Source organism: Lepidochelys olivacea (assembly GCF_965140295.1).
Source record: "Lepidochelys olivacea isolate rLepOli2 genome assembly, chromosome: 2".
Classification (NCBI taxonomy): Eukaryota; Metazoa; Chordata; order Testudines; family Cheloniidae; genus Lepidochelys; species Lepidochelys olivacea.
In genome coordinates, this window is record NC_140412.1 from 251,183,223 (window position 1) to 251,471,580 (window position 288,358).

Below are 288,358 nucleotides of genomic sequence, written 5' to 3' on the forward strand. Positions count from 1 at the left end.
CTAAATATCATTATTTCTCTTTTACATGTGGGGAAACTGAAGCAGAGGGTGGTTATAGTGTTTTTTCCAAGGTCACCCAGCAGGCCAGTGACAGAATCCAGCTCACCTAAATCCCAATCTAGTGCTTTATCCCTGAGGCCACAAATAGTTAGAAAATGTAAGCAAATGGGCAAAAGTATAGAAACAAACTAATGAAATAGTAAATTGCTAAAGTGTAGCTTAACCAGTTAGGGTTTGTTGTATCATGCTAACATAGTAACTTTCTTAAGATTCTTGATTAAAAGGTCACCATCAATTTAAAAATCTCACATCTCTCTGAACATTTTTTACCTATTACTATTACACATGGTACTGAGATGATGATGATTGAAAGAGATTAGAGAAAATAAATTGGTTTTCTCTATTTTTTCCAGTTTATTTACTTAGTGCATTTGACAGCACTTTGTATATAGTATCCCTGTCAGTTCCCCATTGTTTGTACATCTTTTTCATGCAGTAACAGTGCTGGGGGAGGGAAAATGTGATTGCCTCATTAACTTCCTTGGTGCCAGCGTTGGGCCTGCCCATCCCATCACAGCCATAGGTAGTGGATTAGGGATAGCTCATGCTTTTAGAAGGAAGTTGATGCAGAAGCGCCATAGTTTTTATGAAAAGCAGGAAAAAGGTGATGCTATGTGCTGGTAAGTGCTGTGTCAACGCACGTCCAACCTGAGGAAGTGAGCTCTCGGTTCCTACAAAGGCCCTCAAAAGGCATAAGGCTGAAGAACTGAATCCTCAGTTCCATTCTGTAGTAGCTAGGACATACCCGAGCTACAGTGTTTACTACAGAGTGTGAGAGGGGCACCTGGCCCACGGTCCCCAACTTGTGGTGTTTGTGGATAGTAGGGCTATGTAAATACTCCACTCCAGCTCACCCACAATCCCACCTTTATGGAATTGGTTCCATGGTCTCTATTGCCTGCTGTCCATTTCTTAGTTCAATGGACTCATGGCGTTTCTAACCTATTTGTCTCCTTATGCAGGATTTGCCCAATAAAAGTAAAATGAAATATGGCGTGTTCTGAGTTATTTACTTTTTGCTTCAATTTGGAAACTGTTGAAATATACATTGGCTCTGTGTGTAGTATTACCACACAACAGGGTACATGGTTATGAGATAATCACACATCAGGTATACAGCAAGTAAGGAAAATGACTGCAGCATGACCCATGCTGGGCCACAGCCAATACAGATCCTGGTGGGTGTTTTTCTCCTTTATAAAATTGGGACATGATATTTAAACCTTTAGCACGATGTATGCCTGACATTTTGGTGACTGACATTTTGGAAACTGCCAGATTTTTCACTCCAAGGAAGAAGTGCTGAGCAATATGAGTGAGGTTATTCAACAATCTCATTATGTGCTGGTATATCTGGAAGATGGTTGCATGAGGGTGCAAATATGGCTCCTTCAACATCAGCTTTTCTGTGTGGGTGACCTGAACTGCTAGGAGGACTGTCAAGGCTACCAGTAATTTCATGCAATCAGTGTTCCTGCAGTAGCTTCATTATTTGTGTAGATACAACCAGAAAGAGGCCCCCCCCAAAAGTATTAATTCTCTCTCCAGTCCTTTTTAACATCTACATGCAACCACTAGGTGAACTGGTCAGATGACAAGGACTCAAGAGCCAGCAACACGCAGATGGTACACAGCTGTAATGATCCTTCACTACATACAACCATACCACTACCACCAAGATGGCCAGTGCTTGGATGAGATCAGCTCATGGATGCAGAACAGCGGGCTGAAGCTTAGCCTGAGCAAAAAGAGATGAAACTGATGGACAGAGAAGAATATTTTGAGGTGTTTGCAGCTATGATATAGTCTCCTTTGACTGATGGTTCACATCCACAATTGATCAGTTCAATCCATAGTCTAGGAGTACTCTGGGATTCCTTGCTGATGCTGAACTGTCACATTACAATGGCTGCACATAATGCTTTTTATCATCTCTGGTTGTCTAGGAGACTCTCTCCCATCCTGGCAGATGAAGACATGACTTTAGTTATTCATGCCTTCATCGTCTTTCATCAGCTGGACTACAGCAGTGTAATATACCAGGGCATGAAATCTTAAACACTTCGGAAACTCCAACTAGTACAAAACACTTCAGTGCCTCTCCTCAGCAACACAGGCTACCATGAGTATATCACTCTTGTCCTCCATTCTCTACAATGGCTTCTTATGGAATTTTAGATCAAGCTCAGGGTCTCAGTCCTTATCTTCAAAGTGCTCCATGACCTGGGTCTAGGATACCTGATGCTCTGGAACGAAGACCATGGTTGACAAGTTTGTTCCTCTGGCACAATAGAACTCTCAACAATAGGAGTTGTTGTCCAGTAGACAGAACTTTCTCTGGGGTTGGTCTGAGACTTGACATGAGCTCCCCCAAGAACTAAGGGCCATCACATACCTCACCACTTTCCGCTCCAAGCGCAAGGCGCATTCTTTTGAACTGTCTTCTCCAACATAAACATGTAGCAACAGCACAGGGGAGCATCAGGTTATGTACTAGTTGGAGTTTCCTAAGTACTTAAGGTTTCATGCCCTGGGTATATTACATTGCTGTAGTCTGGCTCTGTGCAGGGACCCAGCAGTCACTCCCTCCCATCCTGGTCATGCCTGAGACAGCAACACAGGGTAGCCCTGTGACCAGGTTCCACTGCCTGCACAGGAGATAAGAGGCTCGGGCACTCGCATTCCTGCCCAATGCGGGACCCTCTGCCAGACTCCCACTGCTGTAGGCTGGGAGGGGAGTCCCCAGGACCTTCCTGAGCTCCCTGCCCTGGGGTGGGTAGCAACAGGTATGGGGCTACAGCCCAGATACTGGGGCTTTCCATGAAGAGTGGGGGTGCTTGAGGGCCCATGGAGCTGCACGTTACCTTCCCTTGCGCTTTCTACACTGCAACCTGCCCTGGAATGGGGGACTCAGGCTCAGCACATCCCAGCACTTCCTTCTGTGCCTGCAGACCTGCCTGTGGCTGGCTCTGCCCTCTGCAAATCATACAGCAAGCCAAGCTATACCCCACCATCTTCACTCTGGGCCAGGTACCCTTTTGAAAATGGGTCCTCTCACTAGGCCCTCTCTTTAGGAAACTTCTGGTTGTGAGCCTGAACAGGTATATTTATTTAATAACAATAAAAATCAAACTGTACATAACAAAACCACTGCACACACTTCTCCCTTTGGGGAGAGGACGAGAGAACAAACGCCATGTGACAGATGTTAGTCATGTTGTTTAATGCTGTATTAAAAGGCCCTCAGATACTATGGTGATGAGCATTGTATAAAAACCTATAGAGAAGAGAATTTTCCTCTGTTCTGCTCCAGCTCTACGTAATTTAGCATTTACAGTATGGCATATGCAGAATCAGCAGTCTCTCAATGTGCTGAGACAGAATTTTCCAACACAGAGTCTTTTTCCTAGTTTGAATCAATTTTTTTCTTAGGAATGACACTTCTTGATATTGAAGATTGGAGAAAACCCCCCTGTAAATTATGGGTGTCTGAACTGAGTTAGGAACCCTAAGATCTCTCCTTGTCTCCTTTTCTTTATAATTAAATATTTGTGTTTATTTATATTTGTAATTCTCCCGACTCACATGCAAGAGCGTAAATATCAACCTCAGGGCAGACTGTTAAAAATCCGGGCACAAACCCTAATTGGTTGTGAGTGCTAAACTTAGATTTCATAGGAAGACTGGCATATTTGGCAGAGAAGAGGCTGTCGTCAGCAGTTTAACAACATATAAGAGCTGATATGTAAGGCACGGCTAAGCTATGGAAAGATTTATAGGCAAAAATCATTAAATTTGTGTTTGATGCAGTCGCCAAGAAGGAGCCAATGGTATTCAGAAACTAGAGAGGATATTGAAACTGGAGCGCACAGTTTCTCCTTGCCTAGTACTTGTGTTGGGGGGGGGGGGAAATCCCCTTCAAAAGGATACCCAACCCACTGTAGGCATTCTAGGCTTCTATTGGTCACTTATGTCTGTGAGTTTTGGAGTCTTCCAAGTCACCACACCATTGAATTGCTCCATGGGTCCAGCTGTTGGTCCAGATATCTGGGATGGGGAGACTTTCTCAGGCTTGTTGGCAGCTGGGAGAACCTTAGACTTTTGGGATGGCTCACTTTGGGGATTAGTAAGCCTGGTAAGATAGAACAGGAAAGTTATAGGTTCTGGAAAGTCCCCTTCATATCATATTAGGAAGCCCGCCCTAGAAGGGACGGAGCAGTCCAAGGGGCCTGAAGAATGTCCACGTCTCCTTTCCCTATCCAGAGGAGGCTTGCTGTAGTGGTCTAGGGCCTGAGGGAGTACAACCAGACAGGTGTCCAGAGGGGTGGGAAGCTCTTTCAACATCCAGGCACTCTGTATATTTATCTATCATGGAGGCTCCCTCCAACCACTGGTAGACTGAGTCCAGATTGAAGGAGTAGCTGACCAAACAAGGCTTCTGCCACATCTTTTACCTGAATCTGAACAAGATGACAGAGCCATCAGAGGATGCGACTGTGACAACCTGGGAGTCTGGCTGTACAATTTATGAATTCTGTCTGAGATTGAATGCTCTGTATGTAACTTTACCAAGCCACAAACTCCAGTTTGAATGTGCAACCTCTTTGCACAGGTGGCGGAGGGGGCTTAGCCCCTTTAAATCTACTTCTGCTTTATTTTCTGAGCCACACGTGGGCATGCCAAGCTCACTGGGCAAAGCCCCACAGCCAGTGGTGCTGGGGACAGGAAGAGGGATGGTTGGGGACGGGGAGCTCATGTGTGTGTGGACATGCACAAATGATACTGTCACTGGCTCCTCCAAATCTGAGATGGGTGAGAGCCAGCTGGCTGGAATGGGGCATGTGGTCCAGCCCCCTGGGACAGGAGCCACTGCTTCAGCGGGAGTGTGGGCTGGGCTTAGCACCCCCAAGAATATTTTCACCAGCCACATATGCCGCTTTGCCTTCTCTGCTAGCTATTGGCCTCCATTTTGGACTGAAATTCCAAAGGCTTGTAGCAAAAGAACAACGAAAGATGTTTGTTGACAAAGTGCCGTCCTACTGAAAAGGAATAGCTCTAAACAGTAGACTGGTTCCCAACCAGGAGAACTTTCAGGGGCACGAAATCAGCTGGCAGGGGTCTCTAGTCAGCTCACAGCAGGTACTGAAAGTTATAAAAGGGCAGGAGCTGCTCTTTTTAGGGGCCATTTTTCTTCAGCTCAAGAGAAGGGAGAAGCAAGCCAACAGGTAGGTGCCACTGCCAGCTGAGACGAGGGGAGCACGGCTTACTTCCCTGAACACAGCTGGTCCCCAAGGACTCCAAAGGGAAGGTGAGTTCCAACTCTCAGACAGAGGATCTGCATCCTGGCTGTGCACCTAGGGATCCCAAGACTGAGGCAGTAGCTGGGCTCCAGTAAAGCTGTGGACTCTTAAAACACCTGGGGCCCCAGTGGCTGGGTTCTTTAACAGCAGTCTAGTGAGGGCTGGGGTGGGGGGTACTCAGCTGGTACCTATAACAGTCAAGAAAGGAGCATCCTTTTGAAAGAAGAAGTTACTCCTCCATGTATCAGGTGAAAATAGCCTTTAGTCATAAGAAATAAATCCCTAGTACTGTAGGATAAAAAAATTTGGTACTTGGGTCTAACTTTTTCACCTGATGTCAGCACTTAAAATGATGGGTGTTACTCTATCGTGAAAATAACGTGGCATCATTCCATGAAGTATAAGCCACTCACATAGTTCCCAGCTTTCTGGATTAATTTTTATGATATATGAAGGTCAGATATGGATAAACCCAACAGACTTGTAGAAATGTTGGGAAAAGGCTACATTAGAGACATTAATATAGTACTCCTGACATAGTAATGATTATGGCCTTTCTTGCATGCTGTGCCTGCTGCTTAATGCATCTAGTTTTTCTATTTACAGATAGCAGTTATTTTTGGAATTAGCAAAAGGATAGGAGATGCATCAAAGACTGTTCTTAAAGTTAAATATAGTACAACCAGCAAAGCAATTCTGGAAAATACCATTTAATTAAACACTACCATTAACTTCTTGTTGATAGCTTATCAGAAACAATTAGATCTGAAATATTGGCAGTACACTGAACATTTCAGACTCCAAACAGACTCTTAACAGAAATATTTAAAGCACAAAAAGAAAAAAGAAGAAATAAGCAGCTTTCATCATAGTCTCCTGAGCTTCTCTACAATTTTTCATCAGAACTGTATTAATACATGCTGCCCAGCAACTTCTCTTGAATCCGGCTGCCTTTACATACATCCAGACTCCGATTTGTAATTCAGGCCCAGATCCTCAAAAGTATTTGGGCTCCTAATTTCCATTGCTACAACAACAATGCATAGTGAAATCTATGGAAGTTAGGAATCTAAATACCTTTGAGGATCTGGGCCTAATAGCCTAGATTGAATGGATGTTTGTTGACGCAACTCAAGCAAGAACAGCCAACTCCATGTGTCCTGGGAGTTTTTCATGGAGCACCAGCAGGGACTCCACTGATCATACCTTGTCTATGGACCAGTCTGAGAATTGCTGCTATGGATTATCCACAGATCTGGCAGAGGTTCCTTATTAGTTGCGTTCAGAGCTTCATCAGCAATTATGCTGAACATTCCACTTTCATTAACTTGATCTATGATTTGCTTTCTTATCCATAGGCCCACACCAGATATTAGTTAATTTTGTATAGTTTTTGATCAATTGGTAGTATTACATGGAGTATTTACAAACTGTCTCTGCAGCACTTTGCCTCCTGCATCAACCCTGAGCCCTAGCAATGCTTGAAAATGACCAGGATTCTCCAGTAGTAAGAGGTTAGTCAAATCACCATGGTTATCCCTTAATCTGACATTTGTTCTCACTCAGAGGGTCAGATCCTCAGCTTGTGTAAATGGACAGAACTTCATCAATGATGTCCAGTTACAGCAACTGAGGAAACTAGCCCTGCATTTTTAGAACATTTTTGGTTTCAGTAAAGAACAAAATGGTCAGATACATAGATGAACATAATTTGTTGAGGAAGAATCAACATGGGTTTTTGTAAATGGAAATCATGCCTCGCCAATCTACTAGAATTCTTTGAGGGGGGTCAACAAGCATGTGGACAATGGGGAACCAGTGGATATAGTATACTTAGATTTTCAGAAAGCCTTTGACAAGGTCCCTTACCAAAGGCTCTTAAGCAAAGTAAGCTGTTAATGGGATAAGAGGGAAGGTCCTGTCATGGATTGGTAACTAGTTAAAAGATTGGAAACAAAGGGTAGGAATAAATGTTCAGTTTTCAGAATGGAGAGCAGTAAATAGTGGTGTCCCCCAGGGGTCTGTTCTGGGACCAGTCCTATTCAACATATTCATAAATGATCTGGAAAAAGGGGTAAACAGTGAGGTGGCAAAATTTGCAGATGATACAAAACTGCTCAAGATAGTTAAGTCCCAGGCAGACTGAGAAGAGCTACAAAAGGATCTCATAAAACCGGGTGACTCGGTAACAAAATGGCAGATGAAATTAAATGTTGATGAATGCAAAGTAATGCACATTGGAAAACAATCCCAACTATACATATAAAATGATGGGGTCTAAATTAGGTGTTACCACTCAAGAAAGAGCTCTTGGAGTCATTGTGGATTGTTCTCTGAAAACATCCACTCAATGTGCAGCGGCAATCAAAAAACCAAACAGAACGTTGGGAATCATTAAGGAAGGGATAGACAATGAGACAGAAAATATCATATTGCCGCTACAGAAATCCATGGTATGCCCACATCTTGAATACAGATGTGGTCACCCCATCTCAAAAAACATATATTGGATTTGGAAAAAGTTCAAAAAAGGACAACAAAAATGATTAGGGGTATGGAACAACTTCCATATGAAGAGTGATTATTAAGACTCGGGCTTTTCAGCTTGGAAAAGAGATGACTAAGTGGGGATATGATGGAGGTCTATAAAATCATGACTGGTGTGGAGAAAGTAAATAAGGAAGTGTTATTTACCCTCTCTCATAACACAAGAACTAGGGGTCACCAAATGAAATTAATAGGCAGCAGGTTTAAAACAAACAAACAGAAGCATTTTTTCACACAACACACAGTCAACCTGTGGAACTCCTTGCCAGAGGATGTTGTGTAGGCCAAGACTATAACAGTTCAAAAAGAACTAGATAAGTTCCTGGAGGATCGGTCCATCAATGGCTATTAGCCAGGATGAGCAGGGATGGTGTCCCTAGCCTCCGTTTGCCAGAAGCTGGGAATGGGTGACAGGGGATGGATCACTTGATGATTACCTGTTCTGTTCATTCCCTCTGGGGCACCTGGCATTGGCCACTGTCGGAAGCCAGGATACTGAGCTAGATGGACCTTTGGTCTGACCCAGTATGGCTGTTCTTATGTTCAGTTATTTGTTTTTGGTCACCTTTATGGAATTGGTGGTTAGGTTAGCTGACCTGTGACAGGTCGGAAAGAATAGTAGCCACTATTGGAAGGAGCTGCTCCAGTTAAGAGCGGAATTTCAGTAGCACAGCAGTATTCTCAGTTCATGACTGGGCTCCCATTGGTTCCTGTCCTGCTCTTCACTTTTCCTTTAAATGGGCAGGATATTGGTGTTTCACTGCAGATTAACTGAAAGTGCTAAAAGTACTGGATCTCTGCCCCATATGTATATTACAAAAAAATCCCATCCTAGAAACCCACACAATTCTCCTCCAGTCATTTGTCCATATTCTATCCTAGGAAAAGCAACAAAATGGCACTTCTCTGTGAAATACCAGCACCATTCACAATCACACAGGAGATACCGAAAGAGATGCAGGTAATTCTAAAAAGCTTTTTGAAAATTTCTGTGAGTTTTTTTTGTTTGTTTTTTTAAGAATACAGTTTCGCATTAATAATATATTAAAGGTGATCACTGTAGTTATCCTTAAAGGTACAAGGATTAAGAGACCCAGAATAAACAGGTTTCCTGTTCCACAGATGGGCCTCTGCCATAATAAAATTTAGGGAAAAGGATTTGAGGCTAGAGCCTCGCCAGCAGATGAAACTGTGCTGTGTGGGGTATTTACACCGTTTTATTTTCCATCGTAGCCCCATAATTCATGAGGATGGTTTGTTCTTATTACAGTCCTAAGGAGCCCCAATCAACGATTGGGGCCCTATTATGCTAGGCATACTGATTTTGCAAGTTTCCATGTATAATCTGCATAGGAGCCAAGATCAAACATGATAAACATTCAGTTTAGTTAAAGCATTTGTGCAAAACATCTGTGGAGACCCACACAGTTTAAGTTTCAGTGAATTCTTTGATTATGTCCTGCTAAATAAATAACCAACAGAAGGCCTCATTCAGATGGGTGGAATGGATGCCAGCCAGTGAAATGCCTCCTCATATTCTTATGAAAATGATCTATTTTTCCCCTCTATGCTGCAGAGACAGCAGATTTATTGTCTGAACAGATTTCCACACATTTTCCAGAAGTAATGTGTGACTCTTACAGGGAAGTCACTAGTGTTGCAGGTGACATTTCACTGAGATAACGAGAGATAATTTTGTCTAAGGAATTGGGAGAATGGCAGCAAGGGATACAGATTAGTTCTGATAAAAATGGAAACAGTTATTGAATCATAGCAAAAATAAAGAAAAAAATCAAACACATTTTATAGCAACTGAATACCCCATAAGGCAGGAAATTTTGAAACTGAAAAAATTGCTTTAAAAATGTTTAGAAATCAGCTAATCCTCTGAATATCTTCAACTGTCCTTATCACTTCCACAGTGTGGCCAGTGATCGAGTTCCGGTATGACCCTGTAATGTTGTTACCATTTGTTCAGTGGCTCACCGAAACATTTCTTCTAAAACAGCTTCTTCTCTTTTTCACTCTCAGATGTTATAACAGGCAGTCCTGACACCAGCTACTAGGGACAGTTGAGCCAACAGAATTCACACCAGGATTGAATTTGGCTTAATAGGAAATCTAAACATCTAACATTACATGATAGTTTAAAAACAACACTCCCCATCTCTGCCCCAGTGGTTCATACAATAATCTGGGAAGCAGTGGCAGGATCAAAGAGCCACAGGGAAACCCTGGCTTAAAATTCAAGCTTCTGCTGGCTCTGTCATGAGATTATAGATACTGCAAATACACACATACTTATCACTATGCATGGAAGTCGTCTCACTGGCTTCAATGGGGCTACTCAGCTAGCAGAGTGTTAAGCATGCATATAAGAGTTTGCGGGCTCATGGTGCTATGTCCGTAACACACACTAATTTCAGCAAGGTTCTGAAACGGCTCAAGATCAATTCTTGAAAACTCTTGCCGGTAGCTACATTTTTGCTGGCAGGCGATGGCCTCTGCAGGGTAAAAAAACCAAAACAAATTTGACGAGCTCTTGAAAACCATTCTCTAACTAGCATACCACATGGAACCTATTAATGAATATTGTGAAGCAGTGGATTCTAAGTTAAGAGAATAGCAAGAAGAGCATGAAGGAAAAGAAACAGACAGACAAACTTACACTTCAAAGGCATATCTTCTTAAGAGCTAAAATAGAACTTCTTGAAGAAGTTCTGTGAGGAGAATTCATTCCTGTGCTTGCTTCTTCAAAGGGTAACATTCTCTACGAGTGCTCTCTCTCTCTCATGCTTCCATTCACTGAAGGAGGGTTTTGTTCTTCCCAATGGCATAGGATAAACTGTTTAAAAAGGGGATCATTGATGTTTAGGCTGGTTTTTCAAAGATACGCAAAGAAAACGAAGCCTACAAGGCACAGTTTGACTGATGGTGTGCTTGGGAAATTTTGAGCTTGAGAATAAGGTTGCAGGTTTCATGCTAGAGGTGGGCAATTCTGTCACAGGATCAGAGAATCATGGAGATGTAGCAGCCTCTACTCATTATACGGTACAAATAACCTCCACATTATGAAGCCCTGTTTTAGTCTCATATAACTTTATCTTGGAAAATTTCATGTGTTTTGAAAGTGACCAGATTTACTCCAAAAACGAAAGAAAAATGTTGCTGAAAACTTTCAAGAAAAGTCAAAATTGCTTTATTCTCAAAATCTAAGGTAACTAAAAATACAGCTATCCTGCTCTGTGTCTACACATCATAATCATTGCTGCTTCTCCTTCAATTAGAGGCAAGTTGTCATAGAAAACAGAAAAATATTAACACACGCTTTTACATGTCAGGGCTATTACTCACACAGATTTAGGTATACACCTACATTTATTTTGTATAATTATAATTAAGTACAGAACAAACGTTATTTCACTTCTCACAATAATGACCCAAGAAAAACAATTTTCCTGTTTTGTCCAAGTGTTGTATCATTTTTCACCCTGTAGGAAAAGTTCACAGCTGCCCACTAACATTTTACAAATAGTTTTTGGGTTTAAACAGACTAAAATTCAGCATTAGCTCATTGTACTTCCCAACATGCTCACTGTGAATTCCAAACCCTTTTGTGGTTCGTATTAGGAAGCTGATATTAGATTTGCTTTAAGAGATGCTGAAAAATTGTCCAGACCACTGCCAACAGCACCAGTAAACAAATTTTATTTTAATTATGGGTGTAAGCAGGGTCTGAATGAGCTCTCCCCTGACATCTAGTGATGAGCTGAGGAAGGGGACTTCAGGAGCCAACCTTGTTTGCATGGGCACACCCACCGTGCCGAGGCGCTCAGCATGATGGGGCTGTTTTCCCCAAATGATCACTTTTGGCTGGTGTTGGAAAAAAGTCACATTGCTGTTGGGGCAGAGGTACTAAAGGGTTGGTATCTTTGTTGTGTGAATCAAGGGCAGCAGAACTGTGCTTGGCATACCTGGATTGAGGGACTCACCCTCAACTGAATTGCACTTGGTAGGCAGGGGCATAGGTACCAAAGCCCACGGAAGCTGAGAGACGGGGGGGGACAGGTACTTGTACCTGGTGGTGTGTGCCCTGTCTATTTGACTCTTCCTCTCTCCAGAGTCTTGTTGCACACCAATAGAGCTGAAATCATGGATAGCCAGGCCTAAGCATTAGGCCTGCTTTGGGACAGTGTGTGTGATGCAAGAGACTGCCCAGTCTGCACTATTTGTGAGGCTTCCCCACTAACAGCTGAAATCACAGCACTACGATCACTGAGAGCTGTGTTACGTGGTGGGCTCTTACGACATCCCTGAGGGTGTGGAGCGTGGAGGTGAGAGGCCAGCAGGGCAGATGATGCCAGAGCAAGTGCCCAGACAGCACAGCAACCAAGATGCCCCTCTCTCCCCCTGCTGGAGAGGGGTCAGAGCTCATGCAGATGCACCTCTGAACTCTGGGTCTTCACTGACCAAGGACAACTGTGAGTGGGAAGTGGTGGAGGGAGGGGCATGTAAAAGGAGCCTTTGGTTGCTGGACTTAAGAACCTGAGGCAAAAGGACACTGCTCAACATACTCTGGGGTGGGTCTTTTGCTTATGGTTTTATATTTATGAATCCTGCTTGTGGCATTTTCCCAAAATAATGCCAAGTTACTTCCCTCCTTTTATTCAAAGTTTGTTTTCTACACTTGGACTCTGTGCTTGCGAGTGGGGAAGTATTGCCTCCAGAGGTGTCTAGGGGGTGGTGTCAAGTATCAGGGGGTAGCCATGTTAGTCTGTATCCACAAAAACAACGAGTCCGGTGGCACCTTAAAGACTAACACATTTATTAGAGCATAAGTTTTTGTGGGTAAAAACCCCACTTCTCCATGCATCTGAAGAAGTGGGGTTTTTACCCATGAAAGCTTATGCTCAAATAAATCTGTTAGTCTTTAAGGTGCCACCAGACTTGTTGTTCTTGTTTTAGGGGGTGGAGTTTAATTTTCCCAGATTACTTGGTGGGGGCTCGAGCTGCTTCTGTGTTGTATTGTTGAAAAGGAACCCCTAGATATTGGGCCTGGCCCTTGATGCTGACTCCAACTGGTAGAAGGGTTACATGGGATACCCTTAACAGGACTCAGAGTAACAGCCGTGTTAGTCTGTATTCGCAAAAAGAAAAGGAGTACTTGTGGCACCTTAGAGACTAACCAATTTACTTGAGCATGAGCTTTCGTGAGCTACAGCTCACTTCACTGGATGCATACCGTTTCCACTAAATTGGTTAGTCTCTAAGGTGCCACAAGTACTCCTTTTCTTTTTCCTTAACAGGACTGTGGATGTATTCTGCCTTTTTACATACAGACCCTGGTTCAAATTTTGATCCAACTGAAATCAACGGTGAAATTCCCATTGAGACAAATGGGAGCATGGACCAAATTTTGCTCCCATTTAAGCAAATTTTAACTTTAAGGAAAGTCTGGAGCAGGTTCAGGATTTCACCCTTCATGCGTAGAAAAGTATAAAAAACAAAATGACTGAGGATTAAATACCAAATCTACAGAAGGAACTGATTATGTGAAATATTTCTTAATGGTCTACAAAGCTTGTAGTCACATTCCCTGCAACAATTTATTTTTATATTTATATTTATATACTCACATCTATAAAGTATACTGTTCCTTTTCCTGTAATCTCCTGCCTACCCATACTCTGTTCCACCAGTACTCGTGTCAATGTCTAGGAATGGGTGTGTGTTAGGTCTCTTTATAAAATAACAAAATGTACATATTACCAACCATTGTTATGTGGCATGACTCCAACACAATCTTGGAAATGTGAATATTTAATATAAAAAATTTAATTTGCATTTTACAACATACAAACATGACACTATCAAATTGTAGCAAATTAATTCAATTGAGAAATATTTTCAAAATATTTTAAGTCGTGGGTTGGAAAATAAATAATGTTATCTAAAGGAAATGCTCAGGTTTTGCTTTTAAGAGGAGGCAGTAATACTATCACTGACCTCTTTTCAGTCTTCTGTTCCATAATTTATGTAGAAAAATATACAAGAAACCAATTTGTAAGTAAAGAATATGTTGGGTTTGTAACATTTAACAAATAAAACAGCCTAAAGCAAAACCAAAAAGAAAACAATTATTTTATTTCTGTACATCAAGACTACAAATAGTATTTTAACACTTCATTTATTACCTAAATTAGGAAATTATACATTTTATACCGATACTAGTAAACACCTTAAAACCACTCAGTTTCTCCACATTTAAAAGTATATTGCTGGTTACTGCTTATTAAATACGAAACCCAACGGAGCTTCCAGTGACAGCAAAATAGTTTTAGCATAAGAGATGAACCGGAGTCTGTCTGTAAATTCTGATTTTTTTATTAGTTATTATTAAAAACCAGAAAGGATGCACATGTTTACGCATCTTATAGTTTGACTTATAATTAATTTTTTTTAATTGAATGCAAATTTAAATGTGAACACAAACCTTGACTCAGTGATGTACCTGTTATTAGAGAACTGATTCCTTTCATATGAATCCAATTTTTCCCTTGGCAATCAAATTATGTTAAGCAACATCTTCTCACCTACTTGTCTGAGCAGAACTGCTAACAGCCAGATGGATGCAAAAGCTGCTTAGTCACAAAAATAATGAATTAAGACAAGTTTCTACAGCACATACATGGTACTTAAGATGAAGAGAAATGATAGAGAGAAGGAATGTGAACACTGCAGGCTTCAGATATAAAAGATAAAGCCTGATGCTTTGGTTGAAATACTTTTAATAGTTGTTACAAGTATATTTTTTTCCAAAGTCATGACTACTGTATGTACTGTGTATGCCATAGGAGTTTGATACATTAAAAAAAAATCTTTACAGGCGCAAAGGAGAGACAGAAACAGAACAGAGAAAAGCATGGATAGTCATATCTGTTTACGACAATGTCCAGCTGATCATGACACGGCCAAAGGTAGAACTTAAAAATAATCATGCAAATCCAATTTCTTGAAGATATTTCAGAAAGCACAAATAAAATATCAATGTTATCTCTCAGTGCCTGCCATCTCAAGAGATGGTAGTTTAAAACAAATCCATTCTGTTTTAATTGCAACAACTAAGGTTTGTAAACAAGATTTGGGGTTATCAGTAACAAGCATTTTCTATCTCTCAGTTCTGGGATATGTGCAAACATCTACTTCCCTCTAAAGATTTATAACAGGATGTTAAGACCTGTCTTATCCCAACGTGCTGCACTACACACAATTTTATTGCCAGCTTGTAGAATTATTTATATTTGAACAGCACAAAGCCAAAGCTTCATCTTTGGTTAATTTCACAGAGATGTCACTGTTCGTTAAATGTGCTCTTGCTTGGCATAAACACAAACCCCAACCACACTGCACACAGCATTCATTATTTTGAGTCATAATAAAGCAGTGCCAATGTAAGTTTAATGACACTTAACTAACAAATCATGTGTTTAAAAATGAAACCTATTTGAGGGTATTTGATAAGAAATGAGAGCTGCAGAAACCTAGACTGAGTTCCCTTCATCAGCTTGGGTACAGGTGCTGCTTATGGAGTAGGCACTGGTTAGTTCCTCTGCAGAGCTTCTGTTTAAACCTCAGTTCAACTCAGCTCAGCTCAAATCCAGCAGCACATTCAATGGCGTAAAGAAGTTTGCTCCGCATGAGGTTTTCATCATAAAACTCAGGAAGCTTCAGCAAGTTCATGCAGGTACTGGCAGTGGGTAGCCTGTCTAGGTCCGATCCTCCATTGTGAATGCAAAATGCGGGATACAACTCCTGGAAAATACAAAAATAGGAAAAAATTAAGATACACACACAGGCTAAAAAATAATTCCATGACAATCCACATAAACTTCTAGGCAAGGAGCAATTAGAATTTAAGTCTGTTTCAATGGCACTTGCAAAGGTTTAAAAAGGTCAGAGAGGATTTTTTAAACAAAGGGCTGAGGGAAAGCCAACAGGTGCGGAGGAGCACAAGGTTCAGGCAGTGACATCCATTAGGGATGAATTTATTAAAGGGGGAACTCTATATCCTAGTTAAGAGGATTGGAATGAAGTTGGTAAAGTACAGGTAGGAGCTGTGAGGTCAGTCAAATGTAAAAAAGTCCTTTTTAAATATAACATGAAGGCAAGCAACTGAATACTGACCACATGTTTAAGGTCTTATATACAAATATTAGAAGTCTAAATACGAAGGTGGACAAACTAGAGTGTTTGGCATTAAATAAGGATATTGATATAATAGGCATCACAAAAACTTGGTGGAATGAGGATAATCAATCGGATATGGTAAGGGTACAAAATATATAGGGATGACAGAACAGATTTGCATTTGTGGAAAGAGCGGCCCTATAGGTGAAAGAAAGTAGAGTCAAATAAAGTAAAAATCTTAAATAAATAAAACTGTACCATGGAATCTTTATGGATAGAAATTCCATGCTTGAACAATAAGAGTATAGCAGTAAGAATATTCTATTGACCGCCTGACCAGGATGGTACTGGTGACTGTGAAATGCTCAGGGAGATTAGAGAGGCTATTAAGACAGAAAACGCAATAATAACGGGGGATTTCAATTATCCCCGTACCCAGTCAGTATATGTCACGTCAGGAAGGGACGCAGAAATAAAATTTCCAGACACATTAAATGACTACTTCTTGGAGCAGCTCGTCCTGGAACCCACAAGGGGAGAGGCAATTCTTGATTTAGTCTTAAGTGGCGCACAGGATCTAGTCCAAGAGGTGAATATCGCTGAAGCGCTCATAATAATGATGATAACGTAATTAAATTTAACACACTTGTAGGGGGAAAATGCCAAAGAAACCCACCACAGTAGCATTTAACTTCAAAAAGGGGAACTACACAAAAATGAGGAAGTTAGTTAAATGGAAATTAAAAGGAACAGTCACAAGAGGGAAATACCTGCAACCTACATGGAAACTTGTTTAGAACACCATAATAGATGTTTAAATTAAATGTAAACCCCAAATAATAATTAAAAAAACCAAACAGTAAGAGGTTTGCCTAAACAACAGAGTTAAAGAGGAGATAAGGGGCAAAAAGGCATCCTTTAAAAACTGGAAGTCAAATCCTAGTGAGGAAAATAGAAGGGAGCATAAACTCTCGTAAGAGTAAAAATATAATTAGACAGGCCAAAGAAGAACGTGAAGAGAAAATGACAAGGACACAAAAACTAACAGCAACTTTTTTTTTAAACTGCAGCAGCAGCCGGAAGCCTGCCAAACAGTCGGGGGGGCCACCAGACAGTTGAGGCGCTGAAGGAACCCCAAAGACGACAAGGCTCTTGTGACAAAGCTAACTGAATTCTCTACACTGCTTTTCGCTCTAGAGCAGGGGTTCCCACACTTCCTGCTCCCGGCCCGCGCCACTTCCCGCAGCTCCCATTGGCTGGGAACGGTGAACCGCAGCCACTGGGAGCTGTGAGCGACGTACCTGCGGACGCCCAGCCCGCCAGGGGCTTACCCTGAGCAAGCCACGAACCAAGTTTGGGAACCCCTGCTCTAGAGGATACGGAGGAGATTCTCACACCAGAGCCATATTTTATAGGTGACAAATCTGAGGAACTGGCCTACACTGAGGTACAATAACTCCTCGCTTAACCTTGTAGTGATGTCCTGAAAAATGCTACTTCAAGCGAAATGATGCTAAGCGAGTCCAATTTCCCCATAAGAATTAATGTAAATGAGGGGTGGGGTTAGGTTCCAGGGAATTTTTTTTTTGCAAGACAAAAGACATTTTTATATATACACACACACACATACACAGTATAAGTTTTAAACAAACAATTTAATACTGTACACAGCAATGATGATTGTGAAGCTTGGCTGAGGTGGTGGAGTCGGAGGGTGAGATATTTCCCAGGGAATACCTTATTGCTAAATGATGAACTAGCAGCTGGCTGAGACCTCAGGGGTTAACTCATTGTTGTTAACGTAGCCTCACACTCTACAAGGCAGCACAAACGGAGGGAGGGGACACAACAGATGCACGGCAGTGGCTGCAAACATTCCATGCAGAAACTGAACAGTGATGATGAACTCACGCTATCCCACTGGAGCGCACCACTTTCCAAAGTGCCATGTATGTGTGTGTGAAACAGAGACAGACAGACACACACCATGTGTGTGTGAGAGAGAGAGAGACAGAGACACACACACACACATTGCCTTTAAGTACGTTGACCCCACTCTAAGTACAGTGCCTTTTTAAGTAGATCAGCAAGTTGAGACAGCAGCTGCTGCCAACAAGCTCCCTCCATCCTGAGCCCTGTCATGTCCCCCCCTGCTCTGTGGAGATGAGGTACAAGAGCGGGGGGAGGGAGGACACCCTGACATTAGCACCCTTCCCTCTCCCCCCCGACTCCCTGAACAGCAAGCAGGAGGCTCCTGGGAGCCGCTCCAAGGCAGAGGGCAGGGACAGCTGAACTGCCTGACAGTTGATAACCTGCTGGGTGGCTGCCGCACAGGGAACTAAGGGAGCTGATAGGGGGGCTGCCGGTCCACCCTGGTTCCAAGCCCCCACCCGCTTGCTCCAACGGCTGCTCTTCCTACAAGCAGAGGACAAAGCAGCCAGCTGCCAAACAACATTATAAAGGAGCACTGCACAACTTTAAACGAGCATGTTCTCTAATAGATCAGCAACGTAACAACATTAACCGGGACGACATTAAGTGAGGAGTTACTGTATCACTAGCAGAGGTTTTGGAACAAAAGGATAAATTAAACAGTAAGTCACCAGGACCAGATGGTACTCATCCAAGAGTTCTGAAGGAACTTCAATATGAAATTGCAGAACTACTATCTGTGGTTTGTAACTTATCACTTAAATCAGCCTCTGTGCCAGATGACTGGCAGATAGTTAACGCAAGGTCTATTGTTTAAAAAGGTTCCAGAGGTGATCCTGGCAATTACAGGCAGGTAAACCTAACTTCAGTACCAGGCAAACGGGTTGAAACTATAGTAAAGAACAAAATTTTCAGACACATACATAAACATGATATGTTGGGAAGAGTCAACATGGCTTTTGTACAGTGAAATCATGCCTCACCAATCTATTATAATTCTCTGAAGGAGTCAAGTAGTATGTGGACGAGGGTGATCCAATTGATATAGCATGCTTGGACTTTCAGAAAACCTTTAAGAAGGTCCCTCACCAAAGGCTCTTAAGGAAACTAAGCAGTCATGGGATAAAAGGGAAGGTCTTCTCATGGATAAGTAACTGGTTAAAAGATAGGAAAGAAAGGGTAGGAACAAATGGTCAATTTTCACAATGGAGAGAGGTAAAAAGCAGGGTTCCCCCAGGATCTGTACTGGGACTTGTGCTATTCAGCCTATTCATAAATGATCCAGAAAAGGGGATGAACAGTGAGCTGACACAATTTGCAGATGGTACAAATTTACTCAGGACAGTTAAGTCCAAAGCTGACTATGAAGAATTACAAAGGGATCTCACTAACCTGGGTGACTACATGGCAGACGAAATTCAATGTTGATTAAAGCAAAGTAATGCACACTGGAAAAAATAATCCCAACTATACATACAAAATGATGGGGTCTAAATTAACTGTTAATTTAGCCACTCAAGAAAGAGATCTTGGAGACATTGTGGACAGTTCTCTAAAACATCTGTTAAATGTGCAGTGGCACTCAAAAAAGCTAAAAAAACATCGGGAACCATTCGGAAAGGGATAGGTAATCAGATAGTAACTATCATAATGCCACTGTATAAATCCACAGTACACCCACACCTTGAATACTGCATGGAGTTCTTGTCACCTCGTCTCAAAAAAGATATATGAGAATAGGAAAAGATGCAGAGAAGGGCAACAAAAAGGATCAGGGGTATAGAACAGATTCAGTATGAAGAGAGATTAAAAAGATGGGAATATTCATCTTAGAAAAGAGACAACTAAGGAGGGGCGATATGACAGAGGTCTATAAAACACGAATGGTACAGAGAAAGTGCATAAGGAAGTGTTATTTATCCTTTCACATAACACAAGAATCAGTAGTCACCCAATGAAATTAAAAGGCAGCAGGTTTAAAAAAAACAAAAGGAAGTACTTCTTCATACAACACATAGTCAACCTGTGAAAATCGTGCCATGGAATATTGTGAAGGCCAAAAGTATAACTGGGTTCAAAAAAAAAGAATTAAGTAAGTTCATGGAGGAAAGGTCCATTAATGGCTACTAGCCAAGACAGTCAGGGACGCAACCCCATGCTCCAGCTGTCTCTCGACCTCCAACTGCCAGAAGCTGGGACTGGGCGACAGAGGACAGATCACTTGAAATTGCCCTGTTCTGTTTGTTTCCTCAGATGCATATGACCCAGCCACTGCCAGTGACAGGCTACTGGGACCATTGATATGACACAGTATGGCTATTTTTATGTTCCCTAGGTTGCCCTAAAAGCACTCCCAAATGGGTATGGCAAAAATAAATAAATAAATAAATCATGGCCATACTGTAGAAAACATAAGGTCTTAAAGCCCAGCATGGGGGGGGGAGGGGAATAGCTAGCTGTGTTATTGTTCACACGCTATATTCTGCAAATATCTGGTTCCACAGAAACAGTGAAACAGGAAAATTTAAAATACAGTAGCATGCAGAAAGAGGTCTTTGATTTATTTGCAACTAAGAAATTATTTGCAGAAATCTTAGGTACAATTAAGTGTAGGCTCGCCTTACGAAGTCTTCCAAGCACGCACAATCCCTGTCATTTCCCCATCACCACAGAATTCGTAGACTTGGAGCTGGGCTCTGGAATTTCCTAACACTTGTATACTTACTGAAAATGCACCAGTGTTAAGCACTGGTAGCAGAGCTGAGCGATTTAAAAAAAAAATTTTTTTTTTTTTTACTAATAGGTTTCCATAGATAAAAGCATAGTTTTCCATAGATAAAAGCATTTTTGGGGTCCTAAAATCTATTCAAGTAGATTTTGGCAAAGGGTATCAGATGACTCAAAAAACCAAACACACACACACACAAGTTTCTGAAATAATTGAAAAGTTTCATTTAGACTATTTTGAAATGTTTTGTTTAAACTTTTCAATTTGAAATGGTATTTTAAATGGATCTTTGGCCAATTAAAGACGACCACCCCCCCACACATCCCACCCACCAATGAAAGATGAAAAACACCTGAAACCACCGATTCAAAACGAAAACTCAAAAGAAGTCCACACCCTGTTTCAAGTCATCTCAAAATGAAACTGTTTTAAGTTTTTGTTTCAACAAAAACTTTTTGGGGAAAAAGGTTTTGGTCCAAACTGAACAGGAATATTTTTGTATTTTCAGTTTGCCTGCCTCTCTCCTCGCCCACTTCCCAAACTAAAAAATCCATTATTTGCTCAGCCCTGATTGGAAGCTATAGACCACTGGCAGTAGTGGGGGCAAGTATAATGGGCTGGGTCCTTGGGCCTGTTCAGCCCACTTTGCATTGCATAAAGTACAAGATTTCTTCTTTGAATTACATTTTTTTGTTATTTTCCTTATTGCTTCATGTTTTTCCTTGATACCCTTATATATATATGAAGATCTCTAACAAAAAGAAAAGCCCCTTCTTCTCTTGCTAACAGTCAAATGGATCTTCTATAGAGTTTAGTTTAAGTAAGTCTTACATGTTAGAATTTCTATATAAATCTAAAATAAACGTTTTCTTTCAAATTCAATTTAAACTATCTTTACATTCACATTAATATGTTACCCACATCATATCAAGCCAAGGCTGGATTAAGGAGTAGCCATGCCACAAAGAAACTTTCCTTCAATGTTATATTATCATGTGACCATCTGTCTCGGACTGCAACCTGAATTTCATACAAAAAAATGATCAACCTCCTCCTCCTTGGTCCTCAGGTTATTTTTTAGTACAGTTAGAATAGGAAAATAAATATGGCCAGAAAGCACACACCAAGCACATTACCAAAAAACTTAATCTTCCAACTGCACAGAAGTCAGGACACGTAAATATTACTTTCTTTGCTAAATTCTGACATCGTGTCTAATGCTACCCAAGACACAGATTAAAGGCAGTCCTGCACCCAAAGAGTTTGCAGTCTAAGGTCACGATCTTTTGGCATGTATTTAAGTAAACATGAGTTGTCCTAATGAGGTCAATGGCAGTATGTGCATATGTAAAATTAAGTACTTTTAAAATTTTGGCAGGACTGGGACCTAAAATTGTCTATTAATGAGGTACATAATATTTTCTATGCAAGACGCATAATATTTTATTTTAAAGACCATACACTTCTGCGCTTTTTAAGATGCAGAATACCAATAATATACCACAGAATCAGGTAGTTCTTATGTACCTACATATAAAACCAATAAGAAGTCTATCAGGTAGAAACTGGCCAAATTTGGGTTGGTCTTCTGATATGTTGACCAAGTATGTGAGGTTTTATTTCATGTATAGTTTTCTAATCTCTTTAAGAAATCAAGTTTATCTTGCCAAGACAAATGGGGATGTAGAGGACATTTATTTGTTACACCTAATGCTTGCTTTCACTGGCAAGGGAATATTAATTTCAACAAATGCTTGGCTGAGCTAAAATAGATCATCTGGTTTTAGAAATTGTAAAAAAGCCACCCTAAGGCTGGAGGTCAATGAGATTTTAAGTTAAATGACTGTTTAAATGGAGGCCTTAAAATGTGATTCACAGCTAAAATGCTGCAATTTTAGTGTTCTTTTCAAAATGCTAATTGAATTTTCCTACTTTAAGCTTTAAAAATGTAAAAAATGAAGTTCTATATTCAAGTGTCATGCTAAGGGCACCATTTGTTGCATAATTAAATACTGTACAACGGGAATCTGCAACAGTTTGGAAGTAAGTATCATCAATTTATTATGTGACCTGATTGGAACTTAACAATTTTCAACCGCACTTTAATGATTTTTTTTGTCTGTAACAATCACATTTATTAAACTTATTAAACTTTAATTAGCTTTAGCAAATGTTACTCTGAGTCCAATAATCTGGCACTAAGGGTTCTAATAATTTTTACATGCTGCAAACCCAGACTGTGCTATTTATAAGCTATGAACTCTGAAATGATCCCTTCTCTTAAATAAATATGAACTATAGCGAAGGTGAAGGTTCCACAATGCAGTACATACAAGATTTTAGTTTCAGTGCTAACGATTGTGTTCTTAATAGCAAAATTTAATATCTATTTTAATACAACTATAGAACAATTAATTACTGAAGAGATTTTGCATTAATTTCCACCCTCAACATATTGCAAGCTTTTTTTATAACAAACTCATATACTCATTTGACTTATTTGACTGCTAATAATACTTAGCACTTACAGTACATAGTGCTTTTCATCTTGAGAGCACTGTACAAACATTAATCACAGGCTACCACTATATGAACACTCATGCCAATAGCCATTGCCTATTCCCTTTTCCAGTATTCATTTACAACTTGAGAGCTCCTATGAGGGCCTTAGCAGCTAGCACTGGATTTCTGGGGCATAGCTATGAAAAACCCAACTTCTCTTGGGTGGCTGGTGAGCCCCATGATGCCAACGGCATGCCCTACTTGGTAGGGGGCTACTGCTAACCAATCCATGCACCCCTAAAGTGTTGGAACTGGCTGGTTTTCAGTGCTGCCCACGTAAAGAAGCAGTATTTTTTGCTGTACTTCCTACTGCCAGAGCAGCTGTGTGGGGCGTGGCTTGTAGGTCAGTCCTACAATTAACTCCAACTCCTTGCTGATGTGTTTGACCATGCTGCACTTGACATAGCTATTCTAACCCGCCCATTCTCCTCTGGCACAGCACAGCCATGCTACAGCCGACATCCCCTGAGCTGCTCCCCTGCCTTTCACACGTGATCCAGTTACACATGGATTCTAAAGCCTCTCCTTGAGCACTGACCTCTTTGGATTCACATTCCACATCTCTTCTTACATTTCATAGGCTGCTTCAGTGCTTGGTCATTCTATACCTCCTGCTTTTGCTGCGTGGTCTCCCTCCCTCCCCTTTGTTAGAAAGACAAGTGGCAATTTGCTACATTTCTCTCTCTCTTTTATTAGACTTTTTCCTTTGGTGTATGGCCAGTTTTAATTGTGTCCTGTCCTATACACCTTAGTCTCATCTCCTGTGAGTCTAATCTCTGCTTTCACTGGCACCATCTGGAGTAGTCTTGAGACTAGAATAATGTAGCAACTAATTTACCATCTATAGGTGCATACAACTGTGGGTATTGAGGGCTTTTCAAATAACTGACCATATATGAGGAGTCTCATGCTAACATCCTGGTGTGGTGAGCCCAGATCTGAATACAGTGATGAGGGGGACAGCCCAAGACCACATATGATGTGTGTTTCAAATGATCACACATAGTAATTATCACATACTATGTTGTATATGCCACGTGTGGGTAAAAATAAAAGTAAAATAAACATATTGTAGGTGGAGCTAGTAATGCTGCTTCTTGTTACAGCTGCCCAACACTTACCACTATAAGACCTGGCTTCAGTTACTTATAATTTAGCATCAATGGTTAGTTTGACAGAAATTTTACATGCTGTGTATAAGAACATAAGAGTGGCCATACTGGGTCAGACCAAAGGTCCATAGAATCATAGAATATCAGGGTTGGAAGGGACCTCAGGAGGTCATCTAGTCCAACCCCCTGCTCAAAGCAGGACCAATCCCCAACTAAATCATCCCAGCCAGGGCTTTGTCAAGCCTGACCTTAAAAACTTCTAAGGAAGGAGATTCCACCACCTCCCTAAGTAACGCATTCCAGTGCTTCACCACCCTCCTAGTGAAAAAGTTTTTCCTAATATCCAACCTAAACCTTCCCCACTGCAACTTGAGACCATTACTCCTTGTTCTGTCATCAGCTACCACTGAGAACAGTCTAGATCCATCCTCTTTGAAACCCCCTTTCAGGTAGCTGAAAGCAGCTATCAAATCCCCCCTCATTCTTCTCTTCCGCAGACTAAACAATCCCAGTTCCCTCAACCTCTCCTCATAAGTCATGTGTTCCAGTCTCCTAATCATTTCTGTTGCCAAAATTAGCGCACCCATCTAGCGCAGTATCCTGTCTTCTGGCAGCGGCCAATGCCAGGTGCCCCAGAGGGAATGAACAGAGCAGGTAATCATCAAGTGATCCATCCCCTATTGCCCATTCCCAGCTTCTAGCAAACAGAGGCTAGGGATACCATCCCAGTCCATCCTGGCTAATAGCCATTGATGGACCTATGCTCCATGAATGTATCTAGTTCTTTTTTTGAAGCCTGTTATAGTCTTGGCCTTCACAACATCCTCTGGCAAGGAGCTCCACAAGCAGACTGTATCTGCCACCCACTGAATGATTATCAAAAGAAATACTAAATAATTACTCATTCACTGAGTGGGGCAGGAGTCCTAGGGAAAAAATAGTATGTGATCATGTAATAAAAGCCTCTATCATAATGCATACACACAAGAGGGCTGAATTAAAGTTGCACAGGCAACCTCAATTCTGGCACTTCCTAACTTCTTAGTGCTTGACTCTGAAACCATACTGTTCTTTTACCATATGTTTTTTAGATCTAATTTTAATACATGATGTATGGTGAAAGTGTGCAGAACTCCAAATATATTTTCCTCATCCCCGTGCTGTTCCAGTCATCTAAACTGCATACTGTTCTTATTTAAAATAATGGTAAGAACTGCTCTGGAAATATTTATTTAGCGAGAAAATTATCTCACCCCCAACCCTAAACAGAAATAAATACAGATATTTTGTAATCTAATAGCGATAAGAATTGCAATACTTGAGACAGAACTTGCATTCATCCGCTGTTAGTGCATGTGCCTATATTTATCCAGTAAACATGAAAAATGACTTACCACCCCATTGCTAGTTAAATATAACCTCAAATTGCTTTATAATATGAAACGTTATTAGCTGTATAGCCTAAGAGTAAGTTAATTGAGCAATACTTCTAAGGTAAGAGCTAAACAGAACAATATATCAAAGTGTTATTTGAAAGTGATATTCTGCACTGATGACTGTCTCTATACATTCCAGATTAGCAGAGATTTGTATTAATTTGTTAGACAGAACAGTACTATAGTGTTTGACAACATATTTACTATTACTATACTACAGTGTTGATATTCAACAGTCTATTCTTTACAATGTATTCACTAAAGACGAGCACTGAACATTCCCAAACTTCTAGAGGAAATGGAATCCAAAGCCAGATTTGAGTCAGAATTGTGTAGATTGCTTCTATTATAACAGAGCAAACCAAAACCTCTGGTCTGAACATCCCTGAACTGAAGACATTTTAAAATTGGGATCTGCACAGACCCATCACTAATATTTATAAGTGGCAGATAAACATTTTCTCCACATTCAAACTCTATTGCAAATAGCAGTCTAAGAAAAGCTACTTGTTAGCACAATATTTGGATGATGGGTAATGAATCATAAGCAGATAAACGATATTCAAAAGGAAACATGAGAAATATGTTCCCGGATTCAAACGCAGATGGGTTTTTAGTGGATGTTGATATATCCTAAATCCTCTTCTGCCTATTTCTGAACACATTCAAGCTAAAATCAATCTGTTCCCTGAAAGTGATGGCAATACTGCTTTATGTACATTATTAATCGAGATGAGATGCAGTAAAAGCAGTGCAGCAAGCATCCTTCACAGCAAAGTGCAAACATTTTTAATGATGTATACTTCTTGCAAAGTCCTATTACCCACTTAAAGGAACTCTCCAGTCAGAACACATGAATGTGAAATAATGTTTCAAAAAATATTTGTAAGCTATATAATTAACTATACTCATTATGCACATTTGCAAATGTTTAAGTAGCAATTGTGGTCATAAACAGACTTTTTTTCTTGCATTTTCTTAATTCCCAAAGATATAAATTCCCATATTTTAAACCAGCCAGTTTATTTCTGTCATAATTGGATACTACTAGTAGTCTGGACAAGCACTCTAATCAAAGCCAAGTAATTAATTTTAATCAAAATTCAGCAAGTTGTGTACCTTAAAACCCAAAAGAGGAGGTCGAGAACAGCTTGTTACAAACTTGAGTAGTTTGCGTTTCTCTTCATCAGTGAAGCTTTCTACAACTCTCCAAAATATTTTAATTACAGGATGGTCTGCAGTATATCCACCTATAATAAAATTTTAAAATATTTTAAAAGAAAAATCAGTTTTATACAATATGCAAGCAGACAAATTATTTTTAATATATCATTTTAGAGACTATCCTATCAGTTCTAATCAGGTTGAAAAGAAATTAAAAGCAGCATGCCAATTCATCTGATTTGCTGTTCACCATCACCAGCAGGCCTCTTTGGACATTAGTAATTCACAAACTTCTCCCTCTCACTTAGTACCTGTGTTCTGCATAATTTTCTTCCAGTCTTATTAATTGTACTTTTCCAGGATGAATCTCATTTTAAAAAAAATTTCTGGCTCCCTTTGCAATAACATTACTAGTAACAATTCTTTTAAAGGAAAGTAAAAATAATTGAAAAAAATGAAAATGGTAATATTGAAAGCCTACTGACAGCGATAACTAGGATATTCAAAGATAGCCGTTTATACAATCATAATATGCTTTTATACACCTATAATTGAAGATTTATTGGTAGGAAGAAAAAAGATTGATTGTATTTTGGTACAATGCACAGAATTGCCATGCAATGTGTGATTAATTTGTCTTTTTATAAAGGAAGAACATTTCACTGCACAAAATACATTCCTAAACTTGGGTAAAATCATAATGTGCAAGAAAACTTCACTGTGCAGAATACTGAGGAAAGCATTTCTTTATGATTAAAATGGAGATTCAAAGAATTACTCAGAAATTAAATATTTTTAGCAGACTTAAAATAGTAATTCAAGACATCTTTTCTGAGATGGGTATGAGACCAATGAGCATTATAAATGGGTTTGAACCACATTTGTTTAGTTGTTTTCACAACTGATTATGTAATAATTATTATAAAGAGGTAGGACAGAAGGAGTAATGGGATTGAGTATGACTGTATATCTCCCATAAATCAATATACCCAGGAAAGGGTGAATATAATACAGACAAAATCAGTTTTTAAAACATGCATTGACATTTATGTATAGTCCAATTCTACAACCCTGAGCAAAGCCTTTCACTGAGGACTAGTGTTTTCAATGGGCTGCTCGCAGAGTAAGGGTGGAAGAATTATCCCTTCACGACTCCTTCAAGGATAAGTATCTGAATGCATTGGTTGAAACAGACATCTAAAGTCACTTGGGTCCTTATTGTCAGAGCTGTTGAGCCCGCCAACTCCTATTGAAGTCAATGAAAGCTACAGTGCTCTGAACGTGTGGCCACTTATTTATACCTAGGTACCTAAATATGGGTTTGTGTGTGTAACTCTAGGAACCCACATTTGATAAATCTGATCTTATTCTTTCCAACCCTCTTAAATTCAGGGAATCCAAAGGCCTCTCATTTTGAAAGCTTTGCCACTAACATCAAAAGGGCAAGATTGGGCTCCAGCTCCTCTTCTAAGAAGTTGCTTTAGGAAGAAAATGTAAAGAGAATTTTTAAAATATTCTTTATTTGTGAATCAGCCATAAAAACTCATTTGTGTAGTTGTGATATACTTGCCTGAATAGTTTGTGAAGGATTTAAGGTCATCCAGACTAATAGGAACCTGGGCACCAGAAATCAAAACCTGCATTTGATGAAAATTCGATGATTAGATTTGAGGTAGAAATTAAACATTTTTTTCAGTTTTGAAATAATTATTACGCAAACACTTCTCCAACATAGCTAAACAGAAGTACCTGTATTTCTTGCTGATCAAACATCCTAAGACATTCGAGGTTAACAACATTGGCAAGACCCTGTCGGAATGCAAGGCAATGCTGTCTAATCTGTTTGTTTAGTCTGTAGTCTGCTACAAGATGGATGTAGGCTATTCTGTTTGCACTGGTGACAGGAATATCCTTTCCACCTGGCTTCAGTTCAACCACCTGTAAACATAAAAATATGTATTTGTTCATAATCCTGGTAAACGCTAATTCTATATATTGCATGTAAATGGAAAACTTGCACTTCCAAAAATGAGCTAGAGAAAACTCAAGGACATGACTTACATACTTGAAAATAACTGAAATATATTATAAAACCATTGAAATTGGAAAAAAGAATATCATGAGGTTGTATTACTACGTATTTATATAGGAAAATATATATATAGGAGTACAAATTAATGTATAAGATGTGACGTATCACAGGAAATGATTTTTCAGCCCCTAACCTCCAGCTGTACTTGTGTAAAATTGGACATACCCATATATACCTGTGCCTAACTACCATAAAGTAATTGGGCTGGGAGGTGTCAGAAACTCCACTTCTAGGAAGAATGTAGTGTGAAATACTAAATAGAGTATTATGAATCAGCTAGAGCAGGGGTTCTCAAACTTCATTGCACCACGACCCCCTTCTGACAATAAAAGTTACTGTATATACTTGTTCATAAGCCAAATATTTTTGGTAAAAATGTGATGCATCAAAGAGCAGGGGTCAGCTTATAAATGGGTCTACACCAAAATTTGATGATTTTAAACTCTATGAAATCATTGAATTGAATATCTAATACATTATCCTTTTGTTTACCTGGAGCATCTGCAGGCATGGAGCCCCTCAGTTCCCTGTGGCCGCAGTTCGCTGTTCACAGTGAATGGGAGCTGCGGGAAGTGGCGCGTCACTTCCCGCAGCTCCCATTGCCTGGGAACGGCGAACTGCGGCCACTGGAAGCTGAGAGGCTCCGTGCCTATGAACGCTCCAGGTAAACAAAACGTCCCGACCCGCCAGTGGCTTACCCTGACGTGCCGGGAGCCAAAGTTTGCCAACCCCTGAAATATACGGTCGGCCTATGAGACAGTCATACAGCTTTTACTATTTTTACCTATCCATCTTGGGGGGTTGGCTTATAAATGAACAGGCTAATGAATGAGTATATACAGTACTACACGACCCTCATGACCAAAGCCTGAGCCTGCCCAAGCTCCACTACCCCAAGCAGGGGAGTTGGGGGGGAGGGAAGGAGGCAGCGGAAAATCTGAAGCCCAAGGGCTTCAGCCCCAGGCAGGGGGCCTGTAAGCTGAGTCCCAATACACAGGGCTGAAACCCTCAGGCTTTGGCCCCGGATGGTGGGGCTCGGGCTTCAGCTTTGGCCCTAGGCCCCAGTAAATCTATGCCAGTCCTGGTGACCCCTTTAAAATGCAGTCCTGACCCACTTTGGGGTCCTGACCCTCAGTTTGAGAACCGCTGAGCTAGAGACTGGTGGCAAAATCCTGAGCCTGTTAAAGTTCATGGGTGTTTTGCCATTGACTTTAGTGGGGCGAGGCTTTCACCATGGATATTTATCCCTTGGAACAGGAGTAGCTTCCACAAATGTATGAATCTCAGAGTTCCCCTCAGGCAGCAGTTAAAAAGGCTCAGTTTGGCTGGACTGTGCTGTTCTAGCTTAACTGTTTGGTAAAGAGAACACTGGTACTAGGGTATTCTACAACTTCACATTACAACAAGGAAATCCCAATTCCCGCTGGCCAAAAGTTACAATTTTGATATAGGCCTGATTTAGAGAAATGTTGAGCACCCACAGCTCTAACCTAAGTGAATGGGAGTTGTGGGTGCTCACCATTTCTCTAAATCAGGCCTATATCAAAAACTGTGAAATGATGAAAAATTATGGGCCTGATTTTTCACAGATGTGGAGCATCCACAGCTCCAGCCTAAGTGAATGAGAGTTGTGGATGCTCCGCATCTCTGAAAAAAACAGGCCCATAATGTTTCATCATATTGAGAAGATGAGGTTACTCACCTTGTGCAGTAACTGAGGTTCTTTGAGGTGTGTCCCTGTGGGTGCTCTACTTCCGGTGTCAGCGTGTCCCGGCGCTGTTGATCAGAGATTTTCGGTAGCAGTGTCTGGTTGGGAGTGCATGTGCGCAGTAGCAGTCTCGTGGCACTGCTGGTGCCTCATCTAGCATGCGCATGCCCCCGACCCCTTCAGTTCCTTCTCTACCATGGAGTGTTTAGCTTATACTCTGAAGTAGAGGGAAGGAGGGTGGGTAGTGGAGCACCCACAAGGTGACACATCTCAAAGAACCTCAGTAACTGGACAAGGTGAGTAACCTTCTCTTCTTCTTTGAGTGCTGTCCCTGTGGGTGCTCCACTTCAGGTGAATGTAGAGCAGTGCCCTCATGAGGACGGAAGGGACTTCGTAGCTGAGTTCATTGCTGAGGCTAGTACAGTGAGGTCTAGTCTTGTGTCTGAGCTTGAACTGAGAGTAATTGCGTAGTAGTTCGTGAATGTGCGTTCAGAGGCTCAGGTGGTTGTTCTGCAGATGTCTAGAATGGGCACGTTATGTAGGAATGCTATGGAGGTAGATAAAGCTTTTGTCAAGTGGGTTCTGATGTCCGGATGGACTTCAGTGTTGTGTAGTGAACAGCACATATGGATACAGATGGATATTCATTTAGATCAGGGGTTGGCAACCTTTCAGAAGTGGTGTGCCGAGTCTTATTTATTCACTCTAATTTAAGGTTTCGCATGCCAGTAATACATTTTAACATTTTTAGAAGGTCTCTTTCTATAAGTCTATATATTATATAACAAAACTATTGTTGTACGTAAAGTAAATAAAGTTTTTAAATGTTTCAGAAGCTTCATTCAAAATTAAATTAAAATGGAGAGCACCCCAGACCAGTGGCCAGAATCCGGGCAGTGTGAGTCAGCTCGCGTGCCGTCTTTGGCACGCGTGCCATAAGTTGCCTACCCCTGATTTAGATAATCTTTGCGTAGATATGGCAGAGCCCTTTGATCGTTCTGTTATCAACACAAAAAGTCTAGAAGATTTTCGGAAGGGCTTCGTTCTGTCCAGATAAAAGGACAAGGCACAGCAAACATCTCATGTCTACAGGACTGCCTCTTGAGCGTTAGGATGTGGTTCTGGATGAAATGTAGCTAAGTGAATCGGTTGGTTGAGGTGGAACGAAGATGATACTCTGGGCATAAACTTAAGATGTGTATGGGGGGTGAGCCATGAGAGACCCTATCTTGACGACTCTTTGCGCCGATGTAATGGCAACCAGGAATGCCACTTTCATAGATAAGTGAAGTAATGAGCATGTGGCTAAGAGTTCAAATGGGGCTCTGGTTAGACTTCTGAGCACGAGATTTACGTCCCATGCTGGTGTGGGTTCTTGGATGTCTGGGTACATGTTCTGTATGCCGGTTAGAAATCGCTTAGTAATCGGGTGAATGAACATTGAGGTGCCATCTACCTGTTGATGGAAGGCTGTGATGGCAGAGAGATGAACTCTAAGCGAGCTCATAACAAGCCCTGAGTTCTTTAAGGATAATAAATATTCCAGGATTAGTGGAAGCGGTGCCTGGCTTGCAGATATTTGTTTGTCCTGGCACCGTAGGAAGAATCTTTTCCATTTTTGGAGGTAAGTAGTACGCATGTTGTGTTTTCTGCTGTTTAACAACACTTGTTTTGCTTGTTCTAAACAGGTTAGTTCATCGTGGTGGTGCCATGAAGGAGCCACGCCTTCAGGTGAAGTTTTGCCAGGACCAGAAAGAGGACTTGACTGTCCTCCTGCGAAAGAAGATTCCGTAGGTGAGGGAGAGTGAACAGCGTGCAGATCGCCATGTGCGTCAGGTAAGGAAACCAAGTCTGTCTGGGCCGTGTCAGTACTATGAGTATTATTTTGGCTCTGTCGGTTCGTATTTTGTGTATTACTCTGGAGATTAGAGGTATTGGTGGGAATGTGTATTGGAGAGGAGCATTCCATGTGAAGCATCCCGTAGGAATCATGTTCCTAGCCCTGCTCGTGAGCAAAACTTTGGGCATTTCTTGTTTGCTGGTGTCGCGAACAGGTCTATATATGGGGATTCCCACCTGTGAAAAAGATGATGTGTTATTTTGTCGTTCAGTTCCCATTCATGCTCTTGGGAAAACTATCTGCTTAATGTGTCCACCATTATGTTCAGTCAACCTGGGAGGTATGCTGCTGTAATAGTGATGTATTTTATGCACCAGTTCCATAGTTTTAAAGCCTCTGTGCATAAGGAATGGGAACGTGTTCCACCCTGGAGGTTCATATAGAACATTCACGCAATGTTGTCCATCAGGACCGTTATCGTTTTGTCTCGTATAAGAGGGAGGAAATGTAGGCATGCGTTGCGGACCGCGCATAATTCGAGTAGGTTTGTGTGTTTTTGTGGGGGACCACGCGCCTTGGATGGTATATTGGTTTAGGTGAGCTCTCCATCTGACCAGCGTGGCATCTGTTGTGATTTCTATGGATGGAGGATCCTGTTGAAACGGGATGCCTGAGCAAATGGTTATTGGATTTGTCCACCATCGTAGTGAATGTAGAACCTCAGGGGTCAGTGTGAGTCTTTTGTTTAGGCTGTGATTTTGTGGAATACATACTGAGCTCAGCCATCCTCGAAGGCAGCACATGTGTAGCCTGGTGTGTTTTACAACGAAAGTGGTGGCCGCCATATGTCCCAAGAGTTGTAGGCAAGTGCATGCAGACACCCATGGGGTGGCTGAGACCACCGATATGAGGGACATCATTGCTGTAAATCGGGGCATTGGTATTGATGCTTTGGCCTCCACTGAGTCCAGGTGCACTCCTATGAAGTCTAATTGTTGTACAGGAGTTAAGGTAGATTTCTTTTCATTTATTTGTAGCCCCAGGGAGTGAAAGAGAGATATGGTCTGTCGAGTAATTCGTAATGTATCTGCCAGTGTGGTGCCTTTTAGCAAACAATCGTCTAAGTATGGAAATATCAATATTCTCTGTCTGTGCAAATGAGCAGCTACCACCGCTAGGGTTTTGGTAAAGACTCATGGAGCCTTTGACAGTCTGAATGGCAGAACTCTGTATTGAAAGTGGTTTTGTCCCACTTGTAAGAATCATCTGTGAGCGGGATGGAGGGTAATGTTGAAATACGCATCTTGTAGGTCGAGAGCTGAGAACCAGTCTCCCTCTTCCAGCACAGGAATGATAGAGTTCAGTACGACCATTTGAATCTGTGGGTTCGGACAAATTTGTTGAGTTTTCTGAGATCTAGTATGGGTCTCCAACCCCCGTTTTTCTTTTGATTCACGAAGTAATAGGAATAAAATCCTTTCCCTCTGTGTTGTGGTGGAACTTGTTCCACAGCCCCTAATTGTAGAAGATGATGTACTTCTTGTACTAGGTGCTCGTGAGAAGGGTCCCTGAAGAGGGATGGGGAAAGGACGTGGGTAGGTGGGATGGAGGTAAAGGGGATGGTATAACTCATTCAAATTATCTCTAAAACCCAATGGTCTGTGGTGATAGAGGCCTACGTTTGGTAAAATGGTCAAAGCCGATGATGCTGGTGGTCAGGGAAAGTCAGTCAGACCCTCGACCAACATTTCAAAATTGCGTCTTGTTGGGTGGTGCTTGGGACGTCGCAGCCTGAGATTGGTTAGGGCGATGTTTCTGTGGTCTGTGCCTGTGTGTCCAACTGGCATATATGGTCTCTACTGGCACTGCGATGTGTTGTCCCCATTACGGTTATAAGGCTAGTATCTGCGTCTCCTGTTAGGGAGCATGTAGATCCCGAGGGTCCTCAGTGTCGCTCTAGAGTCCTTCATGGAATGGAGGACCTCACCCGTCTTAGCGGAGAAGAAGCTTTTCCCTATTGAAGGAAAAGAAGCTTTTCCCTACCTTGTTTTGAAGTTCCCTTAGGATACCTGATGAGTGTAACCATGATGCCCTGCACATAATTATGGCTGTCACTGTCGTGCATGCCGCTGTGTCCGCCATGTCAAGGGATGCCTGCAGCTCTGTTCTAGCAATAAGTTGGCCCTCGTTGATGATGGCTCGGAAGTGTTCTCTTTTTTCCTCCGGAATAACCTGGATGAAATAATTTAATTTGGTATAATTGTCGTGGTCTAGTTGGCGAGTAACGCTGTGTAATTGGCCGTGCGAAATTGAAGAGTCGATGACGATTAAACCTCTGTGCCCCAAGAGGTTTAATCTCATCCAGTCCTTGCCTAGGGGCATGGATTTGAACTGAGACTGTTTTCCTCATTGGTTAACAGTCTCCACTACTAAGGAGTTAGGTTGTGTGTGCGCAAAGAGGAAATCCATGCCTCTGTTTGGCACATGGTATTTCCTGTCCGTATACTTACTGATTAGGAGAATGGCGGCACATGTTTGCCACACCATTTCTGCAGGTTCCATCAAAGCATCATTTATGGGAAATGCTATCTTCATCATGGAAGAAATGTGTAAGATCTTGAGTTGGTGTTGTGTCTCTGGTACCTCCTCAAGAGGAATGTTCTGATTCTGTGCCACCCATTGGAATAGCTCCTGAAAGTGCTCGAAGTCATTTGTAGTAGTGAGAGGCAGGAGCACAACTGCCTCATCAGGGGAAGAAGAGGAGTTGTGAGCAGGGAATATCTCTTGCTCAGTCATCTTCTTCCCTCTCCTCTGTTACCTCAGAAGGTTTGGGTACTGATGTCATTGCAGAGCGTATGGGTTTCCTGTGAGAAGTGGGAGGTCTGTGGAATTGAGACATGTAGGCTGCCCAAGGGTCCCACTGCAGCAATTGAATGGGAAATGGCATAGGAGGGCACATCCATGGGTTAGCAAGCCATGGGGACAGATCCCTGGTATTCTGTTCCCATGGTCTATAATGAGATTTGGTGCCTGCTGGGGAGGAGCATCCAGAAGAGAAAACTGCCTCCTGCACATCTTTCTCCTCATCACTCGAAAAAAAGTCGAGCGATGGGAGATTCAGGTGCCATTAGTACCAGAGAGCAGGCAGTGCCAAGCAGTGGAGATCTGGGTGCAGAGGACATTTGCATGTTTGACGAGTGTATAAGGGGGATCGGTGCTGACATATGTGATGCTGTATCCTTCTGTGCCACCTCTTTAGGTGGAAGTGAAGCCGGTGCAGACTTTTTGGGTGTAGCCTTCTTAGGTGCTGCGGGCTCCGATCTTGGTGGTTCCGTGGTCAGTGCTAATGAGCTCACTGTGACAGGGGAAGCCATCACAGGCGGTTGAAGTTGCAGTACCATGCTCTTTGCAGAGGTAGTCGGTGCCGTGGAGGAGGATGCTGCTTTGTGCCTGCTACTCGACTCCTTTATCCTGCCAGCAGAGGTCCTGGAGTGGACGGTGCCAGAGGAGCCCGGTGCGTCAAAAGTGCTTACTCTGGAAAAGGTCGGCACCACAGGCAGAGATCTCACTGGAGACTGCTTCTTTTATAAATGTTCTCGGGCTCGGTGGAGACGTGGCCCTTTTCCTCGATTTTATAGAGAAGTTGGCACTTAGTCTCTCCATGGAGGATGTGCCCGGGGTGTCCCTTGTTGCGCTTTGTCCAGGGTCTGATGTTCGAGTGAGGGATTTCTTCATTAGAATAAGTTTAAGGTGAAGATCCCTATCTCTCCTTGCTCTAGCTTTAAGATTGTTACAGTGAGCGCACTTTTGTGGTATGTACGACTCACTTAAGCTTCGGACACAAAGGGAGTGACAACTGAAGATTGGCATTGCATCCTCACATGAAGTGCATCTTTTAAAGCCTGGGGAGCCAGGCATATTTGAGACGTCCCTGGTGAAAACTGGGGGATGGGAAAATGAAAGTTTGGCTTTTTTAACAGCTATCTAACTAGATTTAACTAACTTTAACTATACTAAGTAACAGACTGTTAAAAAAAAAGGGTAAAAACTAAGCTATTATTATTGGAAGGTTTACACTGACACCGCTAATGGACTCCATCTCAAGCCGAGGACAGTTGAGAAGGAACTGAAGGGGTCGGGGGCATTTGCGTGCTAGATGAGGTAACAGCGGTGCAGCAAGACTGCTATTGCGCACGCACACCCCCGACCAGACACTGCTACCGAAAATCTCCGATCAAAGGTGCTGGGATGCACCGACACCTGAAGTGGAGAACCCACAGGGACAGTACTCGAAGAAGGTTTTGTTACTGGACTAAAAAAACCTACAAATAAATACGCTTATCAAAATACTTTGGCATGCAAAACTATTGATTTGCAAATGGATATACTATATTAACAGTAACACATAAAATGGGTTCCAATATAGACGCTGAAATATTCCAAATACAGCAGGATTAAAGTAAGGCCATTAATCTTTTAATATTATCCTTCACGAAAAAATGATAATTTTGCTGAGCAAGCAACCAACCAGTGGTGATTGTTAGGGTTGGGGATGCTTTTAGAAACTATCTAGGAGCAAAGTTTGGGCTGACAAAAAAGTTTTTGTGGATGTAGGTGCAATTTAGTTTTAACCCATCCTTTATTTAGTTAGAATTTCAAACGGGACTACTGTAGATCGTCCACTCAACTTTGAAACATATACTACTCGCCTGGGTATACATCAGATACCCTCCCTTAGCAATAACATGACAGGCTGATAGATCTTGTTGGGTTGCCTTTTCTATCTGTTCAACTTTTGCCACTAGATGGTGCAAGACAACAGTGTGGGTACTTATGTATGAAGTCACAGTGGAAAGCATCTCAAAAAGGGCACACTTACAGAAATAGCTTTCATTTTCATTTTGAATATGTCAAAGCTAAAAAACTTCCAAAAATCTTCTTAAGTACTTTAAGAGGTTCTTTACCAAAACAATACATTTAAACTTCAAAAGAAATTGGCCTGAAGAAAATCATTACTCAGTGGACAATAAGCATAATATACAATGTGGGTTACTCTATTTCATGTATTGAAACTGTGTTTCTTTAAAACGATGACAAAAAAAATCCAGGTGGAATAAACAAAGAACAAAGCCACCAATTTAAAACTATCAACTGATAACTGATCTCAGACAATATCTCGTTAAAAGTTCGATACCCCTATGTAATGTGTTCTTTTAGGGAGAAAATATGTTCAGGGAAAAAACTCAGCTTGCTTAATTCACGTTAATATTCCTATAAGTAAAGCAAAAACAAAATTCCAAACTTTTACTTGTTTTATGAAGCTAGACACTTTAAAGATGTGAATAATTATTTTAGGTTTGCCAAAAAAAATTTTTTAAGTCCATCGGTGTAGACCTCTGAATTATTTCCTTGTGTCTGGAGCTGGTAATAGAATTGCTCAGGTGAGCATAATTCAATTCAATAACTATCATTTGCCCACTGCAAAGAGATTTCCAGACATGTTAAGGAATGGCACTGAAATAACAGAGATTTTACTTTAAAATACAATTATGAAGGCTCAGTGAAAATCATAAAAATGGTACAAAGGCAGAACTAAAATCAGGATGCTATGGTTATTAAACTTGAAGTCTCCTCATGTGGTTTTATTTCCCAGATCAGGGCTTTGGGATGTCAACTAGTTTCAATTAAAAGTGAGATACTGTCCTGCTTGAAACAACCCACTTCCCTCAGTGTTTCTTAACGGGTTCAAATGATAATGTCTGGCTTTTTATGTGCTTTTCACATAAGTAGAGAAGTGTCTGAACACTTACCTGCTGGGATGCCATAGGTCAAACAATGAATTTTATTTATTTGGATGAAACTTTGTTCCTTGTTTGATAGGTTTCTTTCTGAGATCCTGTATTTCATATTTGTCTGGGTATTGTAAGTTAGTAAGCCTTTCTTCCAAGTGTCAGAAAGGAAAAAAGCTCTCTTACTTCTGGTGCATAAATCCAAGAGCAAAACTCTCCGAGTTCACTGAGGACAATTTGTGGTGCAAAGAGGCCTTAAAGCAACTGGAGGCAGCCAGTGGAGAAGTCCCCCTGTGCAGAGGAACTTTCTGCTGGTGTAAATCTGGCAGAGGCAGAACCACTGGTTCCTATACCAGCTGCCCCTCCACCAGAGAAGGTGGAAGAAAGGGTGTTTTGAGGCATTCTGGGGGCAGTGAGGGGATATACATATTTTAAGAAAAGGTAATGTTCCCTCTACACATTGCTGTTGTGAGGGGGGGAAGTGGTCATCTTAAGTTAGCATTGTTGGCTTTGCAGGGGGTCAGGTAACCTGGGGTGGATCTTTTGGCTCCCCTCCTACCACGGGTCCAATCTTCCCAGAGAACTGTGAAAGAGCACTCTTTTAGGGTATGTCTATACTGCAGCTGGGAGCGTGCTTCTCAGTGGTGGGTAGCTCTGGTCAAGCTAGTGTGCTAAAATACCTGGGCTGAAGGGAACATGGTCTGAGTTCAGTCTAGAAGGTCAAGGCCAGAAGCACCAGTCCGTACTAGTGGGATGCTATAGAGGCAGGCTGAAGTCAAAGTTGATGAGCTGCACCAGTTCAGTATCAAGTGAGTCAACCGTAGTAGAACCAGAGTCAGGGAGAGGTGTCAGGAGCAGAGCAGGGAACCGTGAAACAGAAGTAATGCTACGTATCAGGAGCAGGGCTGGGTCCAGAAACCAGGAGCAAGGCAAGGTATCAGGTGTGTGCAGCAAGGTCTGTGTGCAGCAGCAAGCCAGGGATCCACCTAGTTGCACAGACAGACTACAGGTGTTTCCCCTAGGCCTTGAATAGCGTGCCTGGGCCAGTCAAGGAACAGAGTTGGCTCTGCCAGTCAGGACCTGCATGGACAGGACATCCAGTGGTGCTTGATCCCATAAGGCTCACAGCCTGTCAATCAGTGCTCTGTCAGAGCCATTGGGTGGTGGTGTGGATGCAGCACTCAGTGACCAGCACATCCAGGTTCTAGCCCCATGGATCCTCACACCACCGTCCGCCCTCAAATGTTGCCTGATCAGGCTTATCAGGGTGGGTCCTGTGGAAGGCCTCCACCAGTTATGGGGCATATATGTGACTGGCAAACACTCTTCAGAGCCGTATTCCTCCCAGTCCACCAAGTACCACAACTTGCCTTGTCTGAGTTTGGAGCCCAGAATGGCATTGACAATGTGCTCCTCATAACCCGGACCTTAACAGGCAGAGGTGGTGGCTATACGTGACCAGATAACAGGTTCTCTGTGTGCAGTTTCAGGAGCAAGATGTGAAAAACAGGATGTATTTTAAGGGACTTAGGCAGCTGAACTTTAAAGGGTATATGATTAATCCACTGGCAGATCTGATGTGGCCCATGATATTGGTGATCCACCTTGTGAGACAGCCTGCCCACATGGAGGTGGTTGGAGGATTGAACACTTTTTGTTCAGTTGTGAAGGCTGGGCGTTTCTATCTCTGACGGTCCACATGCTGCTTATAGACTTCCTTGGTGTTACTGAGATGACCCTTCAGCTGCTTCTGAATGTGGTGAAGTCACTGGACCATATCAGTGGCTGCAGGGTTTTGGGAGCCTGTCAGCAGTGCAGGGTGCAACCGGGGATGAAACTTGTGGTTGGCAAAAATGGAATTCTGGCAGTTTCACCTGCTCTTCATGCTCCGTCCCTAGACCTAACCCCTGACCAGACTAAGAAGGTAATCAGCCTGCTGACAGGAGAAGCTTTGGACTGGTTCTCCCCCCTGCTGGAGCCAGATGATGTGATGTTGACAGTGTTGGGGATAATTTCTCCAGACCTTCTCCACCATCTTCAGTGATCTCCATCCTACACATATGGCTGAAGCCATCCTTTCGAAGCTCTGACAGGGTCAGGGGTTGACTGTGATCCTATGCAGCGCATTTCCACTGACTTATGGCAGACATACAATGGAGTGAGGCAGCCTTACTATACCAGTTCTGAACTGAGCTGAGTGAGGAAGCCAAGGACAAATTAGCCTGCATGGAGCCTCCGATGGGCTTGGAAATGTACATTGACATATATATCTGGATTGATAGCCAGCTGCGTGAGTATCGAAGGAGAAAGGAGGAGCTGCACTGCCACCATGCTCATGCCCCAAACTGCCAGCCCCAAACCAGACTCCTGAACCCATCCAGGTTAACCCAGAGGCAGCTGACCATTGATGAGAAGAAGTGACGCTGATGCACTAATTTATGCCTTTACGGCAGAGACAGAAGCTTTCATAGCAACTTCTGAGGCCTCAAAATTCTTCCTCAGGGAGCTCACAGCTCAGGGCACCTGATTCGCCCTTGATGGTCCAGCAGGCTCCTCAGCCATCACCTCTCTTGGATGAATACCTTGGGACTGAGATATTTCCAGGTTGAAGAGTTCCATTCCTACACTACTATTTCCCAAAAGATGAGTGCCTAAGCAGGTTTGCTTCGCTTCTCTCCTCAGCGACGGTAGTCAGTGTAATTGCCAACACATACAAGTTACCACACAGTTCTTTCTAAGCAAGCACTTTTGTTCTTAAGGTAAAAGCATTACAATGAAAACACTCGAACAATAAAAGAACCTACACACATTAACAAAGCTTCCAGAGATCACCTCCAACAAGGGCTCTGGTTGGTGATTAGTCCTTCAAACCCCACCCGGGGGTATTCCTGTGATCACCAGTTCATAACAGTTTTTGCACAGACTAGCCACCGAATCTTATAGGGTCTCATTGGGCCAAAGACCCTCCAACCCTTCCCTAAGGATTGGGACCGCCCTTGGACCAGAGGTGCTGTTTGTCTGCTGAATCAGAAAAAAAGCTCTGAGTCAGTTTTAACTCAGGCCTGTTAATCAAACATTCTCCCTTTGTCTGTTGGTCCCTGAAGAATCCATTCTGAACAAGGAGATGCAAGCCTCCCTCCAGATGCTGCCAGCTCTCTGGAGGTGCTGCCTAACCACCCCACAGGGCTTAGTTCCAGGGCTTAGTTCCTGGAAGGCTGTGGTCCCCCCTCCTGTGGAATTACATACACTCCATCCACAGTACATAAACATTTGCATTTTTAATACAATGAACTCCTACAAAACTTAATTCAATAAGGTTTGTCCAAGATATTGTCATACCTATGACACCACCTACACTGTACGGTGGTCTAAAAGGGGAAGAAGTCTCCTTTAGCTGGAAGACTCAAACTCTTAGCAAAACAAATGACTGAGTTCACTTTCCTCATTGGACAAAGAGGACTCTGAGGAAGAGGAAAGCATTTTCCTATTTTTTTTTTAAAAAAGACTGTTTGAATTTATTAGTCTCATCCTTATGTTCTGAGTATTTTACAAGAGTGTTTAGTTTCTTAGCTGCCAAACCAGGAGCTAAAGTAAAGAAAGAATTAGAGTCAATATACATAGCTATCTAGGAGGAGCCTTTTCCCATGAGACCTTTTTTTACTAGCTGCCATTTTGTGCACTTGAGCCAGCAGTGAAAAACCAGGCCAGTGTCACTGCAGGAGCTAGCTCTTTATCAGGAGCTACTGCTATTTTGAATGGCGTGGTACAGTGTTCCTTCCCCTAACTAGGAATCCTAATGAGTGCAACCTCAAGTTGACTGAAAGTCCGTGAGAACTGAGAGCACTTAGCACCTTGTCGGACTGGACCTAATGTGTTGGTAATAGAATTCCAACCTCTCTTGCTGATAGAATCCTTACTGAAAGTGACTTTCACTGTAGATAATGTCTGTGCCACAGCTGCTGGGTGGGCACTGTTATGAAGACAGCTATTTACAATGGTAGATTTATGGTGCATTTATTAGGCACTAATTCATTAGGGACTAAAGTGGTTGTTTAGCTGAAAACTAGAGATAATGTACACTCGACATATAGTATAAATTAAATACTCAGCTCTTTTCCAGTCAAAGTGAATTAGCCTTACCTTAATACAGTTAATTAGTACTCAATGCTTAAGCAAGCTCCGATGATCAAACACAGCACTGAATGTATTTGTCTATATGAGGTTTATTAACATACTGAAGTAAAACTAGAAAAAAAAACCCTCAATACTCAAATGCAGACGATAATTAAAAAAATCAATTAGTCCTGCAGCAATTACACTAAAATCCAGAGGGTCTCATTCTTCAAGGCTAAAATGTTCTTTATCTAAGTATAAACAAGAACACTCAATTTTAAACAACCTGACAGAATTTCAGTTAGTTACTCAGAAGAGCATTTTATGTTCAACCTTTCTTTTGAAGATATGCCTACAATTAACAATCAATAGTTACTATTGTACTAACAATCCTTGTTACTATTAACCGCACTTCTTTGGTAGAGAATTTGAAGAAAATAAACTCAAACTCCTTGACAAGAATGCACTTGGTACAATTTTTTTTGTATTAATAGTTAGAGCTGGCAGCATCTCCATCAAGAAAATCTTCCTCAATGCTCTTTCTGGCAGCTTTTTGTTTTTAATCTCTCCACCTGCTTGTTGCTCTATGTTCTCCACTAGATGTTTGGCCTACTTTCTGAGTACAGATGGACCAGATATGTTTTAGATCAGAGACTGGAACCCTTCCATGAAATAACTTTTTAAAATGGGGGTTGAACTGTTTTTTGTTTGTATTATTAAACCCTCAATTTAAATGCTCTGAAAGGAGTAATTCATGCTATTGGACTAATACTTAAAACAAAACAAAACAAATAGCAGCTTACTGTCAAACACTCATGTTTATAAGTAGAGGCAACCACTTCGTATATATTGTGACCTTAGCAACCAAGTATCAATAAGTGATAAAACTAAGACCACTGATTGGACAGTTCTAAGGCAACTGTAAAACACCTGACAAGAACATTTGTAGATGGACAAAACTGAGAAAATGCTTTCCCAAACAACAGCATATTAGTTCACTGCTTTCAATTTTGGAGGTTGTTACACAGACATGCATAACTCTCAAATCTCACATACTGATGTGTAACCCAGAAATGAATAGGTCAATGGGTTACTTTTTACATGAATTATTATTTATGTTAGGCAACTGACCACCTTTCAATGTGATTTATGATCCCCAAATTTGAAGATACTACTTTAAGAATGTAACAGTGTCAGGTTCTAAGATCCTGCAAAATGAAGAGAAATGGATGATGGAACAGTAGAAACAGCAGCAGCAAGATGAAGCTGTACACTGAAAGTAACAGAACCCAGACTTGCTGCAAGAAGTAGCATCGGTACCAGGAGTTACAAATTCCAGGAGTGGCTGCTGCACAGGCTCATTAACCGTTTCATTAGCTAGGCTGCCACTAAACTCAGGCTTTCCCTGTCTGAACTGAGAAATGAAGAGGACCCAGAGGTCTACCTGGTCACTATTTAGTGAAAAACTATGAGGCTTACTGCATCTGAGTGTGACGAAGAGTTCCAAGTTATCTGTTTGGCCTCCTTTCTTATAGAAGAGTTACAAGCTAACATCAGGCTCTGAAAGAGGATGCTGCTATAGATTACAAGAATGTTAAGACTGCTATTTTGGACCGATTATAAGTAATGTAGGAGATGTAAAAATTCCATCTGTCTTATTTAGCACTTTTCATGGGTAGATCTCAAAGCACTTTACAAAGGAGAGCAACCACTCCTTTGCTTAAGCTTGAGACCCTAAGAGCAGGAGAACCAAAGGACATCCTGATATTGGAGTGTTAATTGAAAAGTCTGCTTGAGAAACAAACAACGGTGTTCCTAAGGCTAGACTGCTCTTATGATTCTGCGGCTGTTCATAGCTTTGCTGCTCAGAACCTTGTGGGCAATAGTGAACTTGACAAAAATCAGGTCAGTTTCCAACTCTTACTACTTGGGGAAGATCAGAACAGCAGAAGACATAGTATTAGAGATACTCAGTGAGGAAAAATATTCCTACTATTATAAAATACTTTGTTCAAGAAATTGACTAGGATATTTGGGGCAATTTACTACTAGAACTATCAGACATTTTATCAACAAATAAGCAATGCTGACACAAATGAGAGTCATTTTTTGTGTTTTTGATAAATACAGGATCAGTTATTATTCACTCCAAATATTGAAATAGTCAGAATCACTGTGCCTCTTTACTTAAAGTTGGACAAACGGCACTTGTTACACATGTGCCTTATCACTTTTACATCCAAATATGAATGTAGTAGGGAAATTAATGATTAACTTGTTAAGCTGGGAAGGAAAAAAATGCCACACTTACCTGTGCCTCCCCAAGGTCATTATTCACCACAGTAAAGTTTAGCCCAAGTTCTTCTACATCCCCTTCGTAGCTCTTGAGAAAAAGCAAATTTTTGTACATTTCTGGATCTAATGAAGCCAGATGATGAATGTCCACATCAGCACTTGTCCCCAGCAACTTTGAGAGGAAAAAACTAGCAAATGGCAGCTCTACCAGCATATTTTCATACAGTGCCTAAGAATAAAAACAATTAAGAAAATGACATTAGCTTTCATTATGGGTACTACAAAGACATTCTTAATATCCTTTATCATCTATTCCTTACATTTCTGTAACTTTCCCCTTATTTAATGTCTGAATAGAACCTCTTGGTGAAAAAATATCCCATGTACTGTATCTATTTACATGTGCAACTGTAGTCTGAAATTTTAACAATCCTGCTGTTGAAATATCATGCTTTAAAACTTTACAAATAAGTTATCTGCCCATTGCAAAAGCCATAGCATTTTCATACTCTAACAAATATCGACACTATGAATATAACAGTTGCTGGGAACCTGTTAGACACCATCATTCATTTACAAGAAAAACAAGGATTATCAATGCCAATATCACCTCCAGAATGTCTTCAAATCAGATGAAAGATATCTATTCTATGCCATTAGTCAACCCATACAGATGCGGTGAAGCAGATTCCAGAGTTTCCATTCTTACCCTCTAATTTGCCAGCCGTTTCAAAGGTAAAACGTGAGTGTGATTCTACTCTGAAAAATAACTATCTAAAAACTGCTTCTTCTTACTAATAAACAGCAAATCTTCATTCTTTCTGTACTCAGAGTCAATGCTGCATACTTTGGTGAACGGAATACGTTACTACTTTTTACTCCTGTTAAACCGGAAGAAATAACATAGCTAAGAAAGAGAAATGACTGGATTCTATTCCTTATTGTGCATCATCAACATGATTTGCTAATTTCCAATTTCAAAGCCTACCAGCCTATGCAATATACTAAATTAAAGTCACCAGTGGGGCACAGGTGCAATCAAAGGCATAAGTTAGCCTGGCTAAACATTTATTATTGTTGACGTGAGAGTATGAAAGAACCCATCTTGATTTTAAGTTCCCAGTATGAAGCAACATTAATGGATGTTTATTTTTATAAACTGTAAACTGGAAGTATTTGATCTAGAAAATTGCGACGCCTACATGGAACTCCACCCATCCATTTTTTACTGAGTCAAACTCTGAAATGCAATTATACTCTACGTAAAGTCCATGCATATTCCCCCAAATATACAATCCTGTCAGTCAGAGAAAATATGCAATGATAGCCAACCTCAAAAAGAGGGAGAAGGGGAAATGTGTGGAGGGAGGGAGAGAAAGATTAAAATTTTATAGAGGTGTTGGCGGGGGGAAGGTGGAGAGAAGGGAAAGCACCCAAATGTTATACACATTTAACATAAAAATAGATAAAAATGTGCATCTTACATTCAGACCTCCTCCTACTGTTCATTAGCCACATTAGCATTTTTCTCTAGACCCCAGTTCAGCAATCATGACCTCAGTATTTCCCACAACATCAGTGCAGAGAGAATGGGGAAAGGGGCATCAGGAGGCTATTACTGACAGTTTCCCTTTCTGCTGTTTGAAAGTTTAGCTATTTATGTGTTACTCAGTTCCTCTGAGATTGCTGTAGTATTTAGAAAAGGAAGTAATATATAAGCAAGGAAAACAATGAAAAGCACTAATCACCCAGTGATAGCCTAACAAAGGTGTAAAGAAAAAACCCACACAATTGCTTAAACTTTAGAAGGAACATTTTTTGGTTGTCCTGTTAGATTTACCATTAAGAACACACTAATAAGGAGTTCAAAGCCAAAGGATGTATTATACATATAAACTATATGATTTATTCAACGTGTGGAAGTCAAACTCTGCATTTGTGTAGCTGACTTTAAAAGTGAACTAAAAGTGTAAATCATTAATTTGCAATGTATAAGGTCACTATTTGCCATTCCTGCATTAGTAACAATAAAACCATTGTAATTCCTTAAATATATCAAAGCTACCTGAATTTAAAATGGAATCCCATCTATGACTCATAAAATGTAAATGCAGAGGTGTTTTTTTTCTTTTTTTACACAAGGCAGGTTTAAACCTTTAAAGCATTTAATATACAAAGACTAATAAATGATAGCACTAAAAACCATGATCACATCAGCTAAATGGATTATAAATTAAATTTCCATAATGCATGCGACTGAAATACAAATGTAGGCATAAATCAAGGTATTTTCTAAACACAGGTTAATTACACAAATTCAAAAACTGTCTATTTTTTATGCAAAATAATCCACTTAGCATTTTTCATATTGGTCTTAATTCTTAGTCACTTGCAACACTTGCTCCTAGAAACCTATCAATAACTCTATGTCAAGAAAAAATAGCAATAGGTATATTGAAGAAACTTGTATGCTATTTTTCAAGTGTCTGTCTTTTATGAGTGTTTATTGCCAGAAATTGTGCCAAAATGATCTGAAATAAAAAGGATTAATTGTAGTAGAAGCCTTTTAATATAAGTGAGTGCACTAGCAATGCAATTAATGCAAATCGTGATGCTATCAGGAGAATAAATGTGAACAACATCACAGACCATTTCTGTTTGCTGCCAAATAACTTTAGTAATTTACTACATTAAGAATCAATAAAAAAAAATAATGCTTTTCAAATGCATCACTATCAATCTTCAGGTAGTTCCAAACTGAACATTTATAACAATCTAAAAACTATATAAAACATTTTTAAGCCACCTTGATTGTGCAGGTAGGTGATAACTTTAATTGCTGCTTATGTTAGCCAAGTGATTCTAAATATAAAAAGTAAAGTACATTTGTAAAAAAGGTAAAATAAATATTCTAATTAGTGTAAAAGCTAAGTTTTGGTATTGAATGTCCTAACAAAGTTTTAGAAAAAAATGCAGAGAACTCTCTTTGATAACTTAAGTGACAATCAGCTTCAGTCCTTCCAAAGAGGAGAAATATAGTAAAACAAAGCCAACATTGCACTGAAGTGGCCATATGCCCTACTCTGCAGGAATCTGCCTAGACTGTGAACCTTTATCTTTCAACTGCAGATTAAGAGCAGCAACCACCTGAGGGAAGAAATTAGTTTACCCTTGAGATGGGATATGTTCTAACTCCTCCTTCTCTTTGACCACAACTCTGATGTCTCCTGTTCATACCCGGGCGCATGAGACCAAGGAACCATAATGGCTGATCCAATTACAAACAAACAAACAAACTCACTCCCTTGCTACTATACAAGAACTCTAGTCCTTCATTCAGCCAAGCTTCCTTTAGCCCTTAATGGTTGGCTCTTTTAGAATCCATTGGAGGATGACACCAGTGCTTGGGAGGTCACGTGCCCTAGTTTCCCATGTTAATTTTCCCTTTCCTTTCTGTCATTATCCTGTAGACCTAGGAGCTGCACATAATTACAGAAAGGAAAAAACCCAAACAGAAACTCATGAAAGAAGCAAATTTAGCCTAAGACCTGAGAATGAATAGATTATGGGCCTGGTTTTGCTAGATGACAAACATCTTCGAAGAAAATGAAAGCTAAACAGTGCCTCCCAGGATCAGGCCCAATCTTGCCCCCACTGATTTCAAAAAGAGCAGAGGTGGAAGCAGGTCCTTTCTTGGATTGGGAAAACTGCCAGCAAAACTCAGCTCAGGCCACTCATTTATCATTCCTCATATTTTGAATCCTAGTGCTCAATCCTGCAACCAGATCCCTGCAGGAAGACCCTTGCACTCATCCAAAGCCCCACTGAATCCACCTGCTTAGAGATATTGCAGGATAAGGGCCCAAGTCAGCACTTTCCTGGTTGTCAAAAATCAACATACCATAGAAAGAAATGGCCATTCTACATATACACATACAAAGTGTTTTTTTAACGTAGAAGAGGATAAGATATTTTCTCAAACATTGAAGATATCAAATACCTTAAATGGGTAACAAATACATTCAAGCAGATGTTATATAAAACAATCAAAACCATAGCTCTGAGATGTATACCATACTTAAGCCAATATCATCTCATGGAAAACCAGAACTGATTTTGCACCTGTCTGTAATTTTAATGACTTTTTGTTAGCATATCACTTTTTCTTAAATTTCTGGTTGTAGGAAAAAGCTTTTGTTTGCTGTGCCTAGAGTCTTGGATACATTTCATTTGGTTGACTACGTTCTTTCTCATCTACTGCTTTAAACGGATACAATATTCTCCCTCATCTTCTGTACCTCTATTTTTGGATAGTCTTGCTGGGGACATTATAATGGTTGCCATACTGCATTACAGAGATTAAATACCACAGCATTATACTATATGCATATTGTAGCAATTTTATAGGAACTGTGTAAATAGTTATGTTCATTTTAGAATGTAACACACTTCTATTGAAATACCATAAAAGTAGTAATAAAAATTTACATTTCTATTGTGCTTTTCATCCAAGGATTTTGCAGTTTTACAAATATTAGTGAATTTATCCTCCCAACACCTACCTGAGGTAGGTATTATCTTTTATCTATTTTCCATAGCAATGGAAAAATGAGGCACAGAGAATTTAAGCAACTTGCCACAAGTCACAAAAGTCTGTAGTGGAGTGAAATAGTCCTGGGCCTTAACCTCAAGGCCATCTTTTCACCCTTTATAATATTAAATAGTTACATTTACATTTATTACTTTATGAGTGACACCCAAAGTGGAAAAATTTAATTGAAATTCTGATGGACATTTGTGGATGGGCAGGAGACGACAGAATGTCATGGAAACAGCAGAAGAAGATAAGCTAACATGCTTTGAGAATGCTGTTTTTATCATGTATCATCAGAATAATCCTCAGGGCAGGGACTGCGCCTTTTCTATATTCAGCACAATACTGAGCACATTCCACAGATCCTAAGTAGGGTGACCAGATGTCCCGTTTTTAAAGGGACAGTCCCATTTTTGGGGACTTTTTCTTATATAGGTATCTATTACCCCCTACCCCCTCTCCCGTTTTTTCACACTTGCTATCTGGTCACCCTAATCCTAAGGCTATGTATATCGTCCATTACCCTACTACTTACGCACTACACAGGCACATTAGATCTGTGTATTATGGTCAGAGGCAGAAAGACAGCTATGATGGAAAAGCTCTTCCAAAGGGAAGTTCTTGTATGGTGTTCTAATATTGGCCACACTTTGAGTTGATCTAGTCATTTCAGTGTGTAACAAGTTAATATAGAATGTTTAAAGGATTTGGTAGCTTGGAATAACAAAGCTTACATGAATGTTAGAGCATGCTGATTAAGGATCCAACCCTGCAAAGCAGATACATGCATGTACCCATGCACCCATACTGAGTGTGATGGGACTCCAGGAAGGGGTCTGCTCCAGTGAATTTGTTTGCAGGATTGGGGCCCAAATAGGTTCTCACTTATGATTCCTAATACCTTCTGTATGAGGAAAAATGATTTATGATTACTTCATATACTCCCCATTAACCCTTTATAACCTACCTCCACTTTAAAAAAAACACTGACATGATAAAAGTAAAAAACACCTAGAAAGTGGGTGGGGTCTTGAGGGCTCACAAAGGAAAATGACTGAGTTTGAAAAGTCTGGTCTTTTAAAACAGTCATTTCCTTCATCAGCCCTCAAGACACCGGGCATCTAGAGAGTAACCTTTTCTAAGTTAGCCATTCGTAAACAGTTACTAAATAATACCTAGCACTTTTATAGTGAAATTCATCTTCAAAGCCGTATAGGACCACTAATAAAAATGATAGAAAAACAGAGAATCATTAGTATTTTCTCCTACCTTATATTATTTATATTCTAGTTATATTTCATCCTATTCACAAATCCCTGTTTAAAATAGCCTAATTCTTTGTGGCCTGGTTAAACAAAAGTTAAATGTGAAGACTGACTGCATAAAAATTAATTCAAGGTGTGTTTTTTCTTTATCATGACTCACTGCCCTCTCCTTACTCATTTAACCTTTTTTCAAAACTAGTATTTTCTTATTTTGAAGCATGAAATCATTTCTTGTAGACATGAGCATAATAAAATTTTTGAAAGTGAAGAAAAGTAGATTAACATATTGCTTTTAACACAATTATGGAAAAACATAAATTATAAAACAAGAATATCAGTCGTGTGTTACTATTTGGTTGCTGCAACCCATTGCCCTTCAGTCTGTATTTCAATGAATGCAATCAATGCATTATATTATTGCAGTATAGGAAGACCCACTCATGTCATTCTACAAATGGAAAATCTGCTATATAATATTTTTTCTTTTAAATATTGATGTACTTTTTTTTGGCCACTACTGCATAGCTCTTCTGCTTCATAAAACATAAGGCCAAGACTTTACAGTACAGGTGCCTAAAGTTATGTCTTAAATTCATGTTTAGGCACCTAAACAACTGGCCCAATTTTCAAAAGTGCTGAGTATGCAAAAGGTTCATTTTGCTTCAGTATGCTAATATTTTACTTCTGGAATTCTAAGTTGAAATATGATTTTCAAAGGATATAAAATAAGATGAGATTGGTGGTCTCAAACTAACTCCTGCTAGTTATTTATTAACATCACAAAACCACCACAACATACCACAGCACTATTAAAATCCTCAGATCTTAGGAGGAGTAAAGTTTTCAGATAAAGCAAAGTCATTTGTAAATTGGTATTATCTTTGATTTCTTGCCTGCTGGAAATGTTGAAGGTCAGCAAGTACAAGTTCATAAAAGCTCCAGCCATTTTGAGTAACTGAGTGTTTCGGTTGTGGAAAGCTTGCTTGTCAAATTTGCTGCAGTCAATGTAAAAATCTGAAATTGATTAGAAGTTTGTGATAAGCAGAGAATGTACTAGTGACTGACTGATTAACATTATCTTAAAAATCTAGGGATGTGGTTCTTAATTGTATATCATAGCATACATTACCAATGAAACTATTTGAGAATTTCTGCTAAAATGATCAAGTCATTTTGATTCATAAATGACGATTCACACCAAAGAATATTTGTATTTCAAGAATAGTGGAGAACCATTTTTAATCACCAAAACAATATACAGCACTTCACATCTACTCACTATCAGGGAGTGTTATAATGAGGACAGGCAAACATCATTCTAACTTACACTATAATTGATAGCTAAAAGTAGTTTAGGAGTACAGGTCAATCAAATGTTGACTCCACCACTTACCTCTAAGGCTCCCTACACCTGTCATCGTAAGTCCTTCCCCCAGGGTATTACTTCAAGGGTCGAGAGTGACATATGACCGGAAACAAGGGGTATTATGTGACCCCTCTAAGAACTCCTCACACCACCCTCTACCAACTGGAGTGGGTTTCAGTCCTGTAGGACCTCCCCAAGAGTGGGTTTGACCAAACAGGACAAGTTCAGGGACAGGGAGACCCATCCAAAAGAGAGTCCTGTGACACCTCTAAGAACGCCTCCAACCACCTTCTTCCAATAGGCATGGGTTTCACTCCTTTATGCCCTCCTGAAAGGGAAACATGTATAAATTGCAATAGGCATAGAATGAGGATCTAGGCAGAACCCTCAATCTCCAGAGCTCAACAGTTGGCTGGTCAGCAGTACCACCCCTGAAGCCCCATCGCTGTGTGGAATAAGCCATCTTGTTTCAAGAGCATATTTTTCAGAAATCGTGGAAACACTGAGGGGAAAACATGGCCTCCTTCATTTCCCCTATGAGAATTACAGAATACATTTTAGCTCTGAGGGCACTCAGTTGTCTGTGGAGAAAGCACTACGTCAGCAACAGTTCTGAGGAGCAGGAAGCTCTCAAGGGGAGCCCTTTGGGCCAGCCATTGATGGACATGTCAGAACCTGACCCCGAGTCTCAAGCACTCACGAGGCAGACTGACTAGCATGATGGCCACTGAGCATAGAGAGGAAGAGATAGCTCAGTGGTTTGAGCATTGGCCTGCTAAACCCAGGGTTGCGAGTTCAATCCTTGAGGGGGTCATTTAGGGATCTGGGGCAAAAATTGGGGATTGGGCCTGCTTTGAGCAGGGGGATGGACTAGATAACCTCCTGAGGTCCCTTCCAACCCTGATATTCTATGATTCATTCACCCCCATGGAGGAAGCTCATTGGAGAAGATGAATGGCAAAGATGTTGCTCACGTAAATAGACTATAAAAAGTGGTGGTCAAGTGTGGGGTAGGAACTGACCTAGGGTTGCATAAATCCAAAAAATAGTGGACTTACAGCTGTTTCTTTTCTGATAGTCTCGACAGCTCAATGACACCTTTCTAAAGGACCTGGAGATGCTGGACAGCGCTGCATCAGAGAGTGAAGGTGAATCTGATCCAACTTGTTTTTGCTGAAGATCAAGCCAACTTGTTGAAGAGGACACAAAGCGCAAGGAGGAAGATGGATTTAAGGAAGGCCCTTAGCATAGCACTAACAGCCAGTGCCATGCTGTGAGTGTAAAGGAGTCGTGTAGTCTACTGTACGCATTTCTGTTTATGCTGTCCTTAATCACTGTTTTAGGGAGAAGCTTTTTGAAGACTGTGAGGGCTGTGTTATAGATGCACCAGACCAGCTGCATCACAAAACTGTATGAATTGGACTTCAGAGAATAGAAACAGAATGCTCCAGGCCCTGTGTGCTGACCTGTGTTTGTAAAGCTTATTAAACACCATTATTGCCATAGGTTATGCAATGCAATGTCTGTGCTTAACCCAAGAAAATTTAGCATCAGGGACGACCTTGGTAAATGCTGTGCACAGCGCTTGAGATCCTAACGGTGTTTTAAACAAAATTACCAAACCGAAGGATACCCACTTAGTGCATTATATTGACTGCTTGACCCACTCAAAAAGTTACAGAACATTGATTAGGAAAACGACTAACTGTAAGAAATCTAAAAGGATTAAGTTAGAGAATAGTGAGGGGACAAGCATGTGATATACAATATTATAAAACTTGGTATCTGTAAATAAAAGTATCTATTGAAAAGGTCTTTGTGAGTATCTGGGTTTCCGTAATAAGGATAGCCTGGCCCTTAAATAAGATGAAAGTTTTGATGGGGCATCTCAGGTTGTTTTCAAGGGTTGTGTGTCTTCTAAATAAAAATAGTTTGTGAAAACCCAGCTATTGTGTCTTTAATAGAAGAAACCTATTTACAGCAAAAGGCTGAAATGCACATAGTAGAATCCAGGGGAGGAAAACAAAAATGAGTTTAAAGCAAAAAATATTGTATATTCTGTGTAAAACATAGATGTTTGAGACATGTATTTGAGTACAACACAGTTGATTCAATACCATCGAACTACAATGGTTTAACTATGACCTACTGAAAAAATGGGGTTGTGTGGAACTACTGACTTCAGATGTAATCACAGACCCATGTTTCCTTAACGTTCCACCAGGGTTATGCATATTAGGCCCTGCTGGGGTTGGAAAAATTATCAGTAATTAGGTTTGATGGGTATTCACCCACAGTAAGGGGCGGGGAGGTAAGCTCTGTTAATATTAAATTATATAAAACCTCAGGAGTTTGTAGATTACTATGGGTCAGTCCTTCTAGTAACTCAAAGTCATTTCAAGTTTAAAAATACTATATTTTCAAAAATAAACAGTGGTTTAACACAAAAATGAAATTTTGCAAGGGTTCATAAACCTCCATTATACTTATAAAATAAGAATATGCTGTAAGAAAAATCAAACAAACATTTAAAAACTATGAGTATTTGTAGGGTGTTTACTATGGTTGTGCTACATCCATTTTTATTTAAAAAACAACCAGAATTTTAAGCACAAAAAAGACATGCATTGAGATCTACAAGGCCCCCAGTCAGGAGAGGGTGCAGTAACACTAAGGATTGTTGTATATGGTGATCTACAGTTTAATTCTGTAAGATATACCTATAGTGATCTGGTTTTGATTGAACAGAAAAATATATGGTCACTAAAAATTAGACAAAACCATTAAGAGAATTTACTAAGACTATTTAAATTTTCACCCAAAGGGAATGTTTAGAGAAGGGTGCATAAACTCCTCAATTTATTAAGAGCTGTAGTGATCAAAGCACCTGCTAACTACAGACACTGAAGTTTGTTTGAAACAAAGAGTTAGGTTGGTATAAAATCCTGAGCTTTTTTGGAGACTGTCTTTTTATAACAGAAACCAGAATGGCTGCTGCTGGATTGCAAAACATGTTGCTTCTTTTAACTCTGAAAATATATATTATATAATCTTACTCTTTGTACACACTGTCCTTACTAATAATGATACATGTCTTTATTGCAGTGTGATCTGTTTAGTATGGAAAGAGCAATTTCAAGCTGTATTTCACCAGGGCAAAGTACAATCCCATTTGAACTATGGTTGCGCTTAATACTTTTTTTTTTTTTTTAAATGGAATTCAACAGGTTGTACACGAGTTTGGTACATTTGGGAAATAATACTAACTAAAATTTTGCTTGTTCTTTAACCCACAGGCCCAAATACACTTGTGGGGGGAAGATAACCATGTGCTATAGCACCCCTTTTCCCTGTGGTGGAAAGTAAATTTCTATAACTGGCTTTTAAATGTGTTTTTAAAATGGGTCTGTTAAAAACTTGGTTTTAATTATTAAAATGTTGTTTGTGATTTAGGGCATATGCAGGAGATAGGGGTGGGTTTTTTAAAAAGGGATTTTGTTGCAAACTTTGTTTTAAGGTATAGGTGCTGCCTCTGCTTAAGCACAATGTGTGCAGACAGTATGGGCACTCAGCTAGGATGCCCTAGCTGTAGGCTATGCTGCAGGTACAAAGAGTGTTCAGAAAGACACAGACTCTGCATGAAAAAAACCAGTTGCATGTCTGTCTAAAACTTTATGTGATAAGGATCAGTCTTATGTTGACATGGGGCACAAATGCAAAATGAGGTGCTGTAAGCAGAGTCAGGGTATCATCTCCAGAGATGTAAACAGTCACCTGTATTTTATGGATAAATGTAGAAAGCCTGAATGATCAGAAAAGTATCATTTTTACAATTTTAAATGCACGAAAGGGACAGGGTTGCGTGTGCCCAATTACATATTTGCTATGTCCCTAAAGCCAGAAAAATCCTGGGAGTTTACGGACAGCAAGTGTCTTTCTGCCTTTGTTAGGATGTTTTTTCAGAAAAAGCTCCAAGACTACTCATTCATAGTGCAGAATTCCAAAGGTTATGGCAAGTACTTCATTGTGGACAGCACTGATAATATAACGTAGTCACGTGCACAGTAGTTTACATGTTCACAATGAGAATTTAAACAAATTTTATTAATTGGCTGATTTAACACACTATTTTACAGCAGACTGCGAAAAATGGACACTATGACCCCTGCCTATACAGGGGTCTGAGCTGCCTCACTCTTCCGTTTTGTTCAAATCCAAGGTCTGGTCTTGAGAGCTGTGTCTCACGCATGAGCAAAAACAGCTGATGCATGACAGATTTACCCACACAGGGTTCTCAAAGGCATTGTCGAGCTGTCAAGAGATTTTCAGAAAAGAAACAGCTGTAAGTCTGCTGTTTTTTAGATTTATGCAACCCCAGATCAGTTCCGACTCATTAAACCCCATCCTTTTTATAGTTATTTACCTGAGCAATATCTTTTGATGAGCCACGTTTCCCTTCCTCCATTGGGGTGAATGCTCGGTGGCCATCACACTCGTCAGTCTGCCTCATGAGCACTCCGGTCTCGGGGTCAGGTCCCAACATATCCATCAACAGCTGGACTAAAAGGCTCCCCTCGACAGCTCCCTGCTCCTCAGAACTCTTGCTGATGTAGCGCTTTCTCCACAGGTGACTGAGCGGCCTCGGAACTAAAACGAATTCCATAATTCTCATGGGGGTAATGAAGGAGGCCATGTTTCCCCTTAGCATTTCCACGATTTCTGAAAAACATGCTCTTGAAAGTAGATGGCTTCCTCCACACAGTGATGGGGCCTCAGGGGGTAGTGCTGCCGATGGGCAAATGCTGAGCTCCACAGTTTGAGGGTTCTGGCTTAGACTCTTGTGCTATACCTATTTCTGATTGGTACGTTTCCCTTCCAGGAGGGCTTAAGGGGGTGAAACTCATGTCAATTGGTAGAGGACTGTGGGAGGTGTTCTTAGAGGGGTCACACGTCCCTCTTCTGGACAGGTCTCCATGCCCCTGAACTTGCTCTTATTTGTCATACTCACTCTTGGGGAGATGCTACGGGGCTGAAACCCGTTCTGATTGGCAAAGGGTGATGGGAAAACTTCTAAGAGGGATCACACACAATCCTTGTTTCTAGTCATGTGTCAATCTCGACTCTGAAAGTAATATCCCAGGGATGCAGTTTCAGGTGGGTGGGGCCTTAGGGGTTGGGGTCAATATCTGATTGATGTTGTGCCCCTAGATTGCTATGTCATTTGCTTTTCTTGTTAGGCATACAAATTCTGCACAATTGAAAAAATCCTAGATGAACTGATAGTTACTAAACTACTACGTTGCTAGTGTTGCTGACTGAAGTTCCAGTGATCTGTTTTACAGAATTTTCTGGCTTCAAGTTTAAACAAAATTTGATGGGAAGTAAAATGAGAATGTGGAAGTAAATTAGAAACAAAGTTTTACTTTTACGATCTGAATTACATTCTTTTAAAATTAGTCCAGTTATCTGTTATTTATCTAACCTCTAGACACACTTTATCAAGATAAATCAACATGTATTAATATCAGTAATCTGGTCATTTTAAATAAGAATTCAAATACAATGAAGAATTCATTTCAGTAAATATTCTGAACTTGACTTAAATGGACCTAGGTGTTTCCAACTGTGAAAAAAGATCAGGATGCCATTACCACATACTTTTAACTGTTTATTTATTTCTTGTCCAGGAACCTGATTTAGAGGCAATAAAATGCAATAAGTACACAAACCAGAAACAGAATCATCTGCTAATGGAACTTTTAATTGATAAGTGACCACTGACATGAGGTAATTCTTTCCATGTAGAGCTGCTTGCAGAGACCTTTGTGCACTTTATCGGTAAACAATCACTAACATAAGCATTAAAGAAAATTTAGATACATTATGACCCAATAAATATCACAATCAATCAATATACTCTTTTCCCTCCTAAAGATTTAGTGTTAAAATACCACATTTTAGTAGCCTTTTAGTGCTGGACATATATTTACAATGTTGGTACTAAGTTGAGTACTTTGTAATCAAAAGATAATTGGTTATGTTAAGTAAACCAGCACACAAAGGAATTAGCTGGTTGAATAACTATGTTAGAAAATAAGTTCATACCAATGTATGTAAATATTCATAAACAGGCTGAGCACCTCCTTTAAAATATCTCAGGAGTTGCATATATTCTGTCACAATTAATGGAATATGCAACTTCCATACTCTTATTTTGGTGATTTACTATTTTGACCCTTTTAAACAGATCAGGAAACTTAGGGAAAAAATGATCTGCTAAAAAGAGATATTTTTCTTTTCTGAACAATCTTTTAAACTGCTTACTTCTCTTTTTAAAGTCATCGTACGGAAGATTCATGTCATTTTTGACCAAACACAAAAGTACCATGAGTTTAAGCAATACTTGACTCCTTGATTCCATTTTGTTGTTTGGAAATAGAACTTTGGAAATGATTGAAATAATGAGTTTGCACAAACAATCTACTTGTTTGTTAGCATGCTAATTCCACACCCACCTTTCTGGGAATTAATGCTGGTCAATGGAGCTTGCACTACAAATGAATAATACAGTTGACTGATTTAAGCCAAACCAGAGTAGATCTTTACTAAATGGACAAAACTAAAGGGAAAAAAGTATAGCCTACAAATTAGGAAAAAATTCTGACAGAGAAAACAGGCAGAAGACAACTACCACGATAATGTATGGTGACACTATGGGCGCTACAGCAGCACAGCTAGTGTGCCATAACTTAGACACTTCCTACAGCAAAAGAAGGGGTTTTTCCATCACTATAGGAACTCCACTTCCCCATGTGATGGTAGCTAGGTCAATGGAAGCATTCTTCCATCAACTTAATTGTGCCTACACCAGGGGTTAAAATCAGCATAACTACACCACTCAGGGGAGTGAATTTTTCATGCCTCTGAGCTCCACAGCTATGTCGACCTAACCTTTATGTGTACACTAGGCCCACATGTGGTGATTGAGGCACAATGATTTTAGCTATTAAAATGAATAAGTTTAACTGCTATCTCTGTAGTCTTTTCCTACTCTTTCTTTGTTTTCCCTATTCGTCTTTTTAGTGCAGGGAAGTATGCATGTGTGTGTTGTTTAAAACTCATTTACTCAAAGCCTTCATATGTATTCTGTACATGATTTAGGAGTTTAGGCCATAATCCAATATGCACTGTAGCCAATGGACAGGGTCCGATTGATTTCAATGGGTTTTATATTAGTCCCTAAGACAATAAAAAAGCATTTTAGTTCATCTGTAAAGAAATAGTGTAAAGGCCAATAAGATTAAAATTGGACCTATGGATAATATCTTGCACAATAACAAATGAACTAGTCTATAATCTTTCTAGTTTTGGATTAGCTGTATTTTCAGGAATTCTGCACATTGTATATGAATCCTTAATTATAAACAAATATGCAACCTTGTGCACTATTTATCCCATTAGGTTCGTCAATTAAAATCACAAAGCAAACTCTTCATATTTCAGAAATGTAATTCATTACATTTCATTAGAATCAATAATTAATTTTTCCCTATTTCAATTTGATTTAGTCATATGCCATTTAGCATTTGACCCAATACCTTTTCATTCAGTAGTTATCTAATCTTACTGAAAGATACAGCTTTAAAACTTCACTTGTCAAATATCTAAGCTTAATATAACACTCTTAGATCTCATTGCACATAGTCCACCATAATCAGATCACCACATATATTAAAAAAACTATAGTATGTTGTGCAATCAAAGCAACTGAGAAAATACCTTCTTTAATATGCATCAATATAATGCCCACAAGGCCATAAATTATTTCAGTCCTAAATTAATATTAATTGCTGTGATTGATCTTTATCATAGATTATTAACAATGTCCCTGCATACTATCATCAAAATATTACTACCAATTTTTAAAAAGTTTAACATCTTTTCCTCTCTACCTAACATGTCCTCAGAATGCTGCTTTACCACTCATTTAGTTCCCATACAGACAGGCTTTCATAATTCAAAGCAAGCAAAAAACAAACCCTTCATTCTGTGACCTGCCACCTTTCTAAGAAATAGGATACACCATGACAAAACAAACTCAAACTTCTTTTTACAAATCTTCAGTGTCTTCAGAGGACTTTTGGTTCTGATTTCTGCAAAAAAGCTTCACATTGATAGATCACACAAATGAATCAGGACCACCGATCCATGGCTCACTAGTCCTCATCAATGGTCTAGAGGCAAAGAGCACAAATAGAGGAGATAGCTCATTCGGTCTTGGGAACCAGTTGTGTGTAAGTGTAATGGAATACTAGTGTCTGAAGCAATCAAAAATCCTGTCAAAGACATTAGAAGTCACACATGACAAAACAGTCTTATATTCAGAACTATCAGACCTGCTCCAAAACGGAAGTAGTAAGAAACCATAAAAGTTCTAGTTCCAAACATGAGGACTAACAAGTTCACTTCTGTTCAACAATCTTTCAGCCACATCTCTAAACTAGCTAGTGATTCTGCATAAGAATGTAACAACTAAAACTGTCAAAAATCCCGTCTTTTATAATCTAGTGTATAATGTCAAGGTTCCAAATTATATATTTTGACTATTTATCCCTGACAATTCTGATTTCTGATCCTTCTTTGGTCATTGACTGTGAACCACTTCACTTTTCTGCCTCAGATTCCACTTCTGTAAAATGGGGGCTGTTATAGTTATAAGGATGTTGTAAGACTGATTTATGTTTTCAAAGCACTACGTCAGTGCTAAGTATTTTTATAAGGGGTGTATATTTAGGTTGCCTAACACTTTCCATTATTAAAAAAAATTGTAACCTTTTTTGAGAAGCTTTAACACCTCCATGTTTGCAGCAGATCTTTGAAATTAATCAGATAGAAAGTTCTTCGGCTACAGAAGTGACTTTTCACTGTCCCATGAAATTCCATTCACATTTAGCTGATTTAGAAACTGTCACAAATCACCATTTTCCTTCTCTTTCTTGTGTTGCTCAAGAAAATTTTGGCAGCCTAACAAAACAACTGAACAGTAACATTCTAAAGAGCCACACTGCTGCCAAAGCAGCAGAAACTGTACTGGGAAATCTAGGAGCTGACAGAACAGCGGTTGTGGAAGGGGAGGGAAAGGAAGCTAAGCCAAGCCATATACTTCCACTCCCCTTCTCTCCTATCCCCAGAGCACATGATAACAGCATCCCATTCACAGCTCTGGAGGCAGGACAAGGAACGGGAGCGTCTCACCTCGCACAGAGGAGGACAGAAAGAGAGCTAGGCTGAGCAGGATCCCCCTTAACCTTGGATAGTCCATATCACCGGCAGTCCACCCCCCTCTGAGAGATAATAGCCTTCTCCTACTGCCAGCTAATGTAGTTAGTCCTGTAGCTCAAGTGGTAGAAGTCTGTGCTGCAGTGCTAAAGGGTCAAGATTCAAACCCTGCTAATAATGCATAGTTTTTACAGTTGTACACAGAAGAATTATTTAAAAAAAAACTAGGCAATTACTTATGATCGACAATTATTACTTTCCACAGGATCGCCGCCCTGACTCATTCAGTGTACAGATTAAATGCACAAAGGGGCAGAAATAAATTTGCATGGGCAACTGTAAATCTTGCATTTCCAAACTTTCAACTGCTTAACTTTGCAACCTAAATAATTAACAGGTTTTTGGTAGCAATTTTGTAATTATCTAGATTTAAAGAGCTTCAAAATATAAGATTTAGAAGACATTTTATTAATCCTTTGCCCAATTTTATTAATCAATCAAATAGCATTGTGGATATATGTTATTAAAAAACCTCTGACAGGAAACAGAAAAAAGTAAATCCGGTTATGAATCTACACAGATCTACAAAGTCAAACACACTTCGCTAATAGCACTGAAGGGTTACTGGGATACATAGAATTTATGTAAATTATTAAATTTTAATGTATTTGTTTTCTGATAACACTGAAACTTTTTAAGTGAGAGTTTTCAGTGGCAACACTATCTTTTGGTTTATGCAAATAAGAAATTGCTGTGCATGCCTGATTGCTTCCTTTGCAGTATTCCTATTTTATTTACAAAAAAGCTTTTAATAATGTACTACTGCTTTTAAATAATTCTGCGCAAATGCATAAAATGAAGCATTTCTGGAAATGGATGAATGACTATTCAATAATGTCTAACTCAGACCATAATACTGGCAGGTACTGAATAGTAAGGCCGTGCCTTATCTTTCTGTTTAATGAATCAGCTCTCTAAACATGCCAGTAAAAAGGTGTCTCTGCACCTGGGTAGAGCTAATTATTAAATAACACTGTCACTTCATACCTTATGCAAACATACTGCAAATACAACAATAATCTATGCCTTCAAAATGTTAAATGATATATTCTCTGATTTCAAAGGGCAAAAACAAAACACTTGTTCTGATAGAGCTCTTTCTAAACAAAGGACAGCATCACTTTTTCTTTGTGACTTCTCATGCCCTTATATTAATATTTAAGATGCAATCACAGAAGTGCTGTTAACTGATAATAAATAAAATTAAGGGTCCAATATTGCAATCAGTTTGTGGAAAAATAGTTCCAATAAATACAAGCATCTCCCAACCCTGTCTGCTCCCAGATCAACTCCAACTTCTTTTGGAGCTCCAAGAGGCACCTTTTGAGCACTCAAAAGAAGAGACTGCAGGCAGCTTTTAAACAATTGTGATTCCTCCCACCCTCCAGCCCCCAACAAACTTATAGTTGCTGGGCTCTGCAGACCAGGGAGAGAACGAAGTCATGAATCTATAGGCAGGTCAGACCTACAATATTTTCCATAGTTCAGGGCTATTTGGATGTGAGGTTTGGCTTCGGCCCACTCCTAATTATAGTGTGTCCTTCAAAAATGGATACGTTGCTTTAATGCAAGTGGCTGATTTGGAGTCTTCCCTGTTTCACAAGTCTTCATGTAGTGATCATTTGGATATTCTAAAGGTGGAGGGTTGCCCAAATTAATTTTTAGACCAGAATTCCATTCTTTTGCTATTTTTAAGAGGGCACTGTCGGGTTAAAAACAAATGTTTAAAAAAATGTTCTTACTTGCATTAATGATGTCGTTTATTAAAACTGGACCATTGTTCCAAAAGTTTACTTTTCACAGAATTTTTGCATTTTTCTAACCCGTTTTTAGTCCATGTATAATATTTTTTTTTATTCTTATGCACTGAATTATTTTTCTTCCAAAAAACCTGCTTCCACAGAACTTTAAAAAAAAATCATACCAACATTTCTGTGAGTTAATCAATGGCATAACACTTTGTTTTTTTCAGTCCTAAATTTTGGACCAATTGACCTGGCAGTGGTGTAACTTCCCTACTCTGCTCACATACATTGCAAGTGGGGGCTCAACTCACCACCCCTTGTACACTTGTGGTTTTGTGCACACTCACTCCTGTGCACACATTTTTCCAGCATCTGGATAGTCTCACGAAGTAGAGAAGGACTAAAAATACAGAATCCATCTGAATGCATGATGAAAGTTTTCCTTTAAACTCAAATATGGAGAGTAAAATTTTCAAAATCGGAGACTTCAGAGCCTTAATCTCATTGAAAGTCAATGGGAGTTTTGCACCAGTCCCAAAATTACTTTTGAAAATCGGATACTAGGTGCCTTTAAAAATTTACCCAGAGTTTTACCAATTAAAACAATAGCAATCATTGCTATGTTTATGGTTGAAATACAAATGCTCAAAATTACTGGTTAGAAGTCCCTGGCTTTAAAGAATGTTAACAAGAACTATACTCAATGCTCTTTGTAACGCACTCTCAATACCAGAGCTGGCCGGAAAACAGCAACAAATTTTAGCAGAAGTCATAGTGAAATTAAGCTCCCATTTCTCATTAAACTTTCATTTTCATTACCAGCTAGCTACATTCAGCAGTAATTTATTGTAGTTTGGCTTTCCACAGCATCAAAATCCAAAGCCTCCAAAATATGGTACCAAAATTATAACACAGATGCACAGTAAATGATAAACTCAAACATTGTGAAAGTTACTATATAAATAATACTCCTTATCAGCTCCCTTCTATGCTAAATTCTTCATGAACATCCTCATTACAACCAAACAACTGGCACCCAAATTTTTTCCCTTTTAAAAATAAAAATGAAGAAAGATTTTTCAGAGCTGTGTTGAGGATTAGCTATGGAATACTATTGCCAGTGCAAGATGTACAGCTAAATTCCTGGAAAACAGCTCTTTACATTTCTCAATATATTCTAAAGGAAACATTTCCTTTTCTCTCCACCCTCTGAACTATCAACACAGTCAATACCTACACATGCAATTGGGTATCTATCTACTTCAGTTACTTAAAGTGTGGGCCAAAAACCAGAGAATTAAAATATTATTTCCTCTATAGTACGTGGCACTAAAATTTAACACATTATTTATTATTGGTAGTACTGTACCCCCAGACATGGACCAGGACTCCAGTGTGCTCAGAGCTGTACAAACCAAGAACGTAAGGACAGTCCCGACGCCCCCAAAAGCTTACAATCTAAGACAAGAGAAAATAAAAGGATACAGACAGATGGGGGAGCACAAGGAAACAATGAGACAAAATTGGTCAGCATTATAGGCAGTGGTCTCAGAACACCAGCAGCCTAATTGATGTCAAGTTTTTTGAAGGCATCATAGAAAAGGAGAGTTTAGAGAAGGGATTTAAAGGAGGATAATGAGGTAGCTTTGTCATTGTTTACAGTGACCTCCACCCAAGAAAGAAGCAGCACAGGAAAAAGCACAAAGGTACTTGCTTGAAAATTTAACAAGTGGAAAATGAAGACTGGCATCATGAGCCAATCAGAGGCAGGAGTCAACATCTCAATAGCAAATGAGAAATGATATTTCAGGGTGGGGACCGGCTGCTAAGGGCCTTTAAGTGAAGATCTTTCCAACAGCATTCTGAATGGATATGAGGGGGGCAGGATTCCATTTGTCAAGGAGAAAATTAAGCTGCAGTAATTGAGATATGTGATGATGAGAGCCTGAATGAGAGTTTTAGCCTGGATTGATAGGGAAGGTTTGTATCTTAGAGATTTTATGCAGAAAGTGTCTGCAAGATTTAGTCTGGATGTAAGGACCTAGAGAGAGGTCCAAGTCAAATATGATGCCCTGGTTGGAATCCAATAATGAGTAGGAAAAGAAATTGAGAACGAGAACTTAACTCAGTATTACATTATGCACCTTTTCTGTATGGTATCATTAGGTCACATTGGTTAGAAATGATCAGAGCAACAGTTCTGAAATTTAGCAATGTGCCTCGTGTAACCAAAAACCTGCTAATTCCTGCAAATATTCATTTCACATAACTGGCATGATGAAAAAATATTTGCAGCCAAACTCTTGAGAATACTGTAGTTTCTAAAACCCTGATACACAATGACTTGTGCATGTGAGTACTTCCATTGGCTTCAATGAGACTAACCTCGTAGTTAAAGCTAAATATGTAATTCAAAGCTTGGCTGGATTGGGACTTAATGCCTCTAATTCTCTTCTCATTTCAACTGTATAACTATCATTAACATTAATGAGAATTATGCAGGTGCATCAATAATCTAGCTATACAGCCAGTGAGTAAATAAAGTGGCAATATTATTTACATTACCCTTAAATAAAAATATTCCCTTCCCTCCAAACTGACAAAGAAAAACATTAAACTTCCCCAACTTACTCCTCCTTTCTTAAATTTACTTTTTTAAAAAAGCTTCCACTGTAAATTATCTTTTTACTCCTACTGTTATGTATTGTACAACAATAATTTTTTTTTAAAAGTTTTCACCTTTCCAAGCATCCTTCCTAGGAAGTAATAGTGTCTGGCATAAGAATCTCCAACGAGCATCTGTGCAGCAGGGTTGGGGTAAAGAAGTCCTTCATTAGTGGTCTTAAAAAATCCCTGGTTAGGATTAAATCCTGATTTAAGCAGTTCATTCAGAAATTCTCTAAAAATTCCACCACCATCAATACCAGCTTCATCCAGGCCATGTGCGTTAAGTAAATGAACACGAATTCGCTTTTTCAGATCAGGTTCTGGGGGGAAAAAGTTGAGAAGAAAAGTCACATACAAGAACCTATACAAAGTTTGTTTCAGGGAAAAAAACACACACACACACTACATTTAGATGTCAGTACAGATATATAAGTGTATTGTGCTGTTGCAGAAATCTATTATTGGCTTGAGTTTGAGATGGCTGCATTACTCAAAAGCAGGGAAGTAACTTATGAATAATACAGCTCATCCCAAATGAATCCTACGAAGACTTCATACCAAACCACCTGGCCACATATACTGTTTATAAAACTTATTTTACAGAAAAACTATTGTACACAAGTTTTATAGAGTAACAGTGGTACCATTTCGGGTGTCTCTCCACCTGTCAACCGAGTCTCCTTTTGCATAATAAATTAAACTATAAGGGCCTCAAAGGCAGGGAGAAATTATAGCAACCTCCATGAATTTTTTTAAATAGCTACTCTTTACAGAATAACGGTGGAAGTTTAAGACCCAATATCTTCCAATTTAGCAGGTTTAGAAACAAATGCTGTGTATCCCACTAGAAAATAGGACTGTCCAGCTCCTCCACTAGATAAAACATTTTTAGTCCAGATGCATGGTTCATGAAATACTGGATCTTAAATCTGTCACTAGTTCAGGGCTGAATATTATCCATCCTGCACCTTAGATCTTAGTCAGGGTTTTTTTTTGTTATTTTTTTTAATTAAAATGGAAGGCTGCTGTTTGAAAGCTGCTCAGAGATTTGGAATATCAGCAGTCAACTCAGTGAGATGATTTATGAGACCAAGTCCAGTTGACAAAGTGAAAAAATATCACATACTGTACACACACACACCCCTACCTGACAGGTGTGGTGTGTGAGTGACACTGATCATGCCCCTTCAAACCTCCTTATCTGTACTCTTCAATACTCTTCACATTAAGTTCCTGATCCTGCTATTTGTTGCAGGTGGATAGACTGCTGTGCCCATATATAGCCCCAGTGAAGTCTTCACAGGACAAAATTGGGGCCTAAACCACCTCTCTTACTAGGAACACTTGACAGCCAGTTGTAAAGAGCTAGATTTTTTTTCTTTCCTTTTTTAAAAGTCTGCCTGAAAGTTTTCTTTCTTCCAAAATTATTCCTACCCAAAGCAGAGGATGTGCATTATTCAGTCCAGGACCAACACAGGTGTAAGGTTTGAAATTTCATAACATATAATGGTTGGAAACAGGAGATTTATTCCATTGCACTGGGTAGAGTTCTAATAGGATACATAACACTTGCTCCTAGGCCTGTCTAGATTATAGACCTTAAAAGTATAGGATTAACTAGGTATGTGTCAGAAGGATTTCTTACATTTCATTAGCTGTAATGAACTGTGGAAAGTTGGACTCAGGGTATTTAGGGAGCCAGGCTTTACAAGGGAGGGTACGAAATATAGTACCCATTATTTTTTCCTCTCTAAAACATTTCAGAAATCATATTTCTATAAAACATGTAGCGTATATATGAAGCACAATCAAGCGGGAAGAAGGATATAAACTTTTTCATCAGCACTTGTTTGAGCCGACTCATGTCATTCTGTTGTTGATCAATGTGACCAATACCAAACAAATGCTGATAAAGCTTTATTCCATTGCAATACGTACTGTATATAGCACATCACATATGTAGGTAATATTCATGGGATAAATTGCAGTATCTTGTAATAAACGCCAGCTTTACATGCATTCTGCCCAAAAGTCCATCTCACTGGAACTACTGTTAACATTCCAGTTCTCTGAGCAACTTCACTCCAGCTACTTAACCAAAAAAAAAAAAAAAAAAAAAAAAATCCACTAGTCAGAAAAATGTTTTCTGCTTTCTCCCACTACAGAAGGCCCTCTTCCACAAAGTCATATTGGCCTGAGACGTAGAATGGGCAGTGTTCAGCTTGGTACCAATGACAGCTGTAAGGTCAATACCTTATGACGATTCAGAGATAGAAAAGGGTGGAGGAGAAAAAATAGTCCCAGTAAAACTTTCAGAAACTCAAACAATTCTAAAATAATTTTTCCACAACATATATGATGACATCTACAGTATACGTGTAGGTGTGGTATGGGGTCAGGATTTTATCAACACTTGTTTGATGTGGCCTGCATTATTCATGACTTTGCCACTCATGATCTTGAGGTAGTCCTATTAATACATATAAGGGGTCTTTGTCTCCAAAATCTCAAATCCATTTCACTCCTATTTTTTTAAATGATCTAGACTGAGTAAGGTACCACTGAAGCATTACTTTATAATGATTCTCTTTTACTTGAGTGCATATGGAAAAACTGGCTGCCTTCTTCCAAAATCAATGCCCATTGCTCTTTTGTGATCTCTTTTTTTATTGATTACTCCTAAACCTCATCTATGTGCACTCAATCTTCCAGGTCCATTGTAATCAATTCAGTCTATGACCCTGAAACTATCCCTGTTACAGTTTCTAGGAATTTCTTCTTTTCTATACTGCTACACTATATCTGAACCACACCGAATCTAACTAGAACTATTCCATGCAACTAAACAGACTCAAAAATAAACAATGAAAAAAAATATATAAATAAAATGTTTATCACCCACTATAGCTGCTGTTGATTAAACCAGATTCCACATGTACAGCGTTTTCGACTGAAACTGAACAATATTTAAATATATATATAGAGAGAGCACATTAAAAACATTTTCCTCCTCCTATTGCAAAAGGGGAAGGGAATGTGAGGTAGGGGGTGGAAAATAGTCTATAATAAGCATGTAAACAATTATTCTGTGTTTGGAATGTATCCATATCTGGCATGGAGGGGTCACCTCTAGGGGGTCAAAGGATAGTTCAAACTCCATGCTCATTCTGTGTCTTCAATGATATTACCAACAAGTGTGTCAATTGATAATACATGTGACAATAGTTTGGGGATAGTAACCCTTGTCCATCTGGAAATGGATGAGACCACCTATTTCATAAAGGTCAAACAGCCATCATCAGTAACCGCATCTGGTCACTTCTGATGTAGTAATCTGAGCTTGTAAATTAGAGGTGAAAAACTTCATACCATTACTAGAACCCCTTCAGTGTAAATGGCTTTTAGTCTCGTTTGACTCATAGACAGTGATCTTTAAAATGAAAACAGGTTATACATGTATTGAAGGGAAAGCAACAATAATATGAAGACTTACTTAGCCCTTTTATCCACAGAATTCAAACACATTTTTAAAAAGTACATAAAAGTAAGAGTGGAGCAAAGAGTGGGAAAAAAAGTCCGCAAATATTAGTTCAGATTCAAAAATAAAGTTTGGTTTGACTCTGTTCTTGAACCTTCTTGTTTGCATTCTGTGACCATAGGAGAACTGAAGCTTTAACAGAGTGAATTCTTGCAAAAAGCTCCTTGAAGCTTGAATAAACAAGTACTTGCTGAAAGCAAATTTTAAATTGTTTGTAAAAATTCACAATTCATGCTATGTTGATTAGTTACATAAGCTACCTAGTCAGAAATAGCATTGTGACTTATGTAATAATCAACCCAGCGTGAATTGTGAATATTCATAACAGACTGTCTGAACAATTTGCAGACCAAGATTTATTTGCCGAAAAAAATTACAATTTTGAATAATGAAAAAACATTTGAAAATTTCATATTTTGTTTGCTTTCTTTTCCTGTTTGTAAAGTTCAATAATTTTTTAACCAACTACTCTCAGAACTCTAGTATCATCGCCATTTTTGCAAAGGCACACTGAAGTTACGTGACTTGCAGAAGGTCACATGCCTCTTGAGTATATGACAGCCATGGACAGAATTCAGGTCTCAACTACCAGTCCTGTGACTTATCCATTTTTAACCACCACCACACCAAAGGTTAACAAATGCACACAAAAATATACAAGATAATTCGCCTTCTGTTCCTACAGCAAATACAATCAACAATTGGAGCACACATCAGATAATGCAGGAGTGCTTGTCGTATGTTGCCATATTGTATACCTCTTCTTAAAAAGAGAGAGGATACACTACAGACCCAACCTTCAATACCACATTTTCCCTGAAGCAACTATAAATATCTAGTTACAGGAAAGAGTAACATTAGGACTATATTAAGGCAACCAACTGAAAACAGTAATTTAATAAAATACAGTATATTTCCCTTTCCTTTTAAGCATGAAAAAGATCTACCAAACAAGTCAGTGTTTAAGGAGATTAATTTAGTAGCTTTGAAGTTATAAAAGTTTAAATCTAGCAAGGCAGATCCGATTCCCACCCCCCCCCCCCCGCCCCGATTACTTCAAATTTAGTAGAGTTTAAAACATCATGGGGTTGTGAAGCACTTTAGCTTTGCGTCTCTCTCACTTGTAGGTGCCAGAGATCTCAGAGTTCGGGATACGTTGACAGTCAGAGCTAACAGGTCAAAAGGATAGTTTTGTGTCATGGGATAGAATGCTGGGAGATCTAAGTTTTACTAATGGCTCGAACACATACCCTTTCTATCCCAATTTCTCCATCTGTAAAATGATGACACCACCTCACTATTTCACAGGGGGAATCATGTAGCTTAATTCAATACTTGATGTGCTTCCAGACCTTCAGATAGAAGATGACACATCAGAGCCAAGTAAAAAATTTTGTATTATAAAAATGCTTCAGCATTAATAACCTTAATTAATTAATTAATCTTCATAATAAAGATTCTCTAAGTTAAAGAGAAGTCAAAGAAAACAGTTTCACTAGTTTACATTAAGTTAAAAAAATTTGTTTGGTTTTTTAGACCAATGTGCGTAGGTTATAATAGCTAGCATTCAGTATCAGAATCAATGCACTGCATCTCAAACTTGGAAAAGTCAAACTCTGGACTTTTCAACTAGAAACAATCAAACTACTGAAGTGATTTTCCTCAAACTTTGATTGTTTTATATAACGTACAGATACAATTTAAACCACATTTGAAGACTCTATGCAATGCATCTGAACTTCATATACATTTATATAAGAAATTCCAGAACATACTATTATTATTAATACAGTGTCAAACCTCTGGCCCAGGAGGCACTCGTAGCCCTCAAGGGCTACTGAGTTAAGAAGAAAACATGTATTTGATTGTGAATGGAAAATGTGTTCCGTGCAGTGTGCCTTGAACTTGTAAATTTAAATATTTGAATTAATCCCATCACTATGAGAAAGAGATAGAGGGTAACACTCCACAACTGCCTCCCCTGCCTCTTCGGTAACACTCCTCTTGTGAACTGGGAACATTCTGAGCAGTTGTCCCATCCCTGCTGCAATTACTCAGCAATTCCCCTGCTGGCCACCTGCTGCACTACAGGAGAAGGAAGAGAGTAGCTCAGAGTGCTCACTGCCTACTTACCTGCCAGGCTGTAGGAGCCCAAGCAAAAACAGTATAAGATGTTAACTGGCTCTGTCTGAGCATAGAGAAGAGTCTAGCAAAGAACAGCTCCTGTCCCACATAGCCACCAAGGGTAACACAAGAGAGGTGTAAAGCAGAAGCTGAAAACCAACAACCAGTTATGGCTCCCTGACTTTTTATTCTTGGGGACTACTCCAACTTGCACCAGCAGGCAATAGTCCCTTAGGGTCCTTACAGTAGCTGAGGACTGCCAGAGCACATGATATCCCAGCCACGCCCATCTATGCCTCTTACATCAGTGGATGTGGGAAACGAGGTACAGCAGCAAGCTATGCCAGTTCTATACTAATTGAGGATTCCTCCAAGCCAAAGAAAATCCCCAGCAAAGAACTCATAAGGTAGTGGGGTGAAGCTGAAGCTGGTTCTTTTGCAGTGCTTTGGAAAGATATTAATAGAATCATATAAAAGTATGCCTACAAGGGACCTTGAGAAGTGATCTAGTTCAACCCCCCTGCATTGATGCTGGAACAAGTATATCTGGACCATCCCTGACAGATGTTTGTCCAACCTGTTCTTAAAAACATCCAATGACAGATTCCACAACTTCCCTTGGAAGCCTATTCCAGAGCTTAACTATCCTTATAGATAGAAAGTTTTTCCTAATATCTAACTTAAACCTCTTTTGCTGTAGATTAAGCCCATTCCTTCTTCAGTGACATGGAGAACAATTGATCACTGAACCCCCTTTGCTTCCCTTTTTAAAGACAGGTACTATGTTTGCTCTTCTCTAGTTCTCTGGGACCTCATCTATCCTCCAGGTAATTGCTAATGGTTCCAAGATTACTTCAGCTAATTCCTTAAGTACCATGGCACAAATGTCATCAAATCCTGCTGACCTGAGTACATATAACTTATCTAAATATTCTTTCCCTATTCTGAGTTCCTTCCCCCTTTTTGTTAATATTAATTGTTCTTATCATCTTGTCACAATTAACCTTTTTTAAATGAAGAGTGAAGCAAAACATGCATTAACCACCTCAGCTCTCCTTTCCTCGTGAGTAGTGGACCTATACTTTACTTCATTTTTCTCTTGGTCCTAATGTATTTATAGAATCTCTTCTTATTGACTTATGTCCCTTGCTCAGGATTACTCATTTTGTGCCTTAAACTTTCTTCTTATATGCCAAAACTCCATATGTTTGGTGACGGCTTTCCACAAGTTAGGCCTCGTCTACTGTGGATTTTTAGCCACTGTTGCAACTACACAGGTGCACACCCCTATTGTAGACATTATTTACACCAACATAGCAGGAACCAGTTCACCTTAGCCCCACTCCCTTATAAGTCACACTATACCCAAGTAAGCTGTGTCTATGCTAGAGGTTTGAAACGGTTCAGCTAAAACTCATTGCAGACAAACAGCAAGGGTGAAAGCACAAAACAGGTTGTCAGAGAAACAGTCTTGTAAGGATGGAGATGGCACACAATGAATATTTAGTTTGAATGGGCTGAAGGCAAGAGATGTATTTGTCAAGGAGGTCAGAGAGGAGGAGGTAGCAATAATCAAGATGACAAACTTGAATGAGGATTTCATATGTGTGCATGGACAGAGAGAACCTGGATTCTGGGGATGTTTGGTACTTCAGGGATAAGACGCTTCTTTTTTTAAAAAACCCAAACCTTCCAGTCGGGTAAAAGCAAATATATAATTATATGGTAAGATTTATACAACCAATCAATGTTATTTTTAGAATATTCTAGAACTTAAATGCAAACATACCATTTTCAGGGGAAAGTTTGTCATAAGCATCTTCATAAATATAATTTCTTCGGATAGTGACATTAATTCCATCCAGAAATGGACCATCTCCTTGAACTTCCTGTTTATCTGCATAGATTAGTCTTTGAAAGATCTGGTAAAAAGAGTAGAAAAAGAAATCAAATAATCATACTGAAATCTGCATTTTCAGTAAAGAGCGGTTACCACCTTATTAGTAACTATTGTTCTGCAACAGTTGCTTCTGTGCATTTGCAGGTATGAGATTCGGTGCCTCTAGTGGCCATTTATGGAACTGCATAACAAAGCTGTACCCGCTATGGGTGGGGGAAGACCACTCTTAAGACAACATAATGAGTTCCATCTGCCTAATGGAGTGCACCCCGCACTCCCTGACCATCTCAGTTGCTTCTGCCTAGATGTCAAAATTCTGACATACAAAGAACTCCAAGGCAGAAGGGAAAGTGGTGAGTAGTCTGAATGTACAGAGGCAACTCTCAAAAAACAAGAGTTACTAGTAAGTAACCCTTCCTTGTTCAAAGGCCTCCTCACTTATAGGAGATTAGCAAGCAGTGTCCCCAACAGAGAATGGAAGGCAAGGAGTTAGAGGCAAAAATGAACTGTAGCACCACTTTACCAAACCAAGCATCAGAGCACGATGCCAAGTCCAATTAATAACACTTAGTGAAAGTGTGACCAGAACTCAGTGTTGCTGCTTGGCAAATCTCTACAATAGGAACCTGTCTCAAACAAGCTAGAGAGTCCGTCATAGCCCTAATGGAGTGTGTTCTTAAGACAAGTGGTACCGGTTTTCTGGCTTAAGTATAACAATACTCACTACACCTCTTAATCCCGAGGGGAAAATTGTTAACTAAATGGTTCTGCCTTACACCTTTCCCCATGGCAACAATCAATGTTAGATTATTTTAAGGGCTTAGCCCTGTCCAGATAATAGCACAGAGCCCTTTTCATATCAAAGCAATATAAGATGGACTACCCTGGGTAAGCCTGGTTTCTGGAGAAGGAAACAGGGAGAGAGACATACTGCAACAGATGAAAGTCGATGCCACCTTCAGCATAAACCTGAGTTAGATCTCAAAACAACTTTGTCTTTATGTACTACTGTAAATGTTAGAAAGGCCATCAAGCTACTGAGCTTGTTAACCCTCCTAGCAGAGGTAATATCTATTAAAAATGCTGTTTTGATAGACAGGTATCTATGGAAGCTTGAGACGGGGCTCACCGGGTAGAACTACCAACAGTTAAAACCCTGGTCAAATTCTTGGCCAGGAAGGTCCTTTTGTGCTGGGAAAGGCATTTACCATCTCCTAAGAAATCTGGAGACTGTAGGATGAAAGAATAAAGACCTGTCTAACAAAAAAGTAAGAGGCAGAAACAGCAGCTTAATGAACCTTCAGGAAACTATGGCTAAACCTTGTGATTTAAAATACAAGAGATATTCAAACTGCTGGTTTCAGAGTAGTAGCCATGTTAGTCTGTATCCGCAAAAAGAAAAGGAGTACTTGTGGCACTTTAGAGACTAACAAATTTATTTGAGCATAAGCTTTCGTGACCTACAGTTCACTTCATTGGATGCATTCAGTGGAAAATACAGTGGGGAGATTTATATACATAGAGAACATGAAACAATGGGTGTTACCATACACACTGAAACCAGAGTGATCACTTAAGGTGAGCTATTACCAGGAGAGCGGGGGGGGGGGGAGGGAAAACCTTTTGTAGTGATAATCAAGGTGGGCCAATTCCAGCAGTTGACAAGAACGTCTGAGGAACAGTGGGGGGCTGGGAGAGGAATAAACATGGGGAAATCGTTTTACTTTGTGTAATGACACATCCACTCCCAGTCTTTATTCAAGCCTTAGTTAATTGTATCTAGTTTGCAAATTAATTCCAATTCAGCACTCTCTCGTTAGAGTCTGTTTTTGAAGTTTTTTTGTTCTAGAATTGCCACTTTTAGGTCTGTAATCGAGTGACCAAAGAGACTGAAGTGTTCTCCGACTGGTTTTTGAATGTTATAATTCCTGACGTCTGATTTGTGTCCATTTATTCTTTTACATAGAGACTGTCCGGTTTGGCCAATGTACATGACAGAGGGGCATTGCTGGCATATGATGGCACATATTACATTGGTAGATGTGCAGGTGAACGAGCCTCTGATAGTGTGGCTGATGTGATTAGGTGTCCCCTGAATAGATATGTGAACACAGTTGGCAACGGGCTTTGTTGCAAGGATAGGTTCCTGGGTTAGTGTTTTTGTTGTGTGGTGTGTGGTTGCTGGTGAGCATTTGCTTCAGGTTGGGGGGCTGTCTGTAGGCAAGGACTGGCCTGTCTCCCAAGATCTGTGAGAGTGATGGGTCGTCCTTTAGGATAGGTTGTAGATCCTTGATGATGCGTTGGAGAAGTTTTAGTTGGGGGCTGAAGGTGATGGCTAGTTGCGTTCTGTTATTTTCTTTGTTGGGCCTGTCCTGTAGTAGGTAACTTCTGGGTACTCTTCTGGCTCTGTCAATCTCTTTCTTCACTTCAGCAGGTGGGTATTGTAGTTGTAAGAACGCTTGACAGAGATCTTGTAGGTGTTTGTCTCTGTCTGAGGGGTTGGAGCAAATGCGGTTGTATCGTAGAGCTTGGCTGTAGACAATGGATCGTGTGCTCTGGATGAAAGCTGGAGGCATGTAGGTAGGCACAGCGGTCAGTAGGTTTCCGGTATAGGGTGATGTTTATGTGACCATCACTTATTAGCACCGTAGTGTCCAGGAAGTGGATCTCTTGGGTGGACTGGTCCAGGCTGAGGTTGATGGTGGGATGGAAATTGTTGAAATCATGATGGAATTCCTCAAGGGCTTCTTTTCCATGGGTCCAGATGATGAAGGTATCATCAATGTAGCGCATGTTGAGTAGGAAGTGGATGTGTCATTACACAAAGTAAAACTATTTCCCCACGTTTACTCCCCCACCCCCACCTACTGTTTCTCACATGTTCTTGTCAACTGCTGGAAATGGCCCACCTTCATTATCACTACAAAAGGTTTTCCCCCACCCCCGCTCTCCTGCTGGTAATAGCTCACCTTACCTTATCACTCTCGTTACAGTGTGTATGGTAACACCACTGTTTCATATTCTCTGTGTATGTAAATCTCCCCACTGTATTTTCCACTGAATGCATCCAATGAAATGAGTTGTAGCTCATGAAAGCTTATGCTCAAATAAATTTGTTAGTCTCCAAGGTGCCACAAGTACTCCTTTTCAAACTGCTGGGTCTCCTTCGCATGATGGGGTTAACCCATTACTTTTCATCCAACACAAACCATTTAGTTCTTTCATGACTAACAGTACTGCTTGAACACTCCTACCTTTCATGGATCGTATGTGTTTGCTGACTATCCTTCACACAGATAGATGAAGCGTATTTGGCTCTTCTGGTGAAGAATCTTCCTTTATTGTTTAGAGAGGAGGTGTGGGCGCAGAGAGGAAGATGAATGGATGATTCTCTGATTAGTTGGAGAAGATCTGTATATCAATGTTGCCTAAGCCACATTAGTGCTATCAGTAGGACACTGGTTCTGTCCTCTCTGATCTTCCTTATGATTCTGGGTATCAAGGGAATGGGACAGAAAACGGAGAGATGATTGCTTCAATACAGAAGGAATGAATCCAATAAAGATTTCTTGCCACTTTAAGTCCTGGTGCAGGACAGATACTTGGCATTCTGACTAGACATGAATACTTTGATTAGAGGTTGACCCCACTTGAGTAAGAATGAAGACACTCCTGACCAGTTTAGGGACCATTTGTGTTTGTTGTAAGAGTTCATGCTGAGTGCGTCTGCATGTACATACTCCTTTTCTCCTGCTAGTGGGTGAATGTGCTGGTGTGCTGCTAATGGGTGAATGTGATGATGAATACATCAGAGGCACAGCTTCCTTGCCTCCATAGATGAAGTTAAGAATGTGCTCCCCATTTGTTGATGCACTACATGGCCGTGGTATTGTCTGTGAGCACTTGTACTACGCAATGTATGGACAGACACAACGCCTTTAGAACCCATCTTACAGACCTGCTCTTCAACACACTGATGTAGAATCTGGATTCCCAGGTGTTCAAGTGGCCATGTGCACCATAAACCAGAGTGCAGGCATCTGTGGTGACTGTAACAGTAGGGGATGGAGGAGTGAATTTTCTCTGATCTACCATCAATGAAGTTGTTGAAGCACCTGCAGGGACAAGATCAGCTTCCTTTTCAGACTGTGTACATTGGATCATCCAAGTTTAGTATTAATACTGGTACGAAGCAAGGCTGTCTCTTAGCCTTTGGCTTTGGCATTTTCTTCTCTATTCTTCTTAAGTACCCCTTTGGAAACGATCCATCTGGCGTACTTGTTGAATCAAGCATGGAAGGCAGCTTGTTTAACATCAGACAATTCCAGAGCAGAAGGCATGTCATCCAGCTTACTATTCAGGATCTGCTTTTCACAGGTGACACTGCATTCATCTCTAATTCACCTGATGAACTGCTGGTCATGGTGAACAAGTTTTCTGATGCATGCTCCCAATTTGGCACAATAATCAGTATTAAAAAAAACACTTGTCATGTCACAAGGTACCAACATTCCACCTAAAATCTTTGTCAATAATGAAGCTCTGGACAATGTGGATCACTTCTGCCATTTTGGCTCAATTCTTCCCAGCTCACTGAACCTTGATAGGGAATTTGATATGAGAATCGGCAAAGCTTCTGTTACCTTTGGAAAATTTAACCTCATGTGTTTGGAACAACAAGTTGCTAACCCTGAATACAAATGTGTGTCTGTTTGTTTATCAGGCTTGTGTCCTTAGTACCCTTTTTTATGTCTGTGAAAGTTCGGTTACCTACTCTAAGCAGGAGCGGAGACTGAACAGTTTCTGCTTCCGCTGTCTCAGAAAAATCCTTAGAGTTTCTTGGGACCAATGGATCACTGATAACAAGACCCTTGAGAGAACTGAACTACAGTCTATGCTGGACATTGACTGGCTTTGCTGGTTAGGACACGTGGAGTGCATGCCTCAATATCGTCTGCCAAAAGCTGTGCTTTATGGCCAACCTAAGAACTGTCTACAACGCAGAGGAAGGAGAAACCTCTGATACAGCGACAAGGTCAAGCAAGGTCTCTAGAAATTCAGCATTCCCACTGACAATTGGGAAAATCCTGCCAATAATTTTTCAGTTTGGAGAAGCCGTGTTAAGACTGGTGCAGTCACTTCAAAGAACCATCAGAGCATCCAGGCTGAGGCCCTCAGGTGAGGAAGGAAGCAGAGTACTTCAACTTCCATCTAATGAGTGGACCTGTAGCCAGATGGGAAGCTTTCCCACTTGCGCATTGGGCTCTTTTCCCATACCACTACTAAGCACCACTGACAGACTTTGTCGCTTCTTCTTTCAACTGTCAAGATGTTGGATGGCCATGTATTAGATGTGTGATAAGACACTATCTAGTGTTGATGGTGAAGACAGAGAAAGCAAAATGTCCTTTGCTGGACTGAGTAAACCCAGGAGACTAGGAAAAGCAAATGTCTTTTTTCTGTGCTTCCATGATACTGAAAAGGGGCTTAGACTGTCTGAAATTCCAGTCTGTAACTGAAGGGTATTAGCCATTCTCCCCATCAACTCCTGAAATAATTTCTTGTCATCAGGAGGAGAGATGGACGAAGCCCCCATTTCATCTTCAAGTAATGTATGTTTCCTTTACTTCAAATAAAGTAATCTTTCCTTTATGGGAAATTGCTCCATTTCCTCTGGGCGTCTCCTCCCCGTTGTCAATCTTCTTGAGGAGGCAATAGTGCCAGTCGTATCTGTGCCAAATGAAACATGGGTGTCCTTGAAGGTAGCGGTGCCTGAGGTGAGTCAGCGGTCAGGAAAACTCTCAAGCCTTGACTGAGCTGCTTCAGTGCCGGGAGCGGCATTGGTGTCTACATTCTCATTAGTGTTGAAGTTAGGGCCATGCTAGTTTTGGCAGCATTGAGCAAAACTTTCACTGGCTCCTGAATGTGGGGCCACATTAATAATTGAAGAGGTCCCTTCATAAGACCTTTTCATGCATATGGAGTTTTTGGAGAGGGAAGGCAGCTGGGTTTTCTGGAGCAAATTGGAGGAGTAGCATATTCAATTCCAAGGAAATCCCATGCTCCTGAAGGATGTTTTGGATCAATACTGGCATTGAATATTGAAGTGCAGAGTCAAAACGCAGAGGTGTAGCCAAAAGCTTTGATAAACAAACCTCAGCCATGAGAGAGGAAAGTCAATGGTGTTAGAGGCATGCATGCCAGTGAGGTGTCCAAGTCACTCAGCACTGAAGCATCAAGCTGAGGAGGAATATATATTCAAGACAGGGTCGAGACTGGTAAAGTGTCTCCAAACACTGTATGAATCACAGAGGAGAATGAAAACAATGCCTCCCCCTTTGTTCTTCTCCTTGGACCCCTTCTGCAGATCAGACTACTTCTTCTTTTCCTTTCTCTTCCCCAAAACAGGGGCATTAAGGTATCTGTAAGCATGACTCTCTCTCTCTCGTGATGTCAAACTTTGCCAACTCTAAGGGCACTGAGGGAGTCTTTAGTGTCATCGCAGACTGAGGTGATGGAGCAGTCTGTTTTGACAAGAGCCTGCAGTCCTGGATAGTGCTGGGCCAGAGGGTCAGTTCCAGTAAGTGTTTACCTCAGGAAAGTCAACGTCAGCCTCAACAAAGAGGGCTGCACAGAGGTCTCTTTACAGTAGGTCTCAGCAAACAGGCGCACCTTGAAACTCCTGAAGGAGCACTAGGATGGTCTGGCTAATGGCTCAAAGAAACCTAGTGAGCCTGCAGTCTTAGTTGTCTGTCCTTCCTCAACCAAGGAGTAAAGGCATGGCAAATTGGGTACTGGCAGACTCGGTGAGCCTTTCCCAGGAACACTAGGCACCAAACATGTGCATCTGTCTCTGGAAAGATTGCCAAGCAGGATGCACAACTTTTGAATCGGTCTGGACCCAACATAACCTCGGGATAAACCAAGGCAAGTAGCCTCCACTACCCTAACTATACCATGCATAACTCTAACTAATTAATTATAGAAGAGAGATTAGGCTAATTAGCTCACAGACACAAGAAGTAGTTCCATTTCGCTTTCAGCAGCGTTAGAGAAGAAACTGGTAGTATTAGATAGGAGTAATACTCCCTTATATGGACAGAGCTGATCATCTAAATGAGAGAGCATTCTGGCACCCTTAGGAGACGTGGCTTTGTTACACAGTCACACAGCACAACACTAAAGGAGCTAATCCCATAAGTGGAAATGCACAGAGGCCCCTGAAGAACATCAAACAAACTGGGACTGAATTACTAAAGTCCTAGCTGTACAGATTGTATTATGTTATGATGAAATACTGAAAGCCACTGAACAATAATCTCCAGGTATATAATCAGACTAGGATGTTGAATGGTTTGGAAAAAATAGCTATCACATCACCATGCTATATGAATATGTTTTAAATAAATTTTTATTCTTTACTGTTTCCAATATCTGATACAAGCCTAAAAATACACATTATTTTTCTACCAAATTTGTCACTGTCCTTTCAGTAAACATTGATTTATTTCCCCCATGAAACTATTTTTCATTTTCTTGATGGTGCTGGTGCACGATGATTCCAACACAATTCTGGGAATAGTCGGTTAATTAACTTATGCTGTAGAGCCAACAGAAGCAGCTCAGAAATTGTTTCTAGGGGTAACATCACAATAGTAGCATTAAAACAAAATCTTGTGGGATTTGAAAAAACTTGGCCCTCAAAATTACATACTTAAGATCCAGAATGCATTCAAAACCAAATTATAAACAATATATGGAATTGAAAGTCACATTTTTCCTATACAGTAATTAAGTGTTCCTTTAAGTTCAACGATCATTGAATGCAGAAACTTAACTTCTGGGCATTATTTCCACAAAATGACTCTCACTTATATTGTACTGGCTTAATGAATACACTGTATCTGAGAATCTAGGATCTTGCAATAAGATCCAGGTAGATGTACTGTGCATCTACTTGGAGCTCCACTAACTGCAATGGGGTTTCATAGATATTAAGGGCAGAAGGGACCATTATGATCATCTAGTCTGACCTCCTGCACAATGCAGGCCACAGAATCTTACCCATCCACTCCTGCGAAAAACCTCTTACCTGTGTCTGAGCTACTGAAGTCCTCAAATCGTGGTTTTAAGACTTCAAGGAGCAGAGAATCCTCCAGCAAGTGACCCATGCTCCATACTACAGAGGAAGGCGAAAAACCTCCAGGGCCTCTTCCAATCTGCCCTGGAGGAAAATTTCTTCCTGACCCCAAATATGGCGATCAGCTACACCCTGAGCATAGGGTTCAGTGTTGGTGTAGAGGTCCACCCACGTAGATCCAATTGCAGAATCTAGGCCTATGCTTGCTTATTATACAGCGTTACCATTTCTCAAGTGATGTTAACATAGTCTACCCTTCTAAGTAAGGAAAAACTATTCTAAAACATTGTAAAAAGGGAAAATAAATTGCAAGAAGACATAACAGTAAATCTTGCCCAGCATCTTCTGCATTGTAGTGGCCATGCAAATACTAGGGACAAACAGGAACATCATGGCCTGATTCTCCACTGGATAGGATGATCTGAGGCCTGATACCCCACATAGTTGAACCCACTGTATTACGTTTACTGTAAAATCCTCAAAATACACAAATTAAAAAAATTAAATACCTTTACTCTTTCCTCAAAAGGAACTACAAAAGGTAGCTCCGTCAGAATTGCAAGTTGTCGTTCTTCAGACACAGAAAGAGGTGCTGGCTCCAAACCCACTTAAAAATATGAACAAAGAGTTTATCAATTTTGGTAAAAAACTGCTTTTCTAATAGTGTTTATCTTGTAAAAATCAATTCATAAGTTGCATTCAATCAAAAAACTACACACATGAAGACAACTGGTTTAGTGCAAGCGAAGTAGCCAGCTTCTTATGAGCTGAGCCTTACCTTCCTAAAATATTACAGTTTCTACCGGTAAAGTGAAAATTGAGCAATTAAAACTTACTGCAGAGAAGATATATATAGAAATGATATGCTATTGTGTTTTTTAATCTCCTTTAGAAAAATCATGTTATTTTCTGCTTTCTTAAATGTTGTTTAATACAATAGAAAAATACAATTTTAAATATTAGAAACTTATCAGCTAATTAAGGGAAGGTTGTAATTATTATTTGCATTAAGGCAGCGCCCAAAGGCCCTATCACACTGATCACAGGGCTCTATTTCCCACAATAATTTGGTATACTTAGCTTTCAACCATGGACTCTGTTTTTGTCCAGCACACCAATTTTGGCGTGACATTCTAGTGCCTCAGCCAAAACCCAACTAAGTCAACTAATTTATTTCAATAAACTTGGAAAGTGCAAAAAAAGACATTTGTCCTGTGATCAAATTAAATTTTAGTCCCTATGGAAAGTTGAAGGGAACAGCAGAAAGCTACATTAGCTGCTTGAGTGAGCAGCAAGGAGAAAATAGCCAAAGAGCATAAGGAGTTAAAGGAAAAGGCTCCCACTCCAAGATAGTCTCAAACCATGGTGCAACTCTTTTGGAACATTCTAGATGTATCCAATAAGGAGGTATTTAAGAAATAGTTCCTATTTGGGTTTTGGATACTTAAAGTATATCATCTTAATCTAATTTAATAGCAAGAAAATTAAGTTAGCTGGGCACATGCCTCATATTACAGCAAACAAATTCAAGTGCCGCATGAGACAGGAAGCCAGCACAAGATGCTACGGGCTTTATTTACCTCCTTGATGGTGTAGAGGGAGGTTCATCAAGCTACAGACTGAATACCAGATAATAAAGCCCCAGAGATTTTCACTTTCTTGCTTATCATCAGAACCAGAAAAAAACTGCTTCACAGGCAAGGCCAGGCTGTCTGCAGACAAGGTAGGGGCGGGGGGAAAGCTGAAGTAAATAGTACATGTAACTAATGGGGCCAAGGAGATTACACTGGCAGTTGCAATCCTTCCTTTGGCATCTGCTTATGGGGTGGTGATGCTTGGCTGCCCTTCTGCAGCTGGGCACCACATCAATGATCATTATCAAAGGGTGCTGTACTTTAAATTCCCCAAATCATTTCTAAGCAGAGTTATTTTAGGTACTGATTTAGTGTGACATGACCCCACATATTCATATACTTGATGAATATTCGCTTTTGGCAAGTCTCAGCATTGCAAGCCCTTGGAATTTTTGATAAAATGCTTCCTTGAGGTTACTTAGTTTCTTAGTAAACATTTTTAATTAAAGTCATTGTATGCTGCCTCTTAAGCTAAGGGTTAAAAGCATTTTAAACAGAAAGTGCATGTACAGCAAAGGTAAACCACTACCCAACTTCGACAGTTCAATTATTCTGGTCAATTAGTCAATTTTATCTGCATTTCTCCATCAAGGTTTCCATCTTTAAAAAGAAATATTGGATGGAGTCATCAATACACAGTGCATTTATAACCCAAGAGTCTGCCATTTAAGTAAATGAAAAAGCACAAATAAACACTACCATACGTGATTCAGCAGTACTTTCACACTAATTGACTTAATCCCATATGGAGTCAAGTGGGATTAAACAGATCATACATATATTGTTCTATGCTTGTTTTCACACAGTCACGCTGACCCTACCTTTCTTCTTGTCAGTGAATTTTGTGGTCATGAAGGGTGCCAGACTGACAACCCGGGAGGCTGCAGCACTTTATTTAGCTAAAAACGGACGACAGCACAGGCAACTGCAGCATGGGTTTCCTCACACAAATGTGCTTTATCCTGGACCTGGACAGGTCACTTGCAAAGGGGAGGGGGTAGTCCACATCATCCTGATATTCAGTCTGTCTCAAACAGGCAGCTATAAATTCTCTCGGCAATGTGGACGAATGTGGTGGTGGTGGATGGAGGGTCACAAACAAAGTTACCAATGGCATCGTAAACACTGTATAAAACTAGCAACAACGACTCATAGTACAATATTGTCTTGGTCATTTCTATCAGAGCTTAGCCTAAGTTTTGCATTTTGTATTTTCTGATAGTTATTTAGTGGAGTTAAGATGCGAAAGCATATTAATTGTGTCTTGAAACTCTGTTTTGCTGAAAGCAATATTGACGCTTCTGGTCACAAGTGCTTTGGAAAAAAACTGACTCAGACCAAGCTGGAGCTTCTGGAACAGGATGTGCCAGTTTACAGACCTGAACTTCCTGTACTGAGAGTTGACTCCCAGGAGACAGTGCTTGCTTTGGCACAAAAAGCGCTCTAACTGTGCTGAAAGAACCACTACCTTCTGGCGGAGAATGAGAGCAATGCTTCTAACGCAATACTGTCGGCTTTAATGTCAGACTTACTCCTTCCGTCTACACACACATTACACTGACCCAGGGTCCCAAGACGCTCTAGGGCTGCAGGGCCTGAGCTCGGGTCAAACCTTGACCCAGGGTTTCAGCATTATTGCTTTGCAGCGTAGACTGAGCCCCTCACGACTTGGATCCTGGGAGTCCTCCAAAAAGCATCCTATAATCCCATGGGCCAACTTCTTTTTTCCTCTCTATCCCAAGCATCTTGAATCTACTCTGCTGAAAACAGAACCACCCTCCTTGGTGTACTGCTGCAGCTCAGTGAGTCAGCACTTAACACTTCCATTTTCTTCTGATAACCAAACATACCATCAGAGAGTCCTCTGTGTTTGTAATGGAGACTGACCATAAGAAGCCTTTTGGAAAGTGGGCATGGGAACACAGCCTGATTTTGGTAAATCTGTGGTGCAAAGCCAGCAAAGCTGTGGAGTTTAGAAAGACTACCAGGAATGACCACACATACTAGCACATAACAAAAAAACTGGCAGCTGCCTAGTGTAGGGAACAGATTAAGGAGCTCTAGAACAAGTACCAGAAAACCAGAGACCAAAACCGCACCTCAGGCAACTTGCTAAAACCATGCCCATTTAATGAGGAGTTTGACCAGGTACTGGACACTGCACCAAGCACAGAGCCAACGGTGGTGCATGATGACCGGGATGGTACCCTGCTGGCCCCTAAATCCAACATGGAGACTGATGGGAGCCAGCAGCAGGCACCAATTGGGGACCATGAAGTCACTCTGTTGCTGAAACTGGTCCCAGAGCAGGCTTTGGAACATGAGCAGCAGCAGCACATTCTGGGTCCACGCTTGGAGGAGCGGTTTGATGCACCCCTTGAGGAACAGTCTGCTGCTGGGCCTGCAACAGACCAGAATGGACAGAAGGCACCCCTGAGCCCGGTAAGTTTCTGACTCCATTTTAATGTTTATTAATGCAGTAATGGGAGGGATTTCTGTTCTACGAACCAATAAGTTATGAGAAGCCTCAGTTAGCAGCATGCGTCAGCTAATGGCAGACTGTATATCAGTACCTTGGGGGTCCCCCTTCTCTCCCAGACGCAGTTCAAAATGGCGACCAGGAAATGCAAAGAGTAAACACCTTTAAAGTGAACTTTTACTGGAAAGACACAGATCTTTGCTAAGGCCGTTCCTGTTTCTTAAAAATAACTTAACATTGCCATGTGTACAAGTATGTCACTCTGTAAACATTCAGCAGTCTAACAAGCTGCCTCGAAACAATGAACTGTATGGGGGTGGGGTGTGTAGAAATGTGTTCCATTCCCAAATCTAGTCCATTTCAGTTAGAGGTAGTCCATGAAGTCCACAGGGACAAAATCATTTGTCCCAAATAAAACTGTGGTTTGAAATTTTGTCCAGAAATGTGCTGGGGTGGCAGGATGGCGGGGAGGAGGAAGGCTGTAGAGTTCTGCCTGTTTGCATGCTGTCATAGCAGGCTAAGCCATTTGGAAGCTAACACAGCATCCTGTTCATTCCCTCATGAATTCTGAGCCAATCCTGGGTACTGATGGCTGCAAACTTCTCCTGTAGCAGGAACTCCAGATAGGTAGTCATGTTTTGGGGAATGGTGCATTTTCCAAGGCCACCTCGGTAGCTGACCAGCCCACTCCACTCACAGATATGCTGTTCAGTCACTATATATTTGAATACTTCTGTTACATAAACTGCAAGTTTCGCACTAGCAGCTTGGAGTAACATCTCCCTTTGCCAGTTGGGCACCACAATAACTGTTATGTCCTCCAAAATGCGAAAGGCCTGAAATGATAGAAAAAGCTTTTATAGCAAAGCCACTGATGGCAGCATTCCCTCCCCAATCCAAGTAGTTTTTCAATTTTCTAAAATCAAAAAAGCAGCTTTGCATTTTTAACTTATCATGCCTGAAATTCTTTTGCTGGCATTAACCAAGCTGTGTCCAGGGAGCTTTTGTGGTCTGAAGCATCCCTCTCACAATATATTGAAGTTCAGTTTGTAAAAATATCATTTTATGTCCTTGAAATTCCACAAGGCTTTTTCCTGTGCTCCTGCAAGTGAGCTATTTGAGACAATAACCCTCTTCTTCTTGTCCTGTTCCAGGCCCCTTGACCTCTACTGGCTGCAGTACCTCCACATTCATGGACTGTTCAAAAAAAAAAAACCCAAAAACCACTGGTTACTAACCTTCTGTAACTGTTGTTCTTCAAGATGTGTTGTATGTGTCCATTCCAATGAAGGTGTGTGTGTGCCCCAAGCACAGTCACTGGAAATTATTCCCTCAATGGTATCCGTCAGTTCGGCTCTGGAGCCCTCTGGTGCTGCACACTCATAGTGCCAGTATAAAGGGACCGGTCGACCCCAGGCACCCTCAGTTCCTTCTTTCTGGCCAACTCCAATAGGCGGGGTAGGAGGGCAGTTCTTGAACATGGACATGTGCAACATCTCAGAGAACAACAGTTAAAGGTTGGTAACCATTTTTTCTTCTTTGAGTGATTGCACATGTCCATTCCAATGTAAGTGACTCTCAAGTTGCTGAATAGGTGGTGGGCTCAGAGTTCACAGACATGCTGACTGCAACACAGCTCAACCAAATCTGACATCATCCTTGGCCTGTTGGGTGATGCATAACGAGAAGAGAATGTATGCACTGCAGCTTTGCAAATGTCCTGAATAGGAACCTGTGCCAGAAATGACAGATTTCAGAGTAGCAGAGTAGCAGCCGTGTTAGTCAAAAAGCTTATGCTCAAATAAATTTGTTAGTCTCTAAGGTGCCACAAGTACTCCTTTTCTTTTTGTGCCAGAAATGCTGCTGAGAATGCCTGTGCCCCTGTGGAGTGAGCAGTTAGGATAGGTGGGAGTGGAACACCCACTAGTTCGTAACATGTGTGGATACATGATATGATCCAAGAGGAAATTCTCTGAGCAGACACGGGAAGACCTTTCATCCTGTCTGCTAACGCTTCAAATAGCTGGGTGGACTTCGGGAACAGTTTGTTCCTTTTTATGTAGAATGCTAGCACACATCTAACAGCCAATAAGTGAAGCTTCTGCTCTTTCCTGTTTGCATGCAGCTGAGGACAGAAAACTGACAAGAAGATAGTTTGACTGCTATGGAACTGGGAAACCACTTTTGGGAGAAATGTGGGGTGCGGATGCAACAGCACCTTATCTTTAAAGAAATCTGTGTATGGCAGTTCCGAAGTGAGGGCACGGATCTCTGAAACCCTCCTAGAAGAAATGCTGGCCACTAAGAAGGCCACTTTCCAGGAGAGGTGGAACATGACACTAGCAGCTCTAATGGTGAGCCCATAAGCTTTGATAAGACCAGACAGATCCCAAGGAGGGACGGGCTCTCATACTTGGGGGTACATCCTCTCTAGGCCCTTAAAGAAACACGGACATCTTGTGAGATTATCAACCTGAGGGGGGGAAGCCGGTATCACTGCAAGGTGAACCTTGATCAACAAGATAGCCAAACTCCGCTGTTTCAGGTGTAGTAGGTAGTCCAGAATGATCTGCAGCAATGACCTTGTCGGCAAGACCTCTATCTGGTCATCCCAGCGAGCGAACCACTTCCACTTAGTGAGGTTAAGTGGCCCTGTTAGAGGGTTTCCTATTACCTAACAGGATCTGTCAAACCTGCTTCAAACAGGCTTGCTCTCCCAGATTCAGCCATGGAGCTTCCAGGCCATCAGGTGGAGAAGCCAAGGTTTGGGTGAAGCAGATGACTGTGGTCCAGAGAAATTAGGTCTGAGTGCAGAGGGGTCTGGGTGTCGCCACAGAGAGGTCGAGCAGGGTGGCGAACCAATGCTGGGGGAGGGCCATGCCAAGGCTATCAGGATGACCTGCACTCAATCTTATTTGATCTGTAGCAGGACCTTGTGTATGAGTGAAATAGGAGGGAATGCATAGTATAGGTGACCCTTCCATGGAAGTAGGAAGATGTCCATTAGCAACCCCAGCTGTGGTCCTGCAGGGAGCAGAGCTGATGACACTTCCTGTCACGAACAGGTCTACCTGGGGAGACCCCCACTTCTGGAAAATGTTCTTCACTAAATCCGGTCGAAGAGACTACTCGTGGTGATCAGAGAAAGACCTGCTGAGGCAATCCACCAGCCCAATCTGCGCTCTTGGCAGGAAGGAGGCCTTGAGATGAATTGAATAAGCTATGCAAAATTCCTACAGCCAAACTGCCTATTGACATGGGGATGGAGGGGAGGGGGACAACGAGCTCCTCCCTGTTTGCTGATATAGAACATGGCCACTGTGTTGTCTGTGAGAAACAAGACAGTCTTGCCCACAAGATGAGGTAGGAATGCCCATCGTACCAGACGGACTGCCCTGAGCTCCCTGATGTCGATGTGCAGAGAGAGTTCTTCATGAGACTAAAGGTCTCGGGTCCTCAAGGGCTCCAGGTGAACTCCCCAGCCTAGCACCAATACGTCAGAGACCAGGGAAATCGATGGTTGGAGCCAAGAAAATGGGACACCTGCGCAAACCACCAGCAGATCTAGCCACCAGTCAATAGAGGTGACAACCAGGGGAGGAACCATGACAACTGAGTTCAGATGTTGGCAGTTTGGAGTGTATACTGAGGCCAGCCACGTCTAGAGAGGCCTGAGGTGTAGTCTTGCATGCTGGACCACATAAATACATGAGGCCATGTGGCCCTGCAGCCTTAGGCAAGATTTTACTGTGGCAACCGGGTGCCCCTGGAGGGCTGTGATTGCCTGGAAATGACCTTCTGGGAGGAAGGCCCTGGCCTGGGAAGAGATGAACACTTCTCTGATAAACTCTATCCTCTGCATTGGGATGAAGATGGACTTTTCAACATTATTAGCAGGTCTAAGGTTTGGAAAGACGACCGAATAAGGAGAATGCTGGACTCCACCTGAGCTCTGGACCGAGCTCTGACCAGCAAGTCGCCCAGATATGGGTAAATTTTCACCCCTTGCCTCCTCAGGAAGGCCACCCCTACCACCATGCATTTCATAAATATTTGTATGGCTGCCGACAGGCCGAACGAGAGGACTGCAAATTGGTAGTGTATGTGGTCCACAACAAATGTGAGGAACCTCCAGTGTCCTCAGAAGATTGTGATATGAAAGTAAGCATCTCTTAAGGACGGTGTATGAGGGCGGCATACCAGTCCCACTAGATCCAGGGAGGGAATGATGGAAGCCAATGAGACCATGCAGAACTTTAGCTTTTTGAGGTAGCTGTTGAGCTGGTGCAGGTATAGAATAGGTCTAAGACCACCCTTGACTTTTGAGATTAGGAAATAATGGGAGTAGAACCCCTAGTCCCATAGGTTTTGTGGAGCCTCTTCTATGGCGCCCACCCTTTAGGAGGCACTGAACTCCCTGGTCTAGCAGTTGTTCATGAGGCTCTTGCTATAGATTTCCCCACTTCTACAGATGAGGAGAATTCCAGTCTGGCCTCTTGCGGGAGTAAGTCCTTAAACTCTGACATGGAGTCCCACATGTTGAAATCAGATCTGCTCAGGAGCGCCTGCTGGTTAGCGATCCTGAGCTGCACCCCCCACAGTTGAGTAGACCTTTCTACCAAAAAGGTCCAGCTTTTTTGAGTTCTTTGCTTTGAAAGTTGCCCCTTGCAAACTCTGTCGTTCCCATTCATTGGCCACCGCAACAAGCAGGGATCCCGGGTAGGGGAGGATGCATATACAAGAACTCATACCCATGAGCTACTACAAAGTACTTTGTTTCAGTCCTCATGGCTGTGGCGGGAAAGAAGCGGCGATTGCCTTTTTATTGGGTCCATAATGGCCTCCTTGAGAGATAATGCAACTCTTGACCGGCCCATTGTGGTCAGGATGTTGACCAAAGTATGGGAGGAGTCCTCTACCACCTCCACCTGTATGCCCAAATTTTCAGATACTCTTTTAAACGGCTCCTGGTGCATCTTAAGACATCATCAGAAAGCGATGCGCCCATCCCCAACACAGCTTCATCAGAAGAGGAGAAGGAGGAGGCCAGCATCAGCTGAAGGCGCTCATCTTCCACACTGGATGGGTCCTGGGGTACCAGCTCCTGGTACTTGGCACCAGACTCTGTACCAGAGTTTGGATCAGGGACTGCCATTGAGTAGGAATGCCTTGACTGGTGTCTCTGAATGGAGAGAAAACGGTCCATGAGTTCCAAAATGGCCACTGCATAGGCACCAGCCAGGGAGCCAAGTACTCAAAGGCAACACCTGGCTTGGGTCCACCACTGGGTAGGGCCGACAGGAGGTGTGCTGGGGTGACTTCTGGCACAGGAGGAATACATCTAACTCCAATGACGAGGAATCTCTACCCTGCGACCACACCAAAGTGGATCCCACTGGTGCTGGCTATCAGTGCCAAGGAGGGGAGGACCAGGACAGGGCCATCATGGCCGGCTTCCCTTTAAATGGCACCGTGGGTCTTGGTACTGAACAGTAACTGATGGCCACATGCTCCCTTCTGTCCGCTGGCACCGACCCTTGTACCGCTGGTCAGGGCAGCACCAGTAGTAAGAAAAGGTCCCTGGCTGCAGTGAAAGCCTCCGGTGTGGATAGCATTGCAATAGTGCTGGCACCATGCTGACCTCCAGTGCTGACAGATTGTCTGGTACTGGACTTAACAGTGCCTGCGTCAGGGCCAGAGTCAATGGCACTGACTGTTGGGACGCCAGAACCAGGGAGTGGCCTGACCTAGGTCGCACTCTGCATTGGTCTCCATGCCTAGCTGTCCTTGGGGTTGGGGAACATCCCCTCTTGCTCAGCATCAGCAACAGCAAATGGTGCCGAGACTCCTGGAGGGTGGCAGGAGTGCTCCCCACAGATGCCTCAGTGCCAAGTCCAACCTGCACGGCTCCGAGGAAAGTCACGGCAGTGCCTCCATCAACAAGGACTTCAGCCTAGCTTCCCAGTACTTTTTGGTATGGGGTTTGATATCTCTGCAAATTTTGCAGCAATCCCCTAGGTGAGCTTTCCCCAAATACTTCAGGCAACAGGAGTGCGGGTTACTCAGGGGCTTAGCCTTGTTGCAACAAGGCTTGGAGCCTGGCGACCGAGGCATGGCTCAGTACTGGGAGCAGAGGAAACTCCGCTAATCTGAAGAGAATAACTAACAGCTAACAACTAACAAAATAGGAATGACAAACTCTGAAAATTATATATAAACAGCAATACAGTCCACAGAGAACTTGCAAGAGCAAGAGGAAGTTCCAGAGACAGTCACAAGCAGTAAGAAGGAACTGAGGGGAGGTGGGGTCAGCTGGCCCCTTTATACCAGTGCTATGAGCGTGCGGCACCAGGAGGCACGAGAGCCGACCAACGGACACCACTGAAGGAAAAGTTTCCGGCAACTGTGCTTGGGGTGTGCACATACCTACATTGGAATGGCCATGTGCAATGACTCAAAGAAGAAGGAACATTTGGTGACGATCCTATGGTTGAAGTGCTAGACAGGGCCAACAAGCAGGGCCAGTACCAAAGACAGAGGGATTTGTGGTTAGAGGAAAGGCCTGCCGAGAGGCAAGAGGAAAGGCCTGCCGAGAGGCAAGAGAAAAGGCTCAGGCTGGCTGCAGGACAGAGGACTGAGTTTTAGCATGGGATCAAGTGCCTGCTTCATAGATCCTGGAACAGGAATGGCAGCTAAGATAGGACAGAGCTCAGCAGAAAAAGCTGTCTGAGTGACTCATTTCACTAACGACTGCAAGAGCAGCAGCTCCTGCTGCATCACACACACCACAATCTAAGTCCTGGTGTGGTACCCGTGCTATGGTCTAGAAGCAGCTGGGAAGCCTCAATGGCGGGGTGGTCCAGGCAATCAGGCCCCATGAGTAGCTGGGCCGGGCAACCTTGCCCATGCAGCCCTCCATATTGACCCCCTTCCATTGTGGATGCCTCCAACTCCCTCCCACAGTTCCGCATGCACAGCAAAGGGGGAAAGAAGGAAAAGGAGAACAGGTGGCCAGAGGACATGACACAGTAGGGGGTTTGTGTCTTGTACTTGGTTTCACTGTTCACACTTCAGAGTGGTAGCCGTATTAGTCTGTATCAGCAAAAAGAACGAGGAGTACTTGTGGCACCTTAGAGACTAACCAATTTATTTGAGCATAAGCTTTCATAGGCTAAAACCCACTTCATCGGATGCATGCAGTGGAAAATACAGAAGGAAGATATATATACATACACATACACATACACACACACACACACACACACAGAGAGAACATGAAAAAATGGGTGTTGCCATACCAACTATAACTAGGGTAATCAGTTAAGGTGAGCTATTATCAGCAGGAGAAAATAAACCTTTTGTAGTGATAATCAGGATGGCCCACTTCCAACAGTTGACAAGAAGGTGTGAGTAACAGCAAGGGGAAAAAATAAGCATAGGGAAATAGTTTTACTTTGTGTAATGACCCATCCACTCCCAGTCTTTATTCAAGCCTAATTTAATGGTGTCCAGTTTGCAAATTAATTCCAATTCAGCAGTTTCTGCCATCATGTGCCAGCAATGCCCCTCTGCCATGTACACTGGCCAAACTGGACAGACTCTACGTAAAAGAATAAATGAACACAAATCAGATGTCAAGAATTATAACATTCAAAAACCAGTCAGAGAACACTTCAATCTCCCTGGTCACTCGATTACAGACCTAAAAGTCGCAATACTACAACAACAAAACTTCAAAAACAGACTCCATTGAGAAACTGCTGAATTGGAATTAATTTGCAAACTGGACACCATTAAATTAGGCTTGAATAAAGACTGGGAGTGGATGGGTCATTACACAAAATAAAACTATTTCCCCATTCTTATTTTTCCCCCTGCTGTTACTCACACCTTCTTGTCAACTGTTGGATATGGGCCATCCTGATTATCACCACAAAAGGTATTTTTTCTCCTGCTGATAATAGCTCACCTTAACTGATTACTCTCATTATAGTTGGTATGGCAACACCCATTTTTTCATGTTCTCTGTGTGTGTGTATATACATATATCTATCTATCTATATCTTCCTACTGTATTTTCCACTGCATGCATCCAATGAAGTGGGTTTTAGCCCAAGAAAGCTTATACTCAAATAAATTTGTTAGTCTCTAAGGTGCCACAAGTACTCCTCATTCTTTTTACTGTTCACACTTGTTCATGTACTTTGTTTTTATGTTTTTTTCCTGTCAGATTCTGTTGTTACTGATGTTTTGGTGTGGTATTGAAAGCTGGCCTCCCCGGAAATGGGTGAAGGTTGTACTTTTCTAATACATGTTTATAAATAAAGTTTATTTCATCAAGATGGTTTACTGCTATCACTGCTTCACATCATGTAATCAAAATAATAAAGGTAAACAGATTATCATGAACAATTAGGAATGAGCATGACAATACTATCCTCAATACAGTTATCTATAGCAATTCACATTTCAATCACTCTCTTACATCATTCCATACCGTGAAGAATTCCCCTCCCCCCCATTTCATAAGTGATCATGTCATTCATTAGTACTCTCCCCACAATCAATGAGTCCCCATACTGCTGCCACAAACAAGCAAGTTCATAAAGGTACTAGTCCTTCTCTTCCATTGGGCCACGCAAGTCCATAATATGGGAGCACAAAGCACCCATGACTTCTGTTGCCTGAGTGCATCCAACTCCATTGAGGGTAGCAATTTGGTGGCCCCTCACGGTCAGAGATTCCATTCGGGGGGAAATGGTGCACTTCTGGCTTCACAAAGATTGTGAAGAGCATAGTAATGCGGACAGTACTGACGACACTGGAATCCAAATGGGTCTGTCAACATTTCCAATGGGATTTCAATCTGTCAAAAGCATTTTCAGCAACAATTCTGCACATGCTGAGAGTATAATTAAACCACCTTTTGCCAAGGGCCTCTGAAATCAGCGTAGTTTCAGAAGTCAAAGCAAAAGCAAATATGCAGCTCCCCAGAATAATGGTGGGGACAGTAACTCCGTTTATGACAATGTCATTTGGTGGGAATAGTGTCCCAGCCTGTCCATAAATGTAGACTCCTGATCAGCAAAAAACGTTGGCATCATGAACTTTCCCAGTGCAACCCACACAGGCGTTCATAAATCACACTCTGTGGTCCACAAGGGCCTTTATATGAATGTAGTAGTATCCTTTGCAGTTTATGTACTCATGTGCTCCTTGAGGAGGGTAATCTATGGGCACATGAGTCCCATCAATGGTCCCAGCTATAGTCCATAGAGCTAGCTTTGCATTTTATTTAGCAGTAATACAAGAAACCTACAGGCCTATCCTATTAGCTTAAGCAATTTGCATAAGGCTTTGAGGCTTATGAGCCGTAGCATAATTTAGTGGCTCAACAGTGGCCATTAATTCTGGGGATCTGGGAACATTGTGATTAAGGGGGAGTTTGTACAAAACAATATATGGTAACCGCAGGAACACTGAACTCATACTAGGCTTGGATGTTTTACTATAGAAACACTAGCAGATGCTAAACAATGAACTTGCCATGGCAACAAACTGACATGTATGATAAGTTGAAATCATTAATAAAAGAAGCTATAGAACGAAGACACTGCAACATTAGTAGGGTGAGGAAGTTGGATATGGACAAAGGAGGCTGGGCATTTATATGAATATTCATGGCAACCGTCAGGCCCTATAACAGGCCAGACCATCACGTAAGGGGTAGAATCTGGACCATCAAACTCATTTGGCAGGACAGGGTAGATGACAACTTGTCTTTTACCACCAGATCCCCAAGAAAGGGTGTGAGTATATGCGAGGAATGGTACAAGAGATTACCTTTAACATTATATTACTGCTATATTATTTTTATGTGGTTTAGAGCATTTGTCTCTCTATTTATTGTACTAATAAAATTGCTTAAAGCTTTGCTTTGCGCTTGGTGAGAGTGTCATCTCTGTACACTTCAGGGTTCCCAACCAGATATTGAACTTGATAACCTGAATTCTGTTGTGCCTGATTCTGGGACTAGAACTCATCAACCCCAGCTCTTTAAATTAGTATTAACTGGAAAATATTAATAGAATCAGTAACCACTTAAAGAATTAGGCAATACAGCACAGTTTGGAAACCCCATTCTCTGAAAGCCAGAAATTACTTCAGGAATATTTTATGCCCCCGACTTTGGGTCAAACCATGTGACTGATTGCCTCAGAAACCTCTGCCACCACTTTACCCAGAGTTGATTTTCCAACACCAAACCGGTTGGCAATGGACCTGTAGCAGTGTGGGGTAGCCAGCTTTCAGACGGCTACAGCAACCTGCTTCTGGCCTAGGAAGGGTGGCCTCATCCATGTGTCTTTATGCTGGAGAGTTGGGGTTAGCTGCTCATAAAACTCCAGAAACATAGCTGTCTTCAAGTGAAAGTTCTGACCCACTGCTGGTCATCCAAAGTCTGAATGACCATGTGATCCCACCAGTCTGTGCTTGTGGCTCTGGTCCAGAAGCACCTGTCTACATATGCAAAAAGAAAAGGAGTACTTGTTGCACCTTAGAGACTAACCAATCTATTTGAGCATAAATAAATGCATCCGATGAAGTGAGCTGTAGCTCATGAAAGCTTATGCTCAAATAAATTGGTTAGTCTCTAAGGTGCCACAAGTACTCCTTTTCTTTTTGCAAATACAGACTAACTCGGCTGTTACTCTGAAACCTGTCTACATATGGGGCATCAGCAGCTATACCAAGCGTTAATGAGCAGAATCAGCCAATTCAAGTCTGCCATTCCTGGGTACTTCTTCACTTCCATCATAAACTATGTCAGGTGCCTTTGGTGGGTCATAAAATGCTGCCGAAATGTCCGCCTGTTTCTTACAGAAGCTCTGCCCATTTCCTGACACAGGAGTGAAAATGCAAGCAACAGAAGTTCTTCTAAAGGTTCCTCCTCCATGTTGCTGCCTCCGGTAGCTGGGAATGCACTAATCAAAATGACTGCTCAGCAGGCTGTGTTGGCGAGCTGTTCAAACTTCCTGTAATGTCAGGATGGACCATCAAGTTTTCCCACAGTGCACCACAAAGGGCTAGAGAGTGACCACATTTTGGTGGGGGCTAAGGAGTCTGGGATATGGTTGGTTTGACTAGGGTCTGTGTACTGCAGTGTGGATGCCAGAGCCCCAGGTTCAAGCCTGGGTTAGAAAATTCCTAATCTAGGGTTAACAATCAGTGTAGATGCTCAAGCCCTGTGTGTTCTCTAACCCAGGGTCAGCTGACTTGAGTCCCATTAACCCCACTTGGGCTTATATTACAGTGTAGACATACCCACAGAAGGCCAGGAGCAATCTGGGCCGATTGTCAAATATATCCTGATGCTGAAGTCTTCCTCTCCTTCGACTGCATGAATTCAGGAGGGGAATATCTCAAGGTCTCAATAAGGGGGTATATGAAGTTAGAAACTTTGAACAGGGTGCATGAGTCGAGGCTGTCTTGAAACCTCCTCCCTTGGTCTCTCACCTGGAAGTTCTGCCCTGTCCAGTGAGCCACAGCTCAATATCACCAAAATGAAGCATTAGTGACCCAAATGCCTGGAGCAGAATACACTTGGCAGAACCCTAGGCTTCAGTGGTGATGTTGTCTATACATGAAGCAGCCTCCTGGGCTTACTGAAGGCATGGGAAAAACTAAGTTTTTGCCAACTCAGGCAGTGCTAGCAATGAGTCCTGGCACTTGATATTCTTGGCCAACTTGAGCTTCTGCTTTGAAGGTTTATCCACTCTGAAGCACTTCAAACGTCCTTTTGTTGGATTTACAAGAGTTTCCCTGGGGGTGGGAGGCCCTCAAGGAGTTGGAGGTGCCCCCTACCTTTCTCAGGACCCAGGTTAACACCTGGAGGCATATCTGGCACTTCCTGTACAACATGGATGACTCTTGAGGCAGACAACTAAACAGAAATGACAGTCTGTATTCCACAGTGTTACGCTGAGGTCATACCTCCCTCCCACAGAATTTCCCAAACCCAGAACTGCAGAGATATGATTCTTATTCCCTCTGAGGGCATTATGTGTTGTGCACCCTTTCTCCCACTTTCCCTAGCTACATGAACTTGGGAAAGAAAGAAATCCCAAGGGTCTGATAAATTCAAGCTGGCAGGAGCAGACACAAGCAGCAGCCTCAGCAGGTTCTGCAGGAGGAACTAATGGACACTCATGGTATCATTAGAGTGCTTTCCACAGTTTTTACTCTGTATATTCTCTCTTCTGTGCTGATAGGCTGAAGTGACGAGACTGCGATGCAGGGAGGAAGAAGCTAACAGCCATTCTCCACTTCTCCTGCTCTGTCCTCCTCTCGTGCCCAATCTTCCCAACTTCCCTCAAGTTTAAGGACCCTATCTTCCATTCCTTTCTCAAATATTCACTTAAGCAAAATTATATCCTAAAAGAAGTGGAGTGAAGATACACAGGTTTGAAAAGCAGCTGATTGTGCAGTGAAGTTTCTCCCTCACATTTACATATTATGGCAAATAAAGCTCATTTGTTATATTTATATATTAATGGGTAGCTTTTTAAAACATGAATTTTCCATCATAGAAAATAAGAGTACAATGAGATGCTTTTATATATTATACAACAGTCCAATTTTATATGTATTATATTTATATTATGTACACACACACACACCAAGCCTAATCATTTCTTCACCGTATCATTGATATAAGTAGGAATGGCAGCAGAAGGCTTAAGGGAAGCTGCTTCTTCCAATCAGGAAGAAATGTTACAATTATAGGTATTTTTAAAAAATATGAAACTACTCTAACTCTACATCACAGTCAGTCGCATTTTAAATAAATGAGGATACTGAGAACAAATTACAACTTAGAGACTACATTGCTATTAGGAACCATTATGGTTAGCATGAACTATTCAACTGAATTTTGAAAACCTACATTTCCTTGGTATAACCACCACCTATGAGAGACAAATTGAGATTGCTCTCGTTCCTAAGGCAAAAGTGTTGTAGACACAGTATCTTACCATCCAAAGTAGACTGCAGTGGTCCTATTCGTCCCATCCTTCTGACTCTCCAAACGTGTCTGGCTGATGGCACATAAAGCTGTGTAACCTAGTAAATTAATAAACCTTGTAGTTAAACATTTCCTATTAAAGATGCAAATAAATACATACTTAAATAGTACGCTGATGAGTCCAAGCAGTTGTGTTGGAAAATCTAAATTGTTATTAAAATGATATTCAGCTAAAACTAGAGTGAATGCAATGTTAAGATAGAAAAATCAAGAACTCAAAAATCAGAACGTGATGGGAGAAAGGTAAGCCTTAATTCTGCCTCATCGTGGTTATGACTTAAAGTATGGTTGTAAAACACTGGTGAAATACAATATACAGTATAATTCACACTACCAATTACTGTATATCACATACAGTAAATTACAGTACTTAACACACATTCTTCAGTTATAGTTTGTTTTTTTAAGTGTCAAATGAAAACTCATTCCTTTCAGCATTTCTGTGAAATATCCAGGCACAAGATCTTAAATAATAAAATAAAATAAAAAAATAAATAAATAAAAAGCAAGCAAGCATGCATGCATGAAGACCTGGACCATTCCAGAAATTTAGATTATCTCAAACTTTGGGAAGTTTCAAGTGTGTAGATCACATAAAATAAACAGAATTTTTTATTGTGCACGCGCAACACTACTAGCTGCTAAGAGTTATACAGTGAAAACTGCTGGACCAGTTTACTTCAAATTTGGCTTGTTTCTTAGATCCAAGCCTTCAACTGTTCCAGTTATGCTTGAGCAAATTTTTGACTGGTATATTAGTATTCCATCTCTAACACACATACACACACTCTTCAGAAACAACAGGCATGATTTTGCTTTAACTTTAAAGGAAATAAAGTCTCTCTCTTTTCACACAACAAACAGTCAACCTGTGGAACTCCTTGCCAGAGGATGTTGTAGAGGGCAAGACTATAACAGGATTCAAAAAAGAACAAGATAAGTTCCTGGAGTATAGGTCCATCAATGGCTATTAGCCAGGATGGGCAGGGATGATGTACCTAGCCTCTGTTTACCAGAAGCTGGGAATGGGCAACAGGGGATGGATCACTTGATGATTGCCTGTTCTGTTCATTCCCTCTGGGGCACGTGGCACCGTCCACTGCCGGAAGAGAGGATACTGGGCTAAATGGACCTTTGGTCTGACCCAGTATGGCCATTCTTATGTTCTCTTCTAGGTTGAGAACGTAAGAACATTTTTATTTCAAAAGCAAAACTTGACTGCTTCCACTACAATTCAGAGAAATCCTCTTTCAGTGAAGTAATTCTTACCATAATGTATATTCCTTATAGTGAGAAAAGGCTCACTATGACCCAAATTGTAATTTGCCCATTCTAATATATCGAGACAATTTGGGACTTGCATTCTCCTTTCACTATAAATAGAACATTACTACATCCAGGGTCACTGTAAGTAGGGTCCACTTTACAAATTGGTAATACGACTACATGTAACATCTTCTGATTAGCTGCAAGACTAACGAGAGATGTTTCAGAGAACAGCAACATATGTCTAGATTTTAAACTAAGTTAATTCCTGTGCAATATTGATGCCACACTTGAAAAGTAATTCTCATACCTCATAACAAATATCTAACTATGTATTAAAACATCATATAATTTAGTCTTGCACTAGCTGTTACTAGTGTACATACTGCAGGTCATTTCTTTCTTCCAAGAAAATCTGATTCCTTGTATTTGGAAGTTTAAATATATTTGATAAAATACAGACAAGATGGGGAAACTCAAGGTAAATATCTAAAATGTTGTGTGAAGAAACATTATTGTTACCTTATCTGCTTTAATGTTTTCTTGCTCTGACAGCCAGTGATTTGGTGGACAGAAATTTCTCCTTGTGTCTCTAGATTTCAACATTTTCACTAAATTAGTGATGACCTAGATGACAGAAACAGTTCTATTCAATATGAACTAGTCACTAAATGAAACCATGCAAAGGAAAGGCAATTCTTCAAAGCAAATTTCTAAAGAAGTCCTGTAATAGTGTGTCAGGTTAAATTATTTTTCCCCCTAAATAACACTACATTGTTCTTATTGCTAAATACTTTAGAAGACGAGATTAGCAATTGAGATCTGGCCATAAGTCACCACCAGAATTAGTTTACTGAAAAGTGGTTCCCCTTCTGCAGATCACAGAATATCTCTAACATATAAAAAAATTATATGCTAACTCAGGAAGGCTAAAAGTAATCACATCAGCACAAAATAATTTCCTTCTGTAAGATCATTTATTAAAAATAAGAGCTAATTTTAAGTATTTATACTGTGCTTATCAAGGTATCTGAGCACTTAGAATATATACAAAATGTATAAGATTTTTAAACATTTTTACATGAAGCATCATATCACCTGTCCCATATTCTAAGACTGAGTATACATTTCAGGCTGACAGCTTCAATTTTAGATTAGAAAAATTGTTTTTTTTAACAACATTCCCCATTTCTTCTTCTCCCACCCTGCCCTGCACCAAACACATTTTTCACAGACACCAGATACTGATCTAATATAAAAAAAAATCAATTATATTTAGTCTTGAAATTGTATAACTCCAATCTTCTCACCAAAGTATTTTATATATTCATACATATTTATTTAAAATTGCTTAATTTTTGTCAAAAGAGGTAAGGCCATTTCAATATCAGATGGTCCAAGAGGATAAGAGTAGAGGTAAACACAAAAATCGATATTTCAATATATTTATATAACAAAACAAGGAAGCTGGGGAAAACACTTATCCTGGGCACTAGGCACCTCTGACAATTTAAAAAATATAAAGGACACATCAGCAGCTCCCCCAAACCAGAAAATAACCAGTCAGAAATATCAAGTCAAACAGTACCTTTACAATACCCTACTGCACCCACAAATATCACCCCGATCACATCCCTCCTACTCCCAAATCTGGGTACAAATATTTGAAATGACTTAGTAACCCGACCCAAATATATGTAATAAACAAATGGAAGGACGCGTTATACTTTTACAGAAGAACTAGCCTAAAGCAAGTTACCAAAGCTACCACAAGTAGGAATACACTTTGCCACTTAAAATTATAGCACTTGAAAAACAAGTAGAAGAAATGCACAGACAGTGCTTTCAAGGTATTTCTTGCTGAACCACAGTCTTCATGGGCAGGTGTCAAAAGCAACAAAGAACTTAATGGACCTTCCAAAGAGCTTTGTCTCTAGATACTAAACAAAGGACCTTTTAATATCCAGTTTGCAAAGGAAGGTCCTGCAGGTTGGAATAAGTCTGAAAGAAAATGCTATTAGGAGAATTGTTTGATTACACAGGAATTCTTTCATCTTGCCCTTGTAAAATTCGATGCAGGCTAGATGAGTCATTAAAGTTCTGAGATTCCATTAGCCGCTCCCCCCCCCCCAGTTACAAAATCTAGAAAGAAATCTTCCATGTGAAGTAAAAGGATGTGTTAATAAAAAAATTTAAAAGAAGCTTAAAGAAGACTGCATTAAATTAGCTGGGACTGGAGTTACCCCAACAAAATGTATTGGATTCTTTAAAATGAAAAGCACAATAAACAAAAAAGATTCCTTTGAATTTGTTTATATTTTTTTAAAAAATACATAAAAATGGGAGTTTCCTTCTAATAATGTACCAGACACAAGTATCAGTGTAAATTAAAGGTCAGGAAATGTAGTTTTTGACTCTACTGTTTTAGAATAGCCAACTCAGAATTTAGTACAATATAATCAACTACTTAAGTGTTTGAAAAACTCCTGTTTTTGATTCTACAGAAAGGCTTGGAATTCTAAATGCATCAAATCATATTTTGACAGATATTTCTATTTCAATGTTCATATAATAAGAAGAGAGGCATTCTCCTGAAAGGAAAGAGGTCAGATGGTTCCATGTGTCAGATCTTGCCACTTCTAAGGCCCCAGTTATGCTCACGCTTAACTTTACTGTGAGTAATCCCATTCATTCAAATTGAAACTACTTACATGCTTATCGTTAAGCACACCTGCATTTGCAGGATTAGGACTTAAATGTCAGTATTAAATATTGCATACATGTGCTTTCCATTAACATTGATGGAGGTGGAACATGGAACACATACAAAACAAGTAAGAGAAATCCAGAACATTAGAATTATACGACTAGAAGGGACCTTAAGAAGTCTTCTAGTCCCATTCCCTCCACTGAAGGTGGGACTAAGTATTATCTAGACCAGTGGCTCTCAACCTTTCCAGACTATGTACCCTTTCAGGACTCTGATTTGTCTTGCGTACCCCCAAGTTTCACCTTACTTAAAAACTATTTGCTTTACAAAATCATACCTAAAAATACAAGTGTCACAACACACTATTACTGAAATATTGCTTCTTTTCTCCTTTTTTGCCATATAATTATAAAATAAATCAATTGGAATATATATTGTACTTTCATTTCGGTTTATAGTATATAGAGCAGTATAAACAAGTCATTGTCTGTAAGAAATTTTAGTTTGTTCTGACTTCGCTAGTGCTTTTTATGTAGCCTGTTGTAAAACTAGGCAAATATCTAGATGAGTTGATGTACCCCCTGGAAGACCTCTTCATACAACCAGGGGTGCGCGTACGCCTGGTTGAGAACCACTGATCTAGACCATCCCTGACAGGTGTTTGTCTAACCTGCTCTTAAAAATCTTCAATGATGGAGATTCCACAACCCCCCTAGGCAATTTATTCCAGTGCTTAACTATCCTGACAGTTAGAAAGTTTTTCCTAATACTTAACCTAAATTGCTCTTGCTTGAAAACTTATGTCTGCCCTCAGTCTTCTCTTCTCCAGACTAAACAAACCCAATTTTTTCAATCTTCCTTCATAGGTCATGTTTTCTAGACCTTTAATCGTCATCGTTCCTCTCTGGACTCTCTTCAATTCATCCACATCTTTCCCTAAATTTGGTGCCCAGACTGGACACAATACTCCAGTTGAGGGCTAATCATCGTGGAGTAGAGCAGAAGAATTATTTCTCATGTGTTGCTTACAAGACTCCTCCTAATACATCCCAGAATGATGTTTCTTTTTTTGGCAACAGTGTTACACCGTTGACTCATATTTAGCTTGTGATCCACTATGACCCACAGATCCCTTTTCACAGTACTCCTTCCCACTCAGTTCCCATTTCTATGTGTGCAACTGATTGTTCTTTTTGCATTTGTCCTTATTGAATTTCATCCTATTTACTTCAGACCATTTCTCCAGTTTGTCCAGATCATTTTGAATTTTTATCCTATACTCCAAAGCACTTGCAACCCCTCCCATTTTGGTATTACCTGCAAACTTTATTAGTGTACTCTCTGGGACATTATCTAAATCACTGATGAAGATATTGAACAGAACTGGACCCAGAACTGATCCCTGAGGGACCCCCCCTTGATATGCCCTTCCAGTTTGACTGTGAACCACTGATGATTACTCTCTGGGAACAGTTTTCCAATCAGTTATGCACCCTCAGGACAGTAGCTCCATCTAGGCTGTATTTCGTAGTTTGTTTATGAGAAGGTCCTGCAAGACAGTATCAAAAGCCTTACTGCAGTTAAGATATACCACATCTACCGCCTCCCCCCATCCACAAGGCTTGTTACCTTGTCAAAGAAAGCTATTAGGTTGGTTTGACAGGATTTGTTCTTGACAAATCGATGCTGATTGTTACTTATCACCTTACTATCTTCCAGGTGTTTGCAAACTGATGGAGCAAATAATTAAGCAATTATCTTTCTGCATACAGAAGTTAAGCTGACTGGTCGAATTCCTGGGGTTCTCCTTATTCCCCTTTTTATAGATTGGTACTATATTTGCCCTTTTCCAATGCTCTGGAATCTCTCCTGTCTTCCACTACTTTCTGAAGATAATAACTAATGGCTCAGATATCTCCTCAGTCAGTTCCTTGAGTATTTTAAGATTTGGTTACACTCATGTAGCGCAAGAGTCTATTATTTGATAAGCTATTCCAATTTCTAACCAGCATTTTACTACTTTTTTTTTTTTTTTTTTTGAGAAACATACTGCTCACTTTTCTTTACTGTAAATCAGTGCAAACCAAGTGTCAAGGCTGGACGGTCTCCTTTGGAAAAGACCTAGTGCCAGACACTGAAATCCTGCCAAAACAAGGTGAATTTCAGCCTTGACTGTAAAATTTTATCAATAAATTAGTCATGTGTTTGAAAAGTAAACAAGTGCTGTTTTGTTATTAACCACATTTCTAATCAGAACTAGAGACTAAGATATCTTTAAGACTTACATTTATAATTCACTTAATAGACAAAACACAAACTGCTGAGAACAGTATGGGTAAACAGAAAAGTAAATAAGTTCAGATAATTTTTCTGGAGTCTAGTAGCTGTCTAGAAAAGAGTAATTTTTTGAGTACTGTATACACAACTATTATCTTGTATGAGAAGACAAGAATTCAATAGTTGCTTGAAAGAAAACAAAATGTTAACACAATTTTATCATAACTGCAAGTGAAGGAGAATGATTAAATAAGATAAACTAAAAGGCACAAATAGAGGAAGACATGATATAAACCACATACATAAAAACGTCCAAAATGCTGTCATTCCTAGTAAAATAGAAATACTGGCGTCTCAATTTGTGACCTTTAAATTGAAAGTTTATTTGGTAATTTAAAGACAAGTAATTAAATTAAATTGTGCAAACATATATTAGAGCAATCTGCACAAATTATAAATTCAGTGATGCATTAGGACTGTATTCAATGCAATCAAAACATTATCAGTTACTCTCACTGCTACTAATGCTCATAATGCTCATGCTCATAAGTGAAATGTGTTGTAAAATCAGGCAGAATGGGCTGGATAGAGGCTATCATAGACTTGTAGAATGAATAAGCATTCCTTAATTAGCCCATCAGGTTAAGTGCAAGCATTAATGGGCCTTTCCTAAAGTCTAGCATGACATCTTTCTCCAAACATGGCCAAGAAGAAAGTTCCATTAGCAATATTAATACAAGCTTAGTTGATCATTTTCATTCAATTAACTTCTTTCAATTAAATAGATAGCTTGACAAAAGCAGTGATAAAAGACCTGAAGGGACAGCTGATGACTCGAACTGAACATTAGTGTGCGAGAGGTCACCAGTATTAAACGGACTGTAAATCTAGCATTCAATTTGGAAAATGCATTTCTTCTGCTCCCACTCCTTTAATGAGCAATTTTAGCTGACTAGATGTGTTTGCTGCAGAAATTTCATGGCAAGTCAAGTACTCTTCCTCTCCCCCCTCCCCCCACCCATGGTTATATTCTTAGGTTTTTTCCTGCCAACATTCTCAGCTTTCCGTAATTCACACCTTCGGTTTCCCTGGGTAAAACGGGGTAGGAAGGTATTGGTAGTTATTTAAGAACAACATACATTTAGGGTATGTCTACAGTGCAGTGAAGCACATGCGGCACAGCTGCAGATAGCCCAGGTCATCTGACTTGGTCTTGTGGGAATTGGGGCTGTGCAGCTAAAAACTGTAGTGTAGACATTCAGGCTCTGGATGGAGCCTGGGCTCTGAGACTCTCCCCGTTGGGAGGGTCCAATCCAAGCCTGAACACCTACACTGCAATTTTTAGCCACGTAGCATGAACCCCACAAACCCAAGTCAATTGACCTGGGCTCTGAGACTCAGTGCTACAGGTTGTTTATTGCAGTATAGACGTACTCTAAGTCTACTTCACTGGACTGATTCACTACTGCATTACAGCAGTTGTCCACCACTGGTCTTGATGTAGTTGTGAAATTGGTGTAAAAGCAGTGAATATCAATCTCACAAGTCTGCAGGTCAGCACGGCATTTAGTCATAGAATCATAGGACTGGAAGGGACCTTGAGAGGTCTTCTAGTCTAGTCCCCTGCATTCATGGCAGGACTAATTATTATCTAGACCACTCCCTGACAGGTGTGTGTCTAACATGCTCTTAAAAATCTCCAGTGATGGAAATTCCATGACCTCCCTAGGCAATTTATTCCAGTGCTTAACCACCCTGACAGTCACGAAGTTTTTCCTAATGTCTAACCTAAACTGCCCTTGCTGCAATTTAAGACCATCGTTTCTTGTCCTATCCACAGTGGCTATGGAGAACAATTTTTCTTCCTCCTCCTTGTAACAACCTTTTATGTACTTGAAAATTGTTATGTCCCCTCTCAGTTCTCTCTTCTGCAGTCTAAACAAACACAATTCTTTCCATCTTCCCTCATGCAGTCATTTCCTATTGTGTACGTGTGCAAACTCTAGTCGAGGCCTAATCAGCACAGAGTAGAGCTGAAGAATTACTTCTTGTATCTTGCTTACAACACTCCTGTTAATACGTCTCAAAATGATGTGTGCTTTTTTGCAACAATGTTACATTGTTGACTTATATTTAGCTTGTGATCCACTATGACCCCTAGATCCCTTTCCACAGTACTCCTTCCTAAGCAGTCATTTCCCATTTTGTATCTGTGCAAACTGATTGTTCCTTCCTAACCCTTAACATTAAGCATGTGAGCAGATCCACTGCTGTTAATGGAACTTCTCACAAGCTTAAATTAGCCATGTCTTGCTGAATTGGGCCTCAATTAATACTCATATTCTATACTAACTCCCACATAAGTCAATTAAAATATGAAACGAACTCAAGTCATGTCAAAGAAAAAAAGCTAAAATTATTTAATTTACACTCACCAAAATGACATTGTTATTCTGTGTACTCTTAAATGTAGAATTCACATTAAAGCAAATGTTATTTCCAAATTCCACATTTCCTGAAGATAACCTCTGAGATTGAAGTATAATTGTGAAACAAACTGCAGCCAAATACTGTTATGGTATATGTCAGTAGAAACAGGTCTGAAAGTCTTGTTTAATCTGTAACTGAAAAATAACATCCTGTACCTTAAAAAGTTGAATCCATCGTTTTTGTTCTGTTTGTATACATTGCTGCATTTCTGTATTTGTTGTAACTCCAACACTTCTAAATGCTGCAATATATTCCTCACGAACTTCTGGCTTTGTTTCTGGGTAAGCCAACTTGATGATTCCTAAACATGCATCTCGAAGGCAGCGTGATAATATTACCAACTCTTCTAGTGTAAAAGGCATCATTGATGATTGTCTTTGACCTACAATTACATAAAACTACAAGGTTACATTTTTAAAATAGCATTTCTAATCAATTTTTTCTATATTTATATAATTATTCTTTTACTCTGTTGTGCAAAAACAATAGTCACACAATAGAGAAAGGAGACGCACAAAGGAAACAAAAGCTACAAAACATAAGAAGTTGGCAAAAAACAATGAATCTATCAGACATTTTATTATTACAATAGTACTGACTTAAAATTACAATGAAATGGATATTAACATGCTCACTTAATTTTTGTACTACATACTTAATGTTCAGTTAACAGCCTGCAGACCCAATCTTCATGGTCCTTACTTTACTCCTGGAGGTATTCTGCGCCAAAAAATTAAAAATTCTGCAACAAAAAATTAAAAAATCTGCGCACAATATTTTCAAATGCCGCAAAATTCTGCATATTTTAGTTTTCAAAATAACACAATATAATCACACCAGTTTCAGTGATTTTTGGTCATTTTATTTCAAAGTACCTGTCAGCAAGTATGTCTGTAACGATACAGACAACAACAAAAATTCAGGAAATGTTTTTTGACAAATAGATTCCTTACTAGGCATATTAATAGAGAACTCTGAGTAATAATTCACTTAAACTACAATACAGAACCGTATTCCCGCACCCCTCAAAAGCAGTGCAAAGGCTTGGGGGAGTCGGGATAACGGAGGAGCTGAGGGAGAGAGAAGTACATTGCTGGGAAGGAGCCTGGGTGTGAACTTGGGACAGCTGTTGGGTATGGGTGGGCAAAGTATGGAACAGGTTTTTTTCAGGGGATGGAGGGATTGTTAGGGAGCTTCCCCCATGCAGACGCTGGCTGACCCCTAGCCTCTCCCATTCAGGTCAGGCACATCTGCCCCTGACCCCATGTGTTCCTGCACCCCCATGTGTCCTTGAACCTCCTGTCCACATGTGTCCCTCCACCCCCACTCCCCCATCCCAATGTGGCCCTGTACCCCTGTCCCTATGTGGCACTGTACCCTCTCCCCTTCCCCATATGTGTCTGTGCCCCCACCCAGCCACTCCCCTGTCTTTGTGTGTCTATACCCACCTCCCCTGTGCCTTTGTGCCCCCACTCAGACCTCTGCACCCCCTCCCCCATCACCATGTGGCCCTGAACCTCCCTCTTCCCATGGCCCTGTGCCTCCACTCCCATTCAGCCCCTGCCCCTGCCCCAGTCTGTCCTCCCACATTAGCCCTTATGAGCTCCCGTCTGACCGCCCCCAGCAGCCCCACGCTGTCTGTCTCCCCATAGCCCGTCACCTGACGGGCGCTGTGAAGAAGGCAGGCTCTTTCTCTTCCCTAGCTGGTTGGGAGCTGCTGCTGTGTTCTATCACCACAGAGCCCTCTGGTGGGCAAAAGGCTTAACTGCAGCAGTTATTTTCTGATGGAAGCTGCTGTTGTTCTTGCACAACCGTGCCCTCTGGTGGGCAAACGGTGGAACTGCAGCAACATTTTAGCAGAAGCTTTTTTCTGAGCAAAAAATTAAAAATATGCATGGCTCATCAATTATGCACGTGTGTAGTAGCACAGAATTCCCCCAGGAGTAACTCATGCAAAACTCCTACTGAAATCAACAGGAATTTCAAGAGAGTAAGGTCTGTCAGATTAGATCCTAAAGAATGCTTGAAGCTCTTACCTTCTATAGGGTCACCAAAGAATTCATTATCATGTATAGAAATAAGTGAATGACTAAACAAAGAACTAAAAAGGTAGAAGAGTGGAATGATCCGACTGGAATCTTCTAAAGACATTGGTGATCCCCTTGATATTACTTGAAGCAGTGGGACCATAGACCTTAAAATATAAAAATCAAAATACAAAATCAATTAAACGTTTCCTTTTAAAAAATGCTTTAAGCGTCATCAACGTAGTCAAAATATTATTTAAAGTACTATAAAGTTTGCAGTGTTCTAGCCATGTTGGTCCCAGGATATTCAAAAGACAAGGATGGTGAAGTAATATCTTTTATTGGACCAACTTCTGCTGGTGACAGAGACAAGCTTTGCAGCTTACAGAGAGCTTTTCTTCAGGTATGGGAAAGGTACTCATTGTCACAGCGAAAGGCAGGTCTACACTTAAAACGTTGCAGCGGCACAGCCACGGTACCACTTCAGTGAAGACGCTACTACGCCGACGGGAGAGCTGCTCCCGTTGGCATCTTTAATTCACCTCAGCAAGAGGCGACAGCTATGTCAATGGGAGAATTACTCCTGTCAACATTGCGCTATCTACAGCGGGGGTTAGGTTGGTCTAACTGCATCATTCAGGGGTGTGGATTTTTCACACCCCGAGAGACATAGTTATACCAATGTGAGTTTGTAGTGTAGACCTGGCCTCTATTCATGGTGGAGAAGATTGTTTAGTATAAGGAGTTAACATGTCAGAGACTATTCAAGGTGAAGTGGGCAGTTAACACCTCTGTAGTTCTAAAACTAAAGAGGGATAGTGGTTAATAGTCTGTTGTAATGAGCCATAAATCCAGTGTCTTGACTGAGTCCATGATTTTTATTGTCTGACAAAGTTATGAATTTAAGCTTCCAGGCTCACCTTTTGAAGGTGTTGTGAATGCTTCTTTTGAGGATGAGGACTGAGAGGTCAGATATGGAGTGATCATTTTGTGAAGAGTTTGCCCACGAGTAATATGGTGTTTTGGGGGGTTTTTTTTATCTTTTTTCTGTGAGTTCATTCGAGAGCACAGTGATTCACCCACATAATTGGTACTGGGGCATTTAGTGCACTGGATGAGGCACACAAGCTAATAAAGCTTAGTCTTAGTTTAACATCTTATATGCCCTCTGTTGGAAACTATATCCTGCCTGAGCAAGATGGAATGATTATTTATAGGCTGTCACCGTTTTGTATCTGAGTGCTTAACAAATACAATTACCACACCCCTGTGTTATCTCTATTTTAGAATTGTGTCTTATTTCTGGTTTAGAAATGAAGAACAGAGGGAAAAAGAGATTAAGTGACTTGCACGCTACCACACAAAAAGACTGTTACAGCTGGAAACAGAATTCAGATCTTTAACACCCCAGTCTTGGGCCTTAGCCACAATACCATCCTTCATCCATGAGATAAACCTGATAGCCTAAAAGGTCTTTTCCACCTCTAACTACTATGACCCTATATGAAGAGTCCTCTTATGTTTTATGGTAATTAAATGCATCTTGAGAATAGGCATAAAAGATACACCAGCATGCAGCATGACTCTGGAGAAAGGACTGGTAGCACAGAATAATGAAATATTTTGAATATAAGTACTACACTGCAATTGGAAACTGATACGAACTGAAATAAAGCAATTACATGCTTAGAAAATATGACTATAAGGCGCACCAGGAATTGTTAAAGAGGAATTGTTAGTTAAAAATCTAACTAAATACTAATAATCTTTATCACACTAACTATTTATAATACAAGAGAACACAGTTCACTGAGAGAATTTGCAAATGCAAGAAGAACAGAACCAGAGGTCACTATGGGCAGTAAGAAAGAACTGAGGGAATTTGGGGTCAGTTGGCTCTTTATACCGACAGCAGCGGCGCATGGCAGCAGAGGGTGCTTGAGCCATCCTGATGGGTACCACTGAGGGGAAAAATTTCCAGCACCTGTGCACGCAAAAAGCAGAATGCACATGTACAATCACTAGAAGAAGAAAGTATGGATATTGATAAACATTTGTGCAATGATGCTATAAATCTCTGCACTCTGGAAAATAGCTGTCAACCAGATTATGGGATTATAAATACTGTACCAGTATTGAAAAACAAGCCACACAGCCCTTATCAGAGAATTATGTAACTAGGGCACGAATTACACATTTATGCATTAATAACTGCATAGATTTGCTGCATTCTGACTGGTTTAGACTCCTCTTCAGTTATCATACATAATAATGTAAACCCTGAAGTGTAGTTATATTTTTCCAATTTATTTAAAATTGTTTCTTTTAGTATACTTGCATTGCCATTATGAAAAATATTCTATTGCACAAAATTAGAACATAAACTTAGAACACCGTTATGGGTGTTTAAACAACTTTTTAAATATAACCAGTGTTGATAACAACCTGCACACACATAAACTGCTCCTAAAACCTGGTGGCATCAAGGAACATTGTGGGGGAAGAGCAGGAAGGCAAATGGCTGCTAATGAGCCATCTGCCATTTTACCTATAATCACAGGAGCACATCTACAAAGGGAGTTAGGGTGTGGATCCAGGGATATACTGTTCTCCACTGCTCACTATCTCTATCCTGTGTATCTGGCCTCTAGACTAGTCTGACATTCCTCAGGTTGAGAAGAACCCACATATGGGGCAGAGCTCTTCTTAGATTCCTGCTTCAATTTGTCTAGAAAGTACTTTTAATGTTTGATCACGGGAACTGGCATAACAACAACAAAACTTCAAATGTCATCATCAATATTTTTAAAATAATAAAGCCATTTTTATTTTTATTCTAAATAAAGACTAAGTCAATTGAAGTCAATTGAAGTTTTGACTGAGTAAGAACTAAGTGAAAACTTTAGGGTTTTGTTTGGTTTTTGGTTTGTTTTTCCTTCCATCATATTTGTCCACCATACCATTAATTCTCTTTTCCTTTTCATAAGACATGCTATATTATGAAAAGAGCTCAATTATAGAAATGATATAATACATACCCTGTAATCATTCGTGTAGTCATTGAAGAGATTAGATACCAAAGATGCCTCAGGAATCTGGCATTAAATGCTAAACTGTAAAGAAGCCTAAAAGAGAAAAAGCAAATATATTACTGAAGCAAATGAAGGTTGTTGCACAAGAAAACCACAATATTTCTATCATGCCTTTCAAATCAAGCATTCCCCAAAGTGATGTACAAAGAAATATAAATTAAGGTAATTGTAATATATATATATAAACATTACAAAGATTTTTAACTGTTAAAGAAAGGGAGTAATAATGCCATAAGGTAAAATCCAGCAATTCTGCAATGAGAAGTGCACAGGTAGACCCTGCATTAAAACCTGCATCACATTGCAGTACTGAGGCCCAAATTTGTACAAAGGAATGAGGCACACATTAAACAAACATTACACACTTCAAACCTCTGAGTTACTTTATGAATAACATTATAATGGTGAGGTGGGAAACTGACAGGTCACTCTGTGTGGCTTAATTAATCTTAATTAGCAAAGCAAAATTGATATAGATTGTTTTAAAGTACAAAATTTTTATCTGAAAATAGATTAAAACGTCTTATGAATAGCTAATCTCCACAAAAATAATAATTAGTTTAAAAAATCTAGTACACTTATGTGTGTGTGTGTTCAGGTGCAAGTTATGGAATTAAATACATTCCTTTTTTAGAATCTAGCATAACAATTAAATCCAAGGGACAACGTTTGTTCTCAGATATACAAGTATTCTTTTAATTTAAGAAGAGTTGCATCCGCCAGTGCATATACATTTAAAGGCAGAAAATGGCCCTCAAGTATTTTACAGATGTAATTAAAACTTGGCGTGCCCTTTCACAGATTAAAAGTATCATCCTTTGAAGAATCTCCAGTTACAGGTAAGTAATCACCATTTCTTCTTCAATTGATGATCCCTATGTGAATTCTACATGTGGGAGATTAGTTAGCAGCAGTCAATCAGGAGGGGGTGCGAGGATCCAGATGGTATGGAAGTCTGTAATACTGCCACTCCCACAGGCCTGTAGTTTTCTTGCATCTGTAAAAGTCATCTGCACCAATGCACAATGTTTTGTAAAGGTGGGGATGGAAATCCTGGTAGTCACTCTACATATATCTAGCAATGGTTCATCTTGCAGAGATGCCGCAGAGGTTGCTTACACTCTGGTGGAATGGGCTTTCACCTCTGTCGGGGGAGAGTGTGAGAGGAGGAAAAATACGTGCTAGATGGTAGAGAAGAATAATGCAGCCTGACATTCACTTAGAGAGTCTCTGTGCAGACAGTGGTTGACCCGTTGATTGCTCTGCCAGGACAACAAATAGTCTAAGTCAGTGGTTTACAACCAGTAATCTGCAGATCCTAGGGGTACACAGACCATGTCAAATATTTCCAAAGGGGTCTGTACCTCCATTCAAAAAATTTGTAAGGGTCCGCAAATGAAAAAAGATTTAAAACCACTTGTCTAGGTATCTTTCTAATTGCTTTCATTCTCTGTAGAGACATGTATAGGGAGTAATTTGTTGGAGAAAAATCAACATAATTTTTGTAAAGAGAAATTATGCCTCATCAATATGCTAGAATTCTTTGAGGGGGTCAACAAGCATGTGGACAAGGGAGAATCCAGTGGATATAGTGGACTTAGATTATCAGATTGAGCCTTTGATGAGGATTGACAAGGTTCCTCACCAAAGGCTCTTAAGCAAAGTAAGCTGTCGGGGATAAGAGGAAAGGTCCTCTCATGGACTGGTAACTCGTTAAAAGATAGGAAACAAAGGGTAGGAATAAATGGTCACTTTTCAGAATGGAGAGAGATAAATAGCGGTGTCCCCCAGGGGTCTGTACTGGGATTAATTCATAAATGATCTGGAAACAGATGTAAACACTGAGTTGGCAAAATTTGCAGATGATACAAAACTACTCAAGATTGTTATGTCCCAGGCAGACTGTGAAGAGTTACAAAAGGATCTCTCAAAACTGGGTGACTGGGCAACAAAATGGCAGATGAAATTTAATGTTGATAATGCAAAGTAATGCACTTTGGAAAACATAATCCTAACTATAAATATAAAATGATGGGGTCTAAATTAGCTGTTACCACTCAAGAAAGAGATCTTGGTGTCATTGTAGATCTTGGTGTCATTGCTAGTTTTCTGAGAACGTCCACTCAATGTGCAGCAGCACTCAAAAAAGCAAACAATGTTGGGAATTATTAAGAAAGGGATAGATAAGACGACAGAAAATATCATATTGTCGCTATATAAATCCATGGTACACCCACATCTTGAATACTGCATGCAGATGTGGTCACCCCATCTCAAAAAGGATATATTGGAATTGGAAAAGGTTCAGAAAAGGGCAACAAAAATTATTAGGGGTATGGAACGGCTGCCGTATAAGCAGCAATTAATAAGACTGGGACTTTTCAGCTTGAAAAATAGACGGCTACGGAGGGATATGATGGAGATCTATAAAATCATGACTGGTGTGGAGAAACTAAATAAGGAAGTGTTATTTACTCCTCCTAACACAAGAATTAGGGGTCACCAAATGAAATTAATAGGCAGATGGTTTAAAACAAACAAAAGGAAGTATTTCTTCACACAACACACAGTCCACCTGCGGAAATCTTTGCCAGAGGATGTTGTGAAAGCCAAGACTATAACAGGGTTCAAAAAAGAACTAGGTAAATTCATGGACGATAGGTCCATCAATGGCTATTAGTTAGGATGTGCAGGAATGGTGTCCCTAGCCTCTGTTTGCCAGAAGCTGGGAATGAGCCACAGGGAATGGATCACTTGATGATTACCTGTCATTCCCTCTGGGCATTGGCCACTGTCGGAAGACAGGATACTGGGCAAGATGGCCCTTTGGTTTGACCCAGTATGGCCGTTCTTATGTTAAGTCTTCTCTCTTCATCAGAAGAATACAGTTTCGGAAAAGATACCAGTAAGTGGATGGTTTGATTCGAAATTACTTTAGGGATGAATACTGGTTCGAGGCAAAGAGAGACCTTTTTATGAAAAATGGTATTTGACTGATCTGTCGTAAGTGCTCCCAGCTTGCTCGCCCTTTTGGCTGATGTGATGCGGACTCAGATGGCAACTTTCATTGAAAAATGGGACACAGAACAGGTGGCTGTTTGAAAGGAGGTGTTGAGAACTGAAAGGATGAGAGAGAGTGAGGTCCCATTTTAATGTTGGTCTCAACACTGGTGGGGAAGTTCTAATGAATCCCTTCAGGAATCTACTTATTGTTGCATAGGTACTGACAGTATGAGCCTCAACTGGAGAACGAAAGGCACTGATGGCTGTGAGGTGGACCTGTAAAGAACTGGCAGAGGTGCCCAAGTTCTTAAGGGTGAGTAGGTAATCTAGAATAAACAGGAATCCCAGTAGACTCTGGAGAAAACTGGTGCTGTTGTGCCCCAGAAGAGAAACATTTCTATTTGGCTGAATAGCAGCTCCTGATAGAATCTTTCCTGCTTTGTCTGAGGATGGAGTGGACCACTACCTAACATGAGCACTCCACATTCAATACCCATCCAAATATTAAGCCTTGAGTTGTAGAGGTCCTGGGCTGTGGTACCTGGTTACATCATTGTATTGAATTGGTAGATCTGGAAATGATCTATAAACCAGCATTCCTAAACTTCAGAGAAAGTCCAATTTATAGTCTGGTTCCGCGGGGCCAACAGGCTCCGTACCTGGCAACATGTCCTGCTGCTCCTAGGCGGAGGAAAAGCCACAAGGGGTTCAGAGTGCAGGAGGGGGTGTGTGATGCAGGCTCTGGGAGAGATTTTGAGTGCAGGAGGGGGGATTGGGGCAGAGGGTTGGGGCACAAGAAGGGTTTTGGGGTGCTGGATCTGTGGGGCGCTCACCTTGGGCGGCTCCCCGCAAACGCAACCTGTCCCTTCTGTTCCTAGGTGGAGGCGAGGCTATGCAGTTCTGCGCACTGCCCCCACACGCAGGTACCGCCCCCGCAGCTCCCACTGGCCACAGTTCCCAGCTAATGGGAGGTGCGGAGCGAGTGCTCGGGGTGGGGCAGGGCAGGGGCAGAGCTGCCTAGCCACGCCTCTGCCTAGGAACAGAATTGACAGATCTACTGCTTGCCAGGAGCCACCCAAGGTGAGCGCCCCCTGAATCTGGCACCCTGAAACCCCTCCCGTGCTCCAACCCCCAGCCTTGCACCCAAACTCTCTTCCTCTTAGTAAAACAGAATTTTTCACTTACCAGCACTGCCCCATTGCCCCAACATTCCAGACTAAAAAGCTTTTACTGTACTTGGCAGGGTCGAGTCCAAGTTAAAATGGAGTCCAGGTTCTAACCCACCCACCACAATCCATAGCCAGCTAGCCTGATTTAAAGCACCTCCAAACCCAGGTGAGACAATTTTCTGTGTGGGTGGTAAGGGGATTTTATGGTTAAAACCCAGGTCTATCTGTAATATGAGAACTGTGAAATTTCAGGGACTGTTTTAGGCATCAATGAGCAAAATCCTATTGATTTTGGTGAAAATACAAAAAACTAAAAGAAGGGGGGTTGCAGGGAGTCCTTGAAATAGAATGGAATGGGAAGGTGGAACACAAGGAGCTGGAGGGGGGGAGAGATGAAGGAATGCAAGGAGCCCCTTGTGTTCAAATATGGATTTTAATCATGAGTTAAATCAGCAAGCAGGAAACCTTGATTTAAATAGTTAATTTTTAAACCTTGTTTTGCATTTGTACTTTTGTAGTTATTTTGTACTTTTGTACTTTGTAGTTATTTTCATAGATTCATTCTCTTTGGTTGGTATAACCATTAAACATGCTGATCTGCAATCAAACACAGAGTCATAGAATGTAGGACTGTAACAGACTTCAATAGGTCATCTAGTCTAGTCCCCTGCACTGGGGACTAATACTTAGTCAAGTATTATCTAGACCATTTCCTCACAGGTGTTTGTCTAACTCAGGGGTTCTCAAACTTCATTGCATTGCACCCCCCCTCTGACAGGAGGGACGAGGAGTACTTTTGGCACCTTGGAGACTAACAAATTTATTTGGGCATAAGCTTTCCTGGGCTAAAACCCACTTCATCAGATGCATGGACTGGAAAATACAGTAGGAAGATATATATAGATATAGATAGATATATATATACACAGAGAACATGAAAAGATGGGGGTTGCCATACCAACTCTAATGAGACAAATCGATTAAGGTGGGCTATTATCAGCAGGAGAAAAAAAACTTTTGTAGTGATAATCAGGATGGCGCATTTCAAACAGTTGACAAGAAGGTGTGAGTAACAGTAGGGGGGAAAATTAGCATGGGGAAATAGTTTTTAGTTTGTGTAATGACCCATCCACTCCCAGTCTTTATTCAAGCCTAATTTGATGGTGTCCAGTTTGCAAATTAATTCCAGTTCTGCAGTTTCTCGTTGTAGTCTGTTTTTGAAGTTTTTTTTGTTGAAGAATTGCCACTTTTAGGTCTGTAATTGAGTGTCAAGGGAGATTGAAGTGTTCTCCGCCTGGTTTTTGAATGTTATAATTCTTGATGTCTGACCTGTGTCCACTTACTCTTTGTTGACTCATATTTAAATTGTGATCCACTTTAATCCCCAGATCCTTTTCTGCAGTACTCCTTCCTAGGCAGTCATTTTCCCTTTTTGTATTTGTGCAATTGATTATTCCTTCTTAAGAGTACTACTTTGCCTTTGTCCTTATTGAATTTCATCTTATTTACTTCAGACCATTTGTCCAGTTTCTCAAGATCATTTTGAATTCTAATCCTGTCCTCCAAAGCACTTGTAACCCTTCCCAGCTTGGGAGCATCTGCAAACTTTATAAGTGTTCTCTCTCTGCCATTATCCAAATCATTTATGAAGACACCGAATAGAATAGGTCGCAGGAATGATCCCTATGGGACCCCACTCGATACGCCCCTCCAGCTTAATTGTGAACCATGGATAACTACTTTTTGAGTATGCTTTTCCAACCAGTTGTGCATCCAACCTTACAGTAGATTCATCTATGCTACATTTCTCTAGTTTGTTGATGAATCATCATAGGAGACACTATCAAAAGCCTTTCTAAAGTAGAGATATCACATCTATTGCTTTCCCCTAGTCACAAGGCTTGTTATCCTCTCAAAGGATATTAAGTTGGTTTGACATTATTTGTTCTTGACACATTCATGTTGACTATTACTTATTACCATATTGTCTTCTAGGTGCTTACAAACTGATTATTTGCTCTATTATCTTTCTGAGCACCAAAGAGAAGCTAGCCAGCCTATAATTCCCTGGGTTGTCCTTATTCTCATTTTTATAGATAGGTACTATACTGCCCTTTGACAGTTCTCTGGGATCTCTCCCATCCTCCATGATTTCTCAAAGATTATCGCTAGTGGGTCAGAAATCTCTTCAGCCTGTCCCTTAACTATTCTAGGATGTATTTTATCAGGCCTGGCAGACTTGAGGACATCTAACTTGACTAAGTAATTCTTAACTTGTTCTTTTCCTGTTTTATCCTCAGATGCTATCCCATTTACACTGATGTTCACTATGTTAGTCATCTAATCACTACTAAAAAAATATTTGGTGAAAACTGGCAGGAAAAAAAGGCATTTAACGCTTCAGTCATTGCTGCGTTTTCTCATATTGTCTCTCTCTCGTCACTGACTAAAGGGCCTACCCTGTCCTTGGTCTTCCTCTTTTGTCTAGCATATTTGTAAAATGTTTTCTTACCATCCTTTATGTCCCTAACTAGTTTAATCTGGTCTTGGCCTTTCTACATTTTGGTCCTACATGCTTGTGTTGTTTTTTCATATTTATCTTTCATAATTTGACCTCATTTTCACTTTTTGTATGACTATTTTCTGAGTTTCAGGTCAAGGAAGATCTCCTAGTTAAGCCAGGGTTGTCTTTTACCTACCTACCTTCCCTCTTACCCATCTTTCCTATGCACTTAGACAGTTTGCTCTTGTGCCCTTAATAATGTCTCTCTAAAAAAATTACCAACTTTTTTCTCTTAGACTTGTTTCCTATGGAATTGAGTTTGCTAAAGTCTGCCTTGTTGAAATCCATTATCTTTATTTGGCTATATTTAAAGATAGTCATTCGATTTGGTACTTCTTTTTGATTTAAGTAATCATATAACTTAACATACTTTTTACATATTTTTATGTTATGTTAGAAACTGGTGAATGGCATTTCTTATTTACTACATGATAGTTTTGTACTCATGATTTGTGTCAAGATGTGTTTGGGTGGACACTGGAATTCAATAAATTGTACAGCACCGCCCTTTTAATATGGCTATTTGTTAGTTAAATAAAACTACCTTAACTCCACTAGATACAGAAGGGAACATAAATTAAACATGTTTTGCATTTAAAATTAACTGATTTATTACACAAAGGAAGTATTATCTGTAGTTAATGAATTGACACATTGGTTTTGGTCACCCTGGGCCAGCTTTTCAAATCTATTTCGGTGCCTAAAGATGTAGAGAGGTGCCTAGTGGATTTTCAAAAGCGTCTAAGCAGCTTAGGTATCCGAAATCAATGGGAACTGAAATCAATGGGAGTTAGGAGCCAAATCTGCTTAAGTGCTTTTGAAAAATCCTACTACTGTCTGCCTCTTTAGGTGCTTAAATATATTTGAAATTTGGCCCCATGTCCTTCAAGTTTCTAGAATTAATAGGTCTGATTCTTTCTCACCTGTTTTTTATTCATAGATTGGAATGGGAAAATAAGCTTTTCTGCTTTTTAAACTCCAAACTAATTGCTGGTGCCTCCTTGTGGCCAGTGTCCCAGTATAGGTACTCCGGAGGGAAGTGATACAGTGATCTCATTAAATGGATTAGTAAAGGATAAGGGAGCTGTTCTTTAAAGGAGCAGAAACGGTGTTCGTGGCTCCTATGGCAGGGAGCCAACCCACAACTTAGTCCTCATTCAAGGGGGGGTCCCAGCAGCAGGATGGCTGGGGACCAGGAATGGTAAAGGCAGAGGGCTGGCAGCAGCCTCTCCAGGTATATGTAAACAATTATGGAATTACCTGCACTGGACACTTATCTACCAGGTACTTACAGACATTTAGGAATACAGTTGCAGCCTAATTAAAATACACCCACTGTCTCCTGTCCTCCTTCTGGCGTTGCCGGACAACAACAGACAGATACTTAATATAATACATGACATTGTGGCATATTTAAAAAGCTTGAGTTGACCTCAAAAGTTAGATGTTTTCCCCCAATTCTGTATAAATTTAAAAAGCACGATCCTTTAACTCATTTAAATTTGAGGAGGGGTCATTGACAGCACATTTTTAATTTAAATTATTTTAGTAGGTTATAGTAGATTTACATTTTAACTAGGGCTGTCGATTAATCACAGTTAACTCTCACGATTAACAAAAAAATTAATCGCAATTAATCGCAGTTTTAATCACACTGGTAAGCAATAGAATACCAACTGAAATGTATTAAATATTTTTGGATGTTTTACTACATTTTCAAATATATTGATTTCAATTACAACACAGAATACAAAGTATATAGTGCTCACTGTCATTTTTACAGTGCAAATATTTGAAATAAAAATAATGTAAACAAAATAGTATTTTTCAATTCACCTCATACAAGTACCATAGTAGTCTCTTTATTCTGAAAGTGCAACTTACAAATGTAGATTTTTTTTTTTTTACATAACTGAACTCAAAAACAAAACAGTGTAAAACTTTAGAGCTGAAAGTCTACTTCGCCCTACTTCTTGTTCAACCAATCACTAAGATGAACAAGTACGTTTACATTTACAGGAGATAATGCTGCCTGCTTCTTATTTACAGTGTCACCAGAAGGTGAGACCAGGCCTTCATATGACACTTTTGTAGCCAGCACTGCAAGGTGTTTACGTACCAGATATGCTAAACATTCATATGCCCTTTCATGCTTTGGCCACCATTCCAGAGGACATGCTTCCATGCTGATGATGCTCATTAAAAAAATGTGCTAATTAAATTTGTGACTGAACTCCTTGGGGGAGAATGGTATGTCTCCTATTCTGTTTTATCCACATTCGGACATATATTTCATGTTATAGCAGTCTTCTATGATGACCCAGCACATGTTGTTCATTTTAAGAACATTTTTACTGCAGATTTGACAAAACGCAAAGAAGGTACCAATGAGAGATTTCTAAAGATAACTACAGCACTTGACCCAAGGTTTAAGAATCTAAAGTGCCTTCCAAAATGGGGGACGAGGTGTGGAGCATGCTTTCAGAAGTCTTAAAAGAGCAACACACCAATGCAGAAACTACAGAACCCGAGCCACCAAAAAAGAAAATCAACGGTCTGCTGGTGGCATCTGAGTCAGATGATTAAAACGAATATGCGTTGGTCCACTCTGCTTTGGATCATTATTGAGCAGAACCCATCATCAGCATGGACTCACGTCCTCTGGAAGGGTGGTTGAAGCATGAAAGGATATATGAATCTTTAGCACACCTTGCATGTAAATATCTTGCGATGCCATCTACAACAGTGCCATGCGAACGCTTATTCTCACTTTCAGGTGGCACTGTAAACAAGAAGAGGGCAGCATTATCTCCTGCAGTTATAAACAAACTTGTTTGAGCGATTGGCTGAACAACAAGTAGGACAGAGTGGACTTGGAGGCTGTAAAGATTTACATTGTTTTCATTTTTGAATACAGTTATTTTCTGTACATAATACATTTGTAAGTTCAACTTCCATGATAAAAAGATCGCATTACAGTACTTGTACAAGGTGAATTGAAAAATACTATTTCTTTTGTTTTTTACAGTGCAAATATTTGTAATAAAAATAAATATAAAGTGGACACCGTGCACTTTGTATTCTGTGTTGTAATACATCCAAAAATATTTAAATAAATGGTATTCTATTATTGTTTAACAGTACGACTAATCGCGATTAATTTTTTTAATTGCTTGACAACCCTAGTTTTAACATAGGTGGTCAATTTCAAATTTAATTATTAAAATATATATATTTAATTTTTTAAACATCTAATTTATATAAAAATTAGATTAAAATTTCAAAAAAATTAGATTTTTTTAAAATCATTTATTTTTATCCACTCATATTGGGACTCAATAATTTTACTTTCTTCCAGATTCATATTATTCTGATATTTGAGGGGAAATTATGCATTATTAGTCACTGGAGACTTATTAAATTATTTAAATAAAGAACAGGTATTTTCTCTTTTAACACTGAAATATCTAAAATGACATTAACTTGAATGTCTTGGTTTCAAAGCAGAGGAATTTGTGCAATGACCTTCAGTTCCTGGCCTCAGCTTCAAAAAGAAAAGCTATTTGGCAGAGTGCCTTTAGGTCTCCTAGGACATCCAAGTAAAAACCTGTTAATTTTACAATCATCCCAGGAAATTATGTACTAGTTTTAGTTGAAATGAACAAACATCATGGATACTGGACTTCCTATCGTAATGTAATTCGCTTTTTCATTTGTTCTGGCAATGTTCAGTAGTATTTATAAAAAATAGGAAAACTTTAAGAGCTTAGAATAACAACAGTTGCCTCAGTTTTATCCATCTTTCAGAACTCTGAAAACTTCACCCAAATGATTCACAGGTTCAACTGGAGCAACTGGTAAATATTATGGTCTGAATTCTAAAGTGGTAAGCAACCATAGCTCCAACTGATCAACAGAGAGCTGCAGATGTTGAGAACCTCTGAAAACCAGCCCTTCTAACTTAACATAGATAGGACTGAAGATTTTACTGTATCACTCATTATATTTTACAGATATGTCCTGCACTTGTGAAATATTGATATTCTATGCTTTGGATTCTTAGCCATTACCACAAAACAGCCGTTAGCCCAATAAACAAGGCTTGATTCACCATGTTACAACAGTTTTACTTTTGTGTGACTCCAATGAAGCGTCATCCATTGTAACCAAAGGAGCGGCCATAAAACGTATGTAATTAGTGCTGAAACCTGCTCTCAAAGTAGAAGGCAATAATTTTATTTAAGGTAAATAACAAATGCAAATAAGGCTTTCAAGAATTCTGTTCTTTGTAAAGGTTTCCAAAAATAGCTGTTCTTTTAAATTCTTCTGGTCTTTCCTGGTGTACATTATCGGTCACGGAAAAATTTAAGAGCTAAAGAGAGACATAACACACTCTAGTTGTTCTTGTTCAGTCTGTGTTTAATGTAATCTTGAAGTCACTATTCCTGGACAAAAACACATCAAAATTGAGTTAAGGTTAAATGTACATATCATTCAGGTAAAATACATTTCAGTGATGTTGTAATTATCCTCCAAACCAAACGCTACAAATCCAGTAAATTCAGAGTTACAGGTAAATTTAAAAGAAATCCAAGTAATTCGGATATGAAAATGAACAGTTAGGGAATTTAAACCACCTTAACTCTGCCCCCATCATTTTTTTAAATTAAATGTACATGAACACTAAAACAATAAAATCAAAGAATATTACCAATTCTAATGGTATAATACATCAATATTAAATCTTTTATTTTAACTTCTATAGTTGGATTCACTCCCTGGCTGATTTATGCCACTCTGGAACAGTGCAAAGCAACCGCAAGTTAACACCCAAGTCTTCTCTTGCCTCCTGTTCTGTTCTTCAAAATCCCTCTCTCTGTTATCTGTTCCATTACTGAGATTATTGTGCGTGTGCGCGCATTGGGTGAGTGGGGGAGGGGGAGACAGGGAAGGTATACAAAATCTTTTAATTAAATTTTTTTCTAAAAGGGATAACTAACAGACTGACTAACAGATGCATTGGTATATTTTCAGAAAATTCATATTATATTCAAAGTGAGTGCTGTAACTTTTAGGAGGAGATGTGGTATTTTCTATATAATAAAGAGATTGAATCCCTGCTTCAAGTGCAAAAAATCAACCAACTCAACCTTAGGTACAACTAATGTTCTCATAATTTAGCACTTAGGAGTTAAATCTAATGCAATGACTTTTGCTATATCTATTTTCAACATGTTAAATCAAATGATCTCTACTGCTATATCTAAGTACATAATGATCATTTACAGGGAACCCTGCAGTTTCTCTCTGCAGGTATCTAATTGTTCACAAAGGGCACATGATTTATATGTATTTATTAAAAAGGTATTTTTGGGCACCCTTGGTTTTAAAAAAGTGTCAAATTCCTTCTGTGCAATTGGATAAATTAAATGACCCATTAAGCTTTATTTAGCTGAGGCACCACTATAAGTTAATTAGTTAAAGGCAAGATTTTCAGTCTAGGTCATAAATTGAGCCCAGTTTCCCACTGAGACCATTTAAGTTAATGAAGAGAATACAATAGAATGAGACAAGCTCATACAGTCTAGTAAAGGTCACTATTGCAGGAGCAGTGTATTTTGACACTTCCTACGAACTGCCAGGTGTCACAGGTAGAAAATAGCATATGTGAGTACCATTAAATGAGCCATACAACTCCTCTGGCATAAAACTGCAAATGAAAACTGCTTTGTGTTTCTATCTTTTTTTCTGAATATATATAACAACAAAATGGCATAATGCGGATAAGGTAAAAAGGTTTTTAAAAAAATAAATGCAATAGTGCTAACTCATAGAAAAAACATAACAGCAAATACAAGAAATAAATCCAAAATGTGCCTGTTAAAATAAGAAAGCTCCCAGAAAGATATACAAAGGTAGCCATGTGGAAATACTAAATAACTTCCCTTTACACGTGAAAGCAGACTGCTAACATTACACTACAATGTCAGTTTTCCAACTCATCTGCCCATGTGAGAAGATTAGCAGTGTTTTGAAAGTCAAACAGTAGTAATGTATTGTTATTATGAAGCAGTTTTACTTAAATTAGCAATTGCCCTACACAAAACAGCCAGAAGGCTGCTAATCAATAAGGCCCTGATCCTGAAAATATTACACAAGTGCTTAATTTTAAGCATTTTGTGTAGCAACCAGACTATTTTTGAAATCAGTGACATGACTCAGACGCTTAAAAGTAAAGTACCTGCATAAATGGCCTAAATAAGTCATTGAGCATGCAACATTTACAACAAAGAGCCTTCAAAATCCCTCCTAGATCAGCAGTTACAGGTGTGTGCTGTGTATGACTCAGTTATCTTGTCAGGTCTTCTTATAACATCCAATAAAGGAAATTATCAAGTTACATATAAACTTAACACTCAATGGATGAAACCCTGGACCCACTGAAGTCAATGGCATACCTCTCTCTGACTCTGATAGAGTCAGTATTTCACCCTGTATCTCATTTGGTTTCCCAACATTGATTGACTATGACTATGTCTTCCAACATTTATGTTTCTTCCTTTAATTGGGCTTGTTCACATCTACCCAATTTAGATAGTAAATTCCTCGGAGGGACCTGTTCAACTACATGATTCTGTAATGCACCTATGTTAATGCAGAATATATGAACTGTGAATAAACTGAACAACTGTCATGTCAAGCTTGAACAAAACAGAAGTATTTCAAATGTTAGGCCTCAAACTTCCATATTCTGCAAAATGCAAGCCTTGCAAAAAATAACGCTTATACTCGTGACTTGTGGTCAGGAAACGAGGCGATCAGATAGCGATTTATGCTGACTCCTATGTACTTATCAATCCAAAATTACCCACATTCAAAATCTGGTTGGCTACAGAAAATAGATAGGCCGAAAATTAATTATGCATCAATTATACGATGGCAACCACATAAACAATGTGGCCCACCCTGATTGGTTTGTCTGTTCTAAAACATGGCCGTGAGACCAGATAAAAAGGAGAAGACACAAAAGTGTGTGTGTGTCGTCGGTGGTACCTGACCCATACCCCCTGAACCGAAGGGACGTGCACTTCTCGACTGTCTGTCTGGTCAGTGCGGAAAACGGCCGACTGAAGGGTAACGTATTTTTCGGACAAATGCAGGGTAAGTCTATGGAGTAAAAAAGTCTGGTCGCTCAAGCTGAATTGATCATAGTCGTATCGATACCATAGTATAAAATCAATAGTAGATGGCTGATGCATAATAGCTTTGCATGTGTTATTGCTGGTCTTTTACGTAGTCCTAGCAAATGCATGTAGCGCTGTCGTTCATCAGCTTTATGTTGCCTTTAAAAACACCAGGAATATAGGGCTGGTGAATAATTGTTTTACCTATGCTTGTCTTTTGGGCTTTTATTATAACGTGCCAGGACCAGCATATGTAGAGTCACTGTTCAGGAACTCGCAAATGGTCCACAATATTACTTGTACTTGTGCTTGTCTTCAGTATAATCTGCCTTTTGTATTAATTCTTATTCAGTGTTGGTCTTTGGTTTTTCTTTTCTTGTTTTGTTTATGCTGTTATTATAGTAGAAAATCATTAAAAGCTTTCCTTGAGGAATAATTAATAGTTCTTACTTATTTTATACGGACACCACTTAACCTCATTACATCTGTGTTGGGTGGTGGGAAGTAGTGAACACCCTGGGGTGAAATAGGGCCCCGAGGCGTACCTCCTTCTTCCTTGATCTCCGCATGAACGTATTTACATGCTAATTAATTACTGTAGAATAGGATATGTTGTATTTAAGTACATTTTATCAGTTTCTAATACTAGGTAAAATAGAAAAAATAAATTAATTTGCACCTAAATAGATGTACTATACAAAAGCAACTATCATAAAGGTAATGGATAGTGGGTAAAGTATAAGTGACGACTTAACCTTCAAAAGCTACAGTTCTCTCTCTTATATATATGATTAAGAAGGAGAATGAAAGCAGTAAATCATATTTTACTTCTCAGTTGCTGCTATGTGAAGTTCAGTTCAGATCATGCCATCTTAAAAAGAGACAAAGCAGAAATAAATGGGGCCCAGAAATAGGCAACTAAAATTATTACGATTATTAGAGAATGATACATGGGAAGGCTTCTGCATAAGAAGAGACTGAAAAGTTTAGGATTGTTTAAAGAAGAGAGGAATAAAAGGGACATGGATATGGTGTGGGGGGAAGGAATAGAGAAATTCCTATTTAACATCTCTCATACTACAGAACAAAGGGATTATTCAGTGATTCTGACCAGCCAAAATGTAAAATTTATAACAGGAAATATTTTTTAACATGTAAAATTAAATTGAACTCACAGTAGCAAGTATCAATGTGATCAAGAGTTTAGCAACAGTCAAAGAAAGAGTAGACATTTTTCTGGACAATGAGACTATCCACAGTTATGTTAAGACTGACTGAAAAATAGGGACATATACCCTCATGGGTTCAGGGCAGAAGACAACCATTGTCTATTTGATGTTAGGAATCAGATGCATCCGATGAAGTGAGCTGTAGCTCACGAAAGCTTATGCTCAAATAAATTGGTTCGTCTCTAAGGTGCCACAAGTACTCCTTTTCTTTTTGATGTTAGGAAGCAACATTCCCCACACACATAACTATCTAGTACACAGATTCTTGTATCTTTCCCCTGAGGTACCTGGTATTGACCACAGTTGGACAGGATATCTGACTAGATTTAACCATGGTGTGATCCAGCATGACAATCCTTATGTTTCTAGAATACTTTGCAACCAATGCATCTCTCCAGCTGCATTGAAGATCCATAGAAAGCAAAGGAATTACCTTTCCAGTGAGTTATGTAGTATGTACACATTGTAAGGTAAGATTTTTCTATTATAAAGGAAATAAACTGTACATTTTTAAAAAGCTTTTTTAAAACCCCACAGTCTTAAGACATTCATTCTTTCCCTACCACTCATCTGAGTTAAACTTATGCTAAATTTTTGTTCTAACAATATTTTCAGTTTTAAAAGGTGGAATTTAATTATTTTCATTTACTGTCTCACTTTGCAATGCCCTGCATTACTAGCTTTGCCTTAATTGACATGATTTACTTTTATATTTGAGAGTTCTATTTTTCAATATATAAAATTTTCATTCTGATCCCAGATTAATTTTATCAATGGAGACTTCAAATTTAATGTGAATTTTTTCCCCAGAACATCTAATGCATTGTAAATGAAAGGTTATTTTGAATACATTATTCTTGTTTACCTCCAATGTTCCCATTTTAACATGGCTTCTGCAAGAAAATAATCATAATTTATTATGTAAATATTATTTACTCAAAATAATTGGTATTTTAAGTAAACCAGACTCAAAAAGACAAAACTTTGGAGTAGCTTTAATAGCAACATTAAATCTGCCATACAATACAATACTATTATAAAAGTGAATCTTTGTTTACAGTTTAAAGTTGTTATGGGAACTAAATCTGTAACTGGCACTTAAGAGCTACAGTTATCAGCACTCCTGAACTTGTAACACACATGCTAAAACAAGGAAGAGCATTTTTCTCAATAGCCTATAAAAAAGCGATAGTACATAAGTTGAAACAAATGACCTGTAAGTTTTGAACTACTTGTGAAAAATATACAAAATGCAATACTTCAAAACAATAGGCAAAATCTCCTTACAATACACACACACAAATATTTGTCATAGCAGCCAGATAGCACAGGTTTGATCCAAAACCTATTAAACACAAATGGAAGGACTTTAATGGTCTTTGGATCATAACCTATAGGCAACATTTAAAACTGTAATAAAAAAAACACACCAAGCTTGTATTTATCTTCTGGAGATATAAAAATATAGAGTTCAATCCTGCAAATACCTCCATGGGTGAGCTTAACTTTAATTCTCTGAATAACTGCACTGAAGCCAATGGGCCTACTCATACTTAAAGCTGAATACATCTGCTAGTGTTTACAGGACTGACGGCTTTAAAACATAATGGAAAGAATGTTATGAAAATATTTGAGAAAAATATCAATGACAGTTTTTACTGTTTTGTTTGTCAGATGCTCTTATGAAATATAGCAGAACTGTGCTAGTACATGAGAAACCTAAAGTGCGACAGGCTAAACATTTACACTGATTAACCTATTTTCAATGTTGAGGATTCTGTAAAAGTAACCTAACATTATAAATGGAGAAAAGTAACATAGGTCCTGATCCCATACCTACTGAAGACAAAGCGAGCTTTATCATTAACTTCAATGGGTCCAGCATCAGAACCTCTGATTTTCAACTTCAATCAAGTTTTAATAATGAAAGATATTATAAACAGATAAGAAGTTAGCTAAACAACTAGCTGTGAAAGACTGACAATATGCCTTTAAAATATATTTATTCTAATAAATAACCTGAGAAAACAGAAAAATCAATGTTTCTAATATTTAATTCTGTAGAAGACAAACTCATCTTTTCAGTAACTATTCCAAAATAATTACAGCATGGAACAGCTGTTACTCTAACTGATTTAACATAGGTTTGCACATTTCTAAGTTGTTGAACCATCTTACAAAACCTGTGACATATATATTAATGCACAACACCTAATCCATTACCACAAATAATTACAAACTTCTATCTATGGTTCCTCAGAGGAACAGATGCCTTACTCATACAATTAAGGCAAAATAAGACTTCTTTATTCATTAAGCACCTTTTCCACACAGTTTACCAGTAAATTCAAGCCAGAGCAGTGATGCATTTAAATCCAGTAATTATTATCCAAGGCAATGGACTAGCTGCAACAATAAAACAAGCGTACCAATTCAGCTGCTACTATGATCTTCAGATCTCACATCCTGTCCTAATGCAATTAGTCTACAAAGAGCTAATTACCCTAATCGAGCAATCACAGTTTCACTGACATCTTACTTCCTCTAAAAGCTATAAACACCACTGGGCTAAGATAGAATCTAATTAGTTTGGTGTATCATTGTTTACAATGCAGTTTGAATTGATTATGTTTAAATACATACCAAAAATACTTAGAGATTTTCATTTTACTACCAGTAAATGAACACATTTTTAACTAAAACTAGTTACTCCAGAATAGTTTAATATTAGGGCTGTCAATTAATCAGTTAACTCACGCGATTAACTCAAAAAAATTAATCGCGATTATTCGCACTGTTAAACAATAAAATACTAATTGAAATTTATTAAATATTTTTGGATGTTTTCTACATTTTCAAATATATTGATTTCAATTACAACACAGAATACGAAGTGTACAGTGCTCACTTCATATTTTTTATTACAAATATTTGCACTGTAAAAAACAAAATAAATACTATTTTTCAATTCACCTTATACAAGTACTATAGTGCAATCTCCATCATGAAAATTGAACTTACAAATGTAGAATTATGTACAAAAAAAACCTGCATTCAAAAATAAAACAATGTCCAACTTTAGAGCCTACAAGTCCACTCAATCCTATTTCAGCCAATCGCTCAGACAAACAAGTTTGGTTAAAGTTTGCAGGAGATAATGCTGCCCCCTTCTTGTTTACATCACCAGAAAGTGAAAACAAGCGTTCGCATGGGACTTTTGTAGCCAGCGTTGCAAGGTACTTACGTGTCAGATATGCTAAACATTCGTATGCTCCTTCATTCTTCGGCCACCATTCCAGAGGACATGCTTCCATGCTGATGATGCTCATTAAAAAAAGAATGTGTTAATTACATTTGTGACTGAACTCCTTGGGGGAGAACTGTATGTCTCCTGTTGTGTTTTACCTGCATTCTGCCATATATTTCATGTTATAGCAGTCTCGGATGATGACCCAGAATATGTTCAAGAACACTTTCACAGCAGATTTGACAAAACGCAGGTACCAATGTGAAATTTCTAAAAATAGCTATAGCACTCGACCCAAGGTTTAAGAATCTGAAGTGCATTCAAAAATCCGTGAGGGATGAGGTGTGAAGCGTGCTTTCAGAAGACTTAAAAGAGCAACACTCAGATATGGAAACTACAGAACCGGAACCACCAAAAAAAAAAAAATCAACCTTCTGCTGGTGACATCTGACTCAGATGATGAAAATGAACATGCATCGGTCCACTCTGCTTTGGATCATTATCGAGCAGAGCCTGTCATTAGCATGGATGAATGTCCTCTGGAATGGTGGTTTAAGCATGAAGGGACATATGAATCTTTAGTGCATCTGGCACGTAAATATTTTGCAGCTCCGGCTACAACAGTGCCATGTGAATGCCTGTTCTTACTTTCAGGTGACATTATCTCCTGCAAATTGTAACCAAACTTGTTTGTCTGAGTGATTGGCTAAGTATGACTGAGTGGACTTGCAGGCTCTAACATTTTACATTGTTTTATATTTGGTTGCAGGTTTTTGGGTTTTTCTTACACAATTCCACATTTGTAAGTTCAACTTTCATGATAAAGAGATTGCACTATAGTACTTGTATTAGGTGAACTGAAAAATACTATTTCTTTTGTTTTTTTACAGTGAAAATACTTGAAATCAAAAATAAATATTATTTTTGTATTCTGTGTTGTAATTGAAATCAATATATTTGAAAATGTAGAAAACATCCAAAAATATTTAAATAAATGGTATTCTTTTATTTGGTTAATCGCAAGATTAATTGGGATTAATTTTTTTAATCGCTTGACAGCCCTATTTAATATTACTGATGTGCCATTTGAATTAAATAATTTGATAAAAATATAATCAGGATCTTTACTTTGAATACAGGAAGCTAAGTCTCATCATAGCTACCTGTATTTTTCAATCTTTTTAAAGGGACTCTACAAAATTAATAGCTCCAAATTTTCACCTACATTTAGGATTTGAAGCCACACACTCCTCCAAACACACACACGCGCGCGCCTGATCATGAATACTCTACCAACTTCAGATGCCTATGACTGAAATACAGGTGAAATGCTAACTTTACTGGCGAACGCATTAACAATAAATGACGAGTGCACACTTATGTATGCAGTGGTCCTTTCCAGAATGAGCAGGAAGCACACTCAACAGGCACAGTATTGCATTACAAAAGAAGTTTTCTCCCTAAAGTACATGAAAAGCAGGATTCTTATACATTTCAATACCACGATTGAGCACAACACCAAAAAGTTGACAGACAAGCAGATCATCATCATTACAGGCTTGCATGCGACTATAAACCAGAGTCAAAGTTTTAGACCTACCAGAGTTATAGTTCCATATTATTGGTACTTGCCTGACTTTTGGCACCATCATTCGGTGTTGCACCATTAGTGTGTGGCAGATTGATGCCATCAGCGTGAAGACTTCTTCACTAGCTGAATCTCTCCAGACCATATTCAGTAAAGTGTTTGTCTGCTGTTTTGTATCCAGTTTCTTTAGACACTCCTCAGTTATATACTGTACTGATATTCTCCCGTCACCCTGTAAATATACCAAAAAACAATCAGTTTTGAAGACTTCTTAAACTTTTAACACTATGGAGCCTACAGTTTCTTTAAACAAAGCTTCAGAATTTTACTATAATTAACCCAATTCACTCCCCCACAAAATAAATGTATTAAAAACCATTTCACAGGTTACAGCAAAATATTTTGGAGGTGGTTTAATCCCCCCCCCCCCAAATGCAGGCAGGTACATGAGTCAGTACAATATGTGCCTGATCCAATGCCTGCTGAAGGTACTAGAAAGACCATCTTTGACTTCAATGGGCTTTGGAGCAGACCTATATATGCCTACTTTCCATGTCCACGAATATGGCCAGATCCTTAGCCGGTGTGAAATATTACAGCTCCACAAACTTCACTGAACTATGATGATTTAGCCCATGGATGGGAGCACTCAAATCTTTCACTGTCTCTCTAGCCATACATACATACACACACACACATACGTACATACGTAAAGTGCTCACGGGCGGGAGGGGGAAAGAGAAGGGCAGATGTACAGAGAAGGGCTACTAGGATGATTCGAGGAATGGAAAACCTGTCTTATCAAAGGCGACTCAAGGAGCTTGGCTTCTTTAGCCTAACTAAAAGAAGGTTGAGGAGAAATATGATTGCTCTCTATAAATATATCAGAGGGATAAATACCGGAGAGGGAGAGGAATTATTTAAGCTTAGTACCAATGTGGACACAAGAACAAATGGATATAAACTGGTCATTGGGAAGTTTAGACTTGAAATTAGACAAAGGTTTCTAACCATCAGAGGAATGAAGTTTTGGAATAGCCTTCCAAGGGAAGCAGTGGGGCAAAAGACCTATCTGGCTTTAAGATTAAACGCGGTAAGTTTATGGAGGAGATGGTATGATGGGATAACATGATTTTGGTAATGAATTGATCTTTAAATATTCATGGTAAATAGGCCCAATGGCCTGTGATGGGATGTTAGATGGGGTGGGATCTGAGTTACTACAGAAAATTCTTTCCTGGGTATCTGGCTGGTGAATTATGCCCATATGCTCAGGGTTTAGCTGATTGCCATATTTGGGGTCGGGAGGGAATTTTCCTCCGGAGCAGATTGGAAGAGGCCCTGGAGGTTTTTCGCCTTCCTCTGTAGCATGGGGCACGGGTCACTTGCTGGAGGATTCTCTGCTCCTTGAAGTCTTTAAACCACGATTTGAGGACTTCAGTAGCTCAGACATAGGTGAGAGGTTTTTTGCAGGAGTGGGTGCGTGAGATTCTGTGGCCTGCGTTGTGCAGGAGGTCAGACTAGATGATCATAATGGTCGCTTCTGACCTTAGTATCTATGAATCTATGTGGCAGAGTGCTATTAAGCAGTGGAGTCTCCTCAGGGGAGGTTTTGCCTATTCTGTTTTAAGTCAGATACAGTCGGGTATTTATCAATTATTGTAAATTGTCTCTGAACAGACCTTTAGATTCCATTTTTACCAAACCAGCCTTCAGGTGCCAAACCACAAACTTCCATGGAACATTTAGTTAAAGATCTGCCAGCATTTACATTATCAAAACTATGCAAAATAAGACTTCAAAATCTTTAATTTAAAAAATCTTTAAAAGTAAGTTAATAGTAGCTTGGAAAGCACCCTAAAGAAATGAGACTGACATATAAAGTCAATGTATTATATATATTTTGCTACAGAGCTAAAGTTCCACTAATGAATGAGGGGAAGGAGCAGCGTATACTTTAAAATGTTGATAGCTAATAGAAATATTAATATAATATAATAAATTAGGGCAGTTGATTAATTGCAGTTAACTCATGTGATGAACTCAAAAATTAATCGCAATTAAAAAAATTAATCGTGATTCATCGCAGTTTTAATCACACAGTTAAACAGAACAACAAATGAAATGTATTAAATATTTTTTCACCTCATACCTGTACTGTAGTGCAGTCTTTTTATCGTGAAAGTGCAACTTACACATGTAGATTTTTTTTTTAATGTAACTGCACTCAAAAACATTCTTGGGGGAGAATGGTTTGTCTCCCTTGGGGGAGAATGGTATGTCTCCGGCTCTGCTTTACATGCATTCTGCCATATATTTCATGTTATAGCAGTCTCGGATGCCGACCCAGCACATGTTCATTTTAAGAGAATTTTCACTGCAGATTTCACAAAACTAAAAGAAGGTACCAATGTGAGATGGCACTCCACGGAAGGTTTAAGAATCCGAAGTGCCTTCCAAAATCTGAGAGGGACGAGGTGTGAAGCATGCTTTCAGAAGTCTTAAAAGAGCAACTCTGCGATGCAGAAACTACAGAATCTGAACCACCAAAAAAGAAAATCAACCTTCTGCTGGTGGCATCTGACTCTGATGATGGAAATGAACATGCGTCGGTCCGCACTGCTTTGGAATATTATTGAGCAGAACACATCATAGGCATAGATGCATGTCCTCTGGAATGGTGGCTGAAGCATGAAGGGACTATGAATATTAAGCGCATCTCACACATAAATATCTTGCAACGCTGGCTACAACAGTGCCATGGAAAGGCCAGTTCTCATTTTCATGTGACATTGTGAACAAGAGGCAGGCAGCATTATCTTCTCCAAATGTAAACAAACTTGTTTATCTTAGCAATTGGCTGAACAAGAAGTAGGACTGAGTGGACTTGTAGGCTCTAAAGTTTTACATTCTTTTGTTTTTGAATGCAGTTATTTTTGTACATAATTCTACATTTGTAAGTTCAACCTTCATGATAAAGAGATTGCATTACAGTACTTGTACCAGGTGAATTGAAAAATACTATTTATTTTTGTTTTTACAGTGCAAATATTTGTAACAACAAAATATATAAAGTGAGCACTGTATGCTTTGTATTCTGTGTTGTAACTGAAATCAATACATTTGACAAGGTAGAAAACGTGCAAAAATATTTAAATAAATGGTATTTTATTATTGTTTGACAGCATGATTAGTTGCACGATTAATCACGATTAATTTTTTTAATCGCTTGACAGCCCTACAATAAATATGTACAGTAGACATTTGTGGCAGAGAAAACAGTTACCTACCTTTTCGTAACTGTTGTTCTTCGAGATGCGTTGCTCATGTCCATTCCATTTCAGGTATGTGCACACTCACGTGCACAGTTGTCGGAGATTTCTGCCTTAGCGGCATCCATAGGGCCGGCTGTGGTGCCCCTTGAAGTGGCGCTCCCATGAGGCGGCACATCAGGCGCCACCGGCCCTGTGCCCTCTCAGTTCCTTCTTGTCAGCAACTCCAACAGAGGGGTAGGAGTACAGAAAATGGAATGGACATGAGCAACACATCTCAAAGAACAACAGTTACGAAAAGACAGGTAACAGTTTTTTCTTCGAGTGCTTGCTCATGTCGATTCCATTATAGGTGACTCACAAGCAGTATCCATGGAGGTGGGCTCAGAATTCACAGCTTAGCGGCCTGTAGTACTGCCCTACCAAAAACAGTATCGTCCCAGGCCTGCTGGGTCAGTGCATAGTGGGACAAAAAAGTGTTGACAGATGACCAGGTGGCCACTCTACGGATGTCCTTGTTAGTCATGTGCGACCTAACAGAGTGGGCGGTGACAATCACCAGAGGTGGCACCTTCACTCGGTCATAGCAGAAGCGAATGCAGGCAGTGATCCAAGAAGAAATTCTTTGAGTGGGTACAGGGCGACCTTTCATTCTGTCGACCACAGCAACGAATAATTGCGTCGACTTACAGAACACCTTGGTCCTGCCAATGTAGAAGGCCAGAGCCCTTCTGATGCCCAGAGCATGTAGCCTGACGCTCCTCCTCCGACCTATGTAGCTTTGGAAAGAAGACTGGTAGGTAAATGTCCTGGCTCAAATGAAACAGAAACTACCTTGGGAAGAAAAGCCAGGTATGGCCTTAGCTTAACCTTATCCTTGTAGAAGACAGTGTATGGTGGTTCCGAGGTGAGCACCCGAATCTCAGATACCCAGCGGGCTGACATCACCGCGAGCAGGAATGTGACCTTCTAGGAGAGAAGAAGGAGGGATCAGGAAGCCAGTGGCTCAAAGAGAGGACCCACGAGCTGTGACAGTACCAGATTCAAGTCCCACAGAGGGACGGGGTCCCTGACATGCGGGTAGAGGCGCTCCAGGCCCTTAAGGAATCTGGCTGTACTAGCCTGAGCAAACACCGACCTGCCTTCGAACAGCAGGTGGAAGGCTGAGATGGCCGTTAGATGGACCTTGATTGATGAGAAGGACAAGCCCTGGAGCTTGAGGTGCAGGAGGTAGTCCAGAATAAGCTGCAGCGAAGCTCACTCAGGAACAACATTCTTGTTCGCAATCTAGCAGGCGAACCGTTTCCACTTGGCCAGACAGGTCACTCTGATGGACGGCTTCCTTCTTCCCAACAGAACGCATTGAACCTCAGCCAAGCACTGCTGCTCCTGTGCGTTTAGCCATGCAGCAGCCAAGACGTCAGATGTAACACCCTCAGGTTGGAGTGCATAAGACTGCTGTGGTTATGGGAAAACAGGTCCGACCTGAGTGGTAACTGGAATAGGGTCATCACAGAGAGGTCCATCAGAGTGCTGAACCAGTGTTGGCGTGGCCATGCCAGCAGTGTGAGGATGACCTTCACTCTGTCCTATTTAATCTTCTTGAGGACCCTGGATAGCAACAGCACCAGAGGGAAGGCGTACATCAGCGCCCCCGACCACGAGAGCAGAAAGGCATCTGATAGGGATCCTCTGTCCATGACCCCAATCGTGCAGAGGACATGGCATTTCCTGTTCTGCCGGGGAGTTCCCCACCTGCGGAAGATGGAACTGACCACCTCTGGATGAAGGGATCACTCATGGCGAGACGAGAACATCCTGCTAAGGGAATCTGCCAAAGTGTTCTCGGTCCCTGGGAGGGATAGCTCAGTGGTTTGAGCATTGGCCTGCTAAACCCAGGGTTGTGAGTTCAATCCTTGAGGGGGCCATTTAGGGATCTGGGGCAAAAATTGGGGATTGGTCCTGCTGTGAGCAGGGGGTTGTTGGACTAGATGACCTCCTGAGGTCCCTTCCAACCCTGATATTCTATGATTAAGGTGAGCAGCTACAAGATGGATGTCGTGCTGCAGACAGAAATCTCAGAGCCAGAGGGCTTCCTGGCAGAGGGCAGATGGCCTGGCTCCGCCCTGCATGTTGATACAGAAGACTGTAGCCGTGTTGTCAGTCAACTCCTAGACCACCCTGTCTTGTATATGAGATAGAAAGGCTTGGCAGGTTAGTTGTACTGCCCTGAGCTCCCTGATATTGACATGCAGGGAACGATCACAACTGAACCAACGACCGTGAGTGCTGAGAGCGCCCAGGTGGCTAGACAATACAAGGCCGGGATCGCAAAGGGAACTCCTTCCAACACCGACGTGGGATTCTGCCAAAATATGAGGAACAGTACGCTGTCCGGGATCCAGACCACCCGGTGCATGCTGTGCCGGTTGGGAACACAGACCAATGATAGCCACGCCTGAAGAGGTCTGAAGCGGAGTCATGCGTGTCTGAACACGTAAGTACACGCTGCCACGGGCCCAACAGCCTCAGGCACCTTTGGGCAGTGGTGAGCGGGTGGGCCCATAGGCCCGCAATGAGGTCCACCATGGCCTGGAACGGAGTGTCGGGGAGGAAGACCCTGGTCTGAGTGGAGTCGAGGACCACTCCAATGAATTATATGCATTGTACTTTGTTACGGTTGACTTTTTCTCGTTTATCATCAACACAGGGTCACAACAGGTGGAACATACCAGGTCGAGATGTCTCCACACCTGAGCTGGAGACAGGCCCCTTATCAACCAGTCGTCGAGGTATGGGTATATTTGGACTTCCTGACGGCTCAGATTCACTGGCACTATACCCTTTGTGAATATCCTCGGGGCTAACAAGAGACCAAAGGGCATCACCACGAACTGGAAATGGCACCGTCCCAGTATGAAGTGGAGGAAGCATCGGTGCCCTGGGAAGATGGAAATATGTATCCTTTAAAATTGACGGCAGCAAACCAGTCTCCCAGATCCAGGGATGGGATGATGGAGGCCATGGAGATCATGCGAAACTTCAATTTCTTGAAAGACTTGTTGAGGCGATGCAGGTCTAGGATGGGTCTGAGGCCTCCTTTTGCCTTTAGAATCAGGAAGTAGAGGGAGTAGAATCCTCTGCCTTCCAGGTTCCGAGGGATCTTTTCCACTGCCCCCAGGTACAGGACGTTTTCGACCTCCTGAACGAGGAGTTGATCGTAAGAAGAGTTGCTGAAGAGGGACAGGGAAGGGGACTTGGAGAGGTAGTTGTCTATAAACTGCAGGGTGTAGCCCAAAGAAACCATATCTAGCACCCAGCCGTTCCAAAGGACTAGGCCGACCGGAAGGGGCGGAAGCGGTTGAGGAAAGGGAGCGTTGTATCCAGTACATTGGCCGGGGTGCCGTCCTCAAGTGCACCCTCAAAATGACTGCTTCTGGCTTCCCTGATTTCTGGGAGGGTCAGGTTGGGCAGCCGGGCGGGAAGAGGACAGGTAGCATCTCTTAGATCCTTTGTCCTTTTCCTTTCTCCTGTAGGAGTCAGACCCGGAAGCCCCCCGGGACCTAGACTGCATCAGAGGAGGAGGACACAGAGGATGGAACGTCTTCCTGGATTGCTGAGTGGTGTGCAAGCCCAGGGATCGGAGGGTGAGCCTGAGTCCTTGAGCCCATGGAGCCTAGAGTCAGTTAGCTCAGAAAAGAGCCCCGAACCCTCGAATGGCAGGTCCTGGATTGTGGTCTGCATCTCCTGGGACAGTCCAGAAGCCTGCAACCAGGAGCTGCGTCTCATGGCCACTTCCAATGCGACCACCCTGGCAGCCAAGTCCGTCATGTCCCAGGCCATGTGGAGGACTCCCGGGCCACCACCGTGACTTCGCTCACCAACATGGCAAACTCTTGGGCACGCTCCTGTGGGAGGGTCTCCATTAACTTATTCAGGGAGTCCCACAGGTTAAATTTATAAGGTCCTAGCAGGGCCTGGTGGTTAGAGACCTGAAACCGTAAGCTGGCTGTCAAATGAACTTTCCTGCCGTATAAGTCAAGTCTTTTGGCCTCCTTATTTTTCAGCGTTCCGCTGGTGTGGCCTTTCGTTCACCACGGACACAACCAATGATACCGCAGGGGGATGAGCATACAGATACTTGAAACCCTTTGCAGGGACATAGTATTTCTTTTCCGTTTTCTTTATTCCATCAGCGGAATAGATAAGGGGACTTGCAACACCAATTTGGCTATTTTGAGTAACGCTGGGTGGACAGCCAATGCAATTTTTGCTGGTGTGGTGGCTGAGATGACATTGAAGAGGTCAATCTGCAAGCAAAGATTTTCAGCCACCCGTTTAAGGAGGATCTGGTGCTCCTTAAAGTCATCCAGGGGACTGCTGGTGTGGGAGGGTCCAGCCACCGCCTCATCTGGGGATGAGGAGGACAATTGTATTGCCTGAGGGATGGTGTCATTCCCTCCCTTGTTGAGGGAGGGCTCCCTCGGTGTCGGGGTACAGTGTGCGGGCTCTGCTTCAACCGCAGTGCCATGTTCCGATTGCAGCACCAGCAGTACCTCGTCTGGTTTGTCCGATGCAACCAGGGAGGGCTGGGAGTACTGGATCAGCATCACCAGCACCCTCCAAGGGTTCCAATATGGCCAATGGCAGGGCCACGGCTCCTGCTGCATCGGCACTGCAGCCCGTGCCGCCTTGGTCCCCCGTGTTGGAGGGGAGTTGCCCCGTCTCAGTGACGGGCTAAAAATCACAGTCTGAGATCCCAAATGAGCCCTCCAGGACAGAGGCGGACGACAATGAGACCTTCTGGGAGAGGCTGTTCGGCGTGTAAGTGACCTATGGCCAGATGGTCAGCGGTACAGAGAATGGTGCCACGAGTCCGGAGTCCCTCGTCTAGTAAGAGAGGAACTCGATGAAGATCTAGGTCGTCTGGCCAGCAAGCTAGGCTGCGGTGCCAGGTCCTGAGGTTGCAGCAATGGGGACTTGCGCCTGCGATCCTGTGATCTGAGGTGTTCCACCAGTCTATGCTGCAGCACCCTGCTGGCTTTCCCCTTCGGTGTCGCGAGCAGAGCCGTATCGGTCACCTGGTGTGACACCTGAGGAGCCTGCTGGTCTTGCTCCTTAGCCGCCGGGACTGCTTCAGGCACTGAAGGCCCCATCACTGGCTAGGAACCCCTGCTGCTGCCCGGGGTGGGAGACGGGTCCCTGGCACGTCTGACCTCCGCAGTACCCACATGAAGCCCCACAGCGGGCACATGGCCTAACACAGGTCCTTTGCCCGAGGCCCCCGCTCCTTCCATGCCGAGGAGGTTCTTTTCCTCAGCCTCTTCTTCGGCGCAGGTGAAATGGAATGGTGCAGGGCCAAGTCCAGTGCCGACGGTACGCTGCATCCCAAGGCTGAAGTGTCAGGTGTAGGTGCCATAGTGGAGGGCTGCGACACCGGGCGAAGAGCAGCCTCCATCAATAACATCCTCAAGCAGATTTCCCGCTCCTTCTGGGTCCGCGGGCGAAGTTCTTACAGATGCAGCACCTCTCTTTTGTATGGCCTTCTCCCAGGCACTTAAGAGAGTTATCGTGAGGATCGCTGATCAGCCTTGGCCTGCTGCATGACGTGCACAACTTGAAGCCGGGGGAGCGGGGCATGCCCCGCTCGGGACAAAGTTCAAACTGGGGCTCTACTGACTAACCAACGCTATCAACTATCTTTGACACTATGTACAACAACAACTGAACTAGTCAATGGATAACCACTGCTGCTCTTGAGAAGCAAAACAAGGCGCTCCAACCAACCGTCACAGACGGTAGGAAGGAACTGAAAGGGCGTAGGGCCAGCGGCACCTGACATACCACTGCATGGGAGCGCCACTCCAGGGCGCACCACAGTCGGCCCTACGGATACCGCTAAGGCAGAAATCTCCGACAACTGTGCACATGGGTGCACACACACCTAAAATGAAATAGACATGAGCAAGCACTCAAAGAAGAATATATAAATTTCTCCAAGGGAAGAATATAATATTTTCAAGTGGGAAGATTTGATGGCTGTGTTCCTTGACAACTCAGTGTTATCAGATACAAGCCCTACAAGGTCCCCTTTAAAATACAAAATTAAACTAGAAAGTCAACTGACATTTCTTTTTCTATCAAAGTAAATCATTCTAAATCTCATACTGTATTCCTACCCAAATTAATTTTAATGGGTCACTTTTTTCAAGAATTTTATTTTGCTTGGAAATGGCAAAATCTGAAAGTATATTAAGTTAAAAAAAAGTGTGTTGATCCTCACAAAATTTCATGTGGAAAGCTATTTTGAGACCCTTTCGTAAGCAGTTTCTATAAGTATTTCTCTGTGGAATCCAACATTCACTTCCCATCCCTTCCCCTGTAAAAACAAGATTAAAGGCTTCTTTTTTTTTTTAATCAGATAATGTTTTATGAAGCAACAAACTTTTTAATATAAATTTGTGTCTTATGATGGTGTTGCTGCTCCTGTACTTTTAAGAATTCTTGGTTATTACTATTTGTATTTTTGTAGTGCCTAGAAGCCCAAGTCATGGACCAGGACCTCACTGTACTATGCGCTGTACAAATACAGTAACTCCCCACTTAACGTCCTCTCGCTTAACATTGTTTCAAGCTTATGTCCCTGATCAATTACAGAACATGCTCCATTTAAAGTTGTGCAATGCTTCGCTATAATGTCATTTGGCTGCCTGCTTTGTCCACAGTTGGCCGCCCCCCTGCCACCCCCCCAGACCCCACAGCGGCTCCTACCCGCTGGCAGACCCTATGGATCAGCGCCTTCCCCCTCATCCCCCTCCCTTCTGCCCGTGGCAATCAGCTGGCTTGCAGCGTTCAGGAGGGATGGAGGGAGGGAGGGGGGAAGAGCAAGAACTCGGCGTGCTTCCCTCCCCTGCATCCTGAACGCCGCAAAGCAGTTAACTGCCACAGGCAGGAAGCAGGGGAGGGAGGGGGGAGGCTGCGTGCCGAGTCCTCGCTCCTCCCCCCATCCTTCTGCACCCTGAATGTCGCAAGCCAGCTGACTGCCACGGGCAGAAGGGATGGGGGAGGAACAAGGACGGGGTTTCACTGCATCAGCGGTAAATTAAATGAGGGGAATACAATGAAAGTGCCTTCCTCAATTTTAACTATGGTGTTGCTATAATAAGATTTTATTCAGCGGAACCCTTTAATACTTACAGGTATGGTCATCATCTTACTGATTTCTTCATCCTCATCTTCAGAATCACTGGTTGCATCTTGACAATGTGCACTAGTAGCAGACACAGGTAACTGAGAAAGAAATGTTTGGAGTACCCTTAAATACACAAGTAGCCCTTCCTCTGAAAGGGATCCTACAGCAAATAAACAAATAAAACAAAGTAAGCAGATCATACTATACTATAACTGAATATAACAGTGTTCAACAAGAATCCCTTATCAATAAACAACATGCTCAAAAGCTTACAATTAAAGTATGCCCTATATTGCAAAGAATTATATGAATCTTGGAATGGGCTGCAAGAAGAATACATCTAATGATCTTCATATTTTAAACTATCATTTTTTATTTCTTTTTCAGACCATGAAGAATACTAAAATATACTATGGTATATGGACTCCTTCTGGGTCCGCGGGCGAAGTTCTTACAGATGCAGCACCTCTCTTTTGTAACATGACAATTCAAAGAACTATATTATACAGTACACAAAAATTCATTTTAACTGAATAGATTATATATTTTTCATACCCAAATATGTTTCACCAACAGTTAAAACAAAGTAAAACAGCCATGGAGCTCTATCACTTTTTCTTGAACGCCTGCTTTCTGTTAATAGTGCATTCAGGAAGAGTTCATAAGGGAAAAGTGTTTGCACATCTGCAAGCGCTGGAATGATGAAATGGAATATCTGATCTGTAAAAGGTGCTGCCAGAAACTCCTCTGTGAAGGCAGCAAAAATCTGTTGCCTGAAAGGGGGGAAAAAAGGTTCTTTACAGAAAATGAAAACACAACTTTTCACCGGCACATCCATGAAGTGATTGATCATCAACTTGCGAGTCTGAACACATTATTTTATCTATCAAGGAAACTATGTATAGCTGCATTCCTTAATTCTATGCCACTATATTGAGCTCGTCAGATTACTCAAATAATTAATTTAATCGGCCCTTCTCAATATTATTCTATTTGTATTTTTCTTTAAAGCCTAATACACCCACATAAAACTATTCTGAAACCATTTCAAGATTATGAACAATTACATTTAACTGAAGAGCTGTAAAGAATTTCAGAAAACCTACCTCAGTATATTATTGCACTATCACATAATAAAACTCGTTTTTTCTGTAATACTGTGCACTCAACAGCACATATAAAAACTTAACTAAAAACTGCATGTACCCTATGTATTTAAGATAATAATGAGTTGATATACAAATATTGAAAGATCTCCTTTGATTACCTTGCACCCTCTGGACAGGAGCTATATGTAAAGTGCAATGGTTTCAGAACATTCTCTAGCAGTATTTTTGCAATAGGAACTCGAGAGACATCAGAATATTCAATACTCGATGGAAGCTTGTTGTTAATTAACAAATAAAGCGACCTGTAGTATCCTGAAACAAATAAAAATATATGCAACCATTTATTTCTTGAGTTGTAAAGAAAACTGCAATTTATAATTAGGAGCGCTTTACAATTCATAGCATAAAGTCTGATTTAAACAATTAATAGATAAACTGGAAAAATGCAGCAAAAAGGCAAAAAGCTATATTCACAAAAGAAATTGGACAGGTTATCAACAGTTTTTTTGGAAATGCAGTTTATTTTGTAAACTGCAGAGACAGATAAATGTATACAGAATTAGCCTGACTTTCAAAAATAACCTTCCCCTGCTGAACTGGCTCTTTAAAGCAGTTGCCACCTAGACACAGTATACTAAATCTCCTATTTCTCTGAACTCATCCGCCTGTCACATTTCTGATAGTTGTTTTTTTGGCCTTTTGGACACCATCAATGGCTCTCACTAGATCCAAAACCTTCCAGAGTATCATATGACATCCAACACACATACCTGCTGTTGGAGGAGTATCACAATTCTACAAATACTTCTGACCTCCACCAGTCTGGATTGAAAATTGCTCCTAAATTGTGGATTTCTTGCATAACAACATGATGTTCCATTGACTACACCACAAAGATGTGGGTGGGAGGTAACATGAACAGCATTTAGCTCAATAAGATGCAAAGACTATTTCATGATTCCATCCTATCCTTAATTCACATTCTTGCTCAATGAACTTGAAGTGTAGAGCAGGGGTGGGCAAACTACGGCTCGCAGGACCGTCCTGTCCAGCCCCTGAGCTCCCAGCCGGAGAGGCCTGCCCCCAGCCCCTCCCCCACAGCCACGCCGTCACACAGCTTGTTCCCGCCCACCTCCCAAGCTTTCAAATAAGCCTGTCTGGCCTGCCACTCTAAGTGACAGGGTAAGGGTGGGGGGAGGATAGGGGGTGAAGTCCCAGGGGGTCAGAGAGTGGCGGGGGGGGGGGGGTTGGATAGGCATGGGAGTGCCAGGGGGCCTGTCAGGGGCGGGGGTGCGGATGGGGCAATCAGGGGACAGGGAGCGGGGGGGGGGGAGGAGTTAGGGGTGGGGGTCCCGGGAGGGGGCAGTCAGGGGACAAGGAGCAGGGGGAGTTGGATAGGTCAGGAGTTCTGAGGGGGGCAGTCAGGGGGCTGGATGTGGGAGGGGGCGGGGCCAGGCTGTTTGGGGAGGCACAGCCTACCCTACCCAGCCCTCCATACCATTTTGCAACCCCAATGTGGCCCTCAGGCCAAAAAGTTTGCCCACCCCTGGTGTAGAGCATGTGAAAACTAAGGTAGATTCACACATTTTCTAGAGATATTACAGTTCCCATATGCTTTTATCATCAGTAATAAAAACCATCCTATTCAAATTACCTGCTCTAGTCAGTGAAAATCAGTCCATGACAATAAGACACATCACAAAAGCATATTTGGAAGGTTTCTAAGGCATTGAAAAGTTGAACTAACTTTTCCACCCTTCACACTGCCTCTTAAAACCACACCTGAGAGAGTTTAAACTTGCTCTGCAAGCACAGCATCACATCGTAATAGCTGAAAGTGAAGTGCAGTAAACATAGTACTCTTATGAAGAATCCTTTGTTGCACCCATTTCCTGGAAAGAACATTCACTGTTGCCAAAAACTGGAAATGTATATTTGAAGCTCACTTGCTGGAGACTATAAAACATTTGTTTAACTTTAAGAAAGAGGGTATTGTTAAAATAGTGTGTGTTTTAACTGTATTTCTCAAATGAAGCACTTCTTCTCAAGTGCACACTTGTAAATATGGATGTGCACTGAACTTGCCCTGTAGCTGACATTTCAGTTAAATTGATATTACTACTTTTAAATTGCCTTTGTGTGATAAATGGCCTCTAGGTTATCTAGATTTCATACATACCTACAATTTATTAATACTAGGGCTAATTAAGGGGTATTTCAGCAGTAAAAATTATTTGAGTTTGAAAGTTCGAGATATCAGTTTCTTATTTTTATAAGTTACAGTGCCTTTATATTGCCACAAACACTTTTTCTTACTATAAGGCCATGTGTACCCTAGGGAAAAGGTGCATTTTTAAACACACTAGCTAATGCATATTAACACGTATTGAGATTCTAGTACTGACAAGGCAGCTGTAGCTCTAACGTCTATGACTTGATTGAGGTAAAACCTAGGGTCCCTCTAAATTTTACTCTTACCAACTTGCATGTTAAAATTAATGGTTACTTTATCTTACAGTTACTGTTGCTCTTAGAAATGTGTTATCCATATATATGCCATGATCCACCCTCTTTCCCTATTATTATGAAGTTCCATAACTCATGGATTTCATATTGGCAAAGGAATGGAGGGTCCCCTGCCTTTTTCCTCTCAGCTGGGCAGCACAAGGACAGTCAGGGCACAGGCATGGCCCCAAGGAAGACTGTTGGCCAAAGGAATCCAAACTCAGGTGTGCAAGACATATGCACACCAACAGTCATAGACATTAGAGCTACAGCTCCCTTGTCAGTACTAGAATATATATGGACAAGTACTTGAAGAACTACACCTTGCCTTGTCTATATTAGTATTTTAACACATTAGCTAATATGCGCTAACATGAGTTAAAGATACATTTTTCCTAGTGAAGACAAGGCCTAAAAGGCTGATATACTTTATGTATATATGATACACTATACCCTTACTCCAGAGGAACTGTGCAAAAAAAGTTTCATCTGTACTCTACTCCAAAGCCAGTATTTAAATCAATACACGCAGGAGGTCATCTAGTCCAACCCCCTGCTCAAACCAAGATCAATCCCCAATTTTTGGCCCAGATCCCAAATGGCCCCTCAAGTATAGAACTCACAACCCTGGGTTTAGCAGGCCAATGCTCAAACCACTGAGCTATCCCTCCCCCGCATAATACATAAGCACATTCACCGATAAGCAGTGAGTCTTTCACAGGTCTTTCCAAAAGCTATGAATTATTAAAAATAAATATTTAAAAATTATTTCTCTGTGTGTTTTCAACCCTTTGAACTTCATCTTTAAATGTGAATATATTGTTTATCACTTGCCAAACCCTGAAAACTGTGTTCTCCTTTTTATGGTGCAATTTCATTTCATTAAGCAGCTCTTGTGTCCCCTGGACCAAATCCCACTTGCCTTAACTCACTTAAGTTATTATTAACAACTTGTATTACAGTACTGCCTAGAGGCTTCAATTAAAAATCAGAGGCCCTTGTGCTAGGCACTGGACAACATATCAAACAACGGTTAAGCTCTTTTGGGTAGGGGCTATATGATAAGATGTAACAAGTGGTGGAAATAACAAATGGAAAGTACAGGAGATGTAGGAGCTAAGGTAATAGTTATCAGAAGCACAGGCTAGATGGATTGTGTGCAAAACAGTTTAAATTAATGATATAAACAAAGATCACAAAAGTGTTTTGTACAATAACTCAGGTATCATGTATGATTAAAAGGACAGCACAACTGCCATTATCATGCAGTCTTACTATTTTTTGCTTTTTGTACTATGATCAGACAGACAGCTGAATTTTATGGAGTTAGATTTTTAACCTATCCAGATTTAAATTCTCGTACATCAATTTTGAAAACTGGATGTTATGTAGTAATGACAAGCTAACATCACTATATGGAGGTGACACCTTCAAAAATACTTTATACAAGAGCTAAACAAAGATACAAATTATGGTGTTCTTAATAGCATACTATGAAAATGTGTAATAGTTTCTAGGCAAGCCAATTAACGTATTGCAATCTCACTCACACTGTATTATGCTCTGGTAAAAAGTAATTTCTGACTGTAGCAGTTCCATCTAAATCAACAGGACCAGCATAACAGCAGGATTTTGTCCTTTAAAATATGGATCTATTCCAAGAAGTGACTGTAGAAATGACATCCTGGAGTTCTGTAGTTTTTTCCTATAAATGGCTGTCAGGTCAAACATGATTAGTTAAGAAGAAAAAGTTTTTCCATTCCCTTTGATATGAGTATGGCAAACTCAACCCAGGATCAGAAAGCCAAACTGCCGCCTTTCCTTCTTGCACATCCCACAAGTAATAAAAGTTCCACAAGCCAAATTACACCCTCAGTAACACCTATGCAATCCATTTGCTTTCAACAGGTTTGCACAGATGTTACTGCCTGGAACTTCGCAAACAACTCTATTGATGATGGAACAAAGGAAACAGAACATAGCTCACTATCTCTTTGCTGTGTTGGTACTATGGTGCTAACAGGATTAAAAATTAACAAACACTTTTTAACACCATCTAGCAGATAAAGGGAGATCATCTGTTGCACAAGAAGGTAACATTTTTAAAAAATTATTTTTCAGAGTAGAACTGCAGTTTGGGTCTTGGGGGGAGGTTATTTGCTCACATGTAAAACAGCAGACAGATGAAAGAAGCACATTCACTATATAATATTAGCATATAACAAACTAAATAGTAAAACAAATTGCACTAACAACCTAGTAAAACATACAGTTTAGAAACACGATTCCAAAGAAATCAAGTATTGAGCTGTACCTTTCTGTTCATTAAACATGTTCATTAAAACTATGGGTCAGTGTCAGAACTACTTAATGTTAACCATAATGTCTGTTGTCAAAATACAATGTGTTTCAGTAACATGGCCTTCAGCAGTTACACATTTGTTCAAAGTTTGTGTTTTTTCCCACAACTTCTAATATTCCTGCTACTGACCTTTTTGAACCATGTAGTGCAAAATTTGTTCAAATAATGATGCCACATAGTTGGCATCTTGTAAAACAGGTAAATACGTATTCTCAGATGAAAATACCTCAAGCATTCTCATAGGAAGTGCAACATTCAGACTGTCATCGTTGCAGTTTTGCAGTAACCTGTAAATAAAATAAAATTCACAATTACTTAACAGGAGAGGTTTTTCCCATTTAAGTTAAGATTTATGCATACTTTTTAAAAATTGAGCTACGAAGATTTTCACATCTTCCTTAAAAATAATCTTATTCATAATGGATTCTAAACATCCTCAGGAGTTCAACTATCTTTACAAGACAAGTGCTTCAACAACCCTGGAACATAGGAATTACCAAACCAGATCAAACTCACGGTCCATCTAGTAAAATATCCTGTCTTTGGCAGCGGCCAGCACCAGATGCTTCAGGGGAAGGCACAAGGAACCATGCAACAAGCAGCAGGAACCATGCAACAAGCAGCTGTGGGATAAACTTGTTTCACACAAACATGTCATGCTAATTCCCAATACAGCTTGGTTTAAACCCTGAAGCATAAGGTTTTCTGTTCTTTCCTGAAGTCTTTTTTTTTAGTATTAACCATAAAAAAATCTCGATGTTTTTCTTTTCCATACAAATATCCAATCCCTCTTTCCTAAATTCTTGGCCTCAATGACTTGCAAAGTTTAGTGGCCTGCAGCATTCATTAGATAGACACAATCATTATGAGACTCCTCAGAAGAGAAGTCCAGAGTATCTATCTGCCAACAGGTATGACATGAACACAGAAAATGAAGCCAGGTCTGCCAGGACTAAGCTGTGTGGGATTCTGGAGAGGCAGCTGAAGACAGTCAGATGTGTGACAAAAGCTCTATCCTCAGCTACAGAACAAAGTGCTAGACATTCTACTCTCTATACTTCTTTGCTAAACTATTCATCAAATACCTGCAATTACAGAAATGGGGGAGAATAAATATATGGCACCATGATGGGTTGGGGGTGCATACGGGCTAGGAAAATTAAGAAGGGAAAGGTTAAAAGGACAGTCCCAAAATCAAGGAACTAGAACCTTAGAAACCTGGTTGGATCAGCTTTTAAGTTCTACCACGGGCAAAATGGAGTTTCACGCCGCAGAACAATAATGAAGCCTAAGGTCCAAATAGTCTAGTTTGTATTATGTAGTTTATATTACATACATACACCTATATTATAGTGAAAAAAATCAACAATTTAAATAGGCTCACTGCCAACTTGAAATCTAGCCATTAAAAAAAGCATTAAAAGTAGTTTCTGTTACTATCCCTGCCCCAAAGATCCCCTGTTAATTTCTATAATTTTGCATTTGCCTATCCCTCTTTTGTTGTGTAAAAAGCCAATTCGAACAGAAAGAAAATGATAGACTATACAGTAGAATCAATGACATTAAGAATACACAAAATTCTGACAAATGCACAAAGTAAAAAAAATAAAAAACAGAGAAAACATTTCCACTAATCTCTTTAATTTATAGTAATTTTAGGTGTCATTTGTAAACACACTAGTTAAAAAATGTCCAGAAAAAAAAGGATGATTTTAATTGACTGTGTCACTTTGAATCAAGAACAAAACAGGTCAAACCAACCTAATAGCTCTGACAGAGTAACAAGACTTGTGGACAGGGGGAAGCGGTAGAACTGACTTTAGTAAGGCTTTTGATACTGTCTCTCATGACCGTCTCATAAACAAACTGGGGAAATGCAACCTAGATGGAACTACTATACCAATGATGCATAACTGGTTGGAAAACCCTTCCCAGAGAGTAGTTATCAATGGTTCACAGTCAAACTGGGTAGGGCATATCAAGTGAGGTCCCACAGGGATCAGTTCTGGGTCTGGTTCTGTTCAAAATCTTGATCAATGACTTAGATAATGGCATAGAGGCTACACTTACAAAGTTTATGGACAATACCAAGCTAGGAGAGGTTGCAAGTACTTTGGAGGATAGGATTAAAATGCAAAATGATCTGGACAAACTGGAGAAATGGTCTGAAGTAAACAGGATGAAATTCAATAAGGCCAAACGCAGAGTACTCCACTTAGGAAGGAACAATCAGTTGCACATATACAAAATAAGAAATGACTGCCTACAAAGGAGTACTGCGGAAAGGGATCTGCGGGTCGTAGCGGATCACAAACTAAATTTAACACTGTTTCAAAAAAGCTAACACCATTCTGGGATGTATTAGCAGGAGCGTTGTAAGCAAGACACAAAAAATAATTCTTCTGCTCTACTCTGTGCTGATTAGACCTCAACTGGAGTATTGTGTCCAGTTCTGGGCACCACATTTCAAGAAAGATGTAGACAAATTGGAGAAAGTACAGAGGAGAGCAACAAAAATGATTAAAGGTCTAGAAAACATGAGCTATGAGGGAGGATTGAAAAAACTGGGTTTGTTTTTTCTGGAGAAGAGAAAACTGAAGGGGAACATAACAGTCTTCAAGTATGTAAAAGGTTGTTATAAAGAAGAGAGTGCTATGTTGTTGTCCTGTTCTTAGTGGCTAAGGAGAAATAGTAATGGGCTTAAATTTCCACAAGGGAGCTTTAGGTTACAGTTAGGAACTTTTTCCTAATGTCTAACAGTAGTTAGGCACTGGAACAAACTACCTAGGGATGTTGTGGAATCTCAGTCACTGGAGGTTTTTAAGAACAGGTTAGAATCATAGAATATCAGGGTTGGAAGGGACCTCAGGAGGTCATCTAGTCCAACCCCCTGCTCAAAGCAGGACCAATCCCCAACTAAATCATCCCAGCCAGGGCTTTGTCAAGCCTGACCTTAAAAACTTCTAAGGAAGGAGATTCCACCACCTCCCTAGGTAACGCATTCCAGTGTTTCACCACCCTCCTAGTGAAAAAGTTATTCCTAATATCTAACCTAAACCTCCCCCACTGCAACTTGAGACCATTACTCCTTGTTCTGTCATCTACTACCACTCAGAACAGTCTAGATCCATCCTCTTCAGAACCCCCTTTCAGGTAGTTGAAAGCAGCTATCAAATCCCGCTCTCATTCTTCTCTTCTGCAGACTAAACAATCCCAGTTCCCTCAGCCCCTCCTCATAAGTCATGTGTTCCAGTCCCCTAATCATTTTTGTTGCTCTCCGGCGGACGTTTTCCAATTTTTCCACATCCTCCTTGTAGTGTGGGGCCCAAAACTGGACACAGTACTCCAGACGAAGTCTCACCAATGTCGAATGGAGGGGAACGATCACATCCCTCGATCTGCTGGCAATGCCCCTACTTATATATCCCAAAATGCCATTGGCCTTCTTGGCTACAACGGCACACTGTGGACTCATATCCAGCTTCTCGTCCACTGTAACCCTTAGGTCCTTTTCTGCAGAACTACTGCCTAGCCGTTCGGTCCCTAGTCTGTAGCGGTGCATGGGATTCTTCTGTCCTAAGTGCAGCACTCTGCACTTGTCCTTGTTGAACCTCATCAGATTTCTTTTGGCCCAATCCTCTAATTTGTCTAGGTCCCTCTGTATCCTACCCCTACCCTCCAGCATATCTACCTCTCCAGTTAGACAAACAACTACCAGGAAATGGTCTAGATGATACTTAGCCCTGCTTTGAGTGCAGGGACTGGACTAGAAGATCTCTTAAGATCCCTTCCAGTCCTACAGTTCTATAATTCTACGACGGGGTGAGCAAACTACAGCCCATGGGCTGGATATGGCCCGCGAGCTGGCTACGGCTTGCCAGCTGTTTTAATCCGGCCCTCGAGCCGCTGCTGGGGAGTGGGGTCTGGGGCTTGCCCAGCTCCGGAGCTCCAGCCGGGGAGCAGGGTCAGGGGCCACTCCACACGGCTCCTGGAATAGTGGCATGGCCCGCCTCTGGCTCCTACGCGCAGAGGCAGCCAGAGGGCTCTGCACGCTGCTCCCACTCCAAGCACCACCCCTGCAGTTCCCACTGGCCGGGAACTGCGGCCAATGGGAGCTGCAAGGGCGGTGCCTGCACACAGCACAGTGCACAGAGCCGCCTGGCCTTGCCTCCGCATAGGAGCCAGAGAAGGGACATGCCACTTCTTCTGGGAGCTGCTTGAGGTAAGTGCCACCCAGAGTCTGCACCCCTGAGCCTCCCCCTGCGCCCTAACCCCCTGCCCTAGCCCTGATCCCACTCCTGCCCTCCAAACCCCTCGGTCCCAGCCCAGAGCACCCTCCTATACCCCAAACTCCTCATCCCCAGCCCCATCCCAGAGCCTGCACCCCCAGCCAGAGCCCTCACCCCACCCCAGCCTGGTGCCCCCTCCCACACCCTGAACTCCTAATTTCTGGCCAAACCCATCCTGCACCTCCAACCAGAGCCCTCACCCCCTCCCGCACCCCAACCCCAATTTTGTGAGTATTCATCGCCCGCCATACAATTGCTATTCCCAGATGTGGTCCTCAGGCCAAAAAGTTTGCCCACCCCTGTTCTATGAAATACAGTGGGAAAATGTATGCAAACCACATCAGCTTTTATTTTTTCTTTATAATTACTTATCTTGGTGCACCAATTCACATGAATTTATCCTGTGGTTTTGTTTTTTTTTAAGCTAACGTCCTACTGAGTCAATATTAGAAACTGATACATAACTATTTACACTGAGCAATTTTCTCACACGGAAATAAACCGTTTTAAATAAGCCTATTACTTTCTAATCTAAAGTACAATGTATACTTTAAATTCTATTTCCATGGTAGACTTTACATTACCAAGGGACACATTAAAGTATGAGAAATATACACAAATATTGAGTCCATGAGAATTGATAGAACTGAAACCATCTGATATGTAAATATAGATGTTATCTGAAAATATACATTAGTATCAAAAACCTTTTTGGTTCCATTGCACTTCACCCTTTTGTAAAAGAGATTTAAACCGTAACAGATATAAAACGCATATTGCAACAACATTTTAGTTCTCTTTAATACAAATATCTGATACAGTAAAATATACAGTGAACTCTGATATAGTAAAACTTAATTTCTAAAGTAGAAAGAATATTCCAAATTATTTCAAATTTTAAAACTGTAAATTGCAATTCCAATTACAGTGGAACTTCACTTCTAGTGCAGTGATATCATGAAATGAAAAGGTCTTAACAACAACTGGGTTCCAATGTACCCTATATTTTAGTTTACAGAGTTTTGATGTCATAATTCACTATGTATACAGTTACCAGAAGAATGCAAAAATTTATCAAATCCAAGTGCACTAGGCATTCATTGTCTACAAATGCCCCTAATATTAACTGAACTGAGACCATAGGACAAAACATATTCACGTGGCGAGTTCCACTGTTGGCTCTGCACTCCAAGGAAACAGTATCCTCTTCACAAGACCTTTTAGCTCTGGAGAAGGGAGCTGGCTACTGTTATCATGTCAACGTGAAGAATAATCTTTTTGGTTCCAAAGAGGAGAGTGGGCTACTTCTACCAGATCCAGGTCAGCTATTTATCTCTGTCCCAGTAGACTTTGCTTCCCGTGGCCCTATGAAAGTACTCTCAGCATCACTATCTGCAATTATCACATTGCTGAACTCAATGACATGCATGCACATCATGCCTCAAATTGAAAATAAAAGTGGGAGCAAACAGTATTTTAAACAACCATATTAGCCATAGAACAGCAACAAACATCTTAGTACAAAGCACTTTGTGACAGGCTGGGGATACAGTTATGATTCATACAGCTCTTCCCAAACAGTCACTAGTTCTGAGGAAATGTTCTGATTTGGACAATTATTGCTAATGGTCCCAATTCAGGAAAATACTTCAGCACATGCTTAAATCCATCACTATTGAGGACAGCCCTCAAGCACATGCTTAATTTTGAAGTCAATGGAAAATAAGCACGTGTAATTCCTGTCCTGAATAGGAAAGATTTTCCTTTATTGGAGCCTGTATATCTAACATGAATTAAAAAAATAAAATAAAAAACAACGAAAAACCCTCTCTACTAAACAAACCATCACATTTAATTCCTATGTTTTATCTGGTGATATCAATACATGTTTTCTGAACGCCATTTAGATATTAGTTGGGAGAAAGAAAGTGATTTACCTGCAACATAGGCCCAACAGTCTTTTTATTTGGAATAAGCAAGTAAGTCTGTCAGGACCATCCAACTGCTTAACGAACTGAGAACTTTGTTTAATTAAGTTCTGACACATCCATATCTGGGAAAAACAAAATGCACAGATTTGATCAAAAACCCTGTAAAAATGAATGCTGTTATTCATTATGGGCCGATAATGATTTCCTCACTCATTTTGAAAAAGCACTTTATTCTACCAGAAGTCCCATTACAGCCAATTCATGGAGAAAGGTATGAGTGAGTATATCATATTTTGGCCTACATAAAATGCTATGAAAAAATGCTATTCATACCATTTTACAGTAAGTTATAAAACGAGATATAGTTTAGCACTGTGAATTATCTAATGAGAATGTGACAAGTCATTAATCAATAAAAAATTTCTCTAATCAGGATTTGATTAAGCCACTGGCACAATAAACCTAAGCCTGGGTCTCCAGCTACTGGAGTCATGTGATTATGTTAGTATGTCAAAAGCTAAACTTTCATTTAAAAAGTAGTTTTTAGCCCTCATGCTGCAAAGAAAAGCTTGAATATGAGAAATGATTATAATTATAATTGAGTCGGCAGACAGCCTGAAGCAATAATCTATAAGCTTTCCTATACATCTGAGATCCACTATTCAAGGAGTCCCTGCCACCATGGCTGCAGAAGACTGACTGTGAGAAAAGAGAAGAGCGCAGCTGTGACCATTTAGGAATATGTCTGTACAATTTATGAATTCTGTGTGAGATTATGATCCCTATGTGTCTGCAAACTCCACTCTGAATGTGCAGCCTTTTGACTTCTCTATGGTCTGTTTCTCCATGGTGGGTTTAGATTCCAAAGATGGTGGAAAAAACAAAAAGAGAGTAGCTGATTCTAAGTACCCCATCATTGGAAATCTATACATTCTAGACAAAAGACAGATCCCTGCCCAGAAAAACTGGATTAGCAGGAGGCAAGTCACCTTGATAGCAAAGTCACCTGGCAGGATTTTGTGCTCAAATGGGGAAGCTGGCAAGAGTGTCACCTGACACAGGTGACTGAAGGTTCTAAAAAGAACAGAAGCTGTTGTGCTCATGGGCCATTTTCTCCAGTCCATGAGGGAGAAGCAACTGAGCATGCAACACCTTATGAGGCTGGGGACTCCCCGCCTGCCTTCCTGGATCCAAACGCAGTGGCAGAACTAACTGATGTACATGTGACACCTTTTCAAGCATATTTATGCAACTGACAAAAGTACCTGTATGACACGAATTTTCACACAGGGCAGAAGAGTGAGCCCGCCCTGCACTCAAACAGCAGCAGTGTTTCCTGTAGCACAAGGCTGGGCCTGGCTCCCCACTCCTAATGTTGTGACATGGTGCACATCACTCACTCAAATTTGGCCTGGCCACCGCTCTGTCATGATGCGCTACTCCACAACCCCATGTGCCAGGCTGCAACACGTGGAGTGAAGAGCTGGGCCCAGCCCTGAAGGATAGAAGCCGCTGCTGCCAGGTGAGTGTGGAGGTAGGCTTGCTCTTCACCCCACCAGCAATGACCCATCTCTCTTCCCCCCCTGCCACCTCCCCAGGTGTAAAACCTGGCTTCACCATTGCCCAGATGGTTCTCCCAAGACTCACAGCACAGGGCTGAACGAGTGAGGGATACTGAAGTTTAAGATGTTTATTTTTGGTATGATATAAACTCTCCTGGGCTTTCTGTGATTAAATAAATGGGGCATAAACATGTTGGACTTTGTGCGTTAACTGCTTCACAATGCTGCATGTGCTTGAGTTAAACTGGAACCAGAAGCTTCTTAACTTTGGGAAGGAATTCTCACAGAGGGGTGTGTTTAAGTAATTGGGGTAATTCAGGGGTCAGTGCTGCTCCTGGGGGCTAAAGGCAGATGGGCGGAGAAACTCCATTTCCAAGAAGGGGAACAGACGGAGAATCAGCGCCAAGGAAACGTGCCAAAGAGGGCAAGGAAGGGCCCAATGATGCAGACTGCTAAGATTCTAGAAGCTTGACACATCCTGGCGACCCAGAACAGCAGAGGCTTGGACTTCCTTCACAGCAGTCCTAGTGAGCAGCCATGAGAGGCACTTGCTAGGATCTATGACAGCAGCAAATCCGACTCATCCATCCAAGCAAAAACTTCTCAACTGCTGAGACAGGTACTTCCCCCCACCAACCCTGCCGCCACTCCTGCTGCTCGGTGGGGAGGGGGAGAAGAGGACCCCATAATGCTACCCCACCTCTCTGAGAGGGGAGGGAGATGCCCTGCCACCACCACTCCAAATAGAGACAGGACAATAACAAACCCCTTATTATGTGTGCCTGGTATGCCCCAGGTTGCCTTAATTTGACCCTGTAGTTACAGTGAGGTAAACTACATTTAAAAGGTTCTCTTTATGAACCTCTTATGTGGCAATCACAATTTCTAGGTGGGGGGGGGGATCTTGTTCCACACGTGGGTTATGCACGCTTACAGCACTTTACTGCTCTATTATCTTCAGTGTAGCATTTAAAAATGCTACATGTTTTTCAAATATTTAACAGACCATTTTAAAATATGCATCAAATAGTTTATTATTTTTCCCTAACTCCTCAAATTTAAAGTATTTTGTGTGAAGCTTCATAATATATATCCCCCCCCACCCCAAAAAAGAACTGACTACAAAAGAGTACATATCAAGGACAAATAGTGTGCTCAACAATTAGAAATTCTCTTCTTGTTTTCTTTCCTTGGCCTGGATTTACTGAAAGTTTTAGGATTCTTTTAACGTTTGAGGCATTTTCTTTGATGTCTTTATTAATTACTCATGTCCTCTGAAGTTAGTGTAATTAGGTTATTCTTTCAATGGGAAATATCTCCCAGACTTGATTACACTGCATTAGTACCTTCACAGAGAGAAAATACTGGGTAATAAAGGGCTCTTTAATTGAGCAAAAAAGGCGTAACAAGAACGAGTGGCAGAAAACTGAGGCTAGACAAAGTCAAAAGAGAAATAAGGCAGATTTTTAACAGTGAGGGCAATTAACCAATGGTACAAACTCGCAAAGGAAGTGGTGGATTCTCCATCTTTTGATATCTTCAAATCAAGACTAGACGTCTTTCTGGAAGACATGCTTCAGCCAAACATGAATTATTAGGCTCAATACAGGGGTACCTGAGTGAAATTTAAGGGTCTGTGATACATAGGAAGTTAGACTATATGATCTAGATTAGCAATTATCTTTGAAAAAAGTCATGGAAAACAGGAGACATTCCAGAAGACTGGAAAAGGGCAAATATAGTGCCAATCTATTAAAAGGGAAAGAAGGGCAACCCATGGAATTACAGACCAGTCAGCTTAACTTCTGTACCCGGAAAGATAATGGAGCAAATAATTAAGCAAGCAATTTGCAAACATCTAGAAAATAATATGGTGATAGGTAACAGTCAGTATGGATTTGTCAAAAACAAATCTTGCCAAACCAACCGATAGCTTTCTTTGACAGGGTAATAAGCCTTCTGGCCGGGGGGAAGCGGTAGACGTGGTGTATCTTGACTTTAGTAAGTCTTTTGATACTGTCTTGCCTGACCTTCTCATAAACAAACTAGGGAAACACAACCTAGATGGAGCTACTATAAGGTGGGTGCATAACTGGTTGGAAAATCGTTCCCAGAAAGTAGTTATCAGTGGTTCACAGTCAAGCTGGAAGGGCATAACGAGTGGGGTCCTGCAGGGATCGGTTCTGTTCAATAGCTTCATCAATGATTTAGATAATGGCACAGAGAGTACACTTATAAAGTCTGCAGATGATACCAAGCTGGGAGGAGGTGCAACTGCTTTGGAGGATAGGATTAAAATTCAGACTGATCTGAACAAACTGGAGAAATGGTCTGAAGTAAATAGGATGAAATTCAATAAGGACAAATGCAAAGTACTCAACTTAGGAAGGAACAATCAGTTGCACACATACAAAATGGGAAATGACTGCCTAGGAAAGAGTACTGCGGAAAGGATACATTGTCCTGGATATGAGTCAACAGTGTGCCCTTATTGCCAAGAAGGCTAACAGCATTTTGGGCTGTATAAGTAGAAGCATTGCCAGCAGATCGAGGGACGTGATTATTCGCCTCTATTCAGCATTGGTGAGGCCTCATCTGGAGTACTGTATCCAGTTTTGGGTCCCACACTACAAGAAGGATGTGGAAAAATTGGAAAGAGTCCAGTGGAGGGCAACAAAAATTAGTAGAGGGGTGGAGCACATGACTTATGAAGAGAGGCTGAGGGAACTGGGATTATTTAGTCTGCAGAAGAGAAGAATGAGGGCGGGATTTAATAGCTGCTTTCAACTACCTGAAAGGGGGTTCCAAAGCGGACGGCTCTAGGCTGTTCTCAGTGGTGGCAGATGACAGAACAAGGAGCAATGGTCTCAAGTTTCAGTGGGGGAGGTTTAGGTTGGATATTAGGAAATACTATTTCACTAGGAGGGTGGTGAAGCACTGGAATGGGTTATCTAGGGAGATGGTAGAATCTCCTTCCTTAGAAGTTTTTAAGATCAGGCTTGACGAAGCCCTGGCTGGGATGATTTAGTTGGGGATTGGTCCTGCTTTGAGCAGAGAGTTGGACTAGATGACCTCCTGAGGTCCCTTCCAACCCTGATATTCTATGATTCTAAGGGATCTGGGGGTCATAGCGGATCACAAGCTAAATATGAGTCAACAGTGTAACGCTGTTGCAAAAAAAGTGAACATCATTCTGGAATGTATTAGCAGGAGTATTGTAAGCAAGACATGAAAAGTAATTCTTCTGCTCTACTCCGCACTGATTAGGCCTCCACTGGAGTATTATGTCCAGTTCTCGGCACCACATTTCAGGAAAGATGTGGACAAACTGGAGAAAGACCCAGAGAAGAGCAACAAAAATTATTAAAGGTCTAGAAAACATGATCTATGAGGGAAGATTGAAAAAAAATGGGTTTATTTATTCTGGAGAAGAGACAACTGAGGGGGGACATGATAGCAGTTTTCAAGTACAGAAAATGTTGTTACAAGGAGGAGGGAGAAAGTGTTTTTCTTAACCTCTGAGGATAGGACAAGAAGCAATGGGCTTAAATTGCAGCAAGGGCGCTTTAGGTTGGACATTAGGAAAAACTTCCTGTCAGAGTGGTTAAGCACTGGAATAAATTGTCTAGGGAGGTGGTGGAATCTCCATCATTCAGGATTTTTAAGATCAGGTTGAACAAACACCTGTCAGGGATGGTCTAGATAATACTTAATCCTGCTTTGAGCACATGAGACTGGATTAGATGATCTCTCGAGGTCCCTTCCAGTTCTATGATTCCTATGATCCAATGGTCCCTCCAGCCTTAAACCTCTCTGAATCTATGAAACACCTTAATGTCATCTGAAAAGGTCAGGGTTAATTACCAATTCCCTAAAACAAATATATATATATCATTAAAAATAGTCTAAGTAAATGTTTTTCACATTTCAGGTTCTACAGCTGTAGAACAGAATGAGAAGGCGGTGAGATTGCTGCAACAGGAAACAGGTATGAATAATATCATGGCTGCTCAAGCGATTTGTTGGGATAAGAAAAGAATACCTTGAACACATGACAATTTTTGCAAGAAGACCTGAATACCGGTCTGAGTTATATGGACTGGGAAATAGCACTTATTAACATCAAAAATAGTCTAGCAGCAGGTTTTTAAAATAAGTATTATCTGATCCCCTATACAGGCAAAATGTTCAGGTAATAAATGTAGGGAAAAACATAGGCAGAAGGTGATGATTAAGCAGGTGACCTAGGACTGTAGAAAATGCAACGATTTTCAGGTATAGTTTTAAGAAGGTCAGCTTTTAGGCATATATTCAGTAGTGAACTCTACCCTAGGACTTACTAGTTAAGAAATGACAGGGTTAAAGAAAGTGCTGAGGAAATGGGACAGTGGGGCTAACCACTTTCATCATATGCAATTAGGTTAGACATTGGATAACTAGTGAACCACTGGGAAAACAGGAATGGCTATCCCTCTTAGCTCAGAATATAAACCAAGCACAGTGTGTAGGGTAAATACAAGGTACAAGAAAATATTATAATCTAGAATGTATGAACTGGTTAAAAGATCTTATTACTGAACATATTGGCTTTCAGAAGAGTTGTGTAAATTTATAGAATTACAGGGTCAACTAGTTTATTCCCCCCCTTCCACCATACAATCTGCATGACCATTACACCTCTTTTCCTGTTGATTTTCTCCTTTGATAATGACTGGGAATTTTTCAAACCCTATGTTTTAATAGAGCATATGCAAACATAATCACCTTTTTCTAACTTCTTTTATATGCACCTACACCATCAATGTCAGTAGACTGTGCTCCGGGAAAAGCATGATTAACCCCTTGGTAGCAGGGGAAGCTTGCTTTTCAATGTTGCAGAAAAATAATATCTGTATTAGTCCTTTAAAATTCTCAGAGCTAGGCTAACAGACTAAACAGCTATGTCTTGTCTTAGTCTATGTTTTGTGACAGAGAATATAGACTGTTATATAAATGAACAATTTTAATATATTATCTTATACAGATGCAGGCACACTAAATGCACAAGGCACTTTACACAACACAGACTAAGACATATTAGCATATTCTTCACTGAGAAAGAAGGAGGTTCCTCATCTGAAAAGTTTTAAGGTACGATAAATGTTCATCCCATCTTTAGAAGTTGAAACTGAAAAAGTTTTAAACTTCCGACAAGGAAAAAGTGTATTCTTCATATATTTTAAATTTTCAAACCGTCGCAATAGTTTCATATTCATTTACTTTTATGTTTAAATCCTTCTTCCTTGCAGGATTTAGACTTCTGCAGAGACATGCTATCCTTATCAGTAACTGCAGAAAACTCAACGACTTCACATAAACTTGTGGAAAGAAGAAGCTACAGAAAACTGAAGGGAAAAAAAAAAGAAACAATGCTAACAGCTACAATATTTTCATACAGTGGTGGTTCACTCTGAGTGCAATTTTTTTTCTTATGAGTTATGTATACCATTTATGCTGCTATTCACAATGGTTTCTCAAACTTCCCACTGACCTTTAATATTTAATTATACACATGAAAAGTGGATTTGTGCTATTTCATCTGAATTGGCGTTCAATAGGAAGTACAAAGAAGAAAGCTAGCCATCAAAATCCATCAATTTTGCTCTCTTTGAAACTGGATTAAAAAAGAGGGCTACAGAACAGCCACATTTCTAACAAATGGATCAAAAGGATAACTAAGCCTGTTCTGCAGCCACCCACTTATTTCTGCTGAATGAAGCAATTAGTGATGAAGTGACTAAAAAACATGCAAGAAATAAAACTAACTACAGTAGAGTAAAATATGTACTGGCACTCACCAAACGCTTAGAATCCTCTTTCTGTCTATAAAAAAACAGAAGTTGACGTACTAAAAGGGTCAGATTAGCTCCACTGGCAGTGGAGACAGTTCCTCCAGATTGTGCCAGATTAGCACAGCGATCAAATTCACTTCTTTGGATGGAGTACTTAAAAGTTAAAAATAAATTAAAATTATGCTCTGACAACACATTAAAATATAAATGCAGGATTTTAAGCTATTCATTTTGAGTTTCCATCTTATCTGACAGGTAAAATGAAGGTACTATTCTGATGTTACATATTTGTTAAGAGTCCAAGTTAGACAAATCCCCTCCACAGCATTATGCTGATTCTTTGTTTACAATTTGTCCTGAAGACCCATGTTAAGAAATACCATTTAATATAAACTTGTTTTGAACCAGCCCACTCTGTTAGCCAGTTCATAAACATAAACAACCCTTTTGCAGAATAACTGACCCAGTGCTGTCTTAAAGAAGCCCCTTCCAAATCAACCTATCACCTAAATTATATGAAGAAACATGTTTGTGTATCACACACTAGAAATGCCATTTCAATCACTTGAAACATATTGGCCCAATTTTCAGAGGTGCTAAGCAACCCCAGCTTCTCTTCATGTAAACAGGAACTGCAAGAACACGGTCCAGCAATGCCCTTATGCACGTGCTTTAACTTTGAAAACATGAATATTCCCACTGAAGTCAATGCTCAACAATGCCCTTTAAAAATAAGGCCAAACTGAGAATAAAACCAACTCTTGCATTTCACTTTTCTTATATGGGTTTGCACCATGCTTACCAAAGGAAGCTAGCAATATCAAAGTTTCTCAACAGAAATGGCTAGGACTATAGTATTAAGAAACCCCAGCTTCAATTAAATTGTTTTACACATTTATTTTATCACAATTTCTCTCTCAATTGATGAGAAAAATACCTACTTGGTACTTTCTAGCCCTGTACCCCCGAACGAAGGACTGGATGATTATTGCATTTTTCAGCCTTCGTCTTTCTTCCTATAAAATGAAAGAAATAAGGCAGTCAAAAATAAAGGATGCAAAACTGAATCTTGCTTCTATAATTTTGTCATATATATTTATATTCAAAGATATTTTTGTTTTTTTTATATACTCTGTCCAATTTGCTTTTTCTGTATGTTTGCATACTTCTGAAAATTAAATATATCTTTATCAAAATAAGAGAAAGGTGCCTGTGACTTAAACATTAGTGACATACACATATACATAATTTAGTCCTGCTCAGGAAGAGATTCCTTTTGTTTGTAAAGGCAATGTAAATTTATAGCAGGATAAGCAATTTTTAATAATCAATAAGAATTATATGAAAAAATGTCATGATTTCAAGAACAGAAGAGGAGTTTTCATATCTTATTAAACATAGTGTTTTAACACCACACTTTTCAATGACTGATTTAAATCTGATAATACCGTTTACTGGCAAATGAAGTGTAAAAATACAATAAGGAAGGCCAAAGAAGAATTTGAGGAACAGCTAGCCAAAGACTCAAAAAGTAATAGCAAATTTTTGTTTAAGAACATCAGAAGCAGGAAGCCTGCTAAACAACCAGTGGGGCCACTGAACGATCGAGGTGCTAACGGAGCACTCAAGGACAATAAGGCCATTACGGTCTTCACGGTGGAGGACGTGAGGGAGAATCCCAAACATAACCCATTCTTTTCATGTGACAGCTCTGTGGAACTGTCCCAGATTGAGGTATCATTAGAGAAGGTTTTGGAACAAATTGATAAATTAAACAGCAGTAAGTCACCGGGACCAGATGGTATTCACCCAGGAGTTCTGAAGGAACTCAAATGTGAAACCGCAGAACTACTAACTGTAGTCTGTAACCTATCATTTAAACCAGCTTTTGTACCAGACGACTGGAGGATAGCTAATGTGAAGCCAATTTTTAAAAAGGGCTCCAGAGGTTATCCTGTCAATTACAGGCCTGTAAGCCTGACTTCAGTACCAGGAAACTGGTTGAAACTATAATAAAGAACAATATTGTCACACGTATAGATGAACATAATTTGTTGAGGAAGAGTCAACATAGTTTTAGTAAAGGGAAATCATGCCTCGCCAATCTACTAGAATTCTTGGAAGGGGTCAAAAAGCATGTGGACAAGGGTGATCCAGTGGATATAGTGTACTTAGATTTTCAGAAAGCCTTTGACAAGGTCCATCACCAAAGGCTCTTAAGCAAAGTAAGCTGCCATGGGATAAGAGGGAAGGTGCTCTCATGGATTGATAACTGGTTAAAAGATAGGAAACAAAGGATAGGAATAAGTGGTCATTTTTCAGAATGGAGAGAAGTAAATAGTGGTGTCCCATTCAATATATTGATAAATGATCTGGAAAAAGGGGTAAACAGTGAGGTGGCAAAATTTGCAGATGATACAAAACTGCTCAAGATAGTTAAGTCCCAGGCAGACTGCAAAGAGCTACAAAGGGATCTCTCAAAACTGGGTGACTGGGCAACAAAATGGAAGATGAAATTTAATGTTGATAAATGCAAAGTAATGCACATTGGAAAACATAATCCCAACCATACATATAAAATGATGGGGTCTAAATGAGCTGTTACCACTCAAGAAAGAGATCTTCGAGTCATTGTGGATCGTTCTCTAAAAACATCCACTCAATGTGCATCGGCAGTCAATAAAGCAAACAGAATGCTGGGAATAATTAAGAAAGGGATAGATGATAGGACAGAAAATATCAAGTTGCCTCTATATAAATCCATGGTATGCCCACATCTGGAATACTGTGTGCAGATATGGTTGCCCCATCTCAAAAATATATATTGGAATTGGAAAAGGTTCAGAAAAGGGCAACAAAAACGATTAGGGGTATGGAACGGCTTCCGTATGAGGAGAGATGAATAAGACTGGGACTTTTCAGCTTGAAAAAGAGATGGCTAAGGGGAGATATGATTGAGGTCTATAAAATCATGACTGGTGTAGAGAAAGTAGATAAGGAGGTGTTGTTTACTCCTTCTCCTAACACAAGAATTGGGGCCACCAAATGAAATTAACAGGCAGCAGGTTTAAAACAAATATTTTTTCCACACAATGCACAATCAACCTGTGGAACTCCTTGCCAGAGGATGTTGTGAAGGCCAAGACCATAACAGGGTTCAAAAAAGAACTAGATACGTTCATGGAGGATAGGTCCATCAATGGCAATTAGCCAGAATGGGCAGAAATGGTGTCCCTAGCCTCTGTTTGCCAGAAGCTGGAATGAGCGACAGGGGATGGATCACTTGATGATTACCTGTTCTGTTCATTCCCTTGGGGGCACCTGGCACTGGCCACTATTGGAAGACAGGATACTAGGCTAGATGGACCTTTGGTCTGACCCAATAGGGCCATTCTTATGTTTACCCTTTGACCCAAGTGGTTAGCCAAAGTTCAGGGCCTTTTAGGGTTGTTTCTGTTAGGATAAGAAATAGATTATATCAGTCAGGTATATTCTTGGTGTAGTCTTACTGCCTCTAAAGGGATCCTTTGCTTCTGAGAGGAAGATGAGATCTGGTGCTTCAGATCCAGGGACATGGCATGGAGATAGAGAAAGACACTTCCTCTTCGCACAAAAATTAGAGAAGATGAGGAACGTTTTATGGAGTCTTCTCAGCACCCAGAAATGTCTTAAAGTATCATTTCCTTAAAGAGACTTAATTTCTGCAAAAGAATTAAGCAGAAAGCCAAGCTGGCTCAGATATTCTGGAAGAAGTTTAATAGTTTCTACTGCTAGCACAGCCAATTAAGGTGATAAGAAGTATTCGATGGAAGTGCATATAGATTACATTTCCATTCATACCTGTACTATTTGGTAGGATGCATTTATTCGGGCAGGGGGAGAGGAGGAGGATAAAACTGCAGGTAATTGGGTAAGTAACTCTCAAAGGCAATGGCTGAGGACAGGGGAAGTAGGGAAATCGGGCAACAGCAAAATCAGTGAGGGTTACTTGGGGACAGGTCAAAATTTTTCCTTTTTTTTTTTTAAACTACTGTGACAAACCCATACCCGCTTACATTTTTACGGCCTACTCAGACAAAAAAAAGAAGTCTCCATGTGACATTTGATGCTATTTAAAAGTTTGCTGTAGACAGACAAGCCATTCTTATTATCCTAATTAACCAGTGATTAATTTACCAAATATGCCTTTGTCCTGTTTTCTAAGACAAGCCATTTTTGAGCTGAGATGTCAAAAAAAGGCATTAAAAGAATTTCAGAAAAACACGATCCAACATCTACAGTATGATTTTGAATCCCAGGTCCCCAAACAGACTGACTATTCCAAGATTTGAGCAAATTAATTCCGTGCTGGCCCCAGACCAAAACACAAAATGTGAAACATCAAAGATTTTAAGGTTTTAATGGATGGAAGGGCAAAGTTAGGAAAAATTCTCAACCTCAACTATGGAGATGCACCACCTCTCCATAATATCACAGGGTGAAATTATGCAGCAAGGCAGATATATTTTCCCTCTCTGCAGGTATGGGTTTCATCCTAGAATACATAATTGTCAATTAGTGACCCATAATTGTGAGTGTTTGAAATCTGAGGTCACTACTGAGATTTCACTGCATGCACTTTTTCAAAGCCCATAACTGATTTTATTCTCAAAGGACTCATTCTTTTAAAAAAAAAAAAAAAAAAAACTCTTCTATAAAGGGACTTTTATTTCATCCTGTAAAACTAATATATGTGGAGATTAGGGTTGTCAAGCGATTAAACAAATTAATCGCGATTAATTGTGCGATTAAAAAAATCACAATTAATCGTGTTATCAATCACGCTGTTAACCAATAATACAATACCATTTATTTAAATATTTAGGATGTATAATTTTTGAAATGTATTGATTTCAATTACAACACAGAATAGAAAGTGAACAGTGCTTGCTTTATATTTATTTTTGATTAAAATATTTGCACTGTAAAAAACAAACAGTATTTTTTAATTCACCTCATACAAGTACTACAATGCAATCTCTTCACCATGAAAGTTGAACATTCAAATGTAGAATTATGTACAAAAAAAATCTGCATTCAAAAATAAAACAATGTAAAACTTTAGAGAAGTGGTGGGCAATTTGTGGCCCGTCAGGGTAATCTGCTGGCAGGCCTCCAGACCGTTTATTTACATTTGCACGGCAGCCCACAGCTCTAGTGCAAATGTTCCCGGACAATGGGAGCTGTGGGAATATAGCTGAAAATGTAGAAAAACATCCACAAATATTTAATAATTTTCAATTGGCATTCTATTGTTTAACAGTGCGATTAATCACAATTAATTTTTTTGAGTTAATAGCATGAGTTAACTGCAATTAATTGACAGCCCTAGTGGAGCTATACATTATACACATATTTGTGTGATACATACACAAAGCATATGCCTATAATATACCCGTACACAGTGCTTTGTTTCTGATGCAAGTATTAGCAGCTGAGTGAGTGTGTTAGCCACTTATCACTCAGCAAAAAGTTTCTGAAACACAGAATAGTACTTTTGCATGTTGGTAAGGACTGACAGATCATAAATGGGAGTAGTAATTTAAGATACCAGATTGCATGTGTAAATTCAGTACATAACTGTGCATCCAACTTAAAAATCAATCCTTTTAGATCTCAAAACCCAGTAACTAATATAAAAAATAGTGAATTACAATAGAACTCGTTAGCAGTCTCGCAAAAAAACAAAAGCACAGGTTTATGAGTCAAATGTTCTTGTTTATGGTCTTTATCAGTATGTAAACTATTCAGGTACACATTGTTGTCTGAGACCAATTATCTAAACTTAAAGGGGTATTTTCACCCCCTTTTAAAATATGGGGAAGGTCAAACAAAAATGAATCCTTTCACTTTCCACTTACTTGGTATCATTTTATTGCCAAGTTTGTTCATTAAAACAACTATGTTTGGAAAATGGTATTTTCACCGTTCCAGTTTACATTCTTTTCATAGGTGATTTTGGAGTAATTAGTTATGGCAGCAGATTAATGTCACAACACAGGATAATGATTTAATTGCAGGCTCAAGCATCATTATCATAATAATTATCATCCCTACTCCTTATAGAGCATTTTTCATCAGTAGATTTCAAAGTACTTTACAAAGGAGGTCAGTATCATTCTCTTTACAGATGGGGAAACTGAGGCACAGAAAGGGGAAGAAGCCAGTGTCAGAGTCTTGTATAGAACCTAGGTCTCCTGAGTCCCAGTTCAGAGGAATCGAGGACAAGGGAGGCGTAAGGAGAAAATTCCTGGCCACATAAATTCCTTTTTCCATTAAGGGCCTGATCCAATTCTCATTGAAGTCATTGGCAAAACTTGCATTGATTTCCATGGGTATTGCATCAGACACTAAATACTTTTTTTAAAAAAAGTAAATAGTTCTTATAGAAGAATATTCATATCGGGGAAATCTAGGGGGAAAAGTTTAAATGGCTCTGTTGATTCTGATATATGGAAGAACAAAATGTACATAGAAAGTTCACAAACTGGAAAAAACCCTATAGAATAATTTCAAGTAAAACTCTAAAGTACAAAATTTCAAAGTGTAACTATCATCAGGCTGAACAAAATTACAGTGTACATGCAAGCTGTTGTTTTCCACAACACTATCTCTATTTTACCTCTCGTTTACGCCTTTCTTCCTGGGTACGATGGAGAAGAGAAGCCTTTTCTTCCTAGAAGGGGACCAAAAAAAGCTGCTGTAGTGTTTTCACTCAAAAGTTCAGGTATTTGCATAAAGTAATAGACATTTTTAAATGGTTCACAGTGCAGAATACATTCCATATTCAAAGAAATGCAAAAAAGTGACCTATGAGCATTTTCGCTGTTATGGGCCCAGATCTGATGCAATTTCATTTCCTATTAGCTATCTACTTCGACCTATCCACTTGGTACTTATATGGCCACCATCACCATCCATCTGAAGGTTCACTAACATTAATGAATTTATACTCAGAACACCTCCCTGTAAGTTTGGGAAATATCCCTATTTTACAGATGGGAACCTGAGGCAGAGAGAGAGATTATTACCCACTCTAGCAAGGTACTTTAAAAGGTGGTTCAAAAGAAATTAACTGTCAGCCCATAACTTCTGACTGAGTTACAAAAGTCCTCAAATCCTGATTTTAAAACTTCAAGTTAGAGAGATTCCACCATTTACTCTAGTTCAAATCAGCAAGTGACCCAGGCCCCACACTGCAGAGGAAGGCAAAAAACCCTCAGGGTCTCTGCCAATCTGACCATCTATTCCTCTAAAGACAGTATTTTAATTTCCAAAGAGACCATTACAGTCATTGGTCTCCAAAGAGAAATGTTTCCACATATTTTAAACACAATAAAAAAAGATTTAAAAAAAAAATCTATCATTCAACTGGAAAGAAAGCCTCTCACACTGGCACGGTAAAAGTTTCTGACTATACCATGTAAAAAAACAACTGAAGTTAATAATATGCCATGAGTTAAGTATATAAAAGGGTAATTTTGATAGTATGAACCAAGTATAAATTAATTGATAAATTGAGTGTTCAGGATATACCCTTACAGATTACCTCTTTTCTCGCAATTGATATCCAGTGGACTACTAGCTTTGGCGCCTGATGAAACATTCTTAGTATCAAACTCCTGCACAGAAACACAACCCCAGTGACACCAACTACCTGTCAATCTGTTTCACTCTGCAGACAGAGCCAATAAGAAAACGCTCCTGCTCTGAAACATGTACACTTGTAATTTCTCACATTTCAGGGCTGGAGGGAAAAACAGGAGAGAAACAGAAAAAGGAAGACATACCTGGCTAAAGATGAATGTGAGTGGGTGAGGGATGAAGAGAGGGAGACGGGAAAGAGACAGCCATAATACATGAAAAATGGGTTGAAAAGAGATACATGGACAGAAAAAAATGGCAAGACGGAGTGGAGGCCCAAAACCATATTCTCCTTATAGTCTGGGTTTGTGTGTATAAAAAGATCTTCTACACTTTCCACAGTATGCGTCCGATGTAGTGAGCTGTAGCTCACGAAAGCTTATGCTCAAATAAATTGGTTAGTCTCTAAGGTGCCACAAGTACTCCTTTTCTCACCACTTAAGACATTTTTAAAAATTTGACTCCGTAAAGAAGCAGTAAGCAAAGACCTGTTAGGTCAGCTACTCCAATTCTAACACGTATGCTCTATGACGTATGCTCTATGGGGAAAATCTTAGTAATTATTTGTATTACAAGTGCATTTTTATCTATCTAGTTATATTTCTTTGCTTTTGCACTAAGCAGTTACAAAATCTATCACAGTAGACAGAATCAGACAGTCAGAAACTAATATAACCGTGGATATCTGCAATCTCATTACTGGTGCTGAGTCATACTTGGCTTCTGTCATCTAGGGTGTCAACTAGTTTGCTGACAGCTATTAGATGGTATTCTAAACTCCCTCCCCTGGCATACAGGACAGTCACCTAGGTTTTAACACTGCAGGGGGCTCCAAAATCATCTCCACCTCATGCTATCTCCCTTCTTTTCTGCCTCATTGCTGCTATTTATGAGCATCTATCAGATGCTGCTGCTGCGACCTCATTCCCTTGCTGGATAGTCCACCAGCCACTTCTCAATTGCAGCAGCATGTACTTCTCATGTTTGCTCCACATTTGGAAGTCTCAGATGCAGGGGGCATGCAGCTGCAGTTCCTGCCTTGGCTCCTTCGGTCTAAATCTAAGAGTCTTTATGCTGGTTATGGCCCAAGCAAGAAGACAAGGAGAGCGGACACATAAACCTGGAGAGGGAAGAGTGTAAGGAAGCCAGAAAAAGAGGCTGGCAACCTTAAAGATCTCTGTGACTTACGAATGAAAGAAACCCTTGAACCCTTCACCATTATCAAATATGCAGGTCAAATATGTGCAGTTTAAATCTCTATCGTGCAACAATTGAGCGAAAAACAAAATCAGGAAAACAAAATTCCTGTCCTCTCCTTCATGTCACCGATTTGAACTGCTATCTTTAGAGGGACTGTTCTTACATATTATTTATGATATACTGCAAATCATTGTTACTGAGGGAAGTTGTGCAAAGAGATGAGTTTTCCACGGCACCCTATAAAGGTAAGTGGAGAGACATGCCAGCTGGCAGTTCTTCTTCACACTTAAGACATGGACTGTGTCTGTGTGTTTCATACCACATGGAGCACAATGTCAGCACTTAATAAATAATAACCTCTGTTCCACCCATTCTTCCAGTGGAGAATCAGAGCTGAGGCCACTCTCCCCTGCAGCAAAGGTGGCCATAAACCATATTTGCAGGCTCTCCAGATGTAGTGTACTGAGCCTGGGAAAGTCGAGTTTCAGAAGCCCTTTATGACCACACAAGTGGCTGCTGTACCAGTCAAGAAAAAATCAAAAACTTGATATGATGCAGTCCCAGAGGCAGGAAAGTACAGCATGAAAGAGTCCTAAATTTTGAAGTGAAAGCAGACAGTAGCTTCAGACATCTGGAATCCTGTATATTTCACTTATCAAGCACAGGAAGAAGATAAGCAGAGCAGAGCCAAGCAGAAGAAAGGTAGACAAAGCACAAGGACAAAGACAGAAGCAAGATGACAAAAAATAGACATGCAAAGACAAAATGGAGCAGACGAAGACAATGACACAGGCAAGAAAGTTGAAGGAGAGACCAGAGAAACAGAGAATTGAAGGAAGCAGGCAGAGGACAAAGCATATTATAGAAAGAAAGGCTCACAGTAAGAAAAATCAGTGATTACAGCAGAAGAGACACTTTTTTAAAGTAACATTTAGAATACCAGGGGATAACAGTTTGTAGCTTCTGTAGGCCATGCTTACTACACACAACCACCACTCCCTCAAAACTCTGTCTGCCACTCTCCCTTCCCCCCTTATTTCAAAAACTCCCTGCAACTCCCTCCAGTCTCTCCTGGGACAGGAGTTCTGTGTGCCCCTATTCCCCGCACTGTGCCCAAGGCTCTGTCTGCCCCCCAATCATACCTTTACCCATACAAGGAAGTCTGTATGCCCCTTTCCCCGACCTTCCTATACCAGGGTCTCCCAATCTCCCCCCTGCCAGGGATTGTGTACATGCCCTAATTCCCCACACATCCTCCTGCCATTATTCTTCTTTCTGTCTGGGAGATAAGACATTCAGGGTGTCAACATGTTAAACTCTATTGGGAGGATAAGCAGAGATGAAATGGTGGGATTGTTATGCTGGGAAGCATTACTGGTGCCATCAACCAGTTATTTGATCTACAGACAATTGCAGAGGTGCCTAAAGATGTGGCTGTGCTACTCAGATGTCAGGGGCTCCATATGTCCTCCATTTTTCCTCTTTCAGTTTCGATTTTCCCCAAAATCAATAAGGTTCTGTCCACTGGTGCTGAGAACATTCCCTAAAATTTTGGAATTGATTAGACGTGGCATTCAAAAGTTATTACATTACATACAGCCATGAAGTTGAGTGTTTTAAGGCCTTTGCTAGGTTCACCAGTTACATTTTAAAACCTAGGTTTCAGAGTAGCAGCCACGTTAGTCTGTATCCGCAAAAAGAGCAGGAGTACTTGTGGCACCTTAGAGACTAACACATTTATTAGAGCATAAGCTTTCGTGGGCTACAGCTCACTTCATCGGATGCATAGAATGGAACATATAGTAAGAAGATATATATATACATACAGAGATGGTGGAAGTTGCCATACAAACTGTATGAGCTATTATCAGCAGGAGAAAACTTTTGTAGTGATAATCAAGATGGCCCATTTAGACAGTTGACAAGAAGGTGTGAGGATACTTAACATGGGGAAATAGATTCAATATGTGTAATGACCCAGCCACTCCCACTCTCCATTCAAACCCAAATTAATGGTCTCTAGTTTGCATATTAATTCAAGTTCAGCAGATTCTCGTTGGAGTCTGTTTCTGAAGCTTTTCTATTGCATAATTGCCACCCTTAAATCATTTACTGAGTGGCCAGACAGGTTGAAGTGTTCTCCTACCGGTTTTTGACTGTTATGATTTCTGATGTCAGATTTGTGCCAGCAATGCTCCTCTGCCATGTACAATGGCCAAACCGGACAGTCTCTACACAAAAGAATAAATGGACACTGAGCTTGAATTAATATGCAAACTAGATACCATTAATTTGGGTTTGAATGGAGACTGGGAGTGGCTGGGTCATTACACATATTGAATCTATTCCCCTATGTTAAGTATCCTCACACCTTCTTGTCAACTGTCTAACTGGGCCATCTTGATTATCACTACAAAAGTTTTTTTCTCCTGCTGATAATAGCTCATCTTAATTAATTAGCCTCTTACAGTTTGTATGGCAACTTCCACCTTCTGTGTGTGTGTGTGCGTGTGTGTAAAATATCTCACTATATATTCCAATCTACGCATCCGATGAAGTGGGCTGTAGCTCACGAAAGCTCATGCTCTAATAAATTGGTTAGTCTCTAAGGTGCCACAAGTACTCCTTTCAGAGTAACAGCCGTGTTAGTCTGTCTTTGCAAAAAGAAAAGGAGTACTTGTGGCACCTTAGAGACTAACCAATTTATTTGAGCATGAGCTTTCGTGAGCTACAAAAGCTCATGCTCAAATAAATTGGTTAGTCTCTAAGGTGCCACAAGTACTCCTTTTCTTTTTACAAGTACTCCTGTTCATTTTAAAACCTAGAAATGGCAAGTTGAAAATTTTAAAAAAAAAAACCACAACAACTGGCTGCACTGCATTATACATCAAGGGAAAGCTTGCAGTTTCACTGGTGTATTAAGTAAGATACCAGGGTGGATAAAAATCAATGGTTTTTTTCCTAAATAAAAAAAATCATATTTTTTTTTTATAAAATGCTTTTTCAGGAAAAAACCTATCTAAAGATAGTTTTCATTAATATACATTATAGCTCAAAGATAACTCATCATGGAATAGGGATTATAAATTCTAGTTCTATAGTATGAGACAATATATTCATGTAATGTTTAGGAAAAATGTTGTAAATGAGTTCCAATAGTTCATGGATTATGGACCCAATTTTATGGGGTTCTAGGAGCTTCTGTATAGATTATTTAGGTTAATCTTTCTATCTACGCAATGGGACTCAGTGCTCAGTCTAGAAGATACCATCAGATATACTTAGTTTTGCAGTTCTCAAACTGTGGATTTGTGTCTGCAGAGATAACATGCTTGTTAACAGCAAAAATGTTTTTTAATACATATACATATATATATATATATATATATATATATATATATATATATATATAAAGGTGTGAAATAACAGACCTCAACCCTATTGTCCCTCTGCAAATTTGTGTACACAGAGTCAATCCCTTACCTCTCTCTGAAAGTGCAAAGTTTCAAAAAGTTCAATAGAAGATTGTTGGGGGCAGAATAGATCTGAACAAGGAGAAGAAGTCTGGAGATAAATGTGAGAAGGGAGAGACCCGCAGTAGAAACAAAAGTGAAACTGTTTGAGCAGCATATTCCAGAATGCACTTTTATGTAGAAATCCATGATTAAATCAAGTCTTCCTGACTAGTGATTGAAATCATGATTTATACCAATTTGATTTAAATCAAATCCACACTGTAAGATTCCAATTGATATGATGCTTCAGAAAACAGAGGTGGGTTATTATTGAGTGACCATCAGAAACACCAATACATAATAAACAAGGAAACATTTCTAATTTTTAATTTTCTTCTCCTCATTTTGCTCCACTGTACTGTAGAAAATATGCTCCAGTGTAATGTATAAATGATTTCACCAATCCTAAGACTTGACTTTATGGGTTCATGGATCTAAAAAGGTTGAAGAGATGGTCTATAAGAGATGAGAAATTCTTTGGGGCTGGAACTGTCTTTACTATATGTCTGTAAAGCAATGGGGCCCTGACCTGACTGGAGCCTCTAGACCAGTGCCTCTCAAGCTATCTAATGTGGGGGACCGGCATTTTTTTTTCCCCAATGTGTGCACAGACTGGCAGCCGATGGCTCGTGGACCGACACCGGTCCGCAGACCACCACTTTGAGTAGCACTGCTCTCGACCAGAGGTGGGCAAACTACGGCCCACAGGACCTTCCTGCCCAGCCCCTGAACTCCTGGCCTGGGAGGCTAGTCCCTGGCCCCTCCCCCGCTGTTCTCAGTGCACCGCACCACTGGCACAACACTCTGGGCAGCACAGTTGCAGAACCGCAGCCTGACCTGGTGCTCTGGGCGGCACGGCCAGCCACCGGTTCTCCAGGCAGCATGGTAAGGAGGCAGGGGGAGTTGGATAGAGGGCAGGGGGGTTCAGGGGTGTGGTTAGAGGTATGGATAGGGGTCGGGGCAATCAGAGGGCAGGGAACTGGGGGGTTGGATGGGGCAGGGGCCCCGTTGGGGGTGCAGGAGTTCCGGGGGGACCGTCAGTGGGCAACAAGCAGGGGGTGTCAGATAGGAGGCAGGGGCCGGGCCACGCCTAGCTGTCTGGGGAGAGACAGCCTCCCCTAACTGGCCCTCCATCAATTTTGGAAACCCGATGTGGCCCTCAGGCCAAAAAGTTTGCCCGCCCCTGCTCTAGACTCTACTGTAATATAAACAAACAACCGGTTATAATTTTTAGCAGCATGTTATTTGATTTATTATATCAAAACTGGAAAGATGTATGTTTTCCACAGCCTGATAACTAAGTATCTTGTCCAATTTTTCTGAAACTTACAGAAAAAAGTTCATCCTTAAGATTAGAAATTTCATCCCAAATTTTCAAAAAGTACCAAAGGATTGAGAACAACAGGTTAGAATGGAATAGCTTCTGCAACCTTAACTATCACTTCATAATTTGTAACTTCAATATAAGGATGAGGAAAATTCCCCATGAAGTAGAAGGAAGAAACCCCCCAGAAAATATATGTATTTATAAATTGTTTCTAAGGTTTCCCTGGTGAGATTGTAAGAATACATGAACAGCATTACCTCGGAACTCTAGATCTATGCAGTGGAAACAGTGTAGTCTACTGCAAAACTTAGGCCTCGACATTACAGAAATATTGGTATGGGCAGTGCCTTATACCAGTTTGGAGTCTGGACTCCACCTCTGCATAAGGGTCTGCCAATGCTGTATCATTTGCAGGTACAATAAAGCACTATAATTCTTTCCCAGGGTACCAACACCCAGAACACAAATTTTAATCACAATCTAAAACCCTAGGATCCAGTAATTTAACAGTGATCTGGCGCGCAGTTACAAATGCAATATAAAATATTTTCTTGTAAAATGCATTTCTAAAAAAAAATTAGATATAATGAAAACCTCTAAATAAAATAAGTTTAAGACTTCCTTTTTGAAAGAAAGGATGAAAAGCTTTCAATCAATAAACCAGTTGTGTCACATATCACTTTTTATTCCCATTCAAACAGATCCCACAATTCTATAATTCTTACAGATACATATAATTGTAAATCCAGATCCCACAATAAAATCTATTCCAGCAGACCCTTGTGCCTGTTCAGATCTCATTGCAGTACTGGGGCCCTTATTCCTACTGTTTAGCTCACCAATTTCTGTTTATTTCCTAGTGAGTCATTCCACGTGCAGACTACATTATGCAAGCTAAGTACTTTCTCTAGATCCTATCAGTGTACCTCCTATTAAAAAAATACAAGAATTCTCATTCTTAAAGTGATGATGTCAATGTAAAAAGTCATACCAATATTATGTGAACAAATTTCTTAGTTCATTATTAAAAACCTCAGATTATTCAAATTGAAAGAATTTTAAAAGCCCAATTTACTTGACACTATTTATTTCTCCAAGCATCAATTTAATAAACAGATAAAATACCAATGAAGTCAGTTTCACTTTCAGTTTTGTGGTATTGAAATATCTGAGTTACAAACACTGCAGGGGAATATTTATTTTAAAACAGGTGTTGGATTTGTTGTTGTTTTTTAAATTATGATACTATTTAATGGGCTTAAGTTTTATAAAAGTTTGTTTTACAAATTCTACATTTTGGGATAAGCTTGTATTGACAGTGTCCCTTTTAACAGTTTGTCCTGCCAAGTATTACAATATGTCATTACCATGTCAATACCCTGCAAAGAGCTCTCATGGGCAAGTCCCTACTCCCATTCAAAGTCCTTTGACTTAAATGGGATTCCACACAGGGTCTGGGATCTGCCAACATGGATGCAGTTGCAGGTTTAGCACCCAAGTTTCTGTTGAGGGTAAAAGTTGACCAACCTTGACAATTGGCCAGTACTGTAGATCTGACCTTAATTAATCCAAAGTATTTAAAGCAGTTTTTAGCTGAAATCAAGGACAGCCTAAAGATTTTGGCAGCAGGTCAGCAAAGTGATTCTTTGGCCCATCACTTCCCAAACCAACTCTTCCTCCCCCAGATCAGAGGTTCTGTAGCTTCAAGCCTTTTAGACCTCAAAAACAACCTCTGGAGTAGGTATAGAAGGTAGTCCACAAGTAACTCAGAATGTTATGGGGATTTTTCTTCAACTCTCAACCATGACAATCAGTTTTCAGTTTGAAGACTACCTTTCAAATGAAAAGGCCTAGAAGCTTACTTCAGGTTTCAGAGTAACACCGTGTTAGTCTGTATTAGCAAAAAGAAAAGGAGTAATAGTTAAATGAAGACTGAAACTAACAGTGATATTCAAAGGATCTCAAAAGCCAGGGTACCAGTGCGATTTGTAGGAAGACACTACAAAAAATGAAAATAAACCAACTGGTCATCTAATTCTAAATAAATTCTGCATGGATAATAGCTGATCCTGCAAACAAATACATAACTAGTACGACTAGTCCTATTGAAGTCAATGGGACTAAGCATGGAAGTAAACACTACCAGTGGTGTTTGCAGGTCCTTTGATAGAGAATATCATGCAGTCACAGGTTTATTTACAATGAAACATTTAAAAAATTACTAAAAAATTACAACTGAAATCTTCAAAGGAACTCTCTCAGGTACTGTAACATTAGGAACATTTTTTTTTTCTAGCAATCAGGAGGTTTAATGAAATCTAAAACAAAAATTAATGATTTTTTAGTTCAATTAAAAGACTGGATTTAAACATTTCCCTTTAAAAATTACATTCCAGATTATATTAATGCACATGAATCAAAAAGTAAAATGATTTAGAGCAAAACTGAACTAGTCTATTTTTAGTACCCAAGCCAACTCTATACAACCACAGTGATAAATTACATTACATTCAGCATCTTGGATCAAGAAAGCTGTTAGTAACACCAGTAAATAACTCTTTTTAAATATGATTTTTAACTCAGTGTCCCTTTAAGAAAGACCTGCCATTGTACAACACAGTGTAGGCCTATTAATCAACTTATTAATCAATCAACTTATCAACTTAATATTAATCAACCATATTAATCAACTTTTAGGCCCAAATACCTAAATGTCCCTTCCAAATAAATTGGCCTATTAAAATGTCCCTTAGGCCTGGTCTACACCTAAAAGTTGTACCAGTATAGATGTTAGTTAGGGAGTAAGATTTTTTTTTAATTTTTTTTAATAGCAGCTATGCCAATATAACGCCTAGTGTGGGACACATTCACTCCAGTATAACTATATTTATGCCAATATAGTTTATGAAACCACACTAGAAGTGTTTTGAAAGTTTAGCTATACCAGTATAACCATACCAGCAAAACATTCCTAGAGCAGACAAGGCCTTAATTTTGGAAGCAGACAGTCTATATACATACTTAAACAGTACCATTTACTTGAACCCTAATCCTGCAATTTTATCAATGTAGGCAGAACCATGCACCCATACAGAGCTTGGCTGGACTTCAATGGAGCTCTGCACTGGTGCCAGGATCTGCCCGAGTGGATTCTTTTGCAGCATTAGAGGTTTGAATTGTATCTTTTTTTAAAAGGTACAAACAACTTGGCGAGGGGAGAGTTTATGCCAAAGAACAGTTCAAACTTTCAGAAAAAAATTGACACAAGAAACACGTTTTGGATTTTCAAAAAGAAAAGGAGTACTTGCGGCACCTTAAATTTGTTAGTCTCTAAGGTGCCACAAGTACTAACAAATCTAAGGTGCCACAAGTACTCCTTTTCTTTTTGCGAATACAGACTAACACGGCTGCTACTCTGAAACCTGTTTTGGATTTTGTAACCCTTTAGTATGGGGAAATTCCCCACAAAAGTCTATCATGTGGTATCAGCAAAAACAGTGAGATGCACAATTCCTGAACTCTATGCAAATATTTGCCACACCAATATATCTACTATAGCATGTCCTGTTATGCAGAAATTGTGATAATCTGCATTTTTCATGTGACATGACATAAATAAAGTTCAACTATTATCTTCACCAAATGCTGTAAGTACTTTCTTCAAAACACATATCTATATTAGAGCTTCCTACGATGCCCATATTAATATTGAAAACCATAACTTTACTCAAGTAAGTAGTCCCACTGATAACACAAACACTAAGTAGATCTAGGAAGGCAGATGCATGCATCAGGGCAGAGCTACTGAAGACAACGGTGCCCATCCATCTAGACAAGATCGAAGAAGTAAATTGTATGGGACAGAGTTGTATGCTCAATTTCGGCTTTCACATTTCCTTGCTTTTGAACATTTACCCTTGCAACTTTACCCTTATAGGAATTTAACCTTTGTGTGTGCTAATTCAGAATATATTAGTAAATTATTTCATATTACAAAATATTATTCCACATTATAAAATATTATTCCCACCATGATTGGGAATCCAACTGCAATTTACATAAACTAGAAAAATTAATAATAGTATCAGAAGATATTATGATACTTTTTTCCCTTCTGGAAGAGGAATCGTATTCTGTAAGTGATACTATTAGCGATCATAATTTGATGCCAAAGGATGTAAAATACCTAAAACACATTCCTGAAGAGAAGGGCATGCTCGGCCAATTGCCACTTTTACCTATTAAGATTTATTCAACTTTTGGCATACAAAAATGTAATGCTATGTATGTGTTCTAATGACCATAAATGGCTTTTAGTCATCAGAAGTGTCAGAGGAAGATAGTTCCTCTATAATTCAGATGAATAGTTACACACACTTAATACAGTTCTAATGTACATTTTCTTTATGAAAATATGTAGCAGATAATACTGTGATAGCAAAGTTCACTGTGAATTTAATATCAGGTAACATAATTTTCTCTTATTAGCCCAGACTTCTAAGTTTACTACCTAACATAAAAAGTCCCAGAACAACAAACATGATTATAATAAAAAGAAAAGGAGTACTTGTGGCACCTTAGAGACTAACAAATTTATTTGAGCATAAGCTTTCGTGAGCTACAGCTCACTTCAAGTACTTGTGGCACCTTAGAGACTAACAAATTTATCTGAGCATAAGCTTTCGTGAGCTACAGCTCACTTCATCTGATGATGAAGTGAGCTGTAGCTCACGAAAGCTTATGCTCAAATAAATTTGTTAGTCTCTAAGGTGCCACAAGTACTTCTTCTCTTATTGTGAATACAGACTAACAGGGCTGCTACTCTGAAACCTACGATTATAATACACAGCCCCAAATCTATATTTTAATCTATGTTATTGAACAACAAATACACTACATCAAAGCTCAAACAGCTCCCCCCATGATAGTGATCATGACAAGCAGAACCCAAATCTAATTGATGAACCAAAGGGAGCCCCACCTTTTCAATCAGACTGCTTCAAAAAGTGTTTTGGAATTTGTTTGCTCTTTAGGTCTGAGAGTCCCCTGTGGCTGACAAATTAAATTATTTATAACCCTTCCCAATCAGCAAGCTCTAACCAAACCATTTAACTTCCTTTTAGCAATAAACGGGGGGGATGATACAGTACTCTAGTACAGCAACAGCATCTACTGACTGCTACTTACTCTCCATATGATACATTGATTTCAGTTTGCCATCTGAATGCCAACTTGGTGAGGAAGGAATAAAATTGTGACCTGAGAACCCTGAGCCATTTGGGATGGAGGCCGCATGAATTTGCATTAATTTTAAGTTTTACAAGTATATCCCTCCCCCATTCCAATGACGCATGATTTTTGTTGTATGTTTCAATGAAGACTTTTCGTTAAAAGAAAAGACAGAGGTTCCTAACTATCTCCCTTCACTCAACGAGCCCTAGAAACTAGCTGCTCCAAGCATGGTTCCCACTACAAATCAGATCACTTTTGAATACCTCTGGAGCTCTTAGGGGTGCGTGGCCTGATTTAAAACACAAATCAAAACAAGTGAGCAAACACATCACCCATGGCGGTGGAGAGGCATTTCTCTTTCTGCCCCGTAAAACCCCTTCGTCACACCTGCTCCCATCTGTAAGGCCCAGCCGCTGGGTGCAAAAGGCAAAACAGGCAGGCTAGGAAAATCAGACACGATCAATAATTCAGACAGACCACAGCCAGACCCCCCGCGTTTCTTACCTTCCGACTAGCTCCTCCAAGAGACACCTTGGGCCTGGTTTTGAAATCCCCTTCAAAGCTGAACATGTTTACAGCTTATCCCATCTAGAGCGGCGCCCGTGCTGCCTCCCAGGCTGACTGACGCTGCACAGGGGCAATGACCGGGGCTGGGGAAGGGGCAGTCGCTGCCCGGCCAGGGGAGGCACAAACCCAGGCACCCCGGTGCCACCCTCGCTGCCTCCCTCCCACTGCTGCCGCCGGGCTGCCTCCAGCCAGGAGGGGCCGCTCCCCCTCCCACACTCCCCCACTCGCCCCTCTCGCTCCCCCGCCTCCCCAAGCCCCCTCCTCTCTGACCACCAGCTACTGCTCCGTGCAGGGGAGGGGGGCTGGCTCGGCTGCCTCTCTTGCACTAGGACTCAGCCGGCTCCAGACAGAAAATGGCCGCCGACCAGCTCCCTGTGCGCGCTCCCGCCGGCCAGCCAATCGGCGCGCGGCCGCGCCGCAACCGCCGGGGACGCGCGCTGGCGGCCTCCAGCGCGCGCCCGGCCTCGAGTTGGAATTCGTGCCTGTCAGAGCCTGGCCCGGCCGCGGGCTGGGCTCGGTTGCGTGTCGCCCCTCGCTCGTGACCGCCGCCCCGCGGCAGCTCGCCTGCGGGCCGTTCTCGCAGACCGGCCACAGGCATGGCCGAGGGGGGCCGTGCCGTGGGTCCTGACCGAATAGAGGGAGCCTGTGCTCTAAGCTGGGCCGGCTCCTCGCTGCATCAGTCAGGGCCCTCCCTGCCCTCCAATCCATCTCCGCAGAGCCGCTCTTCCCCCGCAGCAGGCCGGCCGCAGCCCTCCCCCCCCCCCCCGAACAGGCAGGCTCCTGACTGTCCCCAGGGGCAGTTGCCCGAACCCCTGTTCCCCGGGCACAGCTCAGTTTTCCAGCCCCCCAGGGCCTGAACCAGAATCCCCCTTACCCGAACGCATGGCACCTCACCCGGCACCCCAGTGTCACCGTACCCCGACCCCCCTTCGCTAACCCTGAATGTCAGCTTAGACTGACCCTTCTGGTCTGAACCTAACGGTCGCATCCAAGCACCCCTGATCTGAACCCCGGTTATCCACGTTTCGGTTCCTCCAAAATGCAGTGGATTCGCCCAAAACCAGAATGTGTGTAGGGAAAATATTTTTGTCCAAAGCTACCACTAGTTAAAGGATTTAGATGCTTTTCCCTTGACAGTTAGATAAAGGTGAGTTATCTTTATATAACTGAAGTCTACCCGAACCAGAACACTGAATCCAGACCGCTCTGAACTGTAGTGGAGAAGGTCAGCTCCAGATCCAAACTTAACTCTGACCTGTCGCCATAACAGGCCAAAGCACAGATTTGGTTCCAGTTGTGGATCTGAACTTTGCATATTTACATTGTCTAATTATTAGGACTGTTGATTAACCGCAGTTATCTCACACAATTAACTCAAAAAAATTAATCGCAATTAGTCGCCGTTTTAATCGCAGTGTTAAACAAGAGACTACAACTTGAAATTTATTAAATATTTTGGATGTTTTTCTACATGTTCATATATATCTTGTACTTTGTGTTGTAATTGAAATCAAAGTGTATATTTTGATTACAAATATTTGCACTCTGTTGTAGCAACCAGGCAAGGTACTAACAAACTTCAACAGGACTTTATTTTGAAAGTGGAAACCTCTTTACCAAGCTCCTGCTGCACCCTCGGTAGCTCTCACTTAGGCTCCTCAACTTCCCCGCCCCCCTTCCTGTTTCCTGTCCTTTCAGACTCCCAACAGCCAGTGCTCCCAGTTCTAATAATTACAAGCAGCATCTAAACACCACACACTGTAAAAATGATAAACAGAAGAAATAGTATTTTTCAATTCACCTCATACAAGTACTGTAGTGCAATCTCTTTGTCCTGAAAGTGCAACTTACAAATGTAGATTTTGTTTGTTTGTTACATAACTGCACTCAAAACCAAAATTATGTAAAATGTAAGAGGCTACAAGTCCACTCAGTCCTACTTCTTGTTCAGCCAATCGCTAAGACAAACTAGTTTGTTTACAGTTACAGAAGATAACGCTGCCCTCTTTTTATTTACAATACCACCAGAAAACGAGAACAGGCATGTGCATGGCACTTTTGCAGCCAGCATTGCAAGGTATTTATGTGCCAGATATGCTAAATGTTCATATGCCCCTTCATGCTTTGGCCACCTTTCCAGAGGACATGCTTCCATGATGATGACACTCGTTAAAAAAATAACATATTAATTAAATTTGTGACTGAACTCCTTAGGGAAGAATTGTACATCTCCTGGTCTGTTTTACCTACATATATTTCATGTTATAGCGGTCTTAGATGATGACCCAGCACATGTTGTTCATTTTAAGAACACTTCCATTGAAAATTTCACAAAACACAAAGAAGGTAGCAATGTGATTTCTAAAGATAGCTACAGCACTTGACCCAAGATTTAAGAATCTGAAGTGCCTTCCAAAATCTGAGAGGGATGAGATAGGGAGCATGCTTTCAGAAATCTTAAAAGAGCAACACTCTGATGCGGAAACTACAGAACCCGAACTACCAAAAAAGAAAATCAACCTTCTCCTTGTGGCATCTGACTCCGATAATAAAAATGAACATGCATCGGTCCGCACTGCTTTGGATGGTTTTCGAATGGAACCCATCATCAACATGAACACGTCCCCTGGAATGATGGTTGAAGTATGCGCATCTGGCACGTAAATATCTTGCAACGCTGGCTACAACAGTGCCATGAGAACACCTGTTCTCACTTTCAGGTAACATTGTAAACAAGAAGAGGGCAGAATTATCTCCTGCAAATAATAATGACTGGAGTACTGTCATGGATGGGTATAAACTGTTCAGGAAGGACAGGGAGGCCAGAAAAGGTGGGGGAGTTGCATTGTATGTAAGGGAGCAGTATGACTGCTCAGAGCTCAAGTATGAAACTGCAGAAAAACCTGAGAGTCTCTGGATTAAGTTTAGAAGCGTGAGCAACAAGGGTGATGTCGTGGTGGGAGTCTGCTATAGACCACCGGACCAGGGGGATGAGGTGAACGAGGCTTTCTTCTGGCAACTCGCAGAAGCTACTAGATCGCACGCCCTGGTTCTCATGGGCGACTTCAATCATCCTGATATCTGCTGGGAGAGCAATACAGCGGTGCACAGACAATCCAGGAAGTTTCTGGAAACTGTAGGGGACAATTTCCTGGTGCAAGTGCTGGAGGAACCAACTAGCGGCAGAGCTCTTCTTGACCTGCTGCTCACAAACCAGGAAGAATTAGTAGGGGAAGCAAAAGTGGATGGGAACCTGGGAGGCAGTGACCATGAGATGGTTGAGTTCAGGATCCTGACACAAGGAAGAAAGGAAAGCAGCAGAATACGGACCCTGGACTTCAGAAAAGCAGACTTTGACTCCCTCAGGGAACTGATGGGCAAGATCCCCTGGGAGAATAACATGAGGGGGAAAGGAGTCCAGGAGAGCTGGCTGTATATTAAAGACTCCTTATTGAGGTTACAGGCACAAACCATCCCGATGTGTAGAAAGAATAGTAAATATGGCAGGTGACCAGCTTGGCTTCACAGTGAAATTCTTGCTGATCTGAAACACAAAAAAGAGGCTTACAAGAAGTGGAAGATTGGACAAATGACCAGGGATGAGTATATAAATATTGCTCGGGCATGTAGGAATGAAATCAGAAAGGCTAAATCACACCTGGAGTTGCAGCTAGCGAGGGATGTTAAGAGTAACAAGAAGGGTTTCTTCAGGTATGTTGGCAATAAGAAGAAAGCCAAGGAAAGTGTGGGCCCCTTACTGAATGAGGGAGGCAACCTAGTGACAGAGGATGTGGAAAAAGCTAATGTACTCAATGCTTTTTTTGCCTCTGTCTTCACGAACAAGGTCAGCTCCCAGACTACTGCACTGGGCAGCACAGCATGGGGAGGAGGTGGCCAGCCCTCTGTGAAGGAAGAAGTGGTTCGGGACTATTTAGAAAAACCGACACATCATGATAATACAAGGCTCATCTGTTGGCCAAGGTTATTCCTGAAGAGGTGATTTGAGATATTTCCCATTATTGTTAATTGACAAGTCCAGTTGACGAATGTATGTTTGCAAATATTAATGATTTTTTGCACATGCCCTAGAGGCCACTCTAGATGTGTTTTTATAAAATGAAGGAAACTAACATAATAAATATATGTCTGCCTGTAACTCCATATATTGAATAAATTGCACTTACTGAAACTAGCTAAACATACAAGTGGTTTCTCTGTTTAGTTTCTTTTTAAAAAAATAAACAGAAAAGATCCACAAAAATATGTTGATGTTATAGCTGAGAATTTAAATGCACAAAAGTCAGAAAACTCAACTTTACAGTTAACCTGAAAGATAAAGAATGGCTCATGTTTTACACATAAACATAAGAGTTCGTGAATATACATCTACTAGCTAGACCCCTTTGAGTATCACTAGTATTCACTAATATGAATTCACTGGCTTTCCCTTGCCTTCTGTACCGTATTTCAGCTCCTTGTCTTCTGTATAACACATAATATAGTTGTTCCTTAACTCTCTGATCTTTTTTCTTTTTGCACATTCTTTGAGCCTTTTCTTTCTTTCCAAGCCACACAACAACCCCTTTATCTTCTCCCATCATTTTGCAGGAACTAGGATTATAAAGGGTTGCTCACAGGTCTGGTTTCATGAATAGAAGCCAATTGGTCCTTCATGAACTTATTCTTACTCTTTAGAAAAGATGCTACTGCTTGTGATTTCTTTGTTCCTAACAACACCAATATTTCTTTCCAGCAGCATTTTTTTTTTGAAAATAAAAATATGTTGTAACTCAGATACATTATGCTAAAAGGGGAGCACTTCTGTCTTTGATGTCCAAATTTTCTTTAAAACTTCAGTCTAGAATTCCTTACAGTACAAACAATCAGAAATTTTACCCTTAGAATTTTTTACCACAGCACTGTGACTAAGGCACATTCCATTACATCTATCATTATGCTATTGTTATTTATTCTTACATCATTGCTTATAAAGTTAGACAAAAAATTTCCAGTAAAGTTTTTTTATCTGAAAATGTGCTGCACAGGAAAATATATTTTTTCCCCCTAGGCGACATTTCAGATTGAAAAGTTTTGTTTCCTGTTAATTTGAACTGAAACACTTCATTTCAAAATGTAAATTTGAACAGAAACGTTTCAATTTAAAATGTCATTTTAAATTGAAATATCAATTCAAAACTAAATATATCTCTTCAAATCAACATTTCGTTTCAATCAAAAATGTCAAAATGTTGCTTTTTGGCATTCCAAATAAAAAAATTTCAGAACTTTTTATCCCCAAAAATATATGACAGTTCGACTTTTTGTCTCAATTTGGGATGAACACAGTGTCAAAATATTGTTAAGGCCTAAAATAGCAGTCCTTTCACAAATGAACAAGGCATCAGTGCTCAAGGTTGAAGTCAAGGGCATATAAAACAATACCAATCCTTGCTGGCCTGAAACAGGAGTGGAGCTATTCTCCCACACCTGTATTCCTGTTGTTGGATCAATTGCTGTAGGAGCAGGGAAAAGCCAGTGTTCAAAGTCTAGAGTCAGATTCAAGCAAGACAGACTGCTCGGCTGCTGCTACAAAGCCATAGTCTTGCTGCTTTCTTAAATGGTCAGGCAGATTTCTGGAGTGCCACCATATGTGTGACCCCAGAGATTTACACACTAGTCAACCAACTGAAACCGTGCATTTGAAGTCCCAGTTTTCAGTGGGGTTTATAATTGTCTATAATCCATGAGTACCAGTCTTCACAGAAGTTTTAAAGAGTAAGGGTTAGATTCTGTTCCCAGTTGTACTTGTTTAAAATTACAGTAACTGCACTGAAATGAGTGGAGTTCCTCCAGATTTACACCTCTGAAACTGAGATCAGAATCTGGCCCCAAGACTGGGCCCTGAAAGAGGGTAGGATAGCTAGCAAGGGAGGGAAAACAGGATTCTTTCTGTGATCTTTTATCATGGTCACGCGGCAGAATTCAGACACAGGTTGAGGTCAATCTTAAGTGTTCCCTAGGAATTTTCTTATATTACAGCAAATTATGAGAATAAAATAAAACAATAGTAATATTTAATAATACCTAACAGCTTTATAGCACATTACATTTTCAAAGCACAGTACAACTGATTAAGAGCAGAGAAATACTTTGTCAAACCCACAATATTTTTCTGTAAAGGATGGGAAAATATCTCTATAACAGATACAAAGAATTGCCTAACTATTCTAATACATGTTGTTGCAAAAAATAAGAGGGATACTATCAGACCAACGTATTGTACACTTAAAAGTTAGGTTCTATAAAAACAAGGTTTTGACAAGATCAGTAGAAATGTTTTCACAGAATTAAAAACAATCTAATGAATACCATTTTCCTTTGGACTTAAATATTCCCTTGAATTGTATAATGCATCAGAGCTAGGAAGTGATAGTGAGTATAATGAAAGTGAAACTTACTAGCCTATTTTCACTATTAGTGCTGAGAAAATAATCAGAGTTACCAGTGAAAAATACATAAATTCAGTTATTCATATTTTTTCATTGCCTACAGTTAAGGCTGCTCGACCCTACACTCTCAGACACTGTTTTCAGTTGCTTATAACTTTGCCAAACTTTAACTGTTCAGGCTGAAGTTTTCCAGGTCAAGTGTTTGCCTCCAGCTGAATTTTTTTGGAAAGCTTCAGCTAAAAGATTCAGCCATTTCCAAGAGTGAGATCTGGGAAAAATACATTGTTTTGTGTATGTTCAAAAAAATTCATTGAGAAGTAGTAAAATCTCTATGCTTTGGATCAAGACCTAGAAATTTGTCAGGGTGATCATCCTGGCGCTAGGGATGTGCTTTTTGCCATCCTTCTGAAAATCCACTCAAATTTGACCAAGTCATAAACCCGTGAAAAATCTCAGTTTACAGGCACTCAGTAGAAGTTTGTTAGAATTTGGCAGCTTAAATTCGCTGAACAGTTCACCTCCATCTCCATCTCCTCACAGCTCCTATGTGCTGAGTGGAATGTACATGCACCATCCCCACAGTGCAACTAGGGATGCACCAAACCTGGGCCACAGGGGTTGAGCAGGGCTTTCCCTTCAGTTGCGCCGCTTGGTAGGGGTCATGTAGAAAAATAGTTTGTAGTCATATAATTATCATCATTATCATAATGCATACACAAAAATGCATACATCTAGAAAGGAGGATAAAAGCCAACCAGAGAAGACTACAGTGGCACCTGAGAAGGAAGGAGAACCTGCTGCTCTTCAGGGAGGAGACTGCCTGCTGGGCACCTTGGATAGTACACAGTGCTCAGGTCCCCACCCAGGTCCCCTGGTTGCCTAAGTCAAGAACTGGGGGGAGGAGCGGAAAATAACAATAAGGTCAGAGAAGCAACAAGAGGGAAACCAGCAGGGGAATCTGCTTAACATCTTAGATGTCTATACACAAATACATGGAGCCTGGGGAATATACAGGAAGAACTGGAAGTTTTAGGACACAAGCTAAATTATGACTTAATTGGCATCACAGAGATTTGGTGGGATAAATCTCATGACTGGAATATTGGTACAGAGGAGTACAGCTTTTTCAGAAAGAACAGACAGAGTTCTTTCTGAAAGGGAGGAGATGTTGCACTGTACATTAAGAACACATACACTTGTTCTGAGGTCCTGAAGGAGCTGAGAGGCAGATCATTTGAAAGTCTCTGGGTGAAGATAAAAGGGGAGGGGAGAGAAATAGGGGTGACATCATGGTGGGGGGTCCACCAAATCAGGAGTAGGAAGTGCACAAGGTGCTACTAAAACAAACAGAAATATCCAGAACACAAGACTTTAACTACCCAGATATATGTTGGAAAAGTAATATGGCAAAACAAAGAATGTCCAGTCAGTTCTGCGAATGTATGGGGACAACTTCTTGTTTCAGAAGGTGGAGAAAGTAATGGGGGAGGGAAGAAAGGGGAGGCATTTTAGACTTGATTCTGACTGACAGGGAAGAATTGATTGCAAATCTGAAGGTGATCATGAAATAACAGATTTCAGTATTCTAAGGGTATGTCTAGACTGTAATGTAAGCCTAGGATTACTGGAACTTCCATCCATAGACCCTGGGTTTCCAAGCCCAGGGTTTGAGCTCCACATTGCATATTGACCCTAGGTTTAGACTTTCTGACCCAGGGCCCAAACATGGGGCTCCAGCATCCACACTGCAGTATGCATACCCTAGTCAAATCACCATATCCCAGAATTCCTAGGGCCCACACCAGCTGTGGCCACTCTAGCCCCTAGTTTGTGGTGCAGTGTGGGAAAACTTGACTGGCCACCCTACACGTTACAGGAAGTTGCCACAGCCTACCAAGTTCCCAACCGATCCTGCTGAGCTGTCTTTTGGGTCTGCACACTCCTGGCAACCAAAGCCGGCAACATGGAGGAATCACCATTTGAAGAGCTTCTCTTGCTTGGGCTTTCACTCCTGTTTCAGCATATGGGCAGAGCATCCATGAGCATTCAGAGCATCCAGAGCATTCAGCTGACAGTCTGGTGGCGGTTTTCTGACCAACCAAAGGCCTCTGATGGAGCAAGAGGAAGAGGAGGAGGACTGGAATATTGGTATAGAAGGGTACAGCTTGCTCAGGAAGGACCGTCAGGGAAAAAAGGGAGGAGGTGTTGCCTTATATGTTAAAAATGTATACACTTGGACTGAGATTGAGGTGGAAATAGGAGACAGACTTGTTGAATGTCTCTGGGTAAGGGTAAAAGGGGTACCCTTGAGGTCTGCAACCTCAAAAACATGCAGACTACTGGTGAAGCTGCATCTGCCAATGAAGAGGCAGCAAAAGCCTACCCCGAACAATTAAAGAAAATCATAGAAGACAAGGGCTTTCTTCCAGATGAGACTGGGCTCTTCTGGAAAAAAATGCCCAACTGCACTTACACGTCGAAATCAGAAAGGCAAGTCCAATTTGCTGAAGTGTTCCAAGCAGCGAAACACTTGAATGATTTAATTTCTAAATACGATCCCTCTATGGAACGAAGCCTCAAAATCACACATAGTATTACAGATGATTTGAGACCGTATCAAGAAATGTTGAGCTCAAGAGACAACAGCAACAGTTGCCAATCACCATGTTTTTCAAGGAAAAACAACCAGCAGCAGATGAGCCCACGCAATCAACTTCACGAGCTGAACCAGAGCCAACCACTTCGTCTATGACTCGCTCTCCATCACCCAAGCTCTCTGTCACCTCCGTCTCCTGGATCGACATCAAGCCCTGACGACCCCCTGTAATTACCCCCCTGTAATTAAAAATACAGTACTGTAAAATTATATTTTGCATAGGTACTCTTTATTATATACTGTACATTACTGTATATTATATATTTATACATACATTATATATTTATACATATTACTGTACAGGGTTGTATACACAAAACCATGTACTATATACTGTACTTTATGGGCGATTTAAGGGATTTTCAAGGGTAATTTTGACTATACGCGATTTTCGACTTACACACTGACTTTAGAACCTAACCCCCGTGTAAGATGCAATTCCACTGTAGTGGTGTTGGTGAGTTACGCCAGGGCACTGGTGTGCAATCTGCTATTAGTGGGCACATGCTGCTGCTGATGGCTGGCAAGAAATTTTGCATTGGGTAATGAACCGGAAATCCCTCACATTCCTGTACTAATGTGGAGCCAGAAGCTTACCAGGCTCAGGGGCTACTTCTGCCTCTTGTGTTTCTGATGCTGGTTCCTCAGCAGGCAGCTCCTCTGGAAGGGCATTAAAAATCTCCTCTGAGTAGGGACCCAGAAGGTGCTTGAGTACAAGAGTCATTTCAGCAGCCTGACCTGGTGCCTGCTGGCTCCCCGCAAGTCCTACACTGGATTCAGTGCAGAGGAGGTCACCATCCAGGCAGACCAAGCTTCATGAAGCACTTGTAGCTTGGTGCTATGCGCAGTACCCAGCACTTGGCTAAATTCCTCACAAAAGCAGCAAGATGATAGCAAATTCCCAGTGGTTCTTATCCGTGGCTTTCTGGTAATTGGTCTTGAGCCACTTAATCCACTCCCTGCACTGGTTGTTGGTTCAGCAAATCCCCAACACTACCAGCTTCTTCTCTGTTAGCTCATACACATCGTCATTCTGGGAACTCTTGCTAAAGTCAAATTGTTAGCTTCCCTTACACCAGAGATCAACCAAAATCTGACTGTTCTTCCATGACCGGCTAGCAATGCGCTTGGCAAAGGACTTCTTCATGTTGGTGAAACAAACTCAGGAGAAGGTTCACTCTGCTTGCAGCTCAGTGGTCAGAACAAAATGGAAGGGTTAAACACCGAGCAGCTGTATTTGAACCAGGAAGGTGGTTTCCATTTCCTGGGAGTCAATTGGCCAGTCTTGGGATAGAAAGGACAAAGGATGCTGTCCCATGGTATTGTGGGATAGCATTGGTAGACTCTCAGGACCCAAGTCTAGGAGACCCAGGTCCGACCTGCATCCACACTGAAAAATAATGGAGTATGGGCCTGAGTCCCTGTGGAACTCGGGTTCAAATAGGGTTGTCAACCCTCCAGGATTGGCCTGGAGTCTCCAGGAATTAAAGATTAATCTTTAATTAAAGATTATATCATGCGATGAAATCTCCAGGAATACATCCAACCAAAATTAGCAACCTTAGGTTCAAACCTTCCAATACTGAGGTGCCCAGGGCCCAAGTTAGATAGAATTGTGTGTGAATGGAAAGGGGTCTGGGCTTCAGTCTGAGTCCAGGCTTACATTGCAATGTAGACATACCCTAAGGAAAGCAAGGAGTGAGAGCAGCAGAATGACAATGGACTTCAAAAAAGCAGACTTTAACAAACACAGAGAACTGGTAGGTAGGGTTCTTGGGAAGAAAAGGAAAAAGGACTTCAGAAGCAGTTTCTCAGACAAAATCTGTAAGCACATAGAGGATAATAGGTTGATAAATATATCTTGATTTTAGTAAGACTTTTGAGACAGTCACACATGACCGTCTCATCAGCAAACAAGGGAAATGTGGTCTCGATGAAATTATTAAGGTGGATGCACAATTGGTTGAAAAAATGTACTCAAAGAGTAGCTATCAAGGATTCGCTGTCAAATTGGAAGGGCATATCTAGTGGGTCCCACAGAGGTCAGTCCTGGGTCTGATACTAGTCAGTATTTTCATTAATGACTTGGATAATGGAGTGGAGAGTATGCTTGTAAAATTTGTAGATGACACCAAGCTGGGAGGGGTTTCAAGCAAATTGGAGGACAAAATTAGAATCCAAAAGAACCTTTACAAATTGGAGAATTGGTCTGAAATCAACAAGATGAAATTCAATTCATAACAAGCGCAAAGAACTTCACTTAGGAAAGAAAAATCAAATGCACAGCTACCAAATGGGGAATAACTGGCTAGGCAGTAGTATTCCTGAAAAGGCTTTGGGGGTTAAAGTGGATCTCAAATTGAATACAAATCAACAATATGATGCAGTTGTGAAAAAGACTAATATCATTCTGAGGTGTATTTAACCCGAGTGCTGTATGTAAGACATGGGACATAAAGCAGACAGAAGGGTTGGCCAAATTTAGACTGCCATTTGTAAAACAGGTGTGCAATTTTACAGGTGTGGTATTATATTGTGGGCTGCTCCTGGATGGCCAGGTATCAATGTGGTTAAGGGCACTTTTTTCCCCATTTCTGATTTGCAAGATGAATGCAAACTATTCTGTCATTGTGGATCTTTGTCACTTTGAGATTAGATTGCTGTGATGCTGTGACATTATCTGATTAAAATATGACCAGATAGATCATTGTTGCAATCACTGTTATATATTTGCAGCAAATCTTGTACAAAGGTGGTCAAGTGATGTGTCTATGAAAAGGTTATGATTTTCTGGTTATGATTATGCTATCTGTATGCATGTATCATTTTTGCATTTGAAGTTATAAATATGGGCTCTATACTTGAATTTCAAATGTTTGCTCCTGAGGTAACACCCACAAGGTAGCTAGCCAGAAGTTCTTGGAGGGACTATTCAAATTGAGTGGCCCATCAAAAGAACATTTAACTAACAATGGACCGTGGGAGACGCTGATCTACACTTAATGGCTTCCTGCAATGACTAAGCGAAATGCATGGACATGTGACTTGCCAGTGTGACTCCAAACTCCATCTTGTTGCTGTAATTTTCCACAGTAAGAACAATGGGATTCCGTCCACATGGCTGAAGCTATAAAAGGCCCCGGAAACTACTTCATTTTGCCTCTATCCTGCTCCAGCCTTTTTCTTGCCCAAGCCTCTGGACTATGAATTTATACGAATGGGATCACTCAAACCAAGGAATTGAGGACCTTTCAATTATTTGGAAGCAACCAGGGAGAGTCTTATTAAGCCAGCAGTTTTTTCCATCACTGCTACAAGCCTAAACCAAGAACTTTGCAACTACTGTATTTGATTCCTTTAACCAATTTTAACTCTCATCTTTCTTTCTTTCTTTCTTTCTTTCTTTCTTTCTTTCTTTCTTTCTTTCTTTCTTTCTTTCTTTCTTTAATAAACCTTTAGATTTTAGGTACTAAAGGATTGGCATCAGCATGATTTTTGGGTAAGCTCCAAGTTGTATATTGACTTAGGTGTGTGGCTGGTCCTTGGGGATCAGAAGAACCTTTCATTTGATGAGAATGATTGTAAAGAACCACTCATCTCTGAATCCAGTGTTTTTGGTGGTGATATAAGTACTGGAATGCCCAAGGAAACTGCTTTTATGACTTCTTGTTATCCAGTGTGGTGTAAGAGGAGTTTACTTTTGTGGCTGGTTTGGTATATCTTATGAAAGGATAACGACTAGTTTTGGCTTATGTTTGCCCTATTTCTCAGCAGTTTGTCCTGAATTTGGCATCCTCACTTGTGACCAACTGAGCCACGGGTCACAGATGCACTCTGCACGGGGCTTCACCTTGGGACCACTCCAAAACTGATGCTAGTGCAGAATGCTGCAGCCCAGTTATTAAGTGAAGCAGCACACTGGGAACATATTAGACCACTACTCTGGTAGCTGCAGTGGCTTCCAATAAGCTTCCAAGTGGAACCGGTTACAGTGGTTTGAGACCCGGTTACCTGAGAGATCACCTCTCTCTCCGTGGCATACAGTCACAGTGGAGATCAGTAGAGACACACAAACTGGAGTTCCCTCATTAAAAATGAGAAGGGGATGTGGGCAGGGCATTCTATATGAGAAGTCCTCAGCTTTGGAACTCGTTCCCTTCTGCTCACCTTGATCCACCAGAGTCAAGAGTTGTTAAGCTTTTGGGCACACTGCTGCAGAGCCCAAATTTTTCTCCTTCAAAAAGGCTGTTGAAGAAGAGATGGGCTGGGGTGAGTATAGCTGTGTTATTTATGTTTTGTTTATCTCTTTATTTTATAGTTTTTACTATATGGTCTAGGCACCCTGAATGGGCACATATGGTTACATGAGAAATTTGAATCCCTAAAATAATACTGAACAAGGAACTTCATCAGAATATAAACATCTACATTAGCATTAACCCTAAAGCCACATAAGAACATAAGAACGGCCAGACTAGGTCAGACCAAAGGTCCATCTAGCCCAGTATCCTGTCTTCCAACAATGGCCAATGCCAGGTGCCCCAGAGGGAATGAACAGAGCAGGTAATCATGAAGTGATACATCCCCTGTCGCCCATTCCCAGTTTCTGGCAAACAGAGGCTAGGGATACCAGCCCTGACCATCCTGGCTAATAGCCATTGATGGACCTATCCTCCATGAACTTATCTAGTTCTTTTTTGAACCCTGTTATAGTCTTGGCCTTCACAACGTCCTCTGGCAAAGAGTTCCAAAGGTGGACTGTACGTTGTGTGAAGAAATACTTCCTTTTGTTTGTTTTAAACCTGCTGCCTGTTAATTTCATGTGGTGACCCCCTAGTTTTTGTGTTATGAGAAGGAATAAATAACATTTCCTTATTTAGTTTCTCCACACCAGTCATGATTTTATAGACCTCCATCATATCCCACCGTAGTCCTCTATTTTCCAAGCTGAAAAGTCCCAGTCTTATTCATCTCTCCTCATACGGAAGCTGTTCCATACCCCTAATCATTTTGTTGCCCTTTTCTGAACCTTTTCCAATTCCAATATATCTTTTTTGAGATGGGGCGACCACATCTGCACACAGTATTCTAGATGTGGGCATTTATAGAGCGACAATATGATATTTTCTGTCTTATTATCTATCCCTTCCTTAATGATCCCAAACATTCTGTTCGCTTTTTTGACTGCTGCTGCACATTGAGTGGATGTTTCCAGAGAACTATCCACAATGACTCCAAGATCTCTTTCTTGAGTGGTAAAGCTAATTTAGACCCCACCATTTTATATATATAGTTGGGATTATGTTTTCCAATGTGCATTACTTTGCATTTATCAACATTGAATTTCATCTGCCATTTTGTTGCTCAGTTACCCAGTTTTGTGAGTTCCTTTTGCAGTCTGCTTGGGACTTAACTATCGTGAGTAGTTTTGTATCATCTTCAAATTGTCCCACCTCACTCTTTACGCCTTTTTCCAGATCATTTATGAATATGTTGAATAGGACTGGTCCCAGAACAGACCCCTGGGGGACACTACTATTTACCTCTCTCCAGTCTGAAAACTGACCATTTATTCCTACCCTTTGTTTCCTATCTTTTAACCAGTTACCAGTCCATGAGAGGACATTCCCTCTTATTCCATGACAGCTTACTTTGTTCAAGAGCCTTTGGTGATAGACCTTGTCAAAGGCTTTCTGAAAACCTAAGAACACTATATCCAGTGGATCCCTCTTGTCCACATGCTTGTTGACCTCCTCAAAGAATTCTAGTAGAAATTCGCTCTTTCTGTTTCTGCCAGCCCTTCCTGCTGGCTTCCTGGTGCAGATTTGAAGAAACACAGCCCACATCTTCGCAGGGCCTATGACACACGGTTGAGCTGCTGTATTCTATCCAGTAGATGGCACTGGTACACAGAGAATATATTTGTCTACTTGTTATAACCTATTGTAAAATATGTGGAAAGCTGCATGAACATAAGTATCTATAAACCTGGATTTTACAAGCCATACATAGAGCCCAGCAGGGTGTGCAACGTTGTCCTGTTTCAGTGCAAGTATGAGTGAAGACAGTGCAGGAGCAGAAATACAGCTAAGTTCTGGCTGTATTCGTTTGCACTGTATGGAGGTAAATCTGAAGCGACCTGAATGTCTACTCTCTTAAGGTATGACTACACTGCAATCCAAGGTGTGATTGCAGCGTGAGTAGACACACCTGCACTACCGCAACTAAAAATAGCAGTGTAGACGTGGTGGCACAGACTTCAGCATGGACTGTACAAACACACAGAGGATCCTGGGTCTGTACTCAGGTTGCTAATCTGCACTGAAGCCCATGCCACTGCAGCTACACTGCTATTTTTAGCCACGCTATTCCAGGTAAAGCTAGCATGGGTATGTCTACCTGTGCTGCAATCACACCATGGACTGTAGTGTACTCACAAGTGCATAGGATGAAAATGAGGCAGGGCATGGGTAGAAAATGGTCATATCTGAGGACACATGGACAAAAGCACCACAGTCCTCATAGCGTGACAAGATGTCCCAATTTTATAGGGACAGTCCCGATTTTTGGGTCTTTTCTTATATGGGCTCCTATTACTCCCCACCCCCATCCCGATTTTTCACATTTGCTCTCTGGTCACCCTAAATCCTCATCATACGAGAGAGCAGAGCCGGCACTAGGCACCAGGAGACTAAACAATTGCTTAAGGCCCCAAGAAGCTCAAGGGGGCCCCCTTTTCACTTTTTATTATGTGTTGGGGGGGGGGGAAGGAGGAGGGCCAAAAATATTCCTGCTTAGGGCCCCTAATGAGCTAGCACTGCCTCTGCTAGAGAAACATTTAATATGCACTCCCTCCTAGGGCTAACTCCTGGTACTGAAAGACAGGAGAAACGCCGTGGCTGCATAGCAGTCTTCTGATTAACGCAGGACCACGTTTTCTTATGCTCCCTGACCTGCCATCACGTTTTACTTTCCACATTTGCATGCAACACTCCATGCCTGCACTGTTCAGTAGCAAGGTCTTAATGTAAATCTGGTGTATCAGCAGCATGGCATCAACACTGAGCAGACAAGAAACAGGAATGATTACTGGGCTATTGGCAGTAATGAAAACAAAAGAAACATCTTTCCCAAGAATTGATGAGGACTTTCAGTTAATGGACTGCTGAGTACTAATTTACGACCGTAAATGTAACACTTACTGAAAATAACATGTTAACTTTTATAATCTGGTAGCTACTTATGTTAGTGACTTACTGTTACTTTAAGCTATAGGCACAGCCTTGCCTCTGTCAGTGACAGATTTAATAGTTTTCATAAATTCTCACTCAACACATTTTTACAAAATTAAATAGCATAAAAAAGCAAAGGAATATTGCACATGCTGGTAATATTACAATTAATTAATTTTATTAGTGCTATTTATGTACTTTGAGTTTACAATAAAAATGCATTAATGCTAAACAAGCCAAAAATAATGTATTTGCAACCCATTGTTACTGCAGTAATCCTGTTCTGTGCATTTATTTTCATCACCTCACTCAGCACTTAAAAAGGATGGCCAGTTAAGAATTTATTTGGCCACCACATAGTACTTTAGAAGCTGGTGGCCAAGTTCTCATAAATTCACCCTGACTTTTCCATCTCTGCATACAGTTATAATAAGAGGTCCTGACCTTACGTGTAGACTCACCAAATTCACATTCAGTGCTATGATGCACACACAGACAATGCCTCACTGTGTGCTGCATTTTCCTCAGATGCAGCAACATTCTTCTACAACAGTGCCTAGTAAACACACAGTAAGGGAGTTGAAAGTATTCTAATTTATAAGAGTCAAGGTCTAAGGTCTATCCAAGTACTGTGTTAGGCCAACTTCTGATTTCTAGTAATATTCATTAAGGTTTGCTACAAATATGGTCTGCCAGGTTTTTTTGTTTGGTTGTTTCCCCCCTCCCCCCCACCCCTTTCTTTATTTACTCTGAATAAAACACTGAAAACTAGACCTTTTCTGTAAGATAAGACATTGGCAAGACAATTATGTAAAGAGCTCTTCACTTAAGCACTTTCCTTTAGTTACACATGTGTGCCAGCATACATTGCCAAAGAATGAAGACATTTTATTTAAAATTACGCTGGCAACAGACCATCAAATTATCCTTAACATTTTCATTAAATTGAGATACAGATATAGTTAGGGTAGTAAATCTTTTAGATACAAGGAGTTTATTCCAGAGCCCAGGCCCGATGCAGCAGTAATTGTTGGAACTATTAAGGCCTAAGGCTCTGTCTACATTACTAATACAGCTGTCCAATTTAGCCAGTTATGAAACCCAGAGAAGGACCTACAAAAATGGAACTGTGCTGTAACCAGATCAAGGAACAATAATGCTGCAACTGGATTCTGTACTAAAGCGACTATTTCATGTCATGCTGGCCTGATTAGACGGATCTGAGTGTAAGTACACAATATTACCAGTGGAGATTTTTGTCAATGTCTCTATACTATCTTCAATCCATATTTCCAAAGGCTTTAGAACAATCAAACTAACAGAACTTATATAACAAGAGTACTTTGTTTTTCTATAGCACCTACTAGCCAAGAATCTCAAAGCACTTCATATTCTTAGATTCAAAGGCCAAAAGAAATATTATGATCATCTAGTCTGACCTTCTGCATAACACTGGCCATAGAATTTCACCTGGTAACTCCTGCATCCAGCCCACAACTTTTGGTAGAACAAGAACATATATTTTAAGAAGACATCCAGTCCTGATTTAATGACTTCAGTCATAGAATCCTAGATAAATTGGTCCAGTCGTTAATTATCCTCATTATTAAAATTTTGATCCTTATTTCTAATCTGAATTTGTCTACCTTCAGCTTCCACCTATTGGATCTCATTATGCTTTTGTCTGCTACATTAAATAGCCATCTACGCATCTAGCCCCTTAGAGACCTCACTCAAGTCACCTCTTCACCTTTTCTTTTATAAACTTAATAGACAAAAGAAGTTCAGTCTCTCACACTAAGGAAGGTTTTCCAGACCTCGCTTCACTTTTGAAGCTCTTTTCTGAACCCTTCTCAGTTTGTCAGCATCGGTTTGGAAGTGTGCACACCAGAACTGGACATGGTATTCCAGCAATGGTCTCAGTAATGCCATATACTGTGGTAATAACACCTCTCTTCTTCAACGCAGTACTCCCCTTTTTACATATCCAAGCTTTACATTTGCTCTCTTATCCACCACGTTGCACTGGCAGTCACAGGCACCAACTTTTCCTTTTCCCCGGGGATGCTCAACCCCCCTTGGCCCCAAGCCCCCCCCCACACCCTTCGCCCCTTCCCCCAAGGCCCCGCCTTCGCTCTGCCTCTTTCTGCCCCTGCTCTGCCACCCTCCCACAAGGCCCTGCCCTCGCTCCGCCCCCTCACCGAGGCCCTGCCCACCCTCTGTTCTCCGCCCCCTAGGCTCCTCCCTGAGCCGTCAAACAGCTGTTTGGCTGTGGCGGCACCTCCCATCAGCAGCTGGACAGCAGCGGTGGTGCCCCCACATCAGCTGATGAGTAGGGGCCGGGAATAGCTGTGGCCGGTTGTGCTGAGCACTGACTATTTTTTTCCCGTGACTGCTCCAGCCCTGGAGTACCCGCAGAGTCGACGTCTATGCTGGGAGTTTGTTCTCACTTAGTTGCCTACAATGACTGCCAAGTCCTTTTCTGAGTCACTGCCAGCAAGGTAAACATATGCTTATGCTCTTTCCTGAATGGGGAAGGACTTAAGCATATGCTTAAATGCTTTCCTGAATCAAAGCCTCAGTGAGTTGCACATAAGATTTGCTCTGTTTACCAGTAAACTGCCAGCCCTGCAAATACAACATGGAATCTGAAGGTCAAGCTAGGTTTCCACGTTCAGTCCTCCAGAGCACAAATTATTTAAGGCAGTACAAAGCCCATTTGTTTTTCTGGGCATTTGCACAGGGAGTGGTTAAGGACTTATTATGGTTTTACTGCTGTAATAGGCAGGCATTACTGTGTTATTGAAAGGGTGGTCTCTTTAATATTGTGAATTTTATTTTGTATTCTAGGTTATAAATATGTAAAACAATTGAGGCCCAAGTATTGGTGCTTCACAGAAATCAGAATAAATAAAATAAAAATATAGGATGGGATTTACAAAGCCACATCGGAGATTTGGATACAGATTCTCATTAATTTTAATAGGAATAGAGCATGCAAATCCCTTAGGTAGTTTTGAAACTCCCAGCCACAGAGTACAGATACCATCAAATGAGCACAAACATACCTTCATATGTAAGATTACACAAGAAATACAAATAGGGTACAATTGAACATAACTGGAAAATTTCCCAATATATAACTTTTATAGAAATTGCCATTCCAGGCAAATTACAACATGTTCCTCTTATGCTGACAGTGACACATGTATTCTTGGCCAATGTACATCCAGCTGTTGGCTAAACAAATTCCACCTCATTTCTCATTTAAATAATTTGAAACCTATTCACCCTTCCTTTCTGCCCATTTAAAAGGGGCCCTATTATGTCTTGACTCAAGCAACAAACCTCAGATATTCATGGATTTTGAAGGGGAAAAAGCATTCAAATGTGTCTTAATTCCAATTACATGAATTCCCCTGTTTGGAATATGGTGTGAGTTTCAGAGAGATCAACATGTGCATGGAGGAGGCTGCCTTCCTGCAAAATGACTTTACCATTTGGAAGAAGTAGTTTTGAAATGAGTTTTTTAAATTCTTCACTATTTAAATTCATGAAGTCCCAGCCTTGCACGGTGTTGTGTGATGAGTAGAAAAACAGACACACAGCAACTCCAGAATCTAGTAACAACAGGAAGGAACATTGTTCAATCTGTATTAACATTCAGAAGGACTGCTTGTGGGTTACCTAACACTTTGTAATAATTTATTCCAGTGCAAACTGGGTGCAACATGCTTCCAAATCAGCATGTATTTACAAATAGACTTTCATTACCGTGAGCATCTCTTATGGGTAGGGGGGCGGGAGGGCGGGAGATGCTGAAAGCTGCCTATACTTTGTCTGGGCTTATGGAAAAGTCCTAGAGAATTTAAGAGAAAAGTAAAACCTCCCTACAGAATTTTTTAATCATTGTGTAAAACCAAACAGAGTAATATCTAAGCTATGGAATTCTGTAGGATTGTTCATAAAACCTATACAAAATAATGTAAATTCTAACCTAAATTCTGAAGGTTTTTAGAGTCATTCTTGAAGAATTCTGTTAAATTTCTATAGAACCATATTGGTTTCCTCCATGTTAAATCCTATATGCCCTTTCCATAAAGGTGTGTTTTGATCATCCCAAAGTTTAGGGTTGTTCAGATCCAGAGGTTGGTTCCGGCCTTTCTATATAGTAAAAATATTCTTACTTGTGAAAGTACAGGGGGAAAGCGCGGTTCAATGCACTAGACTAGGAGAAAGGAGATCTGGGGACAGATCCTCAGCTGGTGTCAATCACCATAGTCCCATTGAAGTCAGTAGAGCTATGACAGTTATGCCATCTAAAAGTATAGGTCCAGATCCACAAAAAGTATTTGGGTTCTGAGTATCTGGGTTCCATTGATTTCAGTGGATGTTCAGAGCCTAAATACTTTTGTATTTTGCACTGGGCACTGCACTTTTGTACTGGGCCCTAGTCTCTGGATTCTATTCCTATCTCTCCCAGTATCTCACTGTGTGAATCTGGGAAAGTCACATAATATCCTTGTGCCTGAGATTCCCCATCTATAAAATGGGAGTAATGATGCTTACCACCTTTGCAAAGTGTTCTGAAATCTGAAGATCAGCAGCACAGTGAAAATGCTCAGGGTTATTATTAACGTGATGCGCCCCCACAAGCATGGTGTTGAGATAAAGAGTCAGAAACAGGTAAGTAGCTTTCCGTTTTGTTTTAGTACTGAATCTGCAATCATTTTAAATTCTAAATGAAAGTTCTTCTAGAGATTTTTAAACCGGAGGAAATTTGGCTTACGATTCAGGCTAAGATTTTGTCATGGATATTTGTAGTAAAAGTCACTGACAGGTCATGGGCAATAAAGCAAAATTCACAGAAGCCCTGTCCATGACTTTTACTACAAATATCCATGATAAAATGGGAAGGGACTGGGCAGCTGTGGGGGAGCTGGGAGCTCCAGGGCCACCGCCACCCAGTGGCAAAAGGGAGCTGCAGGAATCCCCCTGCTGCTGCCGCAGTGGGGAGTTGCGGGGATCCCCCTGCTGCCATGGCTGGTGGGGAGCTATGGGGATCCCCCTGCTGCTGTGGCTGGCAAGGAGCTATGGGGATCCCCCTGCTGCTGTGGCTGGCAAGGAGCTGTGGAGATCTCCCTGCTGCTGTGGCTGGCGGGGAGCTGCAGGGGTCCCTCTGTCCCCCACAGCAGCCAGGAGCTGTGGGGTACCCCCGCTGCCCATGGTGGCTGGGAGCTTGGGATCCGCTGCTTCAGGCAGTGGGGGTACCTCACAGCTCGCTGCCGCTGTGGGAGGTGGCAGGACCCTGCAGCTCCCAGCCACTTGGGCTGAAGTCATGGAGCTCTTTGGAAGTCACCTATTCCGTGACTTCCACGACCTCCATGACAAAATTTTAGCCTTACTTATGATCTCCTACAGTAGCAAGAGTGTCTGGTTACTAAGGCACTAGACTGGAATTCTGGAAATCCAATTTAAATTTCCAGCTTTTCCACAGACTCACTCTGTAATCTTGGGCAAATCACTTTGTCTCTCTGTGCCGCTGTTCCCCGTATCAGTAAATTGGGAATAATAACATTCCGAGCTCACAGATACATTGATTATATTTTTGTCAGGAGAACACATTCATTTATATCTGTGACACACTAAGATACTCTGGGGATGGGAGCCATGTATGCAGATGGAAAAAAAGAAGAAATAAAATCACAAATGATGACAGCAGCATGGCTGCTTCCTCAAGAGGCTTAGAAATGCCAACATCAAAAAAAGTCCACCTTATTTTCAAATATATTTTACAGCCAATTCACAGTGCAAAGAGCTTCTTAACTTATGAACTTTCAGACTGCTGGGCTGAGGAAAATATAGAGTTTTCTTGAAATAATTAGGCCCATTTCTCAAATCAATTTTTGTCAGGCTCTTGGAAACATTTTTCATTATCAGATTCCAAATTGTCATGAACAATATGAACTCATGACCCTTTATCAGTCCAGTTTTGGGCAATCTGATACATCCCTGCTCAAGTTAAATAAATCAAGAACCTTAATTAACAAAGACTGGCATGACTGCAAAAGCAATGAATTAGTTTGTGCACTACCTGAGGGATCACAAAAGTACAGTAGTTATAATTAATGGATTTAATTTTAAATGCTGGGGCCTCTGCATGAAAGTGCCTGAGAAGTCCATTTTGGCATTCTTATTACTCTTTAATTAAAATTGATGTACCTGGGAAAGATGTCAGCAGTGTACGTTTTAACACAGGTGCTAGTTTCCCTTAAGAGCGTGCAGTCTTTGCATGAAGCAGTCAATGATATGCAACAAGATTTTGACGACATCCAAATTTATTAGTGCTATTAAAAAGACATTAATTATTAGACACTATATTAATATGGTGCATCTTTTTTAAAAAAGAACACTTTTATATATTAAAGTTTGAGAATTAAGTTTTATATTTATTTTTAAATACTTCCTGTCCCTCTTGACCCCACTTCTCACTTTTGTTCCCTTGCAGTTTCCCTTTGATTTTTTTTTTTTTTTTTTTGCTCTTGTCTCTACCTCAGAAGAAGCCTTAACTGCTCAAAGATATATATTCTCATGTTGTTATGTGTGGGGAAACTCCCATTAAGAACAACAGAAAACGAACAGTTAGAGTCAAGTTCACAACACAGCTAAAAATATACATGACTCTCCCCTTAAATGATACCACCGCAATTAGCAACTGCTGGGGTTCTTGAACCACATTTAAATGTGAGCAGAACAAAGGTGAAGTATTTTCCAACACAGGTCCTTGATTCTGGAATGTATTCCTCCATCTTGCACCTAGTCCAACAGGATCCAAGTTAGCATACCGCAAGGTGTATCTGTTTTCATAGGTTCTCTTGGAGGGTGTAGATTAAAAGGATGTATATTTGTAGGGTTACTAACTCGCATAATAGTCTCATGATATTTGATGTTTCATCCACCTGCCCAGCTTCTGGATTCAGTGGAATAGGTGAGAGTCTCAGCCTTCATGTAAAAAGGAAATGTGTTTTTAGTCCTCATGTTTGCAGAGATCAACTTGGACAGGTGAAATGAGAGAACCCTAAAGTCTCAGAAACCAGAAGGCCCATAAAAAGAACATAAAATGAATTTTGCCATTGAGTTCAATGGAGCCAAGATTTCACCCATTATTGTTAAGCCAATCACGATTTTTTAGAGCCTGACTCATGATTTTTGAATGCTTGAAGTTGGCAATACTGTAATCTGAAGCATTATTTAATGCAGCCATTTGGACAGCTAGGAATTTTTGTGTATTTTAAAGCCTTGTACTTTGGAGGGGTATATTTTAAAAACCAAAACTGAATATATTAATTAAGGTAATTAAATCTTGTTCAGGGGTAATAATATGCCAAGTTCTATTACATCCATTTTTCAGATTTATCAACCTGATGCTACACCAACTGAAGTCAACAGAAAAACTCCCATTAACTTGAGTGATGAAGGACCAGGTCTTTTCGGAAAAAAAAGTACTTTAAACTAATAGACACGAAAGGCCAGATTGAGCAATACACTCTGGCTGCTTTGCACCTCTGTGGTAGCACAATGCAGCCATAAACTCATATTTATAGATTCATATTCGTAGATGTTAAGGTAAGAAGAAAACATTAGATCATCTAGTCTGACCTTCTGCATAACACAGCCATAGAATTTTACCCAGATACCCCTGTATTGAGACCAATAACTTGTGTTTGATTAAAGCATATTGTTATACTGAGAGGTACTGGTGACTGCCTGGATCACAAACCTTTTTGAGACTGGGTGTGAACATCCCTCAGTTAACTAAACTGTCAGAATAAATTAATCACAAGCCCCTGACCTAAGAAAAAGGGGGTTGTGAACCCACCCCGGAGTTTCAGACTGAATGGGTGGAGGGGTTTTGCTGAGTATTGTTTGGGTAAGGGCACATGTGAGAGCGAGAGTGAAACAGTTAGGGCATGTCCACACTTAGCTCCGGATCAATCAATCCAGCGGGGTCAATTTATCGCATCTAGTGAAGTCGCAATAAATCGACTGCTGAGCGCTCTTCCGTCGACTCCGGTGCTCCACCGGAGTGAGAAGCATATGCGGAGTCGACGGGGGAGTGTCGGCAGTCGACCTATCGCAGTGAAGACTCCGTGGTAAATAGACCTAAGTACACTGACTTCAGCTACGCTATTTTCATAGCTGAAGTTGTGTAACTTAGACCGACTTAGCTCGCCCCTCACCCCCCACCCAATGTAGACCAGGCCTGAGAGAGTGAGGATGGATAAGCAATGGAGTGAGACTCAGAGGCAAGAAGAAAACCAAGCAGCTGTGACCCCGGAGAAGCCTAGAGGAAGTTTCCAGATCTGGGGCTTACCAGAGAGGCGTGGGGCTGTAAGCAAAGAAACTATCCCCTACTTTTTGGTTCCTCCTGCATTCGGAGAAGCAGGACTTTGTACATTACTTGTATATATAAACAAAACTGCATCAAAGAAAATACCAGACTTCATTATCAATTTCTACCCCTACATGAAAGTCCCCAAGGCCCCCAACTTTGACTAGTCACTCAGTTCAACGGGGGGCAATAATATTGTTGTCAGCTAAACTGGGACCACAGCTACTTTGAGAAAATGTAACCGTGCAAAGCAGCCAAAGCATACCAGAAAACCTGAATTTGTCTCTCACTCTCCCAAGAAACTTATAACCCAGAGCAGAGACAAAAAAAGTACAGACGTGTAACACATCAGGTGGCTGGAAGGAAGATCAAGCTTGCAAATGGTTTGAATTTTGTTATTTGATTAATTATTAATAACCATTTGAAATGAGATTTGTTTCTATGGTAGATTATCTCTAGAAGAGCATACACAACTGGCGAATAATAATACTAACAGAGATAACTAGTTTCGAGGTTCTAGATAATCTTTTATTATTTCTCACACAGTTACTTAACCTCCCACTGCTTCCTCTTTTTAAATTTTTTGCCAACAATGATGTAGCATGTGTAACATAATTGGGAATCACCAGATGACACCATGACAGATAGTCTTACAAGTTTTTATTTAGCTGAATGTACAAGAAAGACAATTAGATCTTGACTAAATGCCAGTCATTAGCTGGTGTTAGCTGTGGTGAAATTCTTTTTAGAAGCTGTGCCTATCACATGTACAGTCTGTTCTCTTTTCCTGACTCTGTCTTGAACTGAAATCATTCTTAGGTGCAGCTGCCATCAACAGGCGGTAACCACACAAGCAAACAAAACATTGCATGGTGCCAAAAACGTTCCAGCCCAAATGCCTGTTGTGAAACGTATTTGTTGGTCACATACTGTTCAGCACCACTCTAGTTTTCAAGACAGGAAAGGGAAACTACATTACAGTTATCTTTAACTTTTGAATTCTTGAAATATTATTTATTTTACTTAATTTCAGATTTATGACTAAAACAATAGTTTTACAGGACACAGAATATTCACAGGACTCACAGAGTACATTATATTTTAGTAATGTGTCATTGCTAAGCATGAATTAGCCACAATCATAAAATGGAAAATACATCTTGGGTAACAATTTCCCTTTACATGTTTACATATTTGGTAGATTATATTTTGATTTCAGGAAATTGATGTTGTATATTTCAATCCCCAGAACTAATAACAAGGCCTGTTGGAGAGTAACAGTTTCCTATATAGTCCTGGTGGATTGAAAAAATTATAACCATGAACACAGAGAAAGCATAATTATATTCAAAGAGCAGTTATTGCTGTACTTGCATTAACCTTGCAAGTCGCACACCTAAAATGTCTATATAATGTATTTAACCTTACATTTGATAATGAAATATGATGAAGAGATCATTATAGTACAGTGCAGAAGAAGATCAGTGATCTCCCCACCAAGCACTCTTAGGAACACAAGATGAAATTGGAGATACAATTGTAAAATATGTGAGATGTGGCTGGATGAGAAATATTTTTTGTAAAAAAAATGGATAGGGAGAGAAAATCTCCGTTGTTAATATTATTTATATCATGGTAGTGCCCACAGGGCCCCCGTGAGACTCGGGCCCTGTCACAGGTTGGGTGGCTCTTTAAGGGTAGTTGGGCTCCACCACACCTGTGCTAGATTAGTTACCCTGTACCCCTACCCCCGCTGCTCATAATCAGCTGGGTGATTTCTTTAAAAGACTGAGAAACTCAGTTTGAAAGTGATATCACAGAGAGCGGGTAGGCTTCTGTGGCAGGCTCTGAGCAAAGGTCTGCAGGAGATTGTGAGAGGACTTCAGGGTAGGAAACTGGGAGTCAGGGATCTATCCCACAGCCAGAGAGACTGAAAGGTAGCCCAGAGGGTCTGAGGGGGACTCCAGACAAGGAGAGACAGAAAACCTGGTGGGGAGGGAAGGGACGGGGAGGGGACAATTGAGGCAGAGAGTTCCTCCAGCACTATGCTACTTAGAGGGCCTGCACACCTCATGACAACTTGGTATCAGAAGTGGAGTCTAGGACCTGCTGCTATCCCAGGAGGGTGCAATTGGGAGATGGAGTGAAAACACACAGAAGCCCTCTTTGCTGGGAGAAGGTCTGCCCTCCTTAGCTGGTGCATGGGGGCTAAGAAGTGGTCACTGGAGTTCCCATGCCAGTTGCCAGAGGCAACAAAACCATCCGAATAGGTCCTGGCAATCCTCTGAAAAATTCAAGAGATCCAACAAAAACAGCAGGATCTGCAGCTGGATTTTCAGAGGCAACTGGCCAGGGTAGAGGAGCAGCAACAAACCATGCTGGAGAGCCTGTGTAAGGAAACTGTCAGTATAGTAACCATCAAGCTGGAGAAGAAAAGGGTATTTGGGACCCAGGAGCCTGGAGGCCCAGCCAAGGGTATGTTATGCTCATGGGAAAGTAGAACACATAGGAAGTGCTTGTTCCTACATAAGGCAGGACATAAAGGCTTGCTCTGGGGGACAGACCACAGGAAAAACCACAGACTCAGTGGACATGGACACCCGGTGTGTGTTTTGGGTATGGAAGAGGGTCTGCTTTCACAAGGAATCAAGATGCTGCAATGGGAAAAGCAGGTCCCCCAGGAACAAGAATGAAAAGGAGGAACTGGTCTTCAGCACAAACATTAAGGTTGCCTGTGAAATTGAGGTTGTGGGGGTGATAGAAGACCTTATACTTATGCACTTGATCTACCCACTAACAGGCCAGGGGGAACTAAGGGACAAAATTGCTATCACAGAGATAAAGTGGGCCGATGTTATGACAAAAATGTGTATTAAACAGTCCATCAAGGGAGGGGAAGGGAGAGAGGGAGAAGCAGTCCCTTCCACAAATAGGAAGAAGGATGGATATGTAGAAGTACATTGACCTTGGGTGTGTAGCCAAGGGTCAGATAGAACAACTGATGAAAACACCTGGAGCATGGATGGCAGGAGGCTAAAAGGGAGGGGACTAAAAATGCAATGGTGGAAGCAAAAGGTTGGCAAGAGAGGCTGGCAACAGGAGAGTGGGCCTCACAGGATGCCCAGCAAGAGAAAAAAAATTAGATTAAAAAATTAGCCCAGTGACAGGCCCAATTGTGTTAAATAATGTAGTAAGAAACAGTCCATGTTCTGAAGAGATGGACAAAACAGAGGGTGGGGAGAAAGTATGGAAATATTATTATCCCCATATTAAGAGATAAGGCACAGAGAGATTGAATGACTTGCCCAAAGTCCAAATAGAAATCTGTGGGAGAGCTGGGAATTCAGTCTGGACCTCCTGAGTCCAGGGCAGGGCATTGGCCACTTCCTCTCATGTATAAACTGAAAGTCTGGCTTGGTGCTGGTGAACTGCAAAGTATGGACTATTCTTGTAATGGGAAAGTTTCTCTGCATCAAATATAGAAAATATGATCAGCACTTTGCAGTATGGTTACCTTACATCAAGCAGGCTGAATCTGATGTCCAACAAGCTAAACTATGTTGTCATTCTTTCCATATTGATTATGCTTGTAAACACGTCTCTCTTCATTGTTAAATGACCTTCTACTATGGTCTGACCATCGGTGCTTAGATACCAAAGATGATAGACACTTTAGAATTAAAATACACTAGACTTAGGGCTTGTCTTCGCTGCAAAGTTAAGTTGAGTTATGACTCAAGTATTGCCCCAACTGCAGTTCCATTCACACACAAAACCCCTTAACTCATGTTGATTGGTCCATTAGGGTATAGGCTAATGCTCAGATTAGCACAACCCATCAGCTACTAACACAACCACTCCGTAGCACAGATGCAGATAGCTCCCACCAGTGCCACTAACCCACCAATGCCTTCTCACACTTCCCCCTGTTTGCCCAGATAGGACAGACAAGTTCTCCCACAATTCAATGGGAAAGAAATGTATAGAGTGGCTGATCTTACTCCAGCACAAAGAACCAGGGCATATGCCCCCAGAAGTCTTAGTGCCACAACACAGTGAACACAGTGCCAGTGTGGACAGAGCAGCTTGAATGTTATTTCCCAGTGTGGCTGCTCTCCCTTTAGCTAGGCTGACTCGGGAGGAATAACTGCGGTAAATCTGCAATGAACACATACCCTAAGTCTAGCTCAATTCACAAGAGCTGTGGATACTCAGATGCTTTCAGGATATGATCCAGTGGCAAAACATATAGTTTCCAAGCATCCAAAGGGCATTTTGGTTTAACATTTGAGTGCAATTGTTTATACCTAAAGCACTCAGTCCAGAAATTCTTATTCAGGCATAAACAGTTTGAAACTAGAGGGAGTTCTGGCTGAACAAGAACTTCAGGACTGGTCCTATTATTTATTCTGAGTATTTAGCCTTTATAAAAACGAAGAAAATATGGTCCATGAGATGTTTATTATGGAAGTGGCTCTGTAGTGAAGGTTGCATTGAGATTTACACATGAAGCTGGGGTTCAACTATTTTCTTATATCTGAATAATAGTGTGTCCTCCCCCACATTTGTAGCACTTATTCTCTGAGTTCATTAATTTTCTGAGCATTTACAAGTAAATCTGTTAGTTTGTAAGTTATATGCATATCATAATGTACCCCTTAAGATTTTTTCCCCTCCTTTGCTGTGTGTAACCTTTTATTCAGCTCCCTCTCATACATAGATTCCTGATTGGGTAATTTCAAACTTTACTTCTATAGTATAGCAAAATCAAAAGCAATAGAATACTTTTTAAAATTATTTCCGTGCTACTTTATTATTCATTGATACTATTAGTCATATGTACTTTTCTGTAAATTACATTTATTGTTGATTTTTAAAAATATATATATGTTTCTAGCCCTTATGGTTAAACCTTGAAAATATGAAGAGTGAAATCTGATGTGGTGGTGTCTTTCCAAGCTTTCAGACAGCCTAAAACAAGACCTCTGAGTGGCATGAACTATTGACTCTGAAACATGACAATGACTATTTGAATGTCAATACCATTTGCTATTTAATTGCTGATTATTTTAGTAGAACCATCAACGAATGTGACTAATGGATCTGGTCACAAAGGAATTAAAAATCATATGTCAAGTAGGTTTGATGACAAATTCTAAGGAGGCAGAAGAGTGCTTAAGGTTGCATTGATGTTCGCACTTAAAGCAGGAATTAAATCCCTTTCTAATATATAGATAATGTGTTGTATCACCCCTAAACTTCCAGCTCTTACTGAATCCTGAATGCACTTGCTGAAAATGTTCAAATCAATTTTACAGAATCCCTTTTGGAAACTTTACTGGGGAATCCAACCTTTTTTCAAATCTGTCTATCACAAAAGTTCCTGAAGTCTGAGAGCTGAAAACTGACTCTCTTGTAGATTATTCCAAAATCTGAGTCATGGGCTAATTTAGAGTTTAATAGTGTGGAAATGTCTGATTTAGTAAGTGTTAGTCATCTCTCTTTCTATTTACACTGCAGTGCTTGCCATATAACATTTTTTTCGAATTAATTTGTCATAAAATGTTTTCTATGGCAAATATCACCGCATATAATTGATTTTGTATCATTTATTTTTGGGCAGGAATGGGCTGCAGAATGCGTTTTTTGAAGGACAAGTGACACAGAGGAAGCCAAGAGAGAAAGTCCTTTGCTCAGAAAAAAGCCACTAATTTACAGCTTTGCCAGTAGAGTGATTCAGCTCTTCACTGGCTGAACTATAAGCTTGTCTCCTGGACCTTGGGATGGAAGCTTGTCCAAGGCCCCCACCCTCAAATGCCGTCCCCTTAAAATGCCCCTTTCCTCCACTGCTGCCCTCTTTCCATTGCCTATCAGATTTGGTACAGTAGAACCTCCGTTTTGTGAAGGACAAGTTATATGAACCATTTTTCCATCAACAGAAAAAAAAAATCACAGTGAAAGTGATGTCGAAGAACAAGTCAACATCCCAGCATGTTCCGATGCCTTCGGTACATTGGAAATCAATTGGCAGCCGTTTGAAGGACAAGGAGAAAGTGATGCAGTGCACCAGACTGCAACATACGCACAGCATCTACCATAATTCTGAGATGTTCAACGTTATGAACTTTTCAGTTTTAGGAACTCCTCAATCCCCAGTTAGTTTGTAAAAGGTGGGTTCTACTGCACACGTAAACTGTAGGCTCAATTCTGCAAAGTGCTGAGCACAATGGTCCTGATCCAAAAAAGCAACTAAGCTTGTGCTTACCTTTAGGCTTTCAGTATTGCCAACTCATGCAATTTATCACAGGTCTTGCAATCGTTGACATTTTATTTGAAGCCCCAGCTCCTGGAGACAAGTGATTATGGGATAATCTCTGCTCTCAAAGTAACTTTCTAGCCCTCGTGGTTGCAGACAAAAGCTTGAAATTGTGATCTGAGTGCAACCAAGAGGCTCACAAGCCAGAAGGAACTAAAAAGAACCCAACATTTCTTTATTAATTCATGTTAATCTCATATTTTTAAGCCAATTTCATGATTTTTGCCTTTTCAATGTTTGAGATTGGAACTGAGCAGTGAGTGGTCTCACTGACATCAGTGGAACTATTCACATGCCTAAAGTGCATAGATCCACAGGGTGAGACTCAGGGCTGTGCCTGCAGAGGTGCAGGGCAGAACTCTCAGCCCAGGGAATGTGAGCGCTAAGTTGGCTTTGAGCCATAGTTTTGCCCCCTTCATCCTGGACTATTGCTCTGGGGGGCTGCAGAAGCCCCTGGCTTAATTTAGACAGTTGTGGGGACCTGAAAGTTACGACAGCCTCTCCGGGATGCACTTATGGGCAGCTACAGTGCCCAGAATCTTTGAAGAACTACGTGCTATGGCCCCAACCCCAGCACACCCCAGCTCACTGCCTATGCCTATGCCAAGGGAGTACTTGGAAGGCAATCTTTTGGCTGTTTTCCTTAGTTCCTATGCCAAGGGATTCCTCCCCTGGCTAGATATGGGGCTTTTAGGACCCCTTTACACCACTCCAGCTCATTCACCCAGCATCAAGAGCCTAGAGAAATCCTCTGTATATTTCAAGGGCCGAAGGGACCATTATGAAAATCTAGTCTGACCTTCCTAACAGAGGTCACAGAATTCCACCAAGTGAATCCTGCACAAAGCCCATACCTTTGGGGTGAACTACAGTGTGTTAAAATGCTTTGCTAGGCAGGCATCAGTACGCTCAGCACCCCACACAATTCATCCCTGTAAGTAAAACCATTTTACACAGATACTCTTCCTTCTGTATATGTTCTTATCAAAAATTATTTTTGCAAGTATATCAATGATATGCATTGAAATATCCACATAAAACTTAACCAGCTCTTAGTTTACAAGAAGGAAGGGCATGGGGCAATGGAAATGGGTCAGCGCATGGGTCAGAAGGTGCCTACCTAGAACTTAAAGATGACCTGGACATTTTTAAAAATGAGGATTTTGCCCTTCTTTGGTTCTTTGTGATGCACAAGGACGGCCTGAAAGGTGTTTAGTTTGGTTGTTGGTTGATTTTCTTTAAGGATCTTTTCCGGCTTGTTTAATATTAAAACTTCAGTCCTGGAAGTCTGTGATGCCTGGGAGCCAGGGAACTGGTGACACCAAAAGAGCCAACAGAGTGACAGCTGACAATGGAGAGCAGAGGGGATTTTTTGTCATACTGTTTAAATGGGCTTTTTGTTTGTTTCTTTTTCTTAACATCTACTTAACTTCCATAGCTAATTAGCATTTGGGAGAAAAGATGTCTGATGTCTCTTTTGGAGATTCAGCACTTGCACCATTTCAGCTACAGTGGGAGAAATCACCATATACAAACTGAGATCTCCAACAAGTTCTCCAGCAAAACCAGGGCAGACCAGAATTGACATTCCCAGTATTTCTAAGGTAAAATGAAACAGAACAAACCCTTTAATTAATAAAACAAAATGAACTTTTCAGCCCTTCTCAATATATCAGAAAGAAAGACACAATACTTATTTTAATAATTCTTTTGCAAGACACACTTAGAGCAAGGGATGGAGTGTGGTTAAGCATTTTGGGAGCAAAGAGCAATGCTATGAAAACTGGAGAGCCTTGTAATCACCTGTTTAACATTTTATATTCCAGGCAGAGAAAGCTTTAAGTAACACTCAAACCTTTCTCCACCTGGTGCTCAACGTTTTTCTGGCTGCCAGGATCATATTGCTGAGATGTATACGGGGGAAGATGGCCAATCAGTTGAAGGTTCATCCCCTAAATGTACAAGATGAGATTATCTGACTGTCTCCATACACCTGTTCCCTCAACCACTCAGTGACCAACCCTTGGTATGCAGCTCCCATATTTATTAAAATAAAAATTAGGACATTCCCCCGCAAATAAACTGTTAAATTAGTGTTAAGGTAGTTCAAGTATATTCCTTCCCAACACCATAAAAATGGAGAAGCGATAATATCCTAAATTAGGACACAATACCAACATCCAGTCATTAACCCACAGCCATCTCAACACCACCATACTATCAGTCTGCCAGTACTGTCAACCTTAGTACACATATCAAAGAATTGACAGTTACACAAAGAAAACTCTGTGGCTTCCCCTTCAGTGGGAGGTAGGAAGAGAAGACGCCATGGCCTTCTAACCCCTCAGATGTCCCAAAACCCCTGAGGGTCAGCCCCTCCATGATATTCAGTGAGCTACGCCACGCACAAACAGGAACAATGGTACCCAAGCCTCCCTGCCTGTATTGGGGCTACAACCTTCACCCTCACTCCCAAAACTATTTCCAAATGCATCTTAGAAGACATAAAAATAAATATCAGCAAAGTCAGGTTAATACTTGCAGACATTCCCCCTGGGATTGACCAGGAGATGCTTCTGCTAAGAGCCATGCCCCTCCCTCTCCAGCCAGGGCCGCTCTTTAAAGGCCCACAGAACCCAATTATACAAGGTTTCCTTAGTGTTAAAGGAATGTGGGAGGATGGATTGGGAATTATGTTGCTTATACTCTTCTCCCATCCACCTGACAGATTTGTAGACATTTGAGCAGGTTTTCTTTTTCATCAATTCTATCACTACAATCAAAGGGGATTGCAATTTTAGGCTCCAATCCTCCAAACACTTATGCACATGCTTAATTTTACTACCATGGGGCTACTCATAGTAGTAAAGTTAAGCACATACATATGCATTTGCAGGATTGGGACCTTAGGTCAATGGCCATAAAATGACTTGGTTGTCTGGATTTGTCTTCTCTCAGTAGCTTCTAGCTCACATGCAGTTCAGTTTAAAAAATTTTTCCTAACTCCAAATTCACTTTGAAATCTGAGCAATCATGATGGATTCTCTCTTCCCATTATATCCACAGTAATAAAGCTATTGAAACAAGATTTGCATCGATGATACCTAAAGCAGACCAGAGCCCAAGGACCTACGAGGAAGAATTTGCCCTTTGGTAGCTATCTTAAATTTTTTTTAATCCCATGCACAGATCTTAGTTTCTGAAAGTTTAGACATTGGGGACCAGCTTAATGGGTGTTAAAGCAATGACAGGCTCACATCTGGAATCCTGTGCTCCTTTCATGTGCATAAAAATCAGTGAGAGTTCTGCATGCAACATGGTTAAATATTTTTTAATAAAATACAACCCCAATGGGATTTTAAGTCAATTTTTTTACAATATGAAGCAGCCACTCGAGCATCTCAAGAGTTTTGAATAATTCACGTAGTCAGAACAGAAAGCTGATATTTTGGCTGCCAAAAGAAGTTCAAAACTCCCGCTGACTAAAAAGAAAACAGAGCTGGGCCTTTCCTATGCGTTTTGCTTCTTTGTCAGAAAAGTAAGAATTGTGCTACATCTTTTCTGCACATTTCTTCATGTGTAAGAAAGCTATGATTTATTTTTATGTGATATTAGGGCAATCTGGCTGGAGCCTCTGATCTGACCAAGCTATGCGCAGCATGGTACTGGAAGAGGGAGCAAAGGAAGTTTTAAGCCTCCCTTAAGCTTCCCATCCCAATCATGGGGCCACAGGGCTACTCTAAGTTAACCCCCCTCTGCCAATGGCCCTAAAAGGACATTCTGGCAGTCAGGAATCACCAGAGTCCAGGAGAAATCTGGCCACACCCCTTTCTCCCAGAAATACACCCCTATACCAGGGGAATCCCTAGCTAGCCAGTTAAGATGGCTTTCCAGTTGCATTGCAAGGCTGGTGAGATATAAAGTAGCTATAGAAGGATCAAGGATCTGGCCTAGTAGATCTGCATAAAAACAAATAAATTGCTCATTTCCCCTGATCCCTACAAAAAAACTTGACCATGGATAGGCAGCTGGTGTGCTGAGACCTCAGCCTGTCATGCTGCTCAATACTGTCTCATTGTTTCTTTGTGATCCCGTCTCTGTCTGTCTATGTCCACTTGTTGCCTCTTGTCTTATACTTAGGGCTGGTCTACACCTGAAATACTACAGCGGCACAGCTGCACCAGTCACACTTCGGTGTAGACATTACCTATGCTGACAGGAGGGGCTGTCCCGTTGGCGTAGATAATCCATCTCCCTGAGAGGCCACAGCTACATGGATGGAAGAATTCTTCCATTGGCCTAGCGCTGTCTACACTGGGCATTAGGTTGGCTTAACTACATCACTCAGGGATGTGGATTTTTCACATCCCTGATCAACATACCTGGGTCGTCCTAACTTTTTAGCGTACAGCAGACTGTAAATTCTTTGGGGCAGGGACCATCTTTTTGTTCTGTGTTTCTACAGTGCCTAGCACAATGGGGGCTCCTAGGAGCTTCTGAAATACAAATAATAATAATAATGTCATAAGAAGAAGAAATAGAATTATGCTCCAATGTCTGGCATTATCAGGGCAATACCCCAAGGTTCCCATCAAATGTGGTCCCCCACAGATAGCAGTAGCAACACTCTTTCTTGGCTTTGAGTCACTACTGTGCCTATCAATTATTCAGAAATGTTAGGAGCAACAAAGATTATAGTAAAAATACAGTCTCATCAGTCATTTTACAACAGCACCACCAGCAATATGGAGTGTTTAAAGCACTCTTCAGGTCAAAATTAAAAATGGAATAATTTATTACTGCTGATTTCAAAATTAACATTGTGCCAATTAATCAACGATTCAATTGACAATTAATTGACATTTCTCTTCCAATCTGGCAAAGTCTTTTCACTGTGTGGTTGAGGATTTAAACTGTCTTTCTGGCATGGGAGAACAGCTATTTTTGGAGTGAAAGGGGACAAAGGGAGGTGGACAAAATAAAGGCCTGGTCATTTTCACCCAGTCTAACTGCATAAGGAGAATCTAGAGACTGCATCAAGCTGCCATAGACTACACATGAGGAGATGTCTTTCTCTACCTGCTCTACAATCACAGTCCACAAACTCGGAAGTCAATACTCATCATCTTCCTCAGACTCGATATGTTAACAAATGAAAAAAACAGACAGAAAACTTACACAGTTCATCTCAGGCCTTCTCTTCAGGCATGGCTATTTGTATGGTTCTTCTCTCAGGCCAGCTCAGCCTGCACCTCAGGTCCTCCCTCCATGGAGAGCCACTTCTACCTGTTGTTTTCTTTATATTCAGGAGTGAGACCAGAATCGGATCTAACTTCATTGACTTCAGCAGAGCTGCTCCTGATCTACATCAGTGTGAAGCCTGAATCAGGACCTTAGTCTGAATGTTTCTTATTTGCAAATATGCAATAACTGGGACTGCCATGTGCATGACTTTGGCTACAGGAAATATGCTCCTCTGCTTTGCACCTTGTGAAGTCATTTATACCAGTACAACGTAGGGGTAAAACATTCAGTCTTTAGCATGCATTAAATACAGTAAAACCATGAATGGCAAAGAGAAATGTAAGTCTTAAGGATATTTGAGAGCCTTTTATGTATTATGGGTCTGATTATGGTATAAACCTGAAGCAGAATAGTGGTTAATAGAGTTATTCTGGCATAAAACTGAAGTAATACAGAAGTCAGTCATACCCTGTCCTTATAAAGCAGATGCTTCTCTTTACAAAGGCTTGTATTTCACTGCTTTCTTGATTAGAAGACAGGGCTACGTTTTCATTATGTAATGAGCATAATATTTTTGCATGTTTTTGTTTGTGTTTTTATTCTCATTGTCATTAATGGGAATATGTGGTTACGTTTCTTACGTGGAAATGTGGCTTTCGGAGTTAATGAGGGTTTATTATTTCTAGTTACAAACTACATTTACGTTGGCTACTTTGTTAAGGAAAAAAAAAATCAACAAACGCTAATTCCCTGAAGGGGAAAGCAACTTCCCCAGCTAACATCAATACAGCTACCCCTGATTAACACTGGTTTAAGTAAAATCTGGTGTAAAATCTGTGTTGGATCAGAATCATGCCCTAGGTCTCTGGCATGATTCCAGCCCAGGTCAGTTGTGAGAGAAAGTCATTATTGTAAGCAAGGTGTTTAGAGATCTATGTATACTGGGCAGTGAGGTTCCAAAACGACAGGACATGTCTGACTCACTCTGAAAAAGCAAGGGTTGTATAGTGCCATGTTCACAAAGAAAAAGCCTATACACTGATCTCAGTCTATAGCAAATGCTTTTTCTACATCAAATTGATTTTACTGTAGCTTTCCTAAGAACACCACAGAAATCATTGTATCTATTGTGACTGGAAAAGAGAAGAAGCCCATTGTTCTGTGGTCAGTAAGTGAAAGCTGGCTAATTAGCTTCTCAGCATGTCCATCTCGGTTTTTGGACACAATGTGTCCAATCCTCTGTTGATGTAAATCGCATAGCTCCATTCAGAGTCTGAGGAGCATGGTACTCCATATACTTTGATTTACAGCTGAGGGTCAGGCCCAGTTACCAATAACTGGTCTGAATGTGCATGAGGAAAAGATTATTTCTTCCAATCAACAGCTTATTTTCATTCCTTGTATGGGAACAGAAAGAATAAAAATCAAATAAATTGGTTAGTCTCTAAGGTGCCACAAGTACTCCTTTTCTTTTTGCGAATACAGACTAACACGGCTGCTACTCTGAAACCAATAAAAATCAAAGCTCCAAACTCAGGTTTAGTACAGTATTCACAAACCCACAAAAGTTGTATCAATGTAAGGTACCAAAAACCCTGAGTATTTGCCTCAAATCCAACAGTGGGAAATGGAAAAGCAAAGGAGAGCATTAGCATTTAAGTAGCTTGTTAATGTCTGGAAACCAAAACAGTCACAGAACAGCAATAAAGTAGCTCTTCAAATGTTGCTGGAGGATGTCCATAAAGAGGATATAATGAAACGGACTGCCCAAATGTGCAAGGATAATATAGTTAATGTATTACTTCTTTTATTATTTTATCATCTTTCATTAATTGCTGGCTACATTCCTACAGGAGTTGGTTCCATGAAAAGGGCTTTTAGTCAAACATCCTAAATGAAACGACCACTTAGAACCTAAGAACAAGGTTGAACCAAGGTTCACTTGATTTCTTTAAATCATGCCTGTGATGGGGGGACAATGACACATTGGGTTAGTTTGTTGGCAGCCTCGTGTTTTCCCTACGGGGAGGATCAGGTCTAGAACCCCTCTTGGTAGGATCGATCCCCCGGGCTGGTAGATTCTGTGTGTATTGCAGTAACTCAGTACTCAGGTACTGCTCGTACACCTGCTTTTCCTGGACTATCTCAGAGGCAACCCACTGAGCGACGCACATCTTTGATAACGCATTAGTGTGAGGCTAATAGCCCATTACTTGTATTCAGGTGATATTTGTATTCAGAAGACTATTACAGGGCTTTCTGAACCCGGAATACGAATCCAGAGACAACGCCGTTATACAGCTGCAACAGAGGAATGTGAAATTAAGTTGGATAGTCAGGGTGTCATGAAGAAGTTTATGGGCTAAAGACAGGAGGCTGCAGTGTTCATAGAAGAAAGGCCCATTTAAACTTTGCAGTGTTAAGCACAGAGTTTTCTACATAAAAATTTTAGGCAATTTAGTCAAATTTCAGGGGACAGAGACAGCATTTTGGGATCTGATCCAAAGCCCAATGGAATCAATAGAAGAACTCCCGCTCAGGTCCTTGGTGAACTAAGATTTGGATAATCTACCATATTAACCAATCAAAAATCCCTCTTCAGTTCTTCCTAACAAGCCTAAAACTTCCCTCCTTCGCTGTATCCTTTAGCTCAGGGGTTGGCAACCTTTCAGAAGTGGTGTGCCGAGTCTTCATTTATTCACTCTAATTTAAGGTTTCGCATGCCAGTGATACATGTTAACGTTTTTAGAAGGTCTCTTTCTATCAGTCTATAATATATAACTAAACTATTGTTGTATGTAAAGTAAATAAGGTTTTTAAAATGTTTAAGAAGCTTCATTTAAAATTAAATTAAAATGCAGAGCCCCCCGGACTGGTGGGCAGGACCCGGGCAGTGTGAGTGCCGCTGAAAATCAGCTCGGGTGCCGCCTTTGGCGCACGTGCCATAGGTTGCCTACCCCTCCTTTAGCTTGTGGAAGGTCCTGTGAACAACTCCCCCTCCCTTCCAGGACAGCCAGCTGCTAAACTTCCTCATCCCGTTTTTGTAAGGAACAGAAACAGCGAGCTCTCCTACCTACATTCATGTAGTTTTCCACAGCAAGACCCACAACTACTTTCCTGGGTCCCATTGTTGCTCCTGCCTACCCCCTTGGGTACCGGGGGATGGGGACTGTAACAAACCAGCCTGTCACGGGAGATATGAAAATCACCACTCCTCCATGGATATCAGAATTTTTGTGAAAAAAAAATTTTTTTTTAAGTTTACTGTGACGCAGGTACAATATTTCCCAGGATTCAACATGACAGCTCCCCAAACTGTACAATACCATCACTTCTGTGCTTCCAGTGTGAGCAGTGGGCATTCCTCTGATCCACCAGCTTGCTCTGTCCTTTTTCCAAATCCCAACGGTTTAAGCACATTTAAAAAGTAAAACAGAACTGACATTTTGAAACTTATAGGAAATATGTCTAGAGAAGAAGCCAAACAGATTTGGAGTGGGGTAAGCAACACAAAGGCAACCCTGGAAATCAAGAGAAGTCAAAAACTAAGGGAAAATACATTTCTGTTCTCTTTCTGATAAAGTCATCCTGACATGGACATTTTCTTTCAGACCAAGATTACAGCAAACCCATGTGCCTGATTCCTTTCTCATTTAGACCAGTCCATTGATTTCAGTGGAGTTACTCCTGATTTACTTAGTGGTAAGTGACAAGAGAATGGGTCCCTCCATCTTGGATCCTGACACAGGGAAGAAAGGTAAGCAGCAGGATACGGACCCTGGACTTCAGGAAAGCAGACTTCGACTCCCTCAGGGAATGGATGGGTAGGATCCCCTGGGGGACTAACATGAAGGGGAAAGGAGTCCAGGAGAGCTGGCTGTATTTCAAGGGACAAACCATCTCGATGTGTCGAAAGAATAGTAAATATGGCAGGCGACCAGCTTGGCTTAACGGTGAAATCCTAGCAGATCTCAAGCATAAAAAAGAAGCTTACAAGAAGTGGAAGGTTGGACATATGACCAGGGAAGAGTATAAAAATATTGCTCGGGCATGTAGGAATGAAATTAGGAGGGCCAAATCACACCTGGAGCTGCAGCTAGCGAGAGATGTTAAGAGTAACAAGAAGGGTTTCTTCAGGTATGTTGGCAACAAGAAGAAAGCCAAGGAAAGTGTGGGCCCCTTAATGAATGAGGGAGGCAACCTAGTGCCGGAGGATGTGGAAAAAGCTAATGTACTCAATGCTTTTTTTGCCTCTGTCTTCACGAACAAGGTCAGCTCCCAGACTGCTGTGCTGGGCATCACAACATGGGGAATAGATGGCCAGCCCTCTGTGGAGAAAGAGGTGGTTAGGGACTATTTAGAAAAACTGGACGTACACAAGTCCATGGGGCCAGATGAGTTGCATCCGAGAGTGCTAAAGGAACTGGCGGGTGTGATTGCAGAGCCATTGGCCATTATCTTTGAAAACTCGTGGCGAACGGGGGAAGTCCCGGATGACTGGAAAAAGGCTAATGTAGTGCCAATCTTTAAAAAAGGGAAGAAGGAGGATCCTGGGAACTACAGGCCAGTAAGCCTCACTTCAGTCCCCGGAAAAATCATGGAGCAGGTCCTCAAAGAATCAATCCTGAAGCACTTACATGAGAGGAAAGTGATCAGGAACAGTCAGCATGGATTCACCAAGGGAAGGTCATGCCTGACTAATCTAATCGCCTTCTATGATGAGATTACTGGTTCTGTGGATGAAGGGAAAGCAGTGGATGTATTGTATCTTGACTTTAGCAAAGCTTTTGACACGGTCTCCCACAGTATTCTTGTCAGCAAGTTAAGGAAGTATGGGCTGGATGAATGCACCATAAGGTGGGTAGAAAGTTGGCTAGATTGTCGGGCTCAACGGGTAGTGATCAATGGCTCAATGTCTAGTTGGCAGCCGGTGTCAAGTGGAGTGCCCCAGGGGTCGGTCCTGGGGCCGGTTTTGTTCAATATCTTCATAAATGATCTGGAGGATGGTGTGGATTGCACTCTCAGCAAATTTGCGGATGATACTAAACTGGGAGGAGTGGTAGATATGCTGGAGGGCAGGGATAGGATACAGAGGGACCTAGACAAATTGGACGATTGGGCCAAAAGAAATCTGATGAGGTTCAATAAGGATAAGTGCAGGGTCCTGCACTTAGGACGGAAGAACCCAATGCACAGCTACAGACTAGGGACCGAATGGCTAGGCAGCAGTTCTGCGGAAAAGGACCTAGGGGTGACAGTGGACGAGAAGCTGGATATGAGCCAGCAGTGTGCCCTTGTTGTCAAGAAGGTCAATGGCATTTTGGAATGTATAAGTAGGGGCATAGCGAGCAGATTGAGGGACGTGATCGTCCCCCTCTATTCGACATTGGTGAGGCCTCATCTGGAGTACTGTGTCCAGTTTTGGGCCCCACACTACAAGAAGGATGTGGATAAATTGGAGAGAGTCCAGCGAAGGGCAACAAAAATGATTAGGGGTCTGGAACACATGACTTATGAGGAGAGGCTGAGGGAACTGGGATTGTTTAGTCTGCAGAAGAGAAGAATGAGGGGGGATTTGATAGCTGCTTTCAACTACCTGAGAGGTAGTTCCAGAGAGGATGGTTCTAGACTATTCTCAGTGGTGGAAGAGGACAGGACAAGGAGTAATGGTCTCAAGTTGCAGTGGGGGAGGTTTAGGTTGGATATTAGGAAAAACTTTTTCACTAGGAGGGTGTGAAACACTGGAATGCGTTGCCTAGGGAGGTGGTGGAATCTCCTTCCTTAGAAGTTTTTAAGGTCAGGCTTGACAAAGCCCTGGCTGGGATGATTTAACTGGGAATTGGTCCTGCTTCGAGCAGGGGGTTGGACTAGATGACCTCCTGAGGTCCCTTCCAACCCTGATATTCTATGATTCTGTGATTCCATCTTCATATTTATTTTCAATATTTCAGGGGTGCCCCAGTGTGCTAGGCACTGCACAAACACAGAACAGTGACCGTCCCTGTATCAGGGATCTTGTCTAACCTAAAAAAGTTGCACTGTTTTAACTAAATCAGTTTAAATCAAACGAGTTAAACTGATACAAGACCCTCAAATCAGTTTAACCCTGGCTTAAATCAGTTTACCTCAAAGAAGAGGGGGAATCAATTTGTATCTATATAACCCACTGGTTGGTATGTGTTACACGTCCCTCTCTGTGCCTGCTCCACAGAGAAGATGACAATGTCAGTCTGTCACAGCCCCAGCAATGGAAGCTGCCTTTTTAGCTCAAGCTATGGAGAGACTCAGTGCTTTTCGCTCCAAAGGTACCCAGTTCAATCTATTCTGTATGGGTTCTTATACTGCACTTATCTCCATAGTATTTGAGCACTTTCCAGCTATGCATTAAGCAACATAACTAACATCTGCTACAGTTTTGTTCTCTCATCCTCTCCCTGGGAAGAGAAATGTGTGCAGTGGAGTGTTTTGTTTTGATAGGGTGCTCGAAACACGCACACAATGTTGCTATGTATTTATGTTGACAAGATGCACATTGCACTTGGAACAGAAGTTGATGAGGTTTGTGATGGTCCTTAGTCTAATGTCTACACTGCAATTAAAAGCCCCATAGCAAGTCCCATGAGTCTGAGTCAGCTGGCATGGGCCAGCCATGAGTTTGTAAATGCAATGTAGACGTACCCCAAGGGCCTAGCTGGAAGCCCTGCCTACCTGCTAGCATCTAACAGTAGGATTGCAATGGAGCCTAATACTGGGATTCAGGAACCTAAACCTCAGACTTAGGTGCCTAAATCTAGGGTTTAGGCACTTAAGTGCTTTTGTGGATCGGGGCCTGAGTCCCCTGGAAGGGAGGCTGTAGCAGCCTCATATACATCCTCTGTGGATCAGGCACAAGTTCAGGGATGCTTCCCGAACCCCTGGCTACACATGCTCCTCTAGTGTTCCTTAGGACATTATGCCTGCATCCCTATTCTCTTCTGTTCAGGTTATTGTACCAGGCCCAATACCTTGGTTTCTAAGCTTCCTTGCAGCTACTCACCCAGCACTCCCAAGTCTCTGTTTCAAAGAGAATGAGATAAAAGTGCATTAGAAACCGTTAATAAGTGTCAGCAAGGTGCACACGGACACCAGCTAGTCTCAAAGAGAGAATACTGGTTCTTCATTATACAGTCACTCAAGATTTCTATTTTACTACAGGCACCTCCATGGCACATTTTGTTTGTTTGTCTCTTTGTTTCTTTGTAGCATTATGTTGCTCTCTTTGACACAGAATGTGTAAAATCATATCTGCTGTTGGCTGGCCGTGACACAGAATGGCAAAGTAATTTGCTCAAAGTCCCATAGCAAGTCTGTCAGATCTACACTGGTGATATTTATCTTACTGACAGAAGCGTGTATGTGCTAGAGGAAGCTGAATTTTTTTTTGTGAACTGACAAATTTAGCTCTTTAGTTCATTTGTCGGTCAGTCATCGATAGGTCCTGATCATAAGTCATTGAACAATATTGATGAACAATTTTCAGCCTACAGTCACCAACTATTCACTTTGAGTATTTGCTATTTGTGGCATCTGACTAGTTATTTAAATAACATGGTATTGTTTCTGCTATTTGATTGGTTAGCTGCAATAAACAGGAGACTTATTAATAATATTGAACAGCAAATTCTCTTGTTCGCAGGTGAATATGGCTATTTGCACAGGGAGAAATTCACCCTTGTGCAGAGAGCCTACATAAGGCCTTTAGCATTAAGAACACCCATTCCACAAACACTCATGCCAACAAAAAAACATGCACATAAAAATACAAAGTAATAGCAAAGTGAGAAAGAGACCAGTGTCATGCTGTCTTGAGTGGTTCATTACGACAAATGCCACCCTCAGGACAGACTGTCAGAAAGCAGAGCAGAGACCCCAAACTGGTGGTGAGTTCTATAATTAGATTTCATGAACCCAGTAACAAATGTGAACTCCTGGATCAATATAACAGTCTTACCAAAGAGTCACAGACAATCCCCTGAGGCACTCCAGTCTATCTTGACACCCAGACAAGCTGGACGTAGTGATAAATGGTCACTTACACCAAAACTCATAAAATATTCAGGTTGCTCTCCAACCCAAGAGACCAGTCACTTACCCCAGATCAATTTCTACCTTAGATCTCACACCAAAGACAACAGTGGTAGCCAATCACATAGTAAACTAACTAAGGATTTGTTAATTAGGAAAAAGAAATGAGAGAGTTATTTTCAGTCCAAAGAAGGCAATTTCTATACACAGATAAGTTACAATCTATGATTCCAAAAGGTGACAGAGATGTAGTAATCTGTGCACTGAATGTCTCTTAGGGCTAACCCTAGTTGACACTGGGGATCTCTGCTTCTTGTTTCTTAGATCCAGCTTCTGTAAGAATTCAAACATCTAAGAGACAACCATTTCTTCTTGTGAGCATCTTTATATGCCCGCTCCCCAGAGTTCAAACTAGTGGGAGGAGGGTTCCTGCATAACTTCTTCATAGGTGGATGGGGCAATCCACAAAGTTTTTGTCCTACAGTGGTCCATTTAGTCTTGATAGTCCTTGTTGATAGGTGAGGGAACCATTCTTCCTGCCTAAATTCACAAGTTCAGAGCAGGCATTTTTACAGTTATAAAGCAAAACTTACCTATCACCTTAAAGTATGGGATACAGACATTACAGGTAAGAGTAATGCATGCAGCAACTTACAAGCATTTTATAGAGTCTAAACACTAAGCACATCTTTACATCTATCCTGAATAATATTAACAAACAGGTGACCTGGTCTGGTTTCCAGCTATGAATTTGTCAGTGTTCAGCTAATGCCTACAGCCTTGGCAAGAGCTGGCACCTGGTTTACCAGCACCACACCAGGAACATAGAATCATAGAATCATAGGACTGGGAGGAACCTCAAGAGGTCATCAAGTCCAGTCCCCTGCACTCAAGGCAGGACTAAGAATTATCTATACCATCCCTGACAAGTGTATGTCTAACCTGCTCTCAAAAATCTCCAATGATGGAGATTCCACAACCTCCCTGGGCAATTTATTCCAGTGCTTAACCACCTTGAGAGTTAGGAAGTTTTTCCTAATGTCCAATCTAAATTGCCCTTGTTGCAATAAGCCCATTGCTTCTTGTCCTATCCTCAGAGGTTAAGGAGAATAATTTTTCCCTCTTTCCCTTTTACAGCCTTTTATGTATGTGAAAACTGTTATCATGTCCCCGCTCAGTCTTCTCTTCTCCAGACTAAACAAACCCAATTTTTTCAATCTTCCCTCATAGATCATGTTTTCTAGACCTTTAATAATTTTTGTTTCTCTTCTCTGGAATTTTTACAATTTGTCCACATCTTTCCTGAAATGTGGCACCCAGAACTGGACACAGTACTCCAACTGAGGCCTAATCAGCATGGAGAAGAGCAGAAGAATTACTTCTCGTGTCTTGCTTACAACACTCCTGCTAATACATCCCAGAATGAGGTTTGCTTTTTTTGCAACAGTGTTACACTGTTCACTCATATTTAGCTTGTGATCCGTTATGACTCCCAGATTCCTTTCTGCAGTACTCTGTCCTAGGCAGTCGTTTCCCATTTTGTATGTGAGCAACTGATTGATCCTTCCTAAATGGAATACTTTGTATTTGTCCTTATTGAACTTAATCCTTTTTACTTCAGACCATTTCTCCAGTTTGTCCAGATCATTTTGAATTTTAATCCTATCCTCCAAAGCATTTTCACCCCTCCCAACTTGGTATCATCTGCAAACTTTATAAATGTACTCTCTATGCCATTACTAAATCATTGATGAAGATGTTGAACAGAACCAGAACCCATCCCTGTGGGACCCCACTCGATATGCCTTTCCAGCTTGACTGTGAACCACTGAAAACTATTCTCTGGGAATGGTTTTCCCACTAGTTATGCACCCATCTTGTATTAGCTCCATCTAGATTGCATTTCCCTAGTTTGTTTATGAGAAGGCCCTGTGAAACAGTATCAAAGCCTTACAAAAGTCAAGATACACTACATCTACCACTTCCCCCCCATCCACAAAGCTTGTTACCCTGTCAAAGAAAGCTATTTGGTTGGTATGACATGATTTGTCCTTGACAAATCCATGCTGTTACTTATCACCTAATATCTTCTAGGTGATTGCAAATTGATTCCTTAATTATTTGCTCCATTATCTTTCCGGGTACAGAAGTTAAGATGACTGGTCAGTAATTCCCTCTGTTGTCCTTATTTCCCTTTTTATAGATTGGCACTGCATTTGCCCTTTTCCTCTTCCAGTCAACTCCTTAAGTATTCTAGGATGTATTTCATCAGGCTGTGGTGACTTGAAGACATCTAACTTGTTTAAGTAATTTTTAACTTCTTCTTTCCCTATTTTAGCCTCTCATCCTACCTCATTTTCACTGGCATTCACTACGTTAGAAATCCAATCACTACGAACCTTTTTTGGTGAAAACTGAAACAAGAAAGTCAGTTAGCACTGCTGCAATTTCCACATTTTCTATTATTGTTTTTCCCCCCTCACTGAGTAATGGGCCTACCTTGTCCTTGGTTTTCCTCTTGCTCTTAATGTATTTTTAGAATGTTTTCTTGTTATCCTTTATGTCTCTAGCTAGTTTAATTTTGTTTTGTGCCTTGGCCTTTCTAATTTTGTCCCTACTGGACTCAAACAGCTTTTTGAAATATGAATAAAGGATGTGGAAAAATTGGAAAATGTCCAGCGGAGGGCAACAAAAATGATTAGGGGACTGGAACAGATGACTTATGAGGAGAGGCTGAGGGAACTGGGCTTATTTCGTCTGCAGAATAGAAGGGGGGGCGGGGATTTGATGGCAGCCTTCAACTACCTGAAGGGGGGTTCCAAAGAGGATGGATCTAGACTGTTCTCAGTGGTAGCGGATGACAGAACGAGGAGTAATGGTCTCAAGTGGCAGTGGGGGAGGTCTAGGTTGGATATTAGGAAAAACTTTTTCACTAGGAGGGTGGTGAAACATTGGAATGCGTTACGTAGGGAGGTGGTGGAATCTCCTTCCTTCGAAGTTTTTAAGGTCAGGCTTGACAAAGCCCTGGCTGGGATCATTTAGCTGGGGATTGGTCCTGCTTTGAGCAGGGGGTTGGACTAGATGACCTCCTGAGGTCCCTTCCAACCCTGATATTCTATGATTCTATGAATGACTGTTCCCATATACTGCAGTATTCAACCAGCTCTAGGGATATGCAGTTTTTAATAGGGAAAAAATTATGGGGAAAATTATGGGAGGAAATGATGGGCGAAATGTTTTATCTACATAAATAAGAATAAATAAAGTCATAAGTTCGAAGGACCTGAATAAGCATGACTACGCTCTTATTACTGTTGTAGTCTATGGTAATGACACTTGGGGGCCCATAAGGGAACTTTGCTGTACAAAAAGTGAGCCAGATCCTCAGCAAATCAGCATCTCTTCATTGAAGTCAATGGAGCTCCATCACTACACTAAGTGGGCAGCTGTCTCTCTGATTCCAGATTCCGATCCAGCAGAAAGTGGGAGTTTTAGTAGCTGCATCAATCTATTTCCTAAAATACAGTGCAATGCAGTACTGAGAAATCTGAAGGACTGACAGCACAGAGAACAAACATCAGATCTGGCATGGAATAGACTGTGTAAAATGTCCATTGAGCATCAGCAATACTTCTTAATCTGAAGTACTCTTGCTATCCACGGATAGGTTGGTGCCTAATTTTGTTGATACATCTGATCAAGGATTAGGTGAGGATTTGGAAAAGACCTTGTTGCACCTGAAATAGTAGCCAGTTTGGGCCTGAGCCTGCGCTTATTAAAGTCTTTGTACGGCACCATCACATAGTCTGTTTGCCATGTATTGTACAGAAAGGCCGTTTTAGAGGAAGTTGTATTTTGGGGGTTTTTTTTGCTGGTTCTGTTTTTCTTGTCCCATGAGTCTAAGAATGCAGGCCTCAGAAGGAGAGAAAAGTTATAACTTAATTTTTAAAACTTTTAAATTTTATCTGAAATAGCTTTTCCGAGCATAATAATCACATAGTGTTAATGTCATGTATTGTAAGACTTTTCATGGCATTGTCTTACCCATTGGAGAGGAGGCATTCCTGGCTTCCTAAGGTGTGTTAGACACCTGTGGCTGGCCTGAGCCTGTTCAGTTGTAGTGCAGATGTTCAGGCTTGGGCTGCAGCCAGAGCTCTGGGACCCTCCCACCTCACAGGTCCTAGAGCCCAGGCTGCAGCCCAAGCCTGAACATCTGCACCCGAGCCCTGCAAGCCTGAGTCAGCTGGCATGGGCCAGCTGCAGGTTTTTAATTGCAGTGTAGACATAGCCCTAGTGGCATAAACTCCCTAGGCATGAGGCAAGATCTGCCACTACTGTAAATCAGGGCAGCTCCTTTGATATCAATGGGGTTATGTAGGTTTAAATCTAGCTGGAGGTTCAACTCCCCATTTTAGTATGAGCCCCAGACCTTCAAGCCTGCCTGTGTACAGGGCGGAATATTACTCATCCTGGGACTCCAGCCAATGTAGTTTTGGGGGGCAAATTCTATATTTGGAGAAGGAGAAAACATTTTCCTCCCAGGTTTATTTGAACAATAAGAATTGTTTGATGCTGAGAGGACCGGAACCCAGGTCTCTTGAATCCCAACCTCCTTCCCCTCAGCCCAATGCTCCATTAGTCATTAATCAGACAGTGCTTTTCAATTCCAGGGAAGAGGACTCACACTCTGGGGGTTCATTTTTAGTTGCCCTGCAGATTTTTCTTCTGTGCACATTTACAGTTGTAACCATCTTACCTTGTTAAAATCACCGTTGGAAACTTTTTGCTGACTTTGTTCCTCCCAGTCTCAAGATTTTAACTGTGGAGCTTTTGATGATTTTCTTCACTTTGTACAAAAGCCAAAACCACTTAAGTGCCTGCTCTGCCTCTCACAATGGGAAGAGAGCACAGTGCACTAAAAAACAGATTCTGGAGTTCAAAACCCAGGCAAGAAAAGAGTGCCAATATTTTAACAACCACTCATTTCCCTAACAGAAGGTAAGCAATTCTATAACAGAACTATCTTTTATTGTCCTCCTTCTGTTTGTGTGCCAGGAGGTACTCTACAGGAGACACATTTTCTCTCTTGGACAGGCCAAACTAACTCACTGCACTTTTAAAGTAAATTATATTATACCAGGAGCCATCTGCAAAGAACTGCTGTGAAATTATTCCACTAAAAAAGACTTAGTTGCTGAAGGTTTCAGAGTAACAGCCGTGTTAGTCTGTATTCGCAAAAAGAAAAGGAGGACTTGTGGCACCTTAGAGACTAACCAATTTATTTGAGCATGAGCTTTCGTGAGCTACAGCTCACTTCATCGGATGCATACTGTGGAAAGTATAGAAGATCTTATTATATACACACAAAGCATGAAAAAATACCTCCTCCCACCCCACTCTCCTGCTGGTAATAGCTTATCTAAAGTGACCACTCTCCTTACAATTAGAAAAGGAGTACTTGTGGCACCTTAGAGACTAACCAATTTATTAGAGCATAAGCTTTCGTGAGCTACAGCTCACTTCATCAGTATTATGCTCTAATAAATTGGTTAGTCTCTAAGGTGCCACAAGTACTCCTTTTCTTTTTGCGAATACAGACTAACACGGCTGTTACTCTGAAACCTCACCTTACAAAGTGTATGATAATCAAGTTGGGCCATTTCCAGCACAAATCCAGGTTTTCTCACCCCCCCTCCCCCCACACACACAAACTCACTCTCCTGCTGGTAATAGCTTATCTAAAGTGACCACTCTCCTTACATTGTGTATGATAATCAAGGTGGGCCATTTCCAGCACAAATCCAGGTTTTCTCACCCCCCCCCCCCCACAAACTCACTCTCCTGCTGGTAATAGCTTATCTAAAGTGACCACTCTCCTTACATTGTGTATGATAATCAAGGTGGGCCATTTCCAGCACAAATCCAGGGTTTAACAAGAACGTCTGGGGGTGGGGGGGGTAGGAAAAAACAAGGGGAAATAGGCTATCTTGCATAATGACTAAGCCACTCCCAGTCTCTATTCAAGCCTAAGTTAATTGTATCCAATTTGCAAATGAATTCCAATTCAGCAGTTTCTCGCTGGAGTCTGGATTTGAAGTTTTTTTGTTGTAAAATAGCAACTTTCATGTCTGTAATCGCGTGACCAGAGAGATTGAAGTGTTCTCCGACTGGTTTATGAATGTTATAATTCTTGACATCTGATTTGTGTCCATTTACTCTTTTGCGTAGAGACTGTCCAGTCTGACCAATGTACATGGCAGAGGGGCATTGCTGGCACATGATGGCATATATCACATTGGTGGATGTGCAGGTGAACGAGCCTCTGATAGTGTGGCTGATGTTATTAGGCCCTGTGATGGTGTCCCCTGAATAGATATGTGGGCACAGTTGGCAACGGGCTTTGTTGCAAGGATAGGTTCCTGGGTTAGTGGTTCTGTTGTGTGGTATGTGGTTGCTGGTGAGTATTTGCTTCAGGTTGGGGGGCTGTCTGTAGGCAAGGACTGGCCTGTCTCCCAAGATTTGTGAGAGTGTTGGGTCATCCTTCAGGATAGGTTGTAGATCCTTAATAATGCGTTGGAGGGGTTTTAGTTGGGGGCTGAAGGTGACGGCTAGTGGCGTTCTGTTATTTTCTTTGTTAGGCCTGTCCTGTAGTAGGTGACTTCTGGGAACTCTTCTGGCTCTATCAATCTGTTTCTTCACTTCCGCAGGTGGGTATTGTAGTTGTAAGAATGCTTGATAGAGATCTTGTAGGTGTTTGTCTCTGTCTGAGGGGTTGGACCAAATGCAGTTGTATTGCAGAGCTTGGCTGTAGACAATGGATCGTGTGGTGTGGTCAGGGTGAAAGCTGGAGGCATGTAGGTAGGAATAGCAGTCAGTAGGTTTCCGGTATAGGGTGGTGTTTATGTGACCATCATTTATTAGCACTGTAGTGTCCAGGAAGTGGATCTCTTGTGTGGACTGGACCAGGCTGAGGTTGATGGTGGGATGGAAATTGTTGAGATCATGGTGGAATTCCTCAAGGGCTTCTTTTCCATGGGTCCAGATGATGAAGATGTCATCAATATAGCGCAAGTAGAGTAGGGGCGTTAGGGGATAAGGGCTGAGGAAGCGTTGTTCTAAATCAGCCATAAAAATGTTGGCATACTGTGGGGCCATGCGGGTACTCATAGCAGTGCTGCTGATCTGAAGGTATACATTGTCCCCAAATGTAAAATAGTTATGGGTAAGGACAAAGTCACAAAGTTCAGCCACCAGGTTAGCCATGACATTATCGGGGATAGTGTTCTTGACGGCTTGTAGTCCATCTTTGTGTGGAATGTTGGTATAGAGGGCTTCTACATCCATAGTGGCCAGGATGGTGTTATCAGGAAGTTCACCGATGGATTGTAGTTTCCTCAGGAAGTCAGTGGTGTCTCGAAGGTAGCTGGGAGTGCTGGTAGCGTAGGGCCTGAGGAGGGAGTCTACATAGCCAGACAATCCTGCTGACAGGGTGCCAATGCCTGAGATGATGGGGCACCCAGGATTTCCAGGTTTATGGATCTTGGGTAGTAGAATATCCCAGGTCGGGGTTCCAGGGGTGTGTCTGTGCGGATTTGATCTTGTGCTTTTTCAGGGAGTTTCTTGAGCAAATGCTGTAGTTTCTTTTGGTAACTCTCAGTGCATTCAGAGGGTAATGGCTTGTAGAAAGTGGTGTTGGAGAGCTGCCGAGAAGCCTCTTGTTCGTATTCCAACCTATTCATGATGACAACAGCACCTCCTTTGTCAGCCTTTTTGATTATGATGTCAGAGTTGTTTCTGAGGCTGTGGATGGCATTGTGTTCCGCACAGCTGAGGTTATGGGGCAAGTGATGCTGTTCCGCATGGCTGAGATTATGGGGCAAGTGATGCTGTTCCGCACGGTTGAGGTTATGGGTGTAAGGAGAGTGGTCACTTTGGATAAGCTATTACCAGCAGGAGAGTGAGTTTGTGTGTGGGGAGGGGAGGGTGAGAAAACCTGGATTTGTGCTGGAAATGACCCAACTTAATTATCATACACATTGTAAGGAGAGTGATCACTTTAGATAAGCTATTACCAGCAGGAGAGTGGGGTGGGAGGAGGTATTTTTTCATGCTTTGTGTGTATATAATAAGATCTTCTAAACTTTCCACAGTATGCATCCAATGAAGTGAGCTGTAGCTCACGAAAGCTTATGCTCAAATAAATTGGTTAGTCTCTAAGGTGCCACAAGTACTCCTTTTCTTTTTAGTTGCTGAAGACTCTTTCAGTTCCCCTCCCGGCACACACCTACTTCTTCATGGTTTTTTCCCCGGCCAGTCCTTACACATGGAATGGCCTCCTCTATTGTGATGCCCTTGGGAAAATGCTCACTGATAAAGGCTAGTGACCTGTTTAGAGATCTATCAAAATCTCTTGTTCATTTCCTTTAGTCCTTCACTCTGCAATGTGCTATTGTTGGTCAGTCTCTTACGTGCGTACAGAAGTCTCACGGAAGTCAATGGGTGGCTGAAGTCAGTGGGTGCCCACCCACACAGATCAGATTGCAGGAACAGTGCCTACGTTTACATAGCATCCAACACAATGGAGACCTCAGTCTGGACTAGGATCTGTGTGCTACTGTAATACAAATAAGAAATCTTAAGCTTAGGACAATAAGTAGATCCCAGAGGAGAGTGGAAAAGGGAGACCTTCTCCTATTCCCAAAGTAAAATAGCATTTCAGACCAGGATATCTCACTTCTTAAGAAGAGTTCTAAAAATGTTCTGAGTTACTTGATTCTACTATTGCTCGGCTCTAAGTTTTTCCTCCAATATTAATTCAGGTTTGAAAGCTAGTTTAGGATCTGATGTTTCAAACACGTCCACACGTGCTTAACTTTGCATCGAAGTCTGTGGAGCTCCTGACATTTATAAAGTTATGCACATGGTGAGCTGTTGCAAGATCAGAAACTTCAATTCAACCATGGTCACAGTCCATTAGTGTCTGCTTTCCATGAAAGCAAGTGCTTTGGCTTTGCTAACGCAAATACTTATGTGAAAGTGAAATAATCCAGCATCTCTCTGCTTTTATTCAGACAAATTACAATGCAGGCAACAAGCTTCAGAATTACTGTCTTCTTCAAGACTTTTCTATGCTCTTGACACTCTATCGACCCATATATATATATTAACCCACCATTTTTCACTAATCTTTTTTTCTTCCCTCTATTTCTTTTGCTGCTCTGTTCATTAGGGAAGCCAGCATTTGTTGCAAGGGAAACACAGAAACCTGGACTAGCTTTAGTTGGGTTACGGGGAAGGGAGTTACTTTTCAAGTATTGTGTGGTATGCTGGGCCACAAAATAAACACATAGATACACCAGGCACCATTTTGAACCAATGCACTGATTTTCTAGGAACTTGCACAATCCATATTAAAGCCCAACAGTTGCTGTTGCCTAGAAGCACTTCAGGATTTGTGGGCCCACCCCTGAGAGGTGCAGAGCACCGGAAATCTCTCTCAGAGTATGTCTACACTGCAGTTAGACATCTGCAGCTGGACCATGCAGCTGACTCAGGCTAAGGGGCTGTTTAGTTGCTATGTAGATGTTCAGGGTTGGCTGCAGCCTGAGCTCTGGGACCTTCTCCCCTCACAGGTGCCTCGAACCTGGGCTCCAGTCCATGAATTTACACTGCAGTTAAACAGCCGCTTAGCATGAGCCCGAGTCAGTGGGCATGAGCCAGGCGTGAGTTTTTAATTGCAGTGTAGACACACCCTTCAACTCCATAGGCAGGCATTCACCACCTCTCATGTTGAGACCCATAGATGTGCAGTTACTTGAAAACAGGAAAAGAAGAAAAAGAAGAAATCTACTAGGTGGAACTTACCCCGGTGCAGAGAGTCAGCACAAGGCCACACACCACCTAAGCCCTCATTGTGAGTATGCAGGACACTTCATGGCTGAAGGGTCTACTGTGCCATAGAAGATGTCAGTAGAAAGCCCAACAATATAGCACAGGAGCATAGAGCCAGACAGGTGCCATTGTTCTAAGTATATCCTGGAGGCTTAGAGGAGTCACGGCAATAACACTAAAAGAGGATGCAGTGCTGGTTCAAACTAACTATGGGTATTCCAACAGTCAGTGTGTATAGCTCAAAGTCAATACATAGTGGTAAGATTTCACAGCACTTAGAAACGCTATGGCATAGCAGTGTTTTCAAATCATGCACTTGGGGTCATTTAGCACCTTCAATTTTAAGAGTAACATGTAACATGATCCATAGTTTTATTTTAACAGAAGTGCACCATGCCCAGCTACTCTTTTCAGAAGGGCATTCATCAATTTATTATCAGAGAGACTCCAGCACTATGCTCCCTTGCAAGGTCAGCCATTTTTATCAGGTGTTTTTCCTCTTTCCATTTTTATTTCCACGGAAATGGATCATTTGCATAGTGTGACTGGATACTGAAATTGATAGGATAATTAGATTAATTTAATGAAGACCAACAGGATGGTCACTTCTTTGAAATCTTTGATCTTTATTAGTCATCTGTATTTTTCAGAATGACAATATTATTGAGGTGGTCTAACCTCACAGCCCATTACGTCCTCCATCCGCATGACTGTGGTTGAAATCAGTAAGGAGCTGTGTAAGTGGATCAAAAGCACATTAAGACAGCAGGTTTCAAAGTCAGGAACCGCATGAAGAGCACTGGGCAGAAAGCAGACAGTGATAATAATTGAGATTGCTGTTTCTTAATTTTAGGTTTTGCCATTTTACATTTCTTTTTAGAGAGAATTCCTTCACACAAACTCATCTACAAAAGATCATTCACATTCCCATGAAACTAGTGCTTTCTTGTGTCTCCCAGGAAACATACTACAGTGCCAGAGCAAGAAATGCCTCTGTGTAAAGGTAGTTAGCTCAGAACCAGTCAAGTCAGGAACAGAAAGATATTCATCCCAATTTGTTAAGTCACTCCAAGTGGGCAGACCCCTGCACCCCCTACAGAGCCCCACTGAAGTCAGTGACACTCTATGCAGAGCCAGCCACACACAATAATTTAGAGGATCAGGACCACAAATTACACATGCAGCCAGGTTTCAGTCTCTGCTTCATCTAGAGCTCAAAAACAAAGAATTGGTTCCCATCACTCCATATAATAAGAAACTTACACACTGAAAGCGCGTCACAAACATCCATTAATGAACGTCAGCACTTCCAAGGTTTCAAAGTCAAATGAAAGTGAGAACTTACACCATGACAGAACTTTTCCACAAATACAGAAATCTCCCTCCCTCCTGCAGGTTTATATTCCCAACCCCCAAGGGGGATCACATGCCTGTTGCCAAGCTCCACCTCCTCCTTTGCCCCAGCCCATACCTAAGACACCAGGCCTTGCTCTATAAGTCTACCTGGTGGGAATGGGAGAATGTCAGTTGTCCTACACTCTGCAAGGCTGGGTTCTAGCCCTATGCATCCTTACAGAATGTGGCAGAGAAGTAATTAGCTGAAATTGGTCCATGACAGTTCACTTTATCTGTTCTCTGTTTCTTGGAACCAAGCCTCCCTGATCCAATCCAGTCTGGTACTTCCTATGTCTGTTGCCAATTAGGCCTAATTACATGTCTTTTGAAATAATCTCAAGTGGCTCTTCTTTTCTGCTGTGAGGCTTTCTGGTTGCCCAGATCAAGCTATCAACCCTGTTTGCCAGGTTGGGGAGGAATTCTTCCATCCCTTTACTTCATACAGTCAGCTATGGGAAAATTCCTATTGACAGTTCTAGAAGCGAACCCATTTGCAAATTGGAGATTCTAGATCGAGAACAGAACTCAAAGCTCTTGCAGTTCTAATTCCATCTGACTAAACCAAAACATGAGTTCTTGGCCTCTGAATATTTTCCTTTTTTCATTAACCCAGGAGTCATAGGAGCCAAGCAAATATTACTTTTAATTATGGAACTTTTTTGTTTGCATAGCACTGGCTTCCATTTAGTGAGAAAATTTTTTTGTTTTTTTTCAATTAACCTTCTTTTGAAAAATTATCTAAATCGAAGGGGAAATGTTTAGTGAAACAAAAAAAATTTCATTGTCCAGAACTCTAAATGTTCTAGAGCAATGGGTCTCAAACTTTTCGTATGGGTGACCGCTTTCACACAGCAAGCCTCTGAGTGAAAAAAATTAATTGAGATTAATCGCATGATTTAAAAAATTAATCACGATTAATCACACAATTAATCACGCTGTTAAACAATAATAGAATAGCATCTATTTAAATATTGTTGGATGTTTTCTATATTTTCAAATATATTTATTTCAATTACAACACAGAATACAAAGCATACAGTGCTCACTTTATATTTATTTTTTATTAAAAATATTTGTACTGTAAAACAAAATAAATAGTATTTTTCAATTCACCAAATACAAGTACTGTAATGCAATCTCTTTATCATTAAAGTTGAGCTGACAAATGTAGAATTATGTATTCAAATAACTGAATAACTGCATCCAAAAATAAAACAAATGTAAAACTTTAGAGCCTACATGTCCACTCAGTCCTACTTCTTGTTCAGCCAATCGCTCAGACAAACAAGTTTGGTTACAATTTGCAGGAGATAATGCTGCCCGCTTCTTGCTTACAGTGTCACCTGAAAGTGAGAACAGGCATTCACATGGCAGTGTTGTAGCCGGTGTTGCGAGATAGTTACAAGCCAGATGCGCTAAAGATTCATATGTCCCTTCATGCTTCAACCACCATTCCAGAGGACTTGCGTCCATGCTGATGATGGGTTCTGCTCAATAACGATCCAAAGCAGAGCGGACTGATGCATGTTCATTTTCATCATCTGAGTCAGATGCCACCAGCCAGAAGGTTGATTTTCTTTTTTGGTGGTTTGGGTTCAGTAGTTTCCACATCTGAGTGTTGCTCTTTTAAGACTTCTGAAAGCATGCTCCACACCTCGTCCCTCTCAGATTTTGGAAGGCACTTCACATTCTTAAACCTTGGGTCAAGTGCTGTAGCTATTTTTAGAAATCTCACATTACCTTTTGTCAAATCTGCTGTGAAAGTGTTCTTAAAACAAACATGTGCTGGGTCATCAGCTGAGACTGCTATAATATGAAATATATGGCAGAATGTGGGTAAAACAAGCAGGAGACATACAATTCTCCCCAAGCAGTTCAGTTACAAATTTAATTAATGCATTATTTTTTAATGAGCATCATCAGCATGGAAACATGTCCTCTGGAATGGTGGCTGAAGCATGAAGGGGCATATGAATCTTTAGCGCATCTGGCTTGTAAATATCTTGCAACACTGGCTACAACACTGCCATGTGAACGCCTGTTCTCACTTTCAGGTAACATTGTAAGCAAGAAGCGGGCAGCATTATCTCCTGCAAATTGTAACCAAACTTGTTTGTCTGAGCAATTGGCTGAACAAGAAGTAGGATTGAGTGGATATGTAGGCTCTAAAGTTTTACATTTGTTTTATTTTTGACACGTAAATACCTTGCAATGCCGGCTACAAAAGTGCCATGCGAACACCTGTTCTCACTTTCAGTTGACATTGTAAACAAGAAGCAGGCAGCATTATCTCCTGTAAATGTAAACAAACTTGTTTGTCTTAGTTATTGGCTGAACAAGAAGTAGGACTGAGTGGACTTGCAGGCGCTAAAGTTTTACATTGTTTGTTTTTGAATGCAGTTATGTAACAACGATAAAGAGACTGCACTACAGTACTTGTATGTGGAGAATTAAAAAAATTATTTTCTTTATCATTTTACAGAGCAAATATTTGTAATAAAAATAATAATATAAAGTGAGTACTATACACTTTGTATTCTGTGTTGTAACAGAACTCAATAATTTGACAATGTAGAAAAACATCCAAAAATATTTAATACATTTTAATTGGTATTCTATTCTTTAACAGTACGATTAATCGCGATTAATTATTTTAATTGCGATTAATTTTTTTGAGTTAATCGCCTGAGTTAACTGTGATTAATCGACAGCCCTAGAACTAACCAAAAATATTTCCTTACTGTTCTACAAAAGGAAACCAATAGGTATATTAATTAATTTTGAAAATTAATGTCTATCTATGTTCTTACCAGGCACCTATCATCCAAGCACCTCTCAAGCACTCTCAGATGTTCCCCAGCCACTGAAGTAATTGGGTTATAGCTACCAAGAAGTGAATGAGATAAAGAGCCGGGTGTCATCTACCTGTTGTTCACATTTGAGACCATGTGGTCTCATAATTTTCCTCAGGGACTCTGTATCAGTGTTGAACAGGATCTTAAATGTAAGGAGCAGAACTGGTCAGGATGTTGTCAGCAAAACGTTTTTTCATCAAAATATACTGTTTCTTCAAAGCTGAACTGTTTCGCAGAGATGTATTGACTTCAGTGAAGTTTTTGATAGCGAGTTTTCTGAAATCCAGAGTGGACTGTCCAGTCACAAGAGAGAGAGGGACCCAACTGGAAAACCCAAACTTTTGGATCTGAAAATGGAACTTTCAACCTGATTCCATTTTGTGAAAATGTTTGAAAGGTTTTGTTTTGGTTCCAGTGCAGCTCAAAAATAATTTTTGAAACCTCAAAAGTTGTTATGAAATTAAACTGTTGTTCTCTAGCCAACTCTAGTAAGACAATTGCTTGAGCTGCCTTAGCCCTTGATGAATATTTGGTACATTGTGCCAGGCAAGCCTACATGACTATCAGTCACTGATCATTGTGGTGGGTTTTGTTATGAGGACACCTGGCCATGAGGAACTGAGCAGAGGACAAACTAGTTTTCACACAAGTTGCCTAACAGCTATCTTAGTGACAGTTAGCCCTAATTTTGGGTACCTCTCTTTTTGGGTGCTGAACTTTAGAAATCTAATGCCTGGTTTTCTATTGGAGATGAGGATGCTCACGCCCCCATCTCTGAGTGTTTCAAATTGGATCCCCAATAATGAAGCACTCAGAATTAGAGGCCACCTTTAGAAACGTGATCTTATCTTCCTGGGAAAATACAGATATTTTTCCAAGTGTAAAATTTGTGATGTTAGCAAGCCAGAAATACCTCTGAAAACTCATTGACACACATTTGTGTATAAAATTGTCCTTGCATTACAGCAAGCAGTTCTGATAAAGGTTAATTACTTGGATAAATTGAAAAATCTATGTTCATTTACAAATGGACATAAAATGAAGTCTCAATTATTATAATTTATTTACACTGTCAACTCAAACCAATGCATAGTCAAAAATATTACTGAAGGTTGGAACCTTGGGTCCTGATCCTGAAAACTGTTAATGATATCAGTAGTCCTTGCTCACTTGAGTAGCACCATTCAAGTCATGTGAGGGAGGAGTCATAGGACCCGGCCCTTGTTTTGTGAGGAAATTATATTTGTATAGTTTTGAAACACATATCTTGAATATTGCCTTTGTTATTTTAAAGATAAGGAGCATAAATAATTTCTTCCTGGCCCAAGAGTCAGGCATATTTGATTTGGATGGTCTCGAGCATTTTTTGCAATACTATAAATTCATAGAAAATAGAAATAGACATTTCCATATATTGATTACTCCACAGGGACTGTCGATGGATTTCACCTCACTTACCACACCACAAGCAAATTATGTTGAAAACCTTCCAAGATCTGAAATGATATGTTTATAAATTCTCCTTATTGAACTCTGGGCCTGGAGTAACTTTATTATAATAAACCATGTCGGTGTTTATTTATTTATTTAAATGTATGCTGTTCAGAGGGAGGGAAGTGGCAGCAGTTTGTAATTTCACATCTGTATGTGGGATTTCATGCTGCAAAACAAGCGTGCATCAAGTAACAAAATAATACCCCAGGGTATCAGTTATGTAATGAATTTCTGCATGTGCTGTTTTATTCATTATGATTATTTATGCACATTTTAATGTACACAGCCTTCTTAAACAACTTAAGGTTGATTATTCTGGAACTACACCGTGATCCAAGAAAATGCCCTGGATCTTTGCCATCATTTAAGAAAGTTATCTGAATCCCTCTGGGGACAAACAAGCTTGGATTAAAGGACTTTGGTTATTCAGTATAAGAACAACAATTCTCTCTGTTTAAATTGGGAGCACTGGAATATAGTGGAAGCAATAGCAAACTAGCAAACTATTATTGTTCTGACTTTTCATTCACTGGACACTCATTGAGTTACAGGTGAGTAACCAATGAAGGATTGGTACTAATCAGGCCCATACCCAGTCCTGAAGTCCTTTCACAAGCAAAACTCCTGATGTAATCAAGTGTATTTTGCTTGAGGACTGGGCCCTAATTATATGCTTCTTGCATTGTAAATGATGGTGCATATTATTTACAATTATGCACAACAGCCAAGAACACCATGTGGTATATATTGTGGACTCAATATTTAGGTAAATAGAGGTGGGCTCAAAATAACAGGCAAGCATTGGAGTTACTGCCCCAGACAGGAGGTGATGCAGAGGTGCACCACCCCAGCAGGGTCATGTGGAAACAGACAGAGTGGGTGAAATCCTGGCCCCACTGAAGTCAATGGGAGCTTTGCCATTGACTTCAATAGACCAGGGTTTCACCCAGTGTCCTTACAGCTCCAGGAAGCGGCGGAAGAGTGCTCCGCTTGGAAAGGGGGCAGAGTCAACTCCCCTTCTGAAGTTCTTGTGTCTCTGCCCCAGACATTGGGAGATATCTAATATATAGTATTTTCCAAATGCCAGAGAGACCAAATTTGCCACAGACTGAGGCCTGGTGTCACTTTTAAGACTCTTGTTAATAGTCTTGGAAACCTGCCCATGGAGAGAAATAATATGAAAGGGAGAAAAAAGCCCAGTGCTTTCACTTTCATTTCTTGATCAGGGAGCTGTGCCTAAGTAAGGACTTTGAAAGATGGAGGGCCCTCGATGTTCCAGGTTTACATATATGCTATAAGGCAGTGGTTCTCAACCAGGGATATGCCCACCCCGGGGGTACGCGCAGGTCCTCCAGCAAGTACATCAACTCATCTAGATTTTGCCTAGTTTTACGACAGGCTACAGAAAAAGCACTAGAGAAGTCAGTATAAACTAAAATTTCATAAGACTATGACGTGTTTATACTGCTCTATATACCATACACTGAAATGTAAGTACAATATTTATATTCCAATTGATTTATTTTATAATTACATGGTAATTGTCATGGTAAAAATGAAAGTAAGCCATTTTCAGTAATAGTGTGCTGTGACATTTTTGTATTTTTATATCTGATTTAGTAAGCAAGTAGTTTTTAAGTGAAGTGAAACTTGGGGGTACACAAGAGAAATCAGACTCCTGAAAGGGGTACAGTAGTTTGAAAGGGATGAGAGACACTTCTGTGGGGCCACCTCCCACATTACCGAGAACTCTCCGTGAACTCAGTTGACGTAACTTTTGAACATGTTACTCTGTGATCTTTCCATTGATTTCACTGGGGTTTGGATCAGACCCATTGTGATTACACCACAATTTGAGGAGAGGGGTGGAGAGATTGTGTGAAACATAATGACGAAAACGTCCAGGGGAAATTTTGACAAACACTTGTGAATTTCATGCAGCATTAGCCTATCATAGAATCATAGAATATCAGGGTTGGAAGGGACCCCAGAAGGTCATCTAGTCCAACCCCCTGCTCAAAGCAGGACCAATTCCCAGTTAAATCATCCCAGCCAGGGCTTTGTCAAGCCTGACCTTAAAAACCTCTAAGGAAGGAGATTCTACCACCTCCCTAGGTAACGCATTCCAGTGTTTCACCACCCTCTTAGTGAAAAAGTTTTTCCTAATATCCAATCTAAACCTCCCCCACTGCAACTTGAGACCATTACTCCTCGTTCTGTCATCTGCTACCATTGAGAACAGTCTAGAGCCATCCTCTTTGGAACCCCCTTTCAGGTAGTTGAAAGCAGCTATTAAATCCCCCCTCATTCTTCTCTTCTGCAGGCTAAACAATCCCAGCTCCCTCAGCCTCTCCTCGTAAGTCATGTGTTCCAGTCCCCTAATCATTTTTGTTGCCCTTCGCTGGACTCTTTCCAATTTATCCACATCCTTCTTGAAGTGTGGGGCCCAAAACTGGACACAGTACTCCAGATGAGGCCTCACCAATGTCGAATAGAGGGGAACGATCACGTCCCTCGATCTGCTCGCTATGCCCCTACTTATACATCCCAAAATGCCATTGGCCTTCTTGGCAACAAGGGCACACTGCTGACTCATATCCAGCTTCTCGTCCACTGTCACCCCTAGGTCCTTTTCCTTTTCTATGAGTCATGCCAGGAGAGAACTCTGGTGTTTGCCGCGGAACCATAGACACATGGTGTAATTTAGCTTCCTCTCTGCCTTTATCACTCCATCAGTAATAAAATTCAGTACTCCTGCCATTAGCATTATGCTGCCTCAGAAGAAACAGAATAATAAAAAAGAGGTATTGATTTATTCAGGCGTGTGCATGATCATGTGACAGGCTGAGCTTCCAGGGACTTCACGGGGAGGTAAGTGTGCTCAGCACCTCCAAACTAGTACTTAGCATATCATAGGATCAGGCCCTTAATTCCAAAAAAATAAATATTTGTGGTGCCTTTATCGGGAGTTAAAACAATCAGTGGCTTGTTATGGTTTGGCAGCATAACTCTGTTTAGAATTAATGCAATCACAATACCGTTTAATCTTATCTATTGTACCAGCTCACCCCCAACCTTCCCAGTGGCTTGTAGGCAATGTACTTACATCAATTACATGTCCATTAGCTTTGCAGATATCACTTTTCATATAGCATTATCAAGATACAGATATATAAAATGTCAATGTTTCCTTTCACTTTGTTACACTAATCACAGTGTAAGACTCCAGGCTAGCATTCTTCAAGGAGGCTGAGATATTTGTGCTGATTTAACATTTATAAGCAGCCAGCCTGCCCGGAGCACTGTGCTCCACACAAATACATGTGTGCACTCAATGGGCTGCACTCAAAAATGTGTCGGATAAGTAATTTTTTAAACACATTAGGACACTTATGCTGCTCTGTAGACACAAGACCGCACCCTGCTCCTCATCAAATTGTGGCAAAATTCTCACTGGCTTTACTGAGAGCTAGATCAAGCCAATCCACTGTACTTGTTGATGCAATAAATGCCAAAATGCCACCCTGTACTCCTGGGGTTTCTATCAAGCAGAGCTCTCTATGGGAACAGAATGTGCAGACTAGTTAATTGGGGGCCTCAGAGCACTGTGATTCTATCTATGCATGTATTTTTACTGGTATATGTGCATCTACGTACAAACACAAGAACGGCCATACTGGGTCAGACCAATGGTACAACTAGTCCAGTATCCTGCCTCTGACCGTGGCCTGTCCCAGAGCTTCAAGGACAATGAAATGGACTGAAAAGCCTGTAATTTTAGGGAAGCATTTTCAGACAAATATCTCTTGGTGTTTATTTACAATAACATGTAAAGATATTCTTTAGGCTTTTTTGCCTGGGGAGAAAACTATACAGGAAATATCATGTAATGATCACCATCCAGGATTGAACCTGGAATTCCAGTGCTAAAAGTATGAGAGTCAGGAGCGGATTTACCGTCAAACAAACCGTGCAGTGGCATGGGGTCCCCAACAATAGGGGGGCCCCCAAATGCAGAACAAATTTCTGACAACCTGCCCCCGAGTCCCGGCCGGCAGCACAGCAGGGCTCGGGCGGGCAGGCTGCCTGCATACCGTGGCTGGTAGCCCCACGCCGCTCCTAGAAGCAGCCGGCTGCTGGCATGTCTCTGCATGCCCCTGGCCAGGGGGGAGGCAGCTCCGTGCAAAAGGGGCAGCAACATGAAAGTGCTGCCATGGCAAAGGACCCTTCTTAAAGCATTCCTGCGGCAGCGCTTTCATATTGCTGCCCCTTTTGCCCCCCTGTCGGCCACCCCGCCGGTAGGATCCGTACCGGCAGGGCCGCCAACGGGGAGGGCAAAAGGGGCAGCTGCTGCAGGGCCGGCAATTTAAAAGGGCCTGGGGCTCCCGGCCACCACTACTGGCAGTGGCCAGAGCCCCTGGCCCTTTTAAATCGCTTCCAGAGCCCCGAGCAACGTGGACCAGGCAGTGCAGATGGGCTGGCTGGGGGAGGCTGACCTCCAGCCACGCCCCTTCTGCCCAAGGGCCCGCCCCTTCCAGGGGCCGGAGCCAGTCCGTGTACCGGTAAGAGATTTCAGAGTAGCAGCCGTGTTAGTCTGTATTCGCAAAAAGAAAAGGAGTACTTGTGGCACCTTAGAGACTAACCAATTTATTTGAGCATAAGCTATCCTGAGCTACAGCTCACTTCATCAGATTAATATTAATTAATTAAGGTTAATTAATATTAACCTTAATTAATTAAGATTAATATTACTGTCGCCCCTGGATAAAGCCCTTTAAGTGATGCCAAGCCATACTTTAAAAGTTATATGTCAAACATCTGTGGTGTTGGAGGGTCAGGTGCATGATCCAAAACATTTCGCATGTGAAAGCCACCACAACAGAAAAGGAGCAGCTCAGTCACATTAAGTTGTGATGCCTGTGAGCACAGCCACCTTAGAAAAATGTTAGGCACTTCTGTAAACAAGTGGTTACTTATAAGAGTCAGTTAGGGGTAATCTTGGTCCCCCTTCACCAGTGCATTTGTGGGTTTACAAATTATAGGAGGGAGGTCAAATTAGCTTTGTGTCTTGTTTAAATGTTTTTGTTTTTTTAATGTATGTGGTTTCGTAGCGCTCATCTCTTCACATGGCTGAGTTGTTCTTTTTCTAACTCAGTTTATTCTATAGGGGTTTCCAATCACATGCATTTTAACCTTTACTTGTCAGAGAAAAACTTGGAATCACGAACTGGAGGGTGCATCCCCAATACCCAGAATTACTATTTGCCAGGACCTGTTCAGAGTCCCAGGATTGTCTCTTTCTGACATACTCTCATGTGTCTAACGAGGCAAGTATTCATAGACACCCTGACACTGGGGGTTATGGTTCTTCCTAGCAGGTTCCATTTGCGATTTACATGGGGCCAATGGTGTTATGACTATTGCCACTTATTTATTGGGTGTTCTTTGGGCATCACAGTGCACAATGTGCTCAGCACTGTATTGCACAAAGAGACATATGCTCGGACCCGAGGGGCTTAAACTCTATTCTAGGAGCATACAGGCTATTTATTACTAAAGGCTGGATTCCACTTGTGGGTCTTACAAAATACTGTTCCCCTCGTTTCTCGAAAAGGTATTTTGTTCAGTTGCTATCTCTTTCTTTCATGCTATGTTTCTGAATAGCTTTCAGCTATCACAGTGATGAATCCCGTATAAAATTCATAGACTGATAGCTACTCAGTGACAAACGTTTTCTTGGTGCTGTAATGTTCCGCATCACTTTGTGTTTCTACTGACAAGTCTACCTCTCTACTCCAGACCTGTCTCCTTCTGTCCAAACTAACATCTCCACCTGCCTGGCTGACCTCTCCTCATGGGTGTCTAACTGTCTGCTAAAGTGCAGCCTGGCTTGCCATGCTAACAATCTCCTTGCCATTGCCACCTCCTTTCTCAGTCGCTGTGGACAACGCAATTGTCATAAATATAAAGGGAAGGGTAAACCCCTTTGAAATCCTTCCTGGCCAGGGGAAAGCTCCTCTCACCTGTAAAGGGTTAAGAAGCTAAAGGTAACCTCGCTGGCACCTGACCAAAATGACCAATGAGGAGACAAGATACTTTCAAAAGCTGGGAGGAGGGAGAGAAACAAAGGGTCTGTGTGTCTGTCTATATGCTGGTTTCTGCCAGGGATAGACCAGGAATGGAGTCTTAGAACTTTTAGTAAGTAATCTAGCTAGGTATGTGTTAGATTAGGATTTCTTTAAATGGCTGAGAAAAGAATTGTGCTGAATAGAATAACTATTTCTGTCTGTGCATCTTTTTTGTAACTTAAAGTTTTGCCTAGAGGGGTTCTCTATGTTTTTTAATCTAATTACCCTGTAAGATATCTACCATCCTGATTTTACAGGGGGGATTTCTTCATTTCTATTTACTTCTATTTTTATTAAAAGTCTTCTTGTAAGAAACTGAATGCTTCTTCATTGTTCTTAGATCCAAGGGTTTGGGTCTGTAGTCACCTAGGCAAATTGGTGAGGCTTTTTACCAAACCTTGTCCAGGAAGTGGGGTGCAAGGTTTTGGGAAGTATTTTGGGGGGAAAGACGCGTCCAAACAGCTCTTCCCCAGTAACCAGTATTAGTTTGGTGGTGGTAGCGGCCAATCCAAGGACAAAGGGTGGAATATTTTGTACCTTGGGGAAGTTTTGACCTAAGCTGGTAAAGATAAGCTTAGGAGGTTTTTCATGCAGGTCCCCACATCTGTACCCTAGAGTTCAGAGTGGGGGAGGAACCTTGACAGCAATCATCCTGCTAGTCTCTCAGGACCATAACCTGGGTGTCATCATCAACTCAGACCTTCTCTTGGGGGTCCTCGCATCCAGGCTGTGTCTTCCGCTATGTCTACACTGGCACCTTTGTCAGTATAACTTCTGTTGCTCCAGGGTGTGAAAAAACACCCCTCTGAGCAACATAAGTTACACCAACAGAAGCACTGGTGTGGACAGCACGGCTCATTGGAGGTGGTTCAATTATGTCCGCTGGAGAGCTCTCTCCTGCTGGCAAAGAGCGGCTACTCTAGCGATCTGACAGCGGGCTGCTGCATTGACACAACTGTGCTGCTGTAAGCTCACTCGTGTTGACATGGCCTAAATCTTGCCGATTTTTTCTGCACAACACCTCGAAGATACGGCCTTTCCTATTCATCCACACGGCTAAAACTCTCGCCCAGGATCTCATTGTCTCATGTCTCGATTACTGCAACATGGTTTTCTCTGGCCTTAACAAACGTAACTTTACCCTGCTGTGATGGGGCGTCCGCCCCACACTGGCAAAAAAGGGGTTAAAAGCAGCCCTCAGGAACGCTGCGCAGGAGGCAGCCAATCACAGAAGGGCTTATAGGAGCAACCAATCAGGGCCAGGCAGGCCAACATAAGAAGGGCTGCAGAACAGAGCAGGGGCAGTCACTCCTTGAGATAGGAGTAGGACTGGCTGCCTTGCAGGTGGAGGGCAACAAGCACCCTGGGTAGAGCAGTGCTGCAGGCAGGGACCCAGGGAGCTAAAGGCTAAATTTTGGAAACCCGATGCGGCCCTTAGGCCAAAAAGTTTGCCCGCCCCTGGCCTATCCGAACCCTACCTATTATCTCTCATTCACTATCAAAACATGACTTCCACCTCCAATAGGCCTACGTTGCCAACCTCCATCACCCACTTGTTAAATTTTCAAACAAGCCCATTCGAGCTTTCTCTGATGCTGCCCCACATGAGGTGCACCCCACAAATATCCACAAAGCTATCTCTTTAACCTCCTTAAAACTCCCTTTTTCCATGATAGCTAAAAAAAAATCTTGACAACTGTTAGATTTCTGGTTTGCTGATACCACACCCCATCATGCTGACCAGTGCTGTCACACTGTTTTCTTGTACTCTCCTGTCTGTCTGTATCCATCTATTGTCTCTTGTTTTATACTTAGACTGGGACCGGGTACATCTTTTTGTTCTGTGTTTGTACAGCACCTAGGACATTTAGGTCTTGGTCCATGAGTGGGGCTCCTAGGTCATATGGTAATAAAAATAATAAATAACAATAATACTAACTCCGTGTGACAGTCAGTCCTCTTTTATTTTCTTTTAATGCCATGGTAACTTTCACTTCTGTTTTGCCAGCTTGTTGACACCATCACATCACCTCGTGTGATTTGCATTGATTTTACGTAGTCTTGACATTGTACCATTATCTACTTGGACTTGCACTGAAATTTGCTTTACATATTATAAAGTGGTCTCCATTGATTTGTATGGACATTGCTTTCTTGTGTCACTATAAACTGGTCTCCATAGACTTTAAATGTCATTGGTTTATCATCTTCTTCACATTCCTTTAAGGTTCCCCTAAATTTGCATTTGACACTGTCATGCTGACACCAAAGACCTACATCACTAATATTGCTTTAACATCATTTTGACTTGGGAACACAGTCTTCACACCCACACACTAATACAATTTGCTAATATACACTGCATAGTCACCAGTAACTGGCTTCAGCAGCACTTCCTTTCTTGAGACTTGACATCTAAACATCCTCTTTAAACACACACAGCAATAATGCCCTGAGATTTTGACCCGATGCAAAGTTCTGTTCAAATGAATAGTAATAACGGTAATACTCAGCACATATATAGTGATTTAGATCTTCAGAATACTTTACAAACTACTTAATCCTCCCAACATTCCTCTGAATTATGTCCAGCAAGTATTATTATCCCCATTTTACAGTTAGGGAAACTGAGAACAAAGGGTGGGATTTTCAAGAGATTAGGAGTGCAAATAAACGAGTGGGGCTTGTGTTCCTAAATCACCTAGGTGCTTTTGAAAATCCCACCCAAAGTTTATAATTTTAAATGTGGAAGGGGGGTTAAAGTCTTGCTTGATTAAATACAACAAAAGTTAAGTGACTTGCTCAAGACCACATACTGAATCAGCGTCAAAACCACAACTAGAAAACATCAGGACTACCAGGCTTCCACACCATGCTTGATCCACTAGACCACATTATCTCTTTACATTACAAATATGGGACCAAGCTCTTATTTATATCCATAGTAACCAAAGTCCAAGACTGCTTGTGTAATGAAGGTTTGCAGATCAGACCCCCCGCCCCACCACCAATTAGGAAATAAATATTATTGCACACATTCAGTGTGGATCTGTGTGTGTGTGTAGGGAAGGCAGATTAAGGATACATCTGCACTGCAATGGGGAGGTGTCATTGCAACTCATGTAAACATACCTGAGATAGCTTTAATCTAGCCAGTTCAGGTCCCAGAGCAGTGAAACTGAGGCAGCACAGGGTTCAGCGCAGGCTGTACAAGCCTGCCCAAAACGTTGGGAATTCTTTGGATGACTAGCCTGCCTGAAGCCCGGGCTGCCACAGCTTCACTTCTTCATCACCCAAGCTAGCTAGATTAAAGCTCACTCAGGTATGTCTACATAAACTGCAGTCACATCTCTCAGTTCCAGTGTAGACATATGCACAGTCTGCTACAGCTCCATAGGAAACCCCCCTTCTGAAGAGTACACTATTTTTCCTGAATTACAACATACCCAGTCCACAACATCCTCCAGTTCATCTTTGGTCAATATTATTTGCTTCTTGAATTACACAAACCCCCTGCAGGCTCTCGGCGAAAACGGAAGGGTGTGGCCATTTTCCAATGCCACAAATGCCCTTCTAGTAAGCTTTTCATTTCCAGAGGCCTTTCACCCCAAGCCAGCATGAACCATGGTTGAACCTTGTCTACAGTGTGTCCTACATACCAGACTAGAGTAACTCAGCTTTAAGTGCCAGCAGGGAACCCATACTCAAAGCCAACTAAAATATTCTGAAAAGCCATAGGGATTTACAGAGTTCCCTACTCCTGCTACTCTGTTACTAACCAAGCCAATCAATTCAATAGAAAGCTTGATGAAAGCTCAGTATTAAACTGTCATTTTGTCAATAAACTGTCATTTCATCAATATAATGTCCAGGTGGCTGAATGTTTTTGCATAATTAATTCTACAGATGCAGTAAGCAATGTTATTCACAATATTAATCAAAAAGTTTTGTCAATATAAGGATCATATATAAACCCGGCTAAAGAAACTACAAACCTGAGCTCTTTTATTGTTTTCCAAGATGACCCTTCAATCTAGATTGACGTGTATTTTTCCACTGAAAATACTGTTAAGGAAGCAGCAGGGTGGGAAAGTGCGCGCAGGTGAAATACTTTAAAATAAAGACTTTTGTTCGCAGCACGGCGTCCTTACTGGCAGAGCACCAATAGAAGTGGAACTATGATTTGTACACTACAGCGCACTGGGATCACTTGCAATCCGAGCTCTGCAGAACGCAGAAAATTCCTGCTTCCTGGACAATTCCGCAATTGCAAAATGTGGTTTTGTTCTGAATAAGAACTAACCCATACACTTTTGAAATGTCCTGAAAAATGAAAATTTTGGGGGAAAAAGTTACTTCCAGTTAATCCAAAAACCCCATCATTTCATTCCGACGTCTTAATTTGTAAAAATGTTTGCAATTATAAAAGAAATTTCAAAACAAAAAAGTCATTTTGAAACAAAAAAAATAATCAAAAGATTCCAGTCCAAAAATGGGAACATTTCAACCTCACTGAAATGTGTTTATAAACAAATCAAATGAAATTTTATTGAAATCGACACATTCCCAGTACAAATTTTCATTTTGACAAAGCAGCATTTTCTAATGGAAGAATGTTTCATCTGAAATTTTTTTCCAAGTTTCATTGGAAACTTTCACTTCACTACAAGAAGCTTTTCATTGTATCAGAGCACACTACAGGCAAATCCTCCTTCTATACCTGGCCTGAGTAAATAGGACAGGGATGGGAGATGGTTGAGGTGGGACAGGGACATTGAGTAGCTGAAGTATGTCCCTTTACATACAGGAGGATGAGAGGATCCACATAGTATTCGATCCCCCACCGCTTATCCCTGCCTCTCTGATGTTCCACCCACACCTGCCAATCATCACCCAAGGAACCCTAGAAAGTTGAGCCCCATGCTGTGCCCATCCTAGTTGGGACCTTTAGGGCCGACTGTAACATAAATTTACGCCCAACAGCTACATTTTAAAAATGTTAAGGTTGCAAAGTCAAGCATTCAAAAGTTAGGAAATGTTAGAATTAAGATGGCCTATATGTATGCATTATGACACTATCCCATAGAAAAAAATACTATGAGATCATGTAATTAAAGACTATCATTATGCATATGCACGAGGGGGATGAATTAATTCTGGCATTTCCTAACTTTTGAGTGTTTGGCTTTGTAATAATATTTTTTAACATTTTAAACATTTGTGTGTGTGACTTCCGAGGTGGTTAGAAAAGCAAACTGAAAAAAAAAATGCAGAAATTCCATCATGTGTAATCATAGTGACCAGGGCTGGCTCCAGGCAGCAGCGAAGGAAGCAGGTGCCTGGGGCGGCCAATAGAAAGGGGCGGCACTCCATCAGTTATTGGGACGGCATGTCCGGGTCTTCAGTGGCAGTTTGGCAGCGGGTCCTTACTTCCCTCCCTTCCACTTCGGCGGCAGCTCAATCAGGGGTTTTTGTTTTTTTTTTTCGTTTTTTTTCGCTGCTTGGAGCAGCAAAAAAGCTGGAGCCGGCCCTGATAGTGACACCCACATGGTCCATCAACAGGGAAGGAACCTTTAGATCCACCACATAGATCTGCTTCTTGAGCAACCAGAATAACTGATAGCAGTAGTAGATTGTCATCTTCTGTGTGCACCAGCCACTAGCAGGCAGATGGAGCACTTTGCCAGTGGATTTTGCTGCACAGATATTTGCTGACAGAAGAGGAATGGTGAGACTCAGGAATCTTGGGTTTCGTTCCAGGTTCAGGAGGGGAATGTGTTCTAGGGGTCACAGATGTCTGTGGGGAAAAGAACAGTAGCGATGCTGTGGTGGGAGTCTATTATAGACCACTAAATCAGGAAGAGGAACTGGCTGAGTCATTCTACAAGCAGGTAACAAGATTAGCTAACACACATGAGCTAGTATAAATGGGGGATTTTAACTTCCCTGATATCTGTTGGAAGACTATTACAGCAAAACTTAATATATCCTACAAATTCTTAACATGTGTAGGGGACAACTTTCTGATTCAGAAAGTTGAGGAAACAACTAGGGGATCATCCATTTTGGATCTGGTCTTGACCAACAGGGATGAATTAGTTGTGAAGGTGGTTGAAACTTGGGAGGAAGTGATCATGATCTGATAGAATTCAAGATCTTATGGAAAGGAGGGCATAAGGACAGCAAAACAAGGACACTAGACTTCAGAAAGGTGGATTTCAACCAGTTCAGATAAACAGTAGGCAAGATGTCATGGAATGACCAATTCAGAAGAAAAGGAGTCGAAGGGGGGCTGGCAGTTCCTAAAAGATGTAATACTAGAAGCTCAACATCAAGCTATTCCGATGCAGAGGAAAGATCAGGAGGACAATGTGGCTGCTCAAGGAGTTTTTTAGCTATCTAAAAATGCAGAGAAATCCATACTGGAAATGGAAGGAGGGGCATGTCACTAGGGAAGTATACATGGGAATAGCGCAAGCATGTAGGGACAAAATCAGGAAAGCCAAGGCAAAAAATGAGTTACAGCTGGCAAGAAATATTAGAGACAACAAGAAGGGGGTCTTCAAACATGTTGGACAAAAAAGAAAGAACAAGGACAGTGTGGGTCCACTGCTCAATGGAGAAGGTGAGCTGGTAACGGAAGATGATAGGAAGGCAGAGCTGCTCAGTGCCTGCTTTGCTTCAGTTTTCACACAAAAAGTAACCTGTGATCGGACGATTAGCGAGGTTACAATAGACAATAAAGGGGAAGGGGTACAGATCAGGATAAGTAAAGAACACGTCAGAGATCTTCTGACTAATCTGAATGAATTCAAATCAGCAGGGCCTGATGCTATTCACCTGAGGGTACTGAAGAAATTAGCTGAAGAAATCTCGGAGCCACTGGCAATAATATGTGCAAACTCATGGATGACCGGAGAGGTCCCAGAAGACTGGAGAAGGGTTAATGTAGAGCCCATCTTTAAAAATGGGGTAAATAAGTAGCCAAGCAACTATAGACCAGTCAGCCTGACTTTGATGCCTGGGGAGCTACTGGAGCAATGTATAAAACCTTGAAGGTATGAATACCTGGAGGATGAAGGGGTGACCCCTAGCAGCCAGCATGGATTTATCAAGAACAAATCGTGCCAAACCAGCTTGACTTCCTTCTTTGACAGGGTAACTGGTTCGGTGGATAGGGGGAATGTGCTGAACTTAATATACTTCAGCAAGGCATTTGACACAGTCCCACATGACATTCTGATAAGTAAGATGGAGAAATGCCAACTATCATTAAGTGGATACATAATTGGTTAAACAACTGCTAACAAAGAGTAACTATTAACGGAATGATGTCAGATTGGAGAGACATCTTAAGTGGGGTTCCACAGGGATCTGTTCCGGGTCCAGTGTTTAATATCTGTATTAATGACCTGGATGTAGGGATAGAGAACATACTGATTGAATTTGCAGATGACACAAAGCTGTGGGGTGTTGTCAACACTTTGTAGGATAGAGCTAAAATTCAGAGGGATCTTGATAAACTGGACAACTGGGTTATAGACAACAAAATGAAATCCAACAAAGACAAATGTAAGTTGCGGCACTTAGGGAACAAAAACCAAATGCACAAAAACAGTATGGGGGATAACTGGCTTGGCAGCAGCACGGCAAGGATCTAGGAGACATGGTGGATCACAACCTCAACATCAGTCAACAATATGATGCTGTTGCAAAAAAGGCTTGCATTAATAGAGGCATAACATGCAAGTCACAGGAGGTGAGAGTACTGCTCTATTTGGCGCGAGTTAGGCCTCAGCTAGAGTATTGTGTCCAATTCTGGTCACAAAGGTATAGAAGGGATGTGGAGAAACTGGAAAGGATCCAGAGGCAAGCAACAAAAATGATAAAGGGGAGAGCATGCAAGTCATATGAGCAAAGACTGAAGGAACTGGATATGTTTAGTTTGGAAAATAGCAGATAGAGGGGGGACATGCTAGCGGTCTTCAAATACTTGAAAGGCTGCCATAAAAAAGATGGAGAAAAGTTGTTCTATCTTGCCACAGGGGGTAGGACAACAGGCAATTTGTTCAAACTACAGCATAGCAGATTTAGATTAAATCTCATAAAAAACGTCCTAACTGTAAGAAGAGTAGGATAGTGGAACAGACCTGCCTCAGGAGGTTGTGGAAGCTCCTTCACTGGAGGTTTTCAAAAGGAGGCTGGATAGCCATCTGTCTTGGTTGGTTTGACACAACAAATCCTGTATCTTGGCAGAGGGTTAGACTAGATGACCCTTGCGGTCCCTTCTAATCCTGTGATTCTGATTCTATGACCTCTCTGTTACTTTTTCCCTCCCAAGCTTGACCCTTTTGGCCCTGTCCCCTCTAACCTGTCACTGTCCCAGTCCTGTCTCTTTCCACTCCTCTGAATCCTTGTCCCATGTCCAGTCTCCTCATCTAGCCAGTCAGTCTCCACTCCTCCAGGCTACTCATCCCAGTCCTATTTCCTTTCCCTGCAGGTCCCATTATCCCCTTGACTCCTCATCTGCTTGTACCGGTCTCTTCCACAACTCTTCATCCAGTCTCAGATTTCCCACTCCACTGGCTTCCAGTTCCCCCCAACCCTTGGCTCCCACTCTCCATGCCCAGTTAGTCAGTCTCCCCCTCACTCTTTGTCCAGGTCCCCTTCCCCAGCCAGTTCCATTCTTCTCTTCTCTTCTCTTTGTTTCCTGTCCCAGTCTATTCCCTCCACCACCCCTAGTCTGGCTCTACTCCTTTCTGCACTTGAGTCAGGCAGCTTCCTCCTCCTCGCTGCCTGGGTGCCAGCAGAAGGAGCATAGACAGCACAGAAGACACAGTCTCCCTGCTCTCAGTTTCCATACCCAGCATCCTAGGGGCCATGGGAAGACAGAAGGAACAATTGCAGGGAAGTCCCGCTCAGCCCCTGAAGTTCTGGGCTAGAGCATGCCCAGCGCAGATGGAATCTTTGGAGAAATTAGCAAACTGAGATTTTTTCAAAGGCTGATAACTTGACCGTATTTGAGCAGTTTATCACAGGAATGGCAAAAGGTACATCTCAAACACCAGCGTGACCCCTGGGTCAAATGTCAAGTCCCTTCTTCAAAGCCTGCAGGTGGTGGAGCTTCTCAACAAAACAGATGTAAAGAATTTTAACGTGGGCAAAACAATGTATTTTCCCTAAAATTGTTCTTAAAATAGCAGAACCATTTTTGCTGAAAGTTACAAAATAAAAAACCAACCACAAAATCCACCATCAGGAGGCAGACTGTGAAATTTTAGCCCAAACTGTTAAAGTTTGGCAAAGTTACATGCAACTGATAACAGGGTCTTTTAATGGGACGTTCTGTCAACTTATTGTCAGCTAATTATAGGTAGTACTAGCAGCTGTGCCCATAATAAATAATGAGGACGATAAGGGTGCACTCAATCCTACACAGCCACTCTGGTTCCACAGCCAAGGGAATCCTCCCTGGCTACAGATGCAGGAGCAAGATTTACGCCTCTAAACCGGTGCTACCATGTTTGTACTTTTTATCCTAAGGAACTAATTACACGGAATATATGTAGTCTGATTTACAGCAAAGCTTGGATAATACTTACTCAATGAGTAGTTCCTCTGACATCATGAGAATAACCCCATTGCAGTAAACAGGGCTATACCCCTGAGTAAAGCAGGTGGGATCTGCTCCTTAAAAGAAAGCAATTTATTTTGAAGCTAATAACATGATCTGTAAGTGATTCTCCAGACCTTCCATAACCAAGATCCTGTCCTATGAATCTTCATGAGAGATGTAATTAATTCCTTTACTTTCTTGCAATCATTTCCTAAGGCAAGCCAACCCTTTACACAGAAAAATTAATGCGATGAAGTATTCCCTTTCCCTGGGAAATTATAGGTGCCACAACAAAAAATTGCCACCTTATACACAAATAAGCCAGTGAAGCAAAGAAACCATTTCAATTTATTTTATTTGTGTTTGATATTTTCAGTGTGTGTCTGCATTTTAAATGTATTTTAATGCAAAGGTTAATGGAGTTTTAATAAAGGGCAGATGGCTACTGTAATTGCTGAACACCCTAGCATACTCTTTTAAAAACCTCTTTAGGTGGCTAGACAGATATTATTAATACTGAAGAGCATTTTATAAAAAAGCATGTGTTTGAATCAAATGACTCTTATGTTAAATTAATTATTAAACCAAAATTGCAATCATTACATACATTTTGCAAAGAAAAATTGTATTATCAATATATTTCCCATCAAGTGCTCCTGTGAACTCCCGATCTATTATCTATAGCTATACTAAAGAACCAAGTGTTGACCTATCTATTAAATATTGTTTCTTATCTAGATGTCAACTTCTAGCCCTCAAATTGTTTTAACTGTAAAATTGTTTAGGAAAATTAAGTTGTCCCCTTTTTTGCATCTTTGATCTTTTTGACCCAGGGGTTAGCTGGTAAAATAACATTATGCAGACACATCACAATCCTATGCTGTGTTTTTTAAAAGGGCATAAAAAGGGTGAGCAGATTTATGTTCCATTTTCCCTTTGGGCCCTACCCCAAGCAGAGTCTTCTATAACCAGAAAACCGAGATGAGACAGAGATTCCACCAAGTCCACTTTACTATTGCCAACTGATTTTAGGTGGAAGGTGCTCAGAGGCTATGCCAATGGGCAGCAGTATAAAACTGTAAAGCAAATGGATGTGCTATAGAATCAAAGGCAAAAATAAGAGCAATTTGATTCTTTGGGTCTTAGGACCCAATCCTGCACCTTTTGAAGTCAATGGGCCAAATTCAGCTCTTGGTAACACTGCTGTAAATTTGGAGTAACTCCACTGAAGTCACTAGAGTTATTCCAGATTTACACTGGTGGAACTGAGAGCAGAATTTGATCCAAGGGAGTTCTGTCACAGAGGCCTGGTCTACAGTACAGAGTTAGGTCGATGTAAGCCGCCTTAGGTCAACCTAGTTGTGTATGTGTTGAGGCATAAATTTGTTACACCAACATAGTAACACCCTGAGCGGTGTTGAGCCATCGCCGAGGTTGGTGCTGTGTGAGTGTAGACACTGCATTATCTATGTCAACCCTAAAAGTCTTCTAGCAGCTGTCTCACAGTGCTTGATGCATGCCACTCTGGTCACAATTGTGAACTCCACTGCTCAGGGGTCCTGTAGTCCAGGAGCCTCCCCTTTTCCCCACCCCCTTAAAGCCCCTTCAAATTTTTGCAATGTCTTTTCCAGGCTGTCCAGATTGGTGAGCACACATCTATCCGCTCTCCATTGTTGTGCTAAACTGCACTGCTGATCATGCCAGCTACACGCTCCGGCCTGGAGTAAACAGGAGACATCAGATCTCCTGAGCTTGTGAGGAGCATAAGTAGTGCAGGCACAGTTCTGAACCAGCCATATAAATGCTGACATCTACAAACAGGGGATGCAGGAGAACGGGTATGACTGGGGCCAGCAGGGGTGCCACATGAAAGCCAAGGAGCTACAGCAGGTATACCAGAAGTCCAGAGAAGCCAACAATCTTTCCAGTGCCGAGCCTCAGACCTGCTGCTTTTACAACAAGCTGCATGCTGTACTTGGTGGAGACCATACCACCACCCTGCACACCACCATGGCTACCACTGAGGCGTGTAAGTCATAGCTGTGACAGGTTGGACCCGTCATCCGGGTTGCCACCTGATGTGCTGGGGTCTCAATGAGCCCGCCTGTTCCACCAGCCTGGGCTTCCTCACCCTGTCTTTGCTGTACCAGTCCCTCAAGCCTTCTCTAACACACACACTCACAGGTAAGGCCACACCCAGCTGCAGACACAGACTGAAGTCAGCTCTGTGTAAGAGGATTCAGCTTGGGGATCCACCCAGCACTCACATGCACACCCCCTTTGGTGCGTAACCCCCAAATAATATTGTCTTATGCTGTATAAAAAAGTCTACACAGTGCAAGCTCACAAAAATTCGCCCTCTCCCTCAATGTGGAGAAAGATATGCACAGCTTCTTGTCCCCCCCCCCCCCCAGATATGAATTTCATGAACTGGGTTATGTTATAAACAAGAAATAAGTTTATTAACTACACAAGGTAACTTTTAAGTGATTACAAGGGATAGCAAACAGAACAAAGCAGATTACTGAGCAAATAAAACAAAACACGCAAACTAAGCTTAATAGACTAAAGAAACAGGCTACACATAGTAATTTCTCATCCTAAAGTTGTTTCAGGCAGATTGTAAAGTTTCTTGAAGATAAACTGCTTTTGTTTGCAGCTTAAAGTTCCAGATATTATTCTTCACAGGCCAGACACCTTCTAGCCTGGGTCCAGTTCTTTCCCCAGTTCAGTCTTAGGCAAGGCTTTGGAGTGGAGCCTGGAGCTGGAGCGCAGAGCAGCTCCGGAGCAGTGGAGCTGCAGGTTTTTGCCTGGAGTGGGAGTGGAGCCGGAGCACAGCTCCAAAGCCCGGGTCTTAGGTCTTTCCAGCAGTCATCTTGGGCAGGGATTCAGTGAAGAACCGGAGACCTTGATTGACTCACTTCCCACCCTTAAATAAGATTTACATAAGGCGGGAATCCTTTGTTCCCAGTGGAAAAATACCAGCAGTCACCAAGGTGGCGCTCCATACCGATGATAGTCACCTGACCTTGCAGTGCCAAAGCAGCATCCCAGGAAGCTTCTCAGGAAGGCAGGAGATTAGTATCTTCAAAGTCTTATTGTTTTTCCTGATGGCCCATTCCAAGCTTATTGCTTACTGTCTGGTGGGTGTTTCCCAGGTGCACACACAGTTGTACTTGTTACATAGTCAATATTCCTATCTCCAGATACAGAAATAAATCATGTATACAAATTGGATAATCACATTCAGAAAACCATAACCTTTCCAATGATCTGTCACATGACCCATCTTGCATAAAACATATCTTAAGCTATGCCATGTTCCCATTATAGCAATATTTCTATGAAGAATATGGGGTGCAGAATCACAACAGGCCCCTGCCATGAACAGAAAGGAGGAGGAGACCGGGGTCCAGCTGTGCCATGAGCCAGGACTTGTTTTTGTCTCCACCGCAGTCCAGCCAGTCTCTGCAGTTGAGCATAGGTGACCTGAAGCGGGGAAGGAACCTCAGGTAAGTGTGTAAATAAATTTCCCATTACAGTGATGGCACCCCCAACTTAGCAGGGCACAACTATTGACTTTTCATTAATTTACTCATACTAGAAGAAGTAGTGGTAAAACCTAGAGAGGCAGATTTGCTGTGTGCTTTTCTTGCCCCTCTAGAGTTAGGCAAGGGCAGCCATGTGGTACAGTTTGTTTATATACACAGGGATGTCCCTTAAATCCTCCTGAGAGATCTCGATGAAACATCCATGGAGGTACATGGCAATCCTCTCGTGAAGGTTTCTAGGGATGGCAGCCTTATTTCTTCTTCCACAGTAGGACACTTTCCCACGCCAGTCAGCGATAACCTCATCAGGCACCAATGCGGTAAACAGACTAGCGGCATACGGGCCTAGTCAACTCTGGGGTGTCTGCACCAGTTCTGCTGACTTTGGCTTCATTACTCTCATGAGTGAGAGAGATCAGCTAAAACCACCACCACCTGTGGAAAATGGTGCCAGTATTCGGTGCCATTGCCTTGTACTCATAGGTTCAGGCAAGCAAGCAATTCCCTCCACATTTCCCTCACCCCTGGTGGGTCAGACTCATCATGGCTGTTGCTGTAAGCGGTGCTGTGAGCAAGCACTCTCAAGTAAAAGTGCCAATAAGCAGGTCTTGTTTAACACTTTAGGGGAGCAACGGAAGGGGGCAGTGCTGAAGCTTAAGTTTCACTTTCCCTTCCTATTAAACTGAGTTTTATCTGTACCTGTGGTTGTTGCAGCCTTGAGGGATACGTCCTCTACACCAGCGAAAGGACTAACCCAGATAAGGAGGAGAAAAAAGAGGATGTGGGAGGACATGTTTTGCGAGATCCTGCAAGCCTGAGCTGCATCAGAATTTGAACGTAGGGCCTGGAGGGTGAATATTGCAGACTGTATGGAGAATGAAAGAGCAGGCAGGAGAAAGGCGCAGTAAAGGAGAGGGAGATTCACCTGAACGTAATAGAGCTTCTCGATCTGAAAATTCAGATGCTCCAGAGTCCTGTGGACCTCCAGGTTCAATAACAGGGAAGCGTGTGGTGCTCCACTGCAGTTCGGGAATCCCATAGCTGCACCATCCACTATGTCCCGCACCCTGCCAAGAGTCACAGCCCTGCATAGCACGAGATGATTAATGACTCTGCACGCTTGCATGACAATGGCTCCCACAGTGGATTTTCCCACTCCAAAATTACTTCCCACAGACCAGTAGCAATCTGGCATTGGAAGTTTCCACAGCGTGATCGCCACTTGCTTCTCCATTGTGAGTGCCTCTCTCAGTTTGGTGTCCCTGCACCTGGATGGCTCAGGTGAGCTCAGTACACAGATCTAGAAATGTGGCTTTGCACATCTGAAAGTTCTGCAGCCACAGCTCGTCATCGCAAACCTGCATTATGGTGCAATTTCACCAGCCAGTGCTTGTTTCTGGAGCTCAGAAGCAGCTCTCCACCATTTGCAGCTGCTCTGTGAACACCAACAACAATCTTGAATTGGTTTTCACTATGTTCCACAGCAAACTGACCACCAGGAAATCATCATGTTCCCCAGGGTTCTTCTTGCAGCTCTGCAAATACCAGAGGAGGGCATGTCCTGTGCTTGCAGTGCTCATGACAATTAGTGCAGAATTGTGCAGGCTCCATGCTTCTGTCAGAGATGGCGGACAGCGACAAGTCTCACGTGGGTTCATGGGAAATTGAAAATAGGCCTGAAAACTGTGGGATAGAGATGACATTATGGGAGAATGTGGGAGAATGTTGCATTATGGGAAGTTGACCCCTTGCTTCCAGACCCGCCCCGTGTGACTCATTTCTACCCCACCATGCATTGCCAAAACTATCCAAAACACAATGCACTGAACAGTGGCAGATTGCACACTGGGATACCTACGCATGGTGCATTGCACTGTGCATTTACACAAGCACTCCTGGGAAGTACCCGCACCACCAATACAAGGAGCCAAGTATTCATGGGCACAAGTGATATACTAACTGCCATGGCTGTATGCCAACCTAACTTGCACTGGAAAAAACTTTGTAATGTAGACATGGCCTAAATTTCGGTGAGAGTAGGATCCAGCTTCAGGTGAGGGGCTATATAGAGGCCATCCTGGCACAGATGGGGGTAGTTGTTGCTGCTCTGCTTGTTTTTTAGCAATTAATGATGGCCCTAATGGCTTTCATAAGTAAGGCAAAACTATTCATTATATCTATTCTGTGCTCTTGGGCAGCAACAAACAAAACCAGCCTTTTCCCGGAAGAGCTGCTGCAGAGAGAGAGATTCAGGAGAACTCTGTGTAAGACATAAAATAATGCAGCAATCCGGGACTTTTTTGCTTTGGAAACAATCCCTTTATCCCCCCACAACAGCCTCCTCTCCAAATATGCGGGCTCATAAGCAAACCTGCACCCATAGGCTGTTAAATGAACAGGGCTTTGAAATATTGGCTGGAGCCTTGGATTACAGAATAGAAGAGAAATAAGTTTATATCATTTTATGAATGGACATTAATCAAAGTTAAATCACAGTGAGAGTCTGATGGAATCACGTTACCTTCTCCCAAATCGCTGAGGAAGGAAGCATAATTAATGTTATGACAGTGACACCTGGAAGAATTAATAATGGGAGAGGTTCACATTTAGATTTCACCAAATTAGGCGCTTTTCGGAGCCCACAATGTATGGAGGGGACCTTTGGAACCCAGAGTGGGAAACAATAGTATGCGTCACGTTGTTAATTTACCCTGATGATTAATCTTTTATCCCGCCTGACGTTTCTGTTGTCCCTGTGACATTTCAGGGGGAGGCCCCAAGTGTTACAGAAGGGAATGACGTGAAGGCGAAAGCCAGTCCGCGCTGCCCATCTGTCTTCTGCTGATGGGACTCCCCGTCTCCATTGACCTGGGTCCCTTCTCTCCAGCGGACCGCTGCTTATGTACACTTTCCCCGGTTGAGGAAAGATGGAGCAAAGTCTCCCCTTAAAAGGCCAGAGTAGCTAGGAAGAGGCTGATGACAGGTGCACAGAGCTCCAAGGCTCTGCGTCGGAGCAGGGGAGGACCGCCGAGCCCCAAGAGAACCTGGCTGAGCGAGCGAGCCCTGAGCGCCTACTCCTTTCAAGCTCTCCCGGTGAGGGGTCCGTGGCTACAGGTGACTCACAGGGTGGGCTAGCTTGATTTAGTGCATCTCCAGTTGTTTAGAGGGTCCTGACTCTGCACATAACTTGCCGATCACCGAAAATAAATCACAATCAGCAACTTCTTTCATCTAATATTTAACTGTAGCCAATAAAATATTACACCAGTTACCACTCAAGGCAAATGAAACCGCGTCCATTTGTTTATTGAGAAAGCACTTTCTTTCGGGGCATGTAAGTAGGTCCCTGGAGCCAGGTCCCTGGAGCCCAAGGGTGGGATAACCCCCAGGTGTAGATGACGTTGCACTCTACATGGGACGATGCTGTCTCGCGTTTATGGTCCAGATCTAGGTCCTGCTCTGGAGTCCGCAGTTTCGCTCCTATCCCATCCGAAAAACCTGTTGCCCGGTAAAGCCGCGCTAGACGGGGTGAGGGGCAGGAATTTCTCGGGTTTTTTGTATACATAATTGGTCAATCTTGGAGCAACATTTGTCTGATTCATTCTTCTATTTTAACCCGCTAGAGATAAATCCCCAAACTGGCCCCGACTGGTTTAAGCGGATCGAGATAAATCCAGCTACAGTTTAAGAAGGACCCACAGGACTGGAACTCCAGGCTCAGGGCAACATTCCTAATTGGTTTGTCCTTGGGACAGTAAATATCGCTAAACCATTTTCTGCAGGAAGCGTGGCTTTGCCTTGGGCTCGCCTTTCAAGCATCTTGTTTATCGGCCCCACTTCTGATCACCAGGAATCTCCTTCCTCCCCTCTCAGTGTAAAGATTTCCAAAAGGGCGGAGCTGAAATGTGTGTTCGACTCCCAGCCTCCTGCGATCGCGAGCAAATAATTTTAAATCTCTCTCCCCCCATGGGGATGAGATTTATCCACCTGGCAAGGGTGGTGTGTGACAGCTAATCGATTAATGTCTGTACAACACTTTGAAGATTAAAAGTGGTACCGCAAAGGGCTAAGTATTTTGTTTTCAGATGGGGACCTCCCCCTAGTTGCTTTAAATTTCCTTCTCTCTCTTACAAGAGGAATAAAAATGTTCTTACAAGTCAGTGTTTGAAAAACCGGATCGCCTGATATTCTCTTTTAAAAGTCCTGCCTCTGCAGGGGGTCGGAGACTCCACGCCGGGAGCAGGGCCAGCCAGGGCTGAGGTCTGACCACGCCCCCGTAGCGTGGCGGAGGCTTCCTTGGAAGGGGGAAGTGGGAACTGCTGCGTTCTGCTCCCCCAGCCTTAGCACAAAGGGCCTGATCCAAAGCCCGCTGAAATCAGGGGAAGTCCTCCCATTCACTTCGAAGGGCTTTGGATCAGGCCCAGCATGCAGGACTGATTCTCCTCCACTGAAGGGCGTCGCTGAACAAGGGACACTAACAGTGGCCATTGCCCAGGTTCTCTAACGCCCCTTCTGTATTTGGGGCGCTGCTTAATATGAAATGTCCATAGAAACCCCCTTAAAACCATGGAGGGGATTGATCCTTCTCAATCTAAATGTCGCTGGGCCGGGGTAAAGAAGAGGGCAGGAGTGGGACCCCATTGCCTGATGCAAACCAGCTGCCTGCACCCCAGCAAGAGAGAGTAACCAGGAGCAAGCCTCTGCACGGTCACTCTTTTGCTTTGATCGTCTCCTTTCCTTTCTATTTGCACAAGGCCATTTTACAATGGCAAGAAGTGACCTCAGCGGGGGGGCCTTGTTCCTTCTCAGGTGGCCGCAGGCCTCACCGGCCAGGGCCCAGCAGCGCCCACACCTGTGCTGGTTTATGGCTTGGATTGAATAGAGTGCCTCCTCTGAGCTCTCCTTTCCCACCCTCCCCGCAAGCCGCCCGTGGACCCGCTCCGGCTGGTGTGACGGATACAGCCCGGGGTTCCCTGGCCGTGCCACAGCCGGCTCCCCTTCTCCGGCGTCCTCCCCCAGCCGGAGAGGCGGCAGCTCTGCGGTTCTTCCTGCGAGATCCGGAAGGCCTTGCAGGCCTGGAGAGAGCCGAGCTCTGGTGGCAGTCCTTGGGCCCCTCCTCTCCCTGAGCCCCATCACGCTCCCAGCCCAGTCAGTGGCAAACACAGGCCTATTCTGATGCCTGGGCTGGGGGGGGAGGGGCAGATTTCCAGTTGGCGGAAATTGCCCCGGCTCCACTGAAGGCCACAGAGCTGTGACAAGAAGCCCGGCTAAGGATCTGCCCCCTGAGCAAACGTCCCCTTTGCCCGCAGCCAGCCCAGGCTGCCCTGATGCACACAGCACGGGGAGGAGAGAGCAAGCGCCTTTCTAGAGCACGATACAACTTGTGCCCTCGCTGTCCTCCCCCCTTCGGAAGCTCTTGTCTACCCTTCTCCTGCTCCGGGTTAGCACCATCTCTGCGCCATATTCAGGCAGCCAGAAGGTGGGGAGAGCTGCACAAGAGGTCGGCACCGGCCACTGGGGGAGGGCTGAAATGGGCTGAGTTAATCTTTTCCAACAAATCTCCTCTTTTCTGCATCTTGAGATCCGCTCCGCAGATAGTGCCGGATGCGACCTGAAGGTTGCTACACTGTTGAGCTGATTTCGAAAGCAATTAATCAAACCCCTTCATTTACTATTTCAACAATCCCTACCCCTTTGACGCATCCTTATTCTAATGGAAATAAACAGGTCCTACACCTTGTCCCGCCCTCTCGCCTTCCTACACCCCCTTGGGAAGCTTTCGGCGGGGTTCGGGCATGTGAAAGGTTGTTGAAAGGAGGAAGGAAAAGAAAGAAAGAAAACCCCACAGAACTGGAGAGACTTGTCAACGATGAGCTCTGCAGATTGGGGAGAAAAATCTCTCCTGTTTCCATAACAGTGTTGAATCGAAAAGTAAAGGGATTGCAGTGAAGAGCTGGGGTTAACATTTGTGTGCGAGTCTTTTTATGAGTCTAACCCTATTATCATATATTTTCCGCCTAGCGCTTGGCTGCACCATTAAACAATTAAGAGGGTGCCATTTCGCCCCCAAAAGATGAGTTTCTCTTTTCTTATACAGTACATATCACCCAACAGAACAAAAGGAACGGCGAGTTGGGAGATTCAAAGAGGGCAATCGTTTAAGGGTCTGTTCTGACTTCTGGGTTAGAAGTGGTTTGGGTTAGGGGTTCACCAAGTTATATATACGCGTGGTTTCAAGTAGATTTTAAAATGGGAGGTGATTTTAACCCTTCTCCCTTTCAGTCTGCCTGCGGTCTGTCAAGATTTCACGCCTGGAATCTGGCATATGCCATAGTTCCAGACACACGTGTATGGACTGAGATGAAGCGAGTTTCTGGCAGATGCTGTTTTTAAAATAGAAACGGTTCCCTCTAGTTCACAAGAGGCGACATATCTGTCCAGAGAACACAAACAGAGTCTCTGTGCCCCATCCAAACAACGCCTCTTCTAAAGAAGGGTCAGGAAAAGGATGTCTGGGGGATAATAAAAAGTAAAATAAGGGGCCCTTGCGGTAATTAACTATAAATATATATATAGTTGCCTTACACTTTATAGATCCCATCTTGCAGTCCTGATTCTTGGCAAATCGCTCGATGGCAGCTTTGCCTGAGCAAAGGATGAAGGATCAGAATCCATAGATAATGGGCACGATTGGAGTTCCTGTTCAAATTAAGCTAGTGTGAAAAATGTGAATTAATCTGATAAAGAAAACTTAGACTCTCTCAGCTCTGACTGAAATATCAGTCAGGGCTGCTGTCACATTAACCTACTTGCACAAGATCTATAGCAATTTTTAAATTGTGGAAGAAACTCCCCAATCAGAGTGGAAAGATAATTTTCCCACAGCTATCCTTAGGTTCCGTTTTCAAGTGACAAATGTTTAGTTCTCCGTATTCAGCGTTTATTTTCCTGGTGTTGTTTTCAGAGCAATACCACTCATGTCCATATATTTCTCTTGCATTTTTGTAGAATACACATCACTTCTTTTAGTATTTCATGGGGTACCTTTTTTTTAAACAAAGGAACAAAGTATTTCCAAACTTAGTGTTATTTTGTTGAACCTTATGCTCTTTGAAAAGGCGTTTATTGAGGAAATTAGAGAAAATATCAAAATAATGGCTTTAATAAGTGATAGAAAAGGCTTTTGGTTTTCTATATTTTCTTTTGAGTCCACTTTCCCAGGCGTCTGCGAGTGCTATAACAGAGTAGAGATTGAACAGTAAAGTATGTACTATTAACAAGGATGCAAAGTACTTGCAGTGTTTCCAAATGATGCATTTAGCCAGATGTTTAAGACATATGAGAGAAGAGTAGTTAAAACCCACATTATATAGTTCTGTCTAGTATAAAATTGCATGTGCTGACCCATATATTTTAAACTGTAAACGGACTCCAGTCATTTAAAATATTGCAACGTCGATAGGACTAATTAATTGGAAATAAGAAACGAAAGAATACAATTAAACGAGAAGAGAATCATTTTCTAATTTAATAGAGGGACATTTATAAAGATCACAAGCTAAAAGGCATCGAATGATTCTATCGACATTGTGTTAAATCAGAGTCCCAACTTGAGGGTGCCTGCAAAGCGCTCTACTACCAGTTCACCCGTGCTGCTCCGGGCCTGCTTTCCTCCTCCTGCAAGGTATTATTTTCACATTTGCAATGAAAACGTTACAATCTGATATACCCAATTCCTTCCTGTAAAGCCCATTGATTTCCTGGTCCATGGCCAGCCGTGCTGCTAGCTAGGCACCTTGTTGATGTTTGGGGCATTGGTGCCGAGCTGTATTAGAAGGCATTACTATTTGCAAAGTGAAATTGTCAATAAAGCATCCCTAGCGCATATACAATATCCTTAAATATTAGGATACTTTATTAGCCCCATTTCCTAACAATAATTTATTGCAATAAAACAGACATCCAAGGTCCTCTTAAATTGTCTTTTCATAATGAATAAATTTAAACTGGCTAATTAATATATAAACTAACCCAATTTGTCAAGTTGATTTGTATTTTAGTTAATTGTGAAAGTAATTACCACATGGGCAAATTAACAGCTTTCTGGAAATGACCAAGGCTGGGGTTTTATTTCCTTCCTGGGTGAAGAAAATTCATTTTTCCCAGCTCTTGATGTGATGAATAAAAGTCATAAATCTGGGTGATTGGTGCAGGCAGAGTCTAAATGGCTTCATATTTCATTTTAGGTTTAATAGAAATATTCATGCTCCGTTTTAATGAAATTAAATTGAAGGGGGATGGGTTGGAAGGCTAGCGGTTAGGCTTTAAAGGGCCAAGCACGGAGTTTTGTTCTCTGAAGTTACTGGGCTCTAGCCGCTTGTGGTTATTTGAATGAAACTAAGGAGTTGGTTGTTGGTTTGTTTGTTTGAAAGCGGCTTGGGCGAGGCGGCTTTGAAGAAGCCTGGATAGATGTCCCTGGCAGAGAAAACCCCGTGCCTGCCCATGGGGAATCAAGGGTCTGTAAAACTCGGAAGCTACTTCGCAAAAGGATATGATCAAACCCCTTCCCCTTCAGCGCCATTTACATTTGAAAGGGCAGCTGGGCACAAGCCGCATCCTCGCTCCCCTAAAGGCGAGGGCGTGGCGGTGTCGGGCCCGGGTTACAGGTCATCATCTAATATAAGCCGGTTTGTAACCCAGCGCTCAGCCTACGGTTGGGTTCTATAAACAGGAACACGGTGGACAAGTAACTCTCCCCGGCAAAGGGGACTTTGAACCGGCCTCCCTCCGGCGCCGCAGTTCAAACCCGGGAGTCCCAGGAAATACCGCTGCCGCCGCTCGGACAAGAGCTGGAAGTGATTGGGGGCGGGAGAGAGTTTACTTGAATTCACACCCTGGCACTGGTCCCCCGGTAGATATCACGGGGGATTCAGAGGGGATCTATGTCTGTTTACATTCGCAGTTGCAAGATATTCACCAAACCGGAACGGTCTTCTCCACACACACACCCCACATTAGATACATCGGTACCTTCCACCCCCAACAAATAGCACATTAACATCGGGCACCTTTAAAGTCTCTGCAGATGCCTTACACAGATCTGTAACCGCGGCATGCAAAACAGCTGTCCCGCCTCGCCCGCGTTTCGGAGAGCAGAGAGAATACAAGTGTTTGAAGCTGCGGGCTATTGGGGTTTTTTGTGGGTCAGCACGGTCTGACTGGTTAAGTCAATCAAGGAGTCTGGTTTGACACTCGAACTATCTTCAGCTGGAGCCGCTCCTTAATGGATCTGATCTGTGACTTGTTGATTTCCCCTGAGCAAATACGGCTTTGATGCAGTCCCAGCGAGAGTGGTTAGCTGATGAATTGACAAAAACTAATCAGCTTTATTGGGAAACAGGTTAAGGGCAGCGGAGTGTCAATAATTCTCAGCCTGACCCCCTCATCCATTAAGAGAGGCAGGCTGATTAGACCAAGGAGACCCTTTGCTTTTTGCACTGAAATTGCTTTCATAAACTCACCATTATTAGCAGTCAATGCAAGCAGCTAATTTAGAGGAGACATCTCTGGGATGTCACATTTATCATGGAGGTTTATGTATCATTATCTCATTTACAGAATGTCGCAGAGTAATATGTGTTTTTGGCAATATTGCTGGCCCAGTGCCCACCATTGGTTATTTCTTGTAGAGAACATCTGGGCGTTTTGAATTCAGCTTTGTGGGTTTAATTTAATATAAAAGAATGCAATCCAGTTCCTTTAATACAAACTAACTTGACCCCACTCCGGGCTGGGTAGAGAGTCAGACAAGGCTCTTAATACGAACCTTTGAAATTTTAATTACTTCAGCTACTATTTGATTGTCTTTTAATAAAAGGCAACAGGCACCTTTATTAAAGAAACGACAATGGGGAAACTGAGTATGATCATCTCGCTCCTCTTCATCGCTGTGTGTAAACGCTGAGAGCTGACTGGATCGCCTCTGAACGCATCGGGACCAGAACATAAAATGGTCTTTGAGCAAGATGCCCTCTGCGGGACCCACTTGGTCGCCTGTCGCTCGGAAGACCTGTCAGACGGCACTGTAAATTCCACGCCTTGCCCTTTCTTTTAAAATGAACTGATACTCGGCGGCTTGTACCGCGAAACGTTCCTGGGGTAAACAGAGGAGACCCTTCATTAAAGGAGACCACCCAGAGACGCCCTGAGAGGTGTCACCGAGGTTGGGCCTTGTGCTAATCTCCGCCGAGATAAAGCCATGTTCCCCTTATTGTTTTCACCTGGGCAATATACTGGATCAACACAGGTGCAGGAATTCCTATTGCTCTCCACAACCTGCTCTAAAGGACACTTTGCACAATGCTCAGCTGTGAGTTGGGAGCTGTCTGGACAGGAGGCCCTACCCCATTTATTCTGCTTTGATATAGGAGTCTCCTTCCCCCGCCCGCCCAAATATACTCATGACAGCGGTATTCAATACAAGATGTTCTGAACATCTAAATCTTTCCCTAAGCATGAAATATGAAACAGGAGGGCGGAAACGGTGGTCTAGAAAGTGATCTGGCCAGAAAGCAATCCTTTGTTTCTGGCTGTGAGGGTCAATGGGAACAGGCCCCGGTCTTTGGAGGCCCTTTGTTTTGTTTTCAGTTGGTAGGGCTACACCAGCACTGCGTTTCCAAAGGGCGCATTGTTTAAATGGGGGAGCTGCCCCCACAGGAACCTGACAGAAGGCAGCTGAACTCCAAGGCCCTTTCCCAGCTGATTTCCCAGCTGAGCCGAAGAGCTGCCAGGGGTCACAGGGGACCCTTTAACGAGTTCATTAGCCAGATTATCTCTGCCTGCAGCTCGGAGAGGGGCAGGCCGCTGAACTTTCTGCACTGGTTCTAGGAACTGGAAGCAAACAGGAGGGCGCACTTAGAAGGGAAAAGTAGTTTAAAAAACTCCTTCTAGAAAGCTGGACAGGACAATTTAGCTACCCCCAGATATAAGCCAGCCAGGGACTGGATAATGTCCATAGAGGGAGGTGGCAATACAATGAAAGGGGGGAAAAACCCACAGGGGAGACGTTCATTAGGGGTCCAGGTCCTGTAAATTGGAAGATGTTTGTGGCGATTGTATTGTATTGTATTGCAAGATGCCTCGAAGGAGACTGTGTCTGGATTCCCTTTTCCTAGCCCGACAGCTGCCCTTTCTGCCACATCAGCACAGCTAAATATACCAATTAACTGAAACTTCCTGTCATTATCCGCCTTGATTGAAACATTTTAGTGCTACTGTTCGTGTACCAGAATAGGCCCGAAGTTCAGTTCCTGCAGCCGGCTATGTATGTTGATTCGTTAAATTGGAAACTGAATATAGATACTATCACATCTGGAAAGGCATATCAGATACCCAGCTAGAGAGGAACAGGATCCAATTCGTCTTCCCAGGTGTGTTATGTAGACGACGGCTACATGGTATGAAAGTATCTGAATATTTTTCTTTTTCCGTGGCCGTGAAGGGCTGACTTTTGTTGGCGTTTTTTTCTTAGTACCTGGGTTGCCAACCACCTCCACTCTAGGCCGGTTTTCTAGCTGGGGGAACTGCGGTGCCCTTGACCAAAAGCCGCGCTGTAAGTACGTGGGCAGAGCAGGGACTGAAAGGAACCCCAGTCTCTCCTCGCCTCGCCCAGCGCTCGGACCACTGGGCCATCCTTCCTCGTGTATAGAGTTGGAAATATGTACTTTATAGGTAGCCAAAGAGACCTATGCTGGACATACATATTAGATACCTCTCCAAAGGATACCCCTGAACGGAAACGAGGCTAATCGCTGGGGGGGGGGGGTTTGAACTGTTTTAATTGCTTGGCATTCGGTCACATAAATTAAAGCCATCAAAATGTTCGATGCTTTTCTGCCGCACCTGATTGATGGTGTTTTGCAGAGATCTTGTAATTTACTGCGGTTTCTGTAAAACCTGTTCTGTCTGACGGATCTGGGTTAGGCATTGGTGCCATTCGTTTTGAAGCCCTCGAGACAATAACCTGAGTGTGGCTGTAAAATCATATTTTCAATTTTTACGCTAAGTGAACTCGCCCGCAGCTTTCCACCTTTTTCAAATCAGGAAAAAGGCCATAAAGTGTCACCGCAACATGATGCCCATATCTGCAAAACAAACCATGTTGTGAATTAATTTTCATTTTACAACACTCAGCTGGAGACTACTACCATGCCTGGTGCAAGCCCTAACTCTGCGCTGAGAAAAGCTTTCACTGCAGGTGATTTCACATTGCGAAATCTCCAGATTCCTCATTTCAAATATTAGTTGCCAGAGCAATACTCTGTCCTTCAACAGCCTCCGTAATAATATTACGGACTGCTTAGCGAGTTAAATTAGAGTCGTGTCAGCCCTGCAGAAATTGGAAACAAGAGAACTTATCCGTTTCACATAGTAACTAGATCCGATCAAAAAGAAATGCAAAACTGGACAATGAGGTGGAAAAGTGGTGTTACATATGAATACATCTTACCCCAAAAGGCTAAAATATTTCTGGGGTGCGTTTATACCGTGTTAATTTCCAGTGGAAAATCGGCTGGGTGTACCACTCCTCTCAAAGCGACCCTTTCTATACTCCGTTATGTGGCCCCTTTAGTACTCAGTGGAACAATGTCTGACACTGGAAACAGTCTGTCAATATGTAGGGCAACGGATGTCTTGATATTTCCCCCAATCGACAACGTTTCACGTTAAAAGTGATTGCTAATGACGTGAAGAGAAAGAAACCATGCAGTTTTTATTGCCTCCGTGGAATCTAGTACCCCACTCTGAACGTTACCATTCGGGTACCCCTGGTCCACTCCCGTCCTCGTGTTGTTCTCTTCTGAGCTCGTACATCTTCCCGAGACAGAGAAACCGTTCGCTTGCTATGCCATTCCGCGCCTCGCATGGACACTGGGTAGGGAATATGTCAGTGAAAGCCCAGCTGTCATTTATTCGGATTTGAACCCTTCCACCAACTAGACCAGGCTGACAGTTAACAGTTTACAAACCCCGTGCAGAAGTGAACCGGCAAAGGCAGCCACCGCGAGGTTGTGCAGTCCTTAGTGAAGGAAAGCTCTAGTAGAAGTCAAGGGTAGATTGGCCTGAGTCAGGGCTGCAAGGGGCGTTGGAAGAGTCTGTTCTGCCGAGCTCGTGTGCTGGTGATAGTTGGCGGATTTCCGTGCCTTGTGTCAGGTTTGTGTCCCTGGGTGTGCATGGGGCACACCCAGATTCTAGGGGGGGGGGGTCCGGAACATTTGGGGCATGGCTCGGCTCTGGCAATCCTGCCCCTTCTTGGGATGAAGAATTTGCCCCTCAGACGTTCAGGGTCCGGCCCGATCCCGTGGTAGTGATTAGGCTGGCCCGGCAGAACCACCCGGACTAGGTGAGACCTGTCGTAAAGAGGGAGCGATAAGGTTCCTTAAAATGACAGTTGACAAGCCTGCCTCTGCAGCCCACTGAGCCACAAGACTCCTGCATGCAGAGGCTTGAACGAGGCGTCCCCCGTGCTTCGGGCAAAGCCTTACCAGGGCTTTCCCAATTCCCTGTCCTTAATGCCCTAGCTCCTAGCTGTGTGGCAAAAGAGGCTTCATGGGAGGGGGGAAGGGGCCCTGGGTGCTGTTTGGCAAACGGTGGCTTTTAGCTATTCGCCCACCCCCATTTGTCTCAGATTTAGGCAACAATCTCTGTTTATGTTTCTAAGCAACCGCTACAAGCCTCCCTATGTCAGGCACAGATGGGGCAAAGTAACAGCCATGGAGGACCCAGCTCAGATAGCCCACCAGGCAGGGGACTGATCCCAGCTCCGTCAGGAGGACGAAGGGCAACTGGGGGGGTTCACGCTGCTGGTGGTGCGTTTGCTGCAGGGGAGGCCCGGATCCCAAGCCCTTTGAAGCTAAGGGAGAGACCCCCACTGGCTTCAATGGGCTTTGCTTCAAAAATAAAGCACCAGAAAGTAGCAGGTCGGAAGCAGGCAGTAAAGACGCAGAGCAAAACTCCCAAACAAACTGCTCCGTCTTGGAAAAAGGGAAATGGACTCTCAGGGATGCCCGGCCTCTGAGTTTGGGAACGGAGAGGAGATTCTGGTGTTTAGCTTGGAAACATTCCCCTCCCCGCCCCCCAACACGTGTATCCTCCACACTAATGCAAATACAACAACCTGATAAATCTGAGGGGCGAGATGCAGCTTTTATGCAAGAGAGGAGGCCCATTACAGGATCGGGACCTCCTCTCCCCTCCCGGTAATTCCTCCCCTGCCCCCCCCCCCTTGGAGGGCTATCTGGCCTGTGGGCTTCCCTTAAATGTATTTACCCTGCCTGGGCATCACAGTGGCCTTTAATACTTGACTGATCCCCATATGGGCAGTAATAGTTGGTGATTTGTAGTAGTTTGCATGTGTCTCTGGCTTCATCCAATTCATGTTATTTCCATATTCAAAATGCTCTGAACCGCACATACACAAGCAACATATCCCCCAAATAAAATATGGCCCGTAAGAAAGGGAGTACATTATACAAATGAACCAGTATGTTTTACAGACCAATAATTTACATGCCTGTGTCAAAGATACCCATAATCCAATCCTTCACATGCAGCCCGGCCTGGGAGGCATGAGAAGAATTCTGATGCCGTTGGACTCCTGAGCATTAAGGTGTTATTCACAAACCTTGCAATCCAGACACCGAGCCAACACGCTTCCGATACCCAGCTAGCCATTTCACACAGGGCATTGCCAGGTAATAGGTACATGGACCACAACAGGCTGGATTTTCTCGTTTAAGAGGTCTTTGGCTCACACAGGATCACATGAATGCAGGAATGATTTAAAGGGTTTTAATTTTCTGAGCTCCCTGGTACAGTGTGTGCGAGGAGGGCGTGCGGGGGGCAAGTGGAAATCACAAAACGGCAGAGTGAAACCTGCCTCAAAATACCACTCCCAGAAGCCACAACGCTCAGTTGCTTAAGTGGTGTGCAGCATAGTCCGCCATAGTTACTAGGGGGTGTGAAGGGAAGGGATAGCCCAACAGGGCCTTGCCTTGTACTGTACAGGTGTAACTGTAACTTGAGTTATCTACGTGCCATTTCTTAAATCGACTTGCAGGGTTTCCACCCACAGCTCCGCAGAAATAAACCCAGTGCATGGGGAATCTCCACGGACATCAACAAATCCTTGAACACAGGAGATCTACCCAAACTGGATCTCAGTGGCTGGCAATTTCCAATAGCTATGTACACCACCACCATTAATGGGATGGATACAATTAATTAGCTTGGTGGGGTGGGGGGAGTTTGGGATTGGGGTGGTTATACTGACATTTTCCGTCAGTCGCTGTTCCCAGTACTCTGCACACACACATTGATCTGCACGTCTGGTTACTAGATCGTGTTCAGACTGCATCACACCCAGGGAAAAAAGAGAGAGAAGTCAGCTCTATAACAATTGCTTATACAATTTTATTTTACTTTTAAAGTAGCTACTTCATTTGCCCAGTACCCTGCTCCCTGGGAAGTGCATGGGGATGGGAAAAACATCTCTCTCAGGACAAAAATCTGAATTTCCTGGTAAAGGACGTTGCCCTTGTTAGGAGTATTAAACCGAGGAGGAGCGAAAGCTAGAGACACGGGCAGGATCTGTTCGGTCATGTAGACCATCTCCCTGCCAGTGCAAAACTGTTCCCTGTGGACACTTGTTAGTGTTTTGATTTAAATAAGCGATGATGACACTTCCCTGGAGAGGTCATTCTGAAGCAGCCTGCGGGGGAGAGTTCGATGTATGATAATGTGAATACAACCTGATGTATTTTTAAAATGCTTCATACCTGCATGGGTTGACATTAAGTGGCTTTGGGGCTATCCTGGCCTTCCTACGATCTCTGGTATCAGGTGCTTTCGGATCTGAAAAAAAAAAACCTAACAGGTGAAGCAAATATTTAATAAATACCTGTCCCTTGGAAACAGAGTAATTTCACAATCCCGAGCTGCAATTATATGGAAATTAAGTCCTGTGTAGGTACAAAGTCAGACATATTATCACCAGCTCTTGCAAAAGCTTTTGAAGGGAGAATGTGTTTACTTTGTGACTCTTTCTTGTAACGGCCTGACCTTCTGTTCACATTCCCATTTGCGTTCTGCCTCTTTTCTCTCCTAACCCCCTTCTAGAGCGTCAGGAAATTCTTACTTTGCAAAAGACTGGAAACCTGCCTCCCTCTTGCTTTTCCTTTTATATTTCGGTGTATTTGTGTAAGATAAGTAGGTCTAATAACACTATTGACAAAACCGAATTTTGGTGGCAGGCTTGACTTCCTGACTTACAGATGTTTATTCTTTCCAACTCGTTAAAAGTCTGTTGGCAGCGCATATACTGTAAATATTTGAAGTGTCCAGGAATGATAGAAAACTGGAGTTTAATACACTGCATACCACAGCTTGGACTTTCGATAGAGGCAACCATATGTGTAGGGCGTTAAGGTGGAGAACTGAGTCCCCATTGCTGGGTATTAGCCAAGCTGCAATAATTAACACTGTGGTTTTTTTGGTCTATGTGAAACAATATTTTTCATTCTGATTAAAAAAAACAGTGCTGACGTGTCCCACCCAGGCACAAAGAATTGGAGAGTTCCCCCTTCCCCCCTTTTGTATTTTTATTTTACATGGTCTTTTATTGTAAGGCAAGTTGCCAAATGAATAGCGTGGAAGGCAAAAGCTGTGGTCTGTGTAGGCATACCGGGTGTATAAAACATTGTTGCCTTCTCATTGGCACATTGTGTGACCGCTGATTTGTCACTTAATAATAGAAAATCACTATAAAATATCCTGCTTTTATTTAAGCGGCAGCTGGAGCCTTCTTCTCTGAAAGTACGTAGCAATTGCTATTAATTTTGCAAATGTGATCGCCAAAGCGATGCCATTTAACAAGGCTTAGAAAAAGCCTTGCCTGTTATATTATCACTGGCTAGTCGTGTTGTAATTATATGTATTTAATTATGTATTAATACATATAAGTAATACATATGTATTAATGTATATATTATAATATACATTATACATATATGTATATGTATAATTATATGTAATTATACACATACACAGTGTTGTAAGCATACCGGGAATAGAGTAAGGCTCTTGGCGGAGCTGAATTTTTGTGGCATAACTGAAAATAAAAATGCACTGTTCACCGGTGGGCTGATGATACAGGTCAGACATCTGCGTGAAAAGCCTGGGGTCAGGAGCAAACGCAGGTTTATTATGTTTGTTGTTATTTAAAGAGTTGAAATAAATTTCATCCAGGTCCTGTTTTGTGGGCACCAAATTGATACATTAGGTTAGAAACTGAGTATAGATGTGGATCACATCTGGAAAGACCTATCAGATCAATCCATACTCAGCTAGAGATGGATATTATCCAACCTGTCATTCCAGATGTGTTCTGTAGACTATGGATACACCGTATGTAAGTGTCTGAGAACATATTTCATCTTATTTTTCCGTGCCCGGGCCTTTCATCACAACAAAAAGACTACAGGCCGCTTGGTGGGGGATAGATTCCTTAAACCACCCAAACGAACCGTGCGAACATCTCACTTAAATCTTACACATTTTACACTTCAATCTTACACCGATTAAGGTAACATCACGTTCACTGCAGAACGGGCTAGACAGACACAAGTGGAAAGAATCCTTCCAACTGTACATTGTGCCGCTGTCCAGATGCTCGCTCGCACACACAAACACACACACGCACAGACATATTTGCTGTGGCCCAAGACTCTTCGTACCAGGGTATGAATGTGGGACGACTAACGCATCGTTGCTGATGATGTTCAAGCAGAATATGTTTGCCTTGCGATTACTGCACATTCTTCCTGGCTGAATTTTATCTTCAGTCTTTCAAAACCTGGCACAACCGAGGCATTTATTTTTGGTTTTGTTTTTTTGTGGGTCGGGGGAGGTAAATACAGAAGCTTCTCAAGTCACTTTCCTTCCTCTGTGTTGGTCATCACACACCCACACCCACCCAGCCCTTTCCCTTCAACCTGCTCCAGAGGGCAAAGAAATGAAGTGGGCAGGCCCCATTCCCGACGCGTTGACAGGTGTGCTGCAGGGCCAATCGCGGCTGCCGAACCCTAGTGCCGGCCACCAATAGTATTTCCTCCAGCCTCGGGGCCAATGGGAGCCGGATCTGAGCCTTCAAGTGAGTAGAGTTTGGAGCTTAGGTGCTTACTATCTGCCGAGAGACATTTTGCTGTGCTTGGCCTGGGGGGCTGGTCCTCCGGTCTCGGCAGAGCCCCGGCGCTGGGAGTGGGAGTGGGAGGGGGGCGCAGACGCTCCACGGGGCGCTGTGGGGTCGGGCGGGGGCTGTTTGTTAGGCTTATTTTATAGGCGAAGGGAGGTGTGTTTTTTTAGAAACAATCAGATGGAAAAATCCAAAAATTTCCGGATCGATGCTCTCCTAGCAGTCGACCCTCCCAAAGCCGCCGCCGCCGCCTCCGCGCAGACCTCGCCGCTGGCCTTGGTCACCTCCCTCGCCAACACATCTGGCCACAGCAGCAGCAGCAGCAGTAACAGCAGCAGCTGCAGCCCCCCGTCCTCCTCCGAGCGCCACAGCGGCGGCTCCTCGGACTGCCTGCGGACCGAGAGCCCTTCGCCGCCGCGGATCCTCGCCGCGCATTGCGGGCTGGTGCCCAAGCCCGGCTTCCTGACCAGCACCAGCAGCGCCAGCAGCCATCACCACCACCACCACTCCGCCGGGGGCATGGCCTTGGGACTGCACCAGGGGGGAGCGGGCATCCCCACCCAGGCCGCCCTCTACGGGCACCCCATGTACAGCTATTCGGCAGCCGCTCTGGCCGGGCAGCACCCCGCTTTGTCTTACTCCTACTCCCAGGTGCAAGGGGCTCACCCTTCTCACCCTGCCGCAGACCCCATCAAACTCAGTGCCGGGACTTTTCAGCTGGATCAGTGGTTACGAGCATCCACAGCGGGCATGATCCTCCCGAAAATGCCGGACTTTAACTGTGAGTATCTCCTGGCCAAGCCCCGGTCTTGGGGGCGCTGGGTTTGTTACGATCTGTCATTTTCCTTTGCGCGTATCCTCGCCGCTTCCCCACCTGCCCCTCGGCATTGCCCGAGCCAGGCTGTAGCGGTCCAGGGGCCTACGGCAAGGGTACGCTGATTCTCCCAGTCTTTCCTCGTTGTTAATGTCCCACGCCATTCAGCTAGCGCCTGACAGGATTCGGTCAAGACTTCAGCCGGCGGCGTGTGTAATAATATATACGTTTTATTTGGTAATATTAGCACGGGGGCGGAAATCGCGATTAACAATGGGAAGCTGGAATGTGTTGCAGCTCATTGTGGCCAGCAGTTTAGCAGTAAGTAATAGACTGATCTTTCTTGGGAAGTGAAATGTAAAGGTGACAAATCATTCATTGCGTTCTAAGTTCTAATTCACACTGTTCCGTGGGGGGAGTCGTGCTAAATAATGAATGAGAACCAAATACCGGTGTATATGAAAATCTATAAAAACTGACGGTAATTTTTTTGTTTGCTTATTTTTCTTCTGGATGGCAGAGCGATCCTGCTGATATTTGTTAATATTACGGTATAAAGAGTATGAGGTACAACTTTACAGGGCTCTGTCAATTTCACGCAGAATGATGCTTAGTCAGATCCTGTCATCCAGGCAAATTTCACAGATCTCTTCCTCAGGAAAGAGTTGATGGTAATCAGAGCACACTCCTCCCTTGGATGGTTCCAGTGAACATTCTTTGCTATAATTAAATGTTTATTTGGTGTCATTGAAATAAGGCAGCTAAATAATTGCAATCACCTATATTTGAGCATTTTAAAAAACCGCTTTAAATAGCAGAAACACTGACCTGTCCTAACAGCAGTTGGGCCGCTAGGCCTCAATGGAGATGGGGACATTTCTTGCATCTTTGTATTAGGCAAAGATCATTTTCTTAGGTGTTAGCGCTCTGTGGGAATTACTGGCTTAACAATACGTTAGGTGTAGTTTTACTTAAATCATGCCAGAAAAGAATTAGGAGTTTGGGTTTTTTTTCATACACTCCACACACATACAGACAAAAAAGTCCATTGTTTTCTCTTAAATAGGTTTGTTTAGACTAGGACATTCAAGAAGAAAAATAATTAGAAAAGCTGTCCGAATTCTTGCCCTTTCAAACAAAACGCACTAGTGAATAAATAGCCAAGAGAAAAGATAATAGAGGCCTGGAAAATCACACAGTAGTGAGAAAATCTCATCTGTGTTACTGTTTGTATGCCGGCCACTGTCTTTTTTTATTCAGGTCATTTTAGCAGGTTTGCTCCAAATGAGGTAGTAAAGGCAGGCTCCTCCTCCCCTCTCTTTTACAGGCTTTTTAGTTTCTAAAGCAAACAACAACAACAACAAAGATGAGAGAATGTCCAAGAAATCACAAATCGTATGTTATAATCACATTCAAAATGATTGTGTTGCCTCTTAGAAGGAGCATATATATCATCTGCAGCTACGGAGACTGAATTGGTTGTTTAAGAAGGATTTCAGCTCGCATGCTTCCAAATTGATGTTCTCTTTTATGTGTCCATTAAATATGACGGCAATATTTTAGGAGAACAATCTCCCCATCAGTTCTCTTTACTTGTAACTCTCAACCGAGTAATTTTTGACGCAGTCCTGATCTTTGAATCCAGAAAACGTGCGGAGATTATAACATCGAATTTTATAGTTCGAAAACATTGTTAAAAATGGATATTTCCTATATATAGTTACCTCGCGCGAATAGGAACAGTATTTCACGTCATGTTTCATGTCACATTTGTCTCCCATTGTCTGCAAACATAATAGACTTGCCAGCTGAGATAATGAAATAAAATAAATACAAACAAATGGAACTGATTGGAGAGAAACCTTTTTCTCTAATCTGCCGGGGGGCGGGGGAGGGGGCATTGCTTTGGCCAAGCTTCCCACTGCACATTTCCCCAAAGTCACTTTGGAGTCTGTTTTAATTAAAGTTCTAATGTATGGTCAAGCTGGGAATTCGGGAGACTTGTTTAACTAAAGCAGGGGGCGTTAAAGTGAAATGAAGCAAATTGCTGGTCCCCTGAGAGACTGATATCATTTCACCGTGGTCCCGGGTTCCTTTTATTGTCTAGCACTTGTCAGGCTCTTGGGAAATCAAGAAGTCCCTCTTTGGCCATAAATTTCCCTGTGGTGAATCTATGTGAAATTATGTAAATAGAGACGTCCATCTCCTATTGCCATCAGGCGAGTCTTGAGGTGTCTAATTTAGGGAACGAGAATGTTTACTTTAAAGTGCCTTTAATGGTGCAATAGTAACAATGTGAGGACGGGAGGGTTTCCTTAAACCAGGTGAGCGGTCCGAGGGGCCGATCCAGCAGCTCTTTCCAAACAGCGGCCCAAGGACTGCACTATTATCAGATCACTCTACTCCACTGCAGAAAAATTCCCCAGGATGTTACTCCGAGGTGCCAGTACATTTGCCTTCGTTGTGAGGGCGGGCCCGACGGAGACTTGTCCCCGAGCACGGCCGGCTCGGGGCTGTGTGTGTGATAGATACCGGTCTGAAGCCAGGAGTGCGGAGATGCGGTACTAATTGGAAGTGGTCACCGTTTGGGTAGTTTTTCATTGTGGCATGTAGAAAGGTCACCACTGGGGTTAGCTAGCGGAAGAATGCATGCGGCGGGGAGCTTTTAATCACTTGTTCCTCTTCCCTTGTCTCCATCTTTTTAAATAGGAATTTCGCACTGATGTATTTTTTCTAACCCCTCGCCCCCAGGCTGCCTCCCCTCTTCTCTCCCTCGCAGGGGACCAGCAGTTCTCTTCCTTTCCCATTGGATCTAACTTGCCCCCCATGGGGGCAGGTGGACGCAGCCAGGGACACTAGAAGGATCCTCTTTAATGCTGACGGGAGCTGGGCCCCGGCTGTCTCAGCTCCGGCCCGTGAGAGCCGGCTGCCTTGGGGGGGGGTGGCGGGGCTCAGGCTGCTCCCCTCCGGCTGCCCGCGTTGTGCTGATGCGCCGTTTTGTCTCCAGCCCAGGCGCAGTCCAACCTGCTGGGGAAGTGCCGGCGGCCCCGCACCGCCTTCACCAGCCAGCAGCTGCTGGAGCTGGAGCATCAGTTCAAACTGAACAAATACCTCTCCAGGCCCAAACGCTTCGAGGTGGCCACGTCCCTCATGCTCACGGAGACCCAGGTGGGTGGCGGCTGCAGCGGCCGCTCCGGGGAAGGGGCCCGGCGCTTAGAACCAGCGGCCCGGGGCTCTGCGGGCTCAGGAAAGCAGGCTCGCTCCGCGCAGCCCCAGCCCGGCCCGGGCCACCAGGGTGGGCTTCCCAGCTCCCTCCCGGCGGCCGCAAAGCCTGCCCCCTCCCGGGCTCCCCCCATGGCCGCAAAGCCTGCCCCCACGGCCCCTGGGCTCTGCCTGGCGACCCTCGGCGCGAGGAGGCTGCGGGCCGCTCGGCGTGTTTCCAGCCAGGGCCAGCTGCACCGGGGGTTCGCAGCCCCGTGTTACCCCGGAGCGGTGGGGTCCCTTCTAACCAGGCCAGTGGGGGGTGGAGGCTGGCTGGGGGCAGCGGGGGCTGCAGGCAGGAGGGGTGGCCTCGGTACGGCAGAGGTGTTGGGCAGCAGGTCCGGGGGCAGAGACGTGTGTGTGTGTGTGTGCGGAGTGGGGGGGGGGTGCAGCGTGAGACTGGTGTGTGTGTGTGTGTGTGTGTGTGTGTGTGTCCCTGGGCCTGCGATCCCCCCTCAGCCCCTCTCTTGCTCCGCAGGTGAAAATCTGGTTCCAGAACCGGCGCATGAAGTGGAAGCGGAGTAAAAAGGCCAAGGAGCAGGCGGCGCAGGAGGCCGAGAAGCAGAAGAGCGGGCTGGGCGGGGAGGACAAGGCGGACGAGGAGCTGCTGCTGCCGGCCCCGGAGAAGAGCAGCGGCCGCCGCCTGCGGGAGCTCAGGGACAGCGACCCAGAGGAGGAGGAAGCCGGACACTGCTGCCCCTACAACTCCTCCGACTGCTCCGAGGGTGACGAGGAGGAGACACAGCCCCGCAGCAGGCACGCCTCCCCGCTGCAGCCGCCCCCCGGCCAGCCCCAGTGAGCCAGCAGGCGGGCTCCCCTTCTCCCTGCTGCTGCTATCCGGTCCCAGACCTTTTAGCCCTACACCAGCCTGCCCACCCCCACCCCAGCAACCCCAGACAGAACACTCTGCCCACCCCAGCCACCAGACTCCTCTGCTCACCATTACCCCAGCCACCTCCAGACAGACCCCTCTGCCCACCCCAACCACCTCCAGACAAAGCCCCCTGCTCACCATTACCCCAGCCACCTCCAGACAGAGCCCTCTGCCCACCCCTATCCCAGCCACCTCCAGACAAACCCTTCTGTCCACCCCTACCCCAACACCTCCAGACAGACCCCTCTGCCCGTCCCTACCCCAGCCACCTTCCAGACAGACCCCTCTGCTCACCCCCACCCCAGCCACCTCCAGACAGACCCCTCTACCTCAGACACCTCCTGACAGCCCCCTCTGCCCACCCCTGCCCCAGCCACCTCCAGACAAACACACACTTCTCTGCCCACCCCCGCCCCAAACACCTCACACACCTCTACCCACCCCATCCTACCCTTCCCCAGACTGCTCACCTTTCCTCTCGACTCCTCCTCCCCTCTTTTCTCCACCATCCCCTACTCCCCTCCTAGTGACACACATCTGCCCACTGCCCCATGCCACCATCAACAACACGTACTCCTCTGCCCCGACCCTACACATCTGCTTTTCCTCCATCTCTGCAGCCTTTGGTGTCAGTGAAATGAGTCCCAAATGCAGCCATCTTCCTGCACTGGAGGAGGAACAGCTAATCTTATACCAGTACCTTTTATTCCTACATGGGAAGTATTCGGTCTTCAGCTGCGCAGGAGCCCAGATCCATCATTGCTCTTTGGTGTCAGCATTTCAGCTGTCATGTAACAAACAAACAGAGAAACCAAGCAGGTAATATTAGAGGTGAGCAGCTTTTGGTAAGGTTTGGATTTTTTTTTTTGAGGTACATTGACAAAAGGATTCTTCTTCCTACACATGGTAGAGAAGATTTACAGTTCACCACAGTGTTAAGAGACATTTTAAAAACTTGAACCTTACCCATGGAAACCCTATTCTTTTGCTGAGTATTGAAAATGTTTTGTGCTTATTATATATCTGGAAACCTGTTTGCCATGAACGTTAAAACTGCCGGAAATCTCAAGACTGGACTGTCTTTATTTTTGTATATTGTATTTATAAAAAGGGGCACCTCTACTTATGCATGCTAAATTATTATTCAGCTTCTCCATCGGCCATGATGGTATGTAAAATAAACATTTTGTACTTGAGCCTTATGTACAATTTTTTTTTTTGTAAAGGAATAGGACTGGCTCCCAGGGTCTGGAGTTTATAACGCGCCCGGAATCATATAATCTGTCACTTTATTGTACACGTTAATATGCATATTTCATGGAAAAAACTGGAACGAAAGGATGTCTCTGAATCCATACACTACCTGATAGGGGCTGGAGGAAGGACCCCAGATGTATAGTTAAATAAATCCACTAGACGTTGTACAATTTCCCATGAAAGAGGCTTTTGCCAGATTGTTTTCCGAACTAAATTTAATTCGATCTAAATACTCTAACATTCTACTAAATCAACAGTTCTCAGAACATCGAGTGGTTTCCTCATACTTACACCTAAAAATACACTTATGAGGACAACTTTTATTGAAAACATATCTATTTTCTTCCTCGTTTTTGCCTGTTGGGCCAGATTCAGATCTCGGTGTAAATCTGCGATAATTCCATTAAGGTCTGGACTGGATACTGGATTTACAGAAACCGTTCCAGTTTGTTTTTTTATTAAGCAGACAATAAGAGGAGAGGGATTCATGCAAGGGGACTGCTGCTGTGTTTTAAATAGAGTGGCTTTCTGATCTCTCCCTAGCTGCATTGTGAATCCAACTCTGTTTCTGATTGCTTGATGCTAAATACTCTTCCCTTTTGACTTTGATTCCTCCCTGCCATGCAATTCAGCCGACTTGGCCCGGCCCTACGGCCAGCTGGTAATGGCTCTCTCGGATCTGTGCAAATGTACAGCCGAGCAAACATTAGAAGAGAGTCAAACTGCGGAAACATTTCACAGGAGAGCTGCAGTGGCTGTGGATTAATAAACCTCTGCAATGTGGCTCATCAATCAGCAAGCTGCAGAAGCTGTGAGCATGTGCCCTACACATGGAGGAAGGAATCCTAAGGGCTGGGGACAGAGAGGACCGAGCAATCTTCTGCATATCCGGGGTAGCTTTTCACCCAAGCGTGCTTAGCAGGAGACATGCACCCTCCGGAGCAAATCTGCAGCGCAGGATCCTTGCTAGACTAAACTGGGGGATTTATGCACCTACTGCTCAACGCAGCTATTGCATATTTTAAAAACGGGCATACAGGCAGGGCTGACAAACGTGCTGAACGAAACCTGCTGTTTTCATGGTCGCTTTTAAAACTTATTCTCTCTGCGACATGCATCATTTATGTGAATGGACGAAAGAGGCGAAATCTTCATTCCTTCAATGGAACCACTATTTATACTGGATAGTTAACTTTATTATACACCCCTGCATTATAAGCACGGTTTATATTGAGGAAATAAGGATGTTCACATAGACTTTAAAATGATAAATATTGACTATCGTGTGAGATGGAGATCAACCTTCCTTCGATCAACAGCTGACTATAATTTTGCTATGAAGCCATTTTGCTTTATCTTACCCTTCCCTCCCTTCACTATTTTAAATGCACACATCTAACCCAAATCCGGGCCCATATCTTATTTGCTCCATCCCATACCCAGCACATATAAATCAGCGCCGAATGACTCTCCTTCCCGGTATATTGCCACGTACAGTACAACACCAAGGCGTGGGAACGATAGCGAAAAGACAGAGATGCGGCCCTGCAGCGAGCCGGATTGAAGTACCAATTCCATTGTGAACTACCCCCAGTTAAAAGGAAGCAATTGGGTTATTAGTGTTCAAGTGGGAAAAATTAAAACCCAACCGTCTGAAAGCCCCGGCGCAGGAAATTAGAAAGCGGTGCTAATTTACAGGCATTGTCTTAATTCAAGGACTAACAATGTGGAAAGTTGTTGTTAGCCCCGGCAAGCAAAGTGGAAAGGAATAAAATGACCGGCCGAAACAGCCCTTTCAAGAGATTTCATTATGAAACTCATTCCCACTAAATTGTCTTTAACTATTGAATAATGAAAAAGGTAGAACGTTATTTGCTATTTAAGCTTCCCACTTAGAGCCCGCCTGTTAGAATAGTGCTGCGTTTGGGAGCCTCCCGGCAGATTTCTGGTGGAGTCAGCATAACTGTCCTCATTCACACTCCTTAATAGCGGCGGAATTTATCTCTCTCATAAATTTAATGATCAATTCGTTCTTGTCACCGCAGCTCTTCCCCAAATCAATTATAGCAAATTTAAATATAATCACTGGCTCATCCTAACTAACTCGGGGCCATATCTAACAATTCATTCCCACTAATGAATTACTGTGCGTCTCTTCCCTGTTTTTAGTCTGATACCATCCTCCACGGGCAGTTTAGAGACGCAAAAAGAATATTAGCACCTGAGCACGCGGGGTAGCGACCAGTGGATTACAGAAAGGTAACTAACTACCCTAGACTAGATTCTACATTTCCCATTAGGCCGAATCCTGCTCTCCGTCACCCTGCTTTACATCTGGAGTAACTCTGCCGAATTCAGTAGAGTAACTCCGAATTTTTACATTAGGGTAACGAAGAAGAGAATATGTCTAGGGAAGTTTTGTTTACCCAGGATCAGAGTAGAGTAAAAGTAGTTTTATGG

General features: G+C 41.6%; 2 protein-coding genes across 2 annotated transcripts; one reads left to right on the forward strand and one right to left on the reverse strand.

The window, feature by feature from the left end:
• Positions 1-13,815: 13,815 nt before the first annotated feature.
• UBE3C (ubiquitin protein ligase E3C) lies at positions 13,816-182,359 on the reverse strand. The gene is made up of 23 exons (XM_084621594.1): positions 182,097-182,359; positions 169,297-169,350; positions 163,577-163,651; positions 162,642-162,788; positions 155,249-155,364; positions 149,152-149,309; positions 144,314-144,467; positions 143,602-143,819; positions 143,052-143,206; positions 132,627-132,814; positions 112,546-112,632; positions 109,517-109,674; positions 107,636-107,862; positions 100,526-100,630; positions 98,688-98,775; positions 82,053-82,150; positions 73,293-73,425; positions 65,914-66,161; positions 44,882-45,094; positions 28,778-28,966; positions 28,599-28,665; positions 26,984-27,114; positions 13,816-15,719 (listed from the first exon to the last, which is right to left on the reverse strand). Exons 1-23 carry the CDS (start codon positions 182,160-182,162, stop codon positions 15,549-15,551), a joined length of 3,246 nt encoding a protein of 1,081 aa, XP_084477720.1. The 5' UTR covers positions 182,163-182,359; the 3' UTR covers positions 13,816-15,548.
• Positions 182,360-279,872: 97,513 nt separating this feature from the next.
• Positions 279,873-284,566, forward strand: MNX1 (motor neuron and pancreas homeobox 1; the record flags this gene model as incomplete). Its single annotated transcript, XM_084621728.1, has 3 exons — positions 279,873-280,473; positions 283,514-283,674; positions 284,246-284,566. 3 exons carry the CDS (start codon positions 279,873-279,875, stop codon positions 284,564-284,566), a joined length of 1,083 nt encoding a protein of 360 aa, XP_084477854.1.
• Between the last annotated feature and the right edge of the window lie 3,792 nt (positions 284,567-288,358).

What these genes read in the sequence shown, in the direction of transcription:
- UBE3C (XM_084621594.1), bottom strand. Translation starts at nt 182,162, where the DNA reads ATGTTCAGCTTTGAAGGGGATTTCAAAACCAGGCCCAAGGTGTCTCTT. An exon ending in ACTGCAGTCTACTTTGGATG is followed by an intron (nt 82,151 to 98,687) that starts GTAAGATACTGT and finishes CATATTTTTAAG; the next exon opens with TGGGTTTGGAGCCAGCACCT. An exon ending in CTTTTGAGGAAAGAGTAAAG is followed by an intron (nt 73,426 to 82,052) that starts GTATTTAATTTT and finishes TCTTTTTACCAG; the next exon opens with ATCTTTCAAAGACTAATCTA.